Source organism: Salvelinus fontinalis, chromosome 32, assembly GCF_029448725.1.
Source record: "Salvelinus fontinalis isolate EN_2023a chromosome 32, ASM2944872v1, whole genome shotgun sequence".
Taxonomy (NCBI): Eukaryota; Metazoa; Chordata; class Actinopteri; order Salmoniformes; family Salmonidae; genus Salvelinus; species Salvelinus fontinalis.
This window is the reverse complement of record NC_074696.1, coordinates 28483241-28729975: the sequence shown is the minus strand read 5'-3', so window position 1 is coordinate 28729975 and position 246735 is coordinate 28483241. Positions and strand designations below refer to the sequence as shown.

The following is a 246735-nucleotide window of genomic DNA, read 5'->3' as shown; positions in this document are numbered from 1 at the left end:
AAAGTAACACGATGTGAAGCACTGCCCTCTTCCCCTAACCTCCTGTTGGACCACTACTCAGTTCAACGTAAAGACGCAAGCTTCAAAGACAATACACTGTTTGAAAGGACTCAAGCTAGAGCAGCAAGGCTTTTGAGTGGAGAACGATGTGGTTATTTATAGAACTTTCTCACATTTCTCCCTGGTCTGTTTTTTATATAACCTTTAACTAGGCAAGTCAGTTAAGAACAAATTATTAAGTACAATGACGGCCAAACCCGGACGACACTCGGCCAATTGTGTGCTGCCCTATGGGACTACAAATCCCTGCCGGTTGTGATACAGCCTGGAATCTAACCGGGGTGTCTGTAGTGACGCATCTAGCACTGAGATGCAGTGCCTTAGACTGCTGCGCCACTCGGGAGCCCTTACACAGATTAAGCTGGGGGTACTGCAGTGTTCACATCACCCATGATGACCAGAATTCCACCAAAACAGAAACTGAAGAAAAGTGTGGGCTTGTCTGTCTATTTTTTCATTATGGTGGCAGAGGAATCCAAAGAACCAGGGAAATGGGAGGTGGTCAGGAGAAGACTTCTTTGGGATATGGCTGTTCCAAACCCATCAAGGCAGCTTGATACCGTGAGGTGGTGGTTTCCATGTCTGTCAGGCAACTGAGTGAAGCAGGAAATCTACAAAGCTGTCGTATTTGAAGTGAACTTCCATTGTCCTCTGAGTTGTTGAAAAATCCTTGTTTTACTTATCTTCAAGTTTGCTCCTCGTTAATGCGCTGACCTTGGTTGAAAAGGTAGACACTTTATTCTTGTCGACCAATATGACAAGAAAGTGGGAGATCTAGTGAAACAGCTCATGTCAGAGTCAGTTTGAACTGTTCTGGCACAGAGGGTGCTGATGGAGAAATGGTGTGGTTCATCCCATTTCAACCAAGGTGCATGGATTCAGGAACAAAGTGGATGACGATATGAGAGGTTTTCAACAACCGTTTGGGTTCCATTTGTCCCTCGCGTGGTTGAATATAATACCTCCCATATATCCAGAGGATGCTGCAGTAAAGTCAACCAGCTACTCAATGTCCTGATAAACAACTACTTCATTATTTTCCTCCTTGGTTAGCTATGTGAAAACACTAGTGTACTGATCTGATCTGTGATTGCTGTGCTTTGCTACATGTGACGTCTACTTTGCTGCATGTGTTTCGAATGCACATGCAGACCTACACCCAGATATCTACATTTTGCCCTCGTTCCTGAGTAAAGAAACAAGCTGTTACCTGTGTGTGTGTGTGTGTGTCATTCTGCATGTGTCTGCCCTCATGTTGCCTCCCCTCTCTGTGGCCTCTGCCTCACCTCTTGGACAAGAGGACCACTTTTCTCCTAACATGCCCTATCTGGGGCCACAGTGAGAGTGTAGGTTAACGAAGAGACTGTTAGAAGAATTGTTACAGTATCAAAACAGTTTTACTGAAAATAAGGTCTGTGGGTCTATGAGATAACTTTCATCAGCTAATGTCACTTTCTGTGAATTTTTAAGCACTTATGTAAAAAATTAAATAAAAAGCACATAAAGTCTTCATAACTAATCAAGGCTGTGTTAACTGACTGATATTAGCTCAAAGAACAAAACGTATAAGATCTAAACCTGTGTTAATCTCAAACCTTATTTTCGCCATTTATCCCAAACTATTCTTTCCCAATTCATTTTCCCCATAGGAAAGGCTGAACCAGAGGTACCTAATTTCCGGGTTTAGGACTACAAGCTGGCATGCTCTATTACGCACATTAAATTGTTGAATTCTTTTTAATAATGAAAATAATTTAAAAAAATATATGTTTTATATTGGACTGTGTGAAGAAGCCTTTGCTGCCAATGTGAGAATGCATTTTATAATATAATAATAATATATGCCATTTAGAATATATATAAACTGCTTGATATATTTATTACATTCTTAAATTCCTGAGAGCTCAATATATGTGGGAAAAATCTTGTTATAATAATTTCTGATTTTATGCTTCAGTGTATTCAATATGTTGGAGAAATGTTATCATGTTTCTTGATGCTGTACGATATACTACTGGAACCCATCAGCAATATATGTTCACCCACGACTGCATGGCCATGATCGCGCAAACTCAATCTTTACGTTTGCAGACGACACTACAATGGTAGGCTTGATTACCAACAACGACGAGACAGCCTACGAGGAGGAGGTGAGGCCCCTCGGAGTGTGGTGTCGGGAAAATAACCTCTCACTCAATGTCAGCAAAACAAAAGAGATGATCGTGGACTTCAGGAAACATCAAAGGGAGCACCCCAATATCCACGGGACAGCAGCGGAGAAGGTGGAAAGTTTTAAGTTCCTCGGTGTACATATCAACGACAAAGTGAAACGGTACACGTACACATACAGTGTGGTGAAGAAGCCGCAATAGCAATAGCGCCTCTTCACCCTCAGGAGGCTGAAAAAATATTGCTTGTCACCGAAAACCCTCATTTAACTTTTACAGGTGCACAATTGAGAGCATCCTGTTGGGCTGTATTACCGCCTGGTAAGGCAACTGCACCACCCACAACCACAGAGGGTGGTGCGGTCTGCACAACGCATCACCGGGGCCAAACTACCTGCCCTCCAGGACACTTACAACACCCGATGTCACAGGAAGGCAAAAAAGGTAAATAAGGACAAGGAATACCTAGGATAGGATAAAGTAATCCTTCTAACCCCCCCCCCTTAAAAGAGTTAGATGCACTATTGTAAAGTGGTTGTTCCACTGGATATCATAAGGTGAATGCACCAATTTGTAAGTCGCTCTGGATAAGAGCGTCTGCTAAATGACTTAAATGTAAATGTAAATGTAAATGACAATAACCACCCGAGCCACTACCTGTTCACCCCGCTTCCATCCAGAAGGCGAGGTCAGTACAGGTGCATCAAAGCTGGGATAGCCCCCCCACCCCCACCCAACCTACCTCACTTTGAACTGTAAAAAGTGTGTCAGTGGGTTACGTTGGGCTTGTTCATCTTGCATGGTCCGGTGCCCGGGTGAGAGGAGTCTTTTTTTAATTTCCAGACCATTCCATTGGTCCTTAAGCGAAATCGCCAGTTCCCCGGGGAACCGGGCCATGCAAGACTAACTTGCCCATTGACACCAGCGCTAGGCTAGGGAAGGAGGAGCCGCTGTAATGGGTCACGTGGTAGCATAGCAGTTTGAGTCGAGAGCTCTAATCGAAACAGTCATTCAACGAATCTCTCTGGCAGAGGATAACTTTCTACTCCTTGCTATCGTTTCCTCCAAGAAAATACATATTTTTATGCTATAGCTATACATATGCTTAGGCCTATCTTTAGCCTACAGAAAATAACATCAGACGGACAGCTTTCTGGAGCGCTCTACGGGGAAAAAAGATACGGAATTACGAACGTTCGATTCATTCCGAAGCGAAAAAATTGGCTACAATCTTTGGTTTGATTCGGGGCGTTTTTATAAACAAAACGAATACATTTGAATTTATGTGATTAGTTTTGACATGGTTGTAGTCAAATATCACGGTGCGAAATAAGTCTGATTGGCAACAGTAGCTGTTGCGCTATAGATGTAATCTGCGGAACTAGTAGGCCTAAATGCGTTTGCCGACTATTTTTTGAATGCTCCAATTCATTGATCTGTAGTATCAACCAGCGACCGAAAAAATTGCTGAAAACAAGCTAACACGTCATCAGACTTCAGGACATGGAATCTACAAAAGCAGGTAAAATCATTTTATGCTCAATACATTTATAAAGATGTATTTGTAGGCCTATAGCATATTTTAGTGTCTACACAATAACTGTTTGTGACATTGCATCTTGATAGTATTTCATTTGTTTTTTGTGACCTAGATGAATGTTACAACTTCAAGTCTACTTGTCAGTATCGTGATTTTAAAGGGTTGCGTGAGGTTCTGAATCAAAACATAAGCAAATGGTTTGCAATAACCTGCTCATTAATGTCCGATCTTTCTTACTGTAATCAGCCTTAATTCAAACTGGGTTAAAGTTGGTTAGGAGTGCTAGTGAGTGTATTATTTCAGAATCAATAGGCTGGGACAGTGTTGCAGGTTCCTTTTCTCACATGGACCGGTCGCTAGCCATGTGCGACTCTGTATACGCTCTCTCTGATTGGTTGAGGGGCGCTGTGATGTATAAACGTCTGTCTTTAAACGCTCCCCCTGCGCCCTCTGGTTGGTGAAGAAGCGATGTGACGTTAACATTGCATAATTCTGCCAAAGATCCTGCCCTGCGAGCTGGTGTAGATACACGTGAAACTGCATGCAGTTATAGGGCTGCAGCAATGTAAACTGACCCAGTTTTCATAGTTTGTTGGTGATGATGAAGTTTTTCATACAGTGATTGGCCAACATGTGCATATAGTTTACATATGGTGATTTTGCAAAGAACCAAACGGCGTTCCATAGTTTTCTACCACTGGGTATTTCGAGAATGCCTGTTCCACGTGGGAGTGCGTTCCAAAAAGGAACGTCATCAGTGAGTCAAGTAAATTATAGTTGATCATTCGGCCAAGAATTTTACAACCTAGTCAACTATCCATTATGTAAGTGACTCTTATATGGGATTGCTATGTTTTTTATGCTTTATGAACGGTGAAAAACTGGGGTAACGTTGATTTTATATTCGGACACTCAACAGATATTAGCCAAAAGCCATTTAAAATGGTAAAAATCAATAACTAATTAATTGATTGTCACAGAAACATAAATAGATATGGTTTATTCTTGCTTTTAATAAAACATCCAGTTTTGATTTGATGGAAATATATCATCTTTCAAATGCAATTTAAAGCTGTATAAATCAATAACTAATTCACCGTTTGTCACAATCATCAAACTAGATATGATTTATTCTATAAATGTCGAGCATACTTTTACAACCCTTTTTTAATACAAATTCCAGTTTTGATTTGATAGAAATACATACAATCTATAAAATGCCATTTAAAGTGGTATAAATCAATAACCTTTTCATTGATTATGACAAACATCAAACTAGGTAGGATTTATTCTATAAATGTCTGGTATAAAACCTTCGCTTTGAGTACAAATTCCAGTTTTGATTTGATAGAAATACATAAAAGCTCAAATATTGCATTTAAAGATGAAGAAATCAATAACTAATTCAGTGATTGTCGCAGAAAAAAGTTAAACTATGCATTTATTTGCAACAAATTAGTTATTGATTTAATTAAACAGTTTTAAATAGCATTTTATATATTATTTATTTCTATCAAGTCAACTGGAATTTTACCTCAAAACAAAGGTTGAAAAGGTATGCTAGACATTTATAGAATATATCATACATAGTTTGATGTTTCTGTGACAAACAGTGATTTAGTTATTGATTTTTAAATGGCTTTTGGCGAATGTCCGAATGTGTTAATATAAAACCAACTTTACCTCAGTTTTTTAAAATAGGGCAGTTGTGCCTTTTGAGATTGTTTTAGAATTTTGCCTAAACTTCTTCTGTAATGCAATTCGATCAACAAGGAACATGCAGACGACCAACTCATGAACACATCACATTAGGTTATACTTCCATTAGACCACATAACATTTGGCAGGCATTAATCGCAATCCGTCCATGTTGGCCCTGCCTCTTGATTGAATGATGATGAGCTTCCATCTTGAGCCGTGTGTGTTCAAACAAATCACATTTTATTGGTCACATACACATGGTTAGCAGATGTAATTGCGAGTGTAGTGAAATGCTTGTGCTTCTAGTTCCGACAGTGCAGCAATATCTAACAATTGCAGTGTAGCCAGGCTATTCTCCACACACCCTGCTGACAATATGTAACAGGAGCTTTATCTAACCAGAATGGAGGGAGAGAAACCAGGTCAGCCTGACCTGAAAAAAGGGGAGTAAAAAAACAAAGCTGTCTGACTGGGCGGGTGCTCGGACTCTCTTCCTGGCTCAGAGCTACTAGCACCAGGAAATTATGGGTAGGCACTAGGCTACGAATATAAAACAGCCTCTTTATGCTATGGTTCAATCAGGATCAGATTTGGTTTCCATAGGAGAACAATGTGACATCAGTGTCACTTGATTGCTACATGTGAATCAGGGAAACTGAGTGCTTGTAAACTGGAGGCTGTTAATGGTAGTTTGGAGTGGGGCGGTTCTGATAGTTGTATTGAATAGGGGCAGCGGTATTTTATAGATGGAATAATTCAATGCTAAGAATAGTTTTGGACTGTACAATTTCCAGATCCTTCGGTCTGCAAAAATGTTCAGAAACAACATTTATTCAAATTCCTTTCAAACACTCACTCTATTTATAAGATCATGTAAATGCATTGTTCTTTGTGTAACTTGAACCTCCGCTACCCCAGTAGGCAACCCTATCCATAGAGATTTAATTCTGTCAAACTATTAGCCTAATCGTCATGTCTTTCTCTCTCCACTAGGAGGTGTAATAGCCTACATCAGCTCCTCTAGCCCTGAGTCATGTCATAGTGACTCAAATGACTGCAGCTACAACTCCTCCCACAGCTGTCGCCAGGGCAACGTAGTGAACAAGCCCCTAAACATGGCAGGCCTCACCCTCCCGCTGGCCCACACTATCGCAAAGACAGGACGCTTGACCTCCACTGCAAAATGCGACATTACTAGTGAGTGGTTTCTCTGCTGTGTAATAATTTGAATGTCTATTCAATTACTATTTGCTTACATCATTTGTGGATGAATACAGTCTATTCAATTTTTTAGAGGTACTTCCTCACTGGGTGCTGATGAGATGTTTTTGCAGAAATCAACGGCCTGGTGCTGCTGTGTAAGGTGTGCGGAGACATTGCATCTGGATTCCACTATGGGGTTCATGCCTGTGAGGGCTGCAAGGTGAGAACACACACACCTAATCAATGTTGCATCATGTTGTTCCTCAATATCATAGTTACGTGAGAGAGAGGGCGTGGTGACATAATGGTATGGTAGCCTAACTGGGTCAAATCATCATTGCAGCCATCCTCATCGAACCCATACAGCTTTATGTAGTTCTGCCTTATTTTTACCCACAGCCCCTAACTCTTTCCTCTCTTAATTACCTAGTTCTGCTGTCAGAGCACTGGGACAAGCAAAAGTCTCCCTGCCATCCCCTCCTCTAGCGGATCTAGATACTTTTTATAACCTCTCTAGAATATAACCAAATTATGATAAATGCAATATTACGTATTGGATCACAAAAAAATACAGCTTTTAAAAATGGTCTGATGGTGAAGTGGATATATTCGGTATTCATATCCAAAGGGGAAAAAATTATCTTGCTACAATACATTTTAATATAATTTTTAATTTTAATTTGTACCTTTATTTAACTAGGCATGTCAGTTAAGAACAAATTCTTATTTTCAATGACGGGCTAGAACGACAGATTTTTACCTTGTCAGCGGGGATTTGATCTTGCAACCTTTTGGTTACTAGTACGACGTTCTAACCACTAGGCTACCATGCCGCCCCAAGTTAGCAAAAATAGATACGATCTTGCTACCGTGGAAAGGAAAATACCTGTTTATTTGTGGAAAAATCACCCTTATTAACTCTTTAGTCATATCCCAGTTTACCTATTTGCTTATGGCCTTACCTACACCTAGATAATTGTTTTTCAAATTATATGACGAAACTATATTCCATTTTATTTGGTACGGCAAGCCAGACTAAATTAAACTGGCCTATTTATATAATGAATATGAATTCGGAGGGCAGAAATTATTAAAGCATTAGACCTCTCACTAAAGGCTTCAGTCATACAAGTTCTACTTAAATCCGAACTGGTTCTCTAGCAGATTAGTATGAATGTCTCACCCCATGTTCAAGAATGGCCCTTTTCCCTTTATTCTGATTACAACATCTCACTTTCGGTTATTTGAAAATGAAATCATCTCCAAAATATTGTTATTTTTAAAACAAGCCATAGAAAGTTGGTAGACATTTCTGCCGAAGTCATAAAATGTCTATCTAGTAATTTGTTATGCTAACAAGCTAGTAAGAGGTTGCATAGCAAGAGCATCAACTTCCGGTAGACAGGCTAAGCGCTAGTACGCTCAACTGAAATGATCGTTTGTTTACAGTACACTAAAATTAACTAATAGTATGTAGTATATACTTATTAAGTATGTATTATACAGTATGTTAGTATGGGTATTTTAACACAGCTATAGTCAATTGATCTACTCTTAGCAAAAATGTTTATCTTTAATTTACAATCTGTAGAAGAGAAAGGTTCAGAACTTTTGTGAAACATCACAGCACAGTTGAAAAATATATGGCAAATATAAATCAAAATGTGATGTTCTTCAGAGATAGATGGGAGGGGTTGAGTGGAGCTGAAGGATGGGACTAAAAACAAACAATATATAACTATTGTAAAATATACTGTGTCTGTAAAATGTGTATAGTATGTATAATCTAAAAGTAGAAGCTTAAGTGTTGTTTTCCATTAGTTTACTCCTATTAGGGGTGGTAGGGTTTGGGAAAAATAATAAAGGAAAATATATATAAAAAATGAATTATTTATTTACAAAATAATAAATATGGGGGATTGGAAATGATGCAGACAATTACATTGATGGAAGCCACAACCAATCTGCAATATTAAAGCTGATCTACCCACAAAAAAAAAACTACATTAACTCCCCTTCTACCTCTAAAGCCGAGAGGCGTCATGCACCCTAATACACTCTGTTTTAGAGGGCTCATTTTTCTATGGCCAAATTTTATATCAAATAATTAATTATTCATATAAATAATATCTTCTAGATTTCAGCATACAAATGGACAAAGTGCAAAACCCCCCAACACGGATGTAACTCTAGAAAAAGACCCACTTATAAAATATTTATGAAAACTCTGACTTCCCAGTGTGTCCGTCTGTCTGTCTGTAGGGTTTCTTCCGTCGGAGCATCCAGCAGAACATCCAGTATAAGAAGTGCCTGAAGAACGAGAGCTGTGCCATCATGAGGATCAACAGGAACCGCTGCCAGCAGTGTCGCTTCAAGAAGTGTCTGCTGGTCGGCATGTCCAAGGACTGTATGTTTCTATTTCCTTATATAACTACATCCCCTCTCCAGTTACAATAATACATGGTGTATTACCGTTATTGTGGGTTGTCATGGGTTAGATAAATATATGATTGAGAAAGAAGTAGATGAAGAAAAGAGTCGGTTTGTTAATTTCAAACAGGGATTTACAGTATTTGATAATCCGTAGACAAGCATATATTTTGTCAAGGACCCTTTCTAAATGTTCTCTCCTCCTTAGCTGTGCGTTTCGGCCGCATCCCAAAACGTGAGAAGCAGCGCATGCTGCTAGAGATGCAGAGTGCCGTGAACAACATGATGAACAACAGCCAGCTACACAGCCAGTTCCACTGCAACACACCATTCCCCCTGGCCAATCAGCTTCAGTCGCCAGCCTGCCCCGTGGAGCCCCGTCCCCAATATGTTGATTCTGGCCTAGGCTCCGTCCCCTCCTCCTCCACCTCTCCCGCCACTTCCCCCGGGTCTAACCAATCTGAGGAGACAAGCTCTGACCGCGACCCTGCGGTCGCCAAGAATAAAAGCCCCAGCCCTAACTCCGTGTCTCTGTCGAGTGCTTCAGACTGTGGGTCAGAGGAGGTGATTGGCTCGGTGACCCGGGTCCACCAGGAGACCTTCATGTACAACCAGGAGCAAGGTAGACCCTCCCCCCAGTCCCAGGCCTACGCCCAGCTGACCTCCCCGGGGGCGGAGCAACATGTCAGTGACACTGGAAAGAGGATAGACGAGAGGAACCGGAACCAGCAGGAGGCCGGGAACCAGCAGATTAAGAACCAGAACCACCAAAATGACCTGGCCTCATTCACAGCCACTCAGGCCCATTACCAGGCTCAGGAGAGGCCCACCAACACTGGGCCTCAGGGCCCTGACAGCCACCATCGCCAGGAGGACCACTGCCCCTACAGCAGAAGCAGACTGCCCACCAGCTCCCCTAGTGGCCACTGCCCATCCTACGCCCACCATGGCCTGAGAGGAGGCAACAACAGCACTAGCCAGGCCACCTCCAATTCCCATGGAGGATTCAGTGAACTACTGTGGAACATGGGCAACAGGATGCATCTGGTGAGTCCAAGATAGACAGATGGAGAAGGAGTGTATGATATATATTATAGTTAATTTAATATACATGTTATGATTTGTCATATAATGATCAACTACATTTATATAACACTTTATTCTCAAAGCACTTGAGAAAGCAGTGTTGATGCATTTGACATCAAATAAATAATAATTGAAATAATTGAAGTCTAAGAGTCGATCCCTGTGGAACACCACAGTTGATCTCTAGAGGGGGCGTGTTCACACCTTTAGATTGGGTTAACATAACACATTGTATTTGGGGTACTCGCCTTATCTACCATTTAATAAGTATGTGAATGATATGTCGTTTATGCCTCCTAACCCAAGTCCTTCTTTCCCTTCTCATCTCTCTCTGTCCTCAGCTGTGTCCCATGAACACGTCTCCCCATGTGAACCCCCATAAGTCAGGCCATGGGATCTGGGAGGAGTTCAGCCACAGTTTCACCCCAGCTGTCAGGGAGGTGGTGGAATTTGCCAAGCGGATCCCAGGTTTCAGAGACCTCTCCCAACATGACCAGGTCAGCCTGCTCAAGGCTGGTACCTTTGAGGTAAAGACCACTCTTAGAACACTCACTTATATTAACCTTTTATTGTATTCTCTTCTCTACCCCTTATCCATTGTCTCACGTGTATGTGAATGAAAACAGTAGAAAAACCGAACCGATAAGGCCATCATTGAAATGCAGTTGATCCACCCAGACCTACCTAGCGTCTGCAGTCACTTCACCCAGACTTACCTAGCGTCTGCTGTCACTTCACCCAGACCTACCTAGCGTCTGCAGTCACTTCACCCAGACCTACCTAGCGTCTGCAGTCACTTCACCCAGACCTACCTAGCGTCTGCAGTCACTTCACCCAGACCTACCTAGCGTCTGCAGTCACTTCACCCAGACCTAACTAGCGTCTACAGTCACTTCACCCAGACCTACCTAGCGTCTGCAGTCACTTCACCCAGACTTACCTAGCGTCTGCTGTCACTTCACCCAGACTTAACCAGCGTTTGCAGTTACTTCACCCAGACCTACCTAGCGTCTGCAGTCACTTCACCCAGACTTACCTAGCGTCTGCAGTCACTTCACCCAGACTTACCTAGCGTCTGCAGTCACTTCACCCAGACTTACCTAGCGTCTGCAGTCACTTCACCCAGACCTACCTAGCGTCTGCAGTCACTTCACCCAGACCTACCTAGCGTCTGCAGTCACTTCACCCAGACTTACCTAGCGTCTGCAGTCACTTCACCCAGACCTACCTAGCGTCTGCAGTCACTTCACCCAGACTTACCTAGCGTCTGCAGTCACTTCACCCAGACTTACCTAGCGTCTGCAGTCACTTCACCCAGACCTACCTAGCGTCTGCAGTCACTTCACCCAGACTTACCTAGCGTCTGCTGTCACTTCACCCAGACTTATCCCAGCGTCTGCGGTCACTTCACCCAGACTTACCCAGCGTCTGCGGTCACTTCACCCAGACTTACCCCAGCGTCTGCGGTCACTTCACCCAGACTTACCCCAGTGTCTGCAGTCACTTCACCCAGACTTACCTAGCGTCTGCAGTCACTTCACCCAGACCTACCTAGCGTCTGCTGTCACTTCACCCAGACTTAACCAGCGTTTGCAGTTACTTCACCCAGACTTACCTAGCGTCTGCAGTCACTTCACCCAGACTTACCTAATGTCTGCAGTCACTTCACCCAGACTAACCTAGCGTCTGCAGTCACTTCACCCAGACTAACCTAGCGTCTGCTGTCACTTCACCCAGACTTACCCAGCGTTTGCAGTCACTTCACCCAGACTTATCCCAGCGTCTGCAGTCACTTCACCCAGACTTACCCAGCGTCTGCGGTCACTTAGCCCAGTGTCTGCAGTCACTTCACCCAGACTTACCCCAGTGTCTGCAGTCACTTCACCCAGACTTAGCCCAGCGTCTGCAGTCACTTCACCCAGACTTAGCCCAGCGTCTGCAGTCACTTCACCCAGACTTATCCCAGCGTTTGCAGTCACTTCACCCAGACTTATCCCAGCGTCTGCAGTCACTTCACCCAGACTTATCCCAGTGTCTGCTGTCACTTCACCAGGTGCTAGTGGTGCGCTTTGCGTCCCTGTTTGACGTGAAAGACCGCACAGTGACGTTTCTGGGTGGTAACAAGTACAGCGTGGAGACGTTACAAGCCATGGGCGCCGGCGACTTCCTGACCTCCATGATGGACTTCAGCGACAAGCTGATGGGGCTCGGCCTCAGCGAGGAGGAAATGAGCCTGTTCACCGCTGTCGTCCTCATCTCTGCCGGTAGGCTCACGAACTGTGACCTTGTGACCCCACTCACAGGATTCGCTCTTCCTGTCCCTTTATATAGACTTTCTTATAGGTCCCATAGAAACTGACTTAATACTGTGAGTTGTTATGGTACTGTAGGGCTTCCTACCAAGAGAGTAGTGTAGCTATCTATGTTTGTTGTGTTGGAAAGCATGCATTGTATTATAGTGAGTGTTTCCTTACTTACTAACATATTCTATCCATATCAGTTGGTCGAGCTTCATGTCATAGAGACATACAGGAACCAAGTCTAATAACATTCTACTGTGGTTTTTGTCTTCTAGATCGCTCAGGGATTGAGAACGTAAACTCTGTGGAGGCTCTTCAGGAGACTCTGATCCGGCACCTGAGGGGCCTCATCACTAAGAACCACCCTAACGAGTCGGGCATATTCACCAAGCTGCTCCTCAGACTGCCCGACCTCCGCTCCCTCAATAACATGCACTCTGAGCAGCTGCTGGCCTTCAAGGTCCATCCCTAGACCAGAACTAAGGTCAGAACCTGGGGTGTATTCATTAGGCACCAAATGGAAGAACATTTACTGAAATGAGGAGGTAATACCTGAACTTGTCCAATAAGAAATGCTTGTCGTTGTCGTCGTCCCACCCCCCATTGCAAAACCTTTTGCTAAGGTGTACCATAATGAATATGACCATGGACACTGGGCCTGAGGCTTGTGGCTGTGGACCACAAAGCCCATTTATCCACCCACTCTGACACACCTCGACCAGCTACCCCAATGAACTATGAACCCTGACCTCCCAAGAGAACCCTCTTATTCTGCCACTCACTTCACGTGATCTTTTTCCTTCACAAACAAGTTGAACTAGTGGGCAAATGTGTCACGATTACAGGGGAGGGGAAAGGCTTAAGACTTAAAGTTATCGTACTGTGAAGCTAAAAGGTCTTTATTGTTGAAGTAATAACCATGAACGCAAACGTTCAGACGCAAGCAGAAGATGGATGTGTAATATTTCTTTGTCTTGTTTCTGTGTGTGCAGGACACGTTTGCGACTGTACAACCCTTCTTAGAGAATAACCTTTTAACATTGTGTAGATGTGCGATATGATACGTGACTGACTATTTAGACTTTTTGTTTAGCTTTTCTACAGCAGGCTCCCCAATCCTGTTCCCGATTAGCTAACATCCTGTAGGTTTTAACTCCACCGCTGTTCCCGGAGAGATACCCTCCTGTAGGTTTTTATTTTTTTATTAATTGAACCTTTATTTAACTAGTCAAGTCAGTTAAGAACAAATTCTTATTTACAATGGCGGCCTACACCGGCCAAACCCGGACGACGCTGGGCCAATTGTGCGCCGCCCTATGGGACTCCCAATCTCGTCCGGTTGTGATACAGCCTGGATTCGATCTACAGGTGTCTGTAGTGACACCTCTAGCACTGAGATGCAGTGCCTTAGACCGCTGCGCCACTCCAACACTGTTCCTGGAGAGATACCCTCCTGTAGGTTTTAACTCCAACCCTGTTCCCGGAGAGATACCCTCCTGTAGGTTTTAACTCCAACCCTGTTCCCGGAGAGATACCCTCCTGTAGGTTTTATCTCCAACCATGTTCCCGGAGAGATACCCTCCTGTAGGTTTTTGCTCCAACCCTGTTCCCGGAGAGATACCCTCCTGTAGGTTTTTGCTCCAACCCTGTTCCCGGAGAGATGCCCTCCTGTAGGTTTTTGCTCCAACCCTGTACCCGGAGAGATACCCTCCTGTAGGTTTTTGCTCCAACCCTTGTCTAGCACACTTGATTCTACCAATTAGCTGGTTGATAAACTGAATCAGGTTAGGTCCAACTGGGGTTGGAACCTACAGGAAGCTAGTTCTCCAGGAACAGGATTAGAGCCCCGCTCTACACCTTGGGTGTATGTTTGGTTTATTTAAGCAGACTAATCCAAAAGGATGTTGTGCTTACTGCCTAAAGAGAGGGTGATTCTAAAGGGGGTTAGGGCTAGTTAAACTCAACCCCTCTAGTTCAAAGTAAACTGACAATGACAATGAATGACCACAGAGAAGTGTTAAGTCTCCTTTCTAAACTGTGTTGAGACAAGGGGAATGTGGTAAAAGCATAGATGGACCTATGTAATCAGGGTAAACGCTGCTACTTCACGTCTGTCTCGGTGTGGCCTTAGCTAGTCACCTGAGGAAGAGCTTTGATTGAATGTCTTTATTTGTTGTTGAGAGGAATCTCTTATTTCAAGCTTACAGTTTGAGTTGTTGGTGCAGCAGTTGTATGTGTGTATATCACAGACAGCTGGTGGCACCTTAATTGGGGAGGATGGGCTTGTGGTAAAGGTTGGAATGGCCATGTGTTTGATGCCATTCCTTTCGCTCCTGTTCCGGACATTATTATGATCCGCCCTCCTCTCAGCAACATCCTTTGGTGTATATGTTTTGCACGCTATCATCCTCCAGAGGGGTTTATGTTGTAAATCATGACATGTTCTTGTAGGTAATGATGTTGGGTTATGAACTAACTGAAGTCCATCATTGACAGACATGGTCCCATCACTTAATCATTAAAGTGTATTGTGATTGACCTCCCATTTGAAGAATAGGGGAGCAGACAGGAAGTCAAATACATTGAGGTTATTCGAACTGCCAAAGGTTAACGTTGCTAACCTATCAACACATCTCCACTTGGAGACATTTTAGTTGTTTATTTCCATGTCAAAAGGAGACATTTTTTATTTTAAACTTGTTATACCCATTTCCTATTTTTCGTTTTGGTGCAAATTGTTAAATCAAAACATGACTTTACAGGTGAAAACTGTACTTTGATTGCTAATTATGCATTTAATTTTACTGTAAAAATGTTTTGTGCGCACATACTTGATATCGTGTCTTAGAAGCCCATTCAGGCTGGTCACCAATTGGTGTACGACATTGATTTGTTTTTATTTCTATCATTACACATAAACACATGTAGGCAGACTTGTTGCTGTAGGGTCGGTGGTTGTGAGAAGGGAGAGAAACATTGTAGGAATGTTTTTGTCATTCAGTTGGACTCTAATACCACCGTCTCAAATGTTTCAACAGAGGACCACTAAACTTGAATATTGATGCTTTTGTCCTCTACCATACTTTTCAAATCTGTACACACAGACTACAGATATAGTCATGAAGTAATGTAAATAGGTGGATTCTATTCAAATACAGTATGATTGTAAATAACAGCAAGAGTCTGCATGGCCTGTAATCAATTGACTTGCAGGAATTCCCGTTATTAGGTTGATTGATTTCAGACCGCTAGTTTCTGTTCTACCAACTCGCCTGCTCTTCATCTTCTGTTCTGTCAATCATATGTGCATCGTTTCATCGCTGCCCTGCCCTGTGGTCTGTCGGTCTGTTTTCTCCTCTCTGAAAGGATTGCCGTATATATATATATATACATACATACATATTGACCTATATGAATATTTGTTGTCATTCTTTTGCAGTGGATTTCTCTCCACAGTCCAAGAATGATCAGGAAACTTTAAGAACCAATAACATAGGCAACATTTACTCAGGTTAAATCTCACTGCTATTTAGAAATCAACTTGACAAGCGTGAGTCCTTCACAGATCCAGTTCCATTGACTTTTACTTGAAGACCTTGATTCCTAGAAGTTCTATTCAGGACACACACACTCAACCATTATTTAATTGAAAAATAGTTTGGGGTTTGGCCACAATCAGCAGTGAGAAAAAGACATTACTGGAAACATGAAGAGATACTGTAGCCTGTTTACATACACTTATGTTGGAGTCAACTAGTTTTTCAACCACTCCAAATTTCTTGTTAACTTTAAACTGTTTTGTTAGGACATCTACTTTGTGCAAGACACAAGTCATTTTTCCAACAATTGTTTACAGGCAGATTATTTCACAATTCCAGTGGGTCAGAAGTTTATATACACTAAGTTGACTGAGCCTTTAAACAGCTTGGAAAATTCCAGGAAGTTATGTAATGGCTTTAGAAGCTTCTGATAGGCTAATTGACATCATTTGAGGTGTACATGTGGATGTATTTCAAGGCCTACCTTCAAACTCAGTGCATCTTCGCTTAGGAAAATCAAAAGAAATCAGCCAAGACCTCAGAAAAAAAATTGTAGACGTCCACAAGTCTGGTTCATCCTTGGGAGCAATTTTCAAACGCCTGAAGGTACCATGTTCATTTGTACAAACAATAGTATGCAAGTATAAACACCATGGGACCACGCAGTCGTCATACCGCTTAGGAAGGAGATGTGTTCTGTCATCAGCAAACTTAATGATGGTGTTGGAGTCAAATCAGAGTTTATTTGTCACATGCGCCGAATACAACAGGTGTCGACCTTACAGTGTGATGCTTACTTACAGGCTCTAACCAATAGTGCAAAAAAGGTGTTTGGTTAACAATAGGTAAGTAAAGAAATAAAACAGTAAAAAGACAGGCTATGTACAGTAGCGAGGCCACATACAGACACCGCTTAGTCAGGCTGATTGAGGTAGTATGTACGTGTAGATATGTCTAAAGTGACTATGCATATATAATGAACAGAGAGTAGCAGTAGCGTAAAAGAGGGGTTGGTGGGTGGTGGGACACAATGCAGATAGCCCGGTTAGCCAATGTGCGGGAGCACTGGTTGGTCGGCCCAATTGAGGTAGTATGTACATGAATGTATAGTTAAAGTGACTATGCATATATGATAAACAGAGTAGCAGCAGCGTAAAAAGAGGGGTTGGGGGCACACAATGCAAATAGTCCGGGTAGCCAGTCGTGCTTGGCCATGCAGTCATGGGTGAACAGGGAGTACAGGAGGGAACGAAGCACGCACCCCTGAGAGAACCCAGTGTTGAGGATCAGCGTGACAGATGTGTTGATGCCTACCCTTACCACCTTGGGGCAGCCCGTCAGGAAGTCCAGGATCCAGTTGCAGAGGGAGGTGTTTAGTCCCAGGGTCCTTAGCTTATTGATGAGCTTCGTGGGCACTATGGAGTTGAACACTGAGCTGTACTCAATGAACAGCATTCTCACATAGGTGTTCCTTTTGTCCAGGTGGGAAAGGGCAGTGTGGAGTGCGATTGAGATTGCGTCATCTGTGCATCTGTTGGGGCGGTATGCAAATTGGAGTTGGTCCGTGCAAGTTCTGAGTACACGTCCTGGTAATCCGTCTGGCCCCGCGGCCTTGTTAATGCTCACATAGGCAACGGAGAGCGTGATCACACAGTCGTCCGTAACAGCTGGTGCTCTCATGCATGCTTCACTGTTGCTTGCCTCGAAGGGAGCATAAAAGACATTTACCTCATTTGGTAGGCTCGCATTACGGGGCAGCTCACGGCTGGGTTTCCTTTTGTATATTTTTTAAGCCCTGCCAAATCCGACGAGCATCAGAGCCGGTGTAGTAGGATTCAATCTTAGTCCTGTATTTCCGCTTTGCCTGTTTGATGGTTCGTCGGAGGGCATAGTGTATAAGCTGATTAGTAATTTACCACAGCCTTATCAATAGCTCTTATCCATTTATAAATTACAGCGCACGGAGAATTCTGTTATTTCTTTGGGGAAAAGATGCTTTTCCCACTTGCAACAGGCAGGATCGCTAGACGTTATTCATGGTTTTGTCACGCATAAAGGTGGTTGAATTATGAGGGAATTAAATCAAGGTCAGAATATGAATCCTCTGCCACACCTTAATTTCTTAGCCCTCCACCCCGAACGTTTAACTCCAGATCGGAATTCGGGACATAGTGCACAAAAAACAACTTTTATGGAGTTACCAGATAAAAAAAAAATACAAGTTTGGTTTCCAACGCATTTTCTACTTGGCTGGTGGTTTTGTCACCCCAAAAATGGTGTTATATAACAAATGTGCCCAATCTGGTATTGGCACATGCGCTCTAGCCAACAGCTCATAGATATAGTGGATGAGATTAATATGGACAAAAGAGCAAGATTATTTTTATTTATTAAATGGCAGCCAAGCATCGATCATCATAACACCAGAATAAAACGCTATTTATTGGAAAGGAGCATCAAACTCATCACCTTTCTTTGTCATCATCCTGTGAAGTTCATCATAAATGATTTAATCTGTAGCCTAATAAACTGCATGCTTTCACGAGTCGTAGTGGGAGGACCACACAACATGTTATTGCGTGACTGACTCCAAGTTTACTTTCATATAAGCATTTCCACCGCCATTTCTCGCATAATACATTTTACTGACACAAAAAGATCCCACATTGTCTAGTGTATTTTGTTGACATTTGGAAAGTTTACCTACAAATTAGCTGTTTCCATCAGGCCTGCCATGACATGTAGCCTACTTTATTTTCAATGTTGGATGTAAAACTGGTTATAGCTGTAAAAAGGAATCAGACTTTTTATTGCACTTATCTCTTGATAGCAATTCTTACACTTAATTTACTAGCAGAGTTGGCTTTTAACAATTCACAAAGCAAGAAATCGAATTATTGAATTGAACGTAATTAATAATTGAATGCAACCCCGCTAGAATGACGCCATCATCCCTGGGTCATCATCCCTGGTACAACCTTCCACCAGCAGAGAGCAGTGTTGCTCTTATAACCAACCGACAGAATAGTTTATTTATTTATAGACACAGCAGATACAAGGTGAATCTTTGATCCTGTAGCTGTCTGTCTCTTTATAGAAAATGAACCACTGAACAAAATGTAGCTTTATTGACAGTGCATGTCAGAGCAAAAACCAAGCCATGAGGTCGAAGGAATTGTTCGTAGAGCTCCGAGACAGGATTGTGTCAAGGCACAAATCTGGGGAAGGGTACCAAAATATTTTTGCAGCATTTAAGGTCCCCAAGAACACAGTGGCCTCCATCATTATTAAATGGAAGAAGTTTGGAACCATCAAGACTCTTCCTAGAGCTGGCCGCCCGGCCAAACTGAGCAATCGGGGGAGAAGGGCCTTGGTCAGGGAGGTGACCAAGAACCCGATGGTCACTCTGACAGAGCTCCTCTGTGGAGATGGGAGAATCTTTCAGAAGGACAACCATCTCTACAGCACTCCACCAATCAGGCCTTTATGGTAGAGTGGCGAGACGTAAGCCACTCCTCAGTAAAAGCCACACGACAGCCCGCTTGGAGTTTGCCAAATGGCACCTAAAGGACTCTCAGACCATGAGAAACAAGATTCTTTGGTCTGATGAAACAAAAATTGATCTCTTTGGCCTTAATGCCAAGTGTCAGGATGGAGGGAAAGATGAACAGAGAAAAGTTGCAACAGTACGGTAGAGGACAAAAGCATCAGTATTCAAGTTTACCTCTGGTGGCATTGATTTGCTCCAACCAAAAATGTATCAACCCCTACAAAAATGCCCAGTAATTATAATCCACACAATAATTCATATTTCCTGTTGCTGCAGGATTATTCTTCTGCTGTGAGAAAGGGATCAAATGTTTCGGAGGACGCATGACTCGACCTTCGCCACTGCCGAGCCCGTTGGGGAGTTGCAGTGATGAGACAAGATCTTAACTACCAATTGGATATCACGAAATTGGGGAGAAGGGAGTAAAATTACAAAATAAAACATACAACAAGAGAGCGGCTTTTAGGGCTCTGAGCCTTTCATGGATGACAGGGGGTTTGCACAATTATCACATTGACTCATGAACTGAATTGTCATTAAACACCATCTTCACTGCAATATCATGATCAGTATATAGTAGATCTGACTGTCGAAAATGTAATCTAAAGATTGTTTCGGTTTCTCTATTTCGAAGTTGGTTAGCATGTTAGCTGAGGCGTGCACTGATTGGAGTCACCTCATTGGTCAGTATGTTACATCTGTGCTGGCGAGTCATCCCATTAGTGAGTATGTGTTTCACCTGTGCTGGCTCAGTGCATCAGTTGGAGAGGAGATGTTGGGAGAGCTACACCGCACATTAGTTAGCCAGGAAGAAGCCAGAGTTTTGTTTTCCCTTGTTCCATATTGCTCCTTTAGTTTGTTTTCTCTGGGGTAAATTTAATGGGCACTCAACGGTGTGTGTCTTTTAGAAAGCCCTTATTAGTTGTGTGCCAACTTTCAGTGGACGCACCTTTTGAAACTTTTTCTGTTTTGGTTGTTGAAGTGACTTTTTGTTTGTTCCCTTTTCTGTGAGCGACATTTTGAATTTGTCCTTTGAGAAGGGGGATACCTAGTCAGTTGCACAACTGAATACATTCAACCGAAATGTGTCTTTAATCAATGTCATCGGCTCCCGGGGAGCATTTGTTGTTGGGGGTTAACTGTCTTGCTCAAGGGAAGAACGGCAGATTTTTCCACCTTGCTGACTTGGGGATTTGAACCAGTGACCTTTCGGTTACTGGCCCAGCGCTATCAACCGCTAGGCTACCTGCCGCCGTGGTGTGTGTGTGTGAGACACATTTTACAAACAAAAAACTGTTCAGAGGACATTTTCTTAAAACCATCTTTATTCTCAAGATCCAATTCACATTACGTGCAAATGGCATCATAATCATGAGGATCCAAATTCATAATTATTATATTTTTTGTGCAACTTGTCTTTTCTTCCAGGGTACCCAAGTCAAAGCACTGTCTTTCCAAAACAGGTCAGATGCAACTCCATAGGCAACGCTGTGTGCAACACGTTTCAATTTGGTACAAAAACACTACACCCACAGACTCATTCTCAATCAATTACACTAACACCACACACTACAAGTTCATTCTCTCACTCTTTCTCTCCAAAGACTTGTCATCCAATATTCCGGATATCATTGATAAACGTTTACTACATCATGAACAACAAATTGTTTGTATTTGTCTGCTTAAACAATAAGTCAAGAAAACACAAGTAAATCATTTGTTATTCTATTAACAGTGAGTGGATTTGCTTGGCTGATGTTGGTGATGCTTTCAGAAATGGAGCTGGTTTTTATTCAAATTGTCCAGCCCAACTTTGCAGTATAGTATATGTTGAGTTCAGAGGAGAATGGTGACGAGAGGACGGCTCATAATAATGAATGGCATGAATGGAATGGTATCAAACACATGGAAACCAGATGTTTGACGTGTTTGAGACAACTATTCATTTCATTACAGCCATTACTATGAGCCTGTCCTCCCTATTTAAAGTACCACCAGCCACCACTGATATAGTTCCATACAGTAACCAACAGATATTTTGTCAAGGTGAAACTAACACTTCAATCCGTCTATGAATCTTACTAGTTCATGATGTTCACATAGTTATATCTAAAGCAAATCTAGAACAGTATGTCATTGTGGTTTTGCAATGAAATTGAGAGAAAGATTGTTTTTCCCCGTTATTTACGTAAAACAGTAAAATGTTCATAATGCATACAATATCTGTAAAAAAATTCTGCAGTCTGAAAATATACATCCTTTTATCCTCTGTAGTACTGTAAAATAGCTTCTTTTCTATTGGTGCAACATTTGTTATTGGTTTGTAACTGAGTTATTAAGAGTGACCACTCTTACGAGAGATAATACCACACTGGCGCTTTAAGAAGTATCTTGTGGAATAAGGTGACATTCGGCAGTGTGCATGTTCGCGATCAACTACAGACGACTACAAATCACCTTGCATTCCAAATAACTACTCATTATGTGATCAAGACTAGCCATTCTGCGCAGCCGTTGCGTCTCAAACGAATTCCCTCAAATATGCTGATTGTCACAACTCATTCTAGGGCCATTGACTTAGCCCGTGTCCCCATTCAACTTGTGAACCAGGAAGTAATTGGACCCTGCGCCACTTCCTGTTTCCGATTACCTGTCTGTCTCTCTCTGATTGTCTGTGCATTGTTAACTGTGCAGTTTGTGTGAATTGTGAGGTCCTAGTCATTTAAACACTGCGAAGTCTATTGCTTTATGAAAGGCATCACTTTTACAGAGAAAACACAAGCTGCTTTGAGTAGTGTGAAGCTTATAATAGTTGGATTTTTACGCAAAGTTTATAATTTTTTTAACTGTTGCAAACAAACCACAATATCATACATATCAACTTTTTTTTAAAGAAATATACAACCAAAATAAAGAGCTTTTTTTTTTATCATCAAGTTTTTCTCTGTAACCTGCTGATGTTGCATCATATATATTTTTTAATGAATGTGGCAGCTAGGGGTGTAATGGTTCACCAAACCCACGTTTCTGTATGTATTGGGGTTTTGGGGTCACGATATCATTGGGTTTCGGTACAGTGGGGAAAATGACAGGCTAACATTTACTGTAGTTCATTTTGTTTATTTAATAAAATACAAAGTGTTGGTATTCCTGATTCCATACATGATCATGAGTCATATAATGCCTGATGAGAGCACCATCAGGAATACCAACACAGTATTTAAAAAAAATTAAAACACACGATTACTCAACACTAAAAAGTGCAATTAATGTGTGAAATCAATATGTAAATATGGCTCAGACATTGTATATAGAGCTATAATGTTTTCTTACAAAGGCAAGCACTTGTGTGCCTCTCAAATTGGGCACACGATACTTCTCATTTCCCACTCCGGGTAATGTGATGGGGTGTCACTGTTAAGTAGCTATCTGTTGCCCTGGAGGTTCATCCATCTGTAGTAAGCACAACACAGGGTATATTGGCCAATTCATTGACAACTTTGTCTTTAGCTTGCTTGTATAGAGCGGGTACTACCTGTTTGCTGAAATGGGTGCAAGAGTGCGAATTTCGTAGTGTCTCAAGCACTTTCATGAGGTGCTGAAACCCCCTGTTCTCAACCACCAAGAATCCGTGGCTATAAACATACCTATCGCTCTTAGAATTTCTTTGGCCCGGTCAGAATCAGTTGTGGGGGCTGCTTGAATGCAGTGGGGAGACAAAATTGTTTTAATATATTTTGCGTTTCCATTTTGCTCCTATGGTAAGAGTACTGGGATGATGTTGGCGTAAATGTGTCAACATGTTTGAGGTGTTGGCAGCTGCATAGGCTATTCTGGTTGAGCAGTGGCGATATACTCTCTCTGTCCACCGCCATTGTAATCTACTGGGAAGCCAAAATGTTCCCAAACTGGAGATGGAGAATCCTCCTGGTTTATCGACCCCACCACTCGCCATCTAACTAGCTCCCGGCTGCGCCTCACAAAAGGACAGTTTGAAATGCGCCAATTAACATTCTAATTTTAATTGGCCTACAACGTGTGCATAGGCTCTAGTTGTTTTAACGGAATAGCCTGAAATGTGTTTTTTTCAGCTCAGATTTACTCAAGAGGCATACAACGCAGCGTAGGCATAACCTATAGGCCTAGTAGTTTATTGTTTTAAGATATTTTTTACCTATTCATTCGGGTTCACAGTGTGGACCGAACCGAGGTCCCTGTACCAAACGGTTCGGTATAAATAGTGTACCAATACACCCCTAGTGGCAGCGATTCTCTCCTCTGACTCAGAATTCCACTGACTGTGGTCAACATAGAAAGGGTTTGACTCCCTGACTCTACCCACATGTCATTCATACAGGCATGAATCAGCCGATTTGCAAGTATCATAGCAACAACCAGTCCTTATAAGAGGATCATGATCACTTTCAGTAACTCGCATGTTGAGAATATAATATGACGCTTGAACATAGTTAAATAGTTCCCATGGAATCTTGTGAGACAGCAGGAGGTATTTCTGCCAGCATCACAGCTCACAGTGTCTGTCTGATTTGTCCATCTGCAGCTCAGGAACTACAAGCCATGGTGACAACAACAAGAACATTCTCTCTGTTTCAATAACGTTCTGGTTCATGATGCGAGTCTACACTCTAGAACGTGAATGAGAGCCGGGAAGCATGTTCTAGATTCTAGAAGAAGTCACTGATAGCCAATCAGATCAGGTTAGATCATGCATCCTGGTTCCGGGAAACAATCCAAAATGATTGGATGAATTCCCAATTTTTTTTGGCACTGCATGAGTGGCATCATGAAAAAAAAGAGATAGCTATTGAATGGCTTTCATCTTTTTCCTGACTTCGTGTCACAGTGTGCTTTTATATCTGTCCTGATCGTTTAGGTTTAACACAGAAGAGGAGAAACAAGCCATCTTTTAGCTAGCTCTTTCTACATGGATAAGTTGTTTAGTGTTGTGCCTTGCCATTGTTTAGAAATGTGCCTAGGTTTACTCAAGGTGGGAGCTTGTGGTGTGAATCATAGAAATATAATTAGAATAAGAATAGCATCCCATTACAGAACATTGACTTGAATGAGAATGTCTGCTCTACTATTTCTATGGTGTGAATGATGTGAGTACAGTAAGAGTGTATTAGAATGGCAGCATTGAGCAGGTATAGATAGAGCTCTCACAGAACACCAGCACCAGAGGGATACCTATATGAAAGCTACTACACATCCCCTGACTGGGGAAGTCTCGTAGGAAGAGAATACGAAAAAGACGGGAATAATGCAGGTTAACTGGCTTCTGCTGTCTGTCACTGTCTTGTACAGTACTGACCTTCTCAGGGTTGGTGGAGTCAGTACTCAATAATAAACTGGAGTAAAATTAAACACTAGAAGTTGCATGATTCATATGACTGACTGAACGAGCGCTGTCAAAGACAACAACTAGACATAATCACCAATAAGCCGACTGACTGACTGTACAATTAACACAAACAACCTATAGAGAAGTAACTGAGGAGAGGTGAAACATTTACAAAATAAAAACCAAAAGAAAATGCTATTCACATGTACCCGCATCGTAAGGGATGGTTCCATCCATAAAAACTAGGCCGAGAAGCTAGGCTATGGAATGAAATGACTCAGTAGTGCTAATGAGTTCCAACGTGTCCCAAGACGCCTAGAGCCACTCTGAGGCCCACTGTCGTAGCCCCCGACAGGCGCCCACACACACCCCGGCTACACACAAACACACCTTGGCAGGGTGTGCGCGTCTGTCCCTCCGTCAGTCCTCAAAGACCTCTAGGAAGAGTGGGGGGAAAAGTTCGTTGGGGCACTCCACCTTCATATGCAGGAAGCGGGAGGCGTGGCACGCCCCGATCATCCGCAGGTCCGTCACCTTCATCAGCAGCTTGGGCCAGAATTGCGCCACCTTGTGTTTGCGGTAGTTGATGTAATGTTCAAAGGCCAGAAGGAACTCCTCCTGACAGCGCTCAATACGCTCCACGCTGGTCAACCCCGGACGGTCTGGGGAGGGAGGGAGAGAGAGTTTTCATACTGTACTGTATGTTAGTACTGCCGCGTAGATGGAAAAATACTATACTAATCCAACCCTAATGTACAAACACAATCTCAATAGAGATAGATACTTTTATTAATCGGATGTCCTGTAATCTGTTGCTAGCTTGTTTTAATCACTCCAGGGGTTGCATGTGCGATAGATTTACAGAACATTTGATTTATAAAAGTATTGAGTTTTGAGTATGCTACAGAATTTTTAGAACAAATAGCAGATTGGCTCGCATTTGCCATTGATTTCACAACAATAAAAGTCAATGCAGACAATCTGTGCATGGGGATATGATAGATCGATGGCTTCCAAAACAGAGAAGGTATTGTCTTAGAGACGGAGATGTGTGGCCCCAGCACAAAGCTATTGATTTTGAACGTCAATCCCCCGGACGGCTATTGTAGTCTCATCATTAGATGGTTTCCTTTCCTAGGGTGGGCTCTGTAATCCCTGACGATCGCTATGTGAAAGATTGGCTTAATGGGTTTAAAAAGACCTCTGGTGGAAGTTAACAGCAGTGTATTGACGTGTGACTGACTGTGGTTAATCACACATGAAAACAGGCCGGCACACACTGACTTACTGGCTTTGGGCTTTACTGACTGTTTTATACACTTACCAAGGTTTTACTGACTGTTTAATTGCAGTAATGACGTGTGACTTACTGTGGTTAATCAAACATTATGGTCACCAAACAAACAGACTTGCTAGTTTAGCTAACCAAACCTTCAGTCCTAGCTGCCATTATGAGAATCGAATTCAACAATGCCAATTTGTATTTGTAACTATTAAGCTGTTGCAAAGGCAGCAGCTACTCTTCCTGGGGTCGAAACACATTAAGGCACTTACATTACATACAAAACAAAAGATAAAACAGTACATCATATACATTATTACACCACTACATATCTACAATACAAATGTATAATACCACCATACAACAATATTACTTGTAACTTTGTGTGTGTCTCTTCACAGTCCCCCCTGTTAAGTAAGGTATATTGTTATCTGTTTTTTAAAATCTGATGCTAGTGCTTGCATCAGTTACCTGATGTGGAATAGAGTTCCATGTAGTCATGTAGTAATGTGCGGTTCCCATAGTCTGTTCTGAACTTGGGGATTGTGAAGAGACCTCTGGTGGCATGTCTTGTAGGCATGGGTGTCCGAGTGTGCTAGTAGTTTAGACAGACAGCTCGGTGCATTCAGCTGGTCAACACTTCTTACTAAAACAAGTAGTGATGAAGTCATTCTCTCCTCCACTTTGAGCCATGAGAGATTGACATGCATATCATTCATGTTAGCTTCCTGTGTACTTTTAAGGGCCAGCCGTGCTGCCCTGTTCTGAGCCAATTGTAATTTTCCTAAGTCCCTCTTTGTGGCACCTGAACACACGACTGAACAATAGTCCAGGTGGGACAAAACTATGGCCTGTGGGTCCTGCCTTGTTGATAGTGTTGTTAAAAGGCAGAGTTGCGATTAATTATGGATTAATTATGGATAGACTTCTCTCCATTTTAGCTACTGATATGTTTTGACCATGACAGTTTACAATCCAGGGTTACTCCAAGCAGTTTAGTCACCTCAACTTGCTCAATTTCCACATTATTCATTACAATATTTAGTTGAGGTTTAGGGTTCAGTGAATGATTTGTCCCAAATACAATGCTTTTAGTTTTTGAAATATTTAGAACTAACTTATTCCTTTCCACCTATTCTAAAACTAACTGCAGCTCTTTGTTAAGTGCTGCAGTCATTTCAGTCGCTGACATGTATAGTGTTGAGTCATCCGCATACATAGACACACTGGCTTTACTCTAAGCCCGTGGCATGTCGTTAGCAAAGATTGAAAAAAGTAAGGGGCCTACACAGCTGACCTGGGGAATTCCTGATTCTATCCGGATTATGTTGGAGAGGCTTCCATTAAAGAACACCCTCTGTGTTCTGTTAGACAGGTAACTCTTTATCCACAATATAGCATGGGGTATAAAGCCATAAAACATATGTTTTTTCCAGCAGCAGACTGATCGAGAATGTCAAAAGCCGCAATAAATTCTAACAAAACAGCCTTTCTATTATCAATTTCTCAGTCAATCATCAATCATTTGTGTAAGTGCTGTGCTTGTTGAATGTCCTTCCCTATAAGAGTGCTGAAAGACTGTTGTCAATTTGTTTACTGTAAAATAGCATTGTATCTGGTCAAACACAATTTTTCCCAGACGTATACTAAGGGTTGGTAACAGGCTGATTGGTCGGCTATTTGAGCCAGTAAAGGGGGCTTTACTATTTTTAGGTAGCGGTATGACTTTTGCTTCCCTCCAGGCCTGAGGGCACACACTTTCTATTAGGCTTAAATTGAAGATGTGGTAAATAAGAGTGGCAATATCATCTGCTATTATACTCAGTAGTTTTCCATCCAAGTTGTCAGACCCCAGTGCCTTGTCATTGTTGATAGACAACAATAATTGTTTCACCTCTTCCACACTCACTTTACGGAATTCAAAATTACAATGCTTGTCTTTCATAATTTGGTCATATATACTTGGATGTGTAGTGTCAGCTTTTATTGCTGGCATGTCATGCCTAAAGTTTGCTAATCTTGCCAATTAAACAATCGTTAAAGTAGTTGGCAATATCAGTGGGTTTTGTAATGAATAATGTTTTCAATTCGACTTTTGCTTTCCAAAGCATCTCAAACATGTAAGAATGTGCCATTGAATTCTACAGTGCAAATATTGTGCGTTATTGGGAAATAAAGCACGCTCTAGAATGCCTTTCAAGCCAATAAGAAACAAGTATTCAACAATGCCATGGTATACACATCTATAAGCACATATTATCGCTAAATCTCCATGTGTGTTTATAGATGTGGAACGTACGTTTTATGATATATCGTTAATGTAAATCCTCTTTCTAAACACAAGACAGGGGTTAATATGGCGTGCTGTTAGACCAATTCTCTATCTGTTTGAACTCAGGGGCCACCCGCTCTCTTACTGTTTCACCCACAATGTATTCCTATTTCCTACCTAATCTACTTGTAATGTGACCTACTTGTCATCTTGCCAACTAGTTCAAGATTAAAATGTCAGGTCGTGACCAAATAAAAATGAATAACAACACAAAGTAGAATATTAATAAAGAAAACTCTTTTTGAAATTTTTGAATTCACCAAATGTTTTAAAGTGGCACCTTTTGAAGGATACCTTTGAATTAACTATCGGTAAAAAAGCTATATCTTCTATATTGTCAGCTTACAAGTGGATAGAACTGTTGCAAGACTATGGCCCCTCAGTTTCAATGGCCATGACCCAATTAAAACGCTTTTAGAAGGTGTATTTGTCACAGTGGTGATATAACCCATAAACCTGCGTGTAGAGAAAACAAAGGGCCAGATGTCTGGTAGTATGGTGAAGTAACGTGTAACGTGTGCCGGCAAGATTGTCTCCCTCCCTCTCACCAGAGGACAGGAGGATGACGGCCTGTAGCAGAGCAACCTCAGAGTCGTCCAGGTGGAACGAAGACAGCGATAAGCCCAAATCAAAGATAGCGTCCGACACCACACCCAGGCCTCCGTTCTTCAGCTGGCCGCGGGTCACGGCCATCTCTCCGTTAAGCGTCAGCGTCTCACTCTCGGGGTCGTAGCGAACGGCCGCCCGTAAAGACATTATCTCCATGCAGCAGCCTTTCAATAGGATAATCTGGTCTTCACAAGGAAGCTGGGAGGAGAGAGACAAACACAGAGAGCAAACGTTATATATTTTGTTATTGATTTTTTTGCACATAAAGATGAACGACTGATATGATTTTAAGAATTAAAAGGGAAAATAGGAGAATGTGCAGGAGAGGTAAAACTCCAGAAATTGTTAGAACGTTTATGTTCACATATATTAGTAGTGTTAGCATTTATTACAAACTGAACTCTGTACATTCCATGGTATTTTTTATTTATTAGCTATTTTTTGAACAACATGGATAATTTCAGTTTAGTTTAATATATTATTCATTATGTAGATTCTTTAAAGCTTTACATGTTGAGACCATTTCTAAGTATTTTATATATTTTTTTTATGAAAGACAAGTAGAAATGTAGCTCTAAACAAGAACATAATTCACAAAATGTAAATTTAACTATAAACAAAATATTTAATTAATTTTACATTTTTAGTTTGAACATTTTCTCTCATTTTATTTTTATTTTAGTGAAATTGCTTATGCTGTTGATGTTTCTGTTTAAGTTATAGTGTTTTATAACCAATGTCTTTATTACCATCCTCTATAATAAATAATGAGGGATTCAATCATACGAAAATATGAAACACCCCCCCCAAATAAATTTAGCTTGATAAGAATGACATTTTTATTTTAGTTTCAACAAAGTAAAACACCTTGCTTACATACCTCACAGAACATAGGCAGCTTTTTGGCAAAGTCCACCACTCGGGTAATGGCGGGGGTGATAATTTTTGTAAACTGACTGAAGGCTTCTATGTCCACTTTGCTCCCTTCAGGTGCATTTATGACCGGCGCTTGACCAATGTCCTCGGGCTGAAACGACAAAAAGAAGAGGGAGGATGTAGGTACGTTCAACAGGGCTAGACAGGGACAGACTGCTAAAAGACCACAAGACAAAGTGCACCCTATATAGTGCAGTACTTCTTTAACATAGTATACTACTTTTGACCAGTGCCCTATCTAGGGAGGAGGGTGATAACTCAGACGCAGCTAGAAAGATAGATAGACAGACCACACACAACACAACACGTTCTCCTCTTTCTCCAATAAGCGTGAGACAGGTCAACGTGTATAACAGCATAACACAAAAACAAAGTGGATGGCGTTTCCACTGTGACAATTGTTCAGGAGGGACAAGGAGGAAAGGCGGAGGGAAACTTAAAAAGGAGGAAAAGTGCAAAGTGCAAGCCATTCATTTTCTCGTACTCAGTTGGCAGAGTCTTTGACTAGGGTTATCCACTGATGCGGTATTATTATTATAACATCTTCAACTACTTGCCTTCTGACCAGAAGTGACATAAGAGCGATAGAGAGTAGAGCAAGTAAATAAACAAAGAGCCCAGATTGAGTTGAGATTGAGAGGACAAAGCACTGTGTACAGCACCCCCCAGATTCTGTTGCTTTGGCTTTAAATCAATAGGCATATTGATGAAATAATAAAACACTAATTAATAATAACATGATCCCTTTAAGAGTCCTTCTCCCCTGTATGCCTTTAAACTGTCACAGCTTGTGGAGAACTAGCTACATACTGTATACACAGCACTTCCAGCTATATGGGGCATTCTAGAGAAGTGGCTCAAATTGCTGTCCTCAGTCAAAAAAACGGATTTTATTTTTTTACCAGAAAATCTTCAAACTTAGGACATTTATTAACATAATGATCTATTTTAATTCATGCCAAGGCAATAACACACATATTGTTCAATTAATATAGTACAAAATCATGGTTTATATACCCATTTCTATTGAGGTGGCTGTACCCCACCCTGACTCCTAAAATTCATGTTTGAAAATAAAGTCATCCATGATTTTTGTAATCTTTTTCACACTATTATTTCACTAGAACATATTGAGTTGTTGTATTATTAAATTGAAAGACACTGCTCTAATTAGTCTATTTAAAAAAAATCTTTCTCTGAAAAATGATTTCCCCACTTTGTACTGTATGTCACTACTGAAACACAGACTGTAGAATGAATTGGCCTTAAGCCACATCCCTACAATTATAACCATGAAATTGGATTGCATCCCTCTCCATCGTGGCCCCATGATGTGTCAATAATATATATATGTTTTTTGGATGTCTAAAAGATAGCCAACTAGCCATATGGTAGCTATGGGGATTAATTAAAGTCCAAAATACATTTAAATGGTCAAAACTGAAACTGCCACAACCAAAACAATTTACTTCGTTTTGGTATTGACATGAATGTTTTGGTAAATGACACTTGATTGTTAATCCATTGTATTCCTTCACATCTCCTCAAAAAACATTGGTTTGATAATCTACATTAAACACATAGATAATTACTTCTCCCTGGAAGTCAAAGTAATGCACTGCATTGGACGAAACCGCTTCTTTTGTCTTTAAATGGAGGACATGATATTGTAGTGAATTCGGGGGGTATTTAATTTAAATGAACCTTTATTTAACTAGGCAAGTGAGTTAAGAACAAATTCTTATTTACAATGACGGCCTAGGAACACTGGGTTAACTGCCTTGTTCAGGGGCAGAACGACAGATTTTTACCTTGTCAGCTCAGGGATTCAATCTAGCAACCGTTCGGGGTAGCCCAGACCGGGACGCGAATCCAGGTCCAGTGACTGTCAAGCCAATATCTTAAATGTTATGCCAAGAGGTGTAAATGTTGGGTTAAGGTTGCTACAATATGCTATACAGTGGACAAGTTCCTCAGCCTAATCCCTCCCCCAAAAAAGTTACACAGCGATATGTCCAAAACAGCCAAAGTGTGTACGACATAGGCTGCATTTACACAGGCTTCCCAATTCTGATATATTTTACACTAATTGGTCTTTTGACCAATCACATCAGATCTTTTTCAGAGGTGATCTGATTGATCAAAAAAACAATTAGTAAAAAAAATATCAGAATTGAGCTGCCTGTGTAAATGCAGCCACAGTGTGCGTAAAGCTTGGTCTGTGAATACAGGGAAAATTGTCCATTGGTCAGAGCCTGACATTGATGGTGAAATGTTTCTCTAAATTAAATGTAAAGGTTTTGAAAGTCAAGTTAAAAATCCTCTTTTTACTATATTCCACATTTTGTATAACATTTCTCAAATTAATCTGTAATAAAAGGTTAATCAAAATGATCAATACTGTACTCCCTTAACAGAAACTTTGCCACTGTTTCGGTAGTGAATAATTTAATGCCTGGTAAGGAATTCAGGAAACAATTAAAATATGCAATACAAAAAGTGTGTGAGTAGTAGATATGTCTAAAAATAGGATCCAAACTAGATTTTTTTTTCAAACCCAAATTTAAATGACTCATATACAGCACTGTATTTTAACACTATCCCATAATATAATAGCTAGCTATAGCAGGTGCGATTTGAAAAGCGTTTTTATAGTATTTAAACTCAGTATTATATTTTGTCTATTAGTTCTTACCTTGGTTTCCTTCACCCCCACTGCACTCTGGTCAGAAGTATAGAATAAATTACATGTTATTTCATTAAGTAGCATTGCTTCCTCGACCTGTTGGACAATCAACAGAGATTGTGAAGAACGTTTCAATGAGGAACCCGTGTCAAGCCAACTAAAAAAAAACAAGTTTAATTAAACTGAGGAAAGGTAGATGACAGACAAGTAAGTGCAGAGAGAGAAAACAGGTGAGTAGTACACAAAATGCAAAGTGGAGTTTCCATGACAAGATTTATGCTCAGGCTGAAGCATTTGTTTTATACTTATGAACTGATATTTAATTCTAGGTATTCAGGTTCCAATTTCTATCAAACTTTTTTATTTAATTATTATTAGGATCAAAATCATACTGTTGTATGTCAACGTTCACAAATGAGTTTATCAAAGCTGATCAACATTATGATAATATAGCATCATTTAATACTACAATACTAATATAATAGTATAAAACAATACACCCTGCACAGGGACTACGGATGAAAATGAGCCGTTTAGCTAAATATGGATCTAATTACTAATTAAAAACATCAAATAAATGACAATTCAATTAAATAAATGACAATGACGTCTTTCTATGCATGTAGCCTCTCAACAGTCTACAGCCTAGGCCTTGTGTAATCTCTACATGGAAACTCCAGGATAGAGTCCAAGAAAGTGAGACAGACTTCAAACTGCAGAGGATGATTAGACTTTATGAAGGAAAAAAAAAATAATGTTAAAATGTGAGGAGTGAAATTATAAGGTAGTTATTACTACACTACACACAGAGAGAGTGAAAGAGAAAGAAAGCGCGAGAGATAACAGTTATTTGTTTTTAGTATTTGTTTAGATTATTAAAGAACACTGCTTTAAAGGGGAGAGAAAGAAGAAAACAAGAGGAATGGATTGTTCCGTTTTAAGTTAGTGTCTGCTGCGTTGAGGAACACACTTTCTCCAGCGTCCAGCTAATTCTCCCCATTCTACAAGGAGATACAAAAAACATGGACATATTAACGTTGGGAACAGTGGTGGGTTGGGGATGGGAGGTAGGGAAGGGGACAAGAGAGGGATTGTGGGAACTGGGAATGTTTCACAGAACAGACATGGTTGGTTAGACGCTGTCAGCCACGGAGGAGACGTCTCACCAAGAACTTGCGTTTCTGTTTCCAGTGGTTTCCCTGGGCGTTAGTTGACATGTGGGCCTCGGTGACCATGCGGATCAGGTCCCACTCCTCCTGGGACGGCTCAGGCCGGTCCCACACCGTCTTCTGGAGCTCCTCCTTCCGCCGCCGCTCACGGTTCTCCTCGATCAACTTCCGCTTGGCGAGCCGCTTGCTGTCATCCAGCACCACTAGGAGGGGAGGGGGGTAGAGGAGGGGAGGAGGAGGGGTTAGGGATCAGGAGGAAGGGTGAAGTGGTAGGGCAAGGGAGGGTCAAAGAGGAGTCACGAATGAGGAGGGGATTAAGAGGGAAGAAGGGTGGGGTTTTGTCAAGTATCAAGCGAAAAAGAAGCGAGAGAGTAAGTCCACAATTTTAAACACATTGGGGCCATACCTGCGAACATTAAAACAGTTTAACCCTCTATGGCATGATTTTTTTTTTTTGGGGGGGGGGGAATATTTCACCCCATATATTGGGAGCTTGGGGGTTCCTGATAATATATCCATCATAAAGTGTCGTCCCCCCAACCAGATATTGGTGTTTCCTCAGGGCAACAATGTGCTACGAGGGTACTGAAACACCAAGGTTTTCTATAGTACATATGATAAGTGGAATAAGGAAAACAAGCAATATATGCATTAGAAAAAGTTTATTTTGACAAACAATCACAATTAGAAGCTTTAAAGTCAAAACATCAAACAATCAAATAAACAAACTACTACTAATTACAACTAACACCTCATGTATGTTTTCACATTTCATATAAACATATAAACCAACATCCAAATGACTGTCTGTGTGTGTGTGTGTGTGTGTGTGTGTGTGTGTGTGTGTGTGTGTGTGTGTGTGTGTGTGTGTGTGTGTATATGTGCGAGTGTGTGTGTGTGTGTTTCAGTGTGTCTGAATGTGTTTGTGTGGGTTATTATTTAAATCAGTATTTCTCTTTTTGACAAAGCACACTCTGATTTTCTATTCTGTGTAGAACCTCAGGAAGCAGTTGCTGGTGGATGCGAAACAGAGGTGGACATCACATTTCCGGCACTTGGCTTTTGGTGTACATGTGCACCCTGGTACCTTGCATCTCCCCTTCTTTTCAGCCATAATCCTCCAGTGGGCTGTAGCATCCAGTAGCACATTAGAGACTGGAATTGGAGCAGCGGGTCCTTTTCTCCTCTTCTCCTCATACTCACCAGCAATTGTGGAACTTGGACAACCTTTCCTGCGCTCCAGACTCTTTCCACTTTTCAAATCAAATTGTATTGGTCACATACACGTGGTTAGCAGATGTTAATGCGAGTGTAGCGAAATGCTTTGCATAGGCCTTCAGCGATGTATGACTTGGAAGGTATTGACCTTCACAATCTCTTCTGTAGAGCAGCCAGGTGGTCATGATGATCATATCCAGGAAGTGGAACACCAGCCAGTGGAACCACTTCTTTGGTCTGATTTTGTTCCGGTACAGTGCAATCAGTGTGTCAAGCAGATCCACACCACCCATATTCTTGTTGTATTCTTTCACCACAGCAGGGCAGGGGACTTTGGTGATCATCTTTCGCTTGCGATCCCACATGTCAACCTCGGTGACTGGGTAGGTTCCAGTGTAATCACTCAGAAGGATCACTGAGCGGTTATCGTACCACTTCACGATGTGCAAGGTGGTTTCTCCAACCACGGCCATCTTCTGTTCAAAAGATCCACGTCCTGCTCTCTTCAGCTCAGCATCGCACATCAAGTTGACGCCTGGTATTCTGCTGCCACGAACAGTACCAGTGCAGTGAATTCCCTGCTGAGCCAGTGTGAGCACAAGAGGGACACTCGTAAACCAGTTTCTACATCTTCATCCTCAGACCCAGTCTCATTGTCAACAGACAGGCATTCTCCTTTAAAAAAGAAAGCAGGAAGCACAAATTTGAATGTGTCATATACCCTTCTTCATTCACTGACACACATTACTTTTCTGACTGACCCCTAACTGACCCCTGACCTCCTAACTGTCTCTCAAACCTGATTCAGGGATCCAATCTCCTGACTCTCTTCAAGCTCACTGTCACAGGGAATGACCCTAACTGCTCGGTCATGTTCCTTCCGCCCATACAATGTTCTTGTGTCCATTTCCTGTAAGTATCAGTAGATAGTAAAGTAAAAACATTGACTATGGTCATAATTATGCATCCGAGCACATCTCCACACACAAAAGTGGTCTAACTGCACAATGTTGCCCTGAGGCAACGAACCAAAAAACACAGTTTTAGTATATAAATAAAAATAAAATAAGTCTTTAAACAATCAAACATACTCCTTTACATAATCATGCACATATTTTTTATATAAAGTTATTTCAATTTAAACATGTTAAAAAGTGATTTTATCTTACCAATTGGTGGCACTGTGTCACATGCAGCGTTGCTTCCTGAAAGGACTGCTCCACCCCCAGACAAAAGGCCACACCCATTTCAGCCCCTCATTTCATTGGACACAGACAGTCAGGTGATATATATATATATAATTTTTTTTTTTTTTTATTCAATGGGCTGTGTGAGGTCCAAAAATGTAGTTTGTTGCCTGAGGGCAACACCATGCCATAGAGGGTTGAGTTTAAAATCGTTGACATAGTGTTGTAGCTGGTCCCATCAGATAATCTGGCACACTGGCACACTATGCTAACCTCACCAGGTGGCTGTGATTTTTCCTATCACAAATTCTTCATCAGATTAAACTCTTTCTCCACTGGAAGTTAGGTCAACTCAGCCACCAGAGGGATACATGTAAACCTTGAATTTGGAAGTGTAAATATCAGAGGCAGAGTGCATATGTTTTAAATTGTATCTTGTATGTATTGTAAATTGTATGGGGCCATACTTACATTAGAAAATGTAATTTCTTAAAATAGGTCAAGTCGGCCACCAGTGGGATGTAAATCTCCAAATTCAAGGTTCAGTGTAAATATCAGAGGCAGAGTGTATATGTTTTAAATTGTATCTTGTATGTATTGTAAATTGTATCTTGTATGTATTGTTAATTGTATGGGGCCATACTTACATTAGAAAATGTAATTTCTTAAAATAGGACAAGTCGGCCACCAGAGGGATGTATAAATCTCCAAATTTCATATCCATCATGAAAAAAAGATTGTCAATAAATAAATAAATAAATAATAATACAAATTCAAGTAAAAACAGAAAACATTATAGAAATGATAGACATTACACAATAAAATACGACTTTTTTGGATCTAAGAATGTATTCGCTTTTTAGAGTATTTGTAAAGAGTAACATTTAACAACGAGGTTGGTTGGCAGTCTATATCTGTTACGATGAGTCATGACATTAGTTATCCCTATCTCTGTACTCTGAAATAGACAGGTTTAGCAGCTCTCTGTGATGAGCCACCTGGCAGGCCAGGCACGGTCATCAAGTTCAGTAAGCAGATCTCTGTGATGAGCCACCTGGCAGGCCAGGCACGGTCATCAAGTTCAGTAAACAGATCTCTGTGATGAGCCACCTGGCAGGCCAGGCACGGTCATCAAGTTCAGTAAACAGATCTCTGTGATGAGCCACCTGGCAGGCCAGGCACGGTCATCAAGTTCAGTAAACAGATCTCTCAGGTAGATTGGAGCGTATATATAGACACATTTTTTAGCAATCAGAAGTAGCGCTAGTTAGTTTATTTTTTTGTTTTTTTGTTGCTGCTATTGGAGTGGTAGTGAACGTGCTCTCAATTAAATAGGAGAACTTTAATATTAGGCTACATTAATGTACTTCTCTCTCACTCTAGAAGAGGGAAGATCCTCTATAAAAGGTATTCTGGGGATCTCAACTAAGCAGAATACTACTTACAGTCTGTTGCCATGCCGACAGCGATGCACTTCTTGAAGCGACATTCCTGGCACTGGTTCCTGGTCACCTTATCGATGATGCACTTCGCCTCGTACTTACATGCGTACGTTGGGTTCAGGTTCTTCTGGATCGTCCGCCGGAAGAAACCCTTTGGAAAAAAAGATAAAAGGAATGTTTGAAACACAATGATCTGCAACATTCTATCAGTCTAAGTTCAGGTTGGTGGCAGTGGTAATGGAATATTTATTTGAATTCAATTATCATCTGTCCATCAACTGAATTTCTCCTTTTTAATTGATACTATGTCAGCGAGTTAAGTGTTGGTATTATTAGATATGTTATTATTACATATGTCCACTGTTGGTATTACCTTGCATCCTTCACAGGTGATACAGCGATAGTGATATCCTGTAGCTTTGTCCCCACATACCACACATAACTCGTCCTTGTCCAGGTAACTAGGGATGTACCCTAACAGAAGAGAAAGATATCAAATGTAAACACACCATATAGGCCAGTGATGATCCGTTAACAGGGACACCATTTCCTGGATACAAACAGCATTAAGAAACAACCAATTATGTATGCCAGGAATGCCTGTATTGTTGGCAGAAAAATGTCCCAATGAGATAATAAAGTATTTATTTACTACTGTCTGACCACAAGCAGACCACTGAACATTATATTTTTAGACAAAGCAACTTAGAAACAAAGAGGTGAATTCCAACAGATGTATTTAAGATTGACATCATTCATTTCAACACAAAGTTCTCCAAAAAGGCCTAAAGCGTGTAGCATTAACAAGTAAAGAAGCAGAGTTAACAAGGTAGGATCAGTGAGGGAGGTGATCCAGCCCGGACACACGAGCAGGGTGAATACAGGTGAGGGGTAGGAGGGGGTGGGGGCAGAGGTCAATAAATGATCAATACTAGTCGAGGGAAGTCAGGGCCAAACCATCAACAGGCACGCTCCAGCCTTCTGTTACCCTTTCTGTAGGCCTTCTCCCTGCACCAGCAATCCACACACACACACACACACACACACACACACACACACACACACACACACACACACACACACACACACACACACAAAAGCACAAAGCAAAAAGCACAAAATGCAACAGGTCCTCCGGCTCCTGGTCAGTTCTGGCACGGTATGACACCTTAGGTCGACTTGGATTTACTGCAATTAGTCCAAACTAAGGCCTGATCGAAGGAGCTCAAGTCGTCAAGAAAATTAATATCCACCCGTAGCGAACCATTATTACAGACGCTAAGAACACTGTTCAGGACAATCAAACGCAGAGACATGCTGACAGTCAATTCATACGTTTGTCAACAAGTTCAATGTCCATGGACTCGTAATATGCTGGTGGCCTGAATTTGCCTTTAAACTTCAAGAATTTGAAAGTGAATATATAGTTCAACGTACATAACTACAAACTGTGCTATTGGTTTGACTCACCAACTGATAAACTCACAGACCTCAGTGTTTCGGTGGTAATAACCATATAGTATCAGAATCACTACGATTATAGTGTATCAAGAGTCATTACGATATTATATATACACATACGAGCAAGGTTCAACACCGCAACGGTTTGCAATGAGATAAAGCACTGTTCAAGCCAAACTAGACTAGTATACATCAAATACTGTTACACACTACATACAATACAGCAATATCAGGTCAGATGTAGTCAATCAAAAGGAGATATTTGTGCACCGGTCACACGTCTCTACAACTGCACTCCAACACAGGCTGTCAGGCCGTCACCCCATCACACCACCGGGTTAGTCCCTACCTTTCAGCTTGTCATGCCATCACACTATCCCTAGTTCCTTCCAGCTTGTATTACCATAAGTGCTAGTCCCAATTCCCTACCTTTCTTGTTAACCTCTTGCATCCACTGCATGTGGGAGAAGTCAGGCTTCCCCTCAGAATAGTAGTCGGGCTGGTGGTGGTAGTGGCTGAGAGGCACTTCCATGTTGCAGTTTTCACTTTTGAACACGGGGTTGGGTCCTGGGTAGGAGCAGGCGTAGGGCTGGCTAGGGGGCCAAGCCTGCTCCATGCAGGGAGGGTGGATCTGGTGCATGGGCTGGGGCTCACAGTGCCCGTACCCCCCGGGACCCTCACCTCCATACATGCAGTACTCCCCACCACCTAGCATCGGGTAGCCACCGCCCACGCCATGAGGCATCTCGTACATGTCAGGCATACAGTAGTTCATGATGGCCAGCAACTGCACCGAAGGCAGGTAGGCACATACAAAAGGCTGACGAAGGCAACAAAAAAAGAAAAAAAGCAGACTGGAGACAATGTTACGTATCAATTCAGCGCTAAGCGTGATTAATTCAGCGTTAAGTTCAAGTAGGGTAAATGAATAATTAAACGATTGATATGGATATGATAAGAAAGATGTGTACGGAGCAGGTAGGGGCTATGTTGGTAGAATGTGTCTTATATACTGAGTCCTTGGCCCACCCCTACAGTACAACATCTAGCACCTGCCCCGCCCGTCCTCGACCGGCCCCACCCCAAAACACAGTGCCCTCTCAGCCGAATGGGGCAGGAGCTTTATGACGACATGGGGTTTCTAATCTGATTCTGTCAATCCTAGAAGTGGAACAGACAGACAGCAACAAGATGGTGATGTTCTCGCAGATTAAAGCCTTGCACTCAAGGCTGTGATGTGTCTCACCAACCACCACCACCTAGTCATACACATATGGTGGTGTTGTGCCGCTGGCGGAAGTTAACAACGAACAAAGACAGAACAAAATAACAAAAAAAAAGTAAATCGGAAATACTTTTCTGTATGAATAAGTAGTAGCTGACAGTCTCGGTAGAAGTTTGGTTCGTCAACACCTGAGGAGTCAATTCAATTTGACAATTAGATCCGGATGATCAACAATATCATTCACATTACAGTTCAAATCTTGGAATAATCGGGTTTAGCCTTCTTAGGCCTATCTCAGTGATTTATGCCACGCATAAACTCAGAAAACCTGTCTTTGTTGAACAAACATCAATTAACATCAATCAACATTAATCCCACTTCAACAAACTTTTCACTGGTAGTAAAGTCAAATTTAGACTTCACTTCAGACTAGAATAGAATAGTTCATTCAAAAGGGTTAATTTATGCCAGGATTTTCCTTTGATTTCCTTTGATGGCCACTGGCAAGCTGGAAGAGTGTGCTCTTCACGGATGAATCCCGGTTTAAACTGATGGCAGACAGTGTGTATGACATTGTGTGGGCTAGCGGTTTGCTGATGTCAACGTTGTGAACAGAGTGCCCCATGGTGGCGGTAGGGTTATGGTATTGGCAGGCATAAGCTACGGACAACGAACACAATTGCATTTTATCGATGGCAATTTGAATGCACAGAGATACTGTGACGAGATCCTGAGGCCCATTGTCGTGCCATTCATCCACCGCCATCACCTCATGCTTCAGCAGGATCCCATTTCGCAAGGATCTGTACACAATTCCTGGAAGCTGAAAATGTCCCAGTTCTTCCATAGAATGCATACTCACCAGACATGTCACCCATTGAGCATGTTTGGGATGCTCTGGACCGACGTGTATGACAGCATGTTCCAGTTTCCACCAATATCCAGCAATTTAGCACAGCCATTGAAGAAGAGTGGGACAACATTCCACAGGCCACAATCAAGAGCCTGATCAACTCTATGCGAAGGAGATGTGTCACGCTGCATGAAGCAAATGGTGGTCACACCAGATACTAACTGGTTTTCTGATCCACGCCCCTACCTTTTTTTTTAAGGTATCTGTGACCAACAGATGCATATCTGTATTCTCAGTCATGTAAATTCCATAGAATAGGGACTAATGAGTTTATGTCAATTGACTTTAAATGAACTGTAACAGTAAAATCTGTGAAATTGTTGCATGTTGCATTTATATTTTTGTTCAGTGTACTTATTAATAAGATTCAATAAATTATTAGACATATTTTCATAAAAACTTTATTTTGATTAATTTATACATACTATTTCATCCTTCCACGAGATATAGCTCCAACACAAATCTAAGGTTGCTACCTAAGTCAGCTAGTTGTTCGTTCTATCAGTTCGGTTGCCAGAGACGCGACTCAGTCGTTAAGTCTTTTTTTTCTGTATCTATGGACGCGACCCAGTGGTTCGTTCTAAATGTTCCATTGCCATATTGGCTGGCAGTGTTCTTATCCCTTGCTTGATAGCCAACTACGGTTAACTTACAGTCACGTCAAACAGTGCAGCCAGAATAACAGCAAAGTAGCTGCATTTGCATAAGCTGTTTTCTAGTGACATTTATTTGGATACATCCATAACAATGAGCTAATGAGGCGCGATTTCACCTGGCATAGAAAATGTGCTCTGTTGTTAGGACACTGTTGTTCAGAGTAGCTAGCCAACAACACAGCTAACACAATCACTTCAAACTGAAGCTGTTGTTCAGAGTAGCTAGCCAACAACACAGCTAACACAATCACTTCAAACTGAAGCTGGAAATGCTGCAAACTAGCAGCATTTCGTTTAGTTTGACCTGTTCTCTATTGAAATTTCTTTGTATATATCCATAAGAATTATGCCAGCTGATTCATGAGTTCAACTGGCTGAGAAACACTGCCTGCCTGTCTGTCTCGTCCCAACACGTTCATTACTATGGGACAGCTGGAGATCGAATTTCAATATCGAAAGACAGAGAGCAAGTTATATACAAATCTCCACTGTTGAAAACCAAATGCTAGTCTAAAATAAATTGCTTGGCTGGGCTGATGAGACAGTGGATTGCGCAGTGAGATGGAACAGAGTAAATAGACATTTTAACATCATAGATTTAGCCGGTGGTAATTTATGGAGTAGACACAGGCTGGTATGCGGTTTTAACCAATCAGCATCCAAGATTAGATCCATAATTCCCTATAACACACAGTATATTTGCACTGTAGAATTCAATGGCTATAGTTCATTCTTACATGTTCTGTTTGAGCTGCTTTTGAAAGCAGAAGTCGAATTGAAAATATTATTGGCATTGTTGAATTTGATTTTCATAATAGCAAGCTAGGACTGATGGTTTGGTTAGCCAGGCAACTACTGTACCTATCTAGTAACCTTGCTAGCTACTTCAGTGGATGTTGAACACATTTCTACCGGTAAATGTGTTACATTATAGACATTGTATAAAATGGATAATCAACTCGGGGCTCTATGCATTCTTTGGGAAATAATGCAACTCCATGGAGGGTAAGTTCCACTCTGCTAGCGGGTCATGGAACACATCTCTCACGTTGTTCACAATTTTCCAGAGAACGCATAGCCCCTGGTTGATTATCCCTTGCGTTGAACCTTAAATACGTTTCGATTAATTATTACATAAATGCACACATATTTACAGACAAAATAACAATTTCTTTATTTTCATTACTAGACTAATGAATCAAAAGATAAAAGCGCATATAAGGCGATTCTGAACAATCAATGAATTAATCAAAGAAGATGCTGAACAGACGTGTGTTTGCGAGACAAAGACAAGAGGCGCACTATGGTCACTTAACCACAGTGGAGGTGTCCCAAATGGCACCCTATTCCCTTTGTAGTGCACTACATTTGACCAGAGACATTAGGGGAATAGGGTGCCATTTCCGATGCAACCAATGGATCCATAAAAATACCCTTCTAAAAATATGTATCCACGTGACCAGCCATCCTATCGTAACCAGTGACACAACACCGGAGTGGGCTCAGACGACTGTGGCTAAGACTGCAACACGATCAACACATAACAGCTGCTAAAAGTAAGGCCCTTTGAGGCAAATCTGCTCCTAAAGTGGCCCTTGATACCAGTTTAACTTTTTGATGAGGTGAAGTGCTCCGTGGCCCTTAATCTCATTCGTGTTTCTTAGAGGCTTGACAGTTTCTGTCTCGAGTCCTCTATCAGACAATATAACTCCAGTCAATACTCTGCAATCTGTTCTAGATGAGGGTATTATTCTCAGTTTGGGGTGTTGTTGCCCATCTGTCTTTTTTGTTAATGTTATTTGTATCTAGTGTAACTATTTCTTCATCTGAGGAATCGATCGCTTTAGAGCTAGAACTTGTTTTTAACCTGACGTTTGAGGGCGTTACACAACACTACTACTATCAGAATCACCTTTATTCGCTAAGTACATTTACACATAACCATCATTTATTTGACTTGATAATATGGTGCTGCTAGCAGTAGACAACATATAGAAACAGAAACAGAAAGAGGAATTTAGACACAGTTTAAATACATTATACACAAAAACGATAAGTGACCATAGAACATACAGTGAATTTGAGTTTTACACTGAATTGAAACAGACCATAAACACACTTCACATTAATCAACTTTCCTTTGGGATTGCATACTTTCTGGACCAATATTGCCAAGTATATAACATAATCATTAATTATATAACTCTTACAGAAACACAAAAGATGTCTGATCTATACTCGTTTTTTTTTTGCCTGAGTTGCCATCAAACATGAATTCAATCAAAACCTTGAAACCCTATTATTGATTTGTGGTTGAAATCTGGGTTGAAATTAGACCAAAGCTGTGTACATGAATTGCTTTTACAAATTCAACCAACTAACAACGTTAATGCAACGTTATTACGTTGATAAAGAACGCTTAAAAAAAATGCTCAGCTATGTTGACTCAATGAATTTGTTCAACACAATGTTTCAATAGTAATGAATTCAAACAGATCCTTCAAGATTCAATTACTTAATTGACTGATCAAATAATAGGTTAATTAATTTGTTCATTTGGTCTATTGGGTTGCACCACCATGAAATGAACATCTCAATGGTACTAAGTAACTGTTACTGAGTAGTAAACGTTTCAGAGAGCAGAGTTTTTTGCATCCACTCTTCTGACGACTCCATCTACTCTACAGACCCTTCAAAGAGCTCGAGCTGCTTACCACTAAAACCCCAAACACCAAGACATCAACAGTCATTCAACAATCAAATATGGTATTGCAAAGGCATCATTTCAATCTTAGATGCCATGCACCTACCGTAGATATTCTATTTGTTCATAAACAGCATAAAATCGCTCTTTCACTCAATTCAAATCTCTCCTGAATAAAAAATACATATGTAAAAAAAAAATGAAGAAAAAAGAATATCTCCCTCTAAACATAAACACTAATATCTACTCAAAACTCACCCAAAGATCGGGATCTTTTTTGGAGCAAGTATGATTGTTCCTCCAGACCCAGGCACTGCCAGTGATAATGCTAGGGTTGAACCGTTAACTGATCCACAGAGGTGAGGTGACTGTTGTTCCCATGCGTTAATACATTCAAGGATAAACATTAATTATGCTATTTCTGTTGTATTTCTGAGGTCTCACAGAAAGGTCAGCGGATCTATGGATATGGGTATATACAGTATATCCTCTTGGTGGTAATGCCCCAAGGCCCAACCTTGGTTGTCCAGTCCAGTCAAGTCCGTCCAGGTTCTCAGCAGCAACACTCCAGGGAGAGCCTTCAACCTCGTTCCTCAGCACCTGTCGATACTGGAAGCCGAAGCAGGCTTTTCGCTAATATATTCCCTCCCTGATCGATCACTTGAGGTCTCAGAGGGTTCAAAGCTGGTCAACAACAATTTTCAGATGGCAGGCTTCAGTCTTGCAAGGATAGGGCCTGGTGTGACGTGTTATCCTGAGCCAGATGTCCCCATCCAACACCGTGTTACCTGAGGAGGACACTAGGCTAACACCAGGCCCCGGGCAACCTTCCCCTCACAAGGCCTGGGTGAGCCGAGGCAAACCGTTGGGAGAGCCTCAATGATTCTCAAAGAACACCTCAATGTTCACCCCAAAGTGAGTGTGACTAAAGTCTATTAGGTTTATCACTATATTAGCTCACAAGGTGTCAAGTGTGTTAACAACAACAAGAACATGATGGTCTCTTCCTGGGGCTTTCTGCTAATGACACTTATATTTTCTGGTACTAAATTAAACATATATTCTTTACACTTCCGTTAATATTGGTAGCTAGTGTGATAATTTGAAGATCCATAGTTGGTTATCCATAAAGTCATTTGTGCCACAACAGTGCACAGTGCTGCCGGATCATGTTCAGAGTTATACCTACTACTACATCTACTACTACTAGATACCTTTTCAGTGGGAAATGTCTACACATTATCGACCTGCTCACAGGGGAAGCCTAATCAGAAATGGAATTATGGTGTTTGGTGAATCTCAGGCAATGGTGTCATAGTTAATGACAAGCAGATGCTAGTAGTCAATACTGCTATTCAGGCCCAAATCACCTAACATGTCGGAAACTGATTGTGTAGCTCAATAATGTCACTAAGAAATTTAAAATATGCTATTATCTGGTACATTGTCTTGAACAGACATTTGGACAAAGGTTAGCGGTTAGCGTTAAGGTTAGCGGTTGGTGACAGTGGCCAGGTAACCAAAACCAAACCATGGAATGAAGTCTTTTCTCATCCATAGATAAGGGGTAAGGAAACAAATATGTTATTTTCTAATTTGGGTGAACTGTCCCTTAGACTGTCTGTTAATTTGTGTTAGTATGTGCTAATGCTAATCTGACATCTGTACACCAAATGGACAACAAAACAACAGCAGAATGAGTCATGACGACCAGAAACACTTTAATTTTGGGGATAAATAAATGTGAATCCAGTCTCATCATCACCCTCCATTCCACTTCTCCTGTTCTTACCTATCAAGACGTACTGTATGACGCAATGACTTAATGATGCAGTGACGTGCCCCTAATGACACCCAATGCACTAGTTTTGACCAGATCTTCTTTGGGCTCTGGTCCTTCACTACCATTTGAGATACAGTAACTAACTGATGCCGAGACAGAATTATCTAGCATGTAAGACAAAGCTATTAGGAAAAAAGTCCAAATGACAAGCCCTTGAACAACCTTGAAGGGTTGATACTGCAATATAATATAACTATACAACCGGTCAAAAGTTTTAGAACACCTACTTATTCAATTTTCTCTCTCTCTCTCTCTCTCTGAGTGAGAAAACGAAAGAGGGAGAGGAGCGAGACAGAGGGGGAGAGAAAGAGAGATGGACAGACATTCAAAAGGTTTCAGTTAGAGCTACAGAACAGACAGAACCACAGTTGGCATGTTGTGTCCCGCATCCATCTGGATGAGAGACAGAGAACTGAATTATTCAAAACGGAACCTAAAAATGGAGCACTAAAAGGGGGGAGTGTGTGGAGGGGGTGGCGGTGGGTTGAATGGGTTCATGAAATAGAATGAATGGGTTCATTAAATAGCACACTATCAGCCTTTGGGTAAAATTATTTTTGTTGAAGAGAAAACCACACAATTATACTACTTTACCCAGAAACAATACAGAAGCAGCCCTCTATGTTACCCATGGCAAAAGGAGTGACACGTGAATGCCTTTGACCTCATCACTGCACACTGATCCTCTGCCAGGTAACAGTAACAAACAGCTAACATTCATGGCTCTGCCTAAGGCTGTGAGGCTGAAACGTTGGCACAAAAAATATATATTTGACACTTTGCAAGCGCAGTGTGCAGAAGAGCTTCTCCTCTTTAAACAGTGACAGAGAGGACCCAACCAAACCCTGTCTGTTTCCATATTCAGCCTGGACGTTTCCACATGAATAAAACACAGACACAGAGAGTACCCAGCTGGCATGACGCTATCTCTCTCCCACGCAGACATGACTATTTAGTTCAGATCTCTATCAGTAAGGCCAGCGGACACACACACACATACACACAGCTTTCCGAGAATGAAAATGAAGATCAAGGTGCATCTGAAATGGGGAAATGATTTAATGATTGGATCTCTAATTCATATGTGAGCTGCTATACAGTGGTTTAGAATGTCACTGACTGTTCTGACTGTTCAGAATACCTCAACCGTATGACATGCACATAAATTAGATCAAATCGAGTTCAATAGGGTCAGATACCTTTCAATAGTACATGTCATTCTCCCAATGACAAAATATATTCTGAGAGCACACTTTAGTGCAGTGTTTCTTCACTGTTGTCCAACTACCCCCAATGTAAGACATTCCCCCTGAACCCCATCATGAAGAAACACTCCTTTACTATAACCCCACAACCCAGACAGACAGTATAGAATAGAGAAGTATGAGGATGAGGAACAGGACTTTGTAGATAGATAGAATGACAGGGAGGAATGTAACTGTACTATGTAGATAACAGGAGGTTGGTGGCACCTTAACTGGGGAGGACAGGCTTGTGGTAATGGTTGGAGCAGAAGGAGTGGAATGGTATCAAACACCATGTGTTTGATGCCATTCCATTGATCCGTTCCAGCTATTACCACAAGCCTGTCCTCCCCTCAGCAGCCAACACTGATGTAGATACATAGACAGCTAGAATTGTTGAGAGGGAGGTATAGAACTGTACCATTTTGCAAGGCCTCATGTTTCCAGCGGGGGGTGGTGCATTTGTCTCCTTGCTCTAGAAACGAGAAGCAGAAAGCACTTAGAAACAGAAACAGTCTCTTTTTGTGAGCGTCACAGCACAAGACAGCACAGCACAAGACAGCACAGCAAGCCACACTCGCCTGGGACAAAAGCCCTGATGATGACATTCATTTCAATTTAATGCAGTAAACAAAACCCCCCCCACAGATATTGACCCAGTCCAGTGAGGCATTCTGTGCTGTGACATGCGCCCCCCCCAAAAAGACTGTTCCTACAGAGTAGATGAATACTTCCATGTATTTTAAAAGTGTTACCTGACATGCTGCTGGGCTTCAGGGCCTAGACACCATTCTCATACCCTCCCCTGCCTTCTGATACTGGCCTGGGCTGCAGGGAGATAGAGCTGGAGATTACATGGACAACTCACTGAAAACATAGCACTTAAACGTAACTCTCTAGCGCTCTGTATTCCCAGTCAGTTTCTATGAGATCAGTATGACATTGTTAACTATACAGAAGGTACCCAGAGCCGTGTATAGATGAGTGTCTCTGATGGCACTTATTCTCACCTGTGTGCGGAGTGTCAGAATACCCCACGGTGATGCGTCGGCTTACACCATTGGAGCCTGAAAGACATATGAAGGGTTTTGTTTGATTTGCTTAAGAAGGCTTAATTTGTGTGTATATAGGCTATGAATGATGATCCCAACATCTCAACCAATACTGAAGTGATGCAAAGCAAACTGTCTGCTGACAAAAACAATTGCGGAGGGAAAGTCTGTTTGCTCAGTCGCTCTTTCAAACAGACAGAACTTTGTAGTAGAGTTTGTTGGTAGAATGCCTTTCAGGTCAGATTCAGCTCTGTTGTTGTTATAGGTCACAGTCTTGGCCCCCCGAGGAACAGGTCTCCTATGCCAAGTGTTCCCTAGACATGCTTCCCACAGTGACACCTAGTGGACATAGATGGAACTTCAACCACACACACACTCATATACACACACACAAGCACAAACACAGCTTTAAAGCCTTAACAGGGAGAACAACACACAACAGAGAAAGAGAGACTGTGACATACATGAAGATGCAGCCTACGGTCCCATACTGTGTACATAACGATGCATGATAGAAGACTTGGCTACAGCACATAACGATCATGGCTGTTGTATAGTATAGTATGGAATTAGGCTCGATGTAAATGTGCTGTGTGTGTGTGTGTGTGCGTGTGTGTGTGTGTGTGTGTGTGTGTGTGTGTGTGTGTGTGTGTGTGTTGGGAGTGTTAGAGCAGCATAGAGTCAGTAAGTGGAATCAGAGAGCAGCAATGACAGCACATTAACACACGCACACAGATACACACACATTCTTGTGTACCACAGAAAGTGGTTCAGGTCAACTAAAACAACTCCATGGTTAAGTTTAAGCATTCCTTCCCAATGGTTAAGTTAAAGGTTCATGTTTGGATAGGTTGAAACCTCCCAAAATAAAAAACGAGGGCTTAGCACTGTGATTCAACCAGCGACCCTCGGAGCCAGAGCTCGCAGTTTACGGCTTCCGACAGCTCCGTCCACAACGCCCTAGCAAACCCCAAGCCTACTTGACGGTAATAGCGGTCACCATTGCCCCTAGTGGCCCGTTTTGAAGTAATCTACCGATGTCCTGCTTACCTGGATGGACGTCAAATTTTGCAGTGGATCTTGAGCGATCTGGCTGGTGTGTCCATGTCAATGTGTGTGTGGGTGTGTATTAGGGATTCATATTTTCCAGAAAATCTATAAAGTTTCAATACCGAGAATAATTTATATTTATGCAGAGAGTCCCGGGAAATACTACTAAAATCGGAAGCACCCATACAGTAAAAAATAATAAAAAGTAACAGAATAACATAACGAGGCTATATACAGGAGGTACCGGTACCGAGTCAGTGTGCGGGAGTACAGGTTAGTTGAGGTCATTTGTACATGTAGGTCGGGGTGAAGTGACTATGCATAGATAATAAACAACAAGTAGCAGCAGTGTACAAAACAAATGGAGGGGGTGGTTATCAATGTAAATAGTACGGTGGCCATTTGATTAATTGTTCAGCAGTCTTATGACTTGGGGGTAGATGCTGTTAAGGAGACTTTTGCTCCGGTACCGCTATGACTCGGGTGACTGGAGTCTCTGACAATTTTATGGGCTGACCGCCTATTATATTGGTACCGGATGGCAGGAGGCTTGGCCCCGGTGATGTACTGGGCCGTACGCACTACCCTCTGTAGCGCCTGACGGTCAGATGCCGAGCAGTTTCCATACCAGGCGGTGATGCAAACGGTCAAGATGCTCTTGATGGTGCAGCTGTAGAACTTTTTGAGGATCTGGGGACCCATGAGAAATCTTTTCAGTCTCCTGAGGGGGAAAAGGTTTTGTCATGCCCTCTTCACGACTGTCTTGGTGTGTTTGGACCATGATAGGTCGTTGGTGATGTGGACACCAAGGAACTTCAAACTCTCGACCCACTCCACTCCACTACAGCCCTGTCGACGTTGATGGGCGCCTGTTCGGCCCGCCTGATCCTGTAGTCCACGATCAGCTCCTTTGTCTTGCTCACATTGAGGGAGAGGTTGTTATCCTGGCACCACACTACCAGTTCTCTAATCTCCTCCCTATAGGCTGTCTCATCATTGTCGCTGATCAGGCCTACCACTGTTGTGTCGTCAGCAAACTTAAATCTGGTGTTGGAGTCGTGCTTGGCCACGCAGTCATGGGTGAACAGGGAGTACAGGAGGGGACTAAGTACACACCCCTGAGGGGCCCCAGTGTTGAGGATCAGCGTGGCAGATGTGTTGTTGCCTACCCTTACCACCTGGGGGCGGCCCGTCAGGAAGTCCAGGATCCAGTTGCAGAGGGAGGTTTTTCTTGACACACTGCTCGCTTAAACCGGAAGCCAGCTGCACCATTGTGTCAGAGGAAACACTGTATAACTGGTGCCCGAAGTCAGCGTGCATGTGCCTGGCCACAAGGAGTCGCGATGGGACAAGGACATCCCAGCCGGCCAAACCCTCCCTTAACGACGCTGGGCCAATTGTGCGCCACCTCATGGGTGTTCCGGTCACGGCCGGCTGCGACACAGCCCGGAATCGAACCCAGATCTGTAGTGACGCCTCTAGCACTCTGATGCAGTACCTTAGACCGCTGCGCCACTCGGGAGATCTCAAGGTATCTTAACGGGGACCAACTCTGTCCCAAAAAAATCTACTCTCATACCTTTTGTTGATCACACATTCTCAACCAAAGTTCACATGTGGGCAGTAATACAAGACAGTGCAGAGAAGCAGGGGAAATGTTATAAGGGTATTTTACAGGGGCACAACTTTGGTTTTAGAAGTGGGGGACATAATTATTATTATTCATTTTTATCCGGTCGGAAAAACAGCCTACCCGACCACTCGGAGGCATCCGAATGGTCCTAAAGCACAGCGTTGCCTCGTTTTGTATCATAAAACTGGGGAGGACAAAAATGCAATTTCAGGATGTCCCCCCATCCCCAGTGAAAGTCGTGCCCCTGGTATTTTGACATGAATAAGCGAAACGTGCTTTGATAATGCAACCTATGGATTACAGAATAAAGTTATACATTTTCATGCGAGACAGGAGTCAGGATTTGGGGTTTCAGTGGGATTGGGATGATAGGAAAATAGTTCAGGCTCTATATAAGGCTACTACTACTTGAGTCAATAGATAGATAATACACTTGATTTAGGCTACATTATTGCATGCTAAATGTTTCTGATTAGTGATAGATGAGCAAACAAATAAAGGAGCTACCAATTCCACCTGTCCAACCAGAGATCCATTAACCAAATATACAGACAGAGATTCAGTGAAACAAAATCACTTTGATTGATTATCAGGTCCCCTGTGGGAATCAAACCCACAACCCTGGCATTGCAAGCACCATGCTGTACCAACTGAGCCACACGGGACTCATCATTAGCACTCATCTCAATTAAGCTAACATTTCCCCAGCCTAATTGTTACCAAATATCTAAACGGAGATTCAGTGAAAACAAAGATCTGACATTGATTGATTTATCTATACGAGTCCCCCAAGTTGTCTTAAAGCAGCGCCATGGCTCTGTCCCAATCAAAATGGTGCTGAAATGATCATCTAGGTGACCACACACAGCTATTGCTTTAAAACGGTTGTATATGACTTTGGGAGTTTTAGTATAAGCAAGAATTTGAAACATGCCTTCAATTACAATATTCCAATATTTTCATCATTCAGTTGATCATAACTAAGGTGAATTTTCCTTTCTCTGCCCTTCTAAGCCCAATAGTCGTTTCCTCAGTCCGCTGCTACCCAACACCGCCACTCTGTTCTCAACACCAGTTTAAATCAATATAGCCTGCTGTTTTCTAGAAATCAGTTTTTTTTTCAGGTTCGGCCTCATTTCATTTCTGTGATGTCGGGCCAGGCCTGGGCTCGGGCTTCAGCTCACCAGGCTTGCGTCGGACAGGGATCTAATTTTCAGTTCTGATGACAACTCTAAACTGCATTCGGGTCTCGTGTGCAGTCCGCCAGTGTCAATTACAGTATGTGTATGCTTTGAATTTATGCAGACTTTGTGTGAATCAGTAAATCAGCTAGACTAGAGGCTTCCATGAGACAACCTGTTTGGATACTGTGCTATTAGATTTTTTGCCAATCTGCTGCTACAGATGTTGTGTATTTTGTGGAATTGCATTAGTGCTACATTGGGGGAAAATGTGGTAATTGAAGAGTGTGAAGAGAAATTTGTAGGGGTGCCATCTTAGTGTGCACGTTTGCTATACACAACTCAAACCCTCCTCCCATAGCCCCCTCCTTTGATGAACAGCTGGCTGGAAGTGAAGTGCATAATGGGTACAGGGCATGGGGTGCGCAAACATCCACTAATACTTAGATTAACATTTTATCCTTAAAATGATGTAAATAACTATCTACATGCAACTTGGCATCAGGACAATAATTGTAGCCTTATCAAAGGTAGCTGGGGAGTGCCTGTTGGCTGTAGTGGGGTTCATGGAAAGTTGTCTGTTGTGGTGTGTGTGTGTGTGTGTGTGTGTGTGTGTGAGAGAGTGGCTGACACAGCAGTGATAAATGAAAGATCAGTCTGGGTTAGATAGATATAGGGAGCAGTGGGTGGACAACATGTGTATGTGTGTGTGCCTTTATTATAGTTCCGCCATGATGATGATGGGGGCCATTTTCAATTACACTCCTCGATTCAAGCTTGGTAAATGAACTCAGAACAACAAGACTTCCTATCCTTGTGTAATGTTTTGTGTGATAAAGCTCAAAGTGTGTGTGTGTGAGAGAGACAGAGTGTTGTCTGAATACACCCACTTGGTCCACAGATGGCCTTTTTTTTAAGGAAATCACTTGGTTGAGCGCTTTGGTGAATGTCTAATTATAATTTGAGCACATAGAGTCCCGAATTACCACAGTGATACTAATGGCTCTGAACACACACACACACACACACACACACACACACACACACACGCCTGAGTCAGCTGGAGAGAGAGCGATAGAGCGAGAGAGAGAAAGAGAGCATGGTCTCTCCCCCCATTCCCCAATGTCCTCCTCCCCTTTCACCTATCTGTCAAAGCCATGTGGTTTTGTACTTCTCTTGCTCACTCTATTTCAATGTCTCTCAAATGAGCTGCCTATTTGTTAGGTTTGAAAGAAGCTGATTGTTAAATCAATGGCAGAGTCAAGTACTTTAATCACCTGTGTTGTGATGGTTAAAAGACGTGATAAGTGCCTTTCATGTACAGTGGGGCAAAAAAGTATTTAGTCAGCCACCAATTGTGCAAGTTCTCCCACTTAAAAAGATGAGAGAGGCCTGTAATTTTCATCATAGGTACACTTCAACTATGACTGACAAAATGAGAAAAAAAAATCCAGAAAATCACATTGTAGGATTTTTTATGAATTTATTTGCAAATTATGGTGGAAAATAAGTATTTGGTCAATAACAACAGTTTCTCAATACTTTGTTATATACCCTTTGTTGGCAATGACAGAGGTCAAACGTTTTCTGTAAGTCTTCACAAAGTTCACACACACTGTTGCTGATATTTTGGCCTATTCCTCCATGCAGATCTCCTCTAGAGCAGTGATGTTTTGGGGCTGTTGCTGGGCAACACAGACTTTCAACTCCCTCCAAAGATTTTCTATGGGGTTGAGATCTGGAGACTGGCTAGGCCACTCCAGGACCGTGAAATGCTTCTTACGAAGCCACTCCTTCGTTGCCCGGGCGGTGTGTTTGGGATCATTGAAATGCTGAAAGACCCAGCCACGTTTCATCTTCAATGCCCTTGCTGATGGAAGGTTTTCACTCAAAATCTCACGATACATGGCCCCATTCATTCTGTCCTTTACACGGATCAGTCGTCCTGGTCCCTTTGCAGACAAACAGCCCCAAAGCATGATGTTTCCACCCCCATGCTTCACAGTAGGTATGGTGTTCTTTGGATGCAACTCAGCATTCTTTGTCCTCCAAACACGATGAGTTGAGTTTTTACCAAAAAGTTATATTTTGGTTTCATCTGACCATATGACATTCTCCCAATCTTCTTCTGGATCATCCAAATGCTCTCTAGCAAACTTCAGACGGGCCTGGACATGTACTGGCTTAAGCAGGGGGACACGTCTGGCACTGCAGGATTTGAGTCCCTGGCGGCGTAGTGTGTTACTGATGGTAGGCTTTGTTACTTTGGTCCCAGCTCTCTGCAGGTCATTCACTAGGTCCCCCCGTGTGGTTCTGGGATTTTTGCTCACCGTTCTTGTGATCATTTTGACCCCACGGGGTGAGATCTTGCGTGGAGCCCCAGATCGAGGGAGATTATCAGTGGTCTTGTATGTCTTCCATTTCCTAATAATTGCTCCCACAGTTGATTTCTTCAAACCAAGCTGCTTACCTATTGCAGATTCAGTCTTCCCAGCCTGGTGCAGGTCTACAATTTTGTTTCTGGTGTCCTTTGACAGCTCTTTGGTCTTGGCCATAATGGAGTTTGGAGTGTGACTGTTTGAGGTTGTGGACAGGTGTCTTTTATACTGATAACAAGTTCAAACAGGTGCCATTAATACAGGTAACGAGTGGAGGACAGAGGAGCCTCTTAAAGAAGAAGTTACAGGTCTGTGAGAGCCAGAAATCTTGCTTGTTTGTAGGTGACCAAATACTTATTTTCCACCATAATTTGCAAATAAATTCATAAAAAATCCTACAATGTGATTTTCTGGAATTTTTTTTCTCATTTTGTCTGTCATAGTTGAAGTGTACCTATGATGAAAATTACAGGCCTCTCTCATCTTTTTCAGTGGGAGAACTTTCACAATTGGTGGCTGACTAAATACTTTTTTGCCCCACTGTATCAGACAAATCATGCTTTCATACAAGAGAACCCATCATGGTGATGTCCATTTAGGAATAGACCTTTTCAATGGGCCTTTCCTTCAAAGACAAAAGGTTTCTCTGATTGAGACACAACTGACGGAGCTCATGCTCAAGCTCCAAGATAAACCAGCAATATTTCATTTTCACTTTCTGTGTCCCAAACAACACACAATTTATTTTATTTTGGGCGCACTAGCTGTGTATATGCTATAGTAAACTCAGCAACAACAAAAAGTCCTCTCACTGTCAACTGCGTTTATTTTCAGCAAACTTAACATATGTAAATATTTGTATGAACATAACAAGATTCAACAACTGAGACATAAACTGAACTAGTTCCACAGACATGTGACTAACAGGAATGGAATAATGTGTCCCTGAACAAAGGGGGGAGTCAAAAGTAACAGTCAGTATCTGATGTGGCCACCAGCTGCATTAAGTACTGCAGTGCATCTCTCCTCATGGATTGCACCAGATTTGCCAGTTCTTGCTGTGAGATGTTAACCCACTCTTCCACCAAGGCACCTGCAAGTTCCCGGACATTTCTGGGGGGAATGGCCCTAGCTCTCACCCTGCGATTCAACAGTTCCCAGACGTGCTCAATGGGATTGAGATCCGGGCTCTTCGCTGGCCATGGCAGAACACTGACATCAGCCATACTGCTCGTTCTGTGCGTGGTGGCATTGTCATGCTGGAGGATCATGTCAGGATGAGCCTGCAGGAAGGGTACAACATGAGGGAGGAGGATGTCTTACTTGTAACACACAGCGTTGAGATTGCCTGCAATGACAACAAGCTCAGTCCGATGATGCTGTGACACACTGCCCCAGACCATGACGGACCCTCCACCTCCAAATCGATCCTGCTCCAGAGTACAGGCCTCGGTGTAACGCTCATTCCTTCGACGATAAACGCATATCCGACCATCACCCCTTGTGAGACAAAACCGTGACTCGTCAGTGAAGAGCACTTTTTGCCAGTCCTGTCTGGTCCAGCGACGGTGGGTTTGTGCCCATAGGTGACGCTGTTGCCGGTGATGTCTGTTGAGGACCTGCCTTACAACAGGCCTACAAGCCCTCAGTCCAGCCTCTCTCAGCCTATTGCGGACAGTCTGAGCACTGATGGAGGGATTGTGCATTCCTGGTGTAACTCGGGCTGTTGTTGTTGCCATCCTGTACCTGTCCCGCAGGTGTGATGTTCGGATGTACCGATCCTGTGCAGGTGTTGTTACACGTGGTCTGCCACTGCGAGGGTGATCAGCTGTTCGTCCTGTCTCCCTGTAGCGCTGTCATAGGCGTCTCACAGTACGGACATTGCAATTTATTGCCCTGGCCTCATCTGCAGTCTTCATGCCTCCGTGCAACATGCCTAAGGCACATTCAAACAGATGAGCAGGGACCCTGGGCATCTTTCTTTTGGTGTTTTTCAGAGTCAGTAGAAAGGCCTCTTTAGTGTCCTAAGTTTTCATAACTGTGACCTTAATTGCCTACCGTCTGTATGCTGTTAGTGTCTTAACGACCGTTCCACAGGTGCATGTTCATTAATTGTTTATGGTTCATTGAACAAGCATGGGAAACAGTTTTTAAACCCTTTACAATGAAGATCTGTGAAGTTACGAATTATCTTTGAAAGACATGGTCCTGAAAAATGGACGTTTCTTTTTTTGCTGAGTTTATATTGGGTATATGGTGCCATTTGTGACACACCCGGTGGCTGGGATGAGTGGGCCACCTAACGTGCAGTTATCAAAACTAACATATTCTCATCACATTAGTCTGGGAAGGATATAAGCAAAGTAGAAGTATCAATGAAAAGTACAGTACCATCTAACCAGCTACAAGGTTTTCCATGAGCAAGAATGACACCATTATAATGTCAAGAAGACTTAACCCTAAGATCTGGTCTTGTGCTCATCTGGTCTTGTGCTCTGAGTAGGAAGGCTGACCTAGAATCAATTCTGCCTTTTAGATTCTAATGAATAAGATTGCATGTGACAGAGGGGTTCTACACACTGTGATGTTGTCCAGCTCACCATCGAAAACACTGAACCCCCACAAAGAGGACCAGAGAACAGACACAGAGATTACAAATCTTACATAAACCGTATACAGAGAGAGAGAGAAAGAGAGAGTTTGAGAGCGAGAGAGGGGAAAAAAAGTCTTCGACTCAATTTGGCATGAGGGTCTGCTATACAAATTGATGGAAAGTGGTGTTGAGGGAAAAACATACAACATTATAAAATCCATGTACACAAACAAGTGTGCGGTTAAAATAGGCAAAAAACACAATTTTTTTCCCACCGGGCCGTGGGGTGAGACAGGGATGCAGCTTAAGCCCCACCCTCTTCAACATATATATCAACGAAATGGCGATAGCACTAGAAAAGTCTGCAGCACACGACCTCACCCTAAAGTCAAATGTCTACTGATGATCTGGTTCTTCTGTCACCAACCAAGGAGGGCCTACAGCAGAACCTAGATCTTCTGCACAAATTCTGCCAGACCTGGGCCCTGACAGTAAATCTCAGTAAGAACAAAATATTCGTGTTCCAAAAAAAGGTCCAGTCGCCAGGACCACAAATACAAATTCCATCTAGACACCGTTGCCCTAGAGCACAATAAAAAACTATACAAACCTTGGCCTAAACATCAGCGCCACAGGTAACTTCCACAAAGCTGTGAACGATCTGAGAGACAAGGCAAGAAGGGCATTCTATGCCATCAAAAGGAACATAAAATTTGACATACCAATTAGGATCTGGCTAAAATACTTGAATCAGTTATAGAACCCATCGCCCTTTATGGTTGTGAGGTCTGGGGTCCGCTCACCAACCAAGAATTCACAAAATGTGACAATCACCAAATTGAGAGACTGCATGCAGAATTCTGCAAAAATATCCTCTGTGTACAACGTAGAACAACAAATAATGCATGCAAAGCAGAATTAGGCCAATACCCACTAATTATCAAAATCCAGAAAAGAGCCATTAAATTCTACAACCATATAAAAGGAAGCGATTCCCAAACCTTTTATAACAAAGCCATCACGTAGAGAGAGATGAACCTGGACAAGAGTCCCCTAAGCAAGCTGGTCCTGGGGCTCTTTTCACAAACACAAACACACCCCCAGAGCCCCAGGACAGCAACACAATTAGACCTAACCAAATCATGAGAAAACAAAAAGATAATTACTTGACACATTGGAAAGTATTAAAAATAAAAACTGAGTAAACTAGAATGCTATTTGGCCCTAAACAGAAAGTACACCGTGGCAGAATACCTGACCACTGTGACTGACCCAAACTTAAGGAAAGGTTTAACTATGTACAGACTCAGTGAGCATAGCCTTGCTATTGAGAAAGGCTGCCGTAGGCAGACCTGGATTTCAAGAGAAGACAGGCTATGTGCACACTGCCCACAAAATTAGGTGTAAACTGAGCTGCACTTTCTAACCTCCTGCCAAATGTATGACCATATTAGAGATACATATTTCCCTACACAGATGCACAAAGAATTCGAAAACAAACCCGATTTTGATAAACTCCCATATATACTGGGTGAAATACCACAGTGTGCCATCACAGCAGCAAGATTTGTGACTTGTTGCCAAAAGAAAAGGTCAACCAGTGAAGAATAAACACCACTGTCAATACAACTCATATTTATTTTCCCTTTTGCACTTTAACCATTTGTACATCGTTACATCACTGTATATATACATAATTTGACATTTGTAATGTCTTTATTCTTTTGGAACTTCTGTAATGTTTACTGTTAATTTTGATTGTTTATTTCACTTTTGTATATTATCTACTTCACTTCCTTTGGCAATGTTAACATTTGTTTCCCATGCCAAAAAATCCCTTTGAATTGAATTGAGAGAGCGAGAAAGAGAGAGAAAGAGAGTGAGAGGGAAAGAGAGAGGGAGAGAGGTGTGTGGTGCAGCTCATACCACTTGTTATCACGTCTTTATTTTACAGACAGAACCATTTTCATGCCAGAGTTTCTTGGAACAGCCAGAGGGACAAATAGTCTAATCTTTATTTGATTATAAAAAGAGAAAGAAAACAAAGAATCTGGAGTGAGCCTTGATGATGGGGCAAGCCATGTGTTTGTGTGTGAGAGTGTGTTTGTATTTATTACAGATCCCTATTAGCTCTTGCCAAGGCAGCAGCGACTCTTCCTGGGGTCCAGCAACATTAAAACCTCTTCGGGCTAGGGGGCAGTATTTTCACGTCCGGATGAAAAGCGTGCCCAAAGTAAACTGCCTGCTACTCAGGCCCAGAAGCTAGGATATGCATATAATTGGTAGATTCAGATAGAGTGTTTTCTAAAGTTTCTAAAACTGTTAACATAATGTCTGTGAGTATAACAGAACTGATATGGCAGGCCGAAACCTGAGAAAAATCCATCCAGGAAAAAATTTATTGAGGTCACTCTCTTTTCAATGGGTTTCTATGTGGATCTAGATTTCTGTGGCACTTGCTTGCAGTTCCTATCGCTTACACTAGATGTCAACAGTCTTTAGAAATTGGTTGATGTTTTTCCTTTGAGCAATGAAGAAGTAGGGCTGTTCAGAACGAGGGTCGAGTCTAGTGTACTGTTGTGGGTGAGGCGCGCGACCTGAAAGCTCGCTCCACTTTGTTTTCGTCCGGTATTGAACACCGTTTATCCAGTCTTAAATTTGATTGATTATTTACGTAAAAAAATACCTAAAGTTGTATTAGGAAAGTTGTTTGAAATGTTTGGAACAAGTTTACAGGTAACTTATTAGATATTTTGTAGTCATGTTGAGTTGGAACCGGTGTTTTCTGGATCAAACGCGCCAAATAAATGGACATTTTGGAGATATAACGACGGAATTTATCGAACAAAAGGACCGTTTGTGATGTTTATGGGACATTTTGGAGTGCCAACAAAAGAACTTCTTCAAAGGTATGGCATGAATTATATCGTTATTTCTGAGTTTTGTGTCGCGCCTGGCGGGATGAAAAAAATGATTGTCTGCGTTTGTTTGATGGGGTGCTGTCCTCAGATAATCGCATGGTTTGCTTTCTCCGTGAAACCTTTTTTGAAATCTGACATGTTGGCTGGAATAACAACAAGGGTAGCTTTAATTTGTTGTATTGCATGTGCGATTTCATGAAAGTTTAATATTTATAGTAATTTAATTTGAATTTGGCGCTCTGCCATTCCACCGGATGTTGTCGAGGGGTTCCGTTAGCGGAACGTCTAGCCGTAACAGGTTTAAGGCAGTTAAATACAATTTAAAATATTACATGAAATTACATTTCAAAACACTTTTCACAATAACATAAAATGTGTGCCCTCAGGCCACTACTCTACTACCACATATCTCCAATATAAAATCCATGTGTACGTGTGTGTAGAATGTGTGCGTGTCTCTTCACAGTCCTCGATGTTCCAATTAAGGCTAGGCGTCCCGCTTGCGGGACAACTTCCGATGAAACTGGAGGGCGCGCAATTCAAGTAAATAATCATAAACATCATGGATATTAAACATTTAGGTACATACAAGTGTCTTATATCGGTTAAAAGCTTAAATTCTTGTTAATCTAACTGCACTGTCCGATTTACAGTAAGCTTTACAGCGAAGCATGCCATGCGATTCTTTGAGGATGGCGCCCCACATGAAAATATTTTTCCACCGGCACAGATTTCATAAATTCACAAATAGCGATGAAATATTCACTTACTTTTTGAAAATCTTCCTCTGATTTGTCATCCAAAGGGTCCCAGCTATAACATGTAGTGTCGTTTTGTTAAATAAAATCCTTTATATCCCAAAAAGTCTTCAGTTGGCGCTATCGTTTTGAGTAATCCACTTGTTCAACATGCCAAGATGGGAATCCGAAAATGTACCCCTAAACTTTGTTTCAACAAGTCAAAATGTTTCTATTCAATCGTCAGATACCATAAAATGTAATTAAACTTTAATTTTCATTCAGAAAGAAGTATGTTCAATAGGAAAGCGATATGAGCAGGTGCGCGTCCTCTTCATCTTGCGTGCATACACAAATTTCCAGTGTCCAGTGTCCCTGTAGTAAAACTGATATTTCCTACTCATTTTGGAAGAAACAAACCTGAAACCTTGAACAAAGACTACTGATACCCAGTGGAAGCCATAGGAATTGCATAATGGGAGCTAGATTTAATTATTTCCCTGTATGTTCCATTGGAAGAGCATGGTCTGTAAAAAAAAAAAATGTCTGGTTGGTTTTTCTTTGGATTTTCTCCTACCATATCTATTGTGTTATAGTCTCCTACATTATTTTAACCTTTATAAAAACTTCAGAGTGTTTTCTTTCCAATGGTACCAATTATATGCATATCCTGGCATCAGGGCCTGAGCAACAGGCAGTTAACTTTGGGCATGTCAGTCAGGTGGAAATTGAGAAAAATAGACCCTAGCCTGAAGAAGTTCATAAGGTGTATTGTTATTCGTTTTTAAAAAATCTTATTCTACTGCTTGCATCAGTTACCTGAAGTGGAATAGAGTTTGATGTAGTCATGGCTCTATGTAGTACTGTACTCCCATAGTCTGTTTTGGACTTAGGGACTGTGAAGAGACATTTGGTGGCATGTTTTGTGTGGTATGCATGGGTGACTGAGCTGTGTGCTAGTAGTTTAAACAGACAGCTCGGTGCATTCAGCTGGTCAACACTTCTTACAAAAACAAGTAGTGATGAAGTCCTTCTCTCCTCCACTTTGAGCCATGAGAGATTGACATGCATATCATTCATGTTAGCTCACTGTGTACATTTAAGGTAATTTTCAGGAGGTCCCTCTTTGTGGCACCTGACCACACGACTGAACAGTAGTCCAGGTGCGATAAAACTAGGGCCTGTAGGTCCTGCCTTGTTGATAGTGCTGTTAAAAAGGCAGAGCAGCGCTTTATTATGGACAGACTTCTCCCCATCTTAGCTACTGTTGTATCAATATGTTTTGACCATGACAGTTTACAATCCAGGGTTACGCCAAGCAGTTTAGTCAGTGTTCACATGCCCGAACACCTTGAATGCCTGCCTTATGCAAAAGAACACGATCCTGCCAGCCACTGACAGGGAAGGAGTCTGCAGCTTAAGAATACAAATCAAATCGTATTTGTCACATGCAGCGAATACCACAGGTGTAGACCTTACAGTGAAATGCTTACTTACAAGTCCTTAACCAACAATGCTTTAAGAAGTTTTAAGAAAAATAAGTGTTAAGTAGAAAATAGATAAGGAAAAAATAGGGGGGAAAAGTAGCAAATAGTTAAAGAGCAGCAGTAAAATAACAATAGCTATATACAGGGGGTACTGGTACAGAGTCAATGTGCGGGGGCACCGGTTAGTATAGGTAATTGAGGTAATATATACATGTAGGTAGAGTTAAAGTGTCTCATTAGTCTACTGTGGATTCATCTCCTTCCTTCATCAACACTGGTCTGAAAACATAGGACAGGTGAAATCACTATGGTCTTGTCTACCCAGTATTTGCTGACATTATTCCAGCTCTTTAACATCAGTGCAGCTGAAGGAAAGGAGATGAGGTGACTAGGAGAGGATGTTACATTAGTCTTTTAAGACACAACCACAGTTCTTTTCCTCCAGGGCCAATTTCCTGCTCGGCTGGCTGGATCACATGCCATCACTTACATCATCGAAACAGCACATCTTTAGATACCCTTCAAACACCTATATGGGCAACATGAGAGAAGTACCATTGCATGCATGAACGCACACATTACACACACACATGCATGCACACAACACTGTAGTTGACCCATGCATTTATGGGAAGTGAACCTAGTTACTTCTCTCGGGTGAACTCTTGCTCAATACAGAAATACAGCAGCACTAGAATAGATGTTGAGATAGAGAGCTAGGTGTAAAGGATGGATGTTGAGATAGAGAGCTAGGTGTAAAGGATGGATGTTGAGATAGAGAGCTAGGTGTAAAGGATGGATGTTGAGATAGAGAGCTAGGTGTCAAATCACAAGCAAATGAGTTTCAGGCTTAAAAGTGTTATGGTGTCACTGAAATGTTAAACAGTGCTGATCAAAAAGTCAGAATATTACATTTATTGTATTTATTTATTAAATTTAGAAATGTGTGCAGAAGGATAAAATACCTTTGAGATTGACTGAAGGTGTTGAAATGTTCTGGGTAGGTTACTAATAATTCCATCTAAAAATAAACATTGCCCGTATCTCAGCAACCGAAGCACAGTGGCAAGAGAGAAAGAGAAGCTCGGCCAACAGACATGTCCATTTACAATGCAGTACATTTTAGTCATTTCGCCGGATACTATTAGCCAGAACAATATGAAATAAGTGCTGAATAACTGCCCACAAATGGTAATCTTGGGAAAACCAAAAAATCTGTATAACTGAATACTTTGTACATTTTGATGTACTACCAAAGACTCCTCCCCATCCTTGTTACCCATGATGCAGTAAAAGCTTTAGCCAATATGAAATGGGTTTGGGACTGAGGTGGAAACAAGCTGAATCAGATGAAATGGTGCACTAGGTGGATGTTAGCTGCAGTAAATACACATGCGTAGTGAGTCAAGACTTATTTGAGTTCTAAGCACCAGAGAAAAAACATGACAGGAACGTAGCTAAGCCTCCAGTTGTATAAAATTGTGTGGTATCTGCCTTCGGGGTCATTATTTAGTTATTAGTGCAAAATGTCATCATGCATCATGAAATTAATTAAATACATGGCTGTATTCTCAGAGCCTTCATAACCGTCTCTTGTGCCCCTTATCTAACATGGCCCTTTGATAACATACTTCAAGCTTTATCACACAAGGAGAAGAATATGGCCCTGATCATCATTATCGCAATGCGGAGGAACCATAATAAAAGGCACACACACACAATAAAGGCCACCAGATGGTGTTTTCATTAAAAACTATTTGGCTGATAAAATAATCCACTGAGCCACTTGTTTTGGTAGTCTGGACTGCACTTTACATTACATTAAGATATGGAGCTGAACCACTAGGGGAAAAACACACTGTCTATGTGTGTGTGTGTTAACCCAACACACCAGGGGGTGAACTCTACTCAGTGAGATGAATCGTTCAAACTTTAGAACATATGTTGCAGATAGAAATGTACGTAGAAATGTAATGACTAGAGCTGGCATAGTACCGAATCCCTATTCTACATGGTAGATTATCATGTCTGTTGATGACATTTTTATCTAAGCGTTCTGTAATGTTTTCCTCCCTCCTGAAGAGTCCCCATATGGTTACTCCTTCCTAGAAAGCATAAACCAAATACTGATTTAAACACATGCACACATAGACACACACACAGAGAGGCTGGTGGGAGGAGCTATAAGAGGACGGGCTCATTGTAATGGCTGGAATGGAATTAATGGAACGGTATCAAACACATCAAACATATGGAAACCACGTTTGACTCGGTTCCATTTATTCTGATAGTGATATCGGGGAGATCAGAACCTCGACCGGCTTATTACTCTCTCGTCTTATGGTCTTAAATCAGCATTTATTGATCTGAACTTAGTTCAACTGATTGCTGACCCCACTTGTTTAAATATAAAGAATCCTGCTAAATCAACTCCGATCTCATACTTAAAAATAACCCTCATAAATACAAAACTAGTGGTGTCTTTGATATGGACCTCAGTGATCACTGTCCCATAGTCTGTGTCAGAAACACAAAGTTGCCTAAAACAAAACCATGCCTTATCACTTAGAGAAACTTTAAACCCTTCCATGAGCAACAATCCTTAATGACCTTTGCCATTCCAACTTGCCCTTGAACCATTCGCTAGTATGTTTATCTATGCATCTGATAAACATGCTCCAATGAAGAGATTAAGAATTAAAGATAGAGTCAATCCATGGTTCATGCCAGATCTTGCTGAGTTAAATCAGCTGAGGAACAAAGCTTGGTCTGAAGCAAGACAGACACATTGGTAGCCCTGCTGACTGGCTGACCTTCAGACAACTTAGAAACAAATGTACTGCTTCTATAAAAAGGGCTAAGTCAATCTATTTCATTAATTCCCTTTCTGACCCTCGTGGCGATCCAGCTATGCTTTGGAAGGATATTAAATTGCTAAAAAGAAGCAGCCACACAGACAAAAGCCAAATAACTGACACCTTTAAACAGTATTTTATTGCAGCAGACCATTCATTTGAAAGGTGACAATGAAAGGACTGTTCATGACACAGGCTCATCTGGTTATCCCTCATTCTCTACAAGATAATTCTTTGCAATGCTAGTCAACATATGCCATACACTGTCTTATACTTCATTCAAATGTTAATCACAGACTCACCTGCTACTGTAAATGGAGACCCACTGGTCTCTCTTCGGCAAGTCACTACTAAGGAAGTTCTGGACGCTTTCTTAGATGTTGATGTTAAATAGTCCACTGGGGCAGACATGCTTGACCCGTGTCTTCTACGGCTTGCTGCACCTCTGATTGTGGAGCCCTTGGCACATATTTAATCAATCCATTCTCTTGAGTATTAGTACTAAGGTGTGGAAGTCGTCCCTTGTTCTCCCACTCCACAAAGGTGGTGATCCCTGCGATCTTAATAATTAAGTGGCCCAATATCAAAACTTTAATACCTAGCTAAAATATTAGAAATCTTGGTAAATTCTGTTGTCGCTTTTAGATCATCCAGAGGGGGACAAAGTTACAGGTCGGCATGCAGACTCAGGGACAGGCAGAGTAGTCAGGCAGGCAGGCTCGGAGTCAGGACAGACAAGGGTCAAAACCAGGAGGACGAGAAAAGAGAGACTGGAAAAAGCAGGAGCTGAGACACAAACTGCTGGTTGACTTGAACAAACAAGATGAACTGGCAACAGACAAACAGAGAAAACAGGTATAAATACACAGGGGACAATGAGGAAGATGGGTGACACCTGTGAGGGGGGTGGAGACAATCACAAAGACAGGTGAAACAGATCAGGGTGTGTCACTGTCAGGTGGATGAATTATCTTGGCAAAGGATAAATGCTCACTAACAGGGATGTAAACAAATTTGTATACAAAATTTGAGAGAAATAAGCTGTGCGTATGGAAAATGTCAGCGATTTTTTTAGTTCATGAAACATGGTTTATATTTTTGTTCAGTATACATGCACACAGCAACCTCTGTGTTAAAACCTCTAGATTCAGTCTACCACTCAACCTTGCGTTTTTTCACTGGTGATAATTTCCATGCACATCATTGTCTCTTATATAGTTCTGTTGGCTGGGAATCTTTGACTACCAGAAGGGCCCAACATGTGCTTTATATACAAATAATATCCCTTCTCCAGAAACTCTGATACTACCTCACTTCTAAATTGGAAATCTAGTATCTATAAGATTCACTCTCAAGAGTGGTTGGTTCTAGAGGTCTCCTCTGAGTTAGGGGAGACTGGTGTCAGTTACTATGCACCTCAGTCCTGGAATTGTTATTTATTTATTTATTTAACTAGGCAAGTCAGTTAAGAACAAATTATTACTTACAAATGACAGGGGAACAACTGCCTTGTTCATTGGCAGAACAACAGATTTTTACCTTGTCAGCTCAGGGATTCGATCCAGCAACCTTTCGGTTACTAGTCCAACACTCTAACCACTAGGCTACCTGCCGGAATGACATATAGGTCACTATAACTTATTTGGTCCCAAAAGGTTAATGCACTTGTTTTGATTGATTGTATATATTTTTTCACTGGCATTTTGAATGTAACGTAATTTATTTTAAATGTTGTAACTGCAATTTTGTAGTTATCATGCTTGAATTGTTGTTCACATTGCTTGAACTGTTGTTCTCAGGGAACCATTGGAAATGAGACCCTGGTCTCAATGAGTTCCCCTGGTTAAACAAAGGTTAATAATACAAACATGATTCCATTCCAGCCATTACAATGAGCCTGTCCTCCTACAGCTCCCCCCACCAGCCTCCTCTGACACACATATACATACACATCCCTGCATGTGCCTGTGTCTGTTTTTGAGTGTCTGTGTGTTTGCTGTTTAGCTGAGGCCTGGGAGAAGGGCTGAAGTGTAGCTGACGGCTCTGTATTGGCAGAGCAGACCCTGGCATGCTATGAGACGCTGTGTGTGTGTGAAGTGTTGGACGCTGGCTAGCTGTCTGACAAAAGGCCATTCTTACCAGAGGGAGGGAGAGAGGGATAGAGAGAGGGAGGGATCCGAGGAGTCTGCCGAGTGCACCCAGACAGAATCCTGGAAGAACGAGAACCAAAGATCAGATTCTGGTGTCTGAGATATCAACACTATCAGTGTCTTAAATCGATGGTAAAATGTTTTATGTTCAAGTACATCCAGAGGTTTGCGGTGCTATAATCAAAAATAATGTTCATGTGTAGGCCTGATGCTCGACAACGAGTTAAAGCACATCAGTGGAGGCTGCTGAAGGGAGGACGGCTCATAATAATGGCTGGAATGGAGTCAATGGAATGGTATCAAACACGTGGTTTCTATGTGGTTGATACCATGCCACTGACTCCATTCCAGCCATTATTATGAGCCGTCCTCCCCTTAGCAGTTTTCCCTGAAGCACATACATGAACAAATAAATGTACTACCACACAAATAGTTTTAGAACATTTTTCAAAAACAATGCATTAGGGACAGCGAGGATGGAAAGGTTTTGGAAAGATCTCCATTTAAGGGAGGAAAGCGTTGGCCGTTTTCATTGAACTGTACACTATCACACACACAAATACCACATCCTAATGAATTGGGCCGCCTCAAGCCTGCAAGTACTGGCACCTCGCACTTTCTACTGTGAGTACTGGTACTAAAAGTAACTTGTATTAAGACATTGCATCTAGCCTTACAAGGCAATAAAAACACTAGCCTATATGACGTACACACATACGCAGTGGCACACATGACGTACACACATACGCAGTGGCACACATGACGTACACACATACGCAGTGGCACACATGACGTACACACATACGCAGTGGCACACATGACGTACACACATACGCAGTGGCACATATGACGTACACACATACGCAGTGGCACACATGACGTACACACATACGCAGTGGCACACATGACGTACACACATACGCAGTGGCACACATGACGTACACACATACGCAGTGGCACACATGACGTACACACATACGCAGTGGCACACATGACGTACACACATACGCAGTGGCACACATGACGTACACACATACGCAGTGGCACACATGACGTACACACATACGCAGTGGCACACATGACGTACACACATACGCAGTGGCACACATGACGTACACACATACGCAGTGGCACACATGACGTACACACATACGCAGTGGCACACATGACGTACACACATACGCAGTGGCACACATGACGTACACACATACGCAGTGGCACACATGACGTACACACATACGCAGTGGCACACATGACGTACACACATACGCAGTGGCACACATGACGTACACACATATGCAGAAGCAGAGGGTTGAAGATCCCAGAGATGCTTTATGACTCCCTTAACCTCCCACAATAACTTTTCCACTTCTTATCCCCTTCTTTTTCACTAGGGCCTCTCTCTCTCTCTCCCCATTTCTCCCTCTCTCGCTCACTCTCTGATGACTCATTTCTCTGTGTGTAATGTCTGATCAAATCTAGTTATTAAGGAGGGCGAGGTCTTTTTGCCGTTGCTGTAGTTCTGAGCGATTAGGGCTTTCTGGTCTGTTCAGTTTCGGTTAGATTATTAAAAAATAACCACGGTTTTGATTATTGTTTTAAACATTAAATGCACAATGCAATGTGTAGGTTGAATGCTGTAACAACAGATGCAAAATAAATAAAAAAGTCCCATGATGCTAGTGACTGCCCATTACTGCTTATCACTTATTAACCATCATTTATTCACATTACTTAGCTTTAATAAAATACAGTGCATTCAGGAAGTATTCAGACCACTTGACTTCTTCCACACTTGGTGACTTTATAGCCTTAATCTAAAATGGATTAAATTGTTGTTGTTTATTCATCAATCTACACACAATACCCCATAATAGCAAAGCAAAAACAAGTTTAGAATTTTTTGCAAATTTATACAAAATAAAAAACTGAAAATATCACATATTTACGTAAGTATTCAGACCCTTTACTCAGTAATTTGTTGAAGCACCTTTGGCAGTGATTACAGCCTTGAGTCTTCTTGGGTATGACGCTACAAGCAGGTATATCTCACTGGTCACCCCCAAATCCAATTCCTCCTTTGGTCGCCTTTCCTTCCAGTTCTCTGCTGCTAATGACTGGAACGAACTGCAAAAATCACTGAAGCTGGAGACACATCTCCCTCACCAGCTGTCAGAGCAGCTTACAGATCACTGCACCTGTACATAGCCCATCTGTAAACAGCCCATCTATCTACCTCATCCCCATACTGTATTTATTTATTTATCTTGCTCCTTTGCACCCCAGTATCTCTACTTGCACATTCATCTTCTGCACATCTATCATTACAGTGTTTAATTGCTATATTGTAATTACTTCGCCACCATGGCCTATTTATTGCCTTAACTCCCTTATCTTACCTCATTTGCACTCACTGTATATAGACTTTTGTTTTCTTTTTTTCTACTGTATTATTGACTGTATGTTTTGTTTATTCCATGTGTAACTCTGTGTTGTTGTATGTGTCGAATTGCTATGCTTTATCTTGGCCAGGTCGCAGTTGCAAATTAGAACTTGATCTCAACTAGCCTACCTGGTTAAATAAAGGTGAAATAAAAGAAAAGAAAATAAGCTTGGCACACCTGAATTTGGGGAGTTTCTCCCATTCTTCTCTGCAGATCCTCTCAAGCTCTGTCAGGTTGAATGGGGAGCGTAGCTGCACAGCTATTTTTAGGTCTCTTCAGAGATGTTCGATCAGGTTCAAGTCCGGGCTATAGCTGGGCCAATCAAGGACATTCAGAGACTTGTCCCGAAGCCACTCCTGCGTTGTCTTGGCTGTGTGCTTAGGGTCGTTGTCCTATTGGAAGGTGAACCTTCGTCTCAGTCTGAGGTCCTGAGTGCTCTGGAGCAGGTTTTCATCAAGGATCTCTCTGTTCTTTGCTCTGTTCATCTGTCTCTACGATCCTGACCAGTCCCTGCCACTGAAAAACATCCCTACAGCATGATGCTGCCACCACCATGCTTCACAGTAGGGATGGTGCCAGGTTTCCTCCAGACATGATGGTTGGAATTCAGGCCAAAGAGTTCAATCTTGGTTTTATCAGACCAGAGAATCTTGTTTCTCATGGTCTGAGAGTCATTAGGTGCCTTTTGGAAAACTCCAAGCGGGCTGACATGTGCCTTTCACTGAGGAGTGGCTTCCGTCTGGCCACTCTACCATAAAGGCCTGATTGGTGGAGTGCTGCAGAGATGGTTGTCCTTCTGGAAGGTTCTCCCATCTCCAAAGAGGAACTGTAGCTGTCAGTGACCATCGGGTTCTTGTGCATCTCTCTGACCAAGGCCCTTCTAACCCATTTAAGAATGATGGAGGCCACTGTGTTATTGGGGACCTTCAATGCTACCAAAATTTGTTGGTACCCTTCCCCAGATCTGTGCCTCGACACAATCCTGTCTCTGAGGTTTACGGACAATTCCTTCTACCTCATTGCTTGGTTTTTGCTCTGACATCCACTGTCTGGAGGACTGTCAGAGTGACCATTGGGTTCTCAAAATCACTATTTTAGTAGTTCTTCAAAGTAAATAAGGCATACTTTTATGAATGCTGAACACCAACTATCAATCACTTAGATCCTAATTTTCAAGTAGAGATACCTCGCAAAGCAACTACCCTCTCGATCGCGCATTCTCTCCCTCTCCCTGTCTGCCCCAGACGAGCCTAACATAGCAGGCGTAAAAGAAACACCCAGACCAGACAAATAACACGCAATGGATTATGGTCATTATAGTTAATTACCACATTTTCTGCGCTAAACCAGAGAGGAAGTGGCAAAGCGAGAGGGATATCTAGGCCCAAAATCTGTCTTCTCCAGCGGGTGGCGTTTTTTTTCGGGCTTGATCTGAAATATCTCTAGAGAAACTGCGCAACGAGCTCCCAGGAAGAAAAACAATGAACTAAATGGAATTCAAATAATTTAACCGACGTCGGTCAATTAGTTATTTAAAAACAGAAAAATAACAGAATACACCCCATGACAAAATGATAGAATTGCAAGTAACAAGAGCGGTGTGAACAGTTAAGGTCATGAACAGTGCGAGTGAAAACGTTTTGGAACCCCTGCTGTAGAGTACTGCACAACGCAGGAAGGAACACGGAGAAAGCAAACTAAAGGAAACAACTTGTTTATTTGTTTTGTTGACCCCATTAGTTCAGTGCCACGTGGACTGGGTTAGCCATTCCTCTTCTAGTGGCAGTAATCACATCTCTCTGTCTGTCGCACAAGTTAATTGAACTGCCAAACCCTTTTCGGGAAGCTCATAATTGAACTGAATTTATTTGGGGTAACAGACATATACAACAAATGTGTGGACCCAGAGGATATCACTTATAAGTATTAATTAAAACGCTTGTTTCCAAAGTGGTCCTTGTTGGCAAAAACAATAACACATATAATGATTAAAAGAGAAGACAAAATTACAAACAACCATAAATACATGAATTTATATTGACATCCTAAAAAGTGTCACTATTCACTGCACTTTTCCCTAACCTTAAAAATCAACCATATTCATTTCACATTAAATAAATCTATTCATTGCACATCATACCCATCATTCAAATATATACACCTGACCAGCAGTATGGGGCACAAGGGGCAGTAAATTAGCTAATGTAAATATTTCATGAAGTATCGTTTACATAGTATTATACTTTTAGTCTGAAACAGCTCACATTTCATCCTTGGTACTGTGTGTGAGTGACTGAGTGACTGAGTGACTGAGTGACTGAGTGACAGGGAGAAAAAGAAAGAGAGAGAGTGTGAGAGAGATCTGCCCAATGCATTCTGATAAACTATCATTTCCCTGTGTTTCCATGGTGATTGAGTTATATTTGAGGTTGACTCAATGATTCAGAGGAGAGCTTGGCATTCATCTCTCATTCTCCTACATCTGATGCACAGCACTTAAAAACACACCAGGCTTCAAAGTTCTTCATCAAGCAAAAAATATAATAAAATATAATAGGAATATAATATATCCATTTGCGTTCTTTGAAAGTCCATTTGCCAGAACACAATGATTCTGTAAAGAGATTGAAATTAGTAATTTTAGCTATCAATTGTCACATCCAAGTTCTTCCATAAGAACTGAATATACTACTGTAGATAAAGACTGTAAATGTGCACACTTATCTGCACAACAAATATAGAATGTTTTCTTCAAAGACCCTCATTTATCTACAGTTAGGATTCAACCCCATATTACTCAGAATCTAAAAGAGTTCCCTAATGTACATTCTGTGGCTTCTCTCTGTATATAATCTCTGGCAAGAAGACCATGTAGTAAAGCTGTTATTTCCTCTTGAGATTGACGACCAGATTGTCATATAGCATACTATACAACAAATACATGTGATTAAAAGCAGAACTCATATTTCAAGACATGGTACAGTATATGAGCAGGGTTGGGGAGTAACGGATATGTAATCCATTACATGTAAGGGATTATAAAAACGGTAACTGTAATCCGTTACGTTACCAGCAAAAATATTGTAATCAGATTGCTTTTAAATTCAGAAAGGATGTTTGCGGGGTAAAAAAATCGGACACTTCTCTGTTTTCTCAAAGACGTTTCTTTATCCCGTGTGTAACTCTGTATTGTTTTTTTGTCGCACTGCTTTGCTTTATCTTGACCAGGTCGCAGTTGTAAATGAGAACTTGTTCTCTACTGGCCTACCTGGTTAAATTAAATAATAACAAAAAAGTCTGACCACAAGTCAGAGACCACCATGATGACACACCAAATATGTTTGATGGATCGCAGGAAAAGAGAAGGATTAGGCTTTTGTAGGCTACAGTCCAAGCTGTGTCTTCCAATGGAGCGACTGCTGTCGGCATCCAAAGATTATCCAACTTCAATAAGCACTTTGGAGGTAAGGACGACAGCAGTGGGGTAGTCTACGGCGATACAGATATCCCTTTTTGATATCTACATGGCGCACTGATGTGAATCACACTGCTGGGCTCTCATTTAGCTATTTGTGCCTTACGGATTGTAGCCGTTGTGGATGGCTGTTCACAAAACTAAATGTGTATTTAAACCCAATAATGGTTGAATTCAAAAAGTTTAAGCTGCCTATCAATAATTGTTTTGGACAGCCAGTGAAAAATGCGCTCCTGCAACATCTGCATAATGCAGATCCCAGCCTATGGAAAGAAAGTGAAGCTTTTATTGCTCAATCTAATACATGCTGGGAAAAAATCCATAGGCCTAATGGACACATGTTCAAACTTGCACACTTTGGATAGACTTAACGGGGCAATCTGTAGTTGCTACATCCATTTTTGGAATGATAAATTATATACACTGCTCAAAAAAATAAAGGGAACACTTAAACAACACAATGTAACTCCAAGTCAATCACACTTCTGTGAAATCAAACTGTCCACTTAGGAAGCAACACTGATTGACAATAAATTTCACATGCTGTTGTGCAAATGGAATAGACAAAAAGTGGAAATTATAGGCAATTAGCAAGACACCCCCAAAAAAGGAGTGATTCTGCAGGTGGTGACCACAGACCACTTCTCAGTTCCTATGCTTCCTGGCTGATGTTTTGGTCACTTTTGAATGCTGGCGGTGCTCTCACTCTAGTGGTAGCATGAGACGGAGTCTACAACCCACACAAGTGGCTCAGGTAGTGCAGTTCATCCAGGATGGCACATCAATGCGAACTGTGGCAAAAAGGTTTGCTGTGTCTGTCAACGTAGTGTCCAGAGCATGCAGGCGCTACCAGGAGACAGGCCAGTACATCAGGAGACGTGGAGGAGGCCGTAGGAGGGCAACAACCCAGCAGCAGGACCGCTACCTCCGCCTTTGTGCAAGGAGGTGCACTGCCAGCGCCCTGCAAAATGACCTCCAGCAGGCCACAAATGTGCATGTGTCAGCATATGGTCTCACAAGGGGTCTGAGGATCTCATCTCGGTGCCTAATGGCAGTCAGGCTACCTCTGGCGAGAACATGGAGGGCTGTGCGGCCCCACAAAGAAATGCCACCCCACACCATGACTGACCCATCGCCAAACCGGTCATGCTGGAGGATGTTGCAGGCAGCAGAACGATCTCCACGGCGTCTCCAGACTCTGTCACGTCTGTCACATGTGCTCATGTGCGAACCTGCTTTCATCTGTGAAGAGCACAGGGCGCCAGTGGCGAATTTGCCAATCTTGGTGTTCTCTGGCAAATGCCAAACGTCCTGTACGGAGTTGGGCTGTAAGCACAACCCCCACCTGTGGACGTCGGGCCCTCATACCACCCTCATGGAGTCTGTTTCTGACCGTTTGAGCAGACACATGCACATTTGTGGCCTGCTGGAGGTCATTTTGCAGGGCGCTGGCAGTGCACCTCCTTGCACAAAGGCGGAGGTAGCGGTCCTGCTGCTGGGTTGTTGCCCTCCTACGGCCTCCTCCACGTCTCCTGATGTACTGGCCTGTCTCCTGGTAGCGCCTGCATGCTCTGGACACTACCCTGACAGACACAGCAAACCTTTTTGCCACAGTTCGCATTGATGTGCCATCCTGGATGAACTGCACTACCTGAGCCACTTGTGTGGGTTGTAGACTCCGTCTCATGCTACCACTAGAGTGAGAGCACCGCCAGCATTCAAAAGTGACCAAAACATCAGCCAGGAAGCATAGGAACTGAGAAGTGGTCTGTGGTCACCACCTGCAGAATCACTCCTGTTTTGGGGGGTGTCTTGCTAATTGCCTATAATTTCCACCTTTTGTCTATTCCATTTGCACAACAGCATGTGAAATTTATTGTCAATCAGTGTTGCTTCCTAAGTGGACAGTTTGATTTCACAGAAGTGTGATTGACTTGGAGTTACATTGTGTTGTTTAAGTGTTCCCTTTATTTTTTTGAGCAGTGTGTAATACCAGTCAAAAGTTTGGACACACCTACTCCTATTAAAGGGTTTTCCTTTATTTTACTGTTTTCTACATTGTAGAATAATAGTGAAGACATCACAACTATGAAATAACACATTTGGAATCATGTAGTAACCACAAAAGTGTTAGGCAAATCAAAAAACATTTTATATTTGAGATTCTTCAAAGTAGCCACCCTTTGCCTTGATGACAGCTTCTACAGCGGGCAGACCGACAGGTCATGTGGAGGCTGCTACAGCGGGCAGACCGACAGGTCATGTGGAGGCTGCTACAGCGGGCAGACCGACAGGTCATGTGGAGGCTGCTACAGCGGGCAGACCGACAGGTCATGTGGAGGCTGCTAAAGCGGGCAGACAGACAGGTTTCCTAGGACAGAATGTGTTTCTGGGAACCAGATTAATGCCAGTACATGTATATTATTCTTAATATGTAGTCAGTGCTAGAGAGGGTCAATACAAACCCTTCACAGAATGAAGGGGCAACAATGAGTTGAGGAGATATACATTACACTACAATACAACTGTAATCCTGAATGAACCGTGTAGCTAATACAGTACTTATAACTAGCCTCAGCAGAGGGCGATAAACAGAACAGGGTAGTGTATTCATCTACTTGTGGCATGACAGTCATCTACTGTAATTATATTTACTGAGGTGCACCAAAGGACGAAGAGCAGAGGAAAAAAGCTTCCCCTAAGGATAGAGCGCAGATAGAGGGGGGAAGCAGATCTTATTGAAGAAAGAAAAGAGGGATGGAGGAATGAATAACTGCAGAAGTATAGCTGCAGCAAGCCAGACAGAACCACTTGATCTGTAAGCTTGTGTGTGTGGATGTGTGTGTATATGTGTGTAGCACTAAGCTCCTGAACTGACCCCCAGAGAGAGAGAGATAGAGTACAGAGGGAGAGGGAGAACCAGTCATGTGTGGAGAACACACAGCATTGGAACACTAGATCAAATGAACAGCATCGTCTAAAATGCATGAATCCATTTGGCTCCCCGGGCCCCGCACCCCTCGGTCTCTCTCTCTTCTTTCCTCACTCCCTCCCTCCATCCCTCCACTGTGCCAGTCTGAGTGCAGGTCAGATGAGGACTTATCAGCGCGCTCACAGAAACAGCTCTCAGCTCTGCTTTGTAACACACTTTTTTTCTAGTTTTCATCCACATGCACACAATTCCAGAGACAGAGTGACAGAGGAAAAAAATATTTTGCAAACCCACTGCAGTAGAGAACAAGAAGAGAGGGAAGGGGGTGGGGGAGAAGAGAACGAGGGAGGAGAGGAAGGGGAAGGAGGGGTGGGGGTGGAGGAGAGAAGGAGGAAGGAGGGGTGGAGGTGGGAGGAGGAGAGAAGGGGGAAGGAGAGGTGAGGGCGGTGTGAGTGGGGTAGTTTGGTGTGAGAGCAGCACAGATATAAACCGCATCAGAGAGTATAAAGTCCGCCTGCCACTGTCCTCCCTCCCTCCCTCCTCTCATCAAAAGTGTGCACCCGCCTCGCTCTGAAATAGCACCAAAATCACCACAGTGCATGCTGGGTAAAGGCGAGGGTAAATCAGGACAAACGCAGGGACTAAGGATACTGTGGGGGAAAAAAAGAAGATAGATAAAGATGGAGAATGAAGGGAGGGGAGGAGGAGAGAAGAGGGGATTGTGAAACGAAATCTGCTAGTTTCAGCGAGTTCAGGTATCTTACATGGCCTCCTGTTCCTGTGTCTGATGCAAGTTTGTGAAAACGCGTATTGTTACATTTATTGCCATCGCATCGAGTCATTGTTTCAGGGTTGAGCAAATGAAAATAAATAATCCTGTTAGAAGATGAAACTTCAACAGGGATCTCTGTACTTTGCTCCATTCATCTTTCCCTCCATCCTAACTAGTCTCCCAGTCCCTGCCACTGAAAAACATCCCCACAGCATGATGCTGCCACCACCATGCTTCACCATAAGGATGGCGCCAGGTTTCCTCCAGACGTGACGCTTGGCATTCAGGCCAACGAGTTCAATCTTGGTTTCATCAGACCAGAACATTTTGTTTATCATGGTCTGAGAGTCCTTTAGGTGCCTTTTGGCAAACTCCAAGCGGGCTGTCATGTGCCTTTTACTGAGGAGTGGCTTCTGTCTGGCCACTCTACCATAAAGCCCTGATTGGTGGAATGCTACAGAGATGGTTGTCCTTCTCAAAGGTTCTCCCATCTCCAGAGAAACTCTGGAGGTCTGTCAGAGTCACCATTGGGTTCTTGGTCACCTCCCTGACCAAGGCCCTTCTCCCCCGATTGCTTATATAGACAGGTGTGTGCATTTCCAAATCAGGTCCAATCAATTTAACTTACCACAGGTGGATTCCAATCAAGTTGTAGAAACATCTCAAGGATGATCAATGGAAACAGGATGCACCTGAGCTCAATTTCGAGTCTCGTAGCAAAGGGTCTGGATATTTATGTGAATAAGGTATTTCAGTTTTTTTATTTGTAATTAATTTGCCAAAATGTCTAAAACCCTGTTGTCATTATAGGGTATTGTGTGTAGATTGATGCAGATTTGTATTTATTTAATAAAACTGGCCTTCTTAAGACTAGTTGAGTATCTGGAGCATCAGCATTTGTGGGTTCGATTACAGGTTCAAAATGGCAAGAAACAAAGAATTTTCTTCTGAAACTCGTCAGTCTATTCTTGTTCTGAGAAGTGAAGGCTCTTCCATGCGAGAAATTGCCAGAAACTGAAGATCCCGTACAATGCTGTGTACTACTCCCTTCACAGAACAGCGCAAACTGGCTCTAAACAGAATAGAAAGAATAGTGGGAGGCCCCGGTGCACAACTGAGCAAGAGGACAAGTACATTAGTGTGTCTAGTTTGAGAAACAGACACCTCACAAGTCCTTAACTGGCAGCTTCATTAAATAATACCCGCAAAACACCAGTCTCAACGTCAACAGTGAAGAGGAGACTCCGAGATACTGGCCTTCTAGGCAGAGTTGCAAAGAAAAAGTCATATCTCAGACTTGCCAATAAAAATAAAACATTAAGATGGGCAAAAGAACACAGATTCTGGACAGTGGAACTCTGCCTAGAAGGCAAACATCCCGGAGTCGCCGCTTCACTGTTGACGTTGAGACTGGTGTTTTGCGGGTACTACACAAAAAACAAAGCAGACCTCTAGCCTTTCAAGAAACTTTTTTCAAATCATCATTAGTCGTATCATTGTAGCCTTACAATGTATTAAAAATCAAAACATATAGCCCAATGTTTGTAGAACAAGTTACATTATTAACTTTAAATTGAGCATATAGGAGTACCTATTTTTGTTAACTCCTCAACACAGAATAGCCGCATGTGCGCACTCCCTCAAATCATTTGGAGAAAATATTTGTTCAATTGTATTCTTCATACTATAAAATAATGCCACGGAATTATAAGCTAATCTTGTCTGCTAAATTAACTAGTGTAGCAGACAGCCAAATGGCATAGCCAGATCAAGACCTACATCAGGAAAACTCAGAGTATGCTATTCTGTTCTTATGAAATAGACTACATTTTCTTCATATCATGTTTCTTCAGACCTGTCTAAAATATATAATGGATTTATTGTGAAGGTGTAGGCTATATTACATGGTTTTATTAGACTTTTTAAAGATGTGTGGAAGCCAGGAGACGCTAAATGTATTCATGTTAATTAACTGTCAATTACCATGAGGCCGACAGTTATTTGCTTGACAATCACCAGCTGACATAATTTTGTGACCGCCACAGCCCTAAGTGGGACTATCATTTGTTTTTCAACAGGACAATGACCCAAAACACACCTCCGGGCTGTGTAAGGGCTATTTGACCAAGATGGAGAGTGATGGAGTGCTGCATCAGATGACCTGGCCTCCACAATCACCCGACCTCAACCCAAATGAGATGGTTTGGGATGAGTTGGACCACAGAGTGAAGGAAAAGCAGCCAACAAGTGCTCAGCATATGTGGGAACTCCTTCAAGATTGTTGGAAAAGCATTCCTCATGAAGCTGGTTGAGAGAATGCCAAGAGCGTGCAAGGCTGTCATCAAGGCAAAGGCTGGCTACTTTGAAGAGAGAGCGCGCGAGAGAGAGAGAGGATTGAGAGAAAGGGAAGCGAGAGATAGATGGAGAGAGAGGGAGAGAGTGCAAGAGAAAGACCGTGGCTAGTGTTTGTTTCTTGGCAGAGCCACAGGAAGCAGTCTGAATCCTGAGTCCACACACTGTGGCATTCCAGCCAGGCCAGGCCATGCCATTCACCAAACACCACAACAAAGTAGAGACAGAAAACAAACATTGTGAAAATGAATAAATAAACTTTTGTACAATTAACTTGCTGAAGTCAGACCCATGACACTTTAACACATACTGTACTCAGTATTTACAGTCCAGCAGAGACTAAAGAGAGAGAGCGAGAGAAAGTTTCTACACTACTCTGGCTCCATGCTTTAAGTTCTGTGTTCTTCTCCTCCCACCCCCTACATCCTCCTCCGAATGGTCTCCTCCGTTGTCCCAGAGGTCTCCAGGAGAATGTGATAGGTTGCCAAACTGCAAATAGGTCAGCAATAGGGGCCCAAAGATTTTCTCCAAACTCCTCCTCCAAATGGTCCGTTCCAGCAGCGCCGGTGCCAAAACCTGGATACCACATTGGCCGAGCCCTAGCTAGCTAGGAAACCTGCCAAACCTTGTCACAGTCACAGCTAGCCTAGCTCTACAGTAAGTACAAGCACACTCCTTTTGACAGCTACACAGAATTAAATTTCACTACCTACATGAGGAAAGTTGGACAAAGAAGATATCAAACTCTGCCAGATGTCGACCAGGAAGATAGAAAACTAAAACTCATAAACAATGTGATGTCACATTGGTAACCAAACTACAGGCGGAATTCCATGGATTCTAGAACCATAAAGATTTGTCAGGGGACAGGACAGATTTCTTTCTCTCTCTTTTCTCTTTGTCCTCTTCTCTCAGAAGAGTGGCCTGGACCAGTCTCTGTCTTAGACCTGAGCTCACATTGCTCCACAGTTGGCGACAACAGCCGTTTGGAAATCTCTAGGAAAAATGTTTCACTACTTCTTTGTCTCCGTCTTTCTCTATTAAAGACTACTACTCCTACACCTTTCTTTCGCACATGCAAACTTTAAAGTGTTAGCAAGTGCATTGTTAACCCTTTGGCCTATATGGAGAAAACACATTTTATTCGTCACATGCTTCGTAAACAACAGATGTAGACTAACAGTGAAGCTCTTACTTCCTTAAATTTGGATAGAACAAAATGTAAATGTTTCTAACAGAAGAAATATGAGAAGCATATGCATAACCATGGTAGAATGTTACTGTACAGCCACTGTGTTCCAATCAGTGACCAAAACTGCAATTTTCAATCTATATATGCGCTGTTGTCATGGTAGTTGTTATGGTGGCCTAGTAGCAGCCTAAGCAAAGAGCTCCTGTAAATATGTACAGAATTTAATCATGTGTTTTAAAAAAAAATATTTTTTTTTTAAATCAGCTGTTTTGTTTTTGATAAAATAGTTTTGTTGCATATTTATTGCATATTTCTATTGGTTTTTACCCACAGATTTGCAGATGGACTGGCAGGTCAAATCTAATTATTTTTGTTTGAATGATGCATCTGGACACTGTACCATCTTTTTTGTTTCACCTGGCTGTTGATCTTTTGAAAACATCTATTGAAGAGTCACCTGAAGCTTGAGAGGAAGCTGAGGCAGAGGGCACATAGTGAGGACGACTGACTACTATTCTGAACTGTGTGTGCTGAACTTTCTGGTGCCCAGGGCTGCTGAGGCATCACCCAAGTGGGTGTCATACATTGTGAAGGAGGAGAAGTCCAGTAGCAACATGACAGGCTGGTTCCCAGAGTAGCCGTCTACATCACCAGACTCTTCATCAACCATCTCCCTGATCACCTTCCTCTGATCAAGCCATGATCAGGTCCCTCTCCATCTTTGGAGGATGTATGAATTCAAAATAATTGGCCTCTATTGGTTAACCTAACTATAGCTAGGCTACTCATGATGTATTTCTTGTTTGTTTTATGCTTTTGAAGCGCTTTGAGACTTATGAAAAGTGCTATGTTATAAATTATTATTATTCAAATATAATTAGAATAGCCAATCAACATGTGTGTAATACTTCAGCAAAAACAAAATAACAACTACAGAAGAAAACATATGGTCTGCATCCCAAATGGCACCCATTCTCTTATGTTGTGCATTACATTACATATAGGGAATAGGGTGCCATTTGGGACTCATAGGCCTACATGGTTTCAATGTAAATATGATGTCCCGATTCCAAACAAGACATTTTAAAACTTTTGTCATTTAGGATACGCTCTTATCCAGAGGGACTTACAATTAATGCATTAATCTTAACATAGCTATGTGAGACACATCACAATCGTATCAAGTACATTTTCCCTCAACAAAATATTTATAAGAAAAGTCAGTGCTAGTGGAACAGAGAAGTGGCTCGAAGGCGCCGTGTGACTTATTTAAGATACTCTTCAAAGAGGTAGGTTTTAAGTCGTTTTCGAAAGATGGGCAGTGACTCTACTGTCCTGACTTCATTGGGAAGCTTGTTCCACCATTGGGGTACCAGGACAGAGAAGAGCTTTTGACTGGGCTAAGAGGGTAAGGGTTGAGAGGGCCAAGAGAGCGGAGCGGAGTGCTCGGGTTGGGATGTAGGGTTTGAGCATTGCCTGAACGTAAGAAAGTGCAGTTCCCTTGCTGCTCCGTAGGTAAACACCAGGGTTTGAAGATGACGCAAGCTTCGACTGGAAGTCAATGGAGTGTGCGGAGGAGCGGGGTGACATGCGAGAACTTAGGAAGGTTGAACACTAGGCGGGCTGTGGGATTCTGGATAAGTTGCAGGGGTTTGATGGCACAAGCGAACAGAGAATTGCAGTAGTCCAGACAGGAGATGACAAGTGCCTGGATTAGGACCTGCGCTGCTCCCTGTGTGAGGAAAGGTCGTACTCTACGGATGTTGTAGAGCATCAACCTGCAGGAGCGAGTCACTGCTTTAATGTTTGCAGCGAACAACAGGGTGTTGTCCAGGGTCACACCAAAGTTCTTTGCACTCTGGGAGGGGGACACTGTGGAGTTGACAACCGTGATGGAGGTCTTGGAGGGCGCAGGCCTTTCCCGGGAGAAGGAGCAGCTCTGTTTTGTCAGTTGCTGTAGAGAAAAAAGGAGAGGGCCTAGAAATGAGCCCTGCGGGACACCTGTAGTGAGAGCACATGGTGCAGACACAGATCCTCTCCACGCTACCTGGTAGAAGCGACCTGCCAGGTAGGATGCAATCCAGGAATGTGCCGAGCTTGAGACAAACAACCCTGAGACAGTGGAGAGGAGGATCTGATGGTTCACTGTGTCGAATGCAGCAGACAGATCTAGGAGGATGAGAACAAAGGAGAGAGAGAGTAAGCTTTGGCAGAGCAGAGAGCCTCTGTGAGAGAGGAGTGCGGTCTCATTTGAGTGAGCTGCTTTGAAGCCTGACTGATTAGAGTCAAGAACATTGTTCTGAGAGAGATAACGAGAGAGCTGGTCAGAGACAGCACACTCAAGTGTTTTGGAAAGAAAAGGGATACGGGTCTGTAGTTTTGACGTCAGAGGGGTACAGTGTTGGTTTCTTGAGGAGGAGAGCGACTCTGGCCATCTTGAAGTCAGAGGGGATGCAGCAAGTGGTCAGTGATGAGTTGATGAGGGAAGTGAGGAATGGGAGAAGGTCTCCAGAGATGGTCTGGAGAAGGGAGGAGGGGATAGGATTGAATGGGCAGGTTGTCGGGCGGCCAGACACCACTAGATGCAGGATTTCATCTGGAGAAAGAGACAAAAAAGGAAACAATGTAGTGAGAGACCTGGAGGGAAGTTGCAGTGAGATTAGTAGGTGAACAGCCTCTAGTGGAGATGAGGTCAAGCGTACTGCATGCCTTGTGAGTGGACGTGGATTGGAAAGGGTATAAAGAAATGTAAAGAAAGAGGTGGAACATTTTTTATTGAAGTCAGGCGTCGGGAGGTTAAAGTCGCCAAGTACAATGAGTGGTGAGCCATCGTCTAGAAATTAGGTTATCAAGATGTCAAGCTCATAGACTTTCCAAGGGGCCCTGGTGGGCGATAGATGACAACAATGTTAAGCTAGAGTGGACAAGTGACAGCATGGAATTAAAATGAGGTAGACAGATGAGAGGGGAAAAGAGAAAATCTCCACTTAGGAGAAGAGAGTAGAACTACGCTACCACCGCGACAACCAGATGCTCTCGGACTATGAGAGAACACAGTCAGATAACGAAAGAGCAGCTTGAGTAGCAGTGTTCTCTGGGGAAATCAATGTCTCTGTCAGAGCCAAAAAGTGTAGGGACTTAAGGGCAACATAGGCCGGGATGAACTCAGCCTTATTGACCACAGATCGGCAGTTCTAAACTGTGCAGGGAAACTAGGAATTCCACTTTGGTTGTGCACGCAGAGTACAATAAATTAGAAAAGGTTGCAGTCATGGGGTGGAGAGTGTCTGTAACACCTACAGGGAGATGAGCAAACTGGGATGGGAAACACACACATACTTGCCAAAGCTACAAAATGACATCATCAGAAAATAATTAGCTAAGATACTCAAGTGAGAGAGTGGTGTGGAGTCTTCCTTGCTTTCCTTCCTCCAAAAACTACGCAGAACAATTCCACCGAACAACTTTGTTTCGGCGACAGTCTTCGTTTGTGTGACATCCCCGCCGCTTGACAATACTGCTGCTCTACATAGGGAATACTGTTTGCCATTTGGGGCGCAGTCAGAGAGATGAATGCATTATAAAAGAGATCAATGGATTATTTTCACTGAGCTAAACAGGTTCCTAACCAGCTTGGTGTCTTTGTTAATGGCTTTATATTAAACTTCAACATGCAAATACATTTAGCGTGGTTCTAATAGTCATAAAGGCTTCTGATTAAGGCTTGTATGTCCATCTCTATCACACTCCAATCTGAAGTACATTCCTGGGGGTACCATAACATAACAAATCGAGGGACTAAATTGCTTTGGGAAAATGACTGCTGGATCACTGTCTTAGTGTGGACAAACAGATGGGGGAAGGATGGAACAACCTAGGAATCTAGAGGCCACGGGATAACCAGAGCCAGAGAGACTGTGGAGTCAGAAAACCCAGCGGCGAACAACAAAACAAACAAATAGAGAGGAACAAAGTGAAGGGCTGTAGAACTTGACCTTGTTCTAAGGCAGACTGTGTGTCTCAAATGGCACCCTATTCCCATATAGTGTACTACTTTTGACCAGGACCTGCCGCACTCAACAAAATTACAAGAGATCGAGATGTACTCTGTCACTAACGAAAGAGTGTCCATATGTGTGGGCAAGCTCAATCAAGAGCAGATTAAGAATTTGAAAGAAAACAAACACTATTTGAACCCAGGTTTTCTGTATTGTGCAGCACACTCTAAAATATTTACGTCTATTTAAAAGGTCAGGAATTGGACCACATCTGCCAACAACAGCATGCTGAATGAGCGAGCACATGGCCCTGTGAGGCAATATAGAGAAAAAGGACATAAGACCTGTTCATGGGAAGCATGTTTAACAATGGGTCTGACCCTATATGAACCTATAGCCTTTACAAAAAAACTATTAGGGCTTATCCCTATTGGGGCAGCAGGTAGCCTAGTGGTTAGAGCGTTGGACTAGTAACCGAAAGGTTTGCAAGATCGAATCCCCGAGCTGACAAGGTAAAAATATGTCGTTCTTCCCCTGAACAAGGCAGTTAACCCACTGTTCCTAGGCCGTCACTGAAAATAAGAATGTGTTCTTAACTGACTTGCCTAGTTAAATAAAGGTAAAATAAAAATAAAATCCTAAATCCTCGTCACACAGGCTTATTTTGTTCTATATAAATAATATACAGTATCGGGCAAAAGTTTGGACACACCTACTTATTCAAAGGGTTTCTGCACTCTTGTCATTCTCTCAACCTGATTCATGAAGTAGTCACCTGGAATGCATTTCAATTAACAGGTGTGCCTTGTGAAAAGTTAATTTATGGAATTTCTTTCCTTCTTTATGCGTTTGAGACAATCAGTTGTGTTGTCACAAGGAATGGGTGGTATACAGAAGATGGCACTATTTGGTAAAATATCAAGTCCATATTATGGCAAGAACAGCTCAAATAACCAAAGACAAATGACAGTCCATCATTACTTTAAGACATGAAGGTCAGTCAATGCGGAACATTTCAAGAACTCTGAAAGTTTCTTCAAGCGCTGTCATCAAGGCAAAGGCAATTTTTTGGGTTACTACATGATTCCATGTGTTATTTCATAGTTTTGATGTCTTCACTATTATTCTACAATGTAGAAAATAGAAAAAATATAGAAAAACCCTTGAATTGACTAGTACTGTATGTCAAAAAGCATTTGACCCTGACCTCAGGCAACATACAAAATATGCACTGGGAATAGGAACCATGCTTATCTTCCTTTAAAGTTATTCTTCTTTTATTGTGTTACAGCTTGAATTCAAAATATATTGAGATTGTGTGTCACTGATCTACACACAATACCCCAAATTAATAAAAAATGAAAATCTGAAATGTCTTGAGTCAATACGTATTCAATCCCTTTGGTATTGCAAGCCTAAATAAGTTCACCAGTAAAAACGTGCTCAACAAATCGCATAATAAGTTGTAAGTAAAGATGTAAAAATGGTTCCTCACCCTGAAAGAGGTCTATGGGCCAGGAGAAACTGTAGTCTATGGTTCAGTCTTCGTTAAGCAGCCTCTACAAAACTTCTGCTGACTTTAGCCACCGCAAGATAACAATCATTGGAAGTGATAGAGGCATATGAACATGTCCTTTTTGTATGGCAAAACCACCTTTAAGTAACATCAAACCAAATAAGGAGTTGATTTGAATTGATTTCTGGTGATTTAGCCTTTATTTGTTTTTGCTCACATACCCCCATCACTTCCATTACCTTGTGGTGGCTAAAGTTAGCTGAAGTTTGTGGTGGCTGTTTAAATAACAATTAACCATGGATTACAGTTTATCGTACCCCATAGACTACTTTCAGAGTGAGGAACCATCGAACATCAAGTTGTAAAATAGTGAACTACTCCTTTAAGCAAAATTATTAAATTTTCACAACCCTACCAGTTACACTTGACTTAAATCAGCTTGAAAATCTATGGCAAGACTTGAAAATGTCTGTCTAGCAACGATCAACAAATCAACTTGACAGGGCTTAAATAATTTTAAAAAGAATAATGGGCAAATATTGTACAATCCAGGTGTGCAAAACTCTTAGAGACTCTATAACTGTTGCCAAAGGTGCTTCTACAAAGCGTTAACTCAGAGGTGTGAATACTAAATTAGATATTTCTGTATTTTCTAATTCAATACATTTGCTAACATTTAAAAACATGTTTAACTTTGTCATTATGGGGTATTGTGTGTAAAATGCGTATATTTAATCAATTTTGAATTCAGGCTGTAACACAACAAAATGTGGAATAAGTCAACGGGTATGAATACTTTCTGAAGGCACTGTAACAGTATACAATCTTTATGGCCCAGCTCAATGTATACTAACTACAGGCTTAACTGATTTACAACCAAAACCACAACACCTACTGTATAGCCCTATAGGCAATACTTTGCGCACCCTCCCCTTGTGAGGATAACGGCACTGAGGCTTTTTATAAAATGTTTTATGAGTTGGAGAACACATTGGGAGGGATCTCAGACCATTCCTCCATACACAATCTTTCCAGATCCTTGATATCCTTCGTCTGCGCTTAAGGACTGCCCTCTTCAGTTCCAGATAATATAATATTCTTTCCCAAATGTTTGGAGCAAACAATATAGCTCAGTATTTGTATTATTTATTTTAGTATTTTTATCACATCTTTATAAAGGGGGCCAATAATTATGGACCCCACTGTACATCCCATAAAGACGTTTTAATAAATACAGATGACCGGGAGACAAGCTAGAGAGTAGCTATCCAACTAACAGCTTGTAAACAAGAGGAACAAGGCTCCCAGCCAACTCACATAGACCAAAGGTGAAGGTTTGACAAGTCAATCCAACAACACTACACCCATCGTGTCATGGTTATTTTTCTCCCACAAAACCTCATGCCTTATCTATATTATGACAACTGGAGTTTGGTTGTGTCAAACGTGTTTGTTTGTTGGGCTGAGTACTTTGAGTTAAGTTATTTGAAAAAAAAAAACACACACACATACACCTTGAAGTCTGAAACAACACAACAGCTCTCTCTCTTTCAGCTTGAGATGTTGTCGGGTTCCAATGAAAAGCAGCATCCAGGACAATTCTTAGAGACATTATTTGGACAAACAGACTGAAATTAAAAAGGGGGGAAATAAGAGGGAGAAAATGAGGAAAATACTATGAGCCACAAATTAAATCCATGCCTGCTTCCCAAATGGCATCCTATTCCCTTTATAGTGTATTACTTTTGACCAGAGCTCTATGGCATCCTATTTCCTTTTTATAGTGCATTACTTTTGACCAGAGCTCTATGGCATCCTATTTCCTTTTTATAGTTCATTACTTTTGACCAGAGCTCTATGGCATCCTATTTCCTTTTTATAGTGCATTACTTTTGACCAGAGCTCTATGGCATCCTATTTCCTTTTTATAGTGTATTACTTTTGACCAGAGCTCTATGGCATCCTATTTCCTTTATAGTGTATTACTTTTGACCAGAGCCATATGGCATCCTATTTCCTTTTTATAGTGCATTACTTTTGACCAGAGCTCTATGGCATCCTATTTCCTTTTTATAGTGCATTACTTTTGACCAGAGCTCTATGGCATCCTATTTCCTTTTTATAGTGCATTACTTTTGACCAGAGCTCTATGGCATCCTATTTCCTTTTTATAGTGTATTACTTTTGACCAGAGCTCTATGGCATCCTATTTCCTTTATAGTGTATTACTTTTGACCAGAGCCATATGGCATCCTATTTCCTTTTTATAGTGCATTACTTTTGACCAGAGCTCTATGGCATCCTATTTCCTTTTTATAGTGCATTACTTTTGACCAGAGCTCTATGGCATCCTATTTCCTTTTTATAGTTCATTACTTTTGACCAGAGCTCTATGGCATCCTATTTCCTTTTTATAGTGCATTACTTTTGACCAGAGCTCTATGGCATCCTATTTCCTTTTTATAGTGTATTACTTTTGACCAGAGCTCTATGGCATCCTATTTCCTTTTTATAGTGCATTACTTTTGACCAGAGCTCTATGGCATCCTATTTCCTTTTTATAGTGCATTACTTTTGACCAGAGCTCTATGGCATCCTATTTCCTTTTTATAGTGTATTACTTTTGACCAGAGCTCTATGGCATCCTATTTCCTTTATAGTGCATAACTTTTGACCAGGGCCCATAGGAAATAGGGAATTTGGGACAACGCATGAACACCAAAATAGAAAACATTAATGATAAAAGCAGCATTGCGCTGGGGTAACCTCTAACTTGTTTTTGGAAAGCTTCCTCTCTCTTGGTCTCTATTTCACTCTCTATCAATCTCCCTCTCTTCCAGTCTCTCACCATTACTTAACTTAGAGAAAGACAGCCCAGGCCACTTTGACAAGTTTGTCGCATGCCTAGCTAGCTACATGACATGATGAGCATAGTGCACGCACACACGGTTTGACCATGCCGCTGTCGCCTCTGGGGTCGAAGCACTCAGGAATACACTAACGAGATACCTGTCTATCTCCCTCTTTCATTTGCTCACTACTTACTTTATTTCCTCCCACCCTCTTTCTCTATCGCTGCCTCTCCCTCTTTTCCTCCCACCCTCTTGCTCTATTGCTGCCTCTCCCTCTTCTCCTCCTCTCTCTATCGCTGCCGCGCCGCTCCCTCCTCTCCTCCTTTCTCTCATTCTGTGCTTGAAGGCAGCACAACTTCCAAGCAGCACAGCACACATTTTTTGACCAACGCCAATATGTTTTTTTCCATGTACTGTATCCACATTTTAGCCCTTTTTTCCCCCACTGCTTTTGTTCTTGACACAACCCTTGGCATCGGCAGACAACAGAGAAGAAAAAATACTTTGTGAGCTAAACAAGTCTAAATCGGCATGTGTTTGTGACAACTTTGTTAAACAACACCAAACCCAACCAAATACTAACAGTGTGAAGCTTGCCCTTTACCCAACCTAGCCCGGAGTGTGGACCTCTGAAAAACTAAACTCAATAATAACTCTGAAAGGGAAACAGGCCGTGAAGTTATCACTACTCTGTGGTGTGGCAGACCTGGGGTTCAAATAGAATTGATAATTTAAAAATATTTTAACTAGCACTTGATTGAGCTTGCCTGGCGCCAATGGAACCAATGGGATAGTCCCAAAAGTGCATACCCCGTCCATGTGGCATGCACTCTAAACAGGTTCAATCAAACGCTTCAAAGCATATTCAGCTGAAATTTTAAGGAGAATCTCCCATCAGCATGGGCTGCAATTAGGAGAGATGTTGACATTGAGGGATACAAACAATCTTATCTGCAAACGACAAACAATGCTTCTAATCGCTGATACCCTGCAGTTGTTTGGAAATCACTTGTGACATCCACTATCCACAGCAACATCATCTCTCACAGAATGCCTAGCACTAGGAGTTATTCCTGACCATGTGAACTGAGCCTGTTACTCTGGGCCCAGGTTACTCAGGCTCCCAGCTTGATTAGAAGGCCTAGTTGTAGGCTATAACCAGGGTCTAGACCCTAGAGTTTATCCTGGTTAAGTCATGTGGTCAGAAAAACTTCTGGCCCATAGGGTATTAAAACACCTGAAAAGTCAATCCAACGTTTGGGGTAGGCCTACAACCTACATCAGCTCGGAAGTGTCCTCTCTGCCAGGGAAGAGAGTGTAGTCATTGCAGGCCTGTTGCATTCCCTCCTCCTCCTCTTCAGATGATATTTTACCTTGTAGAGATCCGCCTCCGCTGCTTTGTAAATAGTGTTCGGGTGATAATAACAGGGAAGGACATCATAATTATAATGTCAGACTGTGTACTGACATGCACTGCATCTCATGGCAGGGCGGGGTAGACAGTAAATCCCGACCCCAGCCGGTTAGTCAGACATTATTATACAGACAGTAAAGAAGACCTTTACAGAGGACAGATTGAAATAGACATCACTACAAGAGATCCTTTTCAAATCATTCATTTATTACTGTGCAAAACTTTGTCATTACTAGTTATTAGCCATCTATCAAGTTGATGTGTGCCGGAGGGTTGGTAGGGGAAGGGTTTCTAATCCTGGCTGGATGGTTTTCCTAGCTCCCATGGTGTGTCTTCTCTCTCTCTGCCAGGTCCTGTGCCTTCACCTTTAACAAATGTGGTGGCAGCAGCCCTGTTGTGATGACGAGCGCTAAGGTGGTTTGACCTGTCGGCTCTGTTATATAACCGCGGGCTGTGCCCGTTTCTTCCAGCCAGCCACATGACCTCTGTTCTGCCTCTGTGTGTGTCCTCCTGCCAACACATACAGGAGATTATCACCCCTATTTAAATAGGGCCCTTCGGACATGACTGTGTGCCAATGCGTGCGTGCGTCTCTCTCTCTCTCTCTCTCAATGCACAGAGATACCGTGACGAGATCCTGAGGCCTATTGTCTTGCCATTCATCCACCGCCATCCCCTCATGTTTCAGCATGATAATGCACTGCCCCATGTCGCAAGAATCTGTACACAATTCCTGGAAGCCATGTCACCATTGAGCATTTTGGGATGATCTGGATCGACATGGACGACAGCACGTTCCAGGTCCCACCAAAATCCGGAAACTTCGAACGGCCATTGAAGAGGAGTTGGGCAACATTCCACAGTTCAATCAACAGCCTGATCAACTCTGTGAAGGAGATGTGTGACGTTGCATGAGGCAAATGGTCACACCAGATACTGTTTTTTTTCTTTAAGGTATCTGTGACCAACAGATGCATATCTGTATTCCCAGTCATGTGAAATCCATAGATTAGGGCCTAATGAATTTATTTCAACTGACTGACTTCCTTAACCGTAACTCAGTAAAATCTTTGAAATTGTTGCATAATTTTCATGTTATCATTGTTTTTACTGAATATTGTTTGGATAGTTTGATTAGTCAAAAAATCTCTAACCAATCCGCATAACATCCTGTCACTCTGTTAAACCTAATGGGGAACGGAAAATGCATTGCTATTTGTATTCATTTCTGCGTGAGATATTCTTTAGAGGGTAACCTCTTAGTGAACTCTCCTTTAAAGCAGTTGATACCCACTGGGCACACACTGGTTGAATCAAATCAAACTTTGTCACATGCGGCGAATACAACAAGTGTAGACCACCATCAAATGCTTACTCACAAGCCCTTAACCAACACCGCAGTTAATTTCAATTAAATTACGTTGAACAAATGTGGAATAGACGTTGAATTGGTGTCTGTGCCTAGTGGGTGATGTCTCTATCCAGATCTGTATTTCAATCTATGTGGGAGAATTTCTTGGTTGTATGACTTCTTTCCAACTCTAAATCCAACGCTGGCATGCTTTCCTGAGTAGTAAGTCAGATGAGTTGAAGCAGAAAGATGTGTGGCGTGGGGACGTAACAGGAGAGAATAACATTAAGGCCTACAGACTTTCTTTGGAAATAACATTTTTGGATGACCTGTTTTGTTTCTGTGTGGGTAAGAAATGGACTGGGTTTTGACCCTCCCGGGTTGAACGTTGGAAATGTGTGTTCTCTAAGCTTGTTTTTCTATTAAGTAACCACAACATCTGTGATAATGTTTCAAAGCATCAGCTCTTTCAAGGCCAATCAGAAAAAATAACAAAAAGCTGTTCAGGCTCATGTTTTCACATAGGGGTTTTCAGGCTCTTGACTGGCTCGACCCGGTAGATTCTTAAGCTGTTGATTGGCCCACAGGCCATCCAGTTGCACTGGATGATTTTCTCCTGGGCTCACACTGCTAGTTCACTCCTTGAGATCACCAGTTCACAGCTCAGACCGTAGCGAGGAAATTTGCCATAGACATTTCACAATGGCTGTGTGTATATCTCCTGATCCAAGGCTGTTAGCCTGTTAGCAAGGGCCGTGGAGGCTGTGGCTGCGTCCCAAATTGTACACTACTTTTAAACAGAGCCCTATGGGTCCTGGTCAAAAGTATTTCACTACATAGGGAATAGAGGTCGGCCGATTAATCGGAATGGCCGATTGATTTGGGCCGATTTCAAGTTTTCATAACAATCGGTAATCTGCATTTTTGGACACCAATCATGGCCAATTACATTGCACTCCACGAGGAGACTGCGTGGCAGGCTGACTACCTGTTATGCGAGTGCAGCAAGGAGCCAAGGTAAGGTGCTAGCTAGCATTAAACGTATCTATTAAAAACAATCAATCTTAACATAATCACTAGTTAACTACACATGGTTGATGATATTACTAGTTTATTTAGCTTGTCCTGCGTTGCATATAATCGATGTGGTGCCTGTTAATTTATCATTGAATCACAGCCTACTTCGCCAAACGGGTGATTTAACAAGCGCATTCGCGAAAAAAGCACAGTCGTTGCACCAATGTGTACCTAACCATAAACATCAACGCCTTTCTTAAAATCAATACACAAGTATATATTTTTAAACCTGCATATTTTGTTAATATTGCCTGCTAACATGAATTTATTTTAACTATGTAAATTGTGTCACTTCTCTTGCGTTCTGTGCAACAGAGTCAGTGTAAATGCAGCAGTTTGGGCCGCCTGGCTCGTTGCGAACTGTGTGAAGACTATTTGTTCCTAACAAAGACAGTCAACTTCGCCAAACGGGGGATGATTTAACAAAAGCGCATTTGCAACAAAAAAAAACACAATCGTTGCACGAATGTACCTAACCATAAACATCAATGCCTTTCTTAAAATCAATACACAGACGTATATATTTTTAAACCTGCATATTTAGTTAAAATAAATCCAGGTTAGCAGGCAATACTAAACTAGGCAAATTGTGTCACTTCTCCTGCGTCAGAAAAAAAATCTGTCGTTCTGCCCCTGAACAAGGCAGTTAACCCACCGTTCATAGGCCGTCATTGAAAATAAGAATTTGTTCTTCACTGACTTGCCTAGTTAAATAAAGGTAAAATAAAATTCAAATTTAAAAAAAATCATAATTTTAAATCACTGCTACTGGTGTAGCATAAGTAGCAGTAGCCATGCTAACTCTGCCTCTAGACTAGAAGTACCAGTGGTTTTCCTTGACAAGATATACTACTAGTCCTGCTGTTTATTTGGTTTCTTGTTGTCAATGATGGAGAAACTAACAGCTCCCTCGACACACACAGACAAATGAATACCTCTGAATATGGCCACAGTACACACACACCACGGGGAGCCTAGCAGAAAGAGTGGGTTTGTTTGACAGGATCTCCGTGGGCATAACAGTACTGTGTCATGGACTGACTGTCTGTCTGGGAACTCAACAGGGCTAGATTAAAACAGAACCTCTGTCCGTCCGGGAACTCAACAGGGCCAGATTAAAACAGAACCCTTGTCTGTCTGTCTGTTCAGGACTGATGGGTGCACTTTACATCCGTCTCTGCTGTGGCCTAAATGAACCTAATTGGATGGATGCAGTCACTAAAACGAAAGCCCTTTTTGTTCCTATCTAGAGTAACCCGTTAGACATGCATACGTTTCAGTGATCCGGGATGTAGACTAGCTATTGTTTATGCACCTTTCTAAGAGTTCCTTCGTAGGAAGATAGCAGACAGTGCATCCATCTCACAACTGATTGTGTAAGCAAGGTCACCCTGCGTTCCACATTGTCAGATCTATGATTACTTTTCCCCAATGTAATCTCCCATTTATTTGGCAGGACGACAGTACAGAACACCATGGCCAAAAGAAAACCTGAGGAAATCCATCTAAACCCTGTATCAACAGCACTCAGAGAGTCTGTAAAGAAACGCCAAAACTGGTTCGGCAAGGCAAAGCAAGGCAAACACTTCCAGGGACTGCCGGGGGCCATGAGGCACGAACAGTATTTAGAGAGACTTATTTATTGATACGTATTTATTTTCCTAAAGAGTTTAGCTGAGAACTAATCCTCTCCCCAACAAACACAGTCAACAAGTGCAAAGTGGTATGTGATTACAATATTACTGGTGTGAGGTTGGAGCGGGGTTGTAGGGGGAGGGACTAAGATGTGTGATGTGTGATGGGAGATAAAACCTAAACCCCTCGGTTGAATAAACTGTGAAAGGAGCTAGCTGGTCCCTGGCAGAGGAGAAGACAGTAGAGGAAGGAGAGAATAAGAGGAGAGGGGAAGAGCAGAAGGGAGAGGAGGGGGGGGGGGAAGACAGAAGAAGAGAGGAAAGAGAACAAAAGAACTGGGGAATATGAAGATGGGATACAACAGTCCGAGACTTCTTATGTAAGAGCTCTGTAGCCTCCACAGCACAGTGTGTGTGTACCTGTCCCCCAGTCCCTAAAGTTTGAGTGTCTGCCACCTAAAGCTATGTGCTATCCTGTCACTGATTCACAGGAATCACACTTCTGTTTCTCAAATCACTCCCGAAGTTTCCCCCAGTCAACTGGAATAATTGTAAGAAAGCAGGACATTCTGGAGCAAATGCATAATCCCATGTGCTCAATATGTAGTCGCCCACTACCTTTAAGCTCATCCGCATATTATGAGAATAATAGAAATGGTAAGAAGAGAGCTCAACCAGCGTGAGTCGAGGTGCAAACCAACAATGTGATCATCATGGAAAAGGCGCAGTGCTCCCTCATCATTAAAATCCAAGTAAGGTAAAAAAATACCTTATTCCTCCTAGGTGAAAAATGATGCAAAATAAAACCAGAGACCAGCTTTTTGATGGGTACCACACACACACACACACACACACACCCTTCAGCCAAGACTAGCTATGATAGGTTGTTTTGGTACAACCCTCCCTAACCCTCCTCACCCTGCTTGACCTGGCTGAGTAAGGGGGTGATTTGTGTAGTGTGTATATGAGTGAGTGCACCTAAAAGATGTTGAGGTCTGAAAAGTAAAAATGAAGTCTGTTTGTCCAACCCTGTGTGTGTGTGTGTGTGTGTGTGTGTGTGTGTGTGTGTGTGTGTGTGTGTGTGTGTGTGTGTGTCCCTCGCCGGCCCATGCTCCATAAAGCGCATAAACACAGTTTAGCAGGTCAGACCTGGGTTGAACAAGGATTTGTTTTCTTTCAGATACTTAATCATGCTTGATTGAGCTTGCCTGGCGCAACAGAACCAACAGAATAGATCCCAAAAGTGCACACCCAGGTCTCCGCCTATCTGGTACTCCTGGCAAGCTCAATGTAACGCTCTAAATATGAAAGAAAACAAGTAGTATTTGAACCCAGGTGTGCAGAAGAGCAGCCCACAGCCTCCCCGGCTGTTCAGTTGACTGAGTCCTCACTGCAGAGGTAGCATCAGTCTACGCTGCATTGTACAAGGAGCATGCTTCTTTTTTTGGAACCTTTACTTCCACAGGAAGTCATGCTGAGACCACGCCCACTGGGCACAGATGTCAATTCAGAATCTATTCCACGTTGGTTCAATGTCATTTCATTGAAATGATGCAGTAACAACGTTGATTCAACCAGTGGGACCAGTGGGAGGTCTCTTTCACAGATGAGCCCTGTATTCACATCAATACATGTATGGCCTGGACACACACACACACAGCGCATAAATGTATGCACGTACACACACATGTAAACACACACTTCAGCTAAGAGACTAAACCCAGTCAAAACCACACACTCAGATGGCTCACTATGGGAAAGGACTTACCTGTTAGTAGAGGGAGAGTAGAGGAAAGGAGGGGTCCATTCACATGAAAAGATAGAGAAAAATAATATTAGTTACAATGCAACTACAAGACTTATCTAATACTGTACATGTAGTCTCTCTCTCTCTTATTAAGTAGATAACAGTATGGCGCTAAGCCAGCGGGATGGCGCTAGGCCAGGGTTGATGGCGCTAGGCCAGGGTTGATGGCGCTAGGCCAGGGGAACAGAGTACTTTTAAAACTTGCACAACTTGGATTATAGTCAAATACTCCAAACTCAATGATTTATTTCTAAGGATGTTGAAAAGCATGGCAACCTATTGCCTACATAGTGCACTACTTTTGAACAGGGACCATAGGACTGATCAAAAGTAGTGCACTATTTAAGGAATAGGGTGCCATTTTGGACGCAAACAAAGTAACCGTTCCAGTTTAAGTGGTATGGATTTGAGAGAAACACCCTTCATTTCCATATAAATTCCAGTTCAGTATGTTCAAACCTGTATGTTCACCACTTAGCCTACACAGGCTCTAACTTTATGTACTTTAAAACACCTTTTTGTAAAGAGCCAGCGAGCCACACCAGTCAGCTATTAATGTACTATAGTGGTGTTTTAACTTTCTGCTTGACCTTTGTCAGTTGAATAAGAGGGGTTAGACTGTAGTAGGGCTGACCCCATTTAGTCAACTGGTCGATAGACTGTTGGTCGACCGAGATTTCTTTAGTCGAGCAATATCAAAGTAAAATGGTTTTTTTCATGGTGTGTAGCCTATACACCAGTCTGATTCGCACCTGTCTGTGTGGACTAATTCATTGTTGAGGCCGTTGGGATGGCAACAACCATCACTCTAAGACACTGAAATTGTATATGGTTATATTACATAAGAACAATGGTGCAACACTAATACAAATTATATTATAACAAATGCGCTTTCTCGTGGTCGCTGTCCGCAGTTCTGAAACACATCAGTGCGTTGTTAAATTGGCCCCTTTTCCTAGACATATGTATAATAGGAAAGTTAACCAGCATATGGGTGTTGAGAACAATGCGCGGCGGAGGCAGCAGTGGAATTATAAGATGAGAAAACGGCCCTTGCCTTAAGAAAGAAAAGTGAGGAGAGTAAACCGCAACTGAATTAGGTCTATAATTAATAGCTTAACTGTTAAACGTGTCCGGCTTTATAAATCATCCACATACAGTACCAGTCAGATGTTTGGACACACCTACTATACTCATTCAAGGGTTTTTCTTTATTTTTACTATTTTCTACATTGTAGAATAATAGTGAAGACATCAAAATTATGAAATAACACATTTGGAATCACCAAAAGTGTTAAACATATCAAAATAGATTTAATATTCTTCAAAGTAGCCACCCTTTGCCTTGATGACAGCTTTACACACTCCCAACATTCTCTCAACCAGCTTCATGAGGAATGATTTTCCAACAGTCTTGAAGGAGTTCCCACATATGCTGAGCACTTGTTGGCTGCTTATCCTTCACTCTGCAGTCCAGCTCATCCCCAAACCATCTCAATTGGGTTGAGGTCAGGGGTTGTGGAGGCCAGGTCATCAAAATAAAGAAAAACCCTGGAATGAGTAGGTGTGTACAAACTTTTGACTGGTAGAGAAATAAGATCCTGCTTCTGTTGCCTGTTTGAGTGTTTGTTTAATAGCCTACTGATTCCACACCTAGCCTCAAGCAACCACAACATGCCAGAAAACAATTTCACAAATTCAGCTGTTTTTAAATCTTTGCTATGCTGTAAAAAGGCTTACAACTTTTTCATTAGAACAGCCTCTCTGGTATTATTTATCATTTATTTAGTGTTGTTTTGTCACGTTCCTGACCTGTTTTCTGTTAGTTGTTTATGTGTTAGTTGGTCAGGACGTGAGTTTGGGTGGGCATTCTATGTTGTCTGTTTCTATGTTGGTTTAAGGGTTGCCTGGTATGGCTCTCAATTAGAGGTAGGTGTTTGGCGTTCCTCTAATTGAGAGTCATATTTAGGTAGGTTGTTTCACAGTGTTCGTGGTGGGTGGTTGTCTCCTGTGTCAGTGTTTGCCGCACCATACGGGACTGTTCGGTTTGTTTTGTACATCGTCATTTTGTGTAGTCTATTTTCCCTGTTCGTGCGTTCTTCGTGTTAATGTAAGTTCGTCGTCCAGGTCTGTCTACTCCGTTTGTTGTTTTGTTAGTTTATAGTGAAGTTCGTGTTTTCGTCTTTTCTGTAAATAAATATGTCAACTTCAGAAGCTGGATGAAGAGGAGGAGGACTACCGTTACATGTTTACACTTCCAAATTGTCAGAAAAATAATATCTATAACAATAACCCTCCTTTTTCTTGATCTCCTTGTTATTATTAGCATAATTATGATGAATATCATTTAGTAATAAGTAATGCCATTATCATTAGTAGGCTTAGTATAGCAGCCTTATAGTATAACCACCATTGAGCTGTAGGCCTAAGAGCACATCCTGTTTAGTCTTAATACCACAACTTACTGAGGCCTGTATTTCAATACTTATATAGGCTACTGTATCAATCAATCATTCATTTGGTCATGTCATCACACATTTGGTCATGCTAGTCATTCATGATTTGAAATGCAATCAAGCATTTTTATAAAATAACAAAGCGACCCTTGAATAATTAGCGTAAACCATACAAAAAACATTCCATTTTGGAAATTGCCTTCACAAATGCCACTGTTTTTAGTCTTTGCTGACTCTCTGGTAAACTTATAATTTATTTTGTGTTGTTTACATTGTTCCAAACGGTCAGAAAATGTATTTTGTAATCTAACCGCAGCTGTTTGGCACACATAATATGCACGCAGAGCTTACTCCATACATTATTTATCTCCAGTATTTTACACTACTAGTCAAATGTATTCCACACATCTGACTTCCCCTTTACCTCCTGAGCAACCAGTAAACATTCTCCCGTTTCAAACTTTGTCACATCCTCTGTATCCATTTTGCTGTCACGTGTTACGGTGTTCAGAGTTTGTTATAACCAATTTATTTATGTGATTATGATATACTATAGGTCAGACCCTATTGATCACATGGATGTGATGCATGCATGTGTCCCGTAAAGAGAGGAAGTGTTGAGGGAATAGGGAATGTTTTTCCTAAACAAATTAGGAATTTCGGAGCTTTTCAGTCAGAAATGGCTGTAATTATGTTATTGCTTCAGCAACGCGAACATTGTGATAAACACTGTTGATGTTCTGTGGCGGTCGCTGCAGCAGGGAGGTGAGAGACAATGGGTGCTAGTCACACAGACTCTAGTTGTCATTTGTTTTTAACAAAGCGCAGCAAGTCTGACCCCTGCACAAACAAATCAATTGCGGTCGTACTCCCTCTGTGCGTCTTAATTATTTAATCAAACAGTGTGCTTATTTGATTTGAATAAAACACATAGGATGTGTCTATATATGGAAAAATACATGTTTAAAAATTCAACCAATCGATTGGTCTAAGAACAAATGACTCTTGGTCAACCAAGATTTGTTTTTAGTCGGGGACAGCCCAGTAGAGGAAGGTGTGTTTCAAGCTGTGGCACAGTCAGACAAACAGACACAGACAGACAGCTACTCAGCACAATGAGACAGAGAGTGCCAGACTAAAGGGAGAGTGTCATGGCCAGACACTCATTCTGTGAAAAGAGAGACGTCCCCTTCTGATCATCAAAAACAGACACCTAGAGAGGGAGAAAGAGAAATGGAGGGAAAGAGAGAAGGAGAGGGGGGAGAAAGAGAGATGAGAGACAGAGAGCGAGAGTGAGGCAGGGGAACAAAGCTCTGTGAGGTTGGATGGAATACGTGTCAGTTGAAATATGGACGTCTTTGCTGGGAAAGGTATAAGAATGGGCCTGCATTGACTTTTCTTTCAACATGGCTACAACCCAGCTCTCTTCCCTTCTCCTCCCTCTCTCGTTTTCCATCCCTCATTCTTTCTCGCTCATTTTCAAGTCTCTGCCTGAAACTAAATAACTTTTAATCTCTCCATTTTTTACCGCCCTTAAATCATAAAACACCCATGAGACAGTCAACAGAGGCGGCCAGAGCCAGAGCACACAGAACTGACCCTAACTAGAAACTGAAAAAAACAGAACAGACTACAACAGAATGGGAACTCCCATTTTGAGGGAAAACTGTGCAGGGAGAACAACAGTAACCCGAAACGGCATGACAAGAGCAGCAATCTAAATATGACAAACCATTTTTGTGAAAACCGCAGACCTCTTTAAATGTTCACAAGGGTTCCCTTTAGAAAAAAACCTCAGTTCAGCCAAGCAGACTGCCTCAGCTCCAGCTTTGTTCCTCTGGAATCACTGTGCATGGATGCCAAACCAGTCAGCCACTACAGAATTTTGACAGGACACTGGAGGACATTGCAGACTATCACATGCATACAGTACCAGTCAAATGTTTTGACACACCTACTCATTGAAGGGTTTATCTTAATTTTATACATTGTACAATAATTGTGAAGACATCAAAACTATGAAATAACACATATGGAATTTATACATTCTATAGAATGGCACCAGAGAGGATGGCTGCCAATTTATTAACCAACTGTGCTATTTTGTTTGTTTTTTCGCATTGTTTGTAACTTATTTTGTACATAATGTTGCTGCTACCGTTTCTTATGACCGAAAGAGCTTCTGGACATCAGAACAGCAATTACTCACCTTGAACTGGACAAATAATTTTTCTTTAATGAGTCGGACAAGAGGGATTTACTCCAAACAGGCCCTTATCTCCGTCATTCACAGGAGAAAGAGACTGAGGTATCGTGGAAGGAGTTTGAGGTGCCTTGTGAGGATCCGGTGACGAATGGCTAATCTGCCTTTGCCATCGGTACTATTGACCAATGTACAATCGCTGGATAATAAAGTGGACGAACTACAAGCACGTATATCCTACCAACGGGACATTAAAAACTGTAATATCTTATGTTTCACTGAGTAATAGCTGAACGACGACATTAATAACATACAGCTGGCGGGTTATACACTCTATTGGCAGGATAGAACAGCAGCCTCTGGTAAGACAAGGGGTAGCGGTCTATATATATTTGTAAACAACAGCTGGTGCCCGATATCTAAGAAAGTCTCAAGGTTTAACCGCCAGGGGTAGAGTATCTCATGATAAGCTGTAGACCACACTATCTACCTAGAGAGTTTTCATCTGTATTTTTCGTAGCTGTCTACATACCACCACAGACCGATGCTGGCACTAAGACCACACTCAATGAGCTGTATACCACCATAAGCAAACAGGAAAACGCTCATCCAAAGGTGGCGCTCCTAGTGGCCAGGGACCTTAATGCAGGGAAACTTAAATCAGTTTTACATAATTTGAAATCAGCATGTTAAATATGCAACCAGACGGGGGGAAAAAAACTCTAGACCACATGTACTCCACAAACAGACACACATACAAAGCTCTCCCTCACTCTCCATTTGGCAAATCTGACCATAATTCTATCCTCCTGACAAGCAAAAATTAAAGCAGGAAGCACCAGTGACTCGGGTCAATAAAAAAAAGTGGTCAGATAAACTACAGGACTGTTTTGCTAGCACAGACTGGAATATGTTCCGGGATTCTTAAGATGGCATTGAGGAGTACACCACATATGTCACTGGCTTCATCAATAAGTGCATCGATGACGTCATCCTCACAGTGACTATACATACATACACACACCAACCAGAAGCCATGGATTACACGCAACATCCGCACTGAGCTAAAGGCTAGAGCTGCCGCTTTCAAGGAGCGAGACCCTAACCCGGAAGCTTATAAGAAATCCCGCTCTGCCCACCGACGAACCATCAAACAGGCAAAGCATCGATACAGGACAAAGATCGAAGCGTACTACAATGGCTCCGACGCTCGTCAGATGTGGCAGGGCCTGCAAACTATTACAAACTAAAAAAGGGAAGCACAGCCGAGAGCTGCCCAGTAACACGAGCCTACCAGACGAGCTAAATAACTTCTATGCTCGCTTCGAGGCAAGTAACACTGAAACATGCATGAGAGCATTAGCTGTTCCAGACGACTGTGTTATCACACTCTCCACCGCCGATGTGAGTAAGACCTTTAAACAGGTCAACATTCACAAGGCCGCAGGGCCAGACGAATTACCAGGGCGTGTAATCTGGGCATGCGCTGACCAACTGGCAAGTGTCTTCACTGACATTTTCAACCTCTCCCTGTCGGAGTCTGTAATACCAACATTTTTCAAGCAGACCACCATAGTCCCTGTGCCCAAGAACACTAAGGTAACCTGCCTAAATGACTACCGACCCATAGCATAACCATGAAATGCTTTAAAAGGCTGGTCATGGCTCACATCAACACCGTTATCCCAGAAACCCTAGACGCACTCAAATTTGCATACCGCCCAAACAGATCCACAGATGATGCAATCTCTATTGCACTCCACACTGCCCTTTCCCACCTGGACAAAAGGAACACCTATGTGAGAATGGTATTCATTGACTACAGATCAGCGTTCAACACCATAGTGCCCTCAAAGCTCATCACTAAGCTAAGGACCCTAGGACTAAACACCTGCCTCTGCAACTGGATCCTGGACTTCCTGACGGGCTGCCCCCAGGTGGTAAGGGTAGGTAACAACACATCCGCCACACTGATCCTCAACACGGGGGCCCCTCAGCGGTGCATGCTCAGTTCAGTCCTGTACTCCCTGTTCACTCATGACTGCACGGCCAGGTACGACTCCAAAACCATCATTAAGTAAGTTTGACGATGACACAACAGTGATAGGCCTGATCACCGACAACGACAAGAGCCTATAGGGAGGAGGTCAGAGACCTGACCGTGTGGTGCAAGGACAACATCTCCCTCAGCGTGATCAAGACAAAGGAGATGATTGTGGACTACAGAAAAAGGACCGAGCACGCCCCCATTCTCATCAACGGACCTGTATTGGAACAGGTTGAGAGCTTCAAGTTCCTTGGCGTCCACATCACCAACAAACTAACATGGACAAAAACACCCCTAGACAGTCGTGAAGAGGGCACGACAAAACCTATTTCCCCTCAGGAGACTGAAAAGATTTGTCATGGGTCCTCAGATCCTCAAAAGGTTCTACAACTGCACCATCGAGAGTATCCTAACGGGTTGCATCACTGCCTGGTAAGGCAACTGCTCAGCCTCTGACCGCAAAGCACTATAGAGGGTAGTGCGTACCGCCAAGTACGTCACTGGGGCCAAGCTTCCTGCCATCCAGGACCTCTATACCAGGCGCTGTCAGAGGAAGGCCCTAAACATTGTCAAAGACTCCAGCCACCCTAGTCATAGACTGTTCTCTCTGCTACCGCACGGCAAGCGGTACCGGTGCTCCAAGTCTAGGTCCAAGAGGGTCCTAAACAGCTTCTACCCCCAAGCCATAAAACTCCTGAACATCTAATCACATGGCTACCCAGACTATTTGCATCAGGCCTTCATGGTCGAATTGCTGCAAAGAAACCACTACTAAAGAACACCAATAAGAAGAAGAGACTTGCGTGGGCCAAGAAACACGAGCAATGGACATTAGACCGGTGGAAATCTGTCCTTTTGGTCTGATGAGTCCAAATTTGACTGCTGTGTCTTTGTGAGACACAGAGTAGGTGGACGGATCATCTCTGCATGTGTAGTTCCCACCGTGAAACATGGAGGAGGTGGTGTGATGGTGTGGGGGTGTTTTGCTGGTGACACCTGTCGATGATTTATTCAGAATTCAAGGCACACTTAACCAGCTTGGCTACCACAGCATTCTGCAGCGATATGCCATCCCATCTGGTTTGAGCTTAGTGGGACTATCATTTGTTTTTCAACAGGACAATGACCCAACACACCTCCAGGCTGTGTTAGGGTTATTTGACCAAGACGGAGAGTGATGGTGTTGCATCAGATGACCTGGCCTCCACAAATCACCCAACCTCAACCCAATTGAGATGGTTTGGGATGAGTTGGACCGCAGAGTGAAGGAAAAGCAGCCAACAAGTGCTCAGCATATGTGGGAACTCCTTCAAGACTGTTGGGAAAGCATTAAAAAGGTGAAGCTGGTTGAAAGAATGCCAAGAATGTGCAAAGCTGTCTTCAAGGCAACGGGTGGCTACTTTGAAGAATCTCAAATATAAAATATATTTTGATTTGTTTAACACTTTTTTGGTTACTACATGATTCCATATGTGTTATTTCCTTGGCTGTGATGTCTTCACAATTATTCTACAATGTAGAAAATAGTCAAAATAAAGAAAAACCCTTGAATGAGTAGGTGTGTCCAAACTTTTGACTGGTACTGTATATTGCAGGCCAATATATTTTTCTCAATCCTCTGCTTGAAGGGGAGGTCCAGATTTGAGAAAAGGGGTCAGCATCCCAAATGGCACCATATTCCCTACAAAGTGCACTTAGGGCCCTGGTCAAAGGTAGTGCACTATATATGGAATAGGGTGCAACTTGGAATGCTGATGGAATCCAGACAGTTCACATTAGGATAATAGATAACAGACAGGAGGACGTCAAAAGTTACCCTCCAGTAATTCAGGCCCTCAGCCTCAACAAAAACATGTTGTTTTCTCCTCTGTCTCTTCCGTTAGTTCAGGGCACATCATTTGAGTGGTCCTTCAAATCAAATGACCTTGATGTGGCCTAATCTTTCTGTCTTTCTTTCTGCCTGTCTAACAACCTCTCTCTGAGGACACATACACAAACAGAGACTCCAGCAATCAGTTAGGTATACAGCGGTTTGCTTAGCCTGGATCTAGATCTCTTTGTACTGTCTTCTAGTGTTGTGAAGATGTGCTCCGACCACAATTTTAAAACAATGTGTGCGCAGGAAAATAGATCATGCCGCAGGCAGCATAGAGAAGTAAAATACATGTCTATAACTGATCATTGATCGCATGGTGCAAGAATGAAAGCAATTCATTGAATGTTATCGATGGACACAGCTTTGTAGAACCAAAACATACACTGAGTATACCAAACATTAGGAACACCGTCATAATATTGAGTTGCATCCCCTTTTCCCCTCAGAACAGCCTCAACTCGTCAGGGCATGGTCTCTCCAAGATGTCGAAAGCATTCCACAGGGATGCTGGCCCATGTTGACTCCAATGCTTCCCACAAAGTTGTCTGGATGTCCTTTGGGTGGGGGACCATACTTGATATACACGGGAAACTGTTGAATGAAAAACCCGGCAGCGCTGCAGTTCTTGACACAAACCCATGCACCTGGCACCTACTACCATACCCCGTTCAAAGGCACTTTGACAATCCTTCTTTAACCTGTCTCCTCCCCTTCATCTACACTGATTGAAGGGGATTTAACAAGTGACATCAATAATAAAGCTTTTACCTGGATTCACCTGATCAGTTGATGTCATGGCAAGAGCAGGTGTTCTTTATGTTTTGTATTCTCAGTGTATAGCCTACAGCCAGCCTCTGCTCAACAAGCTCCAACTCAAGAATAAAACGTTTTGGGGGGGCTGCTGCAGTTCGAACGATATTATGCTAATCTATTTGTACTGTATAGCCATGCTCTATAGGGCATGGGGCTCTGGTCAAAAGTAGTGCACTATATATGCTCAATAACCATCAATAGTGAAGGAATTTGTGTATTAGTAGATGGGAAAACTGACACCATGACACAATGGCGTAACAGGCCTGAATCTTTCTGCCAGGGTACAGGCCTCGTAGTCTTTCATAGAACGCTGCATGCTAACACTTTGCCAACTGCTCCGAAAGGCCCAACTGAGGTCAATTAGTTTGTTCCAAAACAAATGAATCTGTTCCAAACTATCTCCGCTTGACTGTTTTCTTTCATTTGTTATCTGCTGAGAAATATGAAATATGTAAATAAGGACTATCAAACCCAAATGATTTAGCCTAGATTATGATATCGTTATACCAGAGGCTTCATGTACCCTTAGTATTTTTTAGGGCACACTGATGGCCAAACTCCCTATCTTTGAGGGAATTATCCATAAAGGAAACAATATCTTCTAGAAGCTTATATTTCCAGTGTATAAATCTTATAAATCTTGAGTCCCAAATGGCACCCTATTCCCTACGCAGGAATAGGCTACCATTTGGGATGCAAACCAAGTTAATCAGTACTAGACTAGCAGCCCATTCATATGAAGTATCATAAGTGTCTGTATCGGTAGTATTGGCCTGGCTGTGACGTCCTCTGAAGTCATTGTGGTGAAGGAGTGGCTAGGTACTTTGGGATAAGGGCTTCTGGCTGTGGGGGGGTTGAGCAGGAGCCAATTACAAGTAGCTCTCTCACGATGAAGTACTTTCTTTTGCTACTCTTTCTCTTTATCCATATATCACCCTCTATCACGTTCTCTTCCTCTTTTTTTCCACTCTCACCGCCACTCACACTATCAGTATCCACAATGTGTTGTTTGCTGCCACTACGATGCAGTGTTTATGGAAACAGCACTGAGCATTTATAAAGGAGGGAGGGTGAGCCAGAGAGGGAGAGATATAGAGACAACAGAACGGCACCATCTCTCTCTTCACCAGGAAGTTGGCCCAGTGTACAGGACAGGAGTGTGTGGGGGTGGAAGTAGTATCACTGTTGATTATCATGAAAGCAATCAGTGAATGTCAAACAACCAGCTAGAGCTGAACATACACACAATCACTTACTCACTCGGACTCAAAACATCTCCATGGACATGCTGTATGTCTGAGACCGCCCATGCAGTACATACATGTTAGTCATTTAGCAGACCCTCTTATCCAGAGACTTACAAGAGCAAATAGGGTTAAATTCTTATAGCTGCAGGGGCAGTATTGAGTAGCTTGGATGAAAGGTGCCCAGAGGTGCCCATAGTAAACTGCCTGCTCCTCAGTCCCAGTTGCTAATATATGCATAATATTATTAGTATTGGATAGAAAACACTCTGAAGTTTCTAAAACTGTTTGAATGATGTCTGTGAGTATAACATAACTCATATGGCAGGCAAAAATCTGAGAAGAAATCCAAACAGGAAGTGGGAAATCTGAGGTTGGTCGATTTTCAACCCAGCCCCTATTGAATAGACAGTGGGATATGGATCTGTTTGCACTTCCTACGGCTTCCACTAGATATCAACAGTCTGTAGAACCTTGTCTGATGCCTCTACTGTGAAGTGGGGCTGAAGGAGACAGGAATTAGTCAGGTCTACCATGACCTGACCATGCGAATTCACATGAGAGGGAGCTCTGTTCCATCACACATCTGAAGTCAATGGTATTCTCTGGTTGGAACAAGATTTATGTTAAAAACATTCTAAAGATTGATTCAATACATCGTTTGACATGTTTCTACTGACTGTTACGGAACTTTTTGACATTTCGTCTGCTTTTAGTGAACGCGCTTCCTGACTTTGGATTTGTTTAACAAACACACTAACCGCAAAAAGCCGTAAAGCTTTTTGAAATCTGACACAGCGGTTGCATTAAAAACAAGTTTATCTTTAATTCTATGTAAAACATGTATCTTTCATCAAAGTTTATGATGAGTATTTGTGTTATTTGACGTGGCTCTCTGCAATTTCTCCGGATATTTTGGAGGCATTTCTGAACATGGCGCCAATGTAAACTGAGGTTTTTGGATATAAATATGAACTTTATTGAACAAAACATATGTATTGTGTAACATGAAGTCATATGAGTTTCATCTGATGAAGATCATCAAAGGTTAGTGATTAATTGTATCTCTATTTCTGCTTTTTGTGACTCCCGTCTTTGGCTGGGAAAATGGCTGTGTTTTTCTGTGATTTTGCAGTGACCTAACAATCGTTTGTGGTGCTTTCGCTGTAAAGCCTATTTGAAATCGGACACTTTGGTGGGATTAACAACAAGATTACCTTTAAAATGGTATAAGATACATGTATGTTTGAGGAATTTTAATTATGAGATTTCTGTTGTTTGAATTTGGCGTCCTGCACTTTCACTGGCTGTTGTCATATCATCCTGTTAACGGGATTGCAGCTTAAGTGCCTTGTTCAAGGGCACATCGATAGATTTTTCACCTAGTCAGCTTGGGGATTTGAACCAGAGACCTTTCAGTTACTGGCACAACGTTCTTAACCACTGGGCTACCTGCCGCCAAAACATATCACACACTCTCAGTGTTACAACAAGCTGTGGTTGAGATTTTGGCCATAAACTTCTCACTTCCTATAATGGGGAAAAGGAAGCCAACTCTGCGGCTGCCATGGGTCGTGAGTGGGAGGATTCGGACAGCGGGAGGGGTTGACATTTAGTTCTCACTCCAAAACTCCTCTTGAAATATATCTCCCACAGGACATTCTAATGTGTTCATCTCAGAGTACAGTATGTGCAACATGCAGACCTGGGTTCAATTCCTATTTGAGATATTTGAAATACTTTGAGCGATTGCGGACAGTTTTACATTTTTGTCATTTCAATAATTTAATAAATTGAATAAAAACCTTTAACCCTCCTGTCCCTGACTTTTCCTAAATATGTGTATTTTATACTCTAGCAGTACTTTGAAATACACTATATATACAAAAGTATGTGGACACCACTTCAAATTAGTGGATTCGGATATTTCAGCCACACCCGTTGCTGACAGGCTCTCTGCCATTGGATTCTGAACGTTCAAAGGAGTGATGAATCACGCTTCACCATCTGGCAGTCCGACGGACAAATCTGGGTTTGGTGATTGCAAGGAGAACGCTACCTGCCCAAATGCATAGAGCCAACTGTAAAGTTTGATGGAGGAGGAATAATGGTCTGGGGCTGTTTTTCATGGTTCGGGCTAGGCCCCTTAGCTCCAGTGAAGAGAAATCTTAATGCTACAGCATACAATGACATTCTAGACGAATCTGTGCTTCCAACTTTGTGGCAACACTTTTGTCGAGATCGGTGTGGAAGTACTTGACTGGCATGCACAGCGCCCTGACCTCAACTTCATCTAACACCTTTGGGATGAATTGGAACACTGACTGCGAGCCAGGCCTAATCGCTCAACATCAATCCCCGACCTCACTAATGCTCTTCTGGCTGAATAGAAGCAAGTCACCACAGCAATGCTCCAACATCTAGTGGAAAGCGTTCCCAGAAGAGTGGGGGCTGTTATAGCAGCAAAGGGGGGACAAACTCAATATTAATGAACATGATTTTGGAATGAGATGCAGGTGTCCACATACTTTTGGTCATGTAGTGTAAATATCATAAAAGACAAAAACTTTCTGAGCATTTCTACCTCAAAGCGCCATGACAGTCAGAATGACCGTATGCATATTCAACAGTAGAATCCCCAGGCCTCAACAATTACCAATAGCTGCCAGTCTAATAAATCCCTTTAATATACAAAATCAAAGAAACCATTAATATTTAATTTTGGATGTTCATAAAAAAACATGATATTAAAACAATGTATTTCAAAAGAACAGAATAGCATGTTTTGAGTTAAATGTATTAGTGCTTAGTAGATGAGGCTATATGACTGACATCTCACGCTTATATTCCCCTGCTCTACCAAAGTCAACACGTACACTGGGTATACCAAACATAAGGAACACCTAGGGCTGTTGCGGTCATGACCGCAGTCAAATTCCACGTAACCATTGAGTCACAGTAATCTCCTCTTATACACTCAGGACATGCATTGGTAGTACCCAACTCACTAACAATCATCAGGTCCTAATGGCCTGGTACTCAGGGCTCTATTGTCCCTCCACCAGGTCCTAATGGCCTGGTACTCAGGGCTCTATTGTCCCTCCACCAGGTCCTAATGGCCTGGTACTCAGGTCTCTATTGTTCCTCTAACCACTCTGATGTCAATGCAAATGCAATCAAAAAGCACAAAAAAAAATATCAAAACAGTATCATGCTTTTAAAACACATCTCTTGCTGTGCGACAGATTTTATTTCGCCCAAACTCTGTATGCCATGGACTCTAACCCTGTTCCTGCAGCTACCCAGTACTTAATTTGGGAAGTCATGATTGGTCTAAACTACACTCAAAAATTTAAGAAATTCTAGTAATGGCCTTTGAGTGTGGACTGTATTATTATGCATACTGAATAGAGTGGTTACCTGAACAACACCTCAAACAGTGGTTGATGGGTGGAGTGAACTAACTGGAGTAGCCTACCCAGCATGATTGAGAAACAAACAGGCGGGAAAGCGGCCTCCAAACTTTCTATTCTTGAGTCTGGGAGTGAACATAAAGGCCTAGGCATTGATGTTGGTTCAGTGAATGATTGTACAGGGCGGCATACAGAGTTAGCCTACAATTACAGTGAATTTTTATTTGATTATGAATAGCAATTATATACATATAAAAAATTCCCTATGCTTTGTTGTGAAAATATGTTACTATCGATGTTCCCGAACAGATTTCACTTCCCAAATTAAGCACTGGGTAGCTGCTGGAACAGGGTTAGAGAGTCCATGGCATACAGAGTTTGGGCGGAATAACATCTGTCGCACAGCGAGAGGCTGCAAACTCCTCAAACAGAGGTGGAGGGAACTAACCGGAGAAGCCTACCCAGCATGAGTGAAAAACAAAGGAGGGAAAGCGGCCTCCATTCGCTATTCCAGTGCATAAGGATGACATGTCTTTTTTCCTCTGCTCCTGTTCCTCCACATGTAATAATAGACCATTCCAAATCAAATCAATTTTTACATATTAGACTAGATTAAATTGAGAATAGTCTGATGGGTGAAAATATGATCACTTGAAGAGAGAACAGCGTGTGCAGCCTGAGGAACAAAGCGCAAGCTTTTTTAGCAACTTTCTCAAGTCATCAATAGTCTCTAGTCGCATCATGCAGCCCATATATCTTTTGATTTCTAAGGCATTCGTTTGTATCATTCACAACTGAAGTAGCGTAATAACTCTAAATCTAGCATATAGGACCTGTTTCAAATGATTACTTTTACACTCAACATAGACACTTCATATGCATACTTGCTCTGGAATGTGAAAAATGTCCTTTCTATTTCATTCAGCTAAGTTCAATTATATTCTTCTTACTATAAAATCATATAATATAAAATAATGCCACAGGACTTATAAACATATCTTGTCTGCTAACTGAACAAGCCTACAGTCTATGGCACATAGCCAGATAAGACACAGTAAACCAACTCATATTCTGTTCTTCTGAAATACATTTTCTTCATATCATAATGTTTCTTTAGACCTGAATAAAATAAATCATGGATTTATTGTGATGGTGTATATTCAATTGATTTATTATACTTTTTTAAAAGGTAGATGTTCCAAAGATGCTCATCAGTGGTTTGTATTCATGGAGTCCTGGAGATGCTATGTTTAGCACCATCCCCCTAAGAACAGCCTCAATTTGTCAGGGCATAGAGTCTACAAGGTGTCGGAAGCATTCCACAGGGATGCTGGCCCAATCTGTCCCACAGTTGTGTCAAGTTGGCTGGATGTCCTTTGGATGGTGGACCCTTCTTAAAACACACAGGAAACTGTTGAGCACGAAACTCAGCAACGTTGCAGGTCATGACACAAAACGGTGCGCCTGGCACCTACTACCATACCCCGTTTAAAAGCACTTACACATTTTGTCTTGCCCATTCACCCTCTGTATGGCACAAATACAACATCCACATCTCAATTGTCTCAAGTCTTAAAAATCCTTCTTTAACCTGTCTCCTCCCCTTCATCTACGCTGATTGAAGTAGATTTAACAAGTGACATCAATAAGGGATCACACCTGGATTCAGATATGGAAAGAGCAGGTGTTCTTAATGTTTTGTACGCTCAGTATGTATTTTACAGTAAGGATGATATTATGGAACATAACAGAAAAAAATAGAAAGGTGTTGTATTTTCCCCAAATGACTATTGTCGCCAGTACTCATGAGGAACGCGTGAGCCGTGGTTATTCTAGTTATATTTTGAAACAGAGTCCATCCGCGCAATTTTGAGAGTTGTTTGGCAAAATTAGGTTCATTAGAAACTGTAGAATCTCCTCATTCAAAACATCTGGCCTACATGGACTGTGTGCTAAGCTCCGTTCCCTTCTTGTCAATGGATGCTGCACTGGCCATCATTCTTTTCATTCTCAATTTTTAAATTGACAATATTATCAATTGTATCTTATGGCCACATCTATTATTATATGTGTGAAATTAGTTTCAACATCGTTTGGTGTCGTGAGATTTCTTATGACTTATTTTAACATAATAAATGCATTAATTTAGCAATTGGAATAGACCATTGAAATTTACACAATTGAAATATTAAAATGGTCAGAATGACCGTCATGGCCATTCTAGCAGTTATGGAATTCTGGAGCTCCGAGTGTTAAGCATTTGAAATTAGTTCAAATATTATTCGAACCCAGGTCTGACATGTGCAGGATTGGCAGCCAAGCATTGCAGAAAGAGAGCTCTTCCAGCCAGCATTGACCACTGTCGTTGCAAGGAGCTTTACTGTCTCTATACTGTGTGGTTGCTAAACAGTTGCTTCTGACAGCTGCGAGTAGAACCCCGGTCAGCCAATCAGCTTACAGCACACCACAGTTCATCAAGCAAATGAGCAGATGGAATTTGGCTCAGAGTTGCATGTTGTACTGTATTATGGAGGTCATGGCTGCTTCTCAAATGGCACCCTATTCCCTTAGCCAAGAGCCTCAACTCCTCCATGAAGTTAAACGCAGACTAGAGTTTTTTAAATGAACCTTCGACTAGCTATGTAGTCGATTCTTTAAAAATCTTAATAAAAATTTTAACAACTTTACCGTGCACCCCTACCTATGTTTGTCCTCTTCTGTTGCATGCCTGTCTCTGAAATCCATACTTTTTAATCAAACGTTAATCAATTACAACCACCGACTCTTTCCTAGTTTCCGTTCCTCTAAGATGGCAAATCAGCACGAATGTAGCAATTTAATCTCCGATTACATAGGGATGGTAATGTACAGTGCCTTGCAAAAGTATTCAGACCCTTGGGATTTCTTACCATTTTATTGTGTTACAAAGTGGGATTAAAATATATATTTCATTTTCATTTTTTTGTCAACAATCTACACAAAATACAGTAACGTCAAAGTAAACAACTAAAAACTAAAATAGTCGTTGCATAAGTATTTAGCTCCCTAAATCAATACATGTTAGAAACCCCTTCGGCATCGACATCGATTACACATATGAGTCTTCTTGGGTAAGTCTATAAGAGCTTTGCACACCTGGATTGTGTAATATTTGAGCCTTTATTGTTTTAAATAATTCTTCAAGCTCTGTCAAGATACTTGAAGAATTTTAAGTCGTCATAGATTTTCAAGCAGATTTAAGTGAAAACGGTAACTTGGCCACTCAGGAACATTCACCGTCTTCCTGGTAAGCAACTCCATCGTAGATTTGGCCTTGTGTTGTAGGTTATTGCCCTGCTGAAAGGTGAATTCCTCTCCCAGTCTCTGGAGTAAAGCAGACTGAAGCAGGTTTTCCTCTAAGATTTTGCCTGTTCTTAGCTCCATGCCGTTTCTTTTTATCCTGAAAAACTCCTCAGTTTTCGCAGATGTTAAGCATACCCCGACCATGACGCAGCCACCATGCTTGAAAATAAGGAGGCAGTTACTCCGTGATTTGTTGGATTTGAACCAAACATAAGACTTTGCATTTATGGCCAAAAAGTATATTCCTTTGCTGTGATTTTTTTTGTAGTATTACTTTACTGCCTTGTTGCACACAAGATGTTTGGAATATTTTTATCCTGTATATTTGTATCTTCTTTTCACTCTGTCATTTAGGTCATTATTGTGGAGTCACTATAATGTTGTTGATCCATCCTCAGTTTTCTACCATCACAGACATTGAACTCTGTAGCCGTTTAAAAAAAAACCAATGGCCTCATGGTAACATCCCTGAGCAGTTTCATTCCTGTCTTGGAGCTCATTTCAGAAGGGTGACTGTATCTTGTGTCTGGGTGGTTTAAATATAATCTGCAGCATAATTATTAACTTGACTATGCTTAAGAGATATTCAATGTCTGCTTAGTTATTGTTACCCATCTATCAATCCCTGCCTTTTTTTATTTTACCCCACCACACCTCACTAATTGGAGTAAACTAATGGACAACACTTAGGCTTCTACTTAGAGCTACATACATTTTATGGACTAGGGCTGACCCCATTTAGTCGCCTGTTCAATTGTTTGGTCGATAGGCTGTTGGTCGACAGATTTCTTTAGTCAAGCAGTAGCAAAAAACAAAGAAATAAATAACCTTGATGTACAAGACACCTATCTGATTCGAGGCTGTCGGAGTGGACTGATCTATTGTGGAGGCAGTGGGGATGGCACAGTCCTGCAGTCTAAGGTATGTGCTACTGAAATTGTTTATATTATGTAAGAACAATGGTGCAACACACAAAAAAAAATTATTGCGCTTTCTCCCACGTTGGATAATGGTCGCTGTCCGCAGTTCTGAAAACACATCACTGTGCTGTTGAATTGGTGCATTTTTCTAGACCATGTTGCTATGTGCATAATAGCAAAGTTACCCATAATATTGGTGTTCAGAACAATGAGGCGGAGGCAAAATCAGAGTTAATAGATGAGAAAACAGCCCTTGCCTTAATTGTCTAAGAAAAGTGAGGAGAAAGGAAACCAACTTAATTGGGTCCACAAATGTGTCTGGCTTTATAATCCATATACAGTGCATTGGGAAAGTATTCCGACTTGACGTTTTCCACATTGTTACGTTAAGCCTCATTCTAAAATTCATGAAATACACTGCTCAAAAAAATAAAGGGAATACTTAAACAACACAATGTAACTCCAAGTCAATCACACTTCTGTGAAATCCAACTGTCCACTTAGGAAGCAACACTGATTGACAATAAATTTCACATGCTGTTGTGCAAATGGAATAGACAAAAGGTGGAAATTATAGGCAGTTAGCAAGCCACCCCCAAAAAAGGAGTGATTCTGCAGGTGGTGACCACTTCTCAGTTCCTATGCTTCCTGGCTGATGTTTTGGTCACTTTTGAATGCTGGTGGTGCTCTCACTCTAGTGGTAGCATGAGACGGAGTCTACAACCCACACAAGCGGCTCAGGTAGTGCAGTTCATCCAGGATGGTAAATCAATGCGAGCTGTGGCAAAAAGGTTTGCTGTGTCTGTCAGCGTAGTGTCCAGAGCCTGGAGGCGCTACCAGGAGACAGGCCAGTACATCAGGAGACGCGGAGGAGGCCGTAGGAGGGCAACAACCCAGCAGCAGGACCGCTACCTCCGCCTTTGTGCAAGGAGGTGCACTGCCAGAGCCCTGCAAAATGACCTCCAGACCTCCTCCATCACACCTCCACAGTGGGTGCCACACATGCAGAGATCATCTGTTCAACTGCTCTGTGTCTCACAAAGACACGGCGGTTAGAACCAAAAATCTCAAATTTGGACTCATCAGATCAAAAGGACAGATTTCCACCAGTCTAATGTCCATTGCTCGTGTTTCTTGGCCCAAGAAAGTCTCTTCTTATTCGTGTCCTTTAGTAGTGGTTTCTTTGCAGTAATTCGGCCATGAAGGCCTGATTCACATAGTCTCCTCTGAACAGTTGATGTTGAGATGTGTCTTATTTGAACTCTGTGAAGCATTAATTTGGGCTGAAACCTGAGGTGCAGTCAACTCCAATGAACTTATCCTCTGCATCAGAGGTAACTCTGGGTCTTCTTTTCCTGTGGTGGTCCTCATGAGAGCCAGTTTCATCACAGCGCTTGATGGTTTTTGCGACTGCTCTTGAAGAAACTTTCAAAGTTCTTGAAATTTTCCGCATTGACTGACCTTCATGTCTTAAAGTAATGATGGACTGTCATTTCTCTTTGCTTATTTGAGGTGCTGTTGCCATAATATGGACTTGGACTTTTACCAAATAGGGCTATCTTCGTATACCCTACCTTGTCACAACACAACTGATTGGCTCAAACGCATTAAGGAAAGAAATTCCACAAATTAACTTAACAAGGCACACCTGTTAATTTAAATGCATTTCAGGATACTACCTCACGAAGCTGGTTGAGATAATGCCAAGAGTGTGCAAAGCTGTCATCAAAGCAAAGGGTGGCTACTTTGAATAATCTTTTTGGTTACTACATGATTCCATACGTGTTATTTCATAGATGTGATGTCTTCACTATTATTCTACAATGCAGAAAATAGTAAAAATAAAGAGAAACCTTGGAATGAGTAGGTGTATCCAAACTTTTGACTGGTACTGTACAAGTACCATGGTAATGTATGTCACTACAGACAACTTCAGGAACAGAAATGAGAAGGGTGAATAAGGTCTTACCAGTTCAATCAACAAGGCCTCACCACTATACAGATGTAGGATCTTCATTTGAGCCAGTTTGCTACAACAGGAAATGTGAATTATTATGTGGATTATAATTAATTTACATTTTCATAAGGGAAAATCAAGTCTGAAAGTTGAAATCCAGATGCATTGCAGGAAAGTTCTCCTGCAACAGGGTGATTAAATTAAGAATCCTACATCTGTACACATCCCAGACCACATCACATCGGTTGGTACAGTACGTTGTAAAGAAAACAAACCAGAAATGCAGTAATTATTATGTTCAAACATGTACCAGGCTTGCAGAAAGAAGAAGACGTGTTTGTGTTTGGGCAAAGCTCTCTCTTTTGCATTTTTCTGTGATCTTGATAAAATGTAAGAATCATTTAGATGCTCCTGAGAACATGCTGGGTTGACTATCTGAGGTTGTGCTAAACCATTGCAGATGCTTGTGTTGTGTCCCAAATAGCACCCTACTCTCTACATAGGGCTATGTCAAAAGTAGTGTACTATGGGCTCATTTGGGAATAGGCTGCCATTTGGGACGTAACCTTGGTGCTGCTGTCGGTAGTCAAGAGGCCAAGCTGCCACTTCGCTGCCAAGCTGCGCATTTTGTCCAGGATTGACACACACAAACACCACAAGACAATTTCATTACTCAGCTGTCAAGTCGCCTTTCTCATGCTGTCCTTTCCTCATACAGCTGTGTTCTGTTCTAGGCATGTGTTGTGTGTTCTGTTCTTTACAGCGCCAGACATGCGTTTGTTGTGTCATCTGACACCGTGCAGAAACCGACGACCATTAAACTACGCCGTTCATTTAACACAAGAAAATATAAATTGTCTAAAACATCTTGTCTCTTCCAAACCGTGGCTCAACTCCCCTGCTGTACGCCATCCAAACCCTCACAGGGGCCTGTATGCACATCAGACCTGGATTCAAATATCATTCGAAATCATTTGAAATAGTTTATCTGGGCTTGAATGAGCTCGCCTGGAGCAATGGAACCAATAGAATAGTCGAGAACAGTTTAAACCCCACCTATTTGCCACTTCAGGCAGACTAGAGAAAATGTTAAAAGTATATAAAATATTTGAAATAGTATTTGAACACAGGTCTGTGGCACATCAGGAGACATCTCCTAGAGAAGAGACGGACCAGGTACAACTCCTTCTGGGGCATTCTGTGGGCTCATCCATCATACCAACCCAATGCTACCTGTAGCAGCCTGCCTGTCTGTTTGCAATCTGGCCAATGTCTATTTTCTGCAACATTCATAAACTCCCCTATAGGCACATTAAGGAAAAAACATCCCCACTGAGCTAAACAAGGGAACCTTTGTGGAGAAATGCTGAATCAGGTGGATAATACTTACTCTCCTGCAGGAGTAAACAATGTGTATCTACCTGACCTATTATATAAATCGGATCGCTTACCGCTTCAAGAGATTCATGAGATTAATAATCACACCATTCCAAAACACTGTACTATCTCAATCAGAACTTGGATCAACTATCTTCCTCTACCTCACAGGAACACATACAAAGGATTTGCAGCCATGAGTGGTTTGCATTCAGTGTCTACGTCCCAAATGGCACCCTATTCTCTATATAGTGCACTACTTTTGACCAGGGCTTATAACCTAACAAGTATCTCTGCTTTCCTAAGCAGGATCATCATACGGTAGGTTAAGGTTTAGCCCTAGATTCAAACCAACACTGATTTAACGACCTGCACACAGCATTAGACTTGTAGCCCTTTCCTGCAGTCAAATGACTAAACACCCTCTAGTGTGCTCATGGGTGGAATATTATCAATATTTTTCATCATTGCAAAAGGAATAAACAGTTTTTTTTACAAAAAAATTAAAATCAGGTGTGTCTATGTCAAACAGTCTTGTTCTATTTCAGGCTTTTGTGATGTATATAAAGTGTAATATTGGTACGCAAACTCAATGTAATACATTTCAACTCTATATCTGACACGGTACATAGTGTCTTCTTTTTTTTAAGCCCATAACCATGTGTGTGAGGCGTATCCTTTTGTTTCAAAGTAGATTTGTTTAAGACTACCAATAAACACTCTCCGTGACCCTAATTTAGCCCGCTGCATTAAAAGCTGTTGGCTGAAAACAATGCCAATGTCAGCTGGAGCAGAAATCCCCTTCTAAAGTCAATTTGTTTGAATCGCAGCCTCTATGTTAAATTCCGCTAAAGTGCAATATCATTTGAGAACTTGTTCTCAACTTGCCTACCTGGTTAAATAAAGGTGAAATAATAAATAAATAAATCGTGTGGGCATTAGCAGTGTGATTAGTGGGCATTAGCAGTGTGATTAGTGGGCATTAGCCGTGTGATTAGTGGGCATTAGCCGTGTGATTAGTGGGAATTAGCAGTGTGATTAGTGGGCATTAGCCGTGTGATTAGTGGGCATTAGCCGTGTGATTAGTGGGCATTAGCAGCCTGAATATAGTTAAAACAGTTAGAACACAGCACAGCTTGCAGCCAGCCAGCTGGTCAGTGATGAAATAAAAGAGAGAGAGAGAGAGCATTTTAGCTCGCTCAAAGATGTGCGATAACGGTTCTGTCCCAAATGACACCATATTCCCTTTAAAGTGCACTATTTTTGACCAAGGCCCATAAGTGGGTGGGTTTGTACTTTTCGGACTATCCCATAGGTTCCATATTGCCAGGCAAGATCATTAAGCATTTGAAGGAAACAAATAGTATTTGAACCCAGGTCTGAGCAGACCTAGAAGGAAGACCTTGAGCCCTTACAACAACTCCGAGGTGGCTTGGAGCAGGGTGTAGTGGTATCCATCAACTGATTATTGACATGGAGAACCCAAAACTCGGGCCGCAGGCCTCAGAACTCTGACTAGAACATATGAGTCTGGTCTGACCTGTAATAGCTCATGAAATGTTTGTGTATGTAGGGTGAGAGACTGCAAGTCTGAGACTTAAACTATGACTTTCATGAAGAGTGACTGGCCTAACATGGCTTAGAGCAGGATGGAGAAAGCATGGACGAACAGACATACATCAATCATTTACTGTTGGTTGAGGAGATAATGTATGGAGATACTATATTGTGCACTACATTTGATAGAGCCCTGTGGGCCCTTTGGGACACAGACACTGTAGGCTTTAATGGGATGGGAATTTGAGGGAGGTAATTAGAGGTCGGCCGATTAATTGGGGCCGATTTCAAGTTTTCATAACAATTGGAAATCGGTAATTTTGGATGCCGATTTTGCCTTTTTTTTTTTTTTTTTTTTTACACCTTTATTTAACTAGGCAAGTCAGTTAAGAACACATTCTTATTTTCAATGACAGCCTAGGAACGGTGGGTTAACTGCCTTGTTCAGGGGCAGAACGACAGATTTTTACCTTGTCAGCTCAGGGATTCAATCTTGCAACCTTACGGTTAACTAGTCCAACGCTCTAACCACCTGCCTCACGAGGAGCCCTCCAGTTACGCGAATGCAGTAAGAAGCGAAGGTAAGTTGCTAGCTAGCATTAAACGTATCTTATAAAAAACAATCAATCATAATCACTAGTTATAACTACACATGGTTGATGATATTACTAGTTTATCTAGTGTGTCCTACGTTGCATATAATCGATGCAGTGCGCATTCGCGAAAATAGACAGATAGATAGTGTACCTAACCATAAACATGAATGCCTTTCTTAAAATCAATACACAGAAGTATATATTTTTAAACCTGCATATTTAGCTAAAAGAAATCCAGGTGCATATCCAATATTAACCAGGTGAAATTGTGTCACTTCTCTTGCGTTCATTGCACGCAGAGTCAGGGTATATGCAAGTTTGGGCCGCCTGGCTCATTGCGAACTAATTTGCCAAATAATATGACATAACATTAAAGGTTGTGCAATGTAACAGGAATACTTAGACTGATGGATGCCACCCGTTAGATAAAATACGTAACGGTTCCGTATTTCACTGAAAGAATAAACGTTTTGTTTTCGAGATGATAGTTTCCGGATTCGACCATATTAATGACCCAAGGCTCGTATTTCTGTGTGTTATGTTATAATTAGATAGAGTAGTCTGACTGAGCGATGGTGGGCACCAGTAGTCTCGTAAGCATTCATTCAAACAGCACTTTCTTGCGCGTTTTGCCAGCAGCTCTGCTGTTTATGAATTCAAGCCTATCAACTCCCGAGATTAGGCTGGTGTAACCGATGTGAAATGGCTAGCTAGTTAGCGGGGTGCGCGCTAATAGCGTTTCAAACGTCACTCGCTCTGAGACTAGGAGTAGTTGTTCCCCTTGCTCTGCATGGGTAACGCTGCTTCGATGGTAGCTGTTGTCGATGCGTTCCTGGTTCGAGCCCAGGTAGCGGCGAGGAGAGGGACGGAAGCTATACTGTTACACTGGCAATACTAAAGTGCCTATAAGAACATCCAATAGTCAAAGGTATATGAAATACAAATCGTATAGAGAGAAATAGTCCTATAATAACTACAACCTAAAACTTCTTACCTGGGAATATTGAAGACTCATGTTAAAAGGAACCACCAGCTTTCATATGTTCTCATGTTCTGAGCAAGGAACTTAAACATTAGCTTTCTTACATGGCACATATTGCACTTTTACTTTCTTCTCCAACACTTTGTTTTTGCATTATTTAAACCAAATTGAACATGTTTCATTATTTATTTGAGGCTAAATTGATTTTATTGATGTATTATATTAAGTTAAAATAAGTATTCATTCAGTATTGTTGTAATTGTCATTATTACAAATACCAATTTCTTTATTTTTTTCTATAATTTAAATTTTTTTTATTATTAATATTTTTTTTATATATATATATATACATTTTTTTTTTAATTATTATTATTTTTATTTTATTTTATTTATTTTTTTATTTTTTTTATTTTTTTTAAATCGGCCGATTAATCGCTATCGGCTTTTTTTGGTCCTCCAATAATCGGTATCGGTGTTGAAAAATCATAATCGGTCGACCTCTAGTGGTAATAGTTGAATTATTCAACAGTGCAGGAGTTATATGTTTGAACTTGGCTGTGCCGTTAAAATGAATCATAGCTTTTAAAAAGACGTGCTGCAAATCTCATGCCCTATCCAGCCTTTAGACATTTGGGCTATTCCCTAAGGCACAGGTGTCAAACTCATTCCACAGGGGGCCGAGTGTCTGCGGGTTTTCGCTCCTCCCTTATACTTGATTGATGAATTAACATCACTAATTAGTTAGGAACTCCCCACACCTGGTTGTCTAGGGCTTTATTGAAAGGAAAAAACAAAAACCTGCAGACACTAGGCCCTCCGTGGAATGAGTTTGACACCCCTGCCCTAAGGTTTGACCAACACACAGCAAGTCTTTTTTGTCATAATGCAAGGTTTGAGCAAGTTTCTTTTTAATCAAAGCTTCTTTCCAAATGGCTTAGGGTTACTTTGTTCACTGGAGGAAAACGAAAGACAGCAACCACTGAAAACAACCCTGGGTCTAACTGGCAAGCCTCACTTACAATATAGCCTAGGCTTATCTAGTAAAACTATTCCTTTACTTTGAGACTCTCAAAACAATTTATACATTTTAAAACCACACAATCCTTTTTTTCTTTCCTTAAGTCTAATATTTTTTGCTTTAAAAAGGTAGCCAGGCAGTCTGCCCCTTCATGGCAATAAAACACATGCAATTCATGGAAGAAGAAGAAAAAAAAAATCTACAAAGAAACAAAAGTACACCACTACGCCATGGGCTTTGTTCGGAAGAAGCCCATAGCCTCTGGAAGATAAGAAAACTGGCATGTTGTTTGATAAACCTTCTCCCTTTTGGAGTACCACGTGTGTGACTTAAGGTACCACAGTGTCCCATAGGACTGGTCAGAAGTAGTGCTCTATATAGGGAATAGGATCAACACTGACAACTCTCCTATACCCAGCACTGTATCTACAAGCTGACAGTGTCTACTCAACCCTTCAAATAAAACAATCACCACTACACATGCTCAATCAAACAACTTCCACAACACTGATGCAATTAAATCCAAGCAATAAATAATCACAACCATGATTCAATATTAATATTGTTCTTTTAAGCTCTTGTATTGAACAGTAAGAAATTCCCAGACTCATGAGGGCAAAAGCAAGAAATCCTGAATCCTCCAACGAAGATTAAGAAAACCAGAGAATTTGGGGAAAGTTACCAGAATTTTGCAGCCAAAGCTGGAATAACAACCAACCATGTAGCACCCAATTTGCTCCATCTCGGTTTTCCCCTCAATAAAAAAGGATTAGGCTAAACGGTGTGCTACACTCAAATTGCTCCTGACACAAGACATGCAGGGTTTGAAAGGGCAGACATTTTAAAAGACACCTCTTGGTAGCACACCATGCAAGTCTACGTACAAATCCAATAACATTGAGAAAGTTAGTTATCACATTTAAGTCAAAGAATGAAGTTTGCATCCCAAATGGAGCCCTATTCCCTATATTGTTAACTACTTTTGACCAGAGCCCCATGGGTTAATGTTCTGTCCTTAGGTTATCCGTAGAAGCAGAGGAACATTGAGAAACGCTTAGTAGTGACATTACCTGATAGTAGATCCCTTCCTACTTTCTATGGCTTCCACACTATCTATCCCTACATAGTACTTTTGAACAGAGCATTGACAGTGGACAGCTAGTACAGAAATACCAAAATACCTTAGGTATTCTCATTAGAGAATATGAATATAGGCTAACTTCTACTCACTGTAGATATGAAAAGTATTTTGAAATGAAGAGTACTCCAAAATCCACAAACTCTGTTTCTAATCACGTTCAGTTTCAAGCTTTGGTCAAGAACTGTACAGTGCCCTTGGAAAGTATTCAGACCCCTTGACTTTTCCCACATTTTGTTACGTTACACCCTTAAATAAATAAAAACTCTGAAGCAATCTACACACAATACCCAATAATGCAGGCTGACCTCGTTCGTCAGTTGAACAGTGTCTCCTCCAACACATTGATTGGTGCAGCTGGCTTCTGCGTTAAGCGGGCGAGTGTTAAAAAGCGCGGTTTGGCGGGTCATCTTTCGGAGGACGGGTAACTCCACATATCTTAAAGTAATGATGGACTGTTGTTTCTCTTTGCTTATTTGAGCTGTTCTTGCCATAATATGGACTTGGTCTTTTACCAAATAGGGCTATCTTTTGTATACCACCACTACCTTGTCACAACACAACTGATTGGCTCAATCGTATTAAGGAAAGAAATTCCACAAATTAACAAGGCACACCTGTTAATTGAAATGCATTCCAGGTGACTACCTCATGAAGCTGGTTGAGAGTGTGCAAAGGAGTCATCAAGGAAAACGGTGGCTACATTGAAGAATCTCAAATATATTTTGATTTGTTGAACTCTTTTTTGTTTACTAGATGATTCCATGTGTGTTATTTCATGGTTTTGACATCAGCACTATTATTCTACAATGTAGAAAATAAAGAAAAACCCTGGAATGAGTAGGTGTGTCCAAACTTTTGACTGGTACTGTATATTATTTTGTAAAAATAAATATGTTTTAATATATTTTCCTTTATTATTTTCGACCTAAACCTACCATACCTCCCCTAATTGGAGTAAACTAATGGACAACAATACTTAGTCTTCTACTTTCAGCTTATACATACATTTGACGGACAGTATATTTTACATGAGTTATCTTTTGTTCGTTTTTAGTCCCAGCCTTCAGCTAACCTCAATTTAAGGATATCATTAAATTGAACATGGATTTATTGTTGTTGTTGAAAAAAACGAACTAATTGGTTTTAATAAAATTCGATGAAAAACTTCAATGATACACACTGTCCTGGTTTTATGGTGAGAATGTCCGTGCAATGCAACTTCTGGAGACGTGTGAATGCGAAGATGGCCCCAATATTTATATAAAACATTATATTTGGGAGCAGTATAACGGTGAGTGCACATTCTCCTTCTCTCTTTATATTGGATCTTTTTCCAGCTACTGTGAAAAGTTAGAATGTGTGCAAAATCCTCCATTGTTTTAATATTACATGCCCACAACATGCAATTATGGTGCCTGTAAGTGTATTTAGACATAGCCTATTTAAAACAAGTCGTTGTTTTGTTTTGTTTAGAATTTGATTTGAATTATTCACACGGTTTTTAGGCCTTATCAATAATTAATTTGATCTTGCTTATTGACAACATTTGGCATGTCCATGCTCAGCAAAAATGCAATTTACAGTTGGCCTAACCCCTACATCAATGTGAATGCTATTGAAGCCATGCAATTACTTAGAACAATGTGGACTGCAAACTGGTTCAAGTTAACATATTTAGCAAAGATGGGATGGGTCGACATTTTCTTATTTCATTTCTGTAAGCTGTTTAACAAACTATAATGGCCTAACATTGGAGTTGATTCCAAGGCAAAACATAAAATACCATAAATACACCACTTGAAGCAACCACATATTTAGCCATCGAGCACGTTCTGATTGGCCAGTGAGGGGCAAAACCTCGACAAACCCACAACTGGTTTATTAATCAAAACCCAGCCCTTTCACGCCACTGCCAGCACAGTGCTGATAGATTTGTGCTATTTTCACCACCAAAAATTAAGCACCACCAGTGCTTAGATTTACGATTGTGTTAGGTTTGTTAATCGATTACAAATGACATGACTCCCCCTTGACTAAATAAAAAAATACTAACCTCTCCCCCCATGACTGAAATTGAAAAAGCATGACCCTCCCCCATTTTCCTCCGGGTAACAATTGTGTACATTTCGACCACTCCCTTATCAGAAGTTATCCTGCAAGTCCACTGATAGTACAGGCCAACCGAGGACATTCAAAAGTCTGCTTTCATGCCGTGTCAAACTAACAACCTCGAAGTTTCAATAGCCTGAATGCAGAACCCTGGCAGATCAGAAAGGATTGGACATTTACGTAATCCAGTGGCTATCAGACATCCACTGCAGGCGTGCTTTGGTGCTTTCAATAGGGCTACATTAGGATATAGCCCGGTTAATTTACACTAGGGCTAACTCGTGTCACAAATTATCCTAATGTATAGTTAATCGATGTAGGTGTTAAGTCTACTCGTACCGTTAGGTCAGCTTTTGATTTCTTCACCAGTTCGCAAATTGACTTCAATTTTCACACGGCGTCGCTGTGCAGGCTGTCATTTGACCTGAAATACCCCCAGCCAGAACGGCAGAATCCATGAGAGCGGAGAATTCCGATACATGTCCCGAAACTCTATCTACGGCAACTCTGGAAGGACAATTTCATTCTGAGGCACGTTGATACGAGGTTGGAGAACATGTTTATCAGATCCACGTGACGTAATATTGTAACCATTCCAACAAAATATTGTTACATTGTAACTACCCACAGTGGTAATAGAGGTTTAAATCATAATTCACTTTCCACAAAGGAAAAAAATATCGTTTACAGCACTTTGTAGTCTATTTAGGCTAAGAATGAGTGATGGTGCAACGTTATAGCCTAAAATAATTATTAAGTTACAGGAGCAATATATTGGCTACTTCCAAACATGACTGATATGCCTTCAATGAGCTATTAGACGACCTGCACAGTGCCCAATCAAAACCCCACTTATCAGCCATGAGAAGCTACGTTATCTCAACCATCTATTTCCTCCTTACCTTGCATAACATTTCCTCACCCTTTTAACATCTCGAGACTTCCCGTGTTGTGCCATAGGCCTAGGCCTAAATTACGTATTTATTTTCCATATAAAAAGGTCTGTGCCTTATATAGGTTAGTGTCTCCAATGACAAATAGCTTACTGTTAGGCTACTTGATGCATAACTTATTTATATGATTCAAGAACGAATGACTCATACATATTGGATATTATTTAGAACATTTGAAATTCAGCATTGATTGTGATTGGCAACATATTTCTTATTTGTAGTGTTTTTGTTATACCTTATATTATTTTTAGTACTACATTGATATTGATTACTGCGTTGTTGGGTTAGAGCGTGCAAGAAAGGCATTTCCCTTGCCCATTAACTTGAAACGCGTAATATTTTCTCTTACAAGACAGTTTTAATAGCCCAATAATAAGGCCTATTAACGTACACAAAGCCATTCTTAAGCCATTATGAATTATTCATTCTGCATCTATGAAGTTGTTAGGCGAGCATAGGCTATTTTATTTAGCCTACTTAGACAATAGCCTACATGACAAAGTTTTGTTAATATTTGGGACAGGCTATCCAGATGTTCTGAACAGCGCATTTGAATTATAAAGCGCCCCGGTCTGTGTGTGTCTAAAGACAGACCAGCAACAAATTATAATCCATATAACGTTATAAATACTTGTTGACTGGCCAATGGCACGCCGCAGTTGTAATTATGATGCAAACTGTAGCCTACACAAACAATATTCGAAATGCACACCTAGATTAATCTGCCGATTCTACCCCTAAATTATTTCACATACGCCCACATTATAAAACCTTGATTTCAGACCGCCATTAGCCTGAACAACAAACACCAACTCAAGAGATCGTATAAAAAATCTATTCGACAAAAGTAGACAATAGTCAGACAAAGGGAGTGTTTCTTATCGACAAACGAATGAACAGTCTAGCGACTTCTGGAACGTCTACAAACGGACGTAATTTTTTCAACAGCATCTTTTCCCTGCCCCGGAATATTGATGTTTCAAAGAAGAACACAATAATTGGACAACATACTACATACGCAGCAAAGAATAATACAAAAATGGGGCAACATACCACATACGCAGGTCGGCACACAGAAATGCTATTTTCCGACACTCCGCCGGTGCATTCCTCTCTTACTGAGTTTGTGCGGATGTAGTCGGTGTTTGTTGTACCTGCGAGCGGGACGAGCGAGATGGAACAGATGCAACGCGTGCCCTGGAATGACCCGACGAAGCTGAGTATGCTAGAAAGTCTGGGCTGACCAACTTCAACATGGACCCAGGAAAACGAAGTGTAGCCTACTGACAACCGCAGCGCTCGGATTGATCGCTATGGGGAATCAGAGAGCTGTTGTTTGAATCCTTGTCAGCCAGGAAACAAACCAAACATCACCCAGTGGCGGTTGGTGCCATTTAAAATGAGGGAGGATGATTATTTTTTCATGAGCATGGCCTTATTTCTATTACAGCATAGTGGGTGACTGTCATTCATATTCCAATCACCCAGCTCAATGTAACATTGATAGATTATTATTAGATATATATATATATATTTTTTTTTAAATTCTCCCCAATTTCATGGTATCCAATTGGCAGTTAGTCTTGTCTCATCGCTGCAACTCCCGTACGGACTCGGGAGAGGAGAAGGTCGAGAGCCATGCATCCTCCGAAACACGACCCAACCAAGCCACACTGCTTCTTGACCCAATTCCCGCTTAACTTGGAAGCCAGCCACACCAATGTGTCGGAGGGAACACCGTACACCTGGCGACCTTATCAGCGTACATGTGCCCGACCCGCCACAGGAGTCGCTAGAGCACAATGGGGCAAGGACATCCCTGCCAGCCAAACCCTCACCTAACCTGGACAACGCTTGGCCAATTGTGCGCCGCCCATGGATCTCCCGGTCGCAGCCTGCTCTCGACAGAGCCTGGACTCTAACCAGGATCTCTAGGGACACAGCTAGCAACTGCGATGCAGTGCCTTCGATCACTGCGCAACTCTGGAGGCCAACATCGATAGATTCAAACTACTACTTGATACTCAAATTTGCCCTATACTTTTCATGAGGTTGCTACAACCTAGCCTATGAATGAAAGTTTACAACGTAGGTGCACACAGGTCGAAAGAAAAAATTGACACAGTGACACATTCAATACCGCCTTGCATGCTTCTAGCTGATCTAGGGTGTAATCATTAGTCCAGCAGTTGCAAATGAGAGTTTCAGTTGGACAAATTATTGTATGTTTATCCCTGTTTTGTTCCGTTTTTCTTTTTTGTTCCGTTTTTCTCCGTTTTTCTTTTCTTGATTAAAACACAGCATCACCCCTAGTTTACATGTGTCTTCTGACAGATGTAGTGTAACCTAAGTTGAAAACATGCATATTCATACAGTTATAACTTTAACGATATTGAATCCACTTACTCCCAAAATAATATTGTGTGTGTGTGTCTGTCTCTGTCTGTGTCTGACTGTGTATTTGTTTTTGTGTATAGCATCAATATGTTCATCAAACTGCACCAACATGGCTAGAACACTGAATATACAGTAGTAGGTTTACTTGTAATGACATTGACCACATTTCTCTCTCTCTCTCTCTTGGACCTTGACCTGGTTGGACCTTGACCTGGTTGGAAGAATCAGTGAACCTTTACATTTAGTATGCCTCCCAACTGTGAGGGGAATTCAAGGCAGATTATAAACTGGGTGGTTTGAGCCCTGAATTCTGATTGGCTGAAGGCCATGTGAAATCACACCGTGTTCCACGGGTGTGACAAAACATTTAGTTTTACTGCTCTAATTACATTGGTAACCAGTTAATAACAGCAGTACAGCTCCTCGGGGTTTGTGATATATTGCCAATATACCACGTTGCGTAATGCCAAAGAACAGCCCTTAGCAGTGGTATATTGGCCATATACCACACCTCCTCTGGCCTTATTGCTTAAATATATCTTGACCAATGTCCCAAGTGGCACCCTATTCAATATATAGTGCACTACTAATGACCATAACCCTGGTCAAAGTAGTGCACTACATAGAGAATAGGATGCCATTTGGGATGGGCACCTGGTGATGTGATGCAGAAATTGCAGACAATCATGACTATCCAGTGGCAATTTTAGCATGTCAACCTTGGTGGGGCAAACCATTTTTGGGGGAGGATGCATGCCACCAAAGCCACTACACAGCACAACACAACACTAAACAATACATTAATTGCACTATAACAGTGACAAACGGTGCCAACAAACTTTTAGGGCCTACATAAAGCTGTCCCAACAGCAGAGTCCCAACATCTGTCACGTTCCTGACCTATTTCTGTTAGTTTGTTATATGTGTTAGTTGGTCAGGACGTGAGTTTGGGTGGGCATTCTATGTTTTCTGTTTCTATGTTGGTTTATTGGGTTGCCTGGTATGGCTCTTAATTAGAGGCAGGTGTTTGGCGTTCCTCTACTTAAGAGTCATATTTAGGTAGGTGTTTTCACAGTGTTCGTTGTGGGTGGTTGTCTCCTGTGTCAGTGTTTGTCGCACCATACGGGACTGTTCGGTTTGTGTTGTACGTCGTCATTTTATGTGTAGGCTATTTTTCCCTGTTCGTGCGTTCTCGTGTTTAAATGTAAGTTCGTCGTTCAGGTCTGTCTACACCGTTTGTTGTTTTTGTTAGTTTAGTCAAGTTCGTGTTTTCTTTAATAAATTATGTGTTTAAACTCCGCTGCGCCTTGGTTCCCTCAATACTCCTCCTTTTCGGTCGAAGAGGAGGAGGACCGCCGTTACAACATCTTACCACTGCTACACCTGGCTATCAGCGGAGCCTTGTCTGACAGCGAAACAGTTCATTCAGCCTCATTTACTGCCTTTTATAAAAACAGCTGATATGGCTGACTTGCTGAAACAAATGCGGTTTCTACTGATAATTGAGATGTACAAACTTTGGCAAAAGTGGATGACAAGCAGATAAGAGGCAATCTGTAATTTCAATTAAGACATTAATGAGCGAGCTAGGAAGGACATAGTCAATTTAACTATTTGTTCAGCACTTTTGAAATGTACAGTGACAGAATTTAGAACATGGGCTGTTCTTACAGTGCTCTCCCTGTACACCAGGTCAGAACCGTAGGATAAATAAAAGGAGCATATAAGCAGACAATGAAACCTCTAACAATATTCAATGATTACATTTCTCTAAAACAGGTTATAGGCTACATGTGCATCACCAAGTCAGAACAGTAGGCAAAATTAAGAGGTGAAAATAGACCAAATTATTAGGGTGAGGCACATGGGCTACTAACAGCTTACTAAACAACATACTTAGTATTACTTTCTTAGCTACAGTACACGTATCTCCCTGGCATATTTCATAATTTCTGCAGCAGCATACAATACATTTTTGGACTCACCTTGTTGTGCTTTGCTCACTTGAACAAGAATGTGGTGCGGCAGTCTTTCGTGGGCAAATTTTGTCATCAGACTTTGTCATCAAAATCTTGGCATTCTCAGGATGTATGGTGCTTTCAAGACAACTGGGAACTCGTAAAAAAACAAGGCCAAATCATGATGACGTCAGTGATCTTCAGGTCGTAGCTCTATAAAGAGGCCCGAGTTCCCGATTTTCAACTCCGAGTTGGCTGACCATTCAAAACATATTTTCCCATCCGGAGCTCATTTTTTCCTGAGTTCCCAGTTGTCTTGAACTCACTGAAGTCAGATTTCCCAGTTCCGAGTTAACAGTTGTTTTGAGAAATCATGCTGGATTGATAGCATGGCCAATGTTGAATGTTTATCATTTTAAGCTTGGAAAAGAGACCCTTAAACCTAGAATTGGTACCACACACCCACTCCACTGAATAGCAGGCTAGTGATTTCTTTGCAATGTTTACAGATAGCCACTGATTCCTTCCAATCCACTCATTGTTGAATTTGCAATTTCCAATTTGTTGTTTAAATGTTTATGGCCGATGAGCACCAATACATTTACCTTTAATTTCTCTTCATTATTTCTATTCAAATGACAAGGATTAAAAAGGATTTGCCAGTAGATTATTGACTTGATTCATGAGGATGACTGCTAGCTAAGATTTTGAAAGTATGATGTTGACATCAGTCCAATCAAAGCTACTGTAGATATGTGATTTGATGTAATTTTATCTGTGGCCAATGACCTTGAGCCTTCTTGGATTGGCACTTCTAATGTAACTCTACGACAGCACCCAAGGGGCTTGCATGTTTGGCAGTGACGTAGTGTCCCCATGAGTGACAGAACACTGAGCGAATCACGGTGCAACTAGAGAACATTACCAACCCCTATGCTCCATGTTTTCCGCTGGCTGCCCCACCACCACAGAAAGCACTGAGCTAGGCTGAAACACCTGCATTTTGTAGCTGCCTTATTCAAGAAAGCAAAAACGTATGGAGGCTTTATTAACTCAAAGATTTTATTAAATGTTTTACTTTGTTTGCTAACTGATATGTGACATGTACACTGCTCAAAAAAATAAAGGGAACACTTAAACAACACAATGTAACTCCAAGTCAATCACACTTCTGTGAAATCAAACTGTCCACTTAGGAAGCAACACTGATTGACAATAAATTTCACATGCTGTTGTGCAAATGGAATAGACAAAAGGTGGAAATTATAGACAATTAGCAAGACACCCCCCAAAACAGGAGTGATTCTGCAGGTGGTGACCACAGACCACTTCTCAGTTCCTATGCTTCCTGTCATCTTCCTATGCTTCCTGGCTGATGTTTTGGTCACTTTTGAATGCTGGCGGTGCTCTCACTCTAGTGGTAGCATGAGACGGAGTCTACAACCCACACAAGTGGCTCAGGTAGTGCAGTTCATCCAGGATGGCACATCAATGCGAACTGTGGCAAAAAGGTTTGCTGTGTCTGTCAGCGTAGTGTCCAGAGCATGTAAGCACAACCCCCACCCGTGGACGTCGGGCCCTCATACCACCCTCATGGAGTCTGTTTCTGACTGTTTGAGCAGACACATGCACATTTGTGGCCTGCTGGGGGTCATTTTGCAGGGCTCTGGCAGTGCACCTCCTTGCACAAAGGCGGAGGTAGCGGTCCTGCTGCTGGGTTGTTGCCCTCCTACGGCATCCTCCACGTCTCCTGATGTACTGGCCTGTCTCCTGGTAGCGCCTGCATGCTCTGGACACTACGCTGACAGACACAGCAAACCTTTTTGCCACAGTTCGCATTGATGTGCCATCCTGAATGAACTGCACTACCTGAGCCACTTGTGTGGGTTGTAGACTCCGTCTCATGCTACCACTAGAGTGAGAGCACCGCCAGCATTCAAAAGTGACCAAAACATCAGCCAGGAAGCATAGGAACTGAGAAGTGGTCTGTGGTCACCACCTGCAGAATCACTCCTGTTTTGGGGGGGTGTCTTGCTAATTGCCTATAATTTCCACCTTTTGTCTATTCCATTTGCACAACAGCATGTGAAATTTATTGTCAATCAGTGTTGCTTCCTAAGTGGACAGTTTGATTTCACAGAAGTGTGATTGACTTGGAGTTACATTGTGTTGTTTAAGTGTTCCCTTTATTTTTTTGAGCAGTGTATTAATGACAAAATAACATGCAATACAGGCAAACACCCCCCCCCCCCCCCCCCCATGTATATAATTTATTTGGCAAAAAATACTCTTCCCTACCTGCCCTGAATGACAGGTCGCCACTGACTGTACCAACATAAACAAGTTAAATCCATTTTCCCTTTTTGGCTTCATATAATATGTTACAACAGCACTAAACACCCCCTAACTATTCAGAGTAGGGGTGTATTTCAAACATAACACAAGAATGGGTTTAGGCTATGACAAAATGATATCTACTTTATTTCCACAAGTGTAGGCTTAGGCTATGAATAAAGTTATATTATCAACCAATCACATGAGTAGGCTTAGGCTGTAATAAAAGTGGTATCTGCAGTAATCTATCTGGTTTAGTGCTAGGTAGTGGCTGTCTTTCTTTGCTGTCCTATGTGTCCCAACCTTACCATGGTGTGCTGTAGTGCATCCTTCGATACCAATCAATTCTGGTCAAGTATCTGTGACACAGTACTGTCTGGCAGGCAGGCAGTAGTTCAGACACCAGGCAATGAGCTAAAACAGGTGCCCTTCCATTAATGATATCATCTGTGTTAATATGTCGCTGGGATGTCTGGTTGTTGGTCGTTTTTGGTGCCGTTGTAACTGCCGTAATGGTTTGAGGATGTTTTGGACTCTAGTGTAAAATGTACACTGATTGTACAACACCTGCTCTTTCCATGAAATAGAGTGACCAGGTGAATCCAGGTGAAAGCTATGATCCCTTATTGATGTCACTTGTTAAATTTACTTCAATCAGTGTAGATGAAGGGGAGGAGACAGGTTAAGGAAGGATTTTTAAGCCTTGAGACAATTGACACAGGGATTGTGTATGTGTGCCATTCAGAGGGTGAATGGAAGCCAAAATATTTAAGTGCATTTGATCAGGGTATTTTTCATAATTTAATCATTAATAAAGTCTTTTTTTAAACTGACAAAATCCGGTGTTTCTATGTCAAACAGTTTAGTTATATTTCAGTTTTCTGTGATGTAGTATTGGAATGCAAACTCAAAATTGAATACATTTCGACTCTATATCTGATATGATACAGATGTCCTCTTTTTTTAAAGCCCATAACCATGTGTATGAGGTGTATACGTTTGTTTCAAAGTAGATTTGTTTAAGACTACCAAGAATCACCCTGTGTGACCCTGATTTAGCCCACTGCAGTAAAATATGAAACCATCACTCAAAGAGTAGCAAATGACATTGACCCTGCTTAGCATTTGTCCATCAATCTTGCTGCTCTCAGTGGCGTATATGTTTTGAATTGCTTACTGTATATACTACTTTATTCCATGCTGTTATGTAAAGTGCTACCATTTACTCACTCACTAAATCACTTATAAAAAGCCTACTGTACAGCTACCCCGGTTAGTACCTTCTCTAAGCATGCAGCTCTCTCCTTGCTGTGTAGGACCTAAGCCAAGCACTAGGGAATAGAGTAGTCTGCTCTCTCTCTATCATTATCTGCTGTGTTATGCATCAGTGACTTAGAGCATCAAAGATTCATGTCCTTGAACAGCATCTACAGTCCTGTATGGGTTGAACGTTAATGTGCCTGAAATGAATGAACTTCCTAAACCACTGCTTTCGATAACTTTCAGTAACTTCAACAGAAAGATGGAGGGGGGCGTCCCGAGTGGCGCAGCAGTGTAAGGCACTGCATCACAGTGCTAGAAGCGTCACTACAGATCCGAGTTCAATCCTGGGCTGTGTCTCAGCCAGCCGCGACCAGTAGACCCATGAGGCGGCGCACAATTGGCCCAGCTTTGTCCAAGTTAGGGGAAGGTGTGGCCTGCTGGGTTGTCCTTGTCCTTTCACACTCTAACAACTCCTTGTGGTGGCCGGGCGCATGCACGCTGACTTCGGTCGCCAGCTGTATGGTGTTTCCTCCTACATGTTGGTGCGTCTGGCTTCCAGTTTAAGCGGGCAGTTCGGCTTGGCGTGGTCGTGTTTCAGAGCACGCATGGCTCTCGACCTTCGCCTCTTCCGAGTCCGTACGGGAGTTGCAGCGATGGGACAAGACTGTAACTACATAGTAAAAATAAAAGTGTTAATTTAACTCCTATAGAGTTGAATTCAACACTGTTTCAGATAACATTTGGTCCCAGTCTACATAGTGTTAAAGTTACTCTACAGGTAGTGTCACATTTTCAGAGTTAAAAATTCACACATAAATGTGTAATAATATTTACACTGCAATGACTGCATAATTTTAGTGTCAGATTAGTGAGATTTGTACATTTGAAGTGTTTCTATTGGTTCCGTTGCGCCAGGCAAGCTCAATCAAGCCGAGCTAAAGTATTTACAATTATTTAAAATAGTAGTTGAACCCAGGTCTGAGACATAAACAAGTGGGAGGATACAGCAGCAGAGAGAGAGAGGGAGGATCAGGCCAGAGGGACCAGGGAGAGAGCAGCAGGCTATAAAACCACAAAGCACCCAAACCACATAACCTCTCATATCCGCACAGAGAAAAAAGCCATTCAGTCAGTCAGCCAGTCAGCTAGTCAGCCAGTCAGCCAGTCATCCAGCCAGCCAGCCAGCCAGCCAGTCAGTCAGTCAGTCTGTCTGTCTGTCTGTCTGTCTGTCTGTCTGTCTGTCTGTCTCAAGTTGGATACTGCAGTCAGTTTAGTAGTAGATTTAGTAGATTAATAGTGTATTTTTTTAGTGGGTAGATCAGCTATAATATTGCAGATAGATTGTGGCTTGCATCATGTAATGGTCTGCATCATTTCCAATCCCCATATATATATTTTTTGTGTAATTATGTAAAATGTATATATATTTTCCTTTATTATTTTCCCATAAACCTCCACCAATTGGAGTAAACTAATGGACAACAACACTTATGCTTCTACTTCTAGCTTATACATACTACATACATTTTACAGACACATATTATTTTACAATAGTTATCTTTTGTTTGTTTTCAGTCTCACCCTTCAGCTCCACTCAACCCCTCGCATCTACTGCTGAACACCATCCAGTTTTGATTTGTATTTGACATTTGTGTTTCAACTGTGCTGTGATGTTTCACAAAAGTTCTGAACCTTTCAATTATCATAGTTTCTATAGATTGTAAATTTCAAATAAACATTTTTGCTAAGAGTATTATTATATTATTGACCGATTGAATAAGACTTTTCAAATCAACCAGCAGTGCTATTTGTAGAGTTAGCTCCTGCGTTGTTTTATTTATCAGTTCATTAACCATGTGTCATGGAATCGGTTTATAATGTCTTTATACAGTATGTCTCTAAATGGCTTACCACATTTTTTTTAATGAAGTGTGTTCCATCTCATATTTTTTTGTAACCAAGTCAGAGTGGTAGAGAGGTCTAGGTTTCCCACTTTTTGATATTTTGAACTGAAAACATTTGTGAATAATCTTGGAATGGTGACAGGGGATCAAACTCCTGTACTGTATTGGCCCTGGTCAAATGTACCCCATAGGCCCTGGTTAAAAGTACCCCATAGACCCTGGTCAAAAGTACCCCATAGACCCTGGTCAAAAGTACCCCATAGACCCTGGTCAAAAGTATCCCATAGACCCTGATCAAAAGTACCCCATAGACACTGATCAGAAGTACCCCATAGACCCTGATCAAAAAGTACCCCATGGACCCTGCTCAAAAGTACCCCATGGACCCTGCTCAGAATGTTCTATACAGGGCCGAGGTTGCCATTTAAGAGGCAGCAATTGGTTTTGGTGGATGAACCATTGGAATCCTACTTGGACTGAGGTAACCTCTCTCATCCATAGAATGCCCAGATCCATGCAGTAAGCAAATTATTTATCAGGTGTGACAGAGTGCTGTGAACTGATTAACCTCCTTCATTTATCCAGGTGAATGGGCTTCTTGATCTGGATGGTCCATATTATTGTCCATATAAATGCCATGACTAGAATGGGGGAACATTACTAGGATGTCCCGCTTTTTACCCCTGGCATATGTACACTCAATATGAAAACCGGTCCACACATCACAGAACATTTACTTTAAAAAAAGGCTACCTTCCAATGTGCAAACATTTCTTTATTCTGTGGTATGCTAGTGTGGATAGTCCTTATATTTCTATGGTGTTGTTGTATGCCTGAGGAGGAAGAGGCGTGGAGGGATACAGGAGGTAATCAGTCCAGGGTCTAAGAGCTTGCTAATTAAACTCGGACCCCAGACCTTCTGTTACTTCCTCATTGTTCTATTGTTTCCCCTCTGTCTGATTTAGATCCATACCAGGATCTCTGGAACACATGGTGTCCTACACTTGTGAGTTGATCCAACTGTAATGTTTGAGTTCCAGTCCTGTACTTGTCAAACTGGTACGCAAACCCTCGGCAACAACACTTTGTTCTCCCGAAGCTAGAGTGCTGGCAAATACCTTGCCAAAACCATGGTCTTGGTTGGCTAAGGGTGACACTATTTCAGATCTGCTACACTAGCACAATTCCTGACAGTCATTCACTCCATTTTGCCTTCACACTTGTTGTCAGTATGGCTGATTCCAGTACTAACTTGACTTCATAGTCTTCTTGGATATCCTAGTGTGGCATCTCCATATGAATGATTTATTACCCATCAAGACAAGTACTAAATGTGAAATTCACAAGTAGCAGAAGTTGAGTCTTTGATGTCCTAGGGGCCTCAGCACACTCTAAGCATCTATGAATCTAGTATCCCCACCATTTGACCTCTTCACCAACCTCTGCCTAACAAAATCTGACAAGTATGAGATTGAGAGAGAAAGCAAAAAACACAATTTCTGTCTGCTGACAAAAACATAATCTCTCTACTTTGTAGTCACCTGACTCCGGTCTAGAAGAGCTTTTCCTGTGTGTGTGCGCATCTGTGTGTGTGTGCGTGTGTGTTTGTGTGTGTGTGCGTGTGTGCAGATTTTAGTCAAAGTGCCATGCAGCAATGTGAAATACAAATAGGATAATGTGCTGGGGGAGGCGACCTTGTGAACCCAGCCTCTGCCTGATCCACAGTCCCCCTATAAATAAAGGCTCAGTGCTGCTGCTGCAGAGTACACACACACACCCTCTCCCTCTGGCGACCACAACGTTGTTCTGGAAGCTGTCGCCCGGCGTTAAAATCAACATGGAGACTTCCAGACCAATTCACACACGCACACACACACACACACACACACACACACACACACACACACACACACACACACACACACACACACACACACACACACACACACACACACACACACACACACACACACACACACACACACACACACACACACGTGGCACACACACACACACGTGGCACACACACGTGGCACACACACACACACACACACACACACACACACACACACACACACACACACACACACACACACACACACACACACACACACACACACACACACACACACACACACACACACACACACACACACACAAGGAGGCATTTTTCAGTTCACTGTAAAGGTGGGCATAGATTAACTTGGGTGACCCTATAGGTAAATGCATCACTTAAAAATGCTGGTGCTCACATTACCATGCCACATTACCAAGACTATATCATGTCTACTACACTGTAATTACAGTGTACGTGCCTATGTATCTAGCATATAAATACATTGTGTTATACAATATTGCAGTACTGTAGTTTCGGTGTGATTTAAGACTATAAGCACAGGACACACCCAGTCTTTATGGCCAAGAGAGTTTTGTTTTCAGCCCAGGCCAAGGCCTCTATACACACACACACACACACACACACACACACACACACACACACACACACACACACACACACACACACACACACACACACACACACACACACACACACACACACACACACACACACACACACACACCCATTCCAAGTGTCATTATTTTCTAATACGTGATCACAGTGTGTCCGTCTGAAAATGGAGGCCCAGATCTAGTTTTGCTCTGGACATCAAAGCCCTTCTCTTTCTCCACTCTGCTATCCAAGACCAAAATCCCAATGACTGGCTGGAGAGTTTAAACACAAACAGTAAATTCAGCATTTCACATCGACTACACTGTCACTAAGGACCCAGACAGGGATCCTGGCTTTGACCACCATGTTCAAGAAGTGATTCATAGGATGCTGCTGGTGGTGATGTGTGCATGTGCATTTGCGTGCATCCGTCTGTCCGTCCGTCCGTGTATGTGTGTGTCGGTGTGTGTGTGTCCGTGTGTGATGCTGGCATTTGCACCATGTGCTAACAACGGTGAGAGGTAAGAGGGACACTTTATAGAGTTCTATGGCAATGTCTTGTCCTCCGTCCCACAGGCATGTTGATAAGCTGGTATTGAGGATGTGGAGGTGGCTGTGAAACATTTGGTCCTGATTGATTACTGGTAGTTTAACTGTCTTATTTAATTGGTAGGGATTGAAATCCAGCCAAACAATATAAAATGTAACCATCTACTTCCATCTAGTGATGATATAAAAGTACTACGTCTTCAGTACAACTTGCCTGTGAAATACAGTATATTCACAAAAATTTGATGTAATGCAAAAACATGTTTTTATTTTTATCAGTTGCTGGGAAATCTAGAACTGAATACTAAGTATGTATGTCAAGATCTAGAGTTCCTAATGGACCACTGCTAACCATTACATAATAATTTAGATTTTACCTAATTTATGTCTTGAGTGAAGTCTAATCCTTCCAGAGCTTGACTTGGAGCTAAAGTAGCAGCTGAACAAACATTGTATTGCCTGCATTCCTGCATACCATTCATTACAGCATTAACATAACCTTTATTTTCCTCAGTGACTATATTCGTCTCATTTCATGGATACACCATTTCATCACTAGAGGGAGTGCTGGTATTTCATATGGATCCATCGTCGGCACAAAATATAATTCCAATATATGATGACCATGAGGATTCCGTAATAACGCTATAAGTACCGTTTACAGGGACTGTCTGTCTGGTATTATCGGTTCTGTGTTATTGTTCTTTTCTCTGCCCTGAATTTGACCTCAATAGTCCCCTCCAGCTCTGTGTGTGTGTGTGTTTGTGTGTGTGTGTGTGTGTGTGTGTGTGTGTGTGTGTGTGTGTGTGTGTGTGTGTGTGTGTGTGTGTGTGTGTGTGTGTGTGTGTGTGTACTCACAGATGGATTGAACTGTCTCAGGAAGCCTCATGAACATAAATTCACCACTGTCTGCTGTCACAAATAAGAAATCATAGACCTAGAGTACACACACACACACACACACACACACACACACACACACACACACACACACACACCACACACACACACACACACACACACACACACACACACACACACACACACACACACACACACACACACATGGTTGCTGAACATACAAAGTCATCCATCTTCAATGGGAGGTGTTGTTCTCAGCAAAAAGCTTTGGAAAAATATAATCAACTACAGACAGTGTCAGGTATGGCAGAAAACAACCGTCCCATAGGGACCATTGGACAATATAGAAAACATTCCTAAATGAATGGGGATGGATGATGGATGGATGTGTCTGGACAATGAGACTGAAAGATCAATGATACCTGTTTGGAAGGAACATTCCCAGTCAGAGCCTTTAGCTTTTCTGATGGATTCTTCATTTTTTATGATTTATTGGTGCCAGTCTCATGGATGCTTCAGTTGGCGGGTAAGACGTGTGTGTGACCCAGTAGGTCTTAATGCTGACCCCTTACCTCACCATACTGTACAGTAATCATTGTGTCCATGTTTTATTTTCATTTTCTTCACAGAGAGGAACCAGCCAGCTCCTATTAACAGCTCACCATTTGACAGCGCTGCCATCCGTCCATCTATCGACTGAGGCGTAAAGTGGGGAAGATAACTTTGGTGTGGTTCCCGGGTGAGGTAAGTCTGCTGTAGGATAAATGTTCTGTCCTCCTGCACCGTTCCAATCACCAACATAATTACAAAAAGTACATTTGGCAGGAGAACATTTCCCTCAGACAGCAGTGGTTTAGATGTCCTCTGGTGCAGGTTTTCCCCCCACATGTTGTAAATGAGTTGAACACACTCAGTGTCACTGTCAGCTCATCCGTTTTAAACTGTTAAACCCCTCTGCCTTTTTTTCTTACCGTAGCATATAGAGTATTTACAAGATCACATCTTTTTAGCCCCTCTCAGAGCGTGAAGTCAGCAAGCTAGCTCTAATGTCCTCCATATTTCAGCTTGATGGGCATCTATGACACACACACACACACACACACACACACACACACACACACACACACACACACACACACACACACACACACACACACACACACACACACACACACACACACACACACACACACACACACACACACACACACACACACACACAAACATACACACAGCAATAGAACCCTCTCCTTCACAACCTTTTTCTTGATTATTGCACTGAGCTGGTTGCTGCAGACACAGCAACAATGCTGAGCGGATTAACCACCTAGGGAGATGCTCTCGGTTTAGACCCACCTCCTCCATCTATAGATCTATTCTCTTCTCTGGTATGTGGTTCATTCTGGGCCTTATCTATCTTAACTCTTGACCTCTAACCGCTGAATGAGTTACCTTATCTTGTTTGCATTAATGCATTTATCCAAGCTTACTGTTGTAAGACCATTATGGACCGTGGAAGTAAAACTTTCTTTACCTGTCTGTGTCTCTGAGGTGTACAGCGTCGTGTATAGAGGTGCCTCACAGTGTGCACATTTGTAAAATGATGAAGATAAAGGCACAAGAACGAATGCCTGGCATGCATCGTCTACCCCTCCTCCCCCACCTCCCTCACCCCTACCTCTCTATACCTTGTGGCGATGCTGATTGATTTTCTGAGGCACACACTTCTCAGGTTATCAGCTGATCAGGTTATATCGAGGGTTGTTATTAATGCGTTAACCTCAGACACATTGCTCACACCCACCACACACATCACATACACACACCACACCCACACATGCACACACACGCACGTTATCAAAGTGTTTGTCTCAGACATACTACTCAGGATCAATGCCCACTCTGTCATGATAGCGCTCTAAGACCTCTTATTCTACGTCATTGATTGGTCGATAGAGAGGCCAGGACCTAACGGCCGGCGGCTGCACTTCAGATGAGTAATTAATGAGCTCAGATGAGAGGATAAACTGGTGGCTCATCCTGGCTTAGTGGGGTGGATACTGTATTGGATCTTATTGAGTGTAGTGGATACTGTAGTGGATCTTAGTGAGGGTAGTGGATATTGTAGTGGATACTGTAGTGGATCTTAGTGAGGGTAGTGGATACTGTAGTGGATCTTAGTGAGGGTAGTGGATACTGTAGTGGATCTTAGTGAGGGTAGTGGATACTGTAGTGGATCTTAGTGAGGGTAGTGGATACTGTAGTGGATCTTAGTGAGTGTAGTGGATACTGTAGTGGATCTTAGTGAGGGTAGTGGATACTGTAGTGGATCTTAGTGAGGGTAGTTTATACTGTAGTGGATCTTAGTGAGGGTAGTGGATACTGTAGTGGATCTTAGTGAGGGTAGTGGATATTGTAGTGGATACTGTAGTGGATCTTAGTGAGGGTAGTGGATACTGTAGTGGATCTTAGTGAGGGTAGTTTATACTGTAGTGGATCTTAGTGAGGGTAGTGGATACTGTAGTGGATCTTAGTAAGTGTAGTGGATACTGTAGTGGATCTGAGTGAGGGTAGTGGATACTGTAGTGGATCTGAGTGAGGGTCATGGATATTGTAGTGGATCTTAGTGAGGGTAGTGGATACTGTAGTGGATCTTAGTGAGTGTAGTGGATACTGTAGTGGATCTTAGTGAATGTAGTGGATACTGTAGTGGATCTTAGTGAGGGTAGTGGATACTGTAGTGGATCTTAGTGAGGGTAGTGGATACTGTAGTGGATCTTAGTGAGGGTAGTGGATACTGTAGTGGATCTTAGTGAGGGTAGTGGATACTGTAGTGGATCTTAGTGAGGGTAGTGGATACTGTAGTGGATCTTAGTGAGTGTAGTGGATACTGTAGTGGATCTTAGTGAGGGTAGTGGATCTTAGTGAGGGTAGTGGATACTGTAGTGGATCTTAGTGAGGGTAGTGGATACTGTAGTGGATCTTAGTGAGGGTAGTGGATACTGTAGTGGATCTTAGTGAGTGTAGTGGATACTGTAATGGATCTTAGTGAGTGTAGTGGATCTTAGTGAGGGTAGTGGATACTGTAGTGGATCTTAGTGAGGGTAGTGGATACTGTAGTGGATCTGAGTGAGGGTAGTGGATATTGTAGTGGATATTAGTGAGGGTAGTGGATACTGTAGTTGATTTTAGTGAGGGTAGTGGATACTGTAGTGGATCTTAGTGAGGGTAGTGGATCTTAGTGAGTGTAGTGGATACTGTAGTAGATCTTAGTGAGGGTAGTGGATACTGTAGTGGATCTTAGTGAGTGTGTGGATACTGAGTGGCTTAGTGAGTGTAGTGGATCTTAGTGAGGGTAGTGGATACTGGAGTGGATCTTAGTGAGGGTAGTGGATATTGTAGTGGCTTAGTGAATGTAGTGGATACTGTAGTGGATCTTAGTGAGTGTAGTGGATACTGTAGGGGATCTTAGTGAGTGTAGTGGATCTTAGTGAGGGTAGTGGATACTGTAGTGGCTTAGTGAGGGTAGTGGATACTGTAGTGGATCTTAGTGAGGGTAGTGGATACTGTAGTGGATCTTAGTGAGTGTGTGGATACTGTAGTGGCTTAGTGAGGGTAGTGGATACTGTAGTGGAGGCATGCCATAACGGTAACTGTCTACTCTGACTACCATAGGAGAACAAGATATACTAAGAGTTTTTTTGTTAAGGAAAGCTTGTCTGTAGACATCTTGCAGATTCTGTATTTTGTGCAGGCACACACACACACACACACACACACACACACACACACACACACACACACACACACACACACACACACACACACACACACACACACACACACACACACACACACACACACACGTGTGTGTGTGATTTGATATTGTGTCAAAAAGAGGAGTTACCCCTCCTCTCTATCTCTCCCTTTTCTCTTCCTCTCCGTCTATCTCTCCCTTTTCTCTCTTTCTTTCTCCCTCTCTCTCCCTCTATCGCTCTCCATCCCCTCTCTCTCGCTTCATCGCTCTTCTTCCTCTCTCTCTCTATCGCTCTCCCTTTTTCTCCCTCTCTCCCTCCATCACTTTTCTCTGCCTGTCTGCAGAGGAGTGGAGAGACAATATCTATGTGAAGAAGAAGAATGCACACTCAGCCCCGGTGCTGCAGATAACATCATATTTTTCCACTGAATGAAGCAGGTTGGGGAGAGGGTGTGGGAGGAGAGAGAGGGGGAGAGGGGAAGAGAGGGGCAACATTAACAAGACAATGGCACACGCTCCAATCTTTCAACTGCACTATATAATAACACCATAAGGTCCTCTGGAGGGCGTGTGCCCTTGTTACTGAGCACAATTCCCAGGTTACTCCACTCTGCTGCAGGGTTTACCCAAACTGAGCATAATATATCTCAACTTGCTGCCCTGCTCTGTAGTAGTTGAGAATAGTATACTTCCTAATTATCTTGGGAACAATGGCTTGTTTCCAGGAAGAAGTGTATTCGTTCTGTAATTGTGTCACTGACTTATAGCCTACTGGTTAGACAGGGAGGGACAGAGTTTTAAATATTTGAGCATTTTATCATTATTTAATCTTCTAACATTTGCATACTGAGAGGAATGAAATCAGTCTGGGCATCTCAAAATGGCAGTCTTGGCAGAAAGATTAAAGGTTTTTCGTTTCTGAACAAGTTGGATAATGTGATGACTCTGACTTGATATTGTGTTGGCTAGACTATCTGTCAAAGGTGTTTAGAACATGTTTGACTACATTCTTAGAAAATATTGTTCTAAAATGGTTCTTCGACTGTCCCCATAAGACAGGTGGTACCATTTCATGTTCTAGATATTCTAGAATACCTAGAATGTTCTAGATACCTTTTTTCTATGTAGGCTAACTGCCATTTCATACAGTATGAATATTTTCAATAGCCTAACCAATTTTTTAATTGATGCGTTACATCATTTTACAGCGTTTGACTTGCAAGGCATCGGGCAGAGGCGAGGAACCTGGGGAACTACAGTCATCTACACAAACACCCACGCCTCCTAAATATTTATGTCGTAACCGTGTCAACGGAACACGCGCTTTAATCATCAACTGTCTGTCACTCGCAGGCTGACTCGAGACAACCTTGTGCACCTGCCCATGTTTTTCTCTGACTCTTAGTGCTGTCTCGCGCTCAGCATCAGCCACAACCCGCGCGAGAGTCGATTGGTCCGTAGGCGCCAGAAATCATAGACACGAGACACCTAGCGCTCTAGACTCTAGCTGAAACGCGGGAAGGGTCCTGGTGTCAGGCAAAGGTGAGCCCGGAGGTGAACAACTCCAACTGACAAAAAACAGTATATTAACCGGAGAATAAACAATACGAGGATGACCGCTGTGGCGGAGGGCTGCGGGTAAGTTATTTAAAACGATGTCAACATACTCAAATGTGCCTGTCACCGTTCTATAGGCTACTGTATGTTTCTACCATAAATTGCATTTGTGGACATAGGCCTACTGGTTGCATAGGCTATACCACAGCAAAATGTATTTCGCTGGGAATGAAACAATTCTCTGAACTTATTTACTGAGGTCATACGGTTTAACAGCGTGAAGATGATGAAGATGATGATGTCTACAGTAAATATGCCCGTCGTGGAGATGTGTTGGTGGGTGCTCAGCCTGTCCAGTCCGTCCACACACGGTGAAGGAGAAGGTAATTTAGTAGTATGTCCTCGTGGGAAGGCTTTCTTTGATACACGTGATGATGTCTGACTTCGATAGTTGCTGAGTCTGGAATAAGTGAATATCTTAGATCTATCTAAGATTAATAAATGGCAAATAGCCTATGCCTGGCTTCAGTCGGAGTAGGCAAGCCTCATTTCTTTTGCTATTGACAGCACATGCAGTTGCTTAAGTGTTGTCTGCAGTATGGTCATTTTGTTTTGATACAGTTTGTTTTGATGATGATGTGTCTTCCAGTTCCTCAGCAGTGGCCAATTGTATACAGTGATAAGTGAAAGAGTAATGGTAGTAATACCATGTAATAACATCGAATGCCTGTCTGACAGCTTCACTGCCTTGCCTTTTTATATGATTCCTGAGCTTTGGAAATCTATTGCAGATAAGCAGGCCAAGTGCTTCACATAAGGCTCATTATTTGATATATATTGATATTAAGTTATAAGACATGGATAAATGGATGTTAGACAGATGAAAGATTAGCATTTATCCATGTGTTTATAATCATGGTGCATACTTTGCCTGTATAGAGGGCGCAACAGTGTTAGGAACACAGAAATAGAAAAACGTGCTGCATAATCAAAACAAAACGTGAAATCTCTGAACTGACACAATTGGGAAAGATGTAAAGGCATCTTTGCAATTCAAGCACCCCCCTCTCTATCTCTCCCTCTCTCCCTCTCTCCTCCCCTCTCTATATCGCTCCCTCTCTCTAGCTCTCTCTCTTTCCGCCACCTTCCCTCATACCCTGCCTGCTTGCTGGGTAACAACTTAATTTGAGGCAGCAGTACCTGTATCAGCCAACCAGGCAGTCTCTTCCCTCCCTACTTTCTTCCTCTCTTCCTCCTGCAGGCTAGGCGCTAGCTGCTCTTCTTTTCCAAGCTAATTTCCAATGCCTTTCAGGCCTGATGCTGAAACCCGTTGATGTTTCTTCTACTGAAGCGACTGCACTGCACTATGTTAATGCTCTCTGATTGACTTAGGAATCTGCTAATTAACACGCTACAACATTAGGATATCTGTCTCAACTGCAGTGTTCTCATAGCATTGTGTTCTGTGGAGTACAACAGAACAAAGATTCAGAACTTCGGGCTTAAAGAATTATGTGAAATCCCATTCTAGGAGCTCCATGTTGGAATTCTTATAAGAATTCATGATGTGTGGTATCATCCAAATTAGTTCTGTGAGCGAAGCAGCTTGCAAACCTTGGCTGGTTGGTAATGAAGATGTTGTATATTGGGGATAATGATTAAGACTTGAGCCATGCAATATTAGTGAGATGAAGAAATATATCAATGGAGTAAACCTTGGAGATGCAATAGCCTGGAGTCCTCCCTTACATTAATAATGTTGTTAATTGTATCAGCAATACAATGATTGCTGGCTTTTTTTTACTCAGTACTTTGACGTGTAGCGTCAAAATCAGAGCTATGTAATATGCACATACATCTTCATTATTTACATTATTCAGATAAATTAACATTGTATTTTGAACATTGGCAGTGGGTGCATTTTTCTGACATTGAGTATATAAAAACATTTAAGGGAAGAAAAATGTCAAATGTATAGATTCTTAATTTCAGTATCTACTCCATATCCTCAATGTATTTCAAATATATGAATAATAAGATATATTGGTTATACTCTACTACAATAATAGACTTTAGTCATGTGATTACCAGGACCAGTCGGTAGGTGGCAAAGTGCTCTCAGGGATAAAAGCTGATCAATCAAATTATTGTTTTTCTTCATGACACTTTGTTAAAGGCACATTTCATGTTTCGCTGCTGCCTCTCCCTCTATCTATCACTCTGTCTGTCTGTCCGTCCGTCCGTCCGTCCGTCCGTCCGTCCGTCCGTCCGTCCGTCCGTCCGTCTCTCTCTTTCTCTCTCCCCTCTCTTCCCTCTCTTTCTCTCTTTCTCTCTCCCCTCTCTCTCTCTCTCCCCTCTCTTTCTCGCTCCCTTCTCTCTCTCCCCTCTTTTTCTCTCTCTTTCTCTCTTCCCTCTCTTTCTCGCTTTCTCTCGCCCCCTCTCTTTCTCTTTCTCTCGCCCCCTCTCTTTCTCTTTCTCTCGCCCCCTCTCTTTCTTTCTCTCTCCCCTCTCTTTCTTTCTCTCTCCCCTCTCTTTTTCTCTCCCCTCTCTCGCTATCTCTATCTCTCTGTCTCACTCTTTCTCTCTCCCCTCTCTCTATCCCCTCTCTTTCTCGCTCCCCTCTCTCTCCCCTCTCTTTCTCTCTCCCTTCTCTCTCTCTCTCCCCTCTCTTTCTCGCTCCCTTCTCTCTCTCCCCTCTTTTTCTCTCTCTTTCTCTCCCCTCTCTTTCTATCTTCCCTCTGTTTCTCGCTTTCTCTCGCCCCCCTCTCTTTCTCTTTCTCTCTCCCCTCTCTTTCTTTCTCCCTCCCCTCTCTTTCTTTCTCTCTCCCCTCTCTTTCTTTCTCTCCCCTCTCTTTTTCTCTCCTCTCTCTCGCTATCTCTTTATCTCTCTGTTTCTCTGTTTCTCTCTCCCCTCTATCTCTCTCCCCTCTCTTTCTCTCTTCCCTCTCTCTTTCTCTCGCCCCCTCTCTTTCTCTCTCTCCCCTCTCCCCTCTCTTTCTTTCTCTCTCCCCTCTATTTTTCTCTCCCCTCTTTCGCTATCTCTTTATCTCTCTGTCTCTCTCTTTCTCTCTCCCCTATTTCGCTTTATCTCTCTCTATCTCCCCTTTCTCTCTCCTGACATTTTCATTTTGTTCTGCCGCTTATGCATTGCCTCTCCTTCGGAGACCTTGTGGTGTCTCTCTCTGTTGTCTCTTCATGTTAACGTCCATACATACAGTTGAAGTCGGAAGTTTACATACACCTTAGCCAAAAACATTTAAACTCAGTTTTTCACAATTCCTGACATTTAATCCTAGTAAAAATTCCCTGTCTTAGGTCAGTTAGGATCACCACTTTATTTTAAGAATGTGAAATGTCAGAATAATAGTAGAGAGAATGATTTATTTCAGCTTTTATTTCTTTCATCACATTCCCAGTGGGTCAGAAGTTTACATACACTCAATTAGTATTTGGTAGCATTGCCTTTAAATTGTTGAACCTTTCTAGCCCATTACATTACAGCCAGCAGCATACCACCCTGCATACCACTGCTGGCTTGCTTCTGAAGCTAAGCAGGGTTGGTCCTGGTCAGTCCCTGGATGGGAGACCAGATGCTGCTGGAAGTGGTGTTGGAGGGCCAGTAGGAGGCACTCTTTCCTCTGGTCTAAAAAATATCCCAATGCCCCAGGGCAGTGATTGGGGACACTGCCCTGTGTAGGGTGCCGTCTTTCGGATGGGACGTTAAACGGGTGTCCTGACTCTCTGAGGTCATTAAAGATCCCATGGCACTTATCGTAAGAGTAGGGGTGTTAACCCCGGTGTCCTGGCTAAATTCCCAATCTGGCCCTCAAACCATCATGGTCACCTAATAATCCCCAGTTTACAATTAGCTCATCCCCCTCCTCTCCCCTGTAACTATTCCCCAGGTCGTTGCTGCAAATGAGAACGTGTTCTCAGTCAACTTACCTGGTAAAATAAAATTAAAATAAAAATTAGTTCCGCTAGCGGAACACCCACAACATTCCGCTGAAAAGGCAGCGCGCACAATTCAAAGATATATTTTAGAAATATGTAACTTTCACACATTAACAAGTCCAATACAGGAAATGAAAGATAAACATCTTGTTATCTACCCATCGTGTCCGATCTTTAAAAATGTTTTACAGCGAAAACACATCATATATTTATGTTAGATCACCACCAAATCCAAAAAACACATTGCCATTTTTCCCAGCCAAAGATAGTCACACAAAAGCAAAAATAGAGATAAAATTAATTACTAACCTTTGATAATCTTCATCAGATGACACTCATAGGACATCATGTTACACAATACATTTATGTTTTGTTCGATAATGTGCATATTTATATCCACAAATCTCGGTTTACATTGGCGCCATGTTCAGAAATGCCTCCAAAATATCCGGAGTAATTACAGAGAGCCACTTCAAATAACAGAAATACTCATCATAAACTTTGATGAAATATACATGTTTTACATATAATTAAAGATACACTGGTTCTTAATGCAACCGCTGTGTCAGATTTTTTAAAAAACTTTAGGAAAAAGCATACCATGCAATAATCTGAGACGGCGCTCAGAAATACACAACATTTCTCCACCATGTTGGAGTCAACAGAAATACGAAATTACATCATAAATATTCCCTTACCTTTGATGATCTTTCATCAGAATGCAGTGCCAGGAATCCTAGTTCCACAATAAATCGTTGTTTTGTTCGATAATGTCCATTACTACATTACAAGTAGCTACTTTTGCTAGCACTTTTAGTTCATATGTCCAAACGCTGGCGCCGGTCCAGGCGAACTCGGACGAAAACTTAAAAAAGTTATATTCCAGGTCGAATAAACTGGTCAAATTAAGTAGAGAATCAATCTTCAGGATGTTGTTATTATATATATCCAATAACGTTCCAACCGGAGCATTTCTTCATGTCTGTATAAGTAATGGAACACATGGCCATATCATGACTAGCGCGCCTGACCAGGAACTAGCATTCTGCCAGACCACTGACTCAAATAGCTGCCATCCGGCCCCACATCACACTAGAGGCTTCATTCCACCTTCTACAGACTGTTGACATCTAGTGGAAGGCATAGGAAGTGCAAACAGATCCATATATTACAGGGAATTGAATAGGCGATGACTTTAACATCGACCCTTCTCAGAATTCTCACTTCCTGTTTGGAAGTTTGCCTGCCATATGAGTTCTGTTATACTCACAGACATAATTCAAACAGTTTTAGAAACTTCAGAGTGTTTTCTATCCAACAGTAATAATATGCATATATTAGCATCTGGGACAGAGTAGGAGTCAGTTCACTATGGGCACGCGATTCATCCAAAGTGAAAATGCTGCCCCCTATCCCAAACAGGTTTTAACTTGGGTCAAATGTTTTTGGTAGCCTTCCACAAGCTTCCCACAATAAGTTGGGTGAATTTTGTCCCATTCCTCCTGACAGAGCTGTTGTAACTGAGTCAGGTTTGTAGGCCTCCTTGCTCGCACACACTTTTTCAGTTCTGCCCATAAATGTTCTATAGGATTGAGGTCAGGGCTTTGTGATGGCCACTCCAATACCTTAACTTTGTTCTCCTTAAGCCATTTTGCCACAACTTTGTAAGTATGCTTGGGGTCATTGTCTATTTGGAAGACCCATTTGCGACCAAGCTTAACTTCCTGACTGATGTCAATATATCCACATAATTTCCCTTCCTTATAATGCCATCTATTTTGTGAAGTGCACCAGTCCCTCCTGCAGCAAAGCACCCCCACAACATGATGCTGCCACCCCCGTGCTTCATGGTTGGGATGGTGTTCTTCGGCTTGCAAGCCTCCCCATTTTTCCTCCAAACATAACGATGGTCATTATGGCCAAACAGTTTTATTTTTGTTTCATCAGACCAGAGGACGTTTCTCCAAAAAGTATGATCTTTGTCCCCATGCACAGTTGCAAACCGTAGTCAGGCTTTTTTATGGCGGTTTTGGAGCTGTGGCTTCTTCCTTGCTGAGCGGCCTTTCAGATTATGTGGATATAGGACTCGTTTTACTGTGGATGTAGATACTTTTGTACCTGTTTCCTCCAGCATCTACACAAGGTCCTTTGCTGTTTTGGGATTGATTTGCACTTCTCGCACCAAAGTACGTTCATCTCTAGGAGACAGAACGCGTCTCCTTCCTGAGCGGTACAAAGTAGATGTCCTGGCCTCCCGGGTGGCGCAGTGGTCTAGGGCACTGCATCGCAGTGCTAACTGCGCCACCAGAGTCTCTGGGTTCGCGCCCAGGCTCTGTCGCAGCCGGCCGCGACCGGGAGGTCCGTGGGGCGACGCACAATTGGCATAGCGTCGTCCGGGGTAGGGAGGGTTTGGCCGGTAGGGATATCCTTGTCTCATCACGCTCCAGCGACTCCTGTGGCGGGCCGGGCGCAGTGCGCGCCAACCAAGGGGGCCAGGTACACGGTGTTTCCTCCGACACATTGGTGCGGCTGGCTTCCGGGTTGGAGGCGCGCTGTGTTAAGAAGCAGTACGGCTGGTTTGGTTGTGCTTCGGAGGACGCATGGCTTTCGACCTTCGTCTCTCCCGAGCCCGTACGGGAGTTGTAGCGATGAGGCAAGGTAGTAATTACTAGCGATTGGATACCACGAAAATTGGGGAGAAAATGGGATAAAAAAAATAAATAAAAAAAAAGTAGATGTCCTAACTGACTTGCCTAAACTATAGTTTGTTAACAAGAAATTTGTGGAGTGGTTGTGTATGTAAACTTCAGACTTAAACTGTATGAACATAACTTATACCTCATAAGGAATTGATGTCTCGTCTCTCACACAACTAGAGGGCGACCGATTATGATTTTTCAACGCCGATACCGATACCGATTATTGGAGGACCAAAAAAAAGACGATACCGATTAATCGGACAATTTTTAAAAATTATTTGTAATAATGACATTTACAACAATACTGAATTAACACTTTTATTTTAACTTTATATAATACATCAATAAAATCAATTTAACCTCAAATAAATAATTAAACATGTTCAATTTGGTTTAAATAATGCAAAAACAAAGTGTTGGAGAAGAAAGTAAAAGTGCAATATGTGCCATGTAAGAAAGCTAACGTTTAAGTTCCTTGCTCAGAACATGAGAACATATGAAAGCTGGTGGTTTCTTTTAACATGTGTCTTCAATATTCCCAGGTAAGAAGTTTTAGGTTGTAGTTATTATAGGAATTATAGGACTATTTCTCTCTAAACGATTTGTATTCCATATACCTTTGACTACTGGATGTTCTTATAGGCACTTTAGTATTGCCAGTGTAACAGTATAGCTTCCATCCCTCTCCTCGCCGCCACCTGGGCTCGAACCAGGAACACATCTACAACAGCCACCCTCGAAGCAGCGTTACCCATGCAGAGCAAGGGGTACAACTACTCCAAGTCTCAGAGCGAGTGACGTTTGAAACACTATTAGCGCGCTCCCCGCTAACTAGCTAGCCATTTCACATCGGTTACACCAGCCTAATCTCGGGAGTTGATAGGCTTGAAGTCATAAACAGCAGAGCTGCTGGCAAAACTTAGGAAAGTGCTGTTTGAATGAATGCTTACGAGCCTGCTGGTGCCCACCATCGCTCAGTCAGAGCTCTATCAAATCATAGACTTAATTATAACATAATAACACACAGAAATACGAGCCTTAGGTCATTAATATGGTCGAATCCGGAAACTATCATCTCGAAAACAAAACATTTATTCTTTCAGTGAAATACGGAACCGTTCCGTATTTTATCTAACGGGTGGCATCCGTCAGTCTAAATATTCCTGTTACATTGCACAACCTTCAATGTTATGTCATAATTACGTAAAGTTCTGGCAAATTAGTTCTCAATGAGCCAGGCGGCCCAAACTGTTGCATATACCCTGACTCTGCGTGCAATGAACGCAAGAGAAGTGACACAATTTCACCTGGTTAATATGGCCTGCTAACCTGGATTTCTTTTAGCTAAATATGCAGGTTTAAAAATATATACTTCTGTGTATTGATTTTAAGAAAGTCATTCATGTTTATGGTTAGGTACACGTTGGAGCAACGACAGTCCTTTTTCGCGAATGTGCACTGCATCGATTATATGCAACGCAGGACACGCTAGATAAACTAGTAATATCATCAACCATGTGTAGTTATAACTAGTGATTATGATTGATTGATTGATTGTTTTTTATAAGATAAGTTTAATGCTAGCTAGCAACTTACCTTGGCTTCTTACTGCATTCGCGTAACAGGCGGGCTCCTCGTGAGGCAGATGGTTAGAGCGTTGAACTAGTTAACCGTAAGGTTGCAAGATTGAATCCTTGAGCTGACAAGGTAAAAATCTGTATTTCTTCCCCTGAACAAGGCAGTTAACCTGTTAGGCTGGCTGTCCCGACATCGGTACACTTATGACAACATCTAGCTCAATTGCAGGGCGCGAAATTCGAAATCTATTTTTTTTTTTAAATATTTAACTTTCACACATTAACTTCTTGCAACTATAGGGGGTGCTGTTTCAAATTAGCATAATTGTCTCTACAGATTAAACTGCCTAGTACTCAATTCTTGCTCGTACAATATGCATATTATTGTTATTATTGGATAGAAAACACTCTCTAGTTTCTATAGCCGTTTGAATTATGTCTCTGAGTGAAACAGACCTTTTACAGCACTTTTCCTACCAGTGTGTGAGATTTAGACATCTTGGCCTCTGGTTCCAGATCAGTTTTAAAAGTCTCTGTTAATCCTATGAGATACAAACACTGCCCACGCCTTCCTCTAGATGTCAGTAAGTGGTGACAATTTGAATGGAGTCGATTGCGCAATCATTGGCTCTATAAATGACAAAATACCGGAAGTAGCCTTCCTTTGGACACTGCGCTCAACGCGAGAAGGATATCTGACTGGCCTTTTTCCAAGCATTGGTTTAGCCAGTAATATTGCGTCGGTCATCTTTTTACTTGTTATAGGTGTTAGAAACATCATAATGTAGTTAATTTAAACCGTTTTATAGCAATTTATATCCGTTTAGTGCGATTTTGAGGCATTGCTTTGTAATAGACTTTGAAGCTCCGGGCACGTTTCGGGGTCCCGGTCGTACGTTAGTGGGCATTTCGACGGACAAGTGGACATCTTTCGACCAAAAGAAGATTAGACCCAAGAAAGGATTCATTGTCCAAGATTCTGATGGGAGAACAGCTCATAGTAAGAACAATTTATGATGATAAATCGTGTTTCTGTCGATAAATGTTAAACGTTTATGCCGCCATCTTGTTTGCTATAGCTTCACTTGGCGCAACCTGTATTGAAAAGTAAGGATAATTAAAAAAATGTAATTCGCTGTCCACCCTGTATTTTTTTGTCAAGTTTATGAGTATTTATGTATAAGACTAGATCACTGTCTAATATGGTGCAGGACATTTTCTGACCAGCTGAGCTACTTTTGTCATTGTCTAAGCATGATTTTGGTGGCTAAATATGCACATTTTCGAACAAACTCTCTATTTATGTTGTAATATGATGTTACAGGAGTGTCATCTGAAGAATTCTGAGAAGGTTAGTGAAAAAATTAATATATTTTGGCGATGATTACGTTATCGCTCTCTTTGGCTAGAATCAATGCTCTGGTAATGTTTGCACATGTGGTATGCTAATATAACGATTTATTGTGTTTTCGCTGTAAGACACTTAGAAAATCTGAAATATTGTCTGTATTCACAGGATCTGTGTCTTTCGATTAGTGTATGCTGTGTATTTTTACGAAATGTTTGATGATTAGTAATTAGGTAATACACGTTGCTCTATGTATTTATTCTAGTCTAGTTGTGACGGTGGGTGCAATTGTAAACTATGATTTCTACCTGAAATATGCACATTTTTCTACCAAAACCTATCCTATACCATAAATATGTTATCAGACTGTCATCTGATGAGGTTTTTTTCTTGGTTAGTGGCTATCAATATCTTAGTTTAGCCGAATTGGTGATAGCTACTGGTGTTGAGAGAAAATGGTGGACAAAGAAAAATGGTGATTTTTGCTAACGTGTTTAGCTAATAGATTTACATATTGTGTCTTCCCTGTAAAACATTTTAAAAATCTGAAATGGTGGCTTTATTCACAGGATCTGTATCTTTCATTAGGTGTCTTGGACTTGTGATTTAATGATATTTAGATGCTACTATTTAATTGTGACGCTATGCTAGCGATGCTAATCAGTGTGGGGGGGGGGGTGGGGGGTGCTCCCGGACCCCGGGGTAGAGGCTCGTGAAAGGTTAACAAGTCCAATACAGCATTTGAAAGATAAACATCTTGTTAATCCAGCCAACGTGTCCGATTTTTAAAATGTTTTACAGCAAAAACACCACGTATATTTATGTTAGTTCACCACCAAATACAAAAGAGGACAGACATTTTTCACAGCACAGGTAGCATGCACAAAGCCAACCTAACTAACCAAGATCCAACCAAACAAACCTAGAAACAACTTCCTCAGATGACAGTCCTATAACATGTTACACAATAAATCTATATTTTGTTCGAAAAATGTGCATATTTGAGCTATAAATCAGTTTTACATTGATGCTACCATCATAGCTACAGTCAGAAATAGCACGGGAGTAGCCAGAGTAAATACAGACACCAACGTCAACTACCTAATTACTCATCATAAAACATTTCAGAAAAATATATGGTGTATAGCAAAATGAAAGACAAAGATCTTGTGAATACAGACAATATTTCCGATTTTTTAAGTGTTTTACAGCGAAAACACAATATATCGTTATATTAGCTTACTGCAATGGCTAACACACAACAGCATTGATTCCAAGTAATCGGTAGCGATAGCACAGCTCGACAGATATATGAAATAGCATCCCAAATTGGGTCCTTATCTTTGTTGATCTTCCATCAGAATGTTGTAAAGGGGTCCATTGTCCAGAGCCGTCTTTGTTTGGATCCAGAACTAACTGTTTCCCTCTTGAATTAGCAAGCACACTGGCCGTGCTGCGCTAACCTCTCCTTCTTGAAAAAATTCTTCCAACGCATCACGTCTAAAGTCCCGAATAAATTTCAATAATATAATTAAACTATATTGAAAAAACATACTTTAGGATGATATTGTGACATGTATCAAGTAAAATCGAAGCCGGAGATCATATTCACCTATAACGACGGTTTTCCAGGAGGCAATTCCAGGTCCAACTTCGCGCCTTCGAAAAAAAAATTAATGGCGGACCTCTCACTTCAAGAGGCTGTAATCAATCCCAGAACGAGATATTCAAGTCATTTCTGCTCTCACTTCCGCATGACACCCAAGGGAAGGTGTATGACGTGTTTCTATAGTCCCAAGTGACATGCCCTTTTATAGACAAGCTCTTGAAAAAAGACCTTGCTTTTGGAAATCTCACTTCCGGATAGGAAATGGGCTGCAGAAAGAGTTCTGGTTCACTTAGAGAAATAATTCAAACGGTTTAAGAAACTAGAGAGTGTTTTCTATCCAATAGTAATGATAATATGCATATTGTACGTGTAACGGCTGTCAATGTCGTTCTCCTCCTCAGACGAGGAGGAGCATGGATCGGACCAAGATGCGGAGTAGGAGGTATTCATGATTTTAATGGCAAACCAACAAACACTACAAATGAACAAAACAACAAACGTGACTAACCTGCAACAGTCCTGTGTGGCCCAAACGCTACCACAGGAAACAAACACCCACAAAACACCAGTGAAACCCTGGCTGCCTTAGTATGACTCTCAATCAGAGACAAACGAAACACACCTGTCTCTAATTGAGAATCATACCAGGCCGAACACAAAACCCCACATAGAAATAGAAAACATAGACTGCCCACCCAAAACTCACGCCCTGACCAAACTAAAACAAATACATAACAAAGGAAAACAGGTCAGGAACGTGACAGTACGAGCAAGAATTGAGTAGGAGGCCGTTTGAAATGGCCACCTCTTTCCAGGTTACTCAGTGCTGCCCCTTGCAGCCATAAGAAGTTTTAACCCACCTTTCCTAGGCCATCATTGATAATAAGAATGTGTTCTTAACTGACTTGCCTAGTTAAATAAAGGTGTACATTTTTTTTGGCAAAATCGACGTCCAAAATTACCGATTTCCTATTGTTATGAAATCTTGAAATCGGCTCTAATTAATCGGCCATTCCGATTAATCGGTTGACCTCTACACACAACACAAGCTAGCATTGTCAATGCAAGAGTTACAGCTTGAACACCAACTTTTCGTGTCCTTACCTGTAATATGTGTTTGCAGATCCCATAAACACTGATACCCTGTTATAAATTATTGAAAAGAAAGCCATGTTCCACTAATGTAGCAGTAGTATTACAGAGAAAAATATATGTTGTCGCATGTAGCAGTGAGTTGATGAGATCAATACATGATTCACTAAAGCCTCTCCCTGCGCCGTGAGAGTTGTAGTGTATTGTGTCATCCTGATGCTCTGCTGTCACTTTGATATTAGCTCCCTGTCTATCTGTACAGACCCGCCTTGGCTCACTGGAGCTCTCCCGGGACCTGTACCAGAGCTAATGCCTGCCTTGCTGCCTGCTCGGGGACCTATACTACTGTCCTGGTCTGGATGTGGGGGGGTTGAAGAAACATCTGTTTCTGTCACGTTCCTGACCTGTTTTCCATTGTTTTTGTATGTGTTTAGTTGGTCAGGGCGTGAGTTGGGGTGGGCATTCTATGTTATGTGTTTCTATGTTTGGTTAAATGTGTTGCCTGATATGGTTCTCAATTAGAGGCAGGTGTTTGACGTTTCCTCTGATTGAGAACCATATTAAGGTAGGCTGTTCTCACTGTTTGTTGGTGGGTGATTGTCGCTGTGTCTGTGTTTTGTTGCACCACACAGTACTGTCTCGTTCGTTCATTCGTTTTTCCTGTTCGTGCGTTCTTCGTTTTATGTAGTTCACAAGTTCAGGTCTGTTTAAAGTCGTTTGTTGTTTTGAAAATTATCAAGTGTTTTTTCGTGTCAGTGTTCGTCTTGTTTAATTGAATCATTATGTATTCATCACCCTCTGCGTCTTGGTCCACTCTCTCAACGAAAGACGACCGTTACAGTTTCAAGTTACACATGGTATACACCGTCCAATGAAATGCTTACTTGCTGACTCTTTCTAAAAAAATGCAGCAACAATAAGAAACAATTAAATATAAGATTGTGAACATAAAGTAAATGGCTTAGTAGAATATAATACTTTTTTTAGCATAAGTATAATACAGTAAGGCACAATTTATAGTCCAAATTTTACATGTGTTTTGAGGAAGGGGGGATTGGGGGGCAAGTGTTTAAATTGTGCAGTATATAGCAATAATAATAAGAGTCTGGTAGCAGCACTTGTGATGTGTGTGTGTGTAGCACGAATGTATATGTGTGTGTTTGTGTGGATGTGTGAATGTCAGGGTGGGTGTGTGCATGAGTGAGGGCCTATGTGGTAAAGTGCTGAGAATCAGAGCAGGTGGTCAGTCCAGTTCAAGTGTTCAGCAGTCTGATGGCTTGTAGATAGACATTGTCTCTAAGCCTGTTGTTATCAGACCTCATACTCCGAAACCGCCTGCCCAACGGTAAGGGAGTGAACAGTTCGTGGCTGGGGTGTGTGGGGTCCTTGATGATGCTGCGTGCCTTCCTCAGGCTCGTTTCCAGTAGATGTCCTGGATGGATGGGAGCACGGTCCCAGTGATGTAGTGGGCCGTCTTCACAACCTGCTGGAGGGTCTTGCGGTCGTGGACGGAGTATGTCCCGTACCAGGCCGTGATGCAAATGTTCAGGACGCTCTCGATGGTTCAGCAGTATAATCTGGAGAGGACCGTTGGTGACATACCAAATTTCTTCAGCCGCCTTAGGAAGTAGAGATGCTGTTGCGCCCCCTTGGACAAGTGTGGTAGTGTTGTTGCTCCATGTCAAGTCCTTAGTGTTCAAACTGCTGACTCTCTCTACTGCAGTCCTGCAGTGGATCGGGGCATGTTCCTTCTGCTTCTTGAAGTCAACAATCAACTCCTTTGTTTTGCTGTCATTGAGGGAGAGGCTGTTGTCCTGGCACCACAATGCCAGTTCACTTACCTCCTCACTATAGGCTGACTGGTTATTAGGCCAACAACCGTGGTGTTGTCTGCACACTTGATGATGGAGTTGGTGTCGTGCAAAGCCACACGGTCGTGGATGAACAGGGAGTACAGCAGAGGGCTGTGGACACACCCCTGGGGGGCCTCTGTGTTAAGTGTCAGTGTGGAGGAGGCGTTGTTGCCAATCCTCACAGCCTGTGGTCTGCACGTTAGGAAGTCCAGGATGCAGTTGCAGAGTTTGGTGTCCAGACCCAGGGCTCTGAGCTTGGTGTTGAGCTTGGAGGGAACAATAGTGTTGAATTCTGAACTGTAGTCAATGAACAGAACTGTTGTCTGTAAAAAAAAAAAAAAAAGTATCATGCCCTTTCACCCATGGAATTAGCTGTTAGGGGTTCAATGGTTAGGGGGGTGGGATGACCTGAAATATTCTGCTTTTACAAACTGTTATGCTGTTTTCAAATGAAATGCAATACCTTGCTCTTGTTAAAGCTTTTAGAATGTATTTGTTTTTTAGTTCCTCTTGTCCAGATGTGATTCTGCCGGGTGAATAGAAATGGCATCTTCCGTAGATCTGTTGGTGCGGTAGGCAAGTTGGAATGGGTCCAGTGTGCCTGGCATGCTGGCCTGGATGAGGGCCATGATCAGCCTCTCGAAGCACATCATTACGACTAAAAATTATGAGTGCGGCGAGGCAATATTAATTTGGGCATGTCACCTTTTTTTCTTGTGCACTGGGACAATGGTGGTCTCCTTGAAGCAAGTGTGGACTACAGCCTGGGACAGGGACAGGTTGAAGATGTCAGAGAAGATGTCCGCCAGCTGGTCAGCACGCACTCTGAGGACACGGCCAGGGATGCCATCTGGGCCGGCGGCTTTATGAGTACTCACTCTTTTGAGAGTGGAGAGGGGAGGAGGGGAGAGGAGAGGAGGGGGAGCAGAGGAGGTAGGATGAGGGGAGAGGATAGTAGAGGAGAGCTGGGGAGATGTCAGACAATGAGATGTCAAACATCAAAATGTTTGAATTTAGATCCGTGACGGCTTCATCTCCGAACCTATTTCTGTCAGCAGAAGGGAAGGCACAGACAAAAGCAATTTTATATATCTTGTTCTGTATCATAGTTTCCTTAGTTAAACCCTTGCCACTTACTGTATCATGTAACATAATAAATTCATAAGGGGTAGCATGGCTAAATGTGATGTAACTGAACATACTGTATATAGAACATCTACAGATTTGACTCTCCCAAAACATATTTGATTGTACATATGCTAATTAATCATCCTAATTAGGTATTTTATAAATACTAATGATACCGCAATATTTGTATTGTCTTATCCCTCATAGCACACGGCAAATCACCGTATAATGAAATCATATCGAGAAGGAAAAACAGACGTAAATGAGTAAGACAAACCATGTAATATCGATAGTCAAAGAGAGAAAGAGAGAGGGAGAGAGAGGATGAGAAAAAGAGAAGAGCAGATTAGAGAGAAGGCTTTGATGCCAGTCCCGGCTCTGGGAATCCTCCTGTGCCTTGAGGGGAAAACTCCCCTCCTCCTCTCCTCCCCACACCCCTCACACACCATCAATAATGAATGGAAGATATCTTGTTCAGTGGAAGGTAGAACTGAGCTGGCATACTGATTTCTTTCTTTAATGTTGTCAGTGAGTGAACCTTATGTAAAAATTGCATCATGGTCTGTGTTTGCTTTGCTTCATTAAATATATGACTTGTTGGTTCGTGAGTGTTGTCAGTTTATGGAAGTGGAAGTATAAGAGTGTGTTAAACACAAATAATGCACCTTCTGGACTTTTTTTTCTCCACATTTTTTTCTCAGATGTTTTATTTTAATTTTATATTTTATTTAAATAGATAAGTAAATTAAGAACAAATTCTTATTTACAATGATGGCCTTCCAAGAGGCAAAAGGCCTCTTGCGGGGACGGGGTGTCACGTTCGTCGTATGAATCGGACCAAGGCGCAGCGTTGTATGCGTACATTCTATATTTATTAAAAGAATGAACACTGAACAAACGAACAAAACGAACCGTGAAGCTAATATGAATAGTGCAGACAGGCAACTAAACACAGAACAAGAACCCACAAACACCAAAGGGGAAATGGCTACCTAAATCAGAGACAACGATAAACAGCTGCCTCTGATTGGTAACCATATCAGGCCACCATAAACATACAAATACCTAGACCTACATAACCCTAGACATACAAAACCCCTAGACAGTACAAAACCCCTAGACAATACAAAAACTAGCATAATCCACCCTAGTCACACCCTGACCTAACCAAAATATAAAGAAAACAGAGATATCTCAGGTCAGGGCGTGACACGGGGGTTGTGATTAAAAATACAAATGTAGGACAAAACACACATCACGACAAGAGAGACACCACACGACCTAAGACAGTAACACAGCATGGCAGCAACACATGACAACACAGCATGTGTTGCAGCACAAACATGGTACAAACATTGTTAGGCACAGACAACAGCACAAAGGGCAAAAAAGTAGAGACAACAATACATATCGCGAAGCTGCCACAAGCTTCAGTAAGAGTGTCCATGATTGAGTTTTTGAATGTAGAAATGGAGATAAGACTGTTCAGTTTGAGTGTTTTTTGCAGCTCATTCCAGTAGCTAGCTGCAGTGAACTGAAAGTGGCTCTTGCACACCAGTATTTCTACTTGCACATCCTCATCTGCACATCTATCACTCCAGTGTTAATTGCTAAATTGTAATTACTTCGCCACTATGGCCTATTTATTACCTTACCTCCTTACTTCATTTGCACACAGTGTATACAGATTTTTCTATTGTGTTATTGACTGTATGTTTCTTTATCCCATGTGTAACTCTGTTGTTGTTTTTGTCGCACTGCTTTGCTTTATCTTGGCCAGGTCGTAGTTTATTTAACTGGCCTACGTGGTTAAATAAAGGTGAAATAAAAAAATCGAAAAATACACCGATTTCGCTACGTTTCGCCATTGTTGTGTGCACAGCATTCTGTCTGGTTCAATCAGTTCATGGGACTGCAGCTGCAAATACAAGTGTGCTCCTTGATGTAGTAACAACTGAATCCACAAATCCAGATTCTTAACCCCCTCGCCTACGGCCATGCATCGAAGGCTGAGAACCATCAATGGACGTTTACTGTAGTTTACTTTTCCTGTTGTGTAAATGTTTTGATGAGAGTAACGTGAGTTTTATATAATCAAAGTTTACTCTCAGCAGCAACCAATAGTATGTGAGTATTTCGTTTTGTAACCATGAATCATATACTGTATTTGCAACAGTGCACATGTGCTATATGAGTCATGCATTCAGTAGCCTATATCTGTCAGTGGTTTAATTGACACCAAGGATTTACATGTAACACCTTTCACACAGAGGATGTGTGAGTGAATTTGTCTGTGTGTGTGTTGTGTAAAGGGCAGATTTTCTGTCCTAAAACGCATGCTCGGAGTTTTTGAGAATATACACTGTGTAGGCCTATGTACAGTATATAGATGTAACTTTGCAATCCTGTTCAGATTGGTCACCCTCTTCTCTTCCTTCTCTCTTCCCCCTGCCATCCTCCTCTCTTCCTTCTCTTTTCCTCCTGCCATCCTATTCTCTTCCTTCTCTCTTTCCCCTCTCATCCTCCTCTCTTCCTCCTGCCATCCTCCTCTTTTCCTCCTGCCATCCTATTCTCTTCCTTCTCTCTTCCTCCTGCCATCCTCTTCTCTTCCTTCTCTTTTCCTCCTGCCATCCTATTCTCTTCCTTCTCTCTTCCTCTTGCCATCCTATTCTCTTCCTTCTCTCTTCCTCCTGCCATCCTATTCTCTTCCTTCTCTCTTCCTCCTGCCATCCTATTCTCATCCTTCTCTCTTCCCCCTGCCATCCTCCTCTCTTCCTCCTGCCATTCTATTCTCTTCCTTCTCTCTTCCTCGTGCCATCCTCTTCTCTTCCTTCTCTCTTCCTCCTGCCATCCTCCTCTCTTCCTCCTGCCATCCTATTCTCTTCCTTCTCTCTTCCTCCTGCCATCCTCTTCTCTTCCTTCGCTCTTCCTCCTGCCATTCTCTTCTCTTCCTTCTCTCTTCCTCCTGCCATCCTCCTCTCTTCCTCCTGCCATCCTCTGCTCTTCCTCCTGCTATTATCCTCTCTTGGTGTGTTGGAAATTTGGATTCAGAATTAGACTAGTCTGATGTTGCTGCTGGTGAGACATTCAGAGCAGCGGTGCAATGCAGTACTTTAGTTTGGAGACTTGCAAACTGAAGACCACAGCAAGAAATGACTACCACAAACCTATCTCTCTCCTACTCCCCCCATCTCTCTCTCTCTCGCTCTCATCCACTCTGATGAGTTAATTCTCTCTCATATAGGGGGGTCTCTAGAGGTAATTGCAGACCCGGTTCAAACACCCCCCCCCACACACACACACACACACACACACACACACGCACACACACACACACACACACACACACACACACACACACACACACACACACACACACACACACACACACACACACACACACACACACACACACACACACACACACACACACACACACACATACACGACTCATGTTTCCTTTATTATCCATTATATAGGTGGCCTGCCTTAATGAACCAAACTGAATAAATCTCATTAACAACTGATGAACACACTCCAAAGATGTGATTCTCTCTTTTCTCTCTTTGTGGAATAGTTGTTTCTGTAGAGACCTAGGAGACGGCAGGTCTAAATAACGCTGTCAGAGTTTTAACTACTCTCCCCTTCCTCCTTCCTCCTTTGAACTTAGAACTCAGTTTTCGTTCCACATTCTGAATGAGACACTGATAGCCTCATCACAGCTTGTGTGCATCTGAAACATCTGAATAATGTTTTAAGGGTAGGGGTGCCTGTTAGCCTGGGTAATAAGCCTAATATCTAATGGGTAATGTAGTAAACTGTGTCTTACCTGTAAAATGTAGTAGTGATGCCTGTTGGAATCGTCGAGCGTCTGCCCATAAATGTTTTCATAATCATCATCATAATTAACCTGCTCTCATCAAATCTGAGGACTAACTTGAGATGTTGAGTATCACTTGCATTTCTTTGTCTTTTTAATAACTGTGTGTGGCAATCACTCTCACAACGAGGAAGTGCTTATGTTAGCTTTGATTTCCAGCTGATTATATTTCCGTCAAATTACAGTGTTTTTTCTCCCAAGCTTGCAGTGTGTGTGTGTGTGTGTGTGTGTGTGTGTGTGTGTGTGTGTGTGTGTGTGTGTGTGTGTGTGTGTGTGTGTGTGTGTGTGTATGTAAAGTACCAGTCAAAAGTTTGGACACACCGACTCATTCAAGGGTTTTTCTTTATTTTTACCATTTTCTACATCGTAGAATAATAGTGAAGAAATCAAAACTATGAAATAACACATATAAATCAAATCAACGTTTATTTGTCACCTGCGCCGAATACAACAGACCTTACAGTGAAATGCTTACTTACAGGCTCTAACCAATAGTGCAAAAAAGGTATTAGGTGAACAATAGGTAGGTAAAGAAATAAAACAACTGTAAAAAGACAAGCTATATACAGTAAGACAGGCTATATACAGTAGACAGGCTATATACAGTAGCACAATTGGTTGGGTGTCCGTAAAACTGCTGCCATTTCTTCCCGGCGCCATTTTGTCAGGAAAGGAATCATGTAGTAACCAAAAAAGTGTTCAACAAATCAAAATATATTTTATATTTGAGATTCTTCAAAGTAGCCATCCTTTGCCTTGATGACAGCTTTGCACACTCTTTGCATTCTCTCAACCAGCTTGATGAGGTAGTCATCTGGAATGCATTTCAATTAACAGGTGTGCCTTGTTAAAAGTTAATTTGTGGAATTTTTTCCTTCTTAACTTCTTATGGCTGCAGGGCGGTGCCGGTACACTTATGACAACAGCCAGCTCAAAGTGCAGGGCGCGAAATTCAAAAGATATATTTTTAAAATATTTAACTTTCACACATTAACAAGTCCAAGACACCAGATGAAAGGTACACATCTTGTGAATCAAGCCAACATGTCCGATTTTTTAAATGTTTTACAGGGAAGACACAATATGTAAATCTATTAGCTAACCACGTTAGCAAAAGACACCACTTTTTTTACTCCATCAGTTTTTTACTCCATCAGTAGCTATCACAAATTCTACCAAATAAAGATATAAATAGCCACTAACCAAGAAACAACTTCATCAGATGACAGTCTGATAACATATTTATTGTATAGCATATGTTTTGTTAGAAAAATGTGCATATTTCAGGTATAAATCATAGTTTACATTGCAGCTACAGTCAGAAATTGCACCAAAAGCAGACAGAAAAATTACAGACACCAACGCCAAATAACTAAATACTCATCATAAAACATTTCTGAAAAATACATAGTGTACAGCAATTGAAAGACAGGCATCTTGTGATTCCAGACAATATTTCCGATTTATCAAGTGTTTTACAGCGAAAACACAATGTAGCGTTATATTAGCTTAGCACAATAGCAAACATAACAACAGCATTGATTCAAGGCAAAAATAGCGATAACGTATAAACCACCAAAATATATTAATTGTTTCACTAACCTTCTCAGAATTCTTCAGATGACAGTCCTGTAACATCATATTACACAATGCATATAGAGTTTGTTTGAAAATGTGCATATTTAGCGGCACAAATCGTGCTTATACAATGAGAATAGTGTCCATAACGTCAAGCAATCTGTCCGGCGCCATCTTGTAAAGGCACCTATTCTTATCGAAAACTATTCATAAACTTGACTAAAAAAATGCAGGTTGGACAGCAATTGAAAGACAAATTAGTTCTTAATGGAATCGCTGAATTACATTTTTAAAATTAACGTTACTGCGCAATACAGGCTGCGATAAAGTAAGGCTACACTGCAAGTAATGGCGGCTTATGCATTTTACTTTTTCCAACAGAACTCCCATCAGAATCTTGGGAAAGGTGTCCTTTGTCCAAAAGAATCGTTGCTAGATTGGAGAACGTTGTCTTCAACGTTGCAAATAGCAGTAAACAATAGCCATGTGGGCCAGAGATACCCAACTTCCTACACCGTCACGAAAATAAATACCCGAAAATCGCAATATACTGACATAAACTGATATAATTCGGTTTAAAATAACAACATTACGATGTCTTCAACGCCTATATCGAATAAAAACAGAGCCGGATATATCTAGGAGCTAAAACGGGAGCTTCTAAAATGACATGCCAAGACCCTCCCTGCGTCAGAGCGAAGAGTGGAAAAATGGGACACTTCGGTTCCAAGCAATTTATAACCTTTGGGAACTACGTAGAAACTCCATTTCAAGTCTCCCTATTCACTGACACCCAGGGGAAGGCGTATGCAGTGCATCTCAACCAATAGAGGACAGGCAAATTAATACACAGGTCTCAGAACAGCCAGCAAAATTCTGCATTCTGACATACACATAGGAAAATTGCTCTAAGTCCAGTTCTGTTTCACCCACAGATATAATTCAAACGGTTTTAGAAACTAGAGAGTGTTTTCTATCCAATAGTAATAATAATATGCATATTGTACGAGCAAGAATTGAGTACGAGGCCTTTTTGAAATGGGCACCTTTTATCTGGCTACTCAATACTGCCCCTTGAGCCCAAACAGGTTAATGCTTTTGAGCCAATCAGTTGTATAACACCCCTATGAGGTAGGGGTGTTATACAGAAGATAGCCCTATTTGGTAAAAGTTCATATTATGGCAAGCGAAGAGAAACGATAGTCCATCATTACTTTAAGACATGAAGGTTAGTCAATGCAGAAAATGTCAACAACTTAGAAAGTTTCTTCAAGTGCATTCGCAGAAACCATCAAGTGCTATGATGAAACTCCCTCTCATGAGGACCGCCACAGGAAAGAAAGACCCAGAGTTACTTCTGCTGCAGAGGATAAGTTCATTAGAATTGACTGCACCTCAGACTGGAGCCCATATAAATGCTTCACAGAGTTCCAGTAACAGACATGTCTCAACATCAACTGTTCAGAGGAGACGGTGGTCAAATGGTCAAATTTCTGCAAAGAAACCACTACTGAAGGACACCAATAAGAAGACGAGACTGTAGGCCAAGAAACACAAGCAATGGACATTAGACCGGTGGAAATCTGTCCTTTGGTCCAAATTTGAGATTTTTGATTCCAACCGCAGCGTCTTTGTGAGACACAGAGTAGGTGAACAGATGATCTCGGCATGTGTGGTTCCCACTGTGACGCATGGAAGAGGGGGTGTGATGGTGTGGGGGTGCTTTGCTGGTGACACTGTAAGTGATTTATTTTGAATATAGGGCACACTTAACCAGCATGGCTACCACAGCATTCTGCAGCGATAGGCCATCCCATCTAGTTTGTGCTTAGTGGGACTATCATTTCCTTTTCAACAGGACAATGACCCAAAACACCTCCAGGCTGTATAAGGGCAATTTGACCAATAAGGAGAGTGATGGAGTGCTGTTGAGAGTTTACTGGTGGCAGTATGAGATGTTATTCACCTCTCTCTGAACTGCAGGAGTAGGTGGATGCCAGTGAGACTGTTGGCACATCCTATCCGCGCCCGTGCCAAGCGTTTCTACCCATACGCCATCCGCCACGTCTGGCAAGGGGCGTCCCTGGCACCCTGCCCAGTACCCTCTCTCCTCTGCTCGCTCCCCAAAGAAGATGGGGATGGAGAGAGAAAATCCTCTTTAGAGATAAGTGAGCTTCCTAGTGCATGTGGAGCCAGATCCATTCAATGTGTTCCTGAAAATCTCCTCCCCATTCAGTCAGTCAATGAGGAAAAAAATTTGCTGAGCGTTGCCGCTGTATCAACAAGCCATGCCGTGAGTTCTTTCACCCACCTCTCTCTCTCTCTTTCTCTCTCACTCTCTTTCTCTTTCTCTCCATCTTAACAAGCCTACTACACCCTCTCCTTTCTTTCTCTCTCTTTCTCTCTGGGTTCTCCTTCCTGTTTCCCTGCCCAGCTGCTTCCTGTTGGACTTCCTGTATTTCTTTTATTTATTTAACCTTTATTTAACCAGGAAGGGCTCATTGAGATTTAAAATCTCTTTTTCAAGAGCGTCCTGGCCAAGATAGGCAGCACCAAGTCATTACAAAAATTACAGACAGACAACATGAAAAACTACAAGTAATCCAGTAAAAACCATTGAATTCACAAGAGCATAACAATATCAAAAACAGCAAATTAAAAACATTGACAGGTCAGCGAATCAGCCTCAAAATCCTTCATCAGTGATTTAAAAACACCAATCGGGACAAGTTCTTCCAGTTTAAAATTATTTTGTAAGGTGTTCCAAGACGATGGTGCAGAGTACATAAAAGACCTTTTACCAAATTCAGTTCGGACATTTGGAACAGTTAGCAGGATAAAGTCTAGCGAACGAAGAGAGTACCCACCACATTTCTGAACAATAAAAATGCCCAAATAAAAAGGTAGTAAACCCAAAATGGCTTTGTAAATAAAAGTATACCAGTGACTGAGCCTACGAGTGACTAGAGAAGGCCAGCCAACTCTGGTATATAAAGTGCAGTGGTGCGTAAGAGTTTTGCAGTTTAAAATAAATCTCAAAGTGTCATGGTAAAGAGTGTCAATTGATCTTAAACACTGAGCGGAGGCATTCATATATAAAATATCCCCATAGTCTAGTAAAGGCATAAATGTAGCTGATACTAGAAAATAAAATCCAAATTTCAGCTTCAATTTTGTAAGTTGTTGAATATGCAATTTAAAAGAGAGGCCGTCATCAATTAGAATTCCAAGATATTTATATGAGTTTACAACCTCAATCTCCTTGCCCTGACAGGTAGTAATAGGTGAAAGGTTCAGAGGTCTATTTCTTGCATTAGAAAACACCATTAGTTTAGTTTTGTCAGTATTGAGGATAAGCTTCAATTGACACAAGGTATGTTGAACAGTATAAAAAGCAGTTTGCAAGTTCTGGAAAGCTTTTGTAAGAGATGAGGCACAACAGTAAATAACAGTATCATCAGCATAAAAATGAAGTTGTGCATTTTGGACATTTTTGTCTAAATCATTTATATAAATAGTGAATAAGAGAGGACCAAGTACAGAGCCTTGGGGCACACCATTCAGGACAGACAATTTAACAGACATAAGCCCATCAAATTGAGTGCACTGAGTTCTATCAGACAGCTAGTTAGCAAACCATGCAACTGCATGCTCCGAAAGACCTACACTCAACAATCTCTACCTTAGTATAGCATGATCAACTGTATCAAAAGCCTTAGAGAGATCAATAAAAAGTGAGACACAGTGCTGTTTTTTGTCAAGGGCTTCAGTGATATCATTTAAAACCTTCATGGCTGCTGTAATTGTGCTATGCTTCTTCCTGAAGCCCGATTGGTACATTGATAAAATGGAGTTAGTAAATAAAAACTCTTTTAGCTGTTCACTTACAAGGGTTTCAAGTATTTTCACCAGGGGTGACAGCTTTGAGATTGGCCTATAATTATTTAAAAGAGTTGGATCTCCCCCTTTTAAAAGTGGTAAGACAAAAGCTGATTTCCAGATATTTGGAATTTCATTACATTCCAGGGTTAGATTGAACAGATATGTAAGTGGTTCAGCTATGAAATCAGCTGCCAGATTTAAAAAGCAGGGATCCAAAAGATCAGGACCTGCAGGCTTTCTTTGATCTAAGGATTTCAGGGCTTTATGTACCACCTGCACTGAGAATGGCAGAAAGCTAAAAGTTTGACCAGCTCTCACTGGTTAATCCACACAGGGTTGTACAGAGACAGAGGACACTGGTTCATCCACACAGGGTTGTACAGAGACAGAGGACACTGAATCAAACAGCCTACCAGATGATACAAAGTGCTCATTGAAACAATTCAGCATTTCAGTTTTGTCATATATAGCAACAGAGTCCTTCAAAACACATGGCGGTAATTCATTAACATTACTGTTACCAGACATAGACTTAATAGCATTCCAAAACTTTCTAGGGTCATTCAGGTTATCAGTGGTAACAGACATAAAATATTCAGACTTGGCCTTCCTGAGAAGAAAAGAACACTTGTTTCGTAACTGCCTAAAAATAAGCCAATCAGCATCAGAACAAGATTTCCTTGCTTTAGCCCAGGCTAGATTACGGTTGTGAATAATACAAGACAGCTCAGAAGAAAACCATGGATTATCCCGCCCTTTAACCCTGAACCTGCGGAATGGTGCATGTTTGTTTACTATTTGGAAAAAACCATCATGAAAGAATATCCAGGCAGTTTCCACACCAGGGATAAGCTCATCAAACCCACCCGTTGGTCACATGACAAGTTCCTGTCAGTCTATTGAATACGACCCTGCTCAGCCTCCCACACACCCACTCACAACTGAGACAGACCAGACCAGATGATGCAAAGACTTGAGGAAAACATGCCTCTGCAAATATTGTCGTGGACTTAATAAAACCTCTGCAGCAGCTAAGGCTATACTCTTGCTATGTACATCCCATCAGCAAAATCTTCTCTCTAGTTCTCTGGAATTCCTCTCAGGATTGCTCTAAATTTCTAGTTCTCTGGAAATCCTCTCGTGATTCCTCCAGGGAAAAATAGGAGTACTCCACTCGAATCGCATTAATTTAATTAGGCCTGGTCCCTATAGTCTCTTGAAAGCAGCATTCCCAGGAAGATTCCTAACATTCTGTATCATTCCGGGAAATTTTCAGAGAACGGGTGGGTTTGATTATGAGGCTGTGATATCACTCAGTAGGAGTGGTCTGGTCGGTCACAGTTTCCCCTGAACACCTGATTACAATGAACTCTTCCTCCTTCTGGATTGAGAAGTAAATAACAGTATTCAAGAACCACCAATTAACTCCACGTAATTTAACTGGTGACCAGATCAGCTGGCACAGTAGCCTCCCTTAACATCCATTGTTCTGTTGGAATTGGCCTCGATGCTGAACACATTTGATACAACGTTCATGATAAACAGTTGGTGCTGATACAAACCCTGGTTGATGGTTATCACGGTCCCATGAGACTGTTGTTTGTGATGACTGGTTAGGAACTGTCTGTGTAGGCCTCCTAATAGTAAGTGTGAGATTCTCTGCTATTATCAGGGTCTGTAAAGCACAGGGTCCGAGGAAAGAATGTCCCTCCCTTCATCTACAGCACTAATCAAGAATGACAAGAAGATTTTGCATGAACTTGTTAGTTAAAATTGGTTACAGATCAGTCAAAGTGGGGGCTAGTTCAAACCAGGTCCGTCCCCCTAACTGAGACTGAGACAGAGCTTTGTTTCCACCTGGGTTGATATCAGACTTACAGACAGATAAATAAAAAGACAGATAGAGAGATGTCTGAAGACTGTGTGTGTGTTGCTGCGTGTGCGTGTGTGTGCGTTTGTTGAAAGAGGGGTCGGTCATTTGTCTGACTGTGACTTGTCAAGCTGATGTATATTTTCTCCTCTTCTCAGAAGGGTTGCTGCGATCACCAAGTGCGTTAGGAATGACAGAACAAATTGCCTTTGAACATCAGGAGGGGAAAAAGCATTTTTAGATTCTTCAAACTGTCAAAACATTAGTAGAGAGAGAGAGAGAGAGAGAGAGAGAGAGACACAGAGAGAGACAGAGAGAGAGAGAGAGAGAGACACAGAGAGAGAGAGAGAGCGAGAGAGAGAGAGAGAGAGAGAACACTGATGCCAACCCGACTGTGTCTTATTTATAATAATAATACATTTAATTCGAAAGTGGTTTTCATAGAATCTTAAAGCGCTTCAATAGCAAAAAACAAACAAGGAATATATCATGACAGGTCAACCAATAGAAGCTGTCTTTGAAAGCTGCATCCTCCAAAGATTTAGAGGGTCAGTTTATGGCTTGAGTGGAGGGAGCTGGTCAGAGGAAGGTAGATGATGGTGCTGGAGTCTGCTGATGATCTTGTAGAGGGCAAGTCTGGGAACCAGCCTGAGCCACTGGACTCTCCTCTTCCACTCTGTGTAGCACCACTTGGGTGATGCCTCAGCAGCTCTGGGCACCAGAATGCTCATCACACAAAGTTCAGAATAGTAGCCAGTCGTCCTCACTACGAGCTTCAGCACTGCTGTATTCATCCAGTTCCTATTCCTCTCGCTTCAGGCCACTCCTCAAATTATGTTCTCAGAAGATCAGCAATTGTCAGCCAGGTGAAACAAAAAATCTGGTACTGTGTCTAGATGCATTTTTTCAAACAAAAAAATTAGCTAGCTAGCCAAGGGTAGGCCGTCATTGTAAATAAGAATTTGTTCTTAACTGACTTGCCTAGTTAAATAAAGGGTAAAAGTCAAAAAGTGTTAACCTCTCAGTCAATCTGCAAATCCGTGGCTCAAAACACCAGATATATGCATTAAAAACTCAATGTTATCAAAAACAAAAGACCTGATTAAAAATCAACAATTACACCAGAGTCTCTGGGTTCGCGCCCAGGCTCTGTCGCAGCCGGCCGCGACCGGGAGGTCCGTGGGGCGACGCACAATTGGCATAGCGTCGTCCGGGGTAGGGAGGGTTTGGCCGGTAGGGATATCCTTGTCTCATCGCGCTCCAGCGACTCCTGTGGCGGGCCGGGCGCAGTGCGCGCCAACCAAGGGGGCCAGGTACACAGTGTTTCCTCCGACACATTGGTGCGGCTGGCTTCCGGGTTGGAGGCGCGCTGTGTTAAGAAGCAGTATGGCTGGTTGGGTTGTGCTTCGGAGGACGCATGGCTTTCGACCTTCGTCTCTCCCGAGCCCGTACGGGAGTTGTAGTGAAGAGACAAGGTAGTAATTACTAGCGATTGGATACCACGAAAATTGGGGAGAAAATGGGATAAAAAAAAAAAAAAAAAAAAAAAAAAAAATCAACAATTAAAAACACCTAAAAAAATAACTAAATATGTACACATTTACAGGCGCTCTGTGCTTCGGCTGCTACTAAAGTGCCATGGCAACTTCCAGGTAGAGCCCTTTTGGTTCCAGGTAGAACCCTTTTGAGTTCCATGTAGATCCTTTTACACAAAACAGTTTTACCTGTAATCAAAAGGGTTCTACCTGGAAGCTGCCATGGTGCCCTAGTAGCAGCCTAAGCACCAAACATAGATAAAAAAATAGTTATCCAATGGGGACAGCTGAAGAACTCTTTAGGAACCCTTTTTTCTAAGAGTGTAGGCTGTTGTACTACTGAATGTGTCATAGTGGAGTGTTAGTGTAAGTAACTGAGCAGTGCATTGGTTTCATCCATATTTTATGCATGATATATTATGCCTGTGATAAAGTCCATCACCTCTACAGACTGAGGCTTGTAATACACGCACGCACGCACGCACGCACGCACGCACACACACACACACACACACACACACACACACACTCACACACACACACACACATACACACACACACACACACACACCACCTCCGACCAGGTTTGAGCAGTCCAGTCAGGTCCACAGGCCCTGAGCGCTATCTAAAACATTACACAGATCATCAGGCCTGATCTTCTTTGATCTCCAGCTCAGAGCCTCACAGCCCAGAGAATACCCATGGAGCAACTTCACTCCTCAACACTGAAATCTATACTTTGTGAAGGAGGAGGGATCTCAGCAAATGATTCTCAGCTTTGAGAACTCTTTTAAGAGAGGGAGAGAGAGAGATAAAGAGAGAGACAGAGCAACAGAGTGAAAGAGAGAGAGAGAGAGAGAGAGAGAGAGAGAGAGAGAGAGAGAGAGAAAGAGCTTCTAAGGATGAGTCAAGAGCTGATGCACCCTGTACCGCCAAAATAATACAAATGACTTGTCTCATGTCGGCTCTGGGGAGATCTGCTCTCGATGTGTAGCATATCGCTCTATGTAACCTATTTACACCTACTTTGTATGTATGGACACTTTGCTTTTGCTTTGCTTTTGTTCTAAATACACTTTGCTATGGGCACTTACACCAAAAGTATGTGGACAAGTCTTCAAATTAGTGGATTTGGCTATTTCAGCCACACCCGTTGCTGACAGGTGTATAAAAATCGAGCACACAGGCATGCAATCTCCAAAGACAAAACATTGGCAGTAGAATGACTGTATTGAAGAGCTCACTGTCTTTCAACGTGGCACGGTCATAGGATGCCACCTTTCCAACAAGTCAGTTTGTCTAATTTCTGCCCTGCTAGAACTGCCCCGGGTCAACTGTAATTTGTTATTTTTTATTTTACTAGGCAAGTCAGTTAATAAGAACAAATTCTTATTTACAATGACAGCCTACATCGGCCAAAACCGGACCATTTGTGCGCCGCCCTATGGGACTCCCAAACACGGTCGGTTGTGATACAGCCTGGATTCGAACCAGGGTGTCTGTAGTGACGCCTCTAGCACTGAGATGCAGTGCCTTAGACCGCTGCAACACTCGGGAGCAAGTGCTGTTATTTTGAAGTGGAAACGTCTAGGAGCAAAAACGGCTCAGCTGCGAAGTACTGTAGTAGACACACAAGCTCACAGAACCGGACCCCCGAGTGCTGAAAAAAATAGTCTGAAAAATCATCTGTCCTCGGTTGCAACACTCACTACCGAGTTCCAAACTCCCTCTGGAAGCAACGTCAGCACAAAAACTTATTTTTGGGGAGCTTCATGAAATGGGTTTCCATGGCCAAGCAGCCGCACACAAGCCTATGTTCACCATGCGCAATGCCAAGCTTCGGTTGGAGTGGTGTAAAGCTTACCGCCATTGGACTCTAGAGCAGTGGAAACGCGTTCTCTGGAGTGATGAATCACGCTTCATCATCTGGCAGTTCAAAAGACAAATCTGGGTTTGGTGGATGCCAGGAGAACGCTACCTGCCCAAATGCATAGTGCCAAGTGTAAAGTTTGGTGGAGGAGGAATAATGGTCTGGGGCAGTTTTTCATGTTTTGAGCTAGGCCCCTTAGTTTTAGACAATTTAGACAATTCCGTGCTTCCAAATTTGTTTGGGGAAGGCCCTTTCCTGTTTCAGCATGACATGCCCCCATGCACTAAGCGAGGACGATTAAGAAATGGTTTGTCAAGATCGGTGTGGAAGATCTTGACTGGCCTGCATAGAGCCCTGACCTCAACTCCAACGAACACCTTTGGGATGAATTGGAACTCCGACTGCGAGCCAGGCATTATCACCCAACATCAGTGCCCGACCTTACTAATGCTCTTCTGGCTGAATGGAAGCAAGTCCCCACAGCAATATTCTAACATCTAGTGGAAAGCCTTCCCAGAAGAGTGGAGTCTGTTATAGCAGCAACGGGGGACCAACTCTATATTAATGCCTATGATTTTGGAATAAGATGTTTGACGATCAGGTGTCCACATAGTTTTGACATTTATTGAATGTACACTTACCTGTCCATGCTTTTGTCCTATATACAGTATTACACTTAAATGTGTAGCTGTCCTATGCTTTCAGTGGGTCATGGCCACGGAATCAAGTCAGTGTAACATCATTTAAAGAGGCCTTCTCCAGTGATTCTTTGAAGAACATACGAGTACAAAGAGAGTGTGACGTGTGTGTTTGTAAGGATGTGGGTGAATACATGCAATGCTCCTTTTTTCTGTGAAATTCAGCAACAGAGAACATCTTACCATCAAAGGTCAAGGTTACCCAGCAGCCTTGAAACAGGTTGCTTTGCTGTTGAATAATTGAGGATGAATACAACATTCAACAATGGCCCTCGGAACCTCTGTCATGACTGTATGCTTCAAAGGGACATGACATTAACATACCATTGTCTTATACTATAGGTGTATTGACATGTAATAGTCATTTAATCATTCTTACTTTGACTATTTTTCTGTTTCCTCTCCTCTATATACAGACCCTGTTGGGGTGCATACATACTGTAGCTACAGTGCAGACCACATTCTCTCTCACAGACACTCCTCCCTGCTCTGATCAGGTCAGATTAGATTTCGCTCAGCAGCGCTGATAGATTCTCTCACTCTCTCTGCTATACAGGATGATTGATTGTGACCTTACGTTCCCCTTAGGCATTGTCATTGTGCCATACCATGAAGGATGGACATGAGAACACAAACCAATGATCTTTTACACGTCCAGCAGTAAGCCTGAAGAGTCTGAATAATTCAATTTGTATCAAACCAAAGCTCTATTTGTCATAGTTGGGCTTGCCGGGGGCACTCTTAGGGTGTGTCCCAAATGGCACCCTATTCCCTATATAGTGCACTACTTTCGACCAGAGCCCTATTGGCCCTGCAGGAAATGTTCAACTTGTAGTGTATTATTAGGTTAAAAACACTTTTACATTTCAGACTTGATTTTCCCTTGAGAAAAATGTATCAACCCCTATAAAAATGTCCATTAATTATAATTTGCATTTCCTGTTGCTGCAGGATAATTTTCCTGCTGTAGCAAACTGGTTCAAATCCTCAAGATCCTACATTTGTATACTATATAGCATGCTCTGCTGTGTCGTAGACTGTGGCAAACGTGTCCATTGTCTGGTTCTTCTTATGTTTTGCCTCTCCGTCTCAAAAGAACAATTTTCTGAGTGATGGCAGGATGACGCTAGCAGGATGCTGGCATTTTAGGGCTGAAAAACAACTGTTATGTCACTGTAACATTTAGTCAATGCATTGCATTACTGCTAAAGGCAAATGTACAGTTAAAGTCGGAAGATTACATACACTTAGGTTGGAGTCATTAAAACTCGTTTTTCAACCACTCCACAAATTTCTTGTTAACAAACTATAGTTTTGGCAAGTCGGTTAGGACATCTACTTTGTGCATGATACAAGTAATTTTTACAGCAATTGTTTACAGACAGATTATTTCACTTATAATTCACTGTATCACAAGTGCCTTTAAACTTGGAAATTCCATAAAATGATGTCATGGCTTTAGAAGCTTCTGATAGGCTAATTGACATCATTTGAGTGAATTGGAGGTGTACCTGTGGATGTATTTCAAGGCCTACCTTCAAACTCAGTGCCTCTTTGCTTGACATCATGGGAAAATCAAAAGAAATCAGTCAAGACATTAGAAAAAACATTGTAGACCTCCACAAGTCTGGTTCATCCTTGGGAGCAATTTCCAAACGCCTGAAGATACCATGTTCATCTGTACAAACAATAGTACACAAGTATAAACACCATGGGACCACGCAGCCGTCATACCGCTCAGGAAGGAGACACGTTCTGTGTCCTAGAGATTAACGTACTTTGGTGCGAAAGTGCAAATCAATCCCAGAACAAAGGCAACGGATCTTGTGAAGATGCTGGAGGAAACAGGTACAAAAGTATCTATATCCACATTAAAACGAGTCCTATATCGGCATAACCTGAAAGGCCACTCAGCAAGGAAGAAGCCACTGCTCCAAAACTGCCATTAAAAAGACAGACTACGGTTTGCAACTGCACATGGGGACAAAGATTGTACTTTTTGGAGAAATGTCCTCTGATGAAACAAAAATAAAACTGTTTGGCCATAATGACCATTGTTATGTTTGGAGGAAAAAGGGGGAGGCTTGCAAGCCAAAGAACACCATCCCAACCATGAAGCACGGGGGTGGCAGCATCATGTTGTGGGGTGCTTTGCTGTAGGAGAGACTGGTGCACTTCACAAAATAGATGGAATCATCAGGATGGAAAATTATGTGGCTATATTGAAGCAACATCTCAAGACATCAGTCAGGAAGTTAAAGCTTGGTCGCAAATGGGTCTTCCAAATGGACAATGACCCCAAGCATGCTTCCAAAGTTGTTGCAAAATGGCTTAAGGACAACAAAGTCAAGGTTCTGGAGTGGCCATCAAAAAGCCCTGACCTCAATCCTATAGAACATTTGTGGGCAGAACTGAAAATGCGTGTGCGAGCAAGGAGACCTACAAACCTGATTCAGTTACACCAGCTCTCTCAGGAGGAATGGGCCAAAATTCACCCAACTTCTTGTGGGAAGCTTGTGGAAGGCTACCCGAAACGTTTGACCCAAGTTAAACAATTTAAAGGCAATGCTAACAAATATTAATTGAGTGTATGTAAACTTCTGACCCACTGGGAATGTGATGAAAGAAATAAAAGCTGAAATAAATCATTCTCTCTACTATTATTCTGACATTTCACATTCTAAAAATAAAGTGGTGATCCTAACTAACCTAAAATGGACATTTGACTAGGATTAAATGTCAGGAATTGTGAAAAACTGAGTTTAAATGTATTTGGCTGAGGTGTATGTAAATGTACGACTTAAACTGTATATTATAATACCCTCACCACTCTACGTCTTGAAAAAGGTTAAAAGCAAAGCACACATATGAACATGGTTTTGTCAGACTCATTCATTCCTCTCTCTACTTTTAATCTACCAGTTGATTATCTCTCGGGAACATATACCGTAGACCTTTTATTGATTTTAGGCCTGATATTTATTGTGTAAGGAAGCCATTTTGTATAGTTTACTGTTTACCATTTATTTGGGTCCAATCAAACAGTGTGTTTTATCTATCTTTTTTTCATTAACTTTTTGTACCCTGTTACTTGATGTGCATACACAACTTCATAAAATACTGATAAAATATAAATAGAAAATGTAAGTATAAAAGACCATGGTGCTGTCAAATAACTGTGTGACTGATGGCTGTGACCTCTGTGTGAGCTTTGTATGACCTCCTATAGAAGGTCATGGTGATCTGAAACAGATCCAGGGACAGATGTTCTCTGCCTGTCCATCCATCCACTAAACCTAATAAACATAGCCACTCCACTCATTACAAGTACTCATTATGTAAGGAAAGGCACGTTTACAGAGAAAAAGACATGTTGGATGAAGATGAAGAGTAACCACAGATGGACACAGTCAGTCAGTCAGTTAGTCTTCTGGAAACAAGAACTCCAGGAAAACTGGTGTCGGAGGAAGGAGACTGTGGGTGTGTGTGAATGAGTGAGTGTTTGTGTGTGTGTGTGTGTGTGTGTGTGTGTGTGTGTGTTTGTATGTGTGTGTGATCCATATTTGTCTAGGTTGTTTTTAATCTTAATTTTTGTATTTTTGTGTCCTTGTATTCTACTGTCCCAGGACACAAAAGCCACAAACACTCCATTTTGTCTCAACAGCAAAAAATAGTTTATTGATTTACAACTCCTCCAGCCCTTCTCGCTCTATATACGTCTACTCCAGTTTATCCTTTAGCTTCTCCATATCTCTACTCTCTCCTCTCTGCTCCTGGCCACCTGTGGTTTTAAAGGGGAGGTTTGTTCCACCACCTGTTGACACAGCTGTGGTTTTACTAGAGGAGCCAAGGTAGAGTAGCGGCCGGGCCAGGGTAGAGTTGGGGACAAAGGGTTGTGACGACTGGGGTTCAAGCCAATGAACCTGTCACAAGAGCATTTGAACAGTTATAGGACAAGGTTGTGATTATCCCACAGTCCTACTAGTCCCCCCCCCCCCAAAATAAAAGTGTCTAATGGTGATTACAAGAGTCATATTTAGTTTAGTTCAATACAGTGTACAGGCCTACTTACTGGTTTTTAATACAACAAATAGTCTCACAACAAGCCAGACTCAAAGTGTCCTGCTAGCATGTAAGTTGGACCAAACAAGACTACAATGATGGTGATTTTGGATGTTAAGCTACATGTTCATCCTCAAGGTAGTAACCAAAAGGTTGCTGGTTCGAATCCCTGAGCCGACCAGGTGAAACATTTGTTGATGTGCCCGTGAGCAAGGCACTTAACCCTAGTTCCTTCTGTAAGTCGCTCTTGATAAGAGTGTCTGCTAAATTACTAAAATGTAAATGTAATTTCATAAAACCAATCAGAAATTACATCCTGTCTGAGTTATTGGCCCTTACTGTACAACCACATCCACCGCTGAATACAATACTTAGGCATGGATTATACCTCTCTATCACTTATGTTTATGTTGTCTGGGATCACATTGGATGCCTCCCGAATGGCACCTTATTCCGTTTATAGTGCACTACTTATAACCAGGGCCCATAGGGAATAGCGTGCCATTTGGGATTTAGCCATTGAAGAAATATCACACTGAGAGATGGCAGTTCTGTTTTGACTTGAGTACTACATTCTATTGCCCCACTAGGGGCAATTAGGTTTTATTTCACAATGAGTGGCTCTGTTAGCAGCTTAGTAAATTGAGAAAGCAGCTTGGTAGGGTGCTGTTCGTGTGTGACCCCTGAGCTAGCTCAAGCGCAACCCTTGTTATGCCCTTTGTAACCCTTTTGGACATGGAGTTGGCGAGGTCATTCAAGAAGTCAGTGCTTGTATTTACTTTCTGTCATGCAAAGGAAACATTTTTACTTGCCGTGTGACTGCAAAGGGCCTTTAGGCCAATCCTTTGGATCTTAGCTGTAGTACGACCAGCCAGTTCTACCCAGAGTATGTCCCTCTCTTTATCCTGATTAGGCCATATGTCCGCAATGCAGATTTTTGTGGCATTTAAATGAGCATTAAGGCGTGTGGTTGGTTAGCCCAAAGACAGGGAGGGAGATGGATGAGGCCTAGGTGGCAGCACGGGACATCACTCCTCCTGGGCTGGTCAATACGAGAGTTCCCTGTCCAACACCATCGGGGAAGAGGAGTGTGAGTGTGTATGCGTGTGTGTGTGTGTGAGGCGATATCTATCACACTAAGCAATTATACTTTTGTAATTTATTTCATATTTTCCATTGTAAATGTCACACATGGATATTTCTTTTGCACTCTGATGATATGGTTTAGTTTGTCGTTATGTCAATTAATAACAGATTGCTGTATTATCTTTTAAATGTCAAGATGTCATATTATATGTTGTGAAGGATCTTTTTTGTTGTTTTGCAAAATTATTGCATTGTGTTTGTGACTATGATGAGCTCAAAAGTTCTCAGAGAGAAATGCTGTATCAGCATTTAGACAAAGAAACAGCTCACTCAATAGGAGTGTGTGGCTGTGCACACGTTTGTATGTGTGTGGGCGTATGTGTGTGCGTGCATGGGTGTGTGTGTTTGTGTGTGGCTGGCTGACAGGTTAACTAATAGCCTGTCTGGTGATCTTGATATGAATTACATCTCTAAGTACAGAAGACAAAGCCAGCCAACTTCGCCAAACGGGGGATGATTTAACAAAAGCGCATTTGCGAAAAAAAGCAAAAATTTTTCACGAATGTACCTAACCATAAACGTCAATGCCTTTCTTAAAATCAATACACAGAAGTATATATTTTTTTTAAACCTGCATATTTAGTTAAAAGAAATCCAGGTTAGCAGGCAATATTAAACTAGGGAAATTGTGTCACTTCTCTTGCGTTCATTGCACGCATAGTCATGGTATATGCAACAGTTTGGGCCGCATGGCTCGTTGCGAACTAATTTGCCAGAATTTTACGTAAATATGACATAACAAGGTTGTGCAATGTAACAGCAATATTTAGACTTAAGGATGCCACCCGTGAGATAAAATCCAGAACGGTTCTGTATTTCACTGAAAGAATAAACGTTTTGTTTTCGAAATTATAGTTTCCGGATTTGACCATATTAATGACCTAAGGCTCGTATTTCTGTGTGTTATTATGTTATAATTAAGTCTATGATTTGATATTTGATAGAGCAGTCTGACTGAGCGGTGGTAGGCAGCAGCAGCAGGCTCGTAAGCATTTATTCAAACAGCACTTTCGTGCATTTGCCAGCAGCTCTTCGCTGTGCTTCAAGCATTGAGCTGTTTAATGACCTCAAGCCTATCAACTCTCGATATTAGGTTGGTGTAACCGATGTGAAATAGCTAGCTAGTTAGCAGGGTGCGAGCTAATAGCGTTTCAATCGATGACGTCACTCGCTCTGAGACCTTGAAGTAGTTGTTCCCCTTGCTCTGCAAGGGCCGCGGCTTTTGTGGAGCGATGGGTAACGATGTTTCGAGGGTGCCTGTTGTCGATGTGTTCCTGGTTCGAGAGGGACGGAAGCTATACTGTTACACTGGCAATACTAAAGTGCCTATAAGAACATCCAATAGTCAAAGATATATGAAATACAAATGGTATAGAGAGAAATAGTCCTATAATTCCTATAATAACTACAACCTAAAACTTCTTACCTGGGTGTAAGGGGTGCGTAACTGGTGGCAGGGAAGTCAGACACAGGAGAGCAGAACTAGGTAATAGCCGGAGCAGTTTATTTGCAAAACCAACGGCATAAAGAAATAACAAACATGGGTACAAAACCCGACGCGCACCAGTAAACATGTGCACAAGCACTTACAACAAACAATTCCACACAAAGACATGGGGCGAACAGAGGGTTAAATACACAACAATTAATGAGGGAAATGAAAACCAGGTGTGTAGGAAAACAAGACAAAACAAATGGAAAATGAAAGGTGGATCGACGATGGCTAGAAGACCGGTGACGCCGACCGCCGAACGCCGCCCGAACAAGGAGAGGAACCGACTTCGGTGGAAGTCGTGACACTGGGAATATTGAAGACTCATGTTAAAAGGAACCACCAGCTTTCATATGTTCTCATGTTCTGAGCAAGGAACATAAACGTTAGCTTTTTTACATGGCACATATTGGACTTTTACCCTTTTCTCCAACACTTTGTTTTTGCAATATTTAAACCAAATTGAACGTTTCATTATTTATTTGAGGCTAAATTTATTTTATTGATGTATTATATTAAGTTAAAATAAAAGTGTTCATTCAGTATTGTTGTAATTGTCATTATTACTCGGTATCAGCTTTTTTTTGTCCGCCAATAATCAGTATCGGTATCGGCGTTGAAAAATCATAATCGGTCGACCTCTACGACCGACCCTTCCTTTTCAAGTTGCTGACATCACTGGGACTGTCTACGATCTCCGGTTAACCCCTGTATGTGTGTGTGTGTGTGTGTATGTGTATGTGTGTGTGTGTGTGTGTGTACATGTCTACAGTTAACCACTGTACATTTAGGGAACACCCACAGTGAGAGTCAGTATCCATTCATTTGGACCAGGGAGAATGACAGGAACTTTGATGTGCATCTCGGCACATATGGAAGCAATCTCGGACATTCCAGCTAGATTAAAGCATGTTTTGAAAAGGCCTTTCACTAGCCCTATTTCTGGCCATTGTGAGTAGAGTTTCAAAGAAGGTAAAGATTCAGTTACTGTTAATATGGGCCTGGGAGAGGAGTGAAATGCAGGTCAGAAGAGAGAGGGAGAGAGAGAGGGAAAGAGAGTTAGAGAGAGATTCAGAGAGAAAGAGAAAAAAGATAGGGGATTGTGAAAGAAAAAGAGAAACAGAAGCTGTGTTTGAATGCCCATACTAACATACTGTATACTACATATTTAATTAGTATATACTACATACTATATACTAATAGCTCATTTTAGTATACTGTAAACAAACTGTATTCTTTCAGTGGATGCTCTGGCCGGGGAGTAGGGTCGATTCGAGCGTTCTGACCTTACAATGGCAGTCAAGCACCCAAGTTAACGTTGGGTAGCTATTTCCAGACACAAATGAGAGAACTCCTCACTCTGACCATTTTACTTCCCCTAGCAGAGCTGGTTAGGCAGTTTTCATGTTATTCAGAGCGTTGGTGACTGTAACTATGCTGCTGGCAACAATTTAATTACTCTTTTTGCCGATGTTTACTGACACCGGCCATATTCAATGGGTGTTGAGCCTTCGTAAATTCATCAGTTATTCTGCACTCTGGTACACTCAGACGAGAGTGCTCTGAAATCGGAGTAGATAGCCAATGCGAATTCACGAAAGCCCCCCATTCAGATCACACAACTACTACACCACTTACAGTAGCTAAGCTAAGAATGACGGGAATAATCAAGTCAATAAACTTGGGTAGTTAGTTAGATAGCATATAGTTAATATACTGGAAAGTTTGATGTATTAGTAGCCAACTAATTGTAAAGGTTTTCTTCCAGGGGTGAAGGAGAGGAACAAAGTGCAGCGCGGCTAGTGTTAAACATGTTTAATACTGAACAAGTGAAACACTACAAACAACATACAAAATAACAAATGTGCAAAACCGATACAGACCTATCTGGTGCAGAACACAAACACAGAGACAGGTAACAAACACCCACAAAATCCCAACACAAAACAAGCCTCCTATATATGAGTCTCAATCAGAGACAACGACTACCATCTGTCTCTGATTGAGAACCCACACTAGGCTGACATAGAAACAGACAAACTAGACACACAACATAGAATTCCCACCCAGCTCACGTCCTGACCAACTAAACACATACAAAACAACAGAAAACAGGTCAGGAACGTGACACTAATGTTAGGTCGCTAGCTGACATACCGGTACATACTGCTGTAATGATATGCTATGTGGTTCATAAGGATAACGTAGTTAACAAATTGTCAGCCAACATAACGTAAGGTAACTTATTTGAAAAGTCATGACTTTATTACATTGCTCAACATTTTCTTAACATTTGTCATAATTAGTTAAAGCAATTATTTTTTATCCGCTCACGTTGGACTTCAGCTGCATATTTTCCGCCATTTTCTTCAAATCTGAAAACGATGAGAAGCCAAGCCCATTGTAACGTGTGCGTACTGGCGGCAGAGAAGTCAGACACAAATAAATAAATACAATGGGACAAAACCCTTCGCAAGCCAGACATAACGTGCACAAACTCTTACAATCAACAATACCGGACAAGGATATGTGGGGAACAGAGGGTTAAATACACAACATGTAATTGATGGGATTGAAACCAGGTGTGATGGAAGACAAGACAAAACAAATGGAAAATGAAAGGTGGATCGGCGATGGCTAGAAGACCGGTGACGTCGATCGCCGAACGTCGCCCGAACAAGGAGAGGGACCAACTTCGGAGGAAGTCGTGACACCCATTTTCGGAAGAATTACATTATGGGCCCTAAATGCACGGAAATAGTGTCCACTGCTTGTACAGTATACTTCGTATTTTGGCGAATGTTGTACGGCAAACGTTTGGCATACTAACTATATCCGTACTATGACCAATAAGCATACTACAGTTGAAGTCGGAAGTTTACATACACCTTAGCCAAATACATTTAAACTCAGTTTTTCACCATTTCTGACATTTAATCAGAGTAAAAATTCCCTGTCTTAGCTCAGTTACGATCACCACTTTACTTTAAGACTGTGAAATGTCAAAATAATAGCAGAGAGAATTATTTATTTCAGCTTTTATCTTTCATCACTTTCCGAGTGGGTCAGAAGTTTACATACACTCAATTAGTATTTGGTAGCATTGCCTTTAAATTGTTTAACTTGGGTCAAACGTTTCGGGTAGCCTTCCAAAAGCTTCCCACAAGAAGTTGGATGAATTTTGTCCCATTCCTCCTGACAGAGCTGGTGTAACTGAGTCAGGTTTGTAGGCCTCCTTGCTCGCACACGCTTTTTCAGTTCTGCCCACAAATTTTCTATGGGATTGAGGTCAGGGCTTTGTGATGGCCACTCCAATACCTTGACTTTGTTGTCCTTAAGCCATTTTGCCACAACTTTGGAAGTCTGTGTCACGATCGTCAAAGGGAGAGAGAGAGGACCAAGGCGCAGCGCGTGAAAAATACATCTTCTTTTAATTATAAGAAGGAAAAATGAAACAAAACAACAAACAGACGACCGTGAAGCTATATATACAGATAGTGCTGACACAAACACTACACATAGACAATTACCCACAAAACAGCTAAAGCCTATGGTTGCCTTAAATATGGCTCCCAATCAGAGACAACCATAACCAGCTGTCTCTAATTGAGACCCAATTCAACCATAGACTTTCCTAGACACCTACACTGAACACTAAACCATCTACTCTACTAAACCCCCTAAACCATACAACACCCTAGACAATACAAAAACACACAAACTTCCCCATGTCACACCCTGACCTAACTAAAATAATAATGAAAACAAAGATAACTAAGGCCAGGGTGTGACAGTCTGCTTGGGGTCATTGTCCAATTGGATGACCCATTTGCAACCAAGCTTTAACTTCTTGACTGATGTCTTGAGATGTTGCTTCAATATATCCACATAATTTTCCTGCCTCATGACATCATGTATTTTGTGAAGTGCACCAGTCCCTCCTGCAGCAAAGCAACCCCACAACATGATGCTGCCACCCCTGTGCTTCACGGTTGGGATGGTGTTCTTCGGCTTGCAAGCCTCCCCTTTTTCCTCCAAACATAACGATGGTCATTATGGCCAAGCAGTTCTATTTCAATTTCATCAGACCAGAGGACATTTCTCCAAAAAGTATGATCTTTGTCCCCATGCACAGTTGCAAACCGTAGTCTGGCTTTTTTATGGCGGTTTTGGAGCAGTGGCTTCCTTGCTGAGCGGCCTTTCAGATTTAGTCGATATAGGACTCGTTTTAATGTGGATATAGATACTTTTGTACCTGTTTCCCCCAGCATCTTCACAAGGTCCTTTGCTGTTGTTCTGGGATTGATTTGCACTTTTCGCACCAAAGTACGTTAATCTCTAGGACACAGAACGCGTCTCCTTCCTGAGCGGTATGACGGCTGTGTGGTCCCATGGTTTTTATACTTGCGTACTATTGTTTGCACAGATGAACGTGGTATCTTCAGGCATTTGGAAATTGCTTCCAAGGATGAACCAGACTTGTGGAGGTCTACAATGTTTTTTCTAATGTTTTGACTGATTTCTTTTGATTTTCCCATGATGTCAAGCAAAGAGGCACTGAGTTTGAAGGTAGGCCTTGAAATACATCCACAGGTACACCTCCAATTAACTCAAATGATGTCAATTAGCCTATCAGAAGCTTCTAAAGCCATGACATCATTTTCTGGAATTTCCAAGTTTAAAGGCACTTCCTGTTTAAAGGCACAGTCAACTTAGTGTATGTAAATTTCTGACCCACTGGAATTGTGATACAGTAAATTATAAGTGAAATAATCTGTCTGTTTACAATTGCTGGAAAAATGACTTGTGTCATGCATGAAGTAGATGTCCTAACCGACTTGCCAAAACTATAGTTTGTTAACAAGACATTTGTGGAGTGTTTGAAAAACGAGTTCTATTGACTCTAACCTAAGTGTATGTAAACTTCTGTCTTCAACTGTATATACTCAATTTACATCACAAATAGTATGGTTAGTGCGGTTAGTATGAGTATTTGAACACAGCTTGAGTTTTAGTCGTTCATTATTCTCTTGGGTGATTTGTATGAATTGATTTAATGTTTCAATTAGGAAGATAATTATTTCCCTCCGCATTAGAATTCACTAAAACATGCTTAATAACGTTTGGATGGTTGGCGCCAAGAATGGATTGTTCTAGGAACATTTAGAAATAATAAATAAGTAAGATGTTATGTTCTGAGTCACACGTTCAACATGTGAGGTAAGGAAAAGTTCACAGAAACGTCCCGCTTTTTTGGAAAATGGGGATTTTTCTCCCCAAATCCCTCAGAGGTGTCGAGAGAAATGTATTCACAGTATTTATGAGCATCTTCACCAAGGCAGATTTTCTCTTCCTTGACACATCAAGGACACAGTAGTCAAAAAACAACAACACATTTTGAGTATTCACCAGAGACAGACATTATTTTATATTTTTTTCAATTTGGTCTGACTTTGTAATGCATTGCATGGACAGCTCTTTTATCTGTGATCATGGCTATCAGATTATTTTTAATGCCTGTAAGCATGTATTAGGCTGTTATTTAAAAATTCCTTATAAAGACCAATGAGTCTCCACTGGGATTTTGAACTGCTATACTTTTAAGAGAGAAAGAGGGAGGAAGAGAGTGAGAGTGAGAGGGAGAAAGAGAGAGGACAGACAGACACACACATACACACACCAAGACCTTTAGACTTACAGGTCTGCTAACACTCCGACACAGCCAGTGAAATGGATCCCATAACTGAACAAATTAGAAGCGTAAGAGTCTCAGTTCAAGGTTGTCACATGTAAATGCTTTAATACTATTAAATACACTGCACTGATTTGATAATGAAATAGCTGTTCATATTTTCAGGATATCTTGAAATACTATGACCATGGTCTCGTGTTCCACAAGACTGCATTAACCCGCTGAGTTTGGGGAGCTAACTTAAGTCTTCAGGTTTCAGGCAACGTTACGCATCATTCGAGCATGGTTCACAAAACATCGTAGGTCGGGTCCACATCATTAGACCCTACATACAGTATGTTTGAGATCTTTCAATTCCCTTTCCCTTGCTCTGTTCTGTTTACTCAGCAAGCTTCTTGTTTATTTGTTTATTTTATGTTTGTCTGAAGGTTAGTGAAGAAGACATTTCTCTTTATTCCCTTTCAAGACAAACACAGATCTCTGAAAACAGTCTCTCTCTCTCTCTCTGGTTCTCTATTTCTCTCTCTATTTCCCTCTTTATCTTTCTCTCTTTCTCCCTCTCTCTCTCTTACTTTTTTATTGCACTGTTCTCTCTCTTTTCCCCATCTCCCTCTCTCACTCTCTATTTCTCTCTAATTCTCTCTTTATCTTTCCTTCCCTCACCTTTTTCTTACACTGCTCTCTCCCTCTCTCTCTCTCTCTCTCTCTCTCTCTCTCTCTCTCTCTCTCTCTCTCGCTCATAATAATGTTGAAGGCTGTAGGAACAAAGGCGTTGAATGATTAATTGTCCCTATCCTTCCTCTTCTACGTGAGTTAGCTAATGTTTTAACTCTCTGACACGGGAAATCATCCTCTTAATGACCAATGTCATCAGCGGGCCGACAAATGATCATCACACTGACACGCTACATAGATTATACAGTCATATCAAAACTACTTAGACATTCACACTTGAATAATAACTAACTGTAAATGAATGTTAGTAGCAGCCATTTGCAGCACTGCTCTTCATAATTGGATTTGCTTTCAAGCGTTGTGAATGAACTGCCTAAACATTATGGCACCATCATTGTATTCTCTGCTCATATGAAATAAAAGGTTATCCATAACTTGCCAATATAAATATAGTTAATTTATCTGTCCCTGGTATGAATAAGTGACTGGAAGAACTCTCATTACAAAAAATAAGAGCCTATTACTCTGTGAGCTTTTAGATATTTGATGACCATGAATCACTGTTGCCCCTGACGATGAAAGTCTGTGTGTGCGTGCGTGCGTGTATGACGTTGATTGTTTATCCTTCCTTTTCCTATAGATTAATTTCATTTTGATGTTCTCTTCAGAATTAGTTTAGTCCTCGGGGTCAAATAGAGTATTGACTTTTTAAATGTTTTTCTGACTGCAGGCCTTCTGATAAGTCACTGTGCACAAGTAAACATATAAAGGCTTTGTCAGGTCATATCTTGAATACCATCTTGATCACAAAGACTTTATCATGACAATATACTGTATTACCGCTATGTGTACTGAGTGTGATATGTATTTATTTCAGAAGAACCGTAACAAGCCCAAACTAAGTCACCCTGACTAAAATGGCTTTGCTCAAAACCAAACACAAATGAAGATAAACACAGTACCAATAGACTTACATTTTTCCAACATTTAATCAAAGACATGGGGAGACTCACGTGTATTACATTAACCTACACTACCAGCCTGAACTACATCTGTTCAGCTGAGATGAGTGTTGAAAAGTAGACAGCATATGCTTTCCAGAGCCCCGCTTGTCAGTGTGAGTCTTAATATTTCGGAGGCTGTGTGTGTGAAACCACCAGCCACAGCACTTTCTATGGGATTGTGTGTGTGTGTGTTACTTCAGGCAGCTGGAGCTTCATTACAGAGTGAAGGCCCTTATCGTGTGTGTTTTTGAATTTTTCATCAGTCTCTAGCCTAACTGGTGGGGACAAGTCTTGAGGTGCTGTGTATGAACACTGTTGGTGTGTGTTATTGTGACTGTGTGTTTGTGTGCAGCTCCCTCTGGTAGCCAGCTAACTTCCCAACATATTTTTCCCGTCAGACCTGAGATTTGAAGCAGCATCCCTCCGACTGCTGGCCTGCCTCTCTAACCTCCAGGCTACTTGCCACTCCATCAAACATTGATGTCCGATTGTATTTTCATGCTTTGTATCAAACCAGTGGGTTTCCTCCTTCCAAGTTATAAACTTATGACTTATTAATCCATGGTGAAATTCAAACATCTCCCAAAAACTTCCTGATGATGAGAATAATATTTGGTGGAGGAGGATGAAACTGACTCGTGATTCCTACTGTATGTGTTTGCATTTTCAATTGAGACAACAACTATTATTACATATTCATCCCTTTTAATTTATAATGAAATTAATAAAAGAGTCAGTATCTACTATAGCTGGCGTTTTGTGGGAAAGATTACAGGCAATTGAAGGTGGCTTGAATCAATTATTTAGGCACAAATAAAAAGTACAAAACATCATACACAGCATCGCAACAGCCTGCAGCGAGTGATGGAGCGAGCAGCAGAGGAAAATTAGGTCAGTGTCATAATATTCTAGTGGGATCTCTCGCAGCACTGCAGCTGCACATTTAAAGGGGAGGTCTGAATTAGAGAAAAACCCGGGACGATTCGGAGCAATCAAACCCTATTTTTTTTTTTAAGTAATCTAGATCATTCATATTTTGAATATTTTTAACAGAAGTGTATATGAATATGCTCATGTCTCAGATGGCTTTGTAATTTATTTATTATTTCTTTGAGAATATTTAAAGTTGAATTTTATTCCAGTTGTATTGAAGGATTTAAGATTTATTTCCCCATCCCCTTTAAATCCAGCTAGTTGTCGGCCTGCAGTTACTTTTGGGGGCACGGTTGGGCAGTGGGGGTATCCACAAAATAAAAGTTGAACTCAAAATAAACCCAGAAACACTAATGTACTGCACCAAAAGAATGGTTACAAGAGGCCTACTTTAGTAACTGTCATGTGTATAGTAGACTCTAACTTATTCAAGCAATGATTTAAAGATTGTACTGGTCTGAGGATAATATTTATGACAGTCAGACAAAAACATTTTCTCTCTCTCATAGTCTCCAGCATGTACAAACTAGCCTGTATTGTTCAGTAAAGTAGTTGAGTTTTCAGACTGACTGTCTGAGTGCCGTCAGGTGCGCCCTGCCTGCCCAGCCGTGGGCCCTGTGCTACCCTGTGGCTGAGTTTTAATGAATGCTTGAAGGGTGGATCAGCCTAGCAGAACTCTGACAGAGCTCCAGGGTTCTATCAAAGAGAGGGGGATTTAAAAGATGATTATCCTGCCTGTGAGAGCTCCATCTCCCTTAGACTCCCCGAGACTACACCCGGATACTCTGGAGCTCACTGGAGCACACTCAGCACACATAGAGTACAACCATACTGCCCGACCTGTAGTCTACAGTCTGCACACCGTCTGTCTCTGTCTCAACGTCTTAGAGGACTGACTGAGAATGGGGAGATGAGATGTGTATGGTTTCACAGCTTTTGCCTAAGCTGAAGCCATAACGGTACCACAAAGTTGAAGTTTCTCTCTGAGTACAGTACACCCACCAACACTTTTGGATGGGCTAAGCCAAAGGTACCTAAAAATACCCCCATTGCCTGTTCTGTATTGAATGCCCTGTGAACAGCAGTCTGTGAGACTTACATAGACAAAGGGTTGTTACTTTTTGAACATATACTTTCTTTTAGATTTCACAGCTCTAGCACTCTTATTACAATACTTATTACCCTGCAGTCATTTAGCCTGGCCCCACATCTGTTTGTGCTGTCTCTCCAACTCCTTAAAATATTACTAAAGGAGTTCGTAAGATAGCATTAACAGATCTGAGACCAAGCTAAAGGTCATACTTCATTTTTTTTAATAAAGTTGTTTTGGTGAACACAATTCCTCCAGGAGAATATTCTTTTTAAAGTTGTTTTGGAACTATCAGTGAAATGCCTCTCAACTCAGTGGAAAGTGTGGTTGTAGGGAACTTTTAAATGTATGATCCAGCCAGCCAGCCAATCCACTATAGTGCATAATTTTCTTTCTCCCCTCCCCTCTGGGTAATGTTCAGCATTTTTGCTTCTGCCAATTTTGAAATGCCTGCACTATCGACTGGTCCAGACACCTTGTGAAATGAATATCAGATAGCGTTGATATGTTAAATGATAATAGCATACTATAATATTGATGATACCCCAGCAGACTCATTGGCCTTTGATGTTGACATTTTCCTGGTTCAATAGAAACTGTCCCTGTACTGCAGTCAGCAGTTTTCACTATCATGCATCACTTCCTGGTATTATATGATGCCTAGAAGTTCACTGCCAGTTAGTCTGATTCTGCTGTGACTTCTAAATAGCTCTGACAGAGCTGGATCAAATGTACTAAGCACATGAAAAAAAAGAGAGACAATTCTCTTTTTTCCTTTTTTTTTGTTTTAATTTCTCATGTCCCCTCATTGCCTCCACCCCCTGCTGGTTCACCGTGAAAATTGGCAATATGAGTTGATTCCAGGCCAGCCAGGCGAGTTAGTTAAACAGAGTGTATCGTGGTAGAACAGAGTTTTGGCAGATGACACAAATGTAGCCTTGACACATCGCTTCTATCCACTTCATTTCTCTCTTTCTCCTGTCCCAACCTTCTCTCCCGCTGAATGACAATAGCCTAACGTCGTCGTCGGGAGAAACAACTTCTAACTCGGTGCTCGCTTCGCCATGCCTGGATGATAGCGTGTCGGGAACAGGAAAAGGAAGATGCAGCTTCTCTTTTCTCTGGGTTTGAGGCGTTTTTCTGGCGGCACGTCCCCTTAACACAATCAGCAAGGTTACAGAGCAGTCAGAGCAGCCAACAGTACGTGCCCCCTGAGGCAGGGGGAATTTACATGACGATAACATTGATCAAAGCTTCCCATTCTCCCTCCCGGCTGCATCATTGTCAGAAGAGTTGAAAAGAGTATCATGGTATTTTAGTGGTAGAGGAGCTATTCTATATCTGTGAAGAGGGGTTGGACGAGGGTGACAGCCATTGCTGAATCCTCTGAATGGGTTCAGTGGCATCTAACTGCATGAGAGGTCGCTACGGTTACCACGGCCACACTGTTGTGCTTAAAAGAGATGAATACATCCAAGTATTAAAGCATCGTATCTTAAGGCAGCGTTTCCCAAACTCGGTCCTCGGGGCACCAAGGGATGCACATTTAGTTTTTTGCCCAAACACGACACAACTGATTCAAATTATCAAAGCTTGATGATTAGTTTATTATTTGAATCAGCTGTGTAGTGCTAGGGCAAAAAAATAAAACATGGACCAAGTTTGGGAAACCCTGTTTTAAGGCGCATCGTATCGTTGCCTCATCCACAAAGTGTGCAAGGCATGGCCTTGGCGTGGTGAATGTAGACCTATTGTTGTTGTCAACTGCCTATTGACTTCCTCTCCTTTGAAAGTGGAGATGATCTCTTCACCTAAGCATCTTCAAAATAAGATATTCCTATTTTTTCCCAGTTACTTTTTTCAGAAATAGTGTTGTGTACCTTAAAACCGAATATGGAGGAATCGCTGATGTTACTGCTTGGGTGTTGTGTGTAATGTGTGTAACCCCTATAAACAAAATAAGGTTGTTGCAACATTGTCATATGGAATGTCATTACCAACCTTCTCACAACCTATTTGCAATGTTGTGTCAATGTGATATGTTAGTAGATACCTTGCTTATAATCTATACTATCTCATTAACCGCTGAATGAACCCCTTGGCTCTCTTTTACGCTCTCTCTCTCTGTTCAGGCCGACTGGGCATCAGCAGCTGAATATCTAACCAGTAGTTCCTAAGCTCCTACGCCACACCTGAAATCAAATCAAATCAAATGTTATTTGTCACATACACATGGTTAGCAGATGTTAATGCAAGTGTAGCGAAATGCTTGTGCTTCTAATTCCGACCATGCAGTAATATCTAACAAGTAATCTAACTTCACAATTTCACAACAACTACCTTATACACACAAGTGTAAAGGAATGAATAAGAATATGTACATAAAAATATATGAATGAGCGATGGCCGAACGGCATAGACAAGATGCAGTAGATGGTATAGAGGACAGTATATACATATGAGATGAGTAATGTAGGGTATGTAAACATTATATAAAGTGGCATTGTTTAAAGTGGCTAGTGATACATTTATTACATCAATTTTTTCATTATTAAAGTGGCTAGAGATGAGTCAGTATGTTGGCAGCAGCCACTCAATGTTAGTGATGGCTGTTTAACAGTCTGATGACCTTGAGATAGAAGCTGTTTTTCAGTCTCTCGGTCCCAGGTTTGATGCACCTGTACTGACTTCGCCTTCTGGATGATAGCGGGGTGAACAGGCAGTGGCTTCAGTGGTTATTGTCCTTGATGATCTTTTTGGCCTTCCTGTGACAACGGGTGGTATAGGTGTCCTGGAGGGCAGGTAGTTTGCTCCCAGTGATGCGTTGTGCAGACCTCACTACCCTCTAGAGAGCCTCACGGTTGTGGGTGGAGCAGTTGTCGTACCAGGTGGTGATACAGCCCGACAGGATGGTCTTGATTATGCATCTGTAAAAGTTTGTGAGTGTTTTTGGTAACAATCCGAATTTCTTCAGCCTCCTGCTGCGCCTTCTTCACCACGCTGTGCTGTGTGGGTGGACCATTTCAGTTTGTCCCTGATGTGTGAGGAACTTCAAACTTTCCACCTTCTCCACTACTGTCCCGTCAATGTGGATAGGGGGCTGCTCCCTCTGCTGTTTCCTGAAGTCCACAATCATCTCCTTTGTTTTGTTGATGTTGAGTGTGAGGTTATTTTCCTGACACTACACTCCGAGGGCCCTCACCTCCTCCCTGTAGGCCGTCTCGTCGTTGTTGGTAATCAAGCCTACCACTCTAGTGTCGTCTGCAAACTTGATGATTGAGTTGGAGGCGTGCATGGCCACGCAGTCATGGGTGAACAGGGAGTACAGGAGAGGGCTGAGACCCTTGTGGGGAGAGGGCTGAGAGAGAGGGCTGAGACCCTAATTAGGACCCTTGTGGGGCCCCAGTGTTGAGGATCAGCGGGGTGGAGATGTTGTTACCTATCCTCACCACCTGGGGTGGCCCGTCAGGAAGTCCAGGACCCAGTTGCACAGGGCGGGGTCGAGACCTAGGGTCTCGAGCTTAATGACGAGTTTGGAAGGTACTATGGTGTTAAATGCTGAGCTGTAGTCGATGAACAGCATTCTTACATAGGTATTCCTCTTGTCCAGATGGGTTAGGGCAGTGTGCAGTGTGAATGCTATTGCGTCTTCTGTGGACCTATTGGTGCAGTAACCAAATTGGAGTGGGTCTAGGGTGTCAGGCAGGGTGGAGGTGATATGGTCTTTGACTAGTCTCTCAAAGCACTTCATGATGACAAAAGTGAGTGCTACGGGGCGATAGTCATTTAGTTCAGTTACCTTCGCTTTCTTGAGAACAAGAACAATGGTGGCCCTCTTGAAGCATGTGGGAACAGCAGACTGGGATAAGGATTGATTGAATATGTCCGTAAACACACCAGCCAGCTGGTCTGCGCATGCTCTGAGGACGCGGCTGGGGATGCCGTCTGGGCCGGCAGCCTTGGGAGGGTTAACACGTCTAAATGTTTTACTCACGTTGACTGCACTGAAGTGGAGCCCGCAAGTTTTGGTAGCGGGCCGTGTCAGTGGCACTGTGTTGTCCTCAAAGCGAGCAAAGAAGTTGTTTGTCTGGGAGCAAGACATCGTGGTCTGCGACGGGGCTGGTTTTCCTTTTGTAGTCCGTGATTGACTGTAGACCCTGCCACATACCTCTCGTTTCTGAGCCGTTGAATTGCGACTCTACTTTGTCTCTATACTGACGCTTAGTCATGTCTTTCACTCCAAACCCCCCACCCCTCAAAATCTGTCAGCCACTGAAATGATATGTTTTTACTTCGACCTCAAACCATCGTAATTAGCAGAAAGAGAGAGGGAGAGAGATAGAGAGAGAGAGGACGGAAGAGAGAGAGGGATCATGAGTCAGAGAGAAGAATGAAGAGAAAGAGAATTGGAGAGGTAGAGAGAGAGAGTGGGGGATAGAAAGAGAGCGAGAGAGAGAGAGAAAGAGAGCGAAAGATGATCAGAGTGTGTGAGAGTCAGTCAGGTGGATCTAGCCCTGTAGCCTGTAGGGCCTGGTATAGCTGGTTGTATGAATCTGCTCCACTGCGTGTCTGTGTGAAATTTTAATGACGGCGGGCGATGGGCTAGTGATAATACAGACTGCTGAAACGTCTGTATTAGGAGGCTGGTGCACTGTGTGTGTGTGTCACTGTGTTGTGTGTGCTGTATGTGTATGTGTGTGTGTGTGTGTGTGTGTGCAGATGGGCCTGGCAGGCCAGGAAGTCCTTGGAAAGACAGATGAGGACCACCTCATCACCTCAAGAGCTTTGATCTCCCTCCCTCCCTCCCTCCCTCCCTCCCTCCCTTTTACATTCTCCCCTCTTTCATTTTCAACATGGATTATAATGAGTCACTGGGCTCAACCATCAAGAGCTTCATGCAGCTCCTCAGAAATAAATTGACAAGATAAGATAGTTTATTAAGGGGAAATGTGACTGCATGGAAAAGGACACACATACATTAAAAACGGCATAATCAATGAATATAAAAACTAAGTGTTTGTGTTAAAAGCCTCATAGCATATGGTAAGAAGGATCTGCGGAGGCGTTCTGTTTTGGCCCTGGGTAAAATAAATCTGTCTGCCATCGCACTGCGATGCTCCAGGCAGGTATTGTGGAGGGGGTGGCTAGTGTTGACCTCTATACTTCTTCACTTTTTGAGGAGGATGAAGTGGTCCATTGTTCTGTAGATAATTTTTTCCACTATAATATGATACTTTCTGATAAGGGCATAGCTGCTTACTCATCACCAACATCCAACAATAATTATGCCAGCTCAGACTGATATTGTATGTGGTATTATATTGAGAAGTTATTTAAAGGTTTTTCCTTTTTTGTGCGGAGTACTACTGGTTTAAATACATTAGATTAACAGATGTTGAAAGTTAACAAGTTGCGTCCGAAATAGCACTATATTCCCTATGTAGTGCACTACTTTTGACCAGGGCTCATTTGGCTCTGGTCAACAGTAGTGCTCTATATAGGGGATAGGGTGCCATTCTGACACAGCCCCATAGGCTATAATTGACTTGGCCTGCTAGCGCTTTCTCAGTTGCCCATGGAAACTTAAACAATACCATAATTGATTACAGTGTTTAACGTCATCAGGATATTATTTTCCATCTAAATGGGGTTTGATGACGAGAAGTGGAGGAGGAAGAAGGAAAGATGAGAGAGAAGGACAGAGCTAAGAGTAGAGATAAACTAAGACCAAGCTCTGAAGATCATTTCAAACCATCTTGTGTGTTTAAGAAAATCCCAGTAATTCAGAAAGCCTATGGATTTATTTTCAAATTATAGGCCGGCCAGCTGTGCCTTCAGCTCTATTTTTACATACTGGATATAATTTACTCCGCTAGATGTGTACAGTATCAAATCAAATCAAGTTTATTTTATATGGCCCTTCGTACATCATCTAATATATCGAAGTGCTGTACAGAAACCCAGCCTAAAACCCCAAACAGCAAGCAATGCAGGTGTAGAAGCACGGTGGCTAGGAAAAACTCCCTAGAAAGGCCAAAACCTAGGAAGAAACCTAGAGAGGAACCAGGCTATGAGGGGTGGCCAGTCTTCTTCTGGCTGTGCCGGGTGGAGATTATAACAGAACATGACCAAGATGTTCAAAATGTTCATAAGTGAAGGCCAGGTGGACTGGGGACAGCAAGGAGTCATCATGCCCTGAAGTCCTGACGTATGGTCCTAGGGCTCAGGTCCTCCGAGAGAGAGAAAGAAAGAGAGAAGGAGAGAATTAGAGAGAGCCAAGATTTTTAAAATGTTCATAAATGACAAGCATGGTCAAATAATAATCAGGACTAAATGTCAGTTGGCTTTTCATAGCCGATCATTAACAGTTGAAAGCAGCAGGTCTGGGACAGGTAAGGGTTCCATAACCGCAGGCAGAACAGTTGAAACTGGAACAGCAGCAAGGCCAGGTGGACTGGGGACAGCAAGGAGTCATCATGCCCGGTAGTCCTGACGTATGGTCCTAGGGCTCAGGTTCTCCGAGAGAGAGAAAGAAAGAGAGAAGGAGAGAATTAGAGAGAGCATACTTAAATTCACACAGGACAGAGGATAAGACAGGAGAAGTACTCCAGATATAACCAACTGACCCTAGCCCCCCGACACATAAACTACTGCAGCATAAATACTGGATGCTGAGACAGGAGGGGTCAGGAGACACTGTGGCCCCATCCGATGATACCCCCGGACAGGGCCAAACAGGAAGGATATAACCCCACCCACTATGCCAAAGCACAGCCCCCGCACCACTAGAGGGATATCTTCAACCACCAACTTACAATCCTGAGTCAAGGCCGAGTATAGCCCACAAAGATCTCCACCACAGCACAAACCAGGGGGGGGGGGCAACCCCCCCCCCCTGGTTTGTGCTGTGGTGGAGATCTTTGTATGCTACACACACACACATGCACACACACACACACACACACACACACACACACACACACACACACACACACACACACACACACACACACACACACACACACACACACACACACACACACACACACACACACACATACGGTACACTTGTCTATCTCTCTGTAGCGCATGCCATCCTCCCCCCTCCTCTCTATATTAGATGCATTGGCCTCTCGTCTCTGTTGCATTATGTTAATCTCCTTCCTGCTGATTCTGTTTGCCTTGGCATTGAGCTGATGCATGCAGGCGCTAGCTAGCTATTCCTGGGGATTTGAGCTTCACCATGCATTGTGTTGCTACTGGCATAGGAGGAAAGAAAATAACAAAAGAAGAGAGAGTGAGTTAGAGAGGGAGAGAGTAAGAGAGAGAGAGAGAGAGAGAGAGAGAGTTGAAGAGAGAAAGAGAGACATGGGGAGAGAGAGAGAGACATGGGGAGAGAGAGAGAGACATGGGGAGAGAGAGAGACATTGGTGACATCGGGGTGACATCTGCATTAGCAGGAATAGTGGTTAAGTGGCTCGTGTGCTGCAAATGCATGCACACACGCACACACACACCCACAGCCTATAGTTTTCCTCCATCTTCGATCATCATGACAAGTATAATCTATTACTCCTCTCTGCTGTGTACAGTAGATAATGTTAATCTGCATCACTTCATGTTCTCTTTGTCTCCTAATGGAATGGGACAGAACAACAGAACCACAGAACGGAATCCTTGTCTTTATGTTCCCTTCTAATCTCTCCATGCTCTGACACCTTCAGAAGTATCCTCGCTATGGTTACAGTGCATGACGCTCATTGTCGCTGTCTTCCATCACCACCATCACCCTCGGTCCAGTTTACTATGCATCACTAATCACTTCCCCTGTTTGGTTGTTTGTTTGTTTAAAATGTTCAATGGCTATGATAATCTACTCAGGTGGGATACATGTTGTAGGCCTAAACACTCAGATCATCAGTTGCTCGTTCAATGGGAAAATTAAGCTATTTAACAAGACCCAGCAAATGTCCCTACCACTGGAAAATATCATCTGCAATGTTAACCGCTGGCCATCTGAAATACTGAAGGTCTGAATCCAGTACCACAAGGTACACTTCATAAATTATTGTCAGAACTTGTTATTGACATGGCTGTAAATGATCACATTTGTGAATGTTGAAAAATAACACAGCACTAATGTAATAACACAGCACACACACACACACACACACACACACACACACACACACACACACACACACACACACACACACACACACACACACACACACACACACACACACACACACACACACACACACACACACACACACACACACACACACACACACACACACACACACATCCATCCTGGAGACAGCTTCTTCTACCCACTATCTCTCTCTGAAGCCCAAGCCTAGCTCAAAGCCAGGGCGGCCATTAGCTGTCTTGCCAAGGTTGTCTTTTCTCGTTATAAGGTTAGACACTAAGCTCTCACCTCAGGCCTAGCTGCCTCAGGTAAATCTGTCTTAACATCAGCAGCCTGCTGAGTCCCTGGCTGGTTAGTGCAGGAAGGGTTGGAGGGCACACAGTCCTGGTAAACTGGGACTGAGACTGCGGCAGAGGAGCCCAGTATCTTTCTCCTTCTGTCTTCCTCCCTCTGAGGGATCTCTATAGTGACATGCTCTAGTTATCAGAGGGTCATCATCTGTTGTTTTTACCCCCTGCAGTCAACTGGCCTAGAAGACCTCTGGCCAACCATTAAGTTCACTTAATAATGGGCTTGAAAAAGTATGTGTGTGTGTGTGTGTGCGTGTGTATACCCACATTCATGCGTGTGCTTGTGCATGTGTGTGTTTATTTTAGTGTTTTTGTATTTGTTTTCTAAATCCTTGGGAGAATATAGTGTGGTCAGAATTTATGTCAGTACAACAAGGATGGCCAATCCGCCCCTGCATTACTACCATCACAGAGTACCAAAACACATATTGTTCATATGAAGAGAAAGCCAAGACAAGCCCAAGAACTCAGACCACCATTTTGATCATCATTTTGATCAATTAAATCTCAGATTGTTTCTATTGTTCCTGAGTGTCCTGATGCCACAACAGATTAAGTGTCATCTTATCCTCTTTAGCACTGTAAATTATGTCAGTAAGAGGGCAGGAGGCTGAGGCTCTTTTTCAATTAATCTATCCTTCTCAAATGTATTGGAGGAAGAAGTCCGAGGTCCCTCCCCTCAGACGGTCTTCTCCATTGCATTTTGAGAAGTAGATGAGACGAGAGCATGCGAGGAATCGAGAAAAGTAAGAGCTTCAGTTTCCCCTAGTTCATACTAGAGGTCGACCGATTATGCTTTTTCAACGCCGATACCGATACCGATTATTGGAGGACCAAAAAAGCCGATACCGATTAATCGGACGATTTGTATTTATTTATTTGTAATAATGACAATTACAACAATACTGAATGAACACTTATTTTAACTTAATATAATACATCAATAAAATCAATTTAGCCTCAAGTAAATAATGAAACATGTTCAATTTGGTTTAAATAATGCAAAAACAAAGTGTTGGAGAAGAAAGTAAAAGTGCAATATGTGCTATGTAAGAAAGCTAACGTTTCAGTTCCTTGCTCACAACATGAGAACATATGAAAGCTGGTGTGTAACGGCTGTCCTCCTCTTCTTCATCCGAAGAGGAGCAGGGATTGAACCAAGGCGCAGTGGAGTTTGAATACATAATGAATTTAATGACAAGACGAAAAAACACGAACTTGACTATACACTAACAAAACAAATAAACGGTGTAGAACAGATCTGAACGACGGACTCACATAACACACGAGAACGCACGAACAGGGAAAAAGCCTACACATAAATGTCACTTAACAAACAAACCGAAACCAGTCCTGTGTGGCGCAACGACATACACAAACACAGGAGACATCACAGGAGACAATCACCCACCACGAACACTGTGACAACGCCTACCTAAATATGACTCTTAATTAGAGGAACGCCAAACACCTGCCTCTAATTAAGAGCCATACCAGGCAACCCAAAACCAACACAGAAACAGAAAACATAGAATGCCCACCCAACCTCACGTCCTGACCAACTAACACACATAACAACTAACATAAATAGGTCAGGAACGTGACATTACCCCCCCCACAAGGTGCGAACTCCGGACGCACCAGCACAAAGTCTAGTGGAGGGTCTGGGTGGGCATCTAACCACGGTGGTGGCTCAGGCTCCGGGCGAGGTCCCCACCCCACCATAATCCATCCTAGCTTCCTCCCTCTAAGAATGTCCACCCTCTTTTTACCCCCACAAAATCCTCTTAATAACCTCACTAATAAGGACAGCACCGGGACAGAGAGATAAATCAAGACAGAGGGATAGATAAGAATATAGAGGTAGATCAAGATAGAGAGGGAGATCAGGATAGAGGGGCAGCTCCGGACAGAGAGACAGCTCTGGACTGATGGGCAGTTCTGGGTATCTAGCCGTTTCAGGCTGAAGGGCAGCTCATGGCTGACTGACGAATCTCGACGCTCATGGCTGGCTGACGGCTCTCGACGCTCATGGCAGGCTGACGGCTCTCGACGCTCATGGCAGGCTGACGGCTCTCGACGCTCATGGCAGGCTGACGGCTCTCGACGCTCATGGCAGGCTGACGGCTCTCGACGCTCATGGCGCTCTGACGGCTCTGGCTGCTCATGGCGCTCTGACGGCTCTGGCTGCTCATGGCTCTCTGACGGCTCTGGCTGCTCATGGCTCTCTGACGGCTCTGGCTGCTCATGGCTCTCTGACGGCTCTGGCTGCTCATGGCTCTCTGACGGCTCTGGCTGCTCATGGCTCGCTGGCGGCTCTGGCAGATCCTGTCTGGTTGGCGGCTCTGGCAGATCCTGTCTGGTTGGCGGCTCTGGCAGATCCTGTCTGGTTGGCGGCTCTGGCAGATCCTGTCTGGTTGGCGGCTCTGGCAGATCCTGTCTGGCTGACGGCTCTAGCGGCTCCTGTCTGGCTGACGGCTCTAGCGGCTCCTGTCTGGCGGATGGCTCTGTAGGCTCATGGCAGACGGGCGGCTTTGCAGGCTCATGGCAGACGGGCGGCTTTGCAGGCTCATGGCAGACGGATGGCTCAGACGGCGCTGGGGAGACGGATGGCTCAGATGGCGCTGGGGAGACGGATGGCTCAGATGGCGCTGGGGAGACGGATGGCTCAGATGGCGCTGGGGAGACGGATGGCTCAGATGGCGCTGGGGAGACGGATGGCTCTGGCCGGATATGGTGCACTGTAGACCTGGTGCATGGTGCCGGAACTGGAGGCACCGTGCTAATGATAAGCACCTTCCTACTAGTGCGGGGAGCAGGGACAGGGCACACTGTATTCTCAAAGCCCACTCTATAACTGATGCGTGGTACCGGCACTGGTGACGCCGGGCTGAGGACAAGCACATCAGGATTAGTAGGGGGAGAAGATACAGTGTGTTCAGGGCTCTGGAGACGCACAGGTGGCTTAGTGCGTGGTGCCGGAACTGGAGGCACCGGGCTAGATACACGCACTACAGGGAGAGTGCGTGGAGGAGGAACAGGGCTCAGGATACGCACTGGTAGCCTAGTGCGTAGTGTAGACACTGTAGGTACTAGGCTGGGGCGGGGAGGTGGTGCCGGAAATACCGGACCGTGGAGACGTACTGGCACTCTTGAGCATTGAACCCGCCCAACCTTACCTGGTTGAATGCTCCCGGTCGCCCGACCAGTGCGGGGAGGTGGAATAACCCGCACCGGCCTATGTAGGCGAACCGGGGAAACCATGCGTAAGGCCGGTGCCATGTATGCCGGCCCGAGGAGACGCACTGGAGACCAGACGCGTTGAGCCGGCCTCATGACACCTGGCTCAATACTCACTCTAGCACTACCAGTGCGGGGAGGTGGAATAACCCGCACTGGGCTATGCACTCGTACAGGAGACACCGTGCGCTCTACTGCGTAACACGGCGCCTGCCCGTACTCCCGCTCTCCACGGTAAGCCTGGGAAGTGGGCGCAGGTCTCCTACCTGCCCTTGGCCCACTACCTCTTAGCCTCCCCCCCAAGAAATTTTTGGGAATTACTTACGGGCTTTTTGGGCTTCCGTGCCAGACGCGTTCCCTCATAGCTCCGGTTCCTCTCCCCGGTAGCCTCTGCTCTCCTCAGTGCCTCCAGCTGTTCCCATGGGAGGCGATCTCTACCAGCCAGGATCTCCTCCCATGTGTAGACACCTTTTCCATCCAATAAATCGTCCCATGTCCATTGCTCCTTTCTCTCCTGTCCCTTACTCCGTTTATTTCTCCCTTGCCGCTTGGTCTTAGCGTGGTGGGTGATTCTGTAACGGCTGTCCTCCTCTTCTTCATCCGAAGAGGAGCAGGGATTGAACCAAGGCGCAGTGGAGTTTGAATACATAATGAATTTAATGACAAGACGAAAAAACACGAACTTGACTATACACTAACAAAACAAATAAACGGTGTAGAACAGATCTGAACGACGGACTCACATAACACACGAGAACGCACGAACAGGGAAAAAGCCTACACATAAATGTCACTTAACAAACAAACCGAAACCAGTCCCGTGTGGCGCAACGACATACACAAACACAGGAGACATCACAGGAGACAATCACCCACCACGAACACTGTGACAACGCCTACCTAAATATGACTCTTAATTAGAGGAACGCCAAACACCTGCCTCTAATTAAGAGCCATACCAGGCAACCCAAAACCAACACAGAAACAGAAAACATAGAATGCCCACCCAACCTCACGTCCTGACCAACTAACACACATAACAACTAACATAAATAGGTCAGGAACGTGACATGGTGGTTCCTTTTAACATGAGTCTTTAATATTCCCAGGTAAGAAGTTTTAGGTTGTAGTTATTATAGGAATTATAGGACTATTTCCCTCTATACCATTTGTATTTCATATACCTTTGACTATTGGATGTTCTTATAGGCACTTTAGTATTGCAAGTGTAACAGTATAGCTTCCATCCCTCTCCTCGCTCCTCCCTGGGCTCGAACCAGCAACACAACGACAACAGCCACCCTCGAAGCAGCGTTACCCATGCAGAGCAAGGGGAACAACTACTAGAAGGCGCTAACTAGCTAGCCATTTCACTTCGGTTACACCAGCCTCATCTCGGGAGTTGATAAGCTTGAAGTCATAAACAGCGCAATGCTTGACGCACAACGAAGAGCTGCTGGCAAAACGCACGAAAGTGCTGTTTGAATTAATGTTTACGCGCCGGCTTCTGCCTACCACCTCTCAGTCAGATACTTAGATACTTGTATGCTTGTATGCTCAGTCAGATTATATTCAACGTAGGACACGCTAGATAATATCTAGTAATATCATCAACCATGTGTAGTTAACTAGTGGTTATGATTGATTGTTTTTTATAAGATAAGTTTAATGCTAGCTAGCAACTTACTGTCACGTCTGCTCCCGCTCTTCCCTCCCCCCTGGCGCTTGAGGGCGCCAGAATGCCTTGCATCACTTACTCCTGCCATCCATCACGTACACCTGCCTTTCCTCGTCACGCGCATCAGCGTTATTGGACTCACCTGGAATCTCTTATCACCTGTTCATTTTCTCCCCTATATGTGTCAGTTCCCCAGCTCTGTTCCCCGCTTCTGCATTGATTGTTTTCTGTTTGCTAACGCTGTTTATGTCTCGTTCCATGTCCGTTATTTATTAAATGTTACTCCCCGTACCTGCTTCGTCTCTCCAGCGTCATCCTTGTGACAGAATGCAGAAGCCAACACACAAAGCATCGGGGAGTACTGGCGTTCTGGTTGGTTTAGTGGCATCGGCTCTGGGTCACCACCGATGGAACCGGGGGTGCCTAGCCTGCTCGTCGGGCTTCCACGCCCTAGCAGGCTTGAGAGGTTTCCTTGCCCCGGTTGGCTCGGATGGCGCCCATCCCACGTCGGGCCTCAGCTGGATCGTCAGTTCTTGTCTGCCCAGCCGGTCCAGGAGTTTTTTGTTTGTTTGTTTTTTGTTTTGTCGGTGACGTCGGGAGTGGATTCTGCCGCCGATGGAACCGGGGGTGCCTAAGCCAGCCCGTCGAGCTTTCATGCCCTGGCTGGCTCGAGAGGTTTCATTGCCTCGGTTGGCTCGGTGGCTTCCCATCCCACGTCACACTTCACCGGATCATTGGGTTTCCTCAGCGGGATCGACAGGCGTCTTGACACAGCCGGATCGTCAGGCTCCCATGCCTCAGCCGGCTCGCCAGGCTCTCACGCTCCTGCCGGTTCGTCGGGCTTCCACGCCTCAACCGGCTTGCCCAGCGCCCATGTCTCGGCCGGTTCGCCCAGGTGGGACGCCGGGTGGCGCCCCTAGAGGGGGGGTACTATTACGTCTGCTCCCGCTCTTCCCTCCCCCCTGGCGCTTGAGGGCGCCAGAATGCCTTGCATCACTTACTCCTGCCATCCATCACGTACACCTGCCTTTCCTCGTCACGCGCATCAGCGTTATTGGACTCACCTGGACTCTCTTATCACCTGTTCATTTTCTCCCCTATATGTGTCAGTTCCCCAGCTCTGTTCCCCGCTTCTGCATTGATTGTTTTCTGTTTGCTAACGCTGTTTATGTCTCGTTCCATGTCCGTTATTTATTAAATGTTACTCCCCGTACCTGCTTCGTCTCTCCAGCGTCATCCTTGTGACACTTACCTTGGCTTACTGCATTCGCGTAACAGGCAGTCTCCTTGTGGGGTGCAACGAGAGAGAGGCAGGTCGTTATTGGGTTGGACTAGTTAACTGTAAGGTTGCAAGATTGGCCATTCCGATTCATCGGTCGACCTCTAGTTCATACAGTACCTTATGTATGAAGGTTTTCAGAAGAACTTATGAACATGTAGCCACAGCATCTTTCTTTCTTGGGAGTAGAAGATAAATTAAGTCCTCCTTCTCTGTCCTCAAATCTAACAATCTTATTGAACAAAATAATTATTTAATTGTGAAAATAGATCATATTTTCTGGACAGGGAACTAGAGGGTGTACAATTGCAGTACACTTTTTGAGAGGAACAACATTTCAGATGAGGATCCACTTTGGACAAGGAGAAATTATGATTGTTTGGTTTCTCCCCCCCCCTTGTTAATGCATATTTGTGTGTGTTTGTGTGCGTGTGTGTGTGAGTGAGATAGCGTTGGGCCTCGGTGTGCTCCCATGCTCGTGACCATCGTGTGACCTGCTGTTTGCATGGCATCACATCTGGCTTGAGCACCAGTGATCTTTATCGATACAAATCCCAAACAGAAAAAGCCCAATCCTTTTGTACTGTAATAAAATCAACAATGCCCCAGCAGTGTTTTCTAGCTATAGCTGTATCAAACTGAATCACTGTATCACTGTTCACGCCAAATACCCAGCAGGAAACTCGTCTTCGTTGGCTCCATTGAGTACCAAATGACGCCCTATTCCCTTTATAATGCCCTACTTTTGACCAGGGTCTCTGGTCAAAAGTAGGGCACTATGTAGGAAATAGGGTGCCATTTGGGATGCAGTCCTTGACTTGGCTTGTTGAGTGAATGTGAATGTGTGCATTAGGCTTTATGCTTGTGTTAGGGTAGGGTGAGGTTGGGGTCGACGAGCAGAGATATAGGAGGGGTGATGGGGAGCATTGCTCATATTCAGTGTAGTAGAATTGATAGAAAGTACTGAACAGAGTCCCGGAGCAACAGGAAGTAGAGACAATGCCTGAGAAATGAGCTGGTTAACTTCCGCACATACACACACACACACACACACACACACACCACGCTCCCTGTTAGAAAAATTGGGCACCGTACAACGTGACCGACAGGATTTTACTTTACTGAACATTTCAGAAATGTACCAGACATCCATATGCATTGGGTGCTTAACGCATTAGGGCGTCCACCCATTGTGCTCAAAAATCACATTTACTGTTGATTATTGTTTTTAACAGAATAGAAATGTGTGTTTTATTGAAAAGCATTGCCCGATACGTCTTCATCCCTGCTATAAATCATGAATTAATATACACTGAACAAAAAAATGTATGCAACATGCAAAGTGTTGGTCACATGTTTCATGAGCTGAAATGAACAGTCTCAGAAGTGTAAAAATAGAAACTCACGCACCTGACACTAATTTCCAAACAGCTTGAGGATTTATTAGCCAATGAAGTTGGAGCACTGTCACACCCTGGCCTTTGTTATCTTTGTTTTCTGTAATAGTTTGGTTAGGTCAGGGTGTGACAGGGGGGAAGTTTGTGTGTTTTTGTCTCGTCTTGGGTGGTTGTATGGTATAGGGGGTTAGGTAGAGTAGATGGGTTTGTGTTTGAGTGTAGGTGTCTAGGTATGTCTATGGTTGCCTGAATGGTTCTCAATCAGAGACAGCTGTCATTCATTGTCTCTGATTGGGAGCCATATTTAAGGCAGCCATAGGCAGTAGGCTTTTGTGGGCAGTTGTCTATGTTCTATGTTGCATGTGTGCACTTAGTTCGTTTTAGCTTCACGATCGGTTGTTTTTGTTCATTTAATAAGTGTTTGTTTTTTCTTCATTAAAAGAAGATGTCTTTTTTCCACGCTGCGCCTTGGTCCACTCATTCGTCTCATAACGATCGTGACAGAACTACCCACCACAAAAGGACCAAGCAGCGTGTCAAGCAGCAGCAGGAACAACCTACACAGGATTTCTGGACATGGGAGGACGAATTGGATGGTAAGGGACCTTGGGCTCAACCTGGAGAATATCGCCGCCCTCGTGAAGAGCTGGAGGCAGCTAAAGCCGAGAGGCGGTGGTATGAGGAGGCAGCACGGAGGCGAGACTGGAAGCCTGTTAATCAAGCCCAAAAATGTCTTGGGGGGGGCTACAACGGAGTGTGGCGAAGTCAGGTAGGAGACCTGAGCCAACTCCCTGTACTTACCGTGGAGAGCGAGAGTACGGGCAGACACCGTGTTATGCGGTAGAGCGCACGGTGTCTCCTGTACGTGTGCATAGCCCGGTGCGGTACATACCAGCTCCTCGTATCGGCCGGGTTAGATTGAGTATTGAGCCAGGTGCCATGAAGCCGGCTCAATGCGTCTGGTCTCCAGTGTGTCTCCTCGGGCCGGCATACATGGCACCAGCCTTACGCATGGTGTCCCCGGTTCGCCTACACAGCCCAGTGCGGGTTATTCCACCTCCCCGCACTGGTTGGGCTACGGGGAGCATACAACCAGGTAAGGTTGGGCAGGCTCAAGTGCTCAAGGGAGCCAGTACGCCTGCACGGTCCGGTATTTCCGGCGCCACCTCCCCGCCCCAGCCCAGTACCACCAGTGCCTACACCACGCACCAGGCTTACTGTGCGTCTCCAGAGCCCTGTTCCTCCTCCACGCACTAGCCCTGTGGTGCGTGTCTCCAGCCCATTACCACCAGTGCCTACACCACGCATTAAGCCTCCTGTGCGTCTCCAGAGTCCTGTGCGTCCTGTTACTGCTCCCCGCACTAGCCTGAAGGTGCGTGTCCTTAGCCCGGTACCTCCAGTTCCGGTACAACGCACCAGGCCTACAGTGCACCAGGCCTACAGTGCGCCTCAGCCGGCCAGAGTCTGCCGTCTGCCCAGCGGCGCCTGAACTGCCCGTCTGCCCAGCGGCGCCTGAACTGCCCGTCTGCCAAGCGCCGCCTGCGCTGCCCGTCTGTCCTGAGCCTTCAAAGCCGCCCGTCTGTCCTGAGCCTTCAAAGCCGCCCATCTGTCCTGAGCCTTCAAAGCCGCCCGTCTGTCCTGAGCCTTCAAAGCCGCCCGTCTGTCCTGAGCCTTCAGAGCCGCCCGTCTGTCCTGAGCCTTCAGAGCCGCCCACCAGTCAGGAGCCGCTAGAGCCTTCCGCCAGACAGGAGCTGCCAGAGCCTTCCGCCAGACAGGAGCCGCCAGAGCCTTCCGCCAGACAGGAGCCGCCAGAGCCTTCCGCCAAACAGGAGCCGCCAGAGCCTTCCGCCAGACAGGAGCCGCCAGAGCCTTCCGCCAGACAGGAGCCGCCAGAGCCTTCCGCCAGACAGGAGCCGCCAGAGCCTTCCGCCAGCCATGACCAGCCAGAGCCTTCCGCCAGCCATGACCAGCCAGAGCCTTCCGCCAGCCATGACCAGCCAGAGCCTTCCGCCAGCCATGACCAACCAGAGCCTTCCGCCAGCCAGGATCTACCAGAGCCACCAGTCAGCCAGGATCTACCAGAGCCGCCAGTCAGCCAGGATCTACCAGAGCCACCAAAGCGGGTATTGACAATGGTTGTGGGGGCCACGTCCCGCACCCGAGCCGCCGCCATAATAAGGCCCACCCCGGACCCTCCCCTTCTGTGTCAGGTTTTGCGGCCGGAGTCCGCACCTTTGGGGGGGGGGGGTACTGTCACGCCCTGGCCTTTGTTCTCTTTGTTTTCTGTAATAGTTTGGTTAGGTCAGGTTGTGACAGGGGGGAAGTTTGTGTGTTTTTGTCTCGTCTTGGGTGGTTGTATGGTATAGGGGGTTTAGGTAGAGTAGATGGGTTTGAGTGTAGGTGTCTAGGTATGTCTATGGTTGCCTGAATGGTTCTCAATCAGAGACAGCTGTCATTCATTGTCTCTGATTGGGAGCCATATTTAAGGCAGCCATAGGCAGTAGGCTTTTGTGGGTAGTTGTCTATGTTGCATGTGTGCACTTAGTTCGTTTTAGCTTCACGATCGGTTGTTTTTGTTCATTTAATAAGTGTTTGTTTTTTCTTCATTAAAAGAAGATGTCTTTTTTCCACGCTGCGCCTTGGTCCACTCATTCGTCTCATAACGATCGTGACAAGCACATCGACTGGTATTGAATAAATTAATAAAAAAGCATTATTTTGCTATGGATTTTTTTTCTTCTCAGAGACATTTTGTCCAGCAACAATTTCATTTATCAGCTTCAGAACAAAATTATGAAATAATAGTTTATCAACATTTTAAGCTAAACGTTCTGATCTGTTGCTTTTTAAAGTTTTTGTTGATGTACTGGTTATATGAATTTGGGATCTATCATCCCACAACTGTTCTAGAGTCTGTTTGGAATAGGCCATTTCTTTTTCGCACAGAACGATAAGCTGACCAATAGAATAGATAAACTTTTCTACTATGGGATAGTAGATTGACAAAGGCTATTGATTTTGCTGTTCATTACTCATCTTGTTGGCTGAGGAAAAATACATGTGGACAGTTATTCTTCAAAGTGCACATCTGTGTTCAGTAAGAAGGATACACGCTATTGCATCCTTGAGTTGCATGTTCTGTTATGATTAATTACCACAATCTAAATGTGATTTCTCTCATTCTGATCACTGTGGGTGGATGTCCTAATCAGGTTACGCACCTAATGCATATGGGTCCGGTAAATTTCTCAAATGTCCGGTAAATTAAAATGCTGCTGGTCAAATGTCTGGCTCCACATTTTCCTTATGGAAGCACTGCCAGGCCTTTCACACAAAATGCCCACTGCAGCAGAAGAGTAAAACAAAATGTTAGGCAAATCCAGGGACTATTCTGTACTGTAGATCATGATGAGTTATGTTTCTGTCTTTAGTCCGAATCCAAACACAGGGTAATATAGTAGATGTGGGGATTTTATCATCATCAGCTCGGCTAACTGGAAAAACATGCTTTCTTTCCAGAAGGAGAGGAGATTAGCAGTGCTGACACACAGCTGACAGCGCCTTAATGAGTTAGCTGTAATATAGTGAGCATTATGGCTGGTATGTATTTCATCCAGGGGTCAAAGGCCAGGGTCATTATAATAGGCAAATTAGCTGGGTTTGGTAAGGAGGGATAAGAGGCCAATAAAGAGAGGAGAGAATGTAAGCACAGACTCTTAAAAGCCGGGCAATGCAGGGAAATAAGACCCTTTTAGGCTGGAAAAGCAGCTCTGAAAAGACAAGCTATTACAGTTACAACATCAGGCAGTGTTTTCATAAACTCCCTGCCACCCCGAGTTCTGCCTGCCTGTCCTCTCTCTCACTGGGGTTGGAGCCAGGCCAGGCACAATATTGTTTTATTTCTCTCTCTTCGAGGCTCCGGATGAAAGAGAGCTTCTCTGAAAGTTTTACCCTGGCTCTACACACACATAGGTACGTGTGATTGTACGCTCACAAGCATGCAAAAAACTCAAGGCTTCTTGTCCTTAGACAATGTGTGTGTGTGTGTGCAAATGTGCATGATGCTTATGTGCATGTGCCGTGGAAATTCACCACTAAGGACTCTCTAAACTCACTGTAAATTAATCAGTCTTTATTATCATGGCCGGAGAGGTTCACAAACTCAATCCAAGCATAATGAAAACTATAACAAGGGCATTCCCTCTCAGTCCTTATATAGTGCTAAACAAACAAGTCATATAAGCATGATTTACATTATTCATTAGTAACGTTGGTTCCTGCATGTGACTGACAAGGCTTCTTCTCTCAAAGCTGGGACCTTGAAACTAAGATACTCCTTTTGGTTCCCAGAACAATGTTCTGGGCGTACTGCCAATTGGTCTGAGGAGCAGGTCACATTCACCGGAACAAACCAAGATAGAGTGAGAGGAGATGCTGTGTACAATTCAATGCTAGCTCTTCAGACAACAACATTTTCCCTCACACATGTGTTTGTCTTTTGAACATGCTCCCATCACTGCAACTGGAGAATGTCTGCTTACAGTAATATGGTTATGGGCTTGGGTACTAAAGGGTAAATCTCTGCCTGTAACGCTACACTCCTCTGAAGTAGTTATCACAGCCAGACGTACCTCTGTGATTGTGTGTCCCGAGGCAGTGTGTGTTTGTGTGTGTGTCCTTAGGAGCCAGCTGTCCCAGCTGGTTGGTCACACTTAGCATGATAACGGGGAGATTTAAAATTGTCCTCATTGTCAGCTTTCTGAGAAGATAACATCACCCAGAGGAACAACACTTCCAGTACCAGTCTCACTCACCACTAGTCAGACAGAGAGAGGGAGAGCGAGAGAGAGAGAGACAGTGTGTGTGCGTGTATGCGTGTTTGTAAGTGTGTGTAGAGTTTAAATATGCAGTGTGCATGTCAGGTACAGTGTGTTTGTGTATCTGTCTGTATTTAAATAGTGCTCTACTCTATGACATTAACAACTGTCACACAACCCCTGAAGCAGACTCCTGGGTAGGGTTGTGTACTCTGCTGTAGGAAACACTCACACACACACACACACGGATTTGTCTCTCCCCCAGTCAATTCATTCTTCCATGCACGACATGAAACAACAATCACACCAGTCATGTCTAGCAAGCTGAAAAAGTGACCTTATTCATTCATGTACAGAAAGCTGACTGGAGGGAATAAAGTCATTGGTCGCTAGATGAATAATGAACCTAATGTGTTTGCAGCACATTTTGTCTGATTAGGAGTGTGTGCGCGTACGTGTGTGTATGTGCGTACATGCATGTGTGTGTCTACCATATACTAGTCCCTTAAGGGTGTGATCCAGGGCCCTTTGATTTGCCGGCGGGGCTCTGAAATGATGCGTAAATTATTTGGTAAAATGATCCTTAGATGATGAATCTAGAATCAATCGTTGTTGTCCTGCTGTCGGGCCAGAGGCTCTTTGATTGATGCTGTCGATACCTGTAATGCTTCTATTGACCTTGGGTGGGGGAGGGGGGGGGGGGGTGTTTGCGTGCTTTTGTGTGTGTGTGTGTGTTTGCATGCGTCTGTTTGTGTGTGTGTTTGTGTATGCTAGGGCTTAGCAAAATGGGGACTTTGAGAGCAACACACTGTGTGTCACGTTCTGACCCTAGTTATTGTGTTAATCCTTTGTTTTTTGGTCAGGACGTAAGCTGGGTGGGCATTCTATGTGTTGTGTTTTTTTTTTTTTTTTTTTTTTTTTTGGGGGGGGTGGATCAGCTTAATATTGCGGAAAGAATGTTGCTTCCAATGTAATTGTCTGCATCATTTCCAATCCCCCATATTTTTTGGGGTAAATATATATATCCATTCACGTATGCATACATATACACATATATACATACACATACCTACATAGACATACATACTTTTTTTAAAGAGTATACCTTTATTATTATTCCCCGCAAACCCTACCACCGATCCCCCAATTGGAGTAAACTGATAAACATTTCTGTTTTTACCTTCAATTTATACATCTTATACACATTTTACAGACACAGTCTACTTTATAATAGTTCTCTCTTGTTTGTTCTTAGTCCTTCCTCTATTTCTGTTGTCCATCCAGTTTGATTTCCACTTGTAACTGTGCTATTTCACAATAGCTCCGCACCTATACACATTTCACAGATCCCGTATGCCCTACATTGTTTATCTTGTTATTAGTCCCACCCTTCAGCTCCACTCAACCTTTCCCATCTATCTTCCAACATCATCCATTTCGGATTTTTATTTGCCATATATTTTTCAACTGTGCTGTGATGCTTCACAAAAGATTTGAATCTTCCTATTCTCATAGCTTCCACGGATTGTAAATTAAAAATAAACATTTTTGCTAAAATAATTATTATATTATTGATTGATTGACTATGGCTTTTCAAATCCCCCAGTATTGCTATCTGTAGCGTTAGTTCTACGCAAATGTTGCAATTCTTCAACCATTCCTGGACCTGTGACCAAAAACGAGCTACATGCGGACAATACCAAAATAAATGGTCTAATGACTCTGCCTCCTCACAGCAGAATCTACAGAGCTGGGAAGATTGTATCCCCCATATATATAACATTCTATTAGTTGCAAGAATTTTGTACAATAATTTAAATTGAAAAATTCGAAGTTTTGAATCCGGCGTTGTTTTGCGTATCAATTCATAAACCATGTGCCATGGAATGGGTACATCGAAAATCTCTTCCCAACTATTTTGCAATTTATATGGCACAGCTGTAAGTTTTTTGGTCCTTAAATGAAATTGGTATATGTTTTTATTTATCACAATTTTCTTTAACCATTTATGTTCTTTAATATAAGGCCGACATACAAGTTCCTTACTTTTATCCCCTTCCACCTGCCTCTTCCATTTTTGTGGTAATGCCGCAATTCTATGTGTTGTGTTTCTATGTTGGGTTTAATGTGTTGCCTGATATGGTTCTCAATTAGAGGCAGGTGTTTGACGTTTCCTCCGATTGAGAACCACATTTAAGGTAGGCTGTTCTCACTGTTTGTTTGTGGGTGATTGTCTTCCGTGTCTGTATGTATGTTCGTACCACACAGGACTGTAGCGTTGGTTTGTAGTCTGTACCTGTTCGTGCGTTCTTCGTGTATTTGTAATTTCTCATGTTTTAGGTCAGTCTACGTCGTTTATTTGTTTTGTAGTTTGTTAAAGAGTTTTCGTGTTTCGTCGTTCTGTTAACTTCTTGTCAATAGGGGGTGCTGTTAGCACTTTGTAATAATGACGTTCCCAAATTAAACTGCCTCGTACTCAATTCTTGCTCGTACAATATGCATATTATTATTACTATTGGATAGAAAACACTCTCTAGTTTCTAAAACCATTTGAATTATATCTGTCAGTGAAACAGAACTGGACTTAGAGCAATTTTCCTATGTGGATGTGAGAATGCCAAATTTTACAAGCTGCTCTGAGATCTGTTTATAAATCTGCCTGTCTTCTTTTGGTTGAGATGCACTGCATACGCCTTCCCCTGGATGTTAGCGAATAGGGAGACTTGAAATGGAGTCTACGTAGATCTGAAAGGTTATAAATCGCTTGGCAAGGACGTGTCTGTTCTTTTCCCTCTTCGCTCTGACGCACTGAGGACCTTGGCATATTGTACTAGAACCTTCGGTTATAGCTCTTAGAAATTTCCGGCTGTTTTTATTCGATATAGGCTTTAAAGACATCATAATGTTGTTTTTTTAAACCAAATTATATCAGTTTATGTCAGTATATTGCGATTTTCGGGTATTTATTTTCGTGGCGTTCTAGGGAGTTGGGTATCTCTCTCTCACACGCTAATGTTTACTGCTAATTGCAACGTTGAAGAGGACGTTCTACAACCTAGCAACGATTCTTTTGGACAAAGGACACCTTTCCCAAGATTCTGATGAGAGTTCATCAAAAAGTAAGAACTATTTATGCTGATAATTCGTTGTTCTGTTGAAAAATGTCAAATGCATAAGCCGCCATTAATTGCAGTGCAGCCTCGCTTTAACGCACGCTGTATGTTGAAGTAAGGTTAATTTTAAAAATGTAACACAGCGATTGCATTAAGAACTAATTTGTCTTTCATTTGCTGTCCAACCTGTATTTTTTAGTCAAGTTTTGGATTAGTTACTGATTAGAATAGGTGCCTCTCCAAAGATTTCTCCCGCCATTTTCTGGGCAGCTTTGCTACTTTTCTCATTGTATAACCACGATTTGTGCCGCTAAATATGCACATTTTCGAACAAACTCTATATGCATTGTGTAATATGATGTTATAGGACTGTCATCTGAAGAATTCTGAGAAGGTTAGTGAAAAAATTAATATATTTTGGTGGTTTATACGTTATCGCTATTTTTGGCTTGAATCAATGCTGTTGTCATGTTTGCTATTGTGGTAAGCTAATATAACGCTATATTGTGTTTTCGCTGTAAAACACTTAGAAAATCTGAAATATTGTCTGGATTCACAAGATCTGTGTCTTTCATTTGCTGTACGCTGTGTATTTTTAAGAAATGTTTTATGATGAGTTATTAGGTAATACACAATGGTCTCTGTAGTTATTCTAGTTGCTTTGGTGAGAGTTGTGATGGTGGCTGCAATGGTAAACTATGATTTATACCTGAAATATGCACATTTTTCTAACAAAACATATTTATTGTATAGCATATGTTATCAGACTGTCATCTGATGAAAGTGTTTCTTGGTTAGTGGCTATTTATATCTTTATTTGGTCGAATTTGTGATAGCTACTGATGCAGTAAGAAAATGGTGGAGTAAAAAAAGTGGTGTCTTTTGCTAACGTGGTTAGCTAATAGATTTACACATTGTGTCTTCCCTGTAAAACATTTTAAAAATCAGAAATGATAGCTGGATTCACAAGATGTGTATCTTTCATCTGGTGTCTTGGACTTGTGATTTAATGATATTTAGATGCTACTATTTACTTGTGACGCTATGCTAGGCTATGCTAGTCAGCTTTTTTTACTGATGGGGGTGCTCCCGGACCCGGGTTTGTGAGGAAGTAAGGGGTTAATAAATATTAATTATGTCTTCACATCCCGCTGCATTTTGGTCTGATCCCTACTCCTCCTCTTCAGACGAAGAGGAGGAGAGAAATCGTTACACTGTGCATGTGAGATACCTCAAACTGCTATTTTCCCCACAATGGCTTGTTTATTATGCATATTATATATTCTGTTCTATTTATATTATTTAACTAGGCAAGTCAGTTAAGAACACATTCTTATTTTCAATGACTGTCACGTTCCTGACCTATTTCTGTTAGTTTGTTGTATGTGTAAGTTGGTCAGGACGTGAGTTTGGGTGGGCATTCTATGTTTTCTGTTTCTATGTTAGTTTAGGGTTGCCTGGTATGGCTCTTAATTAGAGGCAGGTGTTTGGCGTTCCTCTTATTGAGAGTCATATTTAGGTAGGTTGTTTCACAGTGTTCGTTGTGGGTGGTTGTCTCCTGTGTCAGTGTTTGTCGCACCATACGGGACTGTTCGGTTTGTTTTTGTACATCGTCATTTTGTGTAGTCTATTTTCCCTGTTTGTGCGTTCTTCGTGTTTTATGTAAGTTCCATGTCCAGGTCTGTCTATTCCGTTTTGTTATTTTGTTAATCATTCAAGTGTATTTCGTTTCGTGTTTTTTCCGTCTTGTTTATTAAAATTATGTATTCACAACCCGCTGCGCCTTGGTCGAATCACTACTCCTCCTCCTCGGATGAAGAGGAAGAGGATTACCGTTACAGAACCACCCACCAAACCCGGATCGAGCAGCGGGTAAACGGACAGCGCACGAAACAGGATTTCTGGTCTTGGGAGGAAATCATAGGAAAGGGACCATGGGCTAAAGTTGGAGTAAATCACCGCCCATGGGAACAGCTGGAGGCAGCTCGGAGAGCGGAGGAAACCGGAGAGAGGAACCGGCGTTATGAGGGGACGCGTCTAGCACGGAAGCCCGAAAAGCCCGTGAGTACTGCCCAAAAATTTCTTGGGGGGAGGCTAAGAGGTAGTGGGCCAAGGGCAGGTAGGAGACCTGCGCCCACTTCCCAGGCTAACCGTGGAGAGCGGGAGTACGGGCAGACGCCGTGTTACGCAGTAGAGCGCACGGTGTCTCCTGTATGTGTGCATAGCCCAGTGCGGGTTATTCCACCTCCCCGCACTGGTAGGGCTAGTTTGGGCATTGAGCCAAATGTCATGAAGCCGGCCCTACATATCTGGCCACCAGTACGTCTCCTTGGGCCGGCTTACATGGCACCAGCCTTACGCAGGGTGTCCCAGGTTCGCCTACATAGCCCGCTGCGGGTTATTCCACCTCCCCGCACTGGTCGGGCGACAGGGAGCATTCAGCCAGGTAAGGTTGGGCAGGCTCAGTGTTCAAGGGAGCCAATACGCCTGCACGGTCCGGTATTTCCGGCGCTACCTCCCCGCCCCAGCCCAGTACCACCAGTGCCTACACCACGCACCAGGCTTCCAGTGCGTTTTCAGAGCCCTGTTCCTCCTCCACGCACTCTCTCTATGGTGCGTGTCTCCAGTCCGGTGACTCCAGTTCCGGCACCACGCACTAAGCCACCTGTGCGTCTCCAGAGCCCTGTACACACTGTTCCTTCTCCCCGTACTCGTCCTGATGTGCGTGCACTCAGCCCGGTGCAACCAGTGCCGGTACCACGCACCAGGCATATAGTACGCTTTGAGAGTCCAGTGTGCCCTGTCCCTGCTCCCCGCATTAGGCTTGAAGTGCGTGTCTCCAGTCCTGTGCCTCCAGTTCCGGCACCACGCACCAGGCCTACAGTGCGTCTCAGCCGGCCAGATTCTGCCGTCTGCCCAACGGTGCCTGAACTGTCCGTCTGCCAAGCGCCGCATGAACTGCCCGTCTGCCATGAGCCTACAGAGCCTTCCGCCAGACAGGAGCAGCCAAAGCCTTCCGCCAGACAGGATCAGTCTGAGCCATCCGTCTCCGCAGCGCCATCTGAGCCATCCGTCTCCGCAGCGCCATCTGAGCCATCCGTCTCCGCAGCGCCATCTGAGCCATCCGTCTCCGCAGCGCCATCTGAGCCATCCGTCTCCCCAGTGCCATCTGAGCCATCCGTCTCCCCAGTGCCGTCTGAGCCATCCGTCTGTCCCGAGCCATTAGAGCCGCCCGTCTGTCCCGAGCCGTCAGAGCCGTTAGTCAGTCAGGAGCCGCTAGAGCCATTCGTCAGACAGGATCTGCCAGAGCCGCCAACCAGCCATGAGCGTCCAGAGCCGTCAGCCAGCCATGAGCGTCCAGAGCCGTCAGCCAGCCATGAGCGTCCAGAGCCGTCAGCCAGCCATGAGCTTCCAGAGCCGTCAGCCAGCCATGAGCGTCCAGAGCCGTCAGCCAGCCATGAGCGTCCAGAGCCGTCAGCCAGTCATGAGCTGTCCCTCAGCCCAGAGCGGCTATTTATCCAGAACTGCCCCTCAGTCCAGAGCTGTCTCTCTGTCCGGAGCTGCCTTTCAGTCCGGAGTTGCCCCTCTATCCTGAGCTACCTCTCTATCCTGAGCTATCCCTCTGTCCTGAGCTATCCCTCTGTCCTGAGCTATCCCTCTGTCCTGAGCTATCCCTCTATCCCGGTGCTGCCCCTTGTGTCGATGTTACCCAAAAGATTAAGTGGGGGTAATATGAGGGTGGTCATTTGTAGGGGGAGATGTAAGCTGGGATTGACTATGGTGGGGTGGGGACCTCGCCCTGAGCCTGAGCCACCACCGTGGTCAGATGCCCACCCAGACCCTCCCCTAGACTTTGTGCTGGTGCGCCCGGAGTTCGCACCTTATGGGGGGGGTTATGTCACGTTCCTGACCTATTTCTGTTAGTTTGTTGTATGTGTTAGTTGGTCAGGACGTGAGTTTGGGTGGGCATTCTATGTTTTCTGTTTCTATGTTGGTTTAGGATTGCCTGGTATGGCTCTTAATTAGAGGCAGGTGTTTGGCGTTCCTCTAATTGAGAGTCATATTTAGGTAGGTTGTTTCACAGTGTTCGTTGTGGGTGGTTGTCTCCTGTGTCAGTGTTTGTCGCACCATACGGGACTGTTCGGTTTGTTTTTGTACATCGTCATTTTGTGTAGTCTATTTTCCCTGTTCGTGCGTTCTTCGTGTTTTATGTAAGTTCCATGTCCAGGTCTGTCTATTCCGTTTTGTTATTTTGTTAATCATTCAAGTGTATTTCGTTTCGTGTTTTTTTCCGTCTTGTTTATTAAAATTATGTATTCACAACCCGCTGCGCCTTGGTCGAATCACTACTCCTCCTCCTCGGGTGAAGAGGAAGAGGATTACCGTTACAATGACGGCCTATGAACGGTGGGTTAACTGCCTTTTTCAGGGGCAGAACAACATATTTTTACCTTGTCAGCTCAGGGATTCAATCTTGCAACCTTACGGTTAACTAGTCCAACGCTCTAACCACCTGCCTCACGAGGAGCCTGCCTGTTACGCGAATGCAGTAAGAAGCCAAGGTAAGTTGCTAGCTAGCATTAAACTTATCTTATAAAAATCAATCAATCAATCAATCATAATCACTTGTTATAACTACACATGGTTGATGATATTACTAGTTTATCTAGCGTGTCCTTAGTTGCATATAATCGATGCAGTGCGCATTCGTGAAAAAGGACTGTCGTTGCTCCAACGTGTACCTAACCATAAACATCAATGCCTTTCTTAAAATCAATACACAGAAGTATATATTTTTAAACCTGCATATTTAGCTAAAAGAAATCCAGGTTAGCAGGCCATATTAACCAGGTGAAATTGTGTCTTGCGTTCATTGCACGCAGAGTCAGGGTATATGCAACAGTTTGGGCCGCCTGGCTCATTGCGAACTAATTTGCCAGAATTTTACGTAATTATGACATAACATTGAAGGTTGTGCAATGTAACAGGAATATTTAGACTGATGGATGCCACCCGTTAGATAAAATACGTAACGGTTCCGTATTTCACTGAAAGAATAAAAGTTTTGTTTTCGAGATGATCGTTTCTGGATTCGACCATATTAATGACCTAAGGCTCGTATTTCTGTGTGTTATCATGTTATAATTAAGTCTATGATTTGATAGGTAGCGGCGAGGAGAGGGATGGAAGCTATACTGTTACTCTGGCAATACTAAAGTGCCTATAAGAACATCCAATAGTCAAAGGTATATGAAATACAAATTGTATAGAGAGAAATAGTCCTATAATTCCTATAATAGCTACAACCTAAAACTTCTTAACTGGGAATATTGAAGACTCATGTTAGAAGGAACCACCAGCTTTCATATGTTCTCATGTTCTGAGCAAGGAACTTAAACGTTAGCTTTCTTACATGGCACATATTGCACTTTTACTTTCTTCTCCAACACTTTGTTTTTGCATTATTTAAACCAAATTGAACATGTTTCATTATTTATTTGAGGCTAAATTGATTTCATTGATGTATTATATTAAGTTAAAATAAGTATTCATTCAGTATTGTTGTAATTGTCATTATTACAGATAAATTAAAAAAATCGTCCAATTAATCGGTTCGGCTTTTTTTGGTCCCCCAATAATCGGTATCGGTATCGGCGTTGAAAAATCATAATCGGTCGATCTCTAATTTACAGTATATCACAAAAGTGAGTACACCCCTCACATTTTTGTAAATATTTGAGTATATCTTTTCATGTGACACTGAAGAAATGACACTTTGCTACAATGTAAAGTAGTAAGTGTACAGCTTGTATAACAGTGTAAATTTGCTGTCCCCTCAAAATAACTCAACACACAGCCATTAATGTCTAAACCGCTGGCAACAAAAGTGAGTACACCCCTAAGTGAAAATGTCCAAATTGGGCCCAAAGTGTTAATATTTTGTGTGGCCACCATCATTTTCCAGCACTGCCTTAACCCTCTTGGGCATGGAGTTCACCAGAGCTTCACAGGTTGCCACTGGAGTCCTCTTTCACTCCCCCGTGACGACATCACGGAGCTGGTGGACGTTAGAGACCTTGCACTCCTCCACCTTCCGCAAAGTGTAATTTCTTCAGTGTTGTCACATGAAAAGATATACTCAAATATTTACAGAAATGTGAGGGGTGTACTCACTTTTGTGATATACTGTATATACTGTGTTGTTCTCTTCTTACTCCGTCTCATTGCTAGTAGGTTGCTATCATCGTAAATGGAGACAGTAACTACATCTCTAAATTAATTATTTGACCACTAAACTTCCCATTGTGCCCCTCTCTCTCTTCTCTTCTTTTTATATCTCAGTCTCTCTCGCTGTGCATGCTGGGAGTTTTTTGGAGTTTGAGTGTTTGGTGTGGAGGACCCTGTCCTAACTTATTTTCTTGATTCTTTCCTTGGTCTTTTCTTTCAATTTTTATTTTCTATGATGGAGGGTTAACTTCTCTAGGGTAGGTGGCAGCATTTTCATGTTTGGATGAAAAGAATACCCAAATTCAACTGCCAGTTACTCATCCCCAGGAGATAAGATATGCATATTGTTAGTAGATTTGGATAGAAAACACTCTGAAGTTTCTAAAACTGTTTGAATCATGTCTGTGAGTATAACAGAACTTATTTAGCAGGCGAAACCCCGAGGACAAACCATTCAGATTGTTTTTTTGAGGTCACTGTTTTTTCAATGAGTTTTCATTGGGAATACAGATTTCTAATTGACCTTCTTGCAGTTCCTACCGCTTCCACTGGATGTCAACAGTCTTTAGAAATTAGTTGAGGGTTTTTCCTTTGAGTGATGAGAAGTACGGCCATTTTGAATAAGGGTCACTTGTTGTGTGCTGTTAGATAGAGGCGCGTGAATACCTAAAGTAGTACTACAAAAGTAGTTTGAAAAGTTTTGGCAAAGTTTACAGGAAACTTTTGAGATATTTTGTAATCATGTTTCACAAGTTGGAACCGGTGTTTTTCTGGATCAAACGCCAAATAAATGGACATTTTGGATGTATATCGACAGAATTAATCGAACAAAAGGACCATTTGTGCTGTTTATGGGACATATTGGAGTGCCAACAACAGAAGCTCGTCAAAGGTAAGGCATGAATTATATTTTTATTTCTGCGTTTTGTGTCGCGCCTGCAGGGTTGAAATATACTTATCTCTCTTTGTTTACAATGGTGCTAACTCTGATAATAGCCTCGTTTGCTTTCGCCGAAAAGTCTATTTGACTTCTGACATGTTGGCTGGATTCACAACCAGTGTAGCTTTAATTTGGTATCTTTCATGTGTGATTTAATGAAAGTTAGATTTTTATAGTAATTTATTTGAATATGGCGCTCTGCATTTTCTCTGGCTTTTGGCCAAGTGAGACAGTAGCGTCCCGCTTAAACTCAGATTTTTGGATATAAATATGAACTTTACCGAACAAAACATACATGTATTGTGTAACATGAAGTCCTATGAGTGTCATCTGATGAAGATCATCAAAGGTTAGTGATTAATTTCATCTCTATTTCTGCTTTTTGTTACTCCTCTCTTTGGCTGGAAAAATGGCTGTGTTTTTCTGTGGCTATGTACTGACCTAACATAATCGGTGGTGTGCTTTAGCCGTAAATCATTTTTGAAATCAGACATGTTGGCTGGATTCACCACAAGTGTAGCTTTAATTTGGTGTCTTTCATGTGTGATTTCATGAAAGTTGGAATTTTATAGTAATTTATTTGAATTTGGTGCTCTGCATTTTTACTGGCTTTTGGCCAAGTGGGACGTTTGCGTCCCACATATTCCAGAGAAGTTAACAAGACATTTGTGGAGTGGTTGAAAAACTAGTTTTAATAACTCCAACCTAAGTGTATGTAAACATCCGACTTCAACTGTATATACAGTCGTGGCCAAAAGTTTTGAGAATGACACAAATATTAATTTTCACAAAGTCTCAGTTTGTATGATGGCAATTTGCATATACTCCAGAATGTTATGAAGAGTGATCAGATGAATTGCAAAGTCCCTATTTGCCATGCAAATGAACTGAATCCCCAAAAAACATTTCCACTGCATTTCAGCCCTGCCACAAAAGGACCAGCTGACATCATGTCAGTGATTCTCTCTTTAACACAGGTGTGAGTGTTGACGAGGACAAGGCTGGAGATCACTCTGTCATTCAGATTGAGTTCGAATAACAGACTGGAAGCTTCACAAGGAATAATTGTTCTTCCTCTGTCAACCATGGCTGCCTGCAAGGAAACACGTGCTGTCATCATTGCTTTGCACAAAAAGGGCTTCACAGGCAAGGATATTGCTGCCAGTAAGATTGCACCTAAATCAACCATTTATCAGATAATTGAGAACTTCAAGGAGAGCGGTTCAATTGTTGTGAAGAAGGCTTCAGGGCGCCCAAGAAAGTCCAGCAAGCGCCAGGACCGTCTCCTAAAGTTCATTCAGCTGCGGGATAGGGGCACCACCAGTACAGAGCTTGCTCAGGAAGGGCAGCATGCAGGTGTGAGTGCGTCTGCACGCACAGTGTGGCAAAGACTTTGGAGGATGGCCTGGTGTCAAGAAAGGCAGCGAAGAAGCCACTTCTCTCCAGGAAAAACATCAGGGATCAGGGTACCAGCCCAGTACCACCAGTGCCTACACCACGCACCAGGCTTCCAGTGCGTTTTCAGAGCCCTGTTCCTCCTCCACGCACTCTCTCTATGGTGCGTGTCTCCAGTCCGGTGACTCCAGTTCCGGCACCACGCACTAAGCCACCTGTGCGTCTCCAGAGCCCTGTACACACTGTTCCTTCTCCCCGTACTCGTCCTGATGTGCGTGCACTCAGCCCGGTGCAACCAGTGCCGGTACCACGCACCAGGCATATAGTACGCTTTGAGAGTCCAGTGTGCCCTGTCCCTGCTCCCCGCATTAGGCTTGAAGTGCGTGTCTCCAGTCCTGTGCCTCCAGTTCCGGCACCACGCACCAGGCCTACAGTGCGTCTCAGCCGGCCAGATTCTGCCGTCTGCCCAACGGTGCCTGAACTGTCCGTCTGCCAAGCGCCGCATGAACTGCCCGTCTGCCATGAGCCTACAGAGCCTTCCGCCAGACAGGAGCAGCCAAAGCCTTCCGCCAGACAGGATCAGTCTGAGCCATCCGTCTCCGCAGCGCCATCTGAGCCATCCGTCTCCGCAGCGCCATCTGAGCCATCCGTCTCCGCAGCGCCATCTGAGCCATCCGTCTCCGCAGCGCCATCTGAGCCATCCGTCTCCCCAGTGCCATCTGAGCCATCCGTCTCCCCAGTGCCGTCTGAGCCATCCGTCTGTCCCGAGCCATTAGAGCCGCCCGTCTGTCCCGAGCCGTCAGAGCCGTTAGTCAGTCAGGAGCCGCTAGAGCCATTCGTCAGACAGGATCTGCCAGAGCCGCCAACCAGCCATGAGCGTCCAGAGCCGTCAGCCAGCCATGAGCGTCCAGAGCCGTCAGCCAGCCATGAGCGTCCAGAGCCGTCAGCCAGCCATGAGCTTCCAGAGCCGTCAGCCAGCCATGAGCGTCCAGAGCCGTCAGCCAGCCATGAGCGTCCAGAGCCGTCAGCCAGTCATGAGCTGTCCCTCAGCCCAGAGCGGCTATTTATCCAGAACTGCCCCTCAGTCCAGAGCTGTCTCTCTGTCCGGAGCTGCCTTTCAGTCCGGAGTTGCCCCTCTATCCTGAGCTACCTCTCTATCCTGAGCTACCTCTCTATCCTGAGCTATCCCTCTGTCCTGAGCTATCCCTCTGTCCTGAGCTATCCCTCTATCCCGGTGCTGCCCCTTGTGTCGATGTTACCCAAAAGATTAAGTGGGGGTAATATGAGGGTGGTCATTTGTAGGGGGAGATGTAAGCTGGGATTGACTATGGTGGGGTGGGGACCTCGCCCTGAGCCTGAGCCACCACCGTGGTCAGATGCCCACCCAGACCCTCCCCTAGACTTTGTGCTGGTGCGCCCGGAGTTCGCACCTTATGGGGGGGGGTTATGTCACGTTCCTGACCTATTTCTGTTAGTTTGTTGTATGTGTTAGTTGGTCAGGACGTGAGTTTGGGTGGGCATTCTATGTTTTCTGTTTCTATGTTGGTTTTGGATTGCCTGGTATGGCTCTTAATTAGAGGCAGGTGTTTGGCGTTCCTCTAATTGAGAGTCATATTTAGGTAGGTTGTTTCACAGTGTTCGTTGTGGGTGGTTGTCTCCTGTGTCAGTGTTTGTCGCACCATACGGGACTGTTCGGTTTGTTTTTGTACATCGTCATTTTGTGTAGTCTATTTTCCCTGTTCGTGCATTCTTCGTGCTTTATGTAAGTTCCATGTCCAGGTCTGTCTATTCCGTTTTGTTATTTTGTTAATCATTCAAGTGTATTTCGTTTCGTGTTTTTTTCCGTCTTGTTTATTAAAATTATGTATTCACAACCCGCTGCGCCTTGGTCGAATCACTACTCCTCCTCCTCGGGTGAAGAGGAAGAGGATTACCGTTACAATGACGGCCTATGAACGGTGGGTTAACTGCCTTTTTCAGGGGCAGAACAACATATTTTTACCTTGTCAGCTCAGGGATTCAATCTTGCAACCTTACGGTTAACTAGTCCAACGCTCTAACCACCTGCCTCACGAGGAGCCTGCCTGTTACGCGAATGCAGTAAGAAGCCAAGGTAAGTTGCTAGCTAGCATTAAACTTATCTTATAAAAATCAATCAATCAATCAATCATAATCACTTGTTATAACTACACATGGTTGATGATATTACTAGTTTATCTAGCGTGTCCTTAGTTGCATATAATCGATGCAGTGCGCATTCGTGAAAAAGGACTGTCGTTGCTCCAACGTGTACCTAACCATAAACATCAATGCCTTTCTTAAAATCAATACACAGAAGTATATATTTTTAAACCTGCATATTTAGCTAAAAGAAATCCAGGTTAGCAGGCCATATTAACCAGGTGAAATTGTGTCTTGCGTTCATTGCACGCAGAGTCAGGGTATATGCAACAGTTTGGGCCGCCTGGCTCATTGCGAACTAATTTGCCAGAATTTTACGTAATTATGACATAACATTGAAGGTTGTGCAATGTAACAGGAATATTTAGACTGATGGATGCCACCCGTTAGATAAAATACGTAACGGTTCCGTATTTCACTGAAAGAATAAAAGTTTTGTTTTCGAGATGATCGTTTCTGGATTCGACCATATTAATGACCTAAGGCTCGTATTTCTGTGTGTTATCATGTTATAATTAAGTCTATGATTTGATAGGTAGCGGCGAGGAGAGGGATGGAAGCTATACTGTTACTCTGGCAATACTAAAGTGCCTATAAGAACATCCAATAGTCAAAGGTATATGAAATACAAATTGTATAGAGAGAAATAGTCCAATAATTCCTATAATAGCTACAACCTAAAACTTCTTAACTGGGAATATTGAAGACTCATGTTAGAAGGAACCACCAGCTTTCATATGTTCTCATGTTCTGAGCAAGGAACTTAACCTGTTGGGGATGGGGGCGCTGTTTAGACTATTTATGCTAATGTGGCTAATTTTTTAAACGGCTTCCCACAAAATCCTTGATCGTACAATATGCATATTATTATTATTATTGGATAGAAAACAGTCTATAGTTTCTATAGGAGTTGAAATTTTGTCTCTAAGTGGAACAGAGCCCATTCTACAGCAATTTCCCTGACATGGAGTCAGATTTGAGAAACGTTGGCCACTTTTCTGAAGTCATTTAAACGGGCACTGTCGTTGCTATGACTATACGGACACTTCTTACGTCTTCCCCTGGATGCCTTTACGTGATGACGATTCCAACGGGCTCGATTGCTCGTTCACAGGCCCTACAAATGAAAAAAACCTTTAGCTAGCAAGTCTTTTCTTGCTGCGTAACGCGCGTGGAAGACACCGACCCTCTCCTGTTCCAAGCATTAGTTTAGCCTGTTATATTTCTCCGGTCATCTTTTCACTCGTTATAGGAGTTACAAACATCACAAAGTAGTTAATTTAAAGCGTTTTATAGCAATTTATATCCGTTTAGTGCGATTTTGTGACATTTATTTTTGCAACGATGTGAAAAGTTGGACACGCTTTTCAGTTCATCCCGAACGTAGTTGACATTTCCACATGGCAAGAGGACAGCTTTCCACCAAAAGACGATTTCTCCCAAGAAAGGATCCTTTGCCCAAGATACTGATGGAAGAACAGCTCAAGGTAGGACATTTTTATTATGATAAATCGTGTTTCTGTCGAAACATTTTAGTGGCTTAGGACGCCATGTTTTTTGACGTAGCTTCGCTTGGCGCAAACTGTATTGAAAAGTAAGGATAAATTAAAAAATGTAATAACGCAATTGTATTAAGAATTAAATTGTCTATCAATCCCTGTCCACCCTATATTTTTTAGTCACGTTTATGAGTATTTATGTATAAGAGTAGATCACTGTCTAAGTGGCGCAAGGACAAATTCTGACCAGCCGAGTTACATTTCACATTGTCTAACCATGATTTTGGTGGCTAAATATAAACATTTTCGATCAAACTGTATATGCATGTTGTAATGTGATGTTACAGGAGTGTCATCGGAAGAATTCTGAGAAGGTTAGTGAAAAAATTAATATCTTTTGGCGATGTTGACTTTTATCGCTCACTTTGGCTAGAATCAATGCTGGGCTGCTAATTGCTATGTGCTAAGCTAATATAACGATTTATTGTGTTTTCGCTGTAAGACACTTAGAAAATCTGAAATATTGTCTGTATTCACAGGATCTGTGTCTTTCGATTCGTGTATGCTGTGTATTTTTACGAAATGTTTGATGATTAGTAGTTAGGTAAACACGTTGCTCATTGTAATTATTCTAGTCCATTTGTGATGGTGGGTGCAATTGTAAACTATGCCATATACCTGAAATATGCACTTTTTTCTAACAAAACCTATCCCATACCATAAATATGTTATCAGACTGTCATCTAATGAGTTTTTTTGTTGGTTAGGGGCTATAAATATCTTAGTTTAGCCGAATTGGTGATGGCTACTGGTGTTGGTGGACAAATAAAAGATGGTGGAATATGCTAATGTGTTTTTAGGTAATAGATGTACATCTTTACATATTGTGTCTTCCCTGTAAAACATTTTAAAAATCGGAAATGTTGACTGGATTCATAAGATCTGTGTCTTTCATTAGCTGTATTGGACTTTAATGTGTGAAAGTTAAATATTTTAAAAAAATATTTTTTTTGAATTTCGCGGCACTGGTTTTTCAGTGGGGGGGGGGGGGGTGTGCCGCTAGCGCCACGCTGATCCTAGACAGGTTAAACGTTAGCTTTCTTACATGGCACATATTGCACTTTTACTTTCTTCTCCAACACTTTGTTTTTGCATTATTTAAACCAAATTGAACATGTTTCATTATTTATTTGAGGCTAAATTGATTTCATTGATGTATTATATTAAGTTAAAATAAGTATTCATTCAGTATTGTTGTAATTGTCATTATTACAGATAAATTAAAAAAATCGTCCAATTAATCGGTTCGGCTTTTTTTGGTCCCCCAATAATCGGTATCGGTATCGGCGTTGAAAAATCATAATCGGTCGATCTCTAATTTACAGTATATCACAAAAGTGAGTACACCCCTCACATTTTTGTAAATATTTGAGTATATCTTTTCATGTGACACTGAAGAAATGACACTTTGCTACAATGTAAAGTAGTAAGTGTACAGCTTGTATAACAGTGTAAATTTGCTGTCCCCTCAAAATAACTCAACACACAGCCATTAATGTCTAAACCGCTGGCAACAAAAGTGAGTACACCCCTAAGTGAAAATGTCCAAATTGGGCCCAAAGTGTTAATATTTTGTGTGGCCACCATCATTTTCCAGCACTGCCTTAACCCTCTTGGGCATGGAGTTCACCAGAGCTTCACAGGTTGCCACTGGAGTCCTCTTTCACTCCCCCGTGACGACATCACGGAGCTGGTGGACGTTAGAGACCTTGCACTCCTCCACCTTCCGCAAAGTGTAATTTCTTCAGTGTTGTCACATGAAAAGATATACTCAAATATTTACAGAAATGTGAGGGGTGTACTCACTTTTGTGATATACTGTATATACTGTGTTGTTCTCTTCTTACTCCGTCTCATTGCTAGTAGGTTGCTATCATCGTAAATGGAGACAGTAACTACATCTCTAAATTAATTATTTGACCACTAAACTTCCCATTGTGCCCCTCTCTCTCTTCTCTTCTTTTTATATCTCAGTCTCTCTCGCTGTGCATGCTGGGAGTTTTTTGGAGTTTGAGTGTTTGGTGTGGAGGACCCTGTCCTAACTTATTTTCTTGATTCTTTCCTTGGTCTTTTCTTTCAATTTTTATTTTCTATGATGGAGGGTTAACTTCTCTAGGGTAGGTGGCAGCATTTTCATGTTTGGATGAAAAGAATACCCAAATTCAACTGCCAGTTACTCATCCCCAGGAGATAAGATATGCATATTGTTAGTAGATTTGGATAGAAAACACTCTGAAGTTTCTAAAACTGTTTGAATCATGTCTGTGAGTATAACAGAACTTATTTAGCAGGCGAAACCCCGAGGACAAACCATTCAGATTGTTTTTTTGAGGTCACTGTTTTTTCAATGAGTTTTCATTGGGAATACAGATTTCTAATTGACCTTCTTGCAGTTCCTACCGCTTCCACTGGATGTCAACAGTCTTTAGAAATTAGTTGAGGGTTTTTCCTTTGAGTGATGAGAAGTACAGCCATTTTGAATAAGGGTCACTTGTTGTGTGCTGTTAGATAGAGGCGCGTGAATACCTAAAGTAGTACTACAAAAGTAGTTTGAAAAGTTTTGGCAAAGTTTACAGGAAACTTTTGAGATATTTTGTAATCATGTTTCACAAGTTGGAACCGGTGTTTTTCTGGATCAAACGCCAAATAAATGGACATTTTGGATGTATATCGACAGAATTAATCGAACAAAAGGACCATTTGTGCTGTTTATGGGACATATTGGAGTGCCAACAACAGAAGCTCGTCAAAGGTAAGGCATGAATTATATTTTTATTTCTGCGTTTTGTGTCGCGCCTGCAGGGTTGAAATATACTTATCTCTCTTTGTTTACAATGGTGCTAACTCTGATAATAGCCTCGTTTGCTTTCGCCGAAAAGTCTATTTGACTTCTGACATGTTGGCTGGATTCACAACCAGTGTAGCTTTAATTTGGTATCTTTCATGTGTGATTTAATGAAAGTTAGATTTTTATAGTAATTTATTTGAATATGGCGCTCTGCATTTTCTCTGGCTTTTGGCCAAGTGAGACAGTAGCGTCCCGCTTAAACTCAGATTTTTGGATATAAATATGAACTTTACCGAACAAAACATACATGTATTGTGTAACATGAAGTCCTATGAGTGTCATCTGATGAAGATCATCAAAGGTTAGTGATTAATTTCATCTCTATTTCTGCTTTTTGTTACTCCTCTCTTTGGCTGGAAAAATGGCTGTGTTTTTCTGTGGCTATGTACTGACCTAACATAATCGGTGGTGTGCTTTAGCCGTAAATCATTTTTGAAATCAGACATGTTGGCTGGATTCACCACAAGTGTAGCTTTAATTTGGTGTCTTTCATGTGTGATTTCATGAAAGTTGGAATTTTATAGTAATTTATTTGAATTTGGTGCTCTGCATTTTTACTGGCTTTTGGCCAAGTGGGACGTTTGCGTCCCACATATCCCAGAGAAGTTAACAAGACATTTGTGGAGTGGTTGAAAAACTAGTTTTAACCTGTCTAGGATCAGCGTGGCGCTAGCGGCACCCCCCCCCCCCCCCCACTGAAAAACCAGTGCCGCGAAATTCAAAAAAAATATTTTTTTTAAATATTTAACTTTCACACATTAAAGTCCAATACAGCTAATGAAAGACACAGATCTTGTGAATCCAGTCAACATTTCCGATTTTTAAAATGTTTTACAGGGAAGACACAATATGTAAAGATGTACATCTATTACCTAAAAACACATTAGCATAATCCACCATCTTTTATTTGTCCACCAACACCAGTAGCCATCACCAATTCGGCTAAACTAAGATATTTATAGCCCCTAACCAACAAAAAAACTCATTAGATGACAGTCTGATAACATATTTATGGTATGGGATAGGTTTTGTTAGAAAAAAGTGCATATTTCAGGTATATGGCATAGTTTACAATTGCACCCACCATCACAAATGGACTAGAATAATTACAATGAGCAACGTGTTTACCTAACTACTAATCATCAAACATTTCGTAAAAATACACAGCATACACGAATCGAAAGACACAGATCCTGTGAATACAGACAATATTTCAGATTTTCTAAGTGTCTTACAGCGAAAACACAATAAATCGTTATATTAGCATAGCACATAGCACATAGCAGCCCAGCATTGATTCTAGCCAAAGTGGGCGATAACGTCAACATCGCCAAAAATATATTAATTTTTTCACTAACCTTCTCAGAATTCTTCAGATGACACTCCTGTAACATCATATTACACAATCCATATAGAGTTTGATCGAAAATGTTTATATTTAGCCACCAAAATCATGGTTAGACAATGTGAAATGTAGCTCAGCTGGTCAGAAAATGTCCTTGCGCCACTTAGACAGTGATCTACTCTTATACATAAATACTCATAAACGTGACTAAAAAATATAGGGTGGACAGGGATTGATAGACAATTTAATTCTTAATACAATTGCGTTATTACATTTTTTAATTTATCCTTACTTTTCAATACAGTTTGCGCCAAGCGAAGCTACGTCAAAAAACATGGCGTCCTAAGCCACTAAAATGTTTCGACAGAAACACGATTTATCATAATAAAAATGTCCTACCTTGAGCTGTTCTTCCATCAGTATCTTGGGCAAAGGATCCTTTCTTGGGAGAAATCGTCTTTTGGTGGAAAGCTGTCCTCTTGCCATGTGGAAAAGTCAACTGCGTTCGGGATGAACTGAAAAGCGTGCCCAACTTTTCACATCGTTGCAAAAATAAATGTCCCAAAATCGCACTAAACGGATATAAATTGCTATAAAACGCTTTAAATTAACTACCTTATGATGTTTTTAACTCCTATAACGAGTGAAAAGATGACCGGAGAAATATAACAGGCTAAACTAACGCTTGGAACAGGTGCGCGCCGGTGTCCACTTTGCTCATGACGCAGCTCCCAAAGAATGACTAGCTTCAGGGTTTTTTCATTTGTAGGGCCTGTGAACGTGCAATCGACCCCGTTGGAATCGTCATCACGTAAAGGCATCCAGGGGAAGACGTAAGAAGTGTCCGTATAGTCATAGCAACGACAGTGCCCTTTTAAATGACTTCAGAAGAGTGGCCAACATTTCTCAAATCTGACTCCATGTCAGGGAAATTGCTGTAGAATGGGCTCTGTTCCACTTAGAGACAAAATTTCAACTCCTATAGAAACTATAGACTGTTTTCTATCCAATAATAATAATAATATGCATATTGTACGATCAAGGATTTTGTGGGAAGCCGTTTAAAAAATTAGCCAAATTAGCATAAGTAGTCTAAACAGCGCCCCCATCCCCAACAGGTTAATAACTCCAACCTAAGTGTATGTAAACATCCGACTTCAACTGTATATACAGTCGTGGCCAAAAGTTTTGAGAATGACACAAATATTAATTTTCACAAAGTCTCAGTTTGTATGATGGCAATTTGCGTATACTCCAGAATGTTATGAAGAGTGATCAGATGAATTGCAAAGTCCCTATTTGCCATGCAAATGAACTGAATCCCCAAAAAACATTTCCACTGCATTTCAGCCCTGCCACAAAAGGACCAGCTAACATCATGTCAGTGATTCTCTCTTTAACACAGGTGTGAGTGTTGACGAGGACAAGGCTGGAGATCACTCTGTCATTCAGATTGAGTTCGAATAACAGACTGGAAGCTTCACAAAGAATAATTGTTCTTCCTCTGTCAACCATGGCTGCCTGCAAGGAAACACGTGCTGTCATCATTGCTTTGCACAAAAAGGGCTTCACAGGCAAGGATATTGCTGCCAGTAAGATTGCACCTAAATCAACCATTTATCAGATAATTGAGAACTTCAAGGAGAGCGGTTCAATTGTTGTGAAGAAGGCTTCAGGGCGCCCAAGAAAGTCCAGCAAGCGCCAGGACCGTCTCCTAAAGTTCATTCAGCTGCGGGATAGGGGCACCACCAGTACAGAGCTTGCTCAGGAAGGGCAGCATGCAGGTGTGAGTGCGTCTGCACGCACAGTGTGGCAAAGACTTTGGAGGATGGCCTGGTGTCAAGAAAGGCAGCGAAGAAGCCACTTCTCTCCAGGAAAAACATCAGGGACAGACTGATATTCTGCAAAAGGTACAGGGATTGGCCTGCTGAGGACTGGTGTAAAGTCATTTTCTCTGATGAATCCCCTTTCCGATTGTTTGGGCCAACCAGATAAAAGCTTGTCCGGAGTAGACAAGGTGAGCGCTATCATCAGTCCTGTGTCATGCCAACAGTAAAGCATCCTGAGACCATTCATGTGTGGGGTTTCTTCTCAGCCAAGGGAGCGGGTTCACTCACCATTTTGCCCTAGAACACAGCCATGAATAAAGAATGGTACCAACACTTTAGAGGTCGACCGATTTATGATTTTTCAATGCCGATACCAATACCGATTATTGGAGGACCAAAAAAAGCTGATACCGATTAATCTGCCCATATATTTATATATATATACATATGTATATATGTATATATGTATATATGTATATATATATGTATATATGTATATATGTATATATGTATATGTATATATGTATATATGTATATATGTATATATGTATATATATATATATATATATATATATGTAATAATGACAATTACAACAATACTGAATTAACAATGAACACTTTTATTTTAACTTAATATAATACATCAATAAAATCAATTTAGTCTCAAATAAATCATGAAACATGTTCAATTTGGTTTAAATAATGCAAAAACAGTTTTGGAGAAGAAAGTAAAAGTGCAATATGTGCCATGTAAAAAAGCTAACGTTTAAGTTCCTCGCTCAGAACATGAGAACATATAAAAGCTGGTGGTTCCTTTTAACATGAGTCTTCAATATTCCCATGTAACAAGTTTTAGGTTGTAGTTATTACAGGACTACTTCTCTTTATACCAGTTGTATTTCATATACCTTTGACTATTGGATGTCCTAATAGGCACTTTAGTATTGCCAGCCTAATCTCAGGAGTTGAAAGGCTTGAAGTCATAAACAGCGCAATGTGTGAAGCATTGCGAAGAGCTGCTGGCAAACGCAGTGCTGTTTGAATTAATGCTTACGAGCCTGCTGCTGCCTACCACCGCTCTGTCAGACTGCTCTATCAAATCATAGACGTAATTATAATATAATAACACACAGAAATACAAGCCTTAGGTCATTAATATGGTCAAATCCGGAAACTATAATTTCGAAAACAAATCGTTTATTCTTTCAGTGAAATACGGAACCGTTCCGTATTTTATCTAACGGGTGGCATCCATCAGTCTAAATATTGCTGTTACGTTGCACAACCTTCAATGTTACGTCATAATTATGTAAAATTCTGGCAAATTAGTTCAACGAGACAGACGGCCCAAACTGTTGCATATACCCTGACTCTGCGTGCAATAAACGCAAGAGAAGTGACACAATTTCCCTTGTTTAATATTGCCTGCTAACATGAATTTCTTTATACTAATATGCAGGTTTAAAAAAAATATACTTCTGTGTATTGATTTTAAGAAAGGCATTGATGTTTATGGTTAGGTAAATTCATGCAACGATTGTGCTTTTTTTTTGCAAATGCATTGTTGTTAAATCATCCCCCGTTTGTGGAAGTTGGCTGTCTTTGTTAGGAAGAAATGGTCTTCACACAGTTCGCAACGAGCCAGGCGGCCCAAACTGCTGCATATACCCTGACTCTGCTTACACAGAACGCAAGAGAAGTGACACAATGTCCCTAGTTAAAAGAAATGAATGTTAGCAGGCAATATTAACAAAATATGCAGGTTTAAAAATATATACTTGTGTATTGATTTTAACCTGTTTGGCGTGCAAGCCCGACGTCGGTACACTTATGACAACAGCCAGCTCAAAGTGCAGGGCGCGAAATTCAAAAGATATATTTTTTTAAATATTTAACTTTCACACATTAACAAGTCCAAGACACCAGATGAAAGGTACACATCTTGTGAATCAAGCCAACATGTCTGATTTTTAAAATGTTTTACAGGGAAGACACAATATGTAAATCTATTAGCTAACCACGTTAGCAAAAGACACCACTATTTTTACTCCATCAGTTTTTTACTACATCAGTAGCTATCACAAATTCGACCAAATAAAGATATAAATAGCCACTAACCAAGAAACAACTTCATCAGATGACAGTCTGATAACATATTTATTGTATAGCATATGTTTTGTTAGAAAAATGTGCATATTTCAGGTATAAATCATAGTTTACATTGCAGCTACAGTCAGAAATTGCACCGAAAGCAGAGAGAAAAATTACAGACACCAACGCCAAATAACTAAATACTCAATAATAAAACATTCTGAAAAATACATAGTGTACAGCAATTGAAAGACAGGCATCTTGTGATTCCAGACAATATTTCCGATTTATCAAGTGTTTTACAGCGAAAACACAATATAGCGTTATATTAGCTTAGCACAATAGCAAACATAACAACAGCATTGATTCAAGGCAAAAATAGCTATAACGTATAAACCACCAAAATATATTAATTGTTTCACTAACCTTCTCAGAATTCTTCAGATGACAGTCCTGTAACATCATATTACACAATGCATATAGAGTTTGTTCGAAAATGTACATATTTAGCGGCACAAATCGTGCTTAGACAATGAGAATAGTGTCCATAACGTCAAGCAATCTGTCCGGCGCCATCTTGTAAAGGCACCTTTTCTTATCGAATACTATTCATAAACTTGACTAAAAAAATACAGGTTGGACAGCAATTGAAAGACAAATGAGTTCTTAATGCAATCGCTGAATTACGTTTTTAAAATTAACCTTACTGCGCAATACAGGCTGCGATAACGCAAGGCTACACTGCAGGAAATGGCGTCTTATGCATTTGCCATTTTTCAACAGAACAATGAATTATCAGCATAAATAGTTCTTACTTTTTGATGAACTCCCATCAGAATCTTGGGAAAGGTGTCCTTTGTCCAAAAGAATTGTTGCTAGGTTGGAGAACGTCGTCTTCAACATTGCAATTAGCAGTAAACAATAGCCATGTGGGCCAGGGATGCCCAACTTCCTAAAACTTCACAAAAATAAATACCCGAAAATCGCAATATACTGACATAAACTGATATAATTTGGTTTAAAATAACAACATTACGATGTCTTCAACACCTATATCGAATAAAAACAGAGCCGGATATATCTAGGAGCTAATACGAGAGCTTCTGAAATGACATGCCAAGACCCTTCCTGCGTCAGAGCGAAGAGTGGAAAGATGGGACACTTCGGTTCCAAGCAATTTATAACCTTTGGGACCTACGTAGAAACTCCATTTCAACTCTCCCTATTCGCTGACACCCAGTGGAAGGCTTATGCAGTGCATCTCAACCAATAGAGGACAGGCAAATTAATACACAGGTCTCAGAACAGCCAGCAAAATTCTGCATTCTGACATACACATAGGAAAATTGCTCTAAGTCCAGTTCTGTTTCACCCACAGATATAATTCAAACGGTTTTAGAAACTAGAGAGTGTTTTCTATCCAATATTAATAATAATATGCATATTGTACGAGCAATAATTGAGTACAAGGCCTTTTTGAAATGGGCACCTTTTATCTGGCTACTCAATACTGCCCCTTGAGCCCAAAGAGGTTAAGAAAGGCATTGATGTTTATGGTTTGGTACACATTGGTGGAACGACAGTGCTTTTTTCGCAAATGCGCTTGTTAAATCACCCGTTTGGCGAAGTAGGCTGTGATTCAATGATAAATTAACAGGCACTGCATCAATTATATGCAACGCAGGACAAGCTAGATAAACTAGTAATATCATCAACCATGTGTAGTTAACTAGTTATTATGTTAAGATTGATTTTTTTAATAAGATACCTTTAATGCTAGCTAGCACCTTACCTTGGCACCTTGCTGCACTCGTATAACAGGTAGTCAGCCTGCCACGCAGTCTCCTCGTGGAGTGCAATGTAATCGGCCGTGATCGGTATCAAAAAATGCAGATTACCGATTGGTATGAAAACTTGAAATCGGCCCTAATTAATCGGCCATTCCAATTAATCGATCGACCTCTACAACACATCTTCCGAGAGCAACTTCTCCCAACCATCAAGCATTAGTTTGGTGACGGACAATGCCTTTTCCAGCATGATGGAGCATCTTGCCATAAGGCAAAAGTGATAACTAAGTGACTCGTGGAACAAAGCATCGATATTTTGGGTCCATGGCCAGGAAACTCGTCAGACCTTAATCCCATTGAGAACTTGTGGTCAATCCTCAAGAGGTGGGTGGACAAACAAAAACCCACACATTCTGACAAACTCCAAGCATTGATTATGCAAGAATGGGCTGCCATCAGTCATGATGTGTCCCAGAAGTTAATTGACAGCATGCCAGGGCGGATTGCAGAGGTCTTGAAAAAGAAGGGTCAACACTGCAAATATTGACTCTTTGTCAATAAAAGCCTGTAATTGTCAAAAAGCCTTTGACACTTATGAAATGCTTGTAATTATATTCAATATTCCATAGTAACATCTGACAAAAATATCTGAAGACACTGAAGCAGCAAGCTTTGTGAATATTAATACTTGTGTCATTCTCAAATCTTTTGGCCATGACTGTAGTCATAGTCAAACGTTTGGACACACCTACTCATTCCAGGGTTTTTCTTAATTTTTTACTATTTTCTACTATTTTTAAAACTAGGATTTTCTTTTTCTTTTTTTCACCTTTATTTAACCAGGTAGGCCAGTTGAGAACAAGTTCTCATTTACAACTGCGGCCTGGCGAAGGTAAAGCAAAGCAGTGTGACAAAAACAACAACACAGAGTTACACATAAACAAAAGTACAGTTAATAACACAATAGAAACGAAGAATCTATGTTCAGTGTGTGCAAATGTAGAAGAGTCGGGAGGTAGGCAATAAATAGGCCATAGAGGCAAAATAATTACAATTTAGCATTTACACTGGAGTGATTGATATGCAAGTAGAGACAGTGGGGTGCAAAAGAGCAGGAGGGTATGTAATAATATGGGGATGAGGTAGTTGGGTGTGCTATTTACACATTGGCTGTATACAGGTACAGTGATCGGTAAGCTGCTCTGACAGCTGATGCTTCAAGTTAGTGAGGGAGATATGAGTCTCCAGCTTCAGAGATTTTTTCAATTCGTTCCAGTCATTGGCAGCAAAGAACTGAAAGGAAAGGCGGCCAAAGGAAGTGTTGGCTTTGGGGATGACCAGTGAAATATATCTGCTGGAGTGCATGCTACGAGTGGGTGTTGCTATGGTGACCAGTGAGCTGAGATAGGTGGGGCTTTCCCTAGCAAAGACTTATAGATGACCTGGAGCTAGTGGGTTTGGCAATGGATATGTAGTGAGGGTCAGCCAACGAGAGCATACAGGTTGCAGTGGTGGGTAGTATATGGGGCTTTGGTGACAAAATGGATGGCACTGTGATGGACAGTTTGCTGAGTAGAGGGTTGGGAGCTATTTTGTAAATGACATCGCCGAAGTCAAGGATCGGTAGGATAGTCAGTTTTACGAGGGTATATTTGGCAGCATGAGTGAAGGAGGCTTTGTTGCAAAATAGGAAGCCGATTCTAGATTTAATTTTGGATTGGAGATGCTTAATGTGGGTCTGGAAGGAGAGTTTACAGTCTAGCCAGACACCTAGTTATTTGTAGTTGTCCACATATGCTAATAACACATATGGAATCATGTAATAACCAAAATATATTTTTGATTCGTCAAAGTAGCCACCCTTTGCCTTGATGACAGCTTTGCACACCCTTGGCATTCTCTCAACCAGCTTCATAAGGAATGATTTTCCAACAGTCTTGAAGGAGTTCCCACATATGCTGAGCACTTGTTGGCTGCTTTTCCTTCACTCTGCGGTCCAACTCATCCCAAACCATCTCAATTGGGTTGAGGTTGGGTGATTATGGAGGCCAGGTCATCTGATGCAGCACTCCATCACGCTCCTTGATCAAATATCCCTTACACAGCCAGGAGGTGTGTTGGGTCATTGTCCTGTTGAAAAACAAATGATAGTCCCACTAAGCTCAAACTAGATGGGATGGCGTATCGCTGCAGAATACTGTGGTAGCCTTGCTGGTTAAGTGTTGACTGACCATCATCTCTTAAAGTATTGATGGACTGTTGTTTCTCTTTGCTAATTTGACCTGTTCTTGCCATAATATGGACTTTTTCTTTTACCAAATAGGGTTATCTTGTGTATACCACCACTACCTTGTCACAACACAACTGATTGGCTCAAACACATTAAGGAAAGAAATTCCACAATTTAACTTTTAACAAGGCACAACTGTTAATTGGAATGCATTCCAGGTGACTACCTCATGAAGCTGATTGCGAGAATGCCAAGATTGTGCCACGCTGTCATCAAGGCAAAGGGTGGCTACTTTTTGAAGAATCTAAAACCTAAAATATATATTGTTTTGTTTAACACTTTTTTTGGTTGCTACACTCCATATGTGTTTTTCCATAGTCGTGATCTCTTCACTATTATTCTAGAACGTAGAAAATAGTAAAAACAAAGCAAAACCCTTGAATGAGTAGAGGTGTCCAAACTTTTGACTGGTACTGTATATAAATCATTCTGTCTCTCTCTTGCTCTGTCTCACTTTGTTGCAGATTGTTTTTAGACGGTTCTGAGATTCTAAGTGTGGAGTTCTGAGAGTCTAAAAGAACAGAGGAAATGGAAAGAATGATAAGGAGTGCATCTCCTCGGCTACACAGAAAAATCTACTCAGTGGAGTTGTTTTGCAGTTACAATGGGTTCTACTTCGATCCCCTAGGAGTCATCTTTTCAGATAGGAGTTAAAAGCTTTTCTTTCCAAGTAGCTTTCTTTCCCCCCTCAATTCTCAATTTCCTGTCTAGTATTGTATGAATTCTGTGAAAACATTTAACCAGTATGTTTCTCCTACTACAGTGAAGTACGTTATCAAAGATAAGCTAGATGCATTAGCACAGGTTTGTTAAGACTAATGGCTCCATGTATGACTGGTACTGTGTGTGTGTGTGTGTGTGTTCGTGCATGTGTTTGTAACATTAAATGAAATTTCTGTACATCTGTGAAACTAAATCTCAGGTACTGTAAAAGCATATCACCAAGTCCTTTTCTCTCTGGCCTCCATTGATGTCTCTACCGCTGTGTACAAACATGTGCCAGTACAGTTAACTGCCAAAGGAATGTAAACACTTTAGTAAATGAGGGAAACTAAGTATATCCAACATAACATAGGTGCCCAAGATCCCCTTATTGTATGGGACACTTTTAAATGTACCTTTATAGAGGCCACGCAATTAAATTCTCATCTTTAAAACAAAAGCAATTTAGGTCAAATAGTTATATTTACAAAGGAAATAGAGGGACTAACAGTACAGATTACAAAAAAACTGTACCAGAGAGTAATACATTATGGAAATAAAGTGAACTGGATACAATATGGGGAAAAATTCACCAATATTTATTTTTTCAACATAAATACTGCCAAAAATAATTTACTGAAACAAACAACATTTTGAAAGAGTAAGCAAAGTACTTTAAGCATATGTTTTGACTGTCTACTCCATCTCCACTAACCGAAGGTAATTGCAATGCTTTTTTTCTATGAATAATGTAAAATTAACAGCTGTACAGAAAGACTCATATGATGGCCAAATTACAGAGGAGGAATTTCTTGATGCAAAGGAAGTCAGGAAAAACTCCAGGGCTTTATGGCATACCAGTTAAGGTATATCAAACCTTTTTTGATGTACCTAGAGGACCGTTACTAGCATGTTTTAACCACTCCTATTCAAATGGTAGACTATTAGATACTCGAAAAGGTCTGATTTCACTATTACTGAAACAGTAAATATAAAGATCCAGCCCATTTCTAAATTTGGAGGCCCCTAACACTGCAATGTTGTCATGCAAAAATTCGAGCAAAATGCCTAGCACATAGAATTATAAAGGTATTGTTGGATATTATTCATCCTAATCAGACAGGTTATTTATATATATATTTACATGGATGATACATTGGAGATCATTTAAGACAGGCACTGGGGAAACAGTAGAACACTTTGAAAATCTGAGAAACCAGGCCTGGTATTCATAGCTGACTTTGAAAAGGCTTTTGAGAAAGTACGACTGGAATTTATATATTAATGCCTTGAATATTTAAATTTGAGTATCTTATTCCACAGGTTAAAGTTTTTTATATATATATATATATATATATATATATATATATTAACCATAGGTGTAAAATAGTAAATAATGGCTACTTCTCAGAAAGTATTAAACTGTCAAGTGGAGTATAACAAGGTTGTCCAAAATCGGCATATCTATTTATTATGGCCATCGAAATGTTAGCTATTAAAATGAGATCCAACAATAATATCAAGGGGCTAGAAATCCAGAGCTTAAAAACAAAGGTGTCTTTGTACGTTGATGATTCATGTTTCCTTTTCAATCCTCCATTTCGATCCCTCCACAGCCTCATAAAGGATCTAGATAATTTTTTCGAACTTCTCTGGATTGCAATCAAATGATAAGTGTATATTACATATTGGATCAGTAAAAAATACAACTTTTACAGTACCGTGTAGTTTACCAATAAAATGATCTGATGGTGAAGTGGACATACTAGGTTATCAAGGCACAAGGCGAGACCCAGATGCAGACACAGGAGGCAGATAAAGTCTTACAATGTTTATTAATCCAAAAGGGGTAGGCAAGAGAATGGTTGTGTACAAGCAAAAGGTCATAACCAGTTCAGAGTCCGGCAGTGGTCAAACCTGGAAGACTAGCAGAATAGAAAAGGAATACGGGGAAAAACATGCTGGTTGACTTGACTAAACATACAAGACGAACTGGCAATGGCGAAAATAAGCGACACCTGGAGGGGGTGGAGACAATCACAGGGACAGGTGAAACAGATCAGGGCGTGACACTAGGTATTCATATCCCGAAAGAAAGAAATTATCTCACTACAATACATTTTAATAGAAAGTTAACAAAAATAAATAAGATCTTGCTACCATGGAAAGGAAAATACCTGTCTATTTTTGGAAAAAATCACATTGATTAACTATTTAGTCATATCCTAGTTTACCTATTTGCTTATGGCCCTGCCAACACCCAACAAATTGTTTTTTTTTTTAATTATATGAGCAAAAAAGATTACATTTTATTTGAAATGGCAAGCCAGACAAAATTAAATGGGCCCTTTTATATAGTGAATATGAATTTGGATGGCAGAAATGATTAAATATTAAAGCATTAGAACTCTCACTGAAGGCTTCAGTCATACAAAAACTATACCTTAATTCGCACTGGTTTTCCCATCAGATTCGTAAGAATGTCTCATCCCATGTTCAAGAATGGCCTTTTTTCCTTCAAATAGATTACAACCTCTCACTTTCAGTTATTTGAAAATTAAATAATCTATTTTTTAAACAAGCCATAGAAAGTTGATTGCTATTTCAGGTTAATCTACCAGAAAAGACAAAGCAAATAATAAAACAAATATTATGGTTATACTAATTAATACAAAAATGTATAAAAATAAAATAAATTAAACAGTATAATCTTTCGAATGATATCATAAATAGGACTGGTGGAGTTATGTCACACATGCAGCCAACAAAAATATATGGAAATGTTTGTCCTATTCAAAATTAGAACCAACTAATTGCAGCTTTACCCCAAAAATGCATCGCAGTGCCGAGGCGTCACTACAGCCTCGAGTTCGATCCCAGGCTGTGTCACAGCCATGACGCGGCGAATTAGCCCAGAGTCGCCCAGGTTAAGTGAGGGTTTGGCCGGCTGGGATTTCCTTGTCTCATCGTGCTCTAGCGACTCCTTGTGGTGGGCCGGGTGCCTACAAGCTGACTTCGGTTGTCAGTTAGACAGTGTTTCCTCTGACACATTGGTGCGGCTGGCTTCCGGGTTAAGCGAGCAGTGTGTCAAGAAGCAGTGCTGCTTGGTAGGGTCGTGTTTCGGAGGACGCATGGCTCTTGACCTTCGCCTCTTCTGAGTACGTAGGGGAGTTGCAGCGATTAGACAAGACTGTAACTACCAATTGGGGAGAAAAAGGGTAAAAGTAAATAAATAAAAGGTAAGAGAAGGTAAGGAACTTGTCAGCCCACAATTAAATACCTTTAAAATAGACAGCAGTGCCATACAGGTTACAAAATACTTGGTACCTTTCTAGAATGGTACATTACCATGGCAATGTGACAATGTTCTCTATTTGCTACAAAAACACAGTGGTTGAGGAAAGAACAAACATCTCATTGAGGTCTATGAATGTTGAAATAAAACCTGTGTGTGTGCGTGCATGGGTGTTGGTCACTGTGTTCCTGGGTGAAGTGTGAGTGTGTGTGTGCGTGCATGTGTTCCGTGTGTGCTTTCTTACAAACATTTTAGAGGCTGTATCAGAGAGGCATCCATGGGAGAGAGCAGCCTCGTAAAGCAGACTGACTGATAAGCAGCTCAATGATTTGGAGCTGTCTTTTATCTTACCCCCCCCTCTCTTTCTCTCTCTCTCTCTCTTTCTTTCTTTCTTTCTTTCTTTCTACAGTATCTCCTCTCTCTATTGCACTCTCTTCTCTTCTCTCTTTCTCTTCTATCTCTCTCTCTGTATCTCTCTCTCTCTTTCTCACTCTTTCATCTCGCCCTCTCCTTCTCTCTTTTCAACCTGTTAAGAGTGTCAACGACCCCCCACCCCACCATTCCCTGAGGCCTTGAAGTAGTGGCAGCAGCATCAAACCTCTTAGGATTTTCTACATCCTCACCTCCAGCCCTCCAGCCTCATAACTCTGCTCTCTCACATCTAATGGCGGCAGAGTAAAACGAATGTGACAATATTGATGTTTTTGCAACAAAGCTCATTGGAGTAGGATAGCAGGTCTCCTCTCCTCACAGCCACCTGCTCTCTCTCTCTCGCTCTCTCTCGCTCTCTCGCTCTCTCTCGCCCCCCCCCCCCCCTCCCCCATTGGGAGTTCTTGAGGTGGGGTTAAACATGCTGCAGTGCATCGATCGTTCGTAGTAACATGTATGAGTTCTGACAATACTGCCGCTGTGTATTTGACCAAAATTTATGCCGGTAAAATACCTCAGCTGAAAGGAGCACGCTGGGTTCATCACATTACAGGCCTAACCCAATAACCTGTGTGTGTGTGTGTGTATCAAAATAAAATACCTGCAGAGACATTTTGACAGTCAGTGTCCTGGGATTGCGTTCCCCACCGTTGTGCCACTGTTTCCTAAACCTTCTCCTACACTCTGATTCCCTGAACCCCCAATACTGCTCCAACATGAAACACAGCTGGAGTGTGTGAGTAACTATGTGTTTAACATCATGCAGAATGAGGTGTGTGACTTGTTTGATGAAGAGGAAAAACATTCATCTAACATGAAAAGTGCCACAAGGGAACAGCTAGAATCACTCTCTCTACCTCCTTTTTCCATCCCTCTCTTTTTCTTTCTCCTCTCTCTCTCCCCTCCTCTCTTTCTTTCAATTAAATTCAAGGGGCTTTATTGGCATGGGAAACAAGTGTTAACATTGCCAAAGCAAGTGAGGTAGATAATATACAAAAGTGAAATAAACAATAAAAATTTACATAAACATTACACATACAGAAGTTTCAAAACAATAAAGACATTAAAAATGTCATATTATGTATATTTACAGTGTTGTAACAATGTACAAATGGTTCAAGTACACAAGGGAAAATAAATAAGCATAAATATATGTTGTATTTACAATGGTGTTAGTTCTTCACTGGTTGCCCTTTTCTTGTGGCAACAGGTCACAAATCTTGCTGCTGTGATGGCACACTGTGGAATTTCACCCAGTAGATATGGGAGTTTATCAAAATTGGGTTTGTTTTCGAATTCTTTGTGAATCTGTGTAATCTGAGGGAAATATGTGTCTCTAATATGGTCATACATTGGGCAGGAGGTTAGGAAGTGCAGCTCAGTTT

At 42.2% G+C, this 246735-nt stretch overlaps 2 protein-coding genes across 12 annotated transcripts; one reads left to right on the top strand and one right to left on the bottom strand.

The window, feature by feature from the left end:
• The first annotated feature begins 3192 nt into the window (after positions 1-3192).
• On the top strand, positions 3193-15904 carry LOC129831024 (nuclear receptor subfamily 1 group D member 2-like). Its single transcript, XM_055894002.1, has 8 exons — positions 3193-3750; positions 6463-6666; positions 6804-6892; positions 8935-9079; positions 9311-10149; positions 10530-10715; positions 12242-12452; positions 12764-15904. The coding sequence occupies exons 1-8, from the start codon at positions 3732-3734 to the stop codon at positions 12958-12960; spliced, it is 1890 nt and encodes a 629-aa protein (XP_055749977.1). The 5' UTR covers positions 3193-3731; the 3' UTR covers positions 12961-15904.
• Positions 15905-20884: 4980 nt separating this feature from the next.
• On the bottom strand, positions 20885-128068 carry LOC129831025 (thyroid hormone receptor beta-like). Of its 11 annotated transcripts, none has more exons than XM_055894012.1 (12): positions 127757-128068; positions 116983-117043; positions 48857-48913; positions 48602-48690; positions 48268-48321; positions 38174-38274; positions 37804-37951; positions 33951-34156; positions 32794-32880; positions 30043-30189; positions 29102-29360; positions 20885-25601 (listed from the first exon to the last, which is right to left on the bottom strand). In XM_055894012.1, exons 4-12 carry the CDS (start codon positions 48606-48608, stop codon positions 25360-25362), a joined length of 1251 nt encoding a protein of 416 aa, XP_055749987.1. In that variant the 5' UTR covers positions 48609-48690; positions 48857-48913; positions 116983-117043; positions 127757-128068; the 3' UTR covers positions 20885-25359. The 11 variants fall into 11 exon arrangements, with proteins under 11 accessions (XP_055749987.1, XP_055749982.1, XP_055749985.1 ...); XM_055894007.1 differs by having other exon boundaries at positions 48602-48674; XM_055894010.1 differs by lacking the exon at positions 116983-117043 and adding an exon at positions 67873-67943.
• Positions 128069-246735: the final 118667 nt, after the last annotated feature.

Bases quoted from the DNA above. Each gene is read 5' to 3' on its own strand.
- LOC129831024 (XM_055894002.1), top strand. The intron at 6,667-6,803 runs GTGAGTGGTTTC...ATGTTTTTGCAG, and splicing joins TGCAAAATGCGACATTACTA to AAATCAACGGCCTGGTGCTG. The intron at 10,150-10,529 runs GTGAGTCCAAGA...CTCTGTCCTCAG, and splicing joins TGGGCAACAGGATGCATCTG to CTGTGTCCCATGAACACGTC.
- LOC129831025 (XM_055894012.1), bottom strand. The intron at 37,952-38,173 runs GTAATACCAACA...TTTTTTCCAAAG, and splicing joins TCACCTGTGAAGGATGCAAG to GGTTTCTTCCGGCGGACGAT. The intron at 34,157-37,803 runs GTAAGTAGTATT...CTCCCCTCCTAG, and splicing joins TGTCGGCATGGCAACAGACT to TGGTGCTGGATGACAGCAAG.